Source organism: Schistocerca cancellata, chromosome 1, assembly GCF_023864275.1.
Source record: "Schistocerca cancellata isolate TAMUIC-IGC-003103 chromosome 1, iqSchCanc2.1, whole genome shotgun sequence".
NCBI classification, from domain to species: domain Eukaryota; kingdom Metazoa; phylum Arthropoda; class Insecta; order Orthoptera; family Acrididae; genus Schistocerca; species Schistocerca cancellata.
In genome coordinates, this window is record NC_064626.1 from 777969198 (window position 1) to 778257555 (window position 288358).

General features: G+C 43.8%; 1 protein-coding gene across 1 annotated transcript; it reads right to left on the minus strand.

The window, feature by feature from the left end:
* Nucleotides 1-4971: 4971 nt before the first annotated feature.
* Nucleotides 4972-224061, minus strand: LOC126187405 (nuclear hormone receptor FTZ-F1). The gene is made up of 8 exons (XM_049928474.1): nucleotides 222617-224061; nucleotides 61090-61349; nucleotides 58751-58904; nucleotides 58281-58711; nucleotides 20515-20773; nucleotides 15991-16091; nucleotides 13899-14105; nucleotides 4972-8290 (listed from the first exon to the last, which is right to left on the minus strand). Exons 1-7 carry the CDS (start codon nucleotides 223323-223325, stop codon nucleotides 13959-13961), a joined length of 2061 nt encoding a protein of 686 aa, XP_049784431.1. The 5' UTR covers nucleotides 223326-224061; the 3' UTR covers nucleotides 4972-8290; nucleotides 13899-13958.
* Nucleotides 224062-288358: the final 64297 nt, after the last annotated feature.

The following is a 288358-nucleotide window of genomic DNA, read 5'->3' on the forward strand; positions in this document are numbered from 1 at the left end:
CTGCCCCCAAGAACAAAGTAGACCATCCTGTTTGACAAAATGCACCAGAACATAAATTGCTTGATTTCAGTGGCTGCTTAACAACCAGGCCATCTGGATCCTCCCCTCCACTACCAGCTTTTCTAAACTGCAGAAATGGGAGTTATCCTTACAACACATTCTCCACTCTCGAAATTATCCTAGCCTCAACCTATGGTAACCTATTGTCCTCATATCCTCCAACCCAACAGTTTCTGCCCTCTCTGTCCTATTATCTCCTCCCTATTCATATCCCCTCACCTTCACTGCATGCCACTCTCTGCAAACGCAAATGCCTGTCTTTCTCCTTCCCTGCTCTTCTCCTTTTCTGTGTCCCGTTCCCCCTCCCCCTCCACCTTCCTGCCCCACAGCCTCCTGATGGTACACCTGGCAGTCTTGTCATACCTCCGTCTAGTCCCTGCACACCCTTCCAGAGAGCATTCTTCTCCCCCCCCCCCCCTAATCTGTACCCTACTATCCCTCTGCCTTTCCCACCTCACACCGGATTGTTGCCTTTATTTGATATGACAGTTGAATTCTGGTTCAATTTGCCAGAGATGGCAGTGTTGTGAGTGTAAGGTGTGCTTGCCTGTGTGAATTTGTGTTTTCTTTTCGGAAGAGTGCTTTTGCCAAAAGCTAAAATCTGTCTGCAACTCAATGAGTCATCTTTATAGTGAGTAGCAGTCTACCCTTTTCCTAATACTGTATATAAGAATAAATAATAGAAAAATACAGGTATCAGATAATTAAGAATTTAATATTTTTAATTTAAAAAATACCAATGAAATTGTTTTGTGCAGCTAAACCAATGACACTAAGTTGAAAACAAAACAAAATAAATTTTTTTCCCCATCATTTATGGTGCACCATTTGACTCATCATTACAGTTCCAAATATACAGTACTTTGGTCGAACCGTAGATGAAGGATGATCAGTGGAAGTGTAATCCCTGCCTGCACAGTACAGCCCAATTTCCCAACTGCTGTCATTATAGAAGCCAACAACATGGAGTGTGTTCATCAAGGACTGCACTGGATGATATGATTCCTGTGGAAAGCGGGTGTAAACACTGTAGATACTCACAGATGATTGGTGGCAGTTTGTGGAGAGAGTGCACCATGTTCTTGCAACATGACAATGCTTGACCCATTACGAACTGCTGTTGCTGAAACAGGATCCCTGGTACTGTCATACCCCTGTTCTCCTAGGCCCCTTTAACTTCTGTAGGCTATTCCTCAAACCATTTTTCTTGAGCCTCTTGCAACATCCACAGGGAAGCACCTCACAGTTCCTGGAAGTCTGCAAAATGATATCTGTCCAGAGTTTTCTTCATAGCCCTAAACTGATGGTAATCAGAAGGGGCCAAGCCAAGTCAGGAGAATATGGTGGGTGCAGTAGTACATAGAAAGCTTATTTCAGCAATAGCAGCTATGGTTTTCCAACTTGAATGAGGATGAGTGTTGTCGTGTTTCACGAGCATTTTCTGATGATGTGCACTCTCCACACACTGCCACCAATCACCTGTGAATATCTCCCATGTTACACCCTCCTTCCACAGGAACCATGTCATCCAGCACTGTCCTTTACGATCACACACCATGTTGTTTACCTCTGAATGTGTGTAACAACATACATGTGTTGTAATGAAAATACTCATGTTGCAAGTGTATGTCACTTGGTGTAACAGGACATACCAATTAGGCAATTGACTTAGCACCTTAAAAAGTAACCACAAAAAACATTTTATGTAGCTTGCTATACTGATGAGATAAACAGAGGAACTGGAACTTACGAGAAACAACTTTTCATACTAATAATATCACAATGGTATGACCCATGTAGGAGTCATCAGGTGCAAGGGGTTGTACAGATCCACACAACACAAAACTAGGCAAATAACTGATGGTGATTTGAGTGGAAAAGCAACAATGTTTCATATGACAGAAGTTATATTTGGGCACTGCAACCCTTTTTATCATCTTCCTTTCCTACTTACATTTATTTCTCTGTCCAAACTATGCCAAAAGATAGAACAACTACAGATTCTTCAATATCATTTTAATAAGTGAGACTATTTAACCAGTTTATGTTCTTGAATCAAGGGTCTCTCTTCACGATATATGAAATTAAATGACTTCTTGATTACTGTGCAGGGATGATGGGTGATGTGTAAATTTATAAATTTAAGGTATGGGACACTAGTCCAGAAATGACCGAGTCAAAAGTTATAAGCAAAAATCATTGTGATACCTCTGACAGTAGAATATGTGTACCATGATTGTTATTGGTAAGACTGTAGGGTAGGCAACTTTTAGAAGTGGTAGTATGGATCAAAACAAGAAAAAATATTCAGTAAATACGAGCTCTAAAATGCATACCTTAAGAGCTATGGGCCTTGCTCAGTAGAAGGGATGTGTTTCATAGGACTGAAGATGATCAAATGCACATAGCTCTTAAGGTATGCATTTTAGAGCCCATGTTTACTAGGCATTTTTTTTTAAGACTACCATCTCTGAAAGTTGCCTCCCCTACAATCTTAGCAACAACAACACCAGTACATGTATTCCACTGTCAGTGGTATCAGAATGATTTTCACTTATAACTTTTGACTCGATCATTTCCTTTATCTCAGACTGACACATTTACCCTTCTCCATTATACCTGAAAGTTTGTATCATAATCACAGAAACATCCTGTGTATCCTGTCATTTTCTTTAATCAGACTAGATAATGTCATATGCATTTTTCAGTTACAACCACAGAAAATAATTCTCCATTCTGTAGTAGTTAAATAATCCTAATGTCCAATCATCTTGTTTCTGACAGCATAAAACTAATATGTGACCAGAATCAAAGTAAAAGGGAGAAGAAAGCCAAGAACAGACAAGCACAACGTAAGGCAATCAATGGATGAACATACATTAATGGTCGGGAGACAGCAAACATGTCACACCTTGGCTCATATAAATATAATTTTTTACCTATGTTGCATTGTTATGTGTTTCCATATATCTCTTTTTACATGGTTATTATGATGATTCGATAACTTTTATGGCTGATAGGTAGTATCTTTGTGGTACATATCTTCTAATTATAAATTTTTAAAGATTAAACTAAATAGTTATAATTCATATCAGATGGCATTTAGGTTTCCTACAGTTTCTCCAAATCAGTTGAAGTGAACACTGGGATATTTCCATCAAGAAGCCCACAGCTGATTTCCGTGACAAATCTTTTCCTATACAACACTGTGTTCTGCCTTTAATGGTGTTGTTTATGGGATGTTAAAACCTGTTTTTTTCCTTCTTGAAACTAGGTGGGTTATCACCATATACTACTCAGACTACATTACTGTTGCAGTGTAAACACACCTCTTAATTAGTCCAGCCAATATGAAATAACATTTATGTGAAGATCTCAAATATGAAAGCATGCTTGTTTGGCGCAAATGTTGTGGCACATAGTAAGCAGTCAAATGCAGTATTTCAATGTGTGTCATTTAAGAAGGAAGAGAGAGAGAGAGAGAATATGGTCAACTACTTTTTCTCAGTTGCTTCACAATATTGTCAATGGTAACTGTTTAAACAACTATGGTATACTAACTTCAAGGGATCTGAATATGATTCATTTTGTCCCAGAGCTGTATTTCCCCCACTGGAGAAATTTCCATATTTCCTACATGGTATGATTCCGATCGCCAACTTGTAAGTTTTCTATGACTAAAAATAGGAGAAGTGGATTCCTATGTGATACCTTATAATTTAGTGTAAAACATGTATATCTGTTCTTCTGAAATGGCATTTCCCTCAGTTGCTAAGTTTGTGGTACATCTGCAAAATAATGCTCATCTGCATGCAGTGGAATCTGACTTTCTTTTTCCTCATCAAAAAGTCAAAATGTTATTTCAAACACAGTGAGAGCAGCTGATTTCTGAATGCAAGACATGGAATACCTTGTACATATTCACCACTAAATCAAAGTAGTTCACATAGATGACATTATTGGTTCATGAACTGTTTGACAGCTTCTACAACTTCACCAGAAAGTAAGTTGATGACGATGAATGAACCAGATGCCCATCAGTTACCATTCATGAACTGTTAAATTTGGTGTATCACACTGAAAGATTGAAAGAAGAAAATCACATAAATATGTCACCATTATTAAATAATTTATTACAAATCATCACATGAAGATATTTGCACAGTGGCTGCAATCCACGTTTGCAAATGGAGGAAACAATAAGTGCAGGGTGTGGTCAAGAATGTTTTTGGTGTTACATCAATAAAGGAACCAATCTTAACACTAACTAACTTTTCGTAGCATCAATCAGAAGAGGACTAACATATTAGTTTAAGACAGAAGAATTGCCTCAGTAACTGATGGTAATGATAGTATGGACAAAAATTATTTCTCTTTACTGACTTTATGCCGTGATGAGTCACTGTGAATGACAATGCATATTGTCAAACTCCAAAGAAACTTGGGGGGCAGGCACTTCAGGTTAGGTGTGGTGGTCTGTGGCTTGTTGACATTTTGCAGTTATTGATAAAATATGACAGCTGTTGTAACAGGTTCAGCATCAACAACTGAAAGTAACACTCAGTATTCTACTCAGTGGTTCTGTAGCAGAAGACTGTAAAATAACCATACAAAGATTTATCCCATGACATAACAAATGTCTGAATTTTCAAGAATATGTTGCAAAGTAAGTTCACTTATTTAGTTGAAAACCTGCAGTTTCTTTCGAAAGTTTCAGCATGTAGTGTTTTAATTTAATATATATTATGAAGACCTTCACACAAAGTTTTAAAAGCTTACCTAACAACCAAAATACTTGTTCCATTATCTTGACAATTGTTTTCATGGGAAAATCAAAAGAGCATGTTCTTCAATGGGATTATTAAGGCATAAGGAGTACATTATACTAACAGATACAAATAAAATGACACGTTTACTGAAAATGGTAGGGATTTTATTCTACATCCTGTTTGCCTACCTTTCACAGACACACTGTGGTAGGGGAACATTGGTCTAGCAGATGGCTCGATTCAACAGAAGTTCTGTCAAAAATATCACCTAAAATGAAGTCCATCATACATAACTTTCTGTACAAATTATAGTTTATCACTTAAGAAATTAAAATTTCATATGGTAACTAGTAACATGATCCAAGAGTCTACAAAAATAAAACTATATTAAGAGACAGAGATTAATCTTCTTTGAAGCAAACCATCTGTTCTTGAACAATACTCATTAAAATGTTAATAACATCCGTACAACGGACACAGCACATAATTTTTTTGTACAAACAATAGCATTACAGACAGGTCCATTTTTATATATATATATGTATATATGTACACACACACATCAGGCATGGTGACTTAACAATGTGGGCAAAAGTCTGAGGTAACAAAACTTTCTCCATCAGTTACAGAAACAGAAGTGATGAAAAAAATCTTATTTTAACATTATGCAGATAAAGAAAAGGAAGTCACGTGGAAATATCTTTCCCTTAAAGTGATACAAAATTAAATTAAAATAGGTTACTAGTTGTTCTCTAATACAGGACCTTCACGTAAATGATCAAAAATCAACTACTGCAATGCTCCGAGTTACCACTTTAAAACAAGCAACATCTCTTTGTATATTCCATGATAACAATATCAATAACAATGGCTTAAATTTTATAACACTTGCCACATTGCAAAGAGAAAATATAAAATTTTTATTATCATCATAAAACATAAGAGCAGTTAACAGTAAAATATCAACTGACAATTTTCTCAGATACACTTTTCCATCAATATAACAAATAAAATTCTGTATAAAATTGTTCTTGAAATAATTACACATTCAACAATTTTCTTGCCACACCCTGTGGCAGTACCTGAAGTCTGGACACTGCAAGGGATGCCTATAAAAAGACTAGATCCTTGCCTGTAGTTTAAAAATGGTACACTATGCAACATATTTTGATGTTCAACATATCCTGAATTTCTTTTCCTGTGCATGAAAGGAGACATGATTACATACAACAGTTTGCCATACTAAAGTAGTGATATCATAATCTCTACTGTAGTACATACGAATTAATGGATAACACAGTGCCACAAATGATTTACAGGCCTCTGCTCATGTACAGGAATAAAACAGGAAAATTATTAAATCGATAACCATTATGGTTCAACAACAACTGGTCAAAAAACAAATAAGTTGTCTCATCATAAAACATCACAAGAATATGTCATTCTTGAGAATAAGATATGTTTTTGGAATAGCAGAAATAGAAGAGTGACATAACGGAGAAATAATAACAAATATTGGTTGGCAAAACTGTATCTCAAGCATGGTATGAAGGGCTAGGTAACTACTGCATGTATCTGTGGAGATACCAGAGACAAGTGTTACCAACACGAAACTTGCACTTCACATAAGTTCACAGTAACAATGTTTAATATTTATAATATATATTTATATATTTATATATATATATATATATAATCTTTTCATAACAACTAGTATTTTACACATGTTAACGAGCTTACACATAACACACTGACCACGGCAGCCTTGCTCTTTGCTTTTAAATTAATAACAAATTACTGCTACACAAATAATAAACTAAAGTAGTGTCACAGTTAGTCCACCACCTGAACTCATCTTGAGCAGAGAAATGTTAAATAAATGAAAACAGAACAGAGTTTTGGGAATCATTAGTTAAATCTAGCACTCTGCCAGCGAATGTGTGCTGCATACTGTGACAAAGGTGCTGCACTTATACAGAAACCCAAAAATTTAAGAAGTCTGGTGAAGTGGAATGTTGAAATCATTGTTATATCCAGCTTATGGCCTAAACTTGCAAGAATGCAATGAAAGAAAAACTGAGCACTGCTAAAAGACCGAGGTTTACTACAAAATCAAATTACTCTGCAGTATGACAAGAACCAAAGCCCTTACCGTGCTAGCAGTTTGGCTACTGGTCACAAAAGCTAAAACTACAGTACGGTTGACGATGCCCTCATATCCCTTCCAGAACAAAGCAGTGCGCTTTTTATCTGGAATGTCAGAATGCACAAAAATTATAAAACATGCCACAAATAAAAAATGGTAATGAGCAAGGATACTGTGGTCACAATCAGGATGAAGAAGCATCAGTTTTTATTGATAAAAATAAAGACATATCTCTAAAAATGCAATAACTCAACACACAGTGAAGTGCCTCACTCACAGCAAACACTGAAGCCACCTGCAGTCAGTCTCTCTGGGGTCTTGTCTCCAGCAGAGGGTTAGCATCTCAACTACAGCACATTACAAATCCTGAGTCAACTTAGCTTCTTAACACAGTGTCTGACATTTTCTTTAGTTTCTGACTTTGTACTTTTTAAAGGCAAATGTACTTTATTAAAAAAGTCAACAAGACTATTAAAATATGACCTACTAGATTTCACTGTGCTTATGACAATTGTACAATAATTATTTGTCAAAAATTTGTGTTTCTTTTTTAAATATAAAATTAGAGAATAAAGCCTTGCCTTCAGCTGATGCATATCCCTCAATCTTCCACCAAGGACTCTCATTACAATTGTTATGTTATTGCACTTTGAACTATAAATTCACCACACACAAAATATATCCGCTACGATTTGCTTAGATCTGTTACCAACATAACAGTTTTATTCAATAACAAACATAATGCCCATCTCAAGCTAGGCACACCATTCAGCAACACTGTGGCCATTATCACGCAGCCCAGTAACACGTGTTAATTGCAAAAAATGACTGGTGGTCGCAAATCATGAATGGTGCACCAAAATCGACAGCAGGAACTTGTTGTCCATCCACTTGGCATAAAGCCCCAATACATTTGTCCATTCTTGTAAAGCAATAATCTACTGGCCTTGCGAACTCATTTACTGTCTTGAATATATTCACAGAACACACGGCTTAATACAACAACATTAAAATGCTACTGCTGCCTGATTCATTTCCACAAGCCTTTCAACATGCACATTTACTTCACACTGATCACCATACAGTTTGTTCTGCACTTTATAATTTAAGCTTTTCTTGCAGAAAATGCAAGTCACTGATACCTAAATTGGAAAAGATTTCATATGGAAATGAAAATATACATGTTTTAAAACATATAGTATAATAATTTCACAGGTAACCGGCAGTGGGAAATTGCAGGCAGTTCGGCAGGATTTCATCAGAGCTGGCGGCTTCAGTGGGTGAATAATGTGGACACTCTGACCATTTAGGACTCCTGAAACAGAAGACCAACAAACATAAGACTGCATGTCATCATCATTGTGACAGCTCCGAGTCCTTGAATAGCTTCTGACACACAACAGAAAGTAGTAGTTTAACAGAAGATGGGTTGCATATGGCACAAGGATATTAATTACTGGAATTACACTTCTCTAATTATAAATAAATTTAATGAAAACTTAATTATTGCTTTTTGAAACTTGTAATTTTACTAAAAAGATTTACACCAAAACATTGGAGTCTATTTAGACACTGAATGCTGATATTACTGGATGAGTGTAGAAAAAATTGAGCTTCCCATGATCAGTACATATGGAATGTAGTATGGTCTGTTTTTATTGTGTGTTTATGTGTGGTATTCACTGATACAAAAGGGTGTATATAATGGCCTGTAGGTGGCTATTGTTGGAACTTCTTTGAAGTAGTTTTGTAATAACTTACCACTTATCAGTTCAGTGCCATATTATGATAACTGACAAAGAATAAAAAATTTGTAGCAAAATGGAATATAAGGCAGACAACTAGCTACATCCAGAAAAATAAACAGAAACATAAACCACTGAACCTCCTGAAGATGGTAGTGTGAACCCTTAAACATCTCCTATAAGAAATTAAATGTAACAGACACAGTATAATTGTTTTAATTTGTCTTTTTGTAAAACTGAAGGTCTTATTATGTGTTTTCATGTCTGAAACAAGTAGGACCACAAAAATGATAGATGTCTGATGAGGGTTAAGCTGATATGAAGCTAGGTATTTACCAATAACATTAATACAACAGTTAATCTCTTGGGAAGTGTGAAACCAAGATGCCAATATGCCAAAACTGCAAATAGGTGATACAACAAAACCATAGTTTATTGTACCTACTGAAGAAATCTTACACTGATACAGCAATGAGAAATGCTAAAGGAGTTCAGTACTGAAAGATACCCAATAGAAGAAATAGTAAAAGTGCTCATCCAAGATGTTGATAATATCCATGCACTACACATTTAAATAAATGAAAATAAATTGTATTTTCAGTGTAAAATATTACTCAAGGCTAATAGAAAATAAAGAAAAAATTATCAAAACTGGACATATTTGTCACAGGGAGCAATCACAGTCCTTATTTACACAGAACTGGTTTTATTCTGCCTGTCTATCATTGTTCTTATTTCAAAATTGACAATTTTGGGCAACATCATCCATCTTCAGAGCCACTAAACAATAAAACTAAAATACACATGTTTCTCTTCATGGGACTTACACAACTGTTATTCATCATCAATGATAAAATCCTCTACAGTTGTAAAATTATTTATTACAAATAAATTACAACATTATAAATCTAAAAGAATGTACTACAATTATAACGCAAAAGTTGTAACAACATACCACATATCAAAATGACATAACAACCTGTCTTAACATAACTATAGCTCACTGTCATATAAGTGTGGTTTTAATACACATAACAGTGAACTGATAGTTTCATTAAGACAGGTTACCCTATAACTATGAGATATGGTACATTATACAGATTTATACAGATTTTGTATTTTATGATTAATTTTTTTGCTCTGTAATACTGTATTGTACACTGCCATTGGGAGGTACCATGGAAATCCCAGTCCCAATTCCAAGTCTGGATAAAGGAAGAGGAATGGGCATGGGGCTAACAACCCTATCCTGGAAAACGAGCTCATTATGGAACCAAAGGACAAGTGAAGCCAGATGAATGTAACAGATAAACAACCTTGGCAATGGAAATAGCATATGACTTGGTATTTAGCAACACGGAATGTGAGAACACTGAACAAGACTGGAGGACTACGGAATCTGAACAAGGAAATGAAGAAATATAATGTGATGATGGCTGCAATACAAGAGGTGAAATGGAAAGGAAGTGGAATATTACCATCTGGGACACACACACTGTTCTACAGCTGTGGAGGCAGAGGATATGGAGGCTCAGGTTTTCTAGTTGATAATGCTCATGAGACTGCCATATCGAAATTTAAGCCTGTCAGTGAAAAAATCTGCATATATGAAGGAAAGTCGACTTCAGTATACCCTTCATACATACGTATGCTCCAACAGAAGATGCACAGCTGGTGGAAAAAGATATATTCTACGAGCAACTGGGACAGTAGATAGCAAGGGTGGCAAAGCATGATATTAAGGTGGTTATGGGGGTCTTTAATGCTCTAGTAGGAAGAGAAATTGCATGTAGGAAAGCAGCTGATAAGGATCGTCTGTATGAAGCTTCTAATGACAATGGTATCAGACTAATTATTTTGCCATGGGCAATAACATGATTATTATAGCCACCTGGATGCAAAGGATGGATATAAGGAAAGTTACACGATGCTCCCCAGATGGGATCACAAAAATACCGAATCGGAAAATGAAGGAGTAGTAGATGTTGCTATGGTAGATGAGGTGTAGCAGGAAGTAAACAGATAGAGTACCAGGAAACTGTCGAGGAACCTACTCTGCAAGAAGTTAAAGCTAGTATCAAGACTCTTAAAAACAACAGAGCTCTGGGAGAAAACAATACTACAGCAAAAATGATAAAATACGATGGAGAAAAACTAATAAGGTTTTGCATGAGATTATAGTGGAAATATGGTGGGAAATATGGTGGAGAGAAAATATGACAGAACAATGGAATACAGCTATACTCTGCCCTGTATGTAAGAAACATGACAAAGCTGATTGTGCAAATTATAGAGGACTGGCACTGCTCAGGATAGTATATAAAGTGTCAGGAAAAATCGATTGTGCAAATTATAGAGGAATGGCACTGCTCAGGATAGTATATAAAGTGTCAGGAAAAATCAAGGCAAGTTGACTCAGTATATATGTAGAAGACGCTATTTTGTCGAAAGTTGACATGTTAAGAAACGTGGCTGTTGTACTTAAGGTTTATAATTTATATAAAAAACAGCTACCAGCCACATGTATGGTTTAAAAAGATTTATTATCTTCAGACCATGACCGGTTTCGGATTTATCTTTACAAATCCATCTTCAGTAGCAGATTACAAGCGTTCTTAGTTGGACCTAGTTTTGTTTATGTTATTCATTTGCTGCACTGGGAAATAAGTAAATCTTTCGTAAAAATACCATTACCGATATGACAACAAAAATATTTCTTTTCTTTCCCAGTGCAGCAAATGAATAACATAAACAAAACTAGGTCCAACTAAGAACACTTGTAATCTGCCATCTGAAGATGGATTTGTAAAGATAAATCCGAAACCGGTCATGGTCTGAAGATAATAAACCTTTTTAAACCATACATGTGGCTGGTAGCTGTTTTTTATATAAATTATAAACCATATGTAGAAGAGTATCTATGAGACTACCAGTGTGGTTTCAGAACTAACTGATCCTCTACAGATCAGATTTTTACGAACAGACAGATCCTTGAAAAAGGTTATGAGTATAGCATCAATTTCCACCAGCTGTTCATTGATTTCAAACAAGCTTATGATATTTCCAAAAGCGATCAACTCTGGAAGGCAATGCAAGATGTAGGAGCACCCAACAAACTAATAAGACTGGTCCAAATGACTGAGAAGAATACTATGTAAAGTTAAGGTTGAGGGCACTTTATCAAAGGCATCTGAAGTTAACCAAGGTTTGCAACAGGGTCATGTGCTCTCCACTAGTCTTCTTAATGTCACCTTGGAAAGGGTAATGCAAAAGATACAAAGCGGCAACCCTGGCAGGACACTGTTTAATAGAGTGACACAAGCTCTTGCATATGCAGATGATATTGATTTGTTATCCAGGAGGAAACAGGACTTTGAAGAAAAGCTTGAAAAATTAAATAGATATGGAGTGGAGATGGGGCTGACAATCAGTAGAAGTATATGTCAACATCTAGGAAAAAGTATAGTGAATGAGAAAGAAGCATCACTTTGAAAGGGGAAAAAATTTGAACGCTGTGAGAACTTTAAATATCTTGGGTCACTGGTAACAGAGAATAATGATATGAGAGGAGAAATACATGCAAGGATTACAGCTGGTAACAGGAGCTACTTCGCACTGATTAAAGTATTTAAAGCAAGAAGACTTAGTAGGAATCTCAAGCTGATCATACAGTAGAGAGACCTGTGGTGATGTACAGTTCGGAGGCTTGGACAATGACGGAAAATGATGAGGAGTTGTTGCAGAGATGGGAAAGGAAGATACTTAGGAAAATCTTCAGGCCAGTGAATGACAGGGGGTTTTGGCAAATCAGAAATAATAAGGAGATCAGAGAGTTGTACAACAAATGAGATACTGTGACAGAAATAAAGAGTAATAGACTATGTTGGTTGGGACATGTAGAAAGAATAGTGGAGAGCAGCACAGTCAAGAAAGTTTCGAAGGAAAACCAGGTGATGCCAAATAAGCAGTATACCAAGGACCAGATGGCTAGACAATGTGGAGGAGGACTTGAGAAGAATGGAAGTTAGAAGATGGAGAGCTAAGGTAGCCAGCAGAGTGGGAGGAGATTGTCCAGGAGGCCAAGGCCCTACATGGGCTATAGTGCCAAGGATTAATTAAGTAAGTAATACTGTATTGCAAGCACAGTATTAGAACCCAACTGTAATTCATTTTTATCTGTTAACAGATGGGAAACATTTCCAAAACTGGTAATTTTGAAATGGAAACAATGATCAACAGACAGAAAATAAGCCTATTTTGTGTAAAGAAAAATTATTAAAAACAACAAAGAATATAAATTATTAGTAGTAATTGTATCATCATGTAAAAATATGAATAAGTTGACATTCTAACAGTTTGAATGTAAAATGAAACACAACAGAGCAAAAAAATTGAAGTTATCAAAGTAAATTAGCAATAAAGAAATGTTTCCTTAAAGCAGGAACAGTCTGATGTAACGAGAAATTTCAGTTTCTTGTCTATAGCACAAGTCTGACCTGCCAATAAAAACTCTTGCAACAGGACAGACGAGAAAAAGACCCCGTAATGAATGGAAGCTTTTTTAGGAATAAAAAAACTCAAAATGAAAAACAAGCTTTAGAGAACACAGTGGCAAAATGTTCATGATTAACTAATGGAAACAACTTTTGGGTACAAAAATGGTACATATGGACAACATCTAGTGAAGTATTCAATCATCATTGTACATGGAGACAAATGATTTTTTAAAATATAATATTTTACACATGATCAATATTTTTAATGATGCTACCATTGTTGTTTGCAGAAAAAAGTGAACCAACATGCAAAATCAATCAATACTGAAAAAGATCAATGTATCAGTACAAAATAAAATTGGGAGAGTGGGAAGATTGTTACTCAAAATTCTGTACAAGATACATGGTTAAAATAAGTAAATGTGTACTGACTAATTATGGTATCATTTACACTAATTGACAGGTATATGCAGGCAAGAGAACCAAAACTTTCATGTCTAAGAATACCTTTCTCCTCTCTGTTGTCAAGAATTCAGATCTACTGCATACATTTGTTCTTTTGCAACATAGTGATAGTTATATCACCACTCCCCCAAAACTCATAAATATTTTTCCAAAACTACTACAAACAAGATGGCAGTGAAACCGTCATCATAAAGCAGTACATTTCCTGTTTACTCACTGGGAGAGCATGAGGCATTTGTCGCACAGCTGCTGTCCGCTGAAGCGGTGACTGATGATGCTATTTACGCTTGGCGTGCAACATTTCCATCAACAGAGTCTGCGTTGGAGCACCACCACTTCTGTGTTTTTGGTACAGGTGATCTTCACCACGACTTGCCATCTGATGGATCTCGGGCATCACTAGCAATAGCTTGGAAAACTTATCCTGTAACAACATGACACATGTGAAATTACTTATTACCACAACTTTATATTATATATAAAAAACACTTTCCTTATAAATACAGCATATGTTAACAGTTCTACTGTTCAGAAGTGTTATAGTTTTTATGTCTCCTACTAACTTATTACAAAAACCAGTGTTAGAACAATTTCAGATGTGAATTAACTACTAATATAAATGTCACATTCACATAATTATAGGTTCTCTTCTGGATACAGAAAAGAATAAACATGAGATTGTGGGAGGGCATAGTAAATGAAAAGACCTGTCTTCACATTCTAACCCACTGTGATAAATCAGAATATTCTCTTCTTTCTCATCAGTACATCTCCTTAGTTAGCATCGTTATATGAGAATATCAAGTTTCTACTGGCTTGTGTTCTGGAGTCAACAATTGTTGGGGCCTGGTAAGTACTTCTTCTATTTCCATTTTGGCTATTCATAAATGTTTATAGTTCATTAATCTGTTTTCAGGTGCCTTGATTTCTGCATCTATTTCACATTATATGTCACAGAAGGTTATAACAATGGATATGTTTCAATTTTCCAATGAGACATTGTCTGTTGTCAGGCAACAGTGATGGTCATCACATTTAATTTGAATTGTAGGAAAAATGTGTATTCTGAGTGAATTGCTGCCTCATGAAAAATTTATTACTTGGTGACCACTAAACTCTTAAACAGATCTCAATTTGTTAACTTAACTACTGTTTCTACACTCACTATTTCACTTGCAAATCGAACTGTCTTCCTTAAATGTGAATCCTAACAAAACATTCGAGAATGAATTTTAAGTTTCTATTATCAAATGGAAACATCTGACTGCACATATTGCTGTTTGCTGACATGTGCATTTACATTCTAATGAATGATTTTGATATTAGCTAGGAGTATTCAAGCTTTTATTTATTTATTTATTTATTTATTTATTTAAATTATGATTTTAAAATATCATTTCTGTTTCAGTCTGACAATAATACAGCACTGAGTAATGCCTTCTGAGAAAAAAATTAGTATTTAGCTATTAATAATATATACTCCCTGAAAGTTTCACTCTTCATTTCACTGAAATGTAGTATTAACACTGTGTAAGTTGTCATAAATCAATTTGTACTGAAGAGAAGGTTTCCAATATTTGACAGGTATGAGCTTGCAGCTAAGCAGACTGCTACACCAGCTAGTCCATGAGGGAATAAATGAGAATGGCCCTTATGCTGAAGGAGTGCAAACAAGCTAGATGGCTCTCCAGCTGCATCCTGCTAAGCTCAGCAAAATATGTCAGCCAGTCTGTAGCTCCACACTGTACTCCACACTGACATTGAATAATGCACTCTTCAAAGATTTAAATTTGAAATCTGCAATGGAAATAACTACACAGACAGTAACATCATCTTCAGTGTGTAAACGATCAATGTTCTATGGATGTAATTTGATGTGGAGATATTTAATGTTAGATGTTACACTTAAGCACCTTATTGGTTTGTGCTTAAAGCCAAAGCTCTTGCCTTTTAAAACAGAGCATACTAGTCTTATTATTGACTGTATTGTTTATCTCCATCTTGTGCCTCAAAATCCTTCTTAAAGGTTCTGCTTCAAATAACCCTATTATTTAATTTAATATGCTTCACAGTGAAATGTTCCTTTTAATAAAATAATCCTCTTGCATTTTTTTACGGCTTCCTGTCCAACTTTAGGAATGATCTTTGTGAGTGTTACAAAGTGATAATCAGAGTTTTCTTCATCCACACCATAATAGCAGCTGCAGTAACTTAACAAAAAATCCATCATTTCCAATCCCAGAGAATACTTGCTACATTTTTGTGAATATTTTTGCTTGCTTAGAGATTGCGCATTGCTTTATCCTCACCTGTATCTGAGGGTAGCACGTGAGCGTGTAGTCCAGTAGTGCCTGCTGAACCTGATCGTGGCCTTCTTGGACGTGTTTCCTGTTAGCCAATCCTCGTACATCTGAATAGAAATAGCACAAATATTACAAACAAGTTAGAAATTCCAGAACTATGTTTGCATTAAGAATCTAAGGTGCACAAAGCACAGAATATGTAAGAAATTGCCACAAACTTTTTTTTATGCTGCAGTGCCAAAGAAATTTCATAATTTTTTTTTAAGTACATTATCACATACGACCACTCACAGTCCAAGATAATAATTATTTTTTCTAAACTTGTTCCTAACAGAGACAGTGCACTGTATTTGTCAACAAAGAAGCTAGTATAATTTTCTTACATGATATTAGACAACACATACAGTAAGAAGAACATCTCATTACACTTAACTTCCTATCTGAGGTTTCATTCAGTAAAACAATAAGATAAGGTCTCTAATACCAAGAATGAAGGCTTTCATGTCAGTTAGTGCAATAGTGCCCCTAAATATTCAATAATGCATAAAAATCTGTGGCTATTTTGCATTTTTTAATGTAAAGTACTACCTAGAGTATGAAAATCACTAGTGTTTGTAAAGATTTTCCATAAACTTTATTCCATAAACTTCACCAATCATACTCAATTGTCCAACATCGCTCCAGTATCACCAAACAGTGAAATGGCTGTATACACAGTCGCTGTAGAATCTCACAGCTAATAATTAATATTTGCCCCTTTGAGAAAACAAATCACAAGGAGGCCTCATGGCAGATACTGTGTTGCACTAGTGAAACTTACATGTGTGCTATGCATATAAATGTGAAAAAGTAGCTACAAGTTACACAGTAAAAGGTGGCAGTGACATTTAAACTGCAGTCAGGAAGAATACGGTGCTGATGAAGGTATAAATACATTACATAAACTGAACATGACAGAAAACCCAAAATATTTCTTAGCATGTATGAGGTGTTTCAAAAATACTTCAAAGACAGGTTCCTTAACCAAGACAAGCAAAAAAGTTCACATAAACATTTATCTAAAAACCCTCCGTTTCCAAACTATCAATAAAAGTTTATGTTGTGCAGCTTTCCAAGTATAACCCAACAACTTCACTCATTTATGTGCCCATTTGACTCATTGTATCCTACATGGTGTTGTTCTGCCACTGAGACTTCTTTACATTCATCAGTCTTTACTGTGTCCATTGTGTTCATGTACTACAGGTAGTAGGTTAACTGAAAGTGCTTCGAGGCTGTAGAGCTGTGTCAGATGGGATTTCCAGACTGAAGACAGCTGAGTCATCCAACCTTTGATGACTGTGCTGCGTATTGTCACATTGCCGAGATAGCACCACAGATTGTTGACTGAGGAAGACCACACACTGCTTTTATACCCAATCAAAAACAGCACATTCTAAAAGCTGTCACAGAAGAGCCAGGTATCAGTGCACGACAAGTGGCCCTGTCACGTGGTGTATCTCCAAGTTCAACATAAATGACAATTCATGAACTGTTTGTATATCTGTATCTTCTTCAATGTGTGCAGGGCCTTATGCCTGCTTGTCACCCAGCAGGGGAGAACTTCTGAAAAAGATTTGTTGCACAAACTGCAAATCCGTTGTTTGCTTCTTCAGTTTTGTTTACAGATGAGGCAATGTATGGAAGCGATGGAATAAAAAATTTCTACCACCAGCTCATAAGGGCAAATTGCAATCCTTGTGTTACAGTACAGGCTAGATTTCAGTGTCTGTTTAAGATTAATGTGGGGGTTGGAACTGTAGGTGATTGTCCAGCAGGACCACACATTATTCCAGCATGTATTACAGTTGCTGTCTACAGAGACTTTATTCAGAACATTCTCCAAGGTCTACTAGAAGATGTGCCCCTGCAAATACAAAGGAACACATGGTTTATGTATAACGGACCTTCAGCACATTTCAGCCTCTGTGTTCAAGATGCACTGGCTAGTATCTTCCATGATAGATGAATAGGTAGAGGAGGAACAGTTCCATGCTTTCCATGCTCTTCATGTTTCCCTGACCTCAACCCTTTGGATTATTATCTCCGAAGGCACCTTAAGCAATTTCTCTGTCCAGCAGACCACCCAGATGCAGAAACTCTTCATCAGCATGTCTTGGAGGGCAGTGGAAACATATGAAACTGTCGGGATTATTTGAAAGGGTGTGACAGTCTATGATTTGATGAGTGCATGCATGCTTAGAAGCACGAGGAGGAGATTTTGAACATTTATTATGTGTTTATTTGTTGATGAGCTCCAATTTTATTTAATCGTATGGCTAGGGCCCCATTGGGCAGACCGTTCGCTGGGTGCCAGTGTTTCAATTTGATGCCACTTGGGCAACCTGCAGTCGGTGAGGATGAAAGGATGATGATGATGTGCAGAGAAAATTCCCTGACTCAGCTGGGAATCAAACCCAAACCCAGAGGATTGACAATCCATTACACAGACCATTCAGCTAACGGGGGAGGGGGAGGGGGGACGTTGAGCTCCAATCACGTAAAGTGTAACCTTTCATTAAAAACTATCAAATGAACCATTTTTGGACATATGTTTGTACACGCTTTCTTCTTGTAACTATCAAATGAACCATTTTTGGACATATGTTTATGCACACTTTCTTCTTGTTTTGAAATAAGGAACCTGTCTCCAAAATCTGTAAAAGTATCTCTGAAACACATCAATATAAATTGATTGGTGTTGTATTTTTGATTGTAATGAAAAAGATTTTGTTTTGCCTAAGTTCAGAAATTATAACCACCACGGAATCATGAAGAAGCCATTTAAATTTACAGCAAGTTTGCATGTCACTAGTTTCAGCTTTTGCATCATTCTCTTGAATGCTTTTCAGGTAAGCATAATAATTTCATTTATCCATTTAGATATTTATGTATATTCATGGCAAAACAAGATTTTTTGGCAATTCAGTACAATGCTGTACATTTTAACTGATGTTTCAATTAACTCTACCTCTTGTTACCTGAGATAATTTAACCTGACCGATTAAAAAACTTAAAATTTATTTCTGTTTCCCTACACTTGCCATAGAGTAACTTACAAAATTAGTAACAATGTATTTTAGAAACAGATTTTTGAAAAATCCATTTTCCATGCAAAGAAAATGCTATGTGGGACAGAATTATGTTGCACAGCACCTAAGAAAATAAGTATATTCTGTACCTCCCTATAGCACAAAATTAATACTGAAATGTCTACGTGAATGAAATAAAATCAGTTGCTCTGAGCAATTACTGAATCATTTTATAAATGCAACTACCAAAATATGCCTTACATTCAGAACAATTGAAACTATTAAAAGCGAACCTTGAACTATTTTTTACATAGCACTCTTTCCTTATCTGGCTGCAAGAACTGGTGTTATGAAATGAATCATAATTATTGAAACTTCCTGGCAGATTAAAACTGTGTGCCTGACTGAGACTCGAACTCGGGACCTTTGCCTTTCGTGGGCAAGTGCTCTACCATCTGAGCTACCGAAGCACGACTCACGCCCGGTACTCACAGCTTTACTTCTGCCAGTACCTCGTCTCCTACCTTCCAAACTTTACAGAAGCTCTCCTGCGAACCATGCAGAACTAGCACTCCTGAAAGAAAGGATATTGCGGAGACATGGCTTAGCCACAGCCTGAGGGATGTTTCCAGAATGAGAATCATTCTGGAATCATAATTATTGTTTATCTTTAATCTTCACAAATCTTTTTAAAATTGAAGCTATGTTCAGCCATAGGTCAGTTTGAACACCACAGTGCTTTAGTAGGCACTGTCTTCCTCTGACCTATCCAGTCAGTTATAGTGGGATCCATTATTTAACAAGGAATCTGAATTGCATTCAGTTTGAGTTTTTGACACACAAAACACTCTGACAATGATAGAATTAATTCTAGCTGCCCATAAAATTTCATTAGAAAGGAATTTTGAATCATTTTAGGAGTAAAGATAACAAAAAATTTTAATGGTTGATTGCATCGTTAATTTTGGAGCAATGTGGCAAAGGTAAAAGTCCAACAAAATTATTTACACAAAAAGTATGTTCATACTGTCTTAATAAACAGTTGATGGAAGTAATCACATTAGAAATCAGTTGTCCAGTTGGATCTCCTGAGTTCTGCAGCCGTTCTCTGGCAACTCACCTTTATTCTCTGGCAGCTTCACTTAATCTTCTCCAATTCATTATAAATGTTGTAACAAAGGCAAGGAACTACAGAGTTACTTTACAGAAAAAGGGAAACCTGGCTTTTACAGATGTAATAATATTTTCTCACATACTGCAGTGTATCAAAGATAATTTTTTAATGGGAGAGGAGGAGTGAGGCTCTTCACTCATACAATATTCTGGGACAACTGAAAGCATGTCTCATCGTGGTGATTTAAAGTAAATTCCATTAATGTTATGCTTTTGACAAATAGTAAAGTAAATGATAGGTATTCATCGAGAGAAAAGAGCAATGTAAAAACAGGAAGTTGTTTACCAGGATTGAGGAGCAGCAGGAACTTGACACAAATGTAATCGCTGAGGTCAAATTTGAGGTCCTGCAGCTTGGCAGTGAGGTCATTGAAGTGATCGGCTAGAGTAGGCACACCCAGCAGGCCGAGGCAGAGTAGATCGAACTTCTGCCCGTTGGGCAGCGTCGTCTCGTCCGGCAGGTTATTGTGCATGCGTTGATGCATGTGGTCCAGCACCAGCATGTCTGACCAGCTGTGCTGCAGCAGCTTCATCTGGTCATCCACCTACAACAACGACAACAATAATAATAATAATGAGCTCATGGCATGCCCAGTAATCAGCTTTAATTTGTATGTTCCTCTTTTGGTGCAAGGCATCCAGATACAAAAGTGAACTCCTTCACCTAGTCTTGATGGTTGAACAGGAATTTATAAGTGGCCAAATGGATTCTCAAATATTTATAGTTATTTGGCGTCCAGGGGTTAACTTTTAAGCTGCTTTTAATTTAGGCTGTTCAGTGTCTTCCCTTTCCACAAAGTAACGACAGAGCGGCTGTTTTTGTCGTCTGCAGTATCATCTGAGGAAGAGCCCAATCCAGCCTCAGTAAGTCTATATTATTTATTCGAGCAAATTCAACTCATCGTAATTACCATTAAAAACAAAGGAGAGAAAGAATTATTAACTTAAACCACTGTTGCTGCAAATCTTGCAACGTCAATTGCTCTCAGAATTGCAAACCAATCTGTGCAATATGCAGGGCACAGCTGACAGAGACAGTGTTCTCCGCCCTCACTGTTGGCGGTACAGAAAAGGTAGTGTAATTTCTGTAGGCTACTCCTGGATCCTCCGACTCCAGATCGAAAGTAGCTGAGTGAGCTCCAATTCTGTTACTGCTCTATAAAATCGGCTGTTATATTATAACAGAAATGACAACGATATCTGTTTTTCGTAATTTATGAAACGTCCACAGCCTTACCTCTTCAGTATACATACGGACTACTCTTACAAGCAACAGCTTCTCATTTTATTCGTTATCGCTACTACCGCCTCCACCCGTTGATATTTTATCTATTCTCCTTATTAGAGATGCACATTGTTACTTCTGGCTGAAAATAGACATAAAGGCCGAAATGAACTGATTGTGGAAGACTTATAAGCAGTCTTTTTTCTAATTATTACCGTCGAATAAATAAAATAAGAAACTTCAGTTAATAACACCTTCCATTATCAACTTTCGTTTCTCCTTCAATCTTAGATTTAAATTACTTTTAATTATGATCTTAATTTCTCGCTTTGACAGTATATAACGTAACTTGCCGCATTATATAATAACTTTTAAGTTATTGGGTCTCGTTCCTACTCCTTCCCATTCGAGAACTCTGGAGTGAGCGACCAGGCTATCGTGTCTAATGAGAACATTTGAGCAACAGAGCGAGATGACACCTACTAGAACGAACGAAACTGGCAACAGCGTATTTCCGAAATATTACGCTCTATATACAACGATCGTCCTTTTCACCCAAGATCTTTTACGCCAGAGCTGCATCTGAGGAATAAATATTTGTGACAAAACGGGTGACATCGTCGAACAAACAAAACCTATTACCTTACTTCTTCAATTCCTGCATAACTTAGCTGGCGGGAGCTACTTTAACGTGTACTGCAAGCTCGACAATATGTGGGGATAAACGGAGCCAAATGAATTCGCAAACAGTAACATTCTGTGTATAGAACAGCATGAAAATGGACAGTCGGGGCCTTCGGAGTGACCATTTTAACAAGCCTCTCATCCGACCAACGGCTGAGTAAAGTCGGGACAGTCGGCTAGGGATTGTAGAGGTGGCGAAAATGTAACGACGACACGACCGTGAAAGGGGGCGCCGCTAGACAGTGGAAAACAAGGCAGTTAAACGTTACGTAACAAATAAGAGGTGCACACAGCGGCCCGGCGCTTGCGCAGAGCGCACCGAACGACGCTCCATGTGTACGCAGCTGACCCACGACACCTGTAGCGCGCGCTTCCTCGCAAGAAGCGGCTCCACAAACTCGACCGTGGCTACACCGCAATCCTCTAAACTACCGGGCACTGGCGGAAAATACTCTAGGCAACGTTAACCGTTCTAAATCGTGCAGGAGCAAAATTTATGGCTTGCTCTAGGCATGATACACTCATAATACTAAACGTAGACGACTTGTGCGTAAAATATAAATGCGAACTATATTACACCAGATATAAGATACATGAGGAAACACGGTTCTTGGATCGGACAGTTTGCATTGCAAACCCTTTACTGCGGCTACATCTACTACATTCGTCGCTTTAGTAAAAAAAGACCTCGAGGAAACACATACGTCAATTAACGCTATTACCCTCTACTTATGTAGTACCTTCATCAGTTCAAAGCTGAACGTTTAAACTCTATTCACGAGTGCTTGTGGAGCAGTACATATGTAACTTAGTCTCACACTGCTTTCGCAGTGCAGCGTGCATCTTGGAGAGTGAGATAGCAGTGATGAGCGCTTGTGAAATCTAGTATTACGCTAAGTTGTCTTCCTCTTGTTTTATTCGGATCATTATGGATACGAATGGAAGCGACGGACTAAAAGTTGGTGCAAGCGAACTTCTCTCGGATAGCAGTAAGTTTGTCGCTAACCATCAAGGCTCCAGCCGATGGTCTGATCTCCAACGGTGACACACGACCTTACTTCATGAGACAATGCAAAGTAGTCTGGTGTATAATTCATGACATCAGCGTGCAGTACAGCTTACTCACCTGTCCTATCAAACAGAGACGACGAAAATTTGTGCCACCTTCCGGATTCAAAGGAGCTACCTGCAGATGGAACTTGGTGCAGCAGCGGGGAACAGCGCTGCTGTCGGAAATCGTGCAACCCAAAGCTCTCCTTGTCAGCGACAGTTGCTAAAGAGGTGCCTAGCATCCCATCTGTTTATTACGGTGAAAAAAAAAAATAGCGCCATTATCAAATGCGTACTCAGTTTAGTTCGTTAAGAGACAAGAGCTGCACATAAAAACATTCGAATAACCTGTGTATCAAGAACGAAATCTTCATGACGCTAAAGCTGATTTGGATTTCTGTGGTACGGCGGTTGTCGTGTGTACTTCTTACAGCTGACAGACAATAAACGTTCACACTTCTTGGTCGTCTTGGACACTACCGTCACAGGATTTGCTATATGCCCGAATACTGGTCTCACGGTGTACATCAAAAGGCCCTTTAACAAGTACTTACAAACTGCGGAGGACCAAGCATACGTGACTTAAACTCGACATTTGTAGGGTAAGTGATCTATTAGTTGAAACCACCACCCAATACGTCACACAACTTTTATACAGTTGATTTCGCTACCTTTTCTAATTACTACTGTACAGAGCATTCTGTTCTCTAACGTATGAAGAAACAGTATTTTTAGTTCCAATTAAATAGAGCAAAAAACAATAAACGAGAAAATTTAAAAAAAAAACATCTTCATGATATTCTAAACGTCCAGTATCGATATTGATGAAATTATTTCTAATCCTCGAAGCACAACAACAAAAAATACTATAGTCGGTGAACAGATCATAGCAACGAAACAACATGAAAGAGATTGAACAAAATGTTACAAGAAACTTATGAGATATTTCATGGGCGCCTATATTTCAGTATTGCTTCGTTACGCTATTGCTGATGGAACAGGGTGACGGCGTTTGCCAGTAAAAAAGTTTACTACATGCGCAGCGATTCATCATGGAACGACGAAATCAAATCTCGTTGTGCGAAAGGCCGATGTCAGACTCCGTGCCATTTGGAATACACCACGAAGGAAACCGCTTACGAACATCTCGTCGAATCATTTGATAAGTGCTGAAAAACGCTGTGTAGCTTACCTAGATGAAGCAATGGAGAAGTGAGAGAGGTTTCAGGAAAGAGCTGCCTGATTCGGCATTCTGAATGAGCACGAGAACGTCAGAGAAACTTTCAACACATTACAGTGAGGGTCGCTACTAGACTGACGTTGTCAACCACGGAGAATATTCCTTTTAATTGTGGCATGGGCGGAGGCCCTCTACTCGGAGGTAAGCCGGTTCGGGTCCTGGTGGTGGATGAAATTTTCGCTGAGCGTACTTGGCCGGCAAGGAGAGGCGAGGCGGTGGCGTAAGGTCCCTGATCAACAGTCTTTGCGCCAATGTCCTGGACTAGGTTCCAAACCTCTCCGCAGTGTCTCATGAAGTGACGACACGCGACACGGTTGATGGTGATCCGTCCGTTGGATGTTAAGTTCGGCGGCCTCGTCTGTGCTATTCGAGAGGAGTACGCTATGTGCCCCGGCGCCGGGTTTTGCCGCCTCCCTTCTTCATCACCATACAGAACATACACAACACTACACTATACAAACATCCATTACACTCACCTACACTCTACAAATACTCGTTCGATATAACTATCACACATCCGCACGCAGACGGGCCAACGTGGGTCTGGGCGGCTGAACCCACCACTTAGGGTTTCCGAACCATTAGTGTTATACGACGACAACTACTTTTAATTGGTCATAAAGACTGAAGGAAAATATCGCTTCCTCTCAGTACTGTATGGTCAAGCCGATAGTCTTTCTTCCTCACCCCCACATAGGAAAGATTAGGAGCGGCAAAGATACTGAAAAAGTACAGCACACGATGACATGAGGAATACTGTGTAGCTGTATACAGAAAAGTGAATCGCGATAACGGAAAACGGAAATAATTACCTATCGCGTTTGCTCACCATCCCTAAATCGAGGATGGTCAAAACAACATGTTAATAAACTCACCGGCCAACAAGATAGTCACCCAAGTGCGCATGCACAGATGAATCGTTAAGTCTTTCCACCGATCAAGTTACGTGATCAACTGTGGACGCACTGCCTCTACATAGACATAATGTAGCAACTAACAGTGAGACAGTTATGTTTCAGGCAGACGTTGTATGTGAACATGGGTAAACGCAAGGACGTGACAGAGTGGCAAAAAGAGGCAATCGGTTTGGTCGTGCACATGACCATATGGTGTGTGAAGTTGCTGGATTTATTGGTGTTTCGTGACGGACTATTTAACGTGTCTACTACCAGTAGTGTAAAACACGTGATCTTTAAACACGGCGTCAGAACTGCTGGCGGAAAAAGATCCTAAGAGGGACCAGAGACGCGTTTCACGACTCGCGGATCAAAATCGCTTCCAAGCCGACATTGCTGCAGGCAGAGAATGAAGGTCCACCCCAACCTGTTGGCGAGAGAACATTGCGATGGGAACTGCATACAATGAACATTTGGAATCGGTCACCTGACAAAATGCCATTGCTCATACAGGTACATAATAACGACAACGGCGAAGTTCATCGGGCTGGAAGAATATGTGACTGGTCCTCTGAACACTTCCACAACGTATTACATCTCGACTGGCCTGTCTCGACTGACTTGAACCTCACGAAAAATCTGTGGGACATGTAGGAACACTGACAAGGGAACCTCCCCATCGCACCCTCCTCAGATTTAGTTATAAGTTAGCACAGTGGATAGGCCTTGAAAAACTGAACACAGATCAATCAAGAAAACAGGAAGAAGTTTTGTGGAACTACGAAAGATAAGCAAAATTTACTAACTGAGTAGTCCATGCGCAAGATAGGCAACATCAAGGCTGATGTGAGCTCAGGAGCGCCGTGGTCCCGTGGTTAGCGTAAGTGGTGCGGAACGAGAGGTCCTTGGTTCAAGTCTTCCCTCCAGTGAAAAGTTTAATTTTTTATTTTCAGTTTGTGTGTCAAACTCTTATGTTTTCATCACTATTTTGGGAGTAATTATCACATCCACAAGAAAACCGAAATCGGGTAAGGTAGAAGAATCTTTTTACCCATTCGCCAAGTGTACAAGTTAAGTGGGTCGACAACATATTCCTGTCATGTGACGCACATTCCGTCACCAGTGTCGTATAGAATATATCAGACGCGTTTTCCTGTGGAGGAATCGGTTGACCTTTGACCTTGCGATCAAATGTTTCCGGCTCCCATTAGAGAGGCACGTCCTTTCGTCTACTAATCGCACGGTTTACCGGTGCGCTCGCAAAACACAGACACTAAACTTATTACAGTGTACAGAGACGTCAATGAACGAACGGACAGATCGTAACTTTGCGAAAATAAAGAAATTAAACTTTTCACCGGAGGGAAGACTTAAACCAAGGACCTCTCGCTCCGCAGCTGCTCACGCTAACCACGGGACCACGGCGCTCCTTAGCTCACGTTAGACTTGATGTCGCCTATCTTACGCATGGACTACTCAGTTTGTATATTTTGCTTATTTTTTCATAGTTCTACACAACTTCTTCCTGTTTTCTCGAATTGATCTGTGTTCAGTTTTTCAAGGCCTATCCAGTGTGCCAACTTATATCTAAATCTGAGGGGGGTGCGATAAGGAGGTTCCCTTGTGAGTAAGACGCATACATCAGCATCCCCACGATTTGGTGGAATTGCGCGATCAAATCCTCAGCGAGTACTTTAACCTGCATGCGACGTACCTGCACAACCTTGTGGACTCACTTCCTAACGGAATCCGGGAGAGGTCACACGGTATTAGGGGTAACGAATTTTGTGTCCGGTGAGCTCACTAAGCAGTAGAGCAGCCAAAATTTGACTGGTCTTTGGACCAGTGTGTGTGTGTGTGTGTGTGTGTGTGTGTGTGTGTGAGGGGGGGGGGGGGGGCTACATGAAGGCGGAACAGGTCTTACAGTTGAATCTTGAATCCTGTGATAACTGTCACGCTTAGATGAGACATCCGGACTTGACGACTACAGAAACAACTAATGGCAGCTATTAGAATTCAGAAAGGATTATAAGAAAATATGATGGTCATATTTCCTCGCTCGATACATGAATGGAACAGAACACAACATAGCCAATGATGGTAAGAAGATCTGTCCAGTGGTTTGCACAGTGTGTATGCAGATGCTTAGAACAGGAGGATACTTCCGCCTGTTGCTCAGGCGTGACATCGAGTCCGTGGCTGAATGGAACCGCGACTGCTGGCGGGCGGCATGGACGCGGCGATACGCGCTGCGGGCCAGCTCCGCCGCCGCCGCCGCCGCCGCCTCCGCCGCCGCCACGCCGACTGCCGCGAGCGCTGCCGCTGCGCCGTGTGAAAGTTGCGCTGGCCTTGGAATTGACGCATTACGCCACGCTCGCTCCCCTCCAGGCCGCGTCGGCACCGCGAGGGAAAAGAAAAACCGGCGCTCATTACCGCTCTAAATATAGCGTGCAGCACGCGGTCGCCGGAGCCCGGTGCGTCTCCTCTCGAAGCCACGCGCCCTCCGTGCATCGTGCCACTCTGGACACGACTTTCTCCACGGGCGGACCAGCACTAAGGGCCACTCTGGTTCCCTCCAACGCTGCTGACGGGTACTGCCAACTCCGCTCACCCCTCAGTTACGTTACTTGTTCTACTCCGCCGTTACTTAAAACTATTTCACGGCTTATGCATTTTTTGATTCCGTAACTACAAAGCATATAAAGACCGAACGTTGACGAGTGCTCTGGGAGTCAAAGACTAACTCGCCCTCGCGCAGAAATACGTCAACATCGCTGATGCTAGATATCTACATTTAGTATTTTGCGAAAGACCTCATTTTGTAACATTATTTGTCGCCGTCGCCTTACATACTACAGTGACTTGGCATCTACCTGTCCGCCTTCACAAAGTTTATAAACTAATAGGTGCAGAGTTCTCGTGGCAGATATTTCCCCCTATAATGCATTTATTATTTTGAAAATGGTACCATCATCGTCCCAATGGTGTAAAACCATTTAGTACAGCATCATTTCTAATGTTGTTCGGAACAATGTGTTGGATCCGAAATGTCAAACATAAAAGGCAAAATCTACCGTTTTTCCGAATCCTGCTAACACAGGGAGTCTTGAAACGTTGTCTATGACATTTATTTTGAAAACAGTGACGAGCCATAATGTGAAGATTCTTGTATCCTGAGTAGCGTTTAGTGTACTTTCCTCGAAACAAGTACTGAGAAGAATTGCAGAAGAGCGGTGGATGCTGTTGACAGAAAAGATTAGAAAGCTACAGTGGGCTACACTGGATAGGGCATAATTTGAAACGAGGTCGTCTTGTAGTAGAGGAATTGAAGATTTAATTGGAGAAGACGGGAAAGGGCAGAAGAAGAAACCAGTTTCTCGATGACGTCAGTAGATCACAAGGAGGGTACCAAAGAATGAAGAGGAAAGCAGAGGACCGAGAAGCATGGAGGTCTATGAGGTCTAAATCTGCCGCAAAGCAGACAACCAAATGATGAAGATAGACACTTGACGCTTGGAAGAAACATTATCTCCTTAAATTTATCCGATATGCGGTGACGCCGGACAAAACTATCAGTTGTGGTATATGCGTGTTGTGAAGTAGCTTTTTCTGGGAATGAAGTTTCTTGCGCCGAAATCCATGAATAAAATAATCTCACTCTACTTGTCTTGTAATACTTAAGCAAGATGACCGAAAAAATTTTATCTTTCATTTCTTTCTTGCACTGGTCATATACCTGTTTCTGATACATTACCTTATTGTAATCATTCGTGTTTTTCCTGAGGCTTACATTCTTTACGCGCCTATTCGGTCTTCAAGGAAATTGCTCCTGGAGCCCTTGGTATCTTTTAATAGAGGTTCAAGTCTATGAGTCGGAAACTTAATGCCTGCACGTATTTACAGTGATAATGTACGAGAGGTGTCATTATCCCAGCGCCTTCGTCACTACCGTCAGATGTGAAACACCTTATTTTGCAATAAATTCATTTTTTTACAGGTACGTCTGTTAATTCAAGAGCCGTTCCCCAGCAACAGAGGGACAGGTACTTCATATTACGTAACAGGTCGACTTTAATTAGACAAAATGTAGCAACTCATGTGGTATCGACTCAACAAGTGGGCAAGAGCCGTTGCGAGATTCAAATCTACATTTTCAACCAGTGCCCGCGTATGCTCGTTTTTGTTTATAGGTGGGGGACCCCAGACGCAACAAATTATCGATTGGATTCATATCGAGCGAATGTTGGCAATTATTATTTGAGAGTCTCCTAAATGCTCCTGATTTGCGCATTCGCTGACATATGGGCAGGTACTGTATCCTGCATGGATAGATCTTCGTTCACCGCAAACATACTGCATCAATAGATCAACAAGGCCTCTATGCAGCCTTTCACTGCAACTAATCAACCAATTTATGTGGGAAGGTAGGAGATCCAATCCCATGATACAATAAAACACTGTATGCACAAACTCCCTCGGCGCCTCCTTGACTGTTATGTCCTTACCGTGGTCAGTCATAAACCCAAGTCCAGCCATCTGCACACAAAAGCCGGCGTCGCCACTTATCCGAAGAATCAAAAATTTTCAGCTACTTTATGACGCAGTCAACAACTTCAAAAGCCTAAAACGAATCACAGGGGAATAGCGGCTTTCCTTCTACTTTCACCGCCACCACTCATTCGATATAAGCTGCCCAGTCAATTTCATTATTTGTATACGACCAACTCAAAAACACTTGCGCATTCACGAACTGATCGCAAATGTACATACGAAAGAAAAATGCATGACTTAACGTATGCAATTTTTTTTCCATACGGCAAGTACCCAATGTGGAATTCACACGACCGGCCCGAAGAAATAGTATTTTACTTATGAGGCATATACAGTAAAGCAGAAGAATTAGTTGGCGTTTTGGAAATATACAGGGTACAAAATTTAGTACACAGAGCTGCCACCACTGGCAGGTGGGCATCGAGTCGACTGAGCTTGGATGACATGTACGGGTAGATCATTCCATTCTGCCTCAGCTCTTAGGGAGGGCAGATCAAACGTGGCAGCTGGCGAGTGTTGGCGTGGCAATCTCTCGATGTCCTCAATGGATAGCAGAACTGAAGAACGTGCTATCCAGGGCAACAATCCTACACTCTCGTCTCGGAGTAGGTCCGGACGGCACAGGCAACATGAGGTCCGTTTCGTCTTATTGAAACATAACGTCACGGAGCCGTCGAAGATACGGCACAGTCACTGCCCTAAACACGTCAGAAATGCAACGCCTGCAGTCCAGAAGCGAACCGAAAATGAATGTGTTGTGTACACAGTGGCACTCCATACACGACTCCAGATGTTGAACCACTATGACGACAACGTATGCAGTTTGGCAACGTTCGTTCTCCTCGTAGCCGCTGCTGGCGGGTCTCTGTGCTGCCACTTCAATGTCGACGACAACGATGATCGCTATGCTGACAGTCTGTGGTGCTCCGGGCGCCGTAGCGCTATCCGTGTGTATGGGCGTCCTGTGGCAAAACAAGCTCATTTTATGACTCAGCGTACACGAGAAGTTGTAAGATCTCGCACGGCCTAGCGAAGAAATGTGTGTCCTCTCGGGCGCTAGTAACGTGGGGCGGTTGAAATCTCCGTGCAGTTTTACAGGGCCCTTCTGGACCCACCCATTACACATTTACGTGGTAGTCGTGGGATTCTGACCAACTAGAGTAGCAATATCGCGGAGAGTTAAACCAGTTTCGACAAGGCACGATCCTAGTGCTGTCGATTCCGATACGAGGGGGGGAAGAGATTCAGCACGATCGTCCCACAAACAAACAATATTAAAATACGATATCTGAATCAGGAAGGTGCTGCGTAATCTTCCCTCATACACGACACGTACATGTGCGATACTCTTACCCACTTTGTGCGGTTGCGCCGTAATGCTTAACAACTTTAAAATCAAAGCACGTAGTACAGTTCGTGCCAATCTGAAGTTTGTTGCATGCTGCGTTCATGCAGCTGCAATTTCAATGCAAACTGGAGGTCCAGTTCGAAAACTCTTGCGTATACTGCAGCATGCTCCAACAGACTAAATGAGGCGGGGGGCGAATAATCGTAACCAGAAGTGTGGATAGCCTGCTGCCAGCAATACGCGGCATGCTGCGGAGGGGCGCGGCACGAGAACAGCTGAGGCGCGGCGCGGCGCTGATTAAAGGCGAGCGCCAGGGCGGGCGGGCGGCGCGCCGGTCGATACGGCGAGCCTCCGCCGCGCCGCCCACCTTTGCGGCGCCTCCTGCGGGCCAGGCCCAAGGCCGCGCGCCGTGGCCGCGCGCTGGTCGCCCTGGCGACGCCGCCGCCGCCGCGGGTCGATATGGCGCGCGCCGCCCCCGCTTTCCCGTCGCCCGGCGGCCGGCGGCACGCTGCCAGTGACCTTGCCCAACACTCTCGTCCACAGCTGCTGCCGCCGCCGCACGTGCCGCCGCCTCTACGACTCGCGCTCACACGATCACCACGCGCGCTCCTACCGTTTAGCGCGTCTTCCCCTCGACACAGTAATGACGCCGAGGCTATTTGTGGAGGCCCGTCTACTCTCAAAACGCCCGATCTGGCAGCAGCCGTAATATAAACCGTATAGCGGCAATCGTGTTCTCTGCACACCACATTCAAGTCGCGCGTTAGAAATCATGTACGAGGGTTAGTTCAGCTTCCTTCTGCACGCATTAACGAATAGTAAAATAATCGACATACGGAACAAATATGAATCAATTTGTATAAATAACGCTACCGAACTTGTGGGGTTATCATTGGTGACTCCAGGAGGCAATTTGCGGACGATGCTGTTGTCTATAGAAGGTGGCAGCAATTACACTATTGGCGACAAACCCTTGTAAACAGTAACTACCGTAAAGTGGAAAGAGCACACAAAACTAACAATACGAAAAGCCCGCCTCAGACCGAGATGCGCAGGGAGAATCTTAGGGAAACACAATTCGTTCACGAAAGAACAGGCTTACAAACAACTTGCTCGACCAGTTCTTCGGCATTGCTCATCAGTGTAGGGCCCCTAGCACGTTGACTTAATCGAAGAGGTGGAAAAGATCCAACACTGCGCGTTTCGTCAAGGGTTAGCTCACGCGGCGCGAGCGCGTTACGAATATGCTGAACAAACTCCAATGGCAGATGCTACAAGAGAGGCGCTGTGCTTTGCGGAGAGGTTTGCTGTAGAAAATCCGGGAGCGTACGTTCTAGGAAGAGCTGGTCAACATATTACTCCATTCCACATACGTCTTGCGAAATTGCTAGACGAGAAAAATCAGAAAAATTAGAGTTCATACGGATCTTTATCGACAGTCATTTTTCCCACGCGTCATTTCGTAAATGCAACGAGGAGGAGGCGAGGGGACGATAGTGGTACCAGAAGTACTCTCCGCCATACACAGAAAGAGGGTTTGTGGAGTATAGATGTAGAATGTTTGAACATATTCAGAGTACACAGCACGACAACCGTGCCTGCAGTTCCGTATGCAGCCTACCAGTAACAACTGTAATATGCTAAATGATTCGATCCATCTTTATCGCCCAATCGACAACAGCACCAAAATTACCTGCTCCGCCTTCAGTGCTCGAGTCATACATAAAGTGTCCATCCAAATCAAATACAGTTATCTCGCCACGTTTCTCCTTTAGTTGGTCGTCGAATTCGTTTAAAATCCGCCCCTTTTAGCATAAGCTGTATCATGTGCTGCCATTTAGCAAACTGAACTGGCAACGCTCCTGTGTGCCTTTAATGCAAGCTTCACTAGGGTGATGTTCCGTCACCCATACAGCCCTGCATTACATACAATAACGTTAACTGCATTAAGGCAAGTACTGCAAGACACTTAACACACTTCATGAAATTCCTTTACCCAGAAGCGTGCACAAGGTAAACAGCTGACAAAGAAATTCTACAGGATTATATATAAGTTCCAGCCAGTCACCACGAGGAACACAGGCAGTGCAACTATGAACGATGCTGAGGCAAGATTCTTGCTGTCGCAATAGCCACGCAAGGCAACTTTCAGCCAGCTATTTCACTCCAAACGACAAGTTTCTCCTCCCCTTCTGAGGCAACACTGATGCTTCTCAAAATATGAGGTCATATTCTTCATAAGAAAAGGCCTGTATTATTGTAAGACATAAAAGTGTACCTGTGATGATATGTAAGATGTTCACAGTAATATTTCCAAGCACACAACTTAAGGTGTCATCCAAGATTATCTTTAAGGCGTATGTAGCAGAATCTGTAAAAACTTGAATTCATGCATCAGTGTGCTTGGATACGGAATTGATTCTCTGTGCCGACTTAGAATCCCGGGCACGAGAGAACATTACCCACTGTCCTCCTAGAATAAAGCTAGATCGAGGTCAGTAATGCCAACAGTGAATTGTTCACGGATGAGTGGATATTACAATATTGGTGAAGACATTCATTCGTAACGAACATATTACATGTGGCACCACTGAATACAAGTAGAAAATCAATAATATATTTTTTCAAGGCACAAGAAAACTATGTAACGAGTAAATCGTTATCGTCTGTATTTAGAGTTCCAGAGCCGCGCTATCAAGATGCGTATGGTAGCTCCGTTCTTTTAATTCTCTATGATGTACGCCAAGTAAATGCTCTAGGCCCGCTCAAGCAGAATACTGAACTATTCTCCGCGTGCGGCATCTTTTGTGTAGAACTGAAATTGCTGTGACATAAACGAGCATTCTAATGTTTTCTGATTTTAGGCCTGTAATAATTCGTGGCTGTTCATTCACGAGCCATATAAAAGCAGTTGTATTTAAACAATCTCGAACTTGCAAGACCCGACACCGATTTGAGTGTTTCGTCACAGCTGCCCCTCAGCAAATTGCAATCTAGGCTCTGGTTTCTTTCAAAAGAAATACATTCACCGGCTCTCCGTCGTTTAATTTCCTAGCCGCGGCCGTCTTTTGAAGAGTAGGGTCTACTCCGATAACGAGCACGTTGTGACTTAAGACTACCACCGTGACCTGTCAGTGATGTAAGATCAACGCGGCATGATTTGACTTCCAAATGTTAGTCACAGATGTCGCTCTTAGGCGGCCCGATTACATTACTGATTGCGTGACATTAGAGGAGCACGTCATCTCCTACGGGTGCTACGCACGCTATGATACTTCTGTATAATCCTGAAACCATTACGAATAACAGTGTTACAGTTCTAGAACAATTAGTATTCCTCAGACATCTGTGTCTTTATCCACAGTGTCAACTGTGTACTGTGTTTATGGACAATGGTAGCACCACTATCAGATCACAGTTCTCTCTATGCGAAATCGGATAAAACTTCTGATATGACCAACTAGTGTACCTGAATAGCGTCTTTAGTCAGGATTTCCATCATCTTCGCAAGTCATTGTATTTATACTTTCTACTTTCATAAACTTACAACCAGTTAGCCAGTAACAGGGTAAAAGCATCCTGCTGACATGTGATTTGGCTAATGTTCGCTATCCATACCGTTCTGGTGTCCTTGCATCTGCCAGACAGCAAGCCGGCATTTACTTCCAGAGCCATTTGATGCGCGAGTAGCGCTGTTAAAAAACAGAGTGAGGAATATTAGTGTCTAGCATCCCGTCGACGACGAGATCATCAGTGACTGAGAACAAGCTCGGACTGTCGGACTGGGGAACGAAACTGCCCGTGTCGTTCTTGGAGGAATCATTCGGCATCTCCCTTGAGACGTTTAGGAAACCCACGAAAATGTTAATCTAGACGGCCGGACGAGGAATTTGAGCAGCTGTCGTACCGAATACGAGCCTAGCGCGTTTACCGATATGTCACCTCCCTCGGTGTGTTATTAAAGGCGCGAGCTAATGTACACCTGTTCACGTTGACTGACAACTTTTACATTAAGATGTAGTCCACTTTTCTCGAAAACAGTTACTTGTTTGAGGTTCATAACAATTCCAATAGTAATTTATAGGTATCTGGCGTAAACAAATACTTGCCCTGTGATTTTAGAAGTCAGCACTACGCTTTACGAGTACGAAAAAGCTATAAATGACACAAAACTTATAAATCCTTGATTTTTGTTTCTTTTCTCCTTACGATATCAACAAGTGAATGGATGACTTTTCTAGACTATTTTACATCAGCTTTCTGGAAAATCTTATCATTTCGTGTGCACTATTCGCTTTATGAAATTTTCTCTCCATTTTTACTTCATTACAAACCGGAGGGTACATATTTTGCCAAACGAAAAGTACTACCGTAAGAAAGTAGAGCAAATGAGGCGACAGAAACAGAGTCGTGGCGGTGAGCTGATCGTTACTGTAAGGATGGCAGCACAGGCCCGGCGTTAATGCACACGGCCACTAGCAGATGGCAGGAGCTGCTTCCTGGCGGCCGCCAGCGCCCGAAGCACTTGCGCACTACCGTGTTACCATATCTGCCCAAAACAGAAGCGAGTCGCGGCGCCTAAACCAGGTGCCAACGTTTCCGCGTGCGCGCGAAAACGTCCAGTCAGCAGCCGCAGTAGTCACGGCGGCGGCTTGCTGTTTTGAAACAGCGCGGCCAGCCGTTTTGACACTGACGGTGACGAAACGATTCGCGTTTCGACAGGAGCCGCAGGCGCAGCCGCAAGCCCAGCGGACAGACAGACGAACAAACAAACAAGCGAGCACAAAGGCGTGTCGCGACAAGTCACCCCGTGCCGCGGCTTTCGGGCTCCGTACACACTTCCCCAATAGCTGCACTCGTAGAGGCCAGCACACTAAATGTCGCTCCATTTCGTTTCTGGGAATTACAGCTTTATTTTGAACAACATCAGTACAGTATTCAGATCAAAGTATTAATTAAAGCCTGGAAATGCACTCAGTGCGCAACATGTTCATTGCATCCGTCGTTTTGCCTCACATTTGCACTGAAGATGGCGGCGACGATGACCACGAAAAGAATTGTCAGAAGTTGTGTGGGATGGCCTATAGTGATCTAGGTTTGCGCTACATTTTTAGATTTCCTGTGGTACATGATTTCCTTGAAACAATAAAAACCAAAGCAATATTTCCTATGGCAGCCATTTTCAATCACTTTCATAATACTCTACAAACCTGTGCAAAAAAGAAAGTAGGAAGCTTAGGGCTTGTCCCGTCGACGACTACGCCAGTAGGAAATGAATACACGCCTGAATAGACGAAGGACGGAGAAAGCTGTGCCGTTTCAAAGAAACCATCCCGGCATTATCCATAAGCGATTTACGGAAACCACAGGACACCCAAATGTGGGTAGCTGGACAGGAATGTGTACCGCCGTCCTCCCGAATACCAGTCCAGTGCCTTTGCGACAGCGCCACCTCGCTCGGTGAACCTGTTCGACATCGCACGAAAGTCACTTCTATCACGTATGGAATCAAGCATAACGTTGGCAGCGTGTGCAAGAGCTCTAGACTGTACACTCCACTGGCTCTGCTGTGGTACACTTATTGCCATGAATATTGGTAAACATTGCTTCCGCAGAATTCAAAAAAAAAAAAAAAAAAAAAGAACCAGCGATTCCGTGACTCAGTTATCTCCCAAACGCCCATTTCGCGTGGATTATTCGCGAAAGTTGCTTCGCCCAGAACTTCTTTGCTGACAGCGCAGTTCACATGAAAATACGCGTGTTTTGTGTAACGCAATCTTTTTGAAATGCCCAATTTTCAAACTATAGTCTCCACTGTTCAACTGTCGCCACAGTCTTATGCGCTACTACATCATTGTACATAAAGGACTGAAATTAGGAATGGATGAATAATGTGTTGCACAGATCGGCATGCACTAATGAAAAGCTGTGTTTGGACGACGGACTAAACGGATGCAAAATATAAATAACGACAAAAAATAAAGAACATAGTGAGTCGAGGAAGTACATTCGTTATTGAAAATTGGACGTTGAAAGGATGGTGGAAGGAAATAATAGTGGGTACACGACCAGATAGAGTATATAGACCCTATATACTCTAAGACAGATCGTCGTCAATTTGGGATCTCTGAATGTACAGGTAGCAGGAAAGCGACAATAATGAAGATCTGCTTCAAACCAAACGTAGCGTTGATGACCATAATAAGAGATCGACATGGAATTTCCATCTCTTTCTGCTGATGTACTCAGACTTCGAGTTAGAGTCACTAGAGCTGCTTCAAGTTTTTCAGGTGTGAGAGCATTATTAGTATGCGGCCGCTTACTCTCCGAAACTGATGTACTACTTTCTGTTTCCGAGGACTTAACACAACCTCGCCGTTCCAACCAGGAATATTACTTCGTCTGCCATTATTACAAACTTGCACTTTTCACATTACTAGGAGTATTTTCTACGAACATATGACAAGGCACGAACAACTTCAGAAGTTATATCCCAATAGTAGAGTTTTTAATAAAATCACACTGGGCGAAACTGTGAGCGCTACACGGTTCTCGGTCCGGTAAGAACAATACTTCCGAGCAGAAAATAAGTATGCCCCGCCCTCAGAAAGCTAGAAAGCCTGAGAAGCCGCCTAAGAAGACAAATGCTACAACTTAACAGACGTTCCACTCCTTCCTACAAAACATTTATTAAAAGCATTAAGTAGTCCAACGTCACGGACAGAGCAATTCGCCTTACAATAATACTTCACTGAAAACAAAACGTGCCACTGAAGGAACCTGTGACGTGAGAGGAAGCAAGTCTGTTGAGTTGTGAGCGGTGCGCTGTGGCGGGCAGAGAGCCGCGTGTTTTAGTCCTGTCCAGCGCGCGGCGCGGCGTGTCTGGGCGCGGCGCGCCACGACGGGTGTTTCGCAACGCGCTTTCGCTATTCTTGACTTACTAACATTGACCCAGTGGCGCCAACTCATCGCGACGGGAGCCGCGCGTGGACGCCGACGCCACTACAAAACCTCACGCCGAACCATTCACTGCCAGCGGTTCGTGCTGCGCGCACTACACAGGAAACCCACATACCCGGTCATTACAATTTACTGTTCGCTGTGTTCATAAGCGCAGCACTCACAGTACCTAGATATTCATCTCACAACTGTATTAAGGGGCAGCACTGCACATAAAGCACACGCTAGTTTCACAGGCCATAAGCAATTAAACTGAAGTGAGAGATATGGTTTTGAAAATCAACGCAACAACATATTTGATTTAATCGATGTGCTCGCGAAGAGATAACCAGTTATGCAAGGGGTGGTCATAAAATTCTTCTTAATCAGAAGGGTGCAAAGTTAGCTCACGCCCACGCGGTGCACCCAGGGTAGCGCCAGGGAGCTGAAAATTTTGGCAGTCAGACAAAATGGTTCAAATGGCTCTGAGCACTATGGGACTTTTAACATCTGAGATCATCAGTCCCCTAGAGCTTAGAACTACTTAAACCTAAATAACCTTAGAGGCAGGATTCGAACCTGCGACCGTGGCGGTCGCGCGGTTCCAGACTGAAGAGCCTAGAACCGCTCGGCCACACCGGCCGGCAGTCAGACAATCATCAATCTTTGGTCGTTGGTCTTCTGGCTAGTTGTACATCGTCTGTTACTGCGACGGCTTGACTCTCAACACGCCTGTCCAGAGAACAGGTTATTTTCAGAACCAGCAGACAAGATCTCTAGGACCTATTACGAAGATTTGCCATATCAACATAAAAAGAATAAGACGAGTAAAATGCCAACGACCTAGTTGGTGCAACACACCATCGTTTCTGTGGAGTGGTCACATATGTTCAGTCAGCAACTAAATATGACCACTTATACTCAGCAACAGTGTACGACAACATACAAGAAGCTGTTGTCAAGACAGGACGACTCCTAGCGAGCAACGTGCGAAAGCCATTAGCCTCTACCAGCCCCAAGAAGTCCTGCTCCACTTGTCACATCCGGCTATCTACGTGGGTAATATTAATAGCGACTACACTCAATGGAAATACAAACAGTTGAGGAAAACGACGAGGACCTTCTTAATTGGGCAGACAATAACAACCTGTTCTTAGCATTTAACTCCAAGAACTGAGGAACATGTAGGTCGGTAGCTTTCAAAAACAAAACGATCCATGTCTTAGTTTCGTGACGAGTGATGAGAATCAGTTGCCACTGACTTCTTCAAGACTGGTACTGACAGATTTTCTACATGGCCAGTACTGCCCAATATTAATCTAAATCGGAACCAGTTTACCACTAGTAACTACCTTACAACTCTCAACTCCAAAGGCGAAGTGGAATATACACTAAGAGATCAAAAGTATCCGGACACCCCCAGAAACACACGTTTTTCATATTAGGTGCATTGTGTTGCCACCTGCTGCTAGGTACTCCATATCAGCGACCACAGTACTTATTAGGCATCGTGAGAGAGCAGAATGGGGTGCTCTGCGGAACTCATGGACTTCGAACGTGGTCACGTGATTGAGTGTAACTTGTGTCATACGTCTTTACGCAAGATTTCCTCACTCCTAAACATCCCTAGGTCCACTGTTTCCGATGGAAACGTGAAGGGAAACGTACAGCACAAAAGCGTACTGGCCGAACTCGTCTGTTGACTGACAATAGACCGCCGACAGTTGAAAATCACACAGAAATTCCAAACTGCATGAAGATACACTGCAAGTACTATAACAGTTAGGCGGGAGGTGAGAAAACTTGGATTTCATCGTCGAGTGGCTGCTAAGAAGCCACACATCACGCCGGTAAATGCCACTTACACTTGGTGTAAGGAGGGTAAACATTGGACGATTGAACAGTGGAAAAACGTTGTGTGGAGTGACGAATCACGGTACACAATGTGGCGATCCGATGGCAGGGTGTGGATACGGCGAATGCCCAGTCAACGTCAAGTGCCAGCGTGTGTCGTGCCAACAGTAAATTTCGGTGGTCGTGTTTTTCATGGAAGGGGATTGCTCCCCTTGTTGTTTTGCGTAGCACTATCACAGTACAGGCCTATATTGATGTTTTAAGCAACTTCTCGCTTCCCATTGTTTTAGAGCAATTCGGGGATGGCGATTGCATCTTTCAACCTGATCATAATGCACGGCCTGTGGTGGAATGGTTACAGGAAAGCAACATCCCTGTAATGGACTGGCCTGCACAGTGTCTTGACCTGAATCCTACAGAACACCTTTGGGATGTTTTGGAACGCCAGCTTCGTGCCAGGCCTCACCGACCGTCATCTCTACCTCTGCTCAGTGCAGCACTCCGTGAAGAATGCGCTGCCATTCCTCAAGAAACCTTCCAGTACCTGATTCAACGTACGCCTGCCAGAGTGGAGGCTGTCATCAAGTCTAAGGGTGGGTCAACACCATACTGAATTCCAGCATTACCTATGGAAGGTGCCAAGAACATGTCAGTCATTTTCAGCCAGGTGCCGGATACTTTTGATCACATAGTGTATATCTGGAGAAACTGCATAATTGCTTAGGACAGATGCCCCCGACAGCCAGTTGTTACGAGAGATTCACTAGTATCGTTTAAACGCAGCAAAGGCAACTATCTCAAGGGGATTCCGCAAACAATATGTATCGGGATTGGACGGAAAGTGCGAAATCCAGTATCACACATTTCTCGAGAGCGGAGACCCAGATATTGCAGACGCTTAATTTCAAGACATCTGGCAGAAAGGTCTGGGTAAACCTTCGAAAACTAGACAGAGGTAGTAAAATAAATCGTAACACCACAGATATCTCTGCAAATAATATCACAGCTCACATACAGGCGACATCCAGAACGCCGAGAGAGTGGACGTATGCAAGAACAATACGACATGATCTTTGTGTCCTCAAGAAAAACAGTAAGCCTTTATATCCGGAATTCCACAGAATTTTTCACTGTCAAAGGCAGACAAACCCGTAATAACGTTAAGGCAGGTGAGACACCCGGATCCGACTGAATACATCGGGAATTGCTTCTTCACTGCGGGAAGTACGCCAAAAAAATGGCTTGCGTAGTTTTACACAAATGTGATGGGAACGAGGGCATACCACAGAAAATGAAGGATTCAGAGATTAGCTTATTGTTTAAGCGGGAAACCCAACGGACAACCAAACAGCTACTGGCCAACTTCACTGCTCAGCACCAATACACATTGTTTGATAGGCTCCTATACAACAGACTGAGCCCAAAAATACTGGAAGTAGTCCCAGATGAGCGAGGAGGATTTCGACCTGCTATAAGCTGCACAGACAGGAACTCTCTTTGACAATTCGTATAGAGGCAGGTTAAAAAGAAAGAGAGAGAGAGAGAGAGAGAGAGAGAGAGAGAGAGAGATTCATCGATTGCGTGCACAGATTTAAGCGTAGCTTATGACATGCGGCCGTACCATCTGTTTCAGTGATAATAATTTTTAAAGTGGTTACCGGAGAAAGGAGAAGCTTCGCCAAAATACTCAACAGCGCGCCGCTACAGGATTCAGTCCTTGCATCGCTTTTCTTCAATCTTTATATTTACGACAGGACGAGCGTACAATCCAGTAAGTACAGCTACACGGATGACAGGGCTGTAGCCGCACAAAATGAATCATTAGAGGCCACCGAAGATATCTTGACCTCCGACTTGAAGCTACTGACTACTTTCAAGAAATAGAGACTGCAGACGATCCCAGTTAAGACAGAAGTATGAAGTTTCCACCTTTGTGACTGCTAAGTAAAAAGACAACTTAATGTCAGCTTTGAAGGGAAACGTCTCACCCTAAATATCTAAGAGTCACACTGGATAGGACACGCACTTATAAGGAGCAAACTGACAAAGATCGCAGGTAAAATGAGGACGAGGGCTAACATCACCTATATATAAACTGTACAGCACCTGTTGAGGCTACAAGTCAAATAGGCTTCGTACTTCATCAGTTTGGATAGTCTATTCGTTGGCGAAATACCGCACCCTGTACGAATTAACAGATTGCATACGAACAAGACCGATGTGGTGCTAAATGATACTACGCACTCAATTAGCGGCACAATAAAATCCACCCATACCGTATGGCTGCCCTCTGTGAACCATTTACCAGCACTAGAGATATGGCGTAAAAATGCGTTACCCAGAGAGTATCATAAGCTTAACAGTTACCCTCCAGCTATCCATAAAAGATGGCATATATGACCTGGACTTCAGAACACTGATGTCACGAAGATAAGCACTAGGCATTGTTATATAACTGCTAAACTCAGACTTCGATATTCAAAATGCCTAGAAACAACACTGACAAGAGCATTGCTACCATACTGTCAAAGTTTCAAGTCACAGATTCCTGGTTTTAGCCAATTACGCTAAGCGTGGACTACATGAAACCGAATACGCACTGGCCATGACAAAATTGTCGACGCCCTTTGTGAATGGGGGAACATCTTATCTCCGGCAAAATTACCGTCGCCCTACATGAATGGGGGAAGATACTATCTCCACAACGTGACTGCGCAGCCGAAAAGCAAACGACCCGAGACATAGTGGAAGGACGTCCGAATCGAATCTACAAGGGACCCTTCACCGATTGCCTTGCAGCGACAGATGAAGGCGAGGGCCATATCAGATGCTTTGATATTAATCTTTAACTAAGTTTGGAACACAATATGTACGTGCCTATATGAATATGTTAGCTCTATTATGTACCAAATACAATAAATTAAATAAATAAGTAATTTATCACAATGAAAAAGTAAAGGCAAGCAATTAATATTATGTCTGTTTGCAGGCATAGGTCTGCAGTCCAGTGCAGACAGAAATCCCCGCGCCATATTAACGTAGTTTGCCGTCAGAGGAACCAAAACAAAATGGCGCAGACCACATATAAAGCGGAGACACGTGCGGTATTTCACTGTCTGGATTTGAAAGGGGAAGAGCGCTGCTACATCCATGACTGGTTGGTGGAAGTGTACGGCAACAGTGACACACTGGTTAGGTGGCGCAGACACTCCCCGTGTGGTCGAATAAATCTAAATGGCGAAGAACAAAATGGCAGACAATCTCTCCATGAGAAATTGTGAATCGTTATAACGGCCTATCATAATCTAGACGCCGGCTGAAGTGGCCGTGCGGTTAAAGGCGCTGCAGTCTGGAACCGCAACACCGCTACGGTCGCAGGTTCGAATCCTGCCTCGGGCATGGATGTTTGTGATGCCCTTAGGTTAGTTAGGTTTAACTAGTTCTAAGTTCTAGGGGACTAATAACCTCAGCAGTTGAGTCCCATAGTGCTCAGAGCCATTTGAACCATTTTAATCTAGACAATAGTGGGAAAAGTGAAAATCGGTCATGGACCAGTTTTCAAAATCTTACAAGACAATAAATGACGAAGGTCTTTCGCCGCTGTGTTCCACAACTGTTCACAAATATTCAAAAATCCTGCCGCATCGAGAGAGCACCGATAATGTTACAGCTGTGTTAGGCCAATCCAGATAACTTTAGCCCTTTTATCACCATGGAAGAGAGCTGGGTGTATCGCTATGACCCCGAGACAAGGGAGCAAAGTAAGCAAGGGAAACATGTCGATTCCCGATCGCCGAAAAAGGCCAAGACCCAACTATAATTAGGCAAAGTGGTGCTAAGCGTTCTTTTGGGACTGCTATGATATGGAACTAAGAGATCATGCTCGTAAGGGGCAAACCGTCACAGAACGATACTATCAAATATTTCCAGACGAGTTTACGGGAGGGTGTTAAAGACTATGAGTCGCGGGAAGTTGTCCGTGGGGTGTTTTTGCTCCACGACAGCGCCTCACCTCCTGTAACTGACGTAACACCCAATGACTCCTTCGTGTTTCCTCGGCTGAATACACCACTGCGTGGCAGGCATTTACAGAATGAAGACGAGGTGGACTGAACAGATAAAATGCAGACTTCCACAGACAAGATCTCCGCTAAATCGTCCTTAGCTAGTAAGAATATGCCGCATTGAAGAAAGAATATGTACAGAAGGACTAACGAGATCACCAGATTCCATGGCCCGCCCTGATTTTTTCGAAATGGTAATTAAAACAATACGACTACCCTAATACAGTTAACAGCGACAGGAAAAACGAGAAAAATATTTCAGTAGTAATTTTATGAGTACAACTAATCTCCAGTTTTCACTAGGGAGAAAACGGTACCTTGCTCGACACAAGTTGCGCCTTGAAAGATCAGCTTCACAATACAATATCCAACAAACGAGAATCCGTGGTCGAGCGTTCGCAGCGACACTATTTCGCGTAACACCATTGCATCACATTCACTATCTACTAAGGAAACAACTCGGACTATCTACTTACTATCACTGTCGTGACTCGACTCGACTTCGTAGAGGCATATGGCCTCTTGTAATTAGTGAGCTAAAGGAAGAATGGTTTGAAATGTAGAGCGTGTTCCAACGATTTTTGTCAATTTGTATTAGTTTCAGGTTTTTATCTAAAAATGGCGAGTTGAACATGTTTCGAAAATTACCGTTCTTGTTAAAGTACGTCAAACAGAATGAAAACACGCTACACTGTTATATCATCACACTCAATCGTTGTTCTCCCAATATACCGAGACACGCTACCAACTTATGCGGAGGATTTTGTGTTACTACGACTCCTACATGTGACCGTAGAAGAAAAATATAAGTACTTTTAGGATTATAAGATTCAATATTTATTTCTGAATATTATCAGTAACTTGCACTCAGTACTTTGTGTATCGTTAACATTAACTGCGGAATGCGATGACAATTTTTATTGGGACTTAGTTATCTCCCGTTGACCTACACGTTAACAATTGTCTTCAAAATTCGAGAAAAGCACAAACTTCGGCTATCGGTCAACGAAAGCCACAAATACGAACGAAACGTTACACACTTGTGGGCAGAGTTTCCTGCACCCAAGCGCAATATTCTTTTTGACGAGCAAGGGAAAAGCATACAGAGGAGAAATTTGACGACGGCAATATGTAAAATAAACACAACCCTGAAATCATAATTTGTAAATAGGTGCTGAGTGTGTATATTAAATTCTCCTCAGTCAGGCAGCTAACCCAGAGCTATCGTAATTGTAAGACAGATCATTATTACGTTTACTTAGAGTCAGGTTCACTTTTTTCGCAATTGGTTGAGATTTAGCATCCAGTCTACAACAACGTCTGTAATCGCAGTATCAGCTCCGTCTTGAAACGACAGAGAAAGAATCGGGAGTAATCTTCTTGAAACAACCTGTTTACGCGACGCGTAGTAACGTTGTTGCAACTTCCCAATAGTTACGTCATTTGATTTGGAAAACATAAAATGGAAACTGTTAGATGTCAGGCTCGGGGAAGATAGGTTGGGCTCCGGAGAAATAGAGAAACACACGATGCAAAACTGACCCTACAAATTATCTCAGAAGATGGATTAAACAAAGGTAAAGCTACGTTTACAGCATTAGTAGATGTAGACACAGCTTTTGACAAAGTTAACTGGAAAACTTTCTTTGAAATTCTGAACGTATCAGGAATAAAATACAGATATCCGTAATTTTTACAGAAACCAGACTGCAGTTATAAGAATCGTAGGATACGGAGAGGAAGCAGAAGATGAGAAGGGATTAAAACAAGATGATAGTATATCCCCGATGTTATTCAACCTGTGCACTGAGAAAGCAGTAAAAGAAACCAAAAAAATTTGGAAGCAAATTACAGTTCAGGGAGAAGAAACAGAAACTTTGAGGTTTGCGGAACACATTGTAATTCTCTCAGACATTGCAAAGGATTCTGAACTGTAGTTGAACGGGATGGCCAGTGTCTTGAAAGAAGGGCAGAAGATGAACATCAACGAAAGTAAAACATGTAGAATGGGATGTAGATGAATTAAATCGGTCGAGGCTGAGCGAGTTAGATTAGGAAACGAGACACTAAAAGTAGCAGATGAGTTTTGCTATTTGGGCAATAAAATAACTGATGATGGCCAAAGTAGGGAGGGTATAAATTGTAGCCTGGCAATGGGAACAAAAGCGTTTCTGAAGTAGAGAAATTTGTCAACATCGAATGAAATTTTAGTGTTAGAAAGTCTTTTATGAAGACACTTGGCTGTAATGTGGCCTTGTACGGAAGTGAAACGTAGAAAATAAACAGCGCAGTCAAGAAGAGAACAGCAGCTTTTGAAATGTGATGCCACAGAGGATTGCGGTAGATGATATGGGTAGATTTGAATAACGAGAAAGGAGGCGCTGAATCGAATTGGGGAAAAAATAAATTTATGAAAAAGTCTGACTAAAAAGAAGGGATTGGTTGACAGGAGAAGCCCTGAGGCATCAAGGAATCATCAGTTTCGTAAAGCAGCGCAGGGCGAAGGTAAATATTGTAGAGGGAGACCCAGGTCTTAATATGGCAAGCAGATTCAAACAGATGCAGGTTGCAGTAGCTATGTGGAGATGAAGAGGTCTGTACAGGATAGATCAACATGGAGAGCTGCATCAACCAGTCTTCGGCGTGCATATCACAACACCAACAAGAACAACAAAATGGCAACTCAGTTGTTGCAAGGATGGTTATCAGGGGCAGTAAATGATAAATATCGAAGACGATGGACCCATGTAGGGACAGTATAAAATTCTGCTCTCTCTATCTCGTACATTTCAATCCTTTCATTACATCTTAGGTAATTTTCATGGATGGTATTTATGAACAGCAGTTGCTCTGGGGCCCATCGATGGTCATAATGTTCGTCGCTTGAGCCCACACTATATGATCTATGAACGAATGAGTACAGTATGAAGCAAAAGACGGGTATATTGTTCTGTTGTGTACACTTAGCACGCTGGCTCTCTTATGGGCTACTGGACATTTCACGTGGCACGGGACGGCCTTTTCACTGATATCGAAGTATCTGGTCGATTGTACCTTCACTTGTTCCCCTTACGTTCCCAGCAGTCACGCAACGGTATTAAATGTAAACTTCGCGTAATACTATTGACAGGAAATCGTCCGTGGACCCAGCCGCATAACTTCGTAAGATGATATTTACACGCAGTCACCTGGTAGATTGCAATGTGTGAGTACAGTGCAGTGTGTGCGTCAGTGGTGACAACGAGAGAAGTGGAAAGGTGTAATCCATTACCAGCATTTAGTCTAGTTCTCTCTAATGCCATCATTCGACGAAGACATTATTGTCGACAGTGTTACGTGTCATCAGTCCTCGAGTCACTGAGGAGAAGTTAGGATTTAACTAACAAAGCTGGGGCATGGTCTGGTGATAAGGAACTAAAAGTCATCTTCACTACTCGCCTTGACTAAGTATTGGTGATGAAACTCTATTCGACCACTGGCATTTGAAACTGGAATCTGTCCTGCAGTGCTACTAGTCAAGTGTGTGTGACCTCTCCGCTGGATAGGAGGAACGACATTTTAATGTGAAATTAGAAATGAATCAGCGCTAGATGTAAAGTGAATTTATTGTAGAATTTTTTGATATCAGAAGAAAACACAGTAAAAAAAAGGTACGATCGACTTGTCGGTTATTAGCGACGGAGCTCTAAGTCAGCCAGTGTAGCCTGAGGAAGCAAATGACTCTAAATTTACATCTGCACTCCGTAGATCATCGTATGGCGGAGAGTAGATACTGTACCAGAATCCGCTCTTCCAATCCGCTTTTTCTGTTCCATGCGTGGATGGTATAAATTACTCCCGAGTTTCTCTAGTTTTTCTCCCGTGGTCATTGCAAGATGTGAATTTTGGAGGAAAAAATGAGTTTCTCGGTTCCAAGTAAAAATGTGGACTCTCGGAATTTTACAAATAAGGTTCCCCGTGATGTACAGTGCCTTCCTCGCAGCGCTCCCCTTGTAGATTGTTGAGCGTTTTGCGACGTTGTAGAGAGAAATACGGAAATCGACTGATTGCAGCGGCTGACTACTGGTTGTGTAGCCAAACAAGATCGGGTCTTTTCGTTTATTTACGGTCATTGTGTTACATTTATTTATTTAGAGGATGAGGTGCGAGTGTTTTCATGTAGCGCTGCAGGTCTTGCACATCTACACACGTACACCGCAAGCCACTGTACAGATATGGCGAAAGGTGCTTCACATCAAAATTAGCACTTTTTCTCCAATTCTATTAGCGTAATGAGCGAGGGAAAATTACCGTCTATTATCTTAGTACATGCCATAATCTTTTACCTTTTTCTCACTCTATCGGAGCGTCTCTGTATTCATTCGATGTCTGCTGTCACGCTGGCTTATTAAGGATGTCAAAATCTGGACCACATTCTAGGATTGCTTGCTCTAGTGTCTTATTTAGCGTTTCTGTTCAGGTGCACTGTAAGACCCAAACAATTTTCTAGCAACGTAACATAGTTACAAACAGATACACAGAGGTGACTAAAGTAATGGGATACCTCCCAACATCGCATCGGACACCTTTTTCCCGGCGCAGTGTAGCAACTCGACGTGCCATGGGCTCAACAAGTCGTTGCAAGTACCCTGCAGAAGTACTGAGTCATGGTGCCTCTATAGACGTCCGTAATTGCGAAAGTGCTGCCGGTGCAGGATATTGTTAACAAACTGACCTCTAGATTACATCCCATAAATGTTCGATGGATGGTCAAATCATTTGCTCAAACTGTCCAGAATGTCCTTCAAACCAGTCGCGAACAATTGTGGCTCGATGACATGGTAAATTGTCATCCTTAAAAATTCTATCCTTTTTTGGGAACATGAAGTCCATGAATGGCTGCAAATGGTCTCCAAATATCAGAACGTGACCGTTCCCAATCAATGATAGTTCAGTTGGAACAGAGGACGCAGTTCATTCCATGCAAACACAGCCCGTGCCATTATGGTGCCACCACCAGATTTCACAATGCCTTATTGAAAACTTCGGTGCAGAGTTCCGTGGAGTCTGCGCCACACTCGAACCCTACCCCTACCGTCAGCGCTTACGGACTGAAATCGGACCAGACGACGGTTCTCCAGTCATCTAGGGCCCAACCGATACTGTCACGAGCCCACGAGAGGTGCTGCGGGCAATGTTGTGCTGTTAGCAAAGGCACTAGCGTCGGTCGTCTGCTACCAAAGCCTCGTTAACACGACATTTCGCCGCACTGTCCTAACGGATACGTTCGTTGTACATCCCACATTGATTCCTGCGATTATTTCATGCAGTGTTGCTTGTCTGTCAGCACGGATACCTCTACGCAAACGCTGCTGCTCTCGGTCGTCAAGTGAAAGCTGGTGGCAACTGCGTTGTCCATGATGAGAGGTAAAGCCCGAAATTTGGTATTCTCAGCACACCCTTGAGACTGTGGATCTCTGAATACTGAATTCTCTGACGATTTCCAAAATGTAATGTCCCATGCATCTAGCTCCAACTACCATTCCGCGTTCAACGTCTGTTAATTCCCGTCCTGCGGGCACAGCCTCACGAAGAGATGCAAATACTTTAATATGTTATTCTACATATACTAAAGAAAACAGTTCATATAAACATAGGTCTGCAAATGTTTAGTTACGGAGTTACGGCTAATAAAAGATTTTGCCTGAAATTTAGCAACTTCGCTAATATGAAGCGATCGCAAAACTGTAAGAGGTTAAGGTAAAGTACAATTTCCATTTATTTTGTTGCTATTGATCTGGCGAATCTAATAAAACATGTTCCAGACGTGTATCTGCACAGAAGCAAAGAAGTAATTTCATAAAATTTTTAATTTATTATCTACTTGGCACAATTTGTTTTTTAAATTTCAGACAATTGCACAAAGTTTTCAACAGAAGTTGTAGAAAATTTAATTTTGGAAAAATAATGGTAATGACGTTAACTGAAACTGTATGAATGTCAGACAACTGTTACTATGCGGTTTCACTTAAATAAACTGCTGTTGTAATGTTCTTTCACTGAACAATACAGAAAACTAACTCGTTTCAAGGTTAGGAAACGACTGAAACAACTCTTTAACGATTGCCAACAATGACATAAACGTTTCTACATTCTTAATGGAAAGTAAACAAATTTACTTGTATAATAATCTTTGCTTCTCTGAATGTTCGGGAAAACTACTGCAGATACACGTGTGGGACATGTTTTATTTCATTCACCAGACCAATAACAACAACATAAATGGGAATCGCGCTTTACTTTAACCTCGTCCAGTTTTGTGATGGCTTCATATTAGTGAAGTTGCTAAACTTTAGGCAAAACCTTTTACTAGCCGCAACTCCATAACTATACATTTGCGGACCTATGTTTATATGAACTTTTTTCTTTAGTTTTACTTATAGAATAACACATTGAAACATTTGCATATCTTCGTGCATCACCCGTGACTTTTGTCACCTCAGTGTAGGTCGAGTACTAGCAGTCTGGGAGAACAAAAAATGCCGTTGCACTTTAGAATTATTCAGCTCAGAGTTGCCCCAAACGGCAAACGTAAATCAAGCAAGATGAACGTGAGGAGAAGGGTGGAAATGGTGGTGCTGGGCGGGACTATTCTTTGCATCCTTCAATTCTCTCCCTTACAACACGACAGTTTGAACATTCATACTACATTGACCAATAGTATACTTAATTGTGGTACATCATTCCTTTCATAGGAAGACAATGATAAATTCACTCACTAGCATACGAATAAATGGTTATTGGGTTTAACGTATTTGTTCCACTGGATAAATTGCTCCTGATAATGTTCGTTTTGCACATAGCCAGAGGCATGTGCTCCTTTCCTGGAGGGCTAATGCTTCATCTGATGTTGCAGTTACTCACCACTGCATCATATCGACGAGCGTTTCACATTCGTCTTCCTGGAAGGATTGCATAAGAGCATTTCCCTGAGGTGTCTGATATCCTTTACTGTTTACAGTCAGTGTGCTGTTTGCAGTTTTTTCTATACTGATATAAAAACGAGATTAAATTTGTACAGAGCGTCTTAGTTTCTGACACAATCCACTATTGTCATCAACTTCTCTTTCACGGATAGGGTGCAACGCCTGTTCCGTTTCCGTGGATCAGCATTATTCATGTGATTTCTTCTTGGACCTTATATCAATTGTTTATCCAAGTGCACATATTTCACGATTTGTAGAGATTATCACCGCTCCGACATTCTTTCCGCGTGGTCCTCCCACGTAACTCTGTATTCGACTATCACATCTTTTACTGCTTTAGATTTTGACTCTTTTTTAGTATGTTTATACCTTTGATTACATCAATTTTGTGACGCCTTTCACAGCTGTTAGACGTCTCATTTCGGAGCCTGAATTTTATTTCTCTGTTGTTTGGTAAGTCTTCAGATTTCATTGCCATAGAGAAGGGTTGCTTCTCCAACGTTTGGGAACCCAGGGTCTCCCTGTCACAAGCAAGGGGCAAAAAGGATTTGGGGGAGGGGGCAACAGCTCTTTAAAAAACCCTGGTCCAGCTGACCTGGCTGGTGCACTTACTAGGTGTACGTTGTCAGAGTTACGGTGAAGATTTCGATGGCAGCTCGGAGGACAAAGAAACCTTCGGTTTAGTGAAGCTGACGAAAGAGGCACCCTTCCCTCCCCAGAGTTAAGCGACGAGGAAACCATTGTTTTTCTCTCCTTCTTTTCTTTTTCTGTTTCTTGTGCCTTTGACCCGCATCGGCGAGGGGTTGGTGGACTTGGATACCAGCTCGATATTTAGTGTGGGGAATCTGTGGAAATCACTACCTTGTATTGGAGATAACTCGTTTAAATGTTAGGAAAATGAACTCAAAAAAAAAAAAAAAAAAAAAAAATTGGCTAGTCATTAAGCCATAAGAGGGTAACCCCGCTAATGACTTACTCAGATACAAAGTGATTTCTTGTAATCATGACATATTAATAACTAAAAAGCTTCAAAAGGTACAGTCGGTCAGATTCCAAGGGCGACGACCTACGCACATTAGAGGCTTGCTACGGTTCACTTTGTGGTGTCCCTATTGGCAGAAATCTCATTCCTTATCACTGGTACCCGATTGATTTTATTTTGGGACAACTCAGTTCTCACATTCGTAGGTGCCGAGGTGGGACCTTGTCCTGGCACGCTAACATATATGGTGGGCGTGGGAGCCGGGCGGCGCGGCGGTCAGCGCAGGAGAAACGGAAACGGCGTCGGCTGGAGAGGGAAAGGGCGAAGCGTCTGTGATCGAACAGTCAAGGTCGCTTTCTCCGCGGTAACAACTGGGGCCGTAACTTGTGGGGAAACGACGCCGGCGGCGGGGGACGCGCGCGCCCGGGCGCCGCACCACGCCGCGGCAACATCGCCGCGCGGCCGGTCCGCCGGCCTTACGTAAGGCAGCACAGCGCCGCGCTGCGGCGGCAGCGGCGTCAGAGGAAAAACAGGCGGCGTTGCCGGCACACGCGCCGCGACGTCAGCTCTAGCAGCGTGCGTCAGCGCTCTCCTTCTACAATCGTCCCATCGACGACGACATCACTGCAGACGGAACACGAGCTCGCATTGAGGCAAGATGCGAAAGAAAAGCGGCCGTGTCCGTTTCGAAGGAACCATCCCGGCATTCGCCTTGAGCGATTTGAGAAAATTGCGGATAGCCTGGAAGCCCGCATGGGAATACGAACCGCCGTCCTCCAGTAAGCGAAGTCAGTGCCTATACTGCTGCGTCACCCCATGTGGTCGAATCATTCCTGACACATTGCAACCGCCGATAACTGTTGTCGTCTTCTCTCCCTTTTCTGCTGTAGCAGGGATCCACCAATCGTCTAGTGGCTAGCGTCCGGATACGGTGCTTAGCTCCCTGGTTCTGTTCCTCATAAACTTATTCAATTTCCCTGTGGTAGAAACGTATAGAACAGGGTTAATTCAGCCTCGTGATGTCAAAACAAAAGCAGATCGATTAAAAAAACAGCGTCAAATAGGCAGGTCTGCACCACACTAGGACACACACTACTTTTTCTTGTTTGTTACATTATTAACACATCTAAAACAATAACACTAATAGACACTTGAGTTATTAACGTCAATTTGGTTGTGACGTAAAGCATACGTTACTGAAAGTTTCCTGATTTTTCTGTATTTGAACTCGAGTGCAGATCTTTGCCACAAAAGGACATTATTGTGCATATGCAGACATGCGAATTCGCCTCACGACGGCACTCGCAGCTTTACTTCTGTCATCTCTCTTCTGTTTAAATATTTTTATGACTCAGACTTGAGATAATTATTAAAGAAACAATAATAATAATAATATAAATGAAAGCGTGTCAGTATTGACAGATGGCCGGTGGTCTCTGCATTTCTGAACAAAGACTCAAGTTTCTCTTGATGATTTTCTAGAAATCAAACGTCTTACCATTCATGTGAAATGTGAGTGCAAATTTCTAAAACTCTTATGCTTCGGTGTCAGCATAAACTATCTGTACTTCATGTCAAAAGAAAGGGAATTAGAAGCATGTTTAATAAACCGGGCTACCTGCTGTTCGTAAAATCGAGGCAATGATATGAATGGCAAACATCGTAATCAAGCCCGTCCCCTATCTTTCAATGTTGTATTTTTTGACGAAGAAACTGACTTATCAAAAATACAGTGGAGGGATTTTAAGTTTTTATTTTGTCCTCTACGATTTTAGATTCCAGGCATTGAAACATTTACGCCTCAGGGAAACAAATTAACTTAAATTACTATATGGCCAGCTGTATCAAAATATGACACTTACTCCCTAATACAGAAACACACAGGCAAGCAGGGCATTTCCGTCGCGCACGACATTAGCAACACAACTAAAACTGGAGAAAAAGTAATTTAGTGGGCTAGCCAGAGCCAGCGTAATGCGGTAGAGCAGGGCGCGATAGGTCGACGAATCGATGACCCTGTGAGAAGCAGGCCGCCAGGTCGTGTTACGACGCAGTCAGGGACGCTGGCACGTGGCGTCCTCTCGCTTCTTCGTTACGGTTAACGACGGAACTAGGTGCAGCAGGGGTCACTCTGCAGGAGCGGCTTTCAAATCACTATCCGGTCGTCTAGATTTACTTCGCCGTATTTTCATTACACCTTCCCATCCGAGCTTTTTCTGAAGCCCTGGTCATTGATGTGACGGTAATCCCCAAACTTCCTTCGTCCCATGAAAACGCAAAACTTTTAGTTCCTTCCCCGTTTTTGTAGTGAAACACTTAGGAATATCTGCTCCATTTTCGAGTACATCGTTTACATTACGGGTTATCGTTTTCCGTTATCCACTCGCTTCCATGTTATCTTATAGGTCTTCTAAGTGGAGTCAAATCTTTGTTCATTACTCTGGTAAAATTTTGTCCTTACAAGATTACGTACAAAACAGCAGGGTAAAAACATTTTTTACCCTAAAACGGAACAAAAATCTAACAATTTATTCTCAGAATGCACTGAGTTCAGTTAGTAAGTGATGTGGTTTGCAGTGAAAGTGGTTATTTTTTCTGATTATGACTACCTGCTTTCGCTTTCGCTGGCACTCGAAGGTAAAAGTGAGCTCTAGCCTATGGCCGTAGAGAGCCATCACTTCTAAATTATGAAATGCAGCAGACACCATCGTAAAGAAAAAAAGATCTAGAAGCTAAAACGGGAATTTGAAGTGTCGCTTGTTTGCAAACACAGCTGAAGAGTTAAGATGTCGAAGTTGTCTGTTTTAATTTTTTTCGGTGCGGTGCGGCTGTCTCTCTCGAAAGACGACGGGACCCCGTTGCGAGCCGATTTTGGACACCGTGTTGTGCGCCGCTTGCAGCGTGGCTGCCAGGCGCTGCTGGGGCTCGCTGGCCCCTAACAACGCCCCCACCGCTACCCGCAGCGCACAGCCGCCCCGCTAGGCAGTAGACCGAGTGGTAACAGGTGAGTCGCAATAGTCTCTCCAAACGCTGTCGAACGCCCCATTGCTGTCTCGATCATCAGAGACGTGTACTTGGATAAGAAATGGGGGCTAACACAACAAAGCGACACATTTATTTCTAGTGAAAGTCACACAAAATGTTTATTCTTTCGTTGCTCCTATGCAGTAAGGGTTTGGGGAGGTTGCTATCGATCACAGCTATACAAAATATGAAATGCAACAATTTTTCAGGCATTTTTAAGACTTAATATGAATAGTGTTAAGAATTTATAGATGTTTCTAAATTCCAGAGGCTCAAATTCTCCACCCTTCTTCTTCATTTGCTGATTCCAAACTAAACTTGTTATCTTCACCGAGATAATGCTCCGAGGTCAAATACAGTCATCGTTCAGATAGTTCCGGAGTTGTGGAGATCTTACAGTGGGTGTTTTACAGACATGCGACGACTATTTAAATCATGTATTTTGCCTATTGTCCCTGAACTCGAATTCTGTAAGGTATGCAAAACACTCATTTACAGCTGTCAATCTATTCACTGCACTCGAAACGTCTTCCACCCATTAATTTCTTTAGATCTAGTGATACAAATCATAGGGTGAATAAGGTAGATGATCCAACAAATTATACTACAAATTCCTCTGTTTTGGGAATAGCAGGTGAATTGTCTTTAGGAACAATGGAATTATTATTTTTCAAAGCGAACCTCTGTCACGAAATATTACAGACAGCTGGTATATATGAGACCAGTATAGTTTTCACCAGTTACCATTTGATCCTTTGCAAGGTAATCAATAACAGTAATCCGTTTTGCACCCCGTAACATTTCCGGCGGATTGTCCTCTTTCTGTGCAGTGCAACCGACATTCACTCAGCACTTTAGATACTTTGCTGGACACACGTATCATCTAAAGTACCAATTCGCTGTCACGAAGAACTTAATTATGTGTATTACTTGCAGCGATAAGAAGAGGCTACATGCAGCGCTAGTAAAAGTGGATACCAAGTGGGGATTGGGTTGTTGCTCCTAGTTCGGGTCGATAATGTTTCCTTTGGTAAAAATACCGTTACAGACAATAGTTGCGACAGCTAATGTTTCACAACCAGGAAATCGATAGTCTTGTTCTAGTTGGAGAAACTGCCAGCGAAAGCAACTACAGTCGTTCGACAAAATATAGAAACGTCATGAGAAATTCATACTTAAATATAAATGCAGATGCTAGCCAAACCTGCACTTTACGGTGTTGTATTTGACTACGAATGGCACCTGTTCAATATCCTCAACATGTAGCAAGTCTCAGTCGCGGTTAGACAGTGTTCTGTGTAGTTATGAGTACGTTACGCCGGAGATAAGAGTATTCCAACGTGGGCAAATTGCTGGTGCTCATATGATGGGTGCTTCCGTAATCAAGGGAGCCTCAGTGCTTGAAATTTCAAGAGGCACCATATCTAAGACTTATACCGCATACAGCGAAAGTGGAGACAGTTCATCCGCTAGGTCACGAGGTGGAGGAAAGTGTGTGTTGTGACAGATGGTCACTGAAGAGGATTGTGACGAAAAGTAGGACGACGATATCTGCAAAAGTCACTCAGGATCTGAATGTGGCACTCGCGAACCCTGTGAGCACCAAAAATAACGTGGAGGAAGCTCCATAACAAGGGAATTACGGGACGTGGTGGAATTCCAAAACCATTCATCAGTGATAGAAATGCCCGTGACAGAAAAAAACGTGATGCCAAACCTGTAAGTCATGGACTAGGGAACAATAGAAGAAAGTCATTTTGTCGGGTGAGTCTTTTCTCGCCGACATTACGTCCAATGGCGGGGGTTTAGTGACGATTTGGGCAGCCATATCTTGGTATGGCATGGGCCCTGTGGGTACTCTGCACGGTCGCATTAATATCAATGGTTATGTGTCCATTCTGGCTAATCAGGTCCATCCCATGGTACAATGTTCGTTTCCCAATGGTGATGCAATGTTCTAAGATGACAGAGCCCCCGTTATACAGTTCGCATCATCCAGGACTGCTTTTGTGAGCAATATGGTAATGTGTTGAGTTCTGGTGTTCCATACTTTTGTCCAACCCCTTTATACTGACATACTATATCATAGAGACCCATTATTAGCGATACTGAACAAATAGCGTAAGTGATGGACAAACTTCACGTTATGTGAAATGCTGACAAAAGAACTGGTAAAATGAAGCTGTGAAGTAACCAGATCAGTGTCTACCACAGCACTTAGGGAACGTCTGTTTTGTGTAAGAGGTTTAGAAGCAGATGTGAGAGGTTTAGAAGCAGACGGGTCGTGTCTGCATCTTCGTTAATTACACTGTGTCTACGGAAAAAATACTTTAATTTAACGGACGTTACTGACTCTACACTGCTGCGACATGGCTAAGCAGCGTCACCTACGATCAGTTACGTTTACTGCTTCATGGCACTGACAATGAAGAAAGTGTCGCGGTTGTCTACGGACTAATTTCGACGCATTCTCTGCGGTCATTAATGTCGAAGGCACTCAAGACGACATTGGTCAATCTTGAGCTATTCCCTTCCTCCGTTCACGAAAATTTTCTTCGGGTAGTATGAGGTCTTTCAGTAACATAGTGGGCATTTGAATACAACTGTAGAAGTACGAAGATCCTAGAAGAGCTGTATTCAGATTGCAAAGTAATTTCATATCCTCCAAATTTTGCGGATCTTAACCCAACTGATTATCTGCAGGGCCATCTCGACCGTCGTTTTAGCTGTGTGATGTGCTTATCAACAGCTGTGGAAAGCACAGCAGAAGGCAAGTCTCCAATACCACCGGCATCTGATCGAGTTACATTCAGTGAGTGCACTTAGCTGCTGTTAGCGCAGAGGGTTGTTACTCTGGATACTCACAAAAGTTAAAAAATAAATTGAATAAAAAATAAAAGTTCGAACTAAATACGATGATTTTCGACTATGTCAATTTGAATCTCTTTTAAATTTTAGCTTGACCTTTGGATACATCCGAAGCTATCCTCATACTCACATTTCATTACTTCTTGGCATTGTCTCATTGGACATTTTGGCTAAGTGTATTATCGAATTCTAGGTTTGTCGCACACGCAAATGTTTCAGCATATGCGAGTTTTAACCCATATTCTTGGACAGTCATCTTCAGTGAACACGAGAAATATCCTAAAATTGTCAGTTCAGCAACAACGAAAAGCTCAGCACGAACCAGCGCTGAGGGTTGTCTCGAGAAATGCACCGGTACGTACCTGGAGGTCCCTGAAGAAGACGGAGTTTCGCGCCCAGTCGACCTGCGAGAAGAGGTTCTGGTCCAGCACTTTGCACATAAGTTCAAAGAGGTCCACTTCACACTGGTTGTACGTCTGGTTCTGCAGGAGTCCGTACAGGGAGGTCTGCCACTCGCGGTCGTCGAGCGCCTGCATGAACTCGCGGATCATGGGCGGGATCTTGGGCTGGCCGCCGGGTCCCGCGGCCGCCGCGCCGCCCGCCCCCGCCGCTCCCGCGCCGCCCGCAGCGCTGCTGGCGCCGGAGCCGCCGTTGGCCAGGACGCCGTCGTAGTGGAAGGCCTTCGGCGACACCGAGTGTGGCGACGGTGTCGTCGAGTTGGCGGCGGCCGTCGCCCACAGCTTGTGGTCGGCGGCGGCACTCAGCACCAGCGCGCCCGCCGCTCCCGCCGCCCCTGTCGCCGCCGCCGCCCCCACGGCCGCGCCCACCGCGCCGCCGCCCGCCGCCCCCAGGCCGCCTCCGCCCCCGCCGCCGCCCGAGGCCGACCCTCCGCCGCCGGCCGTCGCGGCAGCCACTGTCGCCTGCTGGCCCAGCGCCACACCGATGGGCGAGGGAGACGAGTCGGGCGACGACGTCAGCGACGAAACCTGCGGACACACGGCCGCCTGACTTCACAGGGCTGCTTGTCTGTTCACTTTACAAACACCAGCTAAAAGTTAGAATGCACATCACCTAACACAGCAAGCAGCTGTTAAATGTGTTCCTTAATAAGTGACCGGCTTCGGTCAACGACCATACAATGCTGTCATAAAATGAGCACAATGCCATTAATTTTACCCCAAAACAATTGGGGGTACGGAAATATCGCTTACACACTGAATGTTTCATTCTACTTTTACTTTTGTATGTGTGTGATACACTATTTTAAGTACCTTTTCTTTCGGCATTTGGCTCTCAGTAACGCACAGATAATTACCAAATTAATAGAGCAATTTATAGAGATCTAATATCAGTTGATGTCACACACCTATTAAGCAAGATACACTGAATTTAAGTTTTTTAGTGTTTAGTCATTACAAAAATAGACGAAGAGCGACTACAGCATCTGTAACCCAAAATTCATTTGTTTTTGCTTAATAGGAATCATAAATCTCGATAAAAAGCGAATTTTCGTGCCTTTATTTTTGGTATAATAGAAACTTTAATATGGACTCCTAATAAGCACAGAAGGTAGTGTTAAACAGAAGAACACGAGCTCACGAGGCGCGACTGATGATATTGCAAGAGACGCCGCAACCTTGCGCCCGCGCGATCTGTAGTAGACCCTATAGCACCTTAGAGCGCGGCTGCTGATTAACACTGGCGAGCATTGAAAGTGGATTACCTAACGTTTGCTCGCGAAGCAAACACTGAGGCAGCCATTGAGTATCTGCAACTTGCCTCCAACACATCTTTTATTCAAGACTACGAACAGAAATCTGCAATACACATAACGCGATACAGACTACACTTTTGACGCATTGCAACTTATCCGAGACCGAGTCAGTGGCGGATGAGGTACGTGATTCTACAGGTAAACGCAATAGCTCTGTAACGACTCACGCCATCCAAACTCTTAGACTAGACGGGAACGTAAACAGCGGACGAACAACAGAAACTACCTTCATTTAACTGTACCTGAATTATTTTCTGTGTACGAAATTAATAACAGTTCACACGTGTGTCTATACTCATGTAATTGATACTTACTTCCTTGACCTGTGGACAACACAATGCTGAACAAGAAAAAACTTCTTATATCTCCCTCGTCTTGCGGGCTTGTCGCAATGTAGGGGACTAAAAGATAACATTTTTGGCCACAAGTAAAGGAAAGAACATATGCAGCCTGTTTCCAGACGAAAACGAAACACCAGTCTACACCCATACAGTTTTCCGTGAACATATTAAGAAACTTTTGTGGCTAAAACGTACAAAAACGAACTACGGATGCATTAAAATCAGTTAAAATCTCCCATTATTCACCTTGTTCTATCTTTTCCCCCAAATCACCACCCTACCCCATATTCTCTCTCTCTCTCTCTCTCTCTATCTCTCTCTCTCTCTCTCTCTCTCTCTCTAACATGTACGGCCAGAAAAGTGGCTTGATCAGCTCTCCACAGTGATCTATCCTGTAAAAGCCACTTCAACTTTACGTAACTGCTTCAGCCTACTCTATCTGAATCTTCTGACGATATTCAAAAGCAAGGATCTCATTCTGCACTCCACTCTGTCACCAAATTGACGATTCCTTGATGCCTTAGGGTAGTGTCGTATTAACCGATCCACTTCTTTTAGTCAAATTGTGCCATACATTTATTTTCTTTGTAATCCGATTCAGTATCTCCACACTAGGTATTTGACCTAACCAGCTAATCTTTCGAGTCTTCTGCAGCACCACATTTCAAAAGCTGCTTCTTCTCTGTACTGTTCATCATCCACGTTTCATTTTCCTTATCAGGCTACATTCCAAAGAAATATCTTTAAAAAACTTCAATTATTTAAATTTATAGTCGATGTCGATGTTAACGTATTCCTCTTTTTCAGAAATGTTTTCCTTGTTTCTAACTTTTACGCTCGTTCATCCTCTCTGCTCCGACCTTTGTCAGTTATTTCGCTGCCCCAGCTAGCGAAACTCACCTACTACTTTCAGTTTCTTTTTGCTAATCTATTTCCCTCAGAAGTGTCTGATTTAATGTGACTACATTCCATTACCCTTTTTACTTTTGTTGACGTTCTTGTTGTAACTTCGGTCTATTTCCTGCCTCGAAGTTTTGCTCACACTGTGCCACTCACCTGCGGGATCTGGATCTCCTGCTTGATGTGGACGTAGCCGGGCGATCCGGCGGCGGCGGCGCCCGACGCGGCTGCGGCGGCGCCGGCGGGCTGCGGGCTGTAGGAGAGCGTGACGCCGTCGCCCAGCGTGGCCGTCACGCCGCGGATCGCCTGGATCGCGATCTGCCGCTGGCGCATCATCTGCAGCTTGCGCGCGCGGTCGCGCTTGTACATCGGCCCGAACTTGTTGCGTCCGCCGCGCATCCGGTCGGCGCGCACCGCTGCAACACGACAAAGGCGGGGCGCCGCGTCAGCACCGCCGGAAGTGGCCGCCAGCGCTGCTCTCTGCTGCCCTCAAACCAGTCCCTGGTACCCATTCTGCCGATGCCAGCTGACTACATCAATCCACGTCATCATCAAAATGGCGTACATTAACAACTCATCTAAATAAAACGTGCGTAACATAGGCGCCACGGGAAGAATTACCGTTATTCTCGTGACACTGCATTTGTCGCCTTAGCTAGCCCTCAACCAGACTGTCACCTTTCATCGTAACCTATATCTCGGGCTACAATATTGATCAATCTGTAATCACAGCCTATACACTGAGGTAGCAAAGTCACAGGATAGCGATTCGCACATATAAAGATGACAGTAGTATCGCATACACAAGCTATAAAAGGGCAATGCGTTGGCGAAGATGTCATTTGTACTCAGGTGAATTCACGTGAAAAGATTTCCGGCATGATTATGGCCGTACGATGGAAATGAACAGACTTTGAACGGGGAATGGTAGTTGGAGCTAGACGCATGGGGCATTCCATTTCGGAAATCGTTAGGGAATTCAGAATTCCGAGATCCACAGTGTCAAGAGTGTCAAGAGTGTCCCGAGAATACCAAATTTCAGCCACTACCTTTCATCACGGACAATGCAGTAGCCGACTTAACGACCAAATGCAGTGGCGTTTGCATAGAGATGTCAGTGCTAACAGAAAAGCGACACTCCGTGAAAAAACCCGCAGAAATTAATGTGGGACGTATGACGAACGTATGTATTAGGATAGTGCAGTGCGGCGAAAATTATCGTAAATGGCGTTTGGTAGTAGTTTACCGACGCGAGCGCCTTTGCTAACAGCACCACATCGCCTGAAGCTCCTCTCCTAGACTCGTGACCATATCGTTTGGATCATAGAGCAATGGAAAACAGTGGCGTGGTCAAATGAGCTCCGATTTCGGTTAGTATGAGTTGACGGTAGGGTTAGAGTGTGACGCAGACCCACGGAGCCATGGACGCAAGTTGCCAACAAGGTGCTGTGCAACCTGAAGAGCGCTCCATAATGGCGTGGGCTGAGTTCACATAGAATGGACTGGGTCCTCTGGCCCAACGGAACTGGTTACTGACTGGAACTGGTTATGTTTGGCTACTTAGCATTTGCAGCCATTCATGGACTTAATGTTTCCATACAACGATGGATTTTTTATAGATGGCATGTGGCATGTCATCGGGTCAGAATTGTTTGCGATTGATTTGAAGAACATTTTGAACAGTTCAGGTGAATGATATGGCCATCCAGATCAACCGACACGAATCCCATCAAATATTTATGGGACTTTAAATGTTCAAATAAGTGTGAAATATTATGGGACTTAACTTCTAAGGTCATCAGTCCCTAAGCTTACACACTACTTAACCTAAATTATCCTAAGGACAAACACACACACGCATGCCCGAGGGAGGACTCGTAAACTCCGTCGGGACCTATAGAGTTTAATCGAGATGTCAGTTCGTGCACAAAATTCTGCACCGGTGACACTTTCGCAATTGACGGCTATAGAGGCACCATGGCTCCATATTTCTGCAGGGGACTTGCAATGACTTATTGAGTTCATGCCACATCGAGCTGCTGAAGTACGCCGGACGAGAGGAGGCTCGACACGATTTTAGGAGGTATCACATGACTTCTGTCACCACAGTGTACAAAAAAACGAAAAAATGTAGAAGTAACATAAATACTGTCAGGTACTCTGTTCTGCTTCGGTCTGCGTATCACACACCAAATACTCAGTTTGTCCGATGTTGGTAGGTTCATCTCAAACAATTTCTCGAGCTAAGAAAGAGATGATATCAGGTGACCTAAATACTATGACGGCGGAATACGAAGTTTTGAAGACTAATTTCGTTACTTGTTTGAGGGCTGTCTACTAACCAGAAGTTTAGGTTTTCGTGAAAAGTGAATGAAAGCGAGCGGCACGTGACAGAAGTACTTTGTACTATAAATTAGCCCCATCCAATAAAAAAGAGAGGCCCTTTTCGGTGGTTGAGAACCACGGCCACTTAATTTAAGTGTACAAACAAAATTTTAAATGATATTCCATCAAAATTTCACCTTGTCGTGCCCACTGGTATCTGATTCGAGACTCGCGAGCTCACTCAAACTGCAAACTTCTCGATACATAGGGTTTACAACATTTTACACGAAGTTCTAGGTATGGCAAAGCTTTCCCCTTGGTGGATACTACTTTTCTTAAAGATCAGCCGTAAACGCACTGGAATCAATAACCGTCTAGAGTCACTTATAATCAACCTCAGTGCGCGTGCATAACACTTAGCAACATAACAAACCAAAAATGTCATTGCTATGACCGCCATTTCTGAAGCATACTGACTGGTTCTCACCTTGTCCTTGCGATTAATGACAGTCTAGTAGGGAAGTGGGTAACTGGGCCGGCCGTGGTGGCGCTGCAGTCCTGAACTGCTGGACTGCTACGGTCGCAGGTTCGAATACTGCCTCGGGCATGGATGTGTGTGATGTCCTTAGGTTAGTTAGGTTTAAGTAGTTCTAAGTTCTAGGGGATTGACGACCTAAGATGTTAAGTCCCATAGTGCTCAGACCCATTTGAACCATTTTTTTGGGGAACTGGTGCCAGAGATGAGTTTGCAACGTTCCGCGAGACCGCAGGGCCATAATTACTTCCTCTGAAGACTGTGGAAGAGGGTGCAGCACCCGGCAGTCAGATCGCAGCAACAAGTCCCCGCGACCTGGTTGGGTAAGCCAGACGGCCACACGCGCACCTCGCTGCTGGCTGCCTGTCAACTGCCTGCCGTCTCTGCACGCCAACCGTGAGAAACACGGTCCAAGAGGAGACAGGACCACGAGGCGATCGTTTAGCGGATCGATGAGGCGCCGCTCCAACGGTCTGAATCGCCGTATGCGCTGTGGCCAGCTTTCATTCGTATGTTGACTCATGCTACAGCATCAAAGCACTGCTTTACCTGTCGAGGTCATCCTCTGAATTTATGCGAAATATTAAAAGGCAACAAGGCCGTGAAAAGATTTCGTTCCGTTCCGTTAATGCATTCAACAAAATTCAATAACAAAAACGTTTCCCGCAAGTCCAAAATTCGTTTACGTCGACAGGAAATGCCATTTCGTAAACTTTTCGTGTATCTTCTTCGAATCTGTTACCGCAAATAAAACTTAAAGGAAAACATATCATAGATCTTCCAGAAGACGCCGGCCGGCCGTAGTGGCCGTGCGGTTCTAGGCGCTACAGTCTGGAACCGAGCGACCGCTACGGTCGCAGGTTCGAATCCTGCCTCGGGCATGGATGTGTGTGATGTCCTTTGGTTAGGTTGGTTTAATTAGATCTAAGTTCTAGGCGACTGATGACCTCAGAAGTTAAGTCCCACAGTGCTCAGAGCCATTTGAACCATTTTGAACCAGAAGACGCCGATGCCACTTCCATCTTCATATGTTGAATATTTTGCAAGTTTGAGCGAGAAAAATGAACTGTAAGATAGCGTGTGTTCTGAGCGAAACGTAGCATATGGGCCACTTACCTCATGTTCCTTCAGAAGTGTCAATCGTAAACTAATTCTAAATAGGTCGCAATACGGCAGTTAGCATCCACTGCACGTTTTGTTTTTGTTCAAACTGATACCGTAGCGATACTTTTTCTGTGTTGCAATACATTTCTAGATGGGGATTTCTAGTGTGCACAATGGCTCCTCCGCCGACTACGCCCATGTACTAGACGAGGTTATTTGAATACAGTGGAGCAACAATGGTGTCTGATGGACAAGAGCTCTCAGAAACGGACGAGAGGTGTGAGCCGTCGCTTGAGACAGAGGGGTGGCCAGCGCGCGTGGGCAGGGGCGGAGGCAGCGTCGCCTGGCGGTGACGCAGCCGGCAGCACGTAGCGGCTATACGGCTGCGGCTGCGCGCGCCGTGAGCTGCAAGCAGAGGCCGCACACAATGACAGAATAGGGCCGCCGCGGTTTCGACACGCGGCCCCGCCACCATCGAAGCTGCAACACCGCTGCCAGCTTCAGTCCTCTCCAAAACTGTGCTTCTCCGCGCTGTTTCCTGGTCATCTTCAGCTGCTTAAGCACAATCGTGCACTTCAGTCGTTCTATTGCGCCTTCCCGATCTCCGACACGCCTGACGTAGAGCCCCCTCACTTTCTACCTCCACTTCGACTGGTATGCGACAGTGTGCGGTGTGGACTCATCCTGTACTGCTGAATAAAGTTAATGTCGAGGTCAGCGTGCTGCAGAACGATATACGAGCGTATCGATCGTGAATCTGTAAATGCAGCATCACTTTTTAAAAGCCTGTAAAGTTCGAATATCTTTCCGGATTAGGTGCCCTTTCTCACTTATTTCGGTTCCAGTTCTGTCTAATAATAATAAAATTTGGTTGTAAACTTGAAAATCTGTGCAAAAGAAGGAAGCCAAGTAGCAGCGGAAGTGGAGGCAGTGTACAGACGAGTACGGAACGTATCCCGCCATATTTTCCGGAAGCGCAGCGTCCTCACCCAAGTTATCAGTCGGCAAAAATTGGGAGTCTTCACGCAAATAGTTTTTTCTTTAGCAACAACCTTGTGAGATCGAGAATACCGTTGCAGTCTCGGCTTATTGTTCAACGTAAGCTCACAGTTTCGCGGCACCTACGGACATAAGCGATTTTGCTAATAAATTACGTCACTGGGAGGCTTTTGTTTGGTAATCGTTGTTTCTTAATGTCTCCAGCGGTGATTATATAAATTATGATCTGACTACAGCGCGCGTTTACTATCGCACGCCAAAGGACAGGTTCTCAATGGAAAGCTACAGAAACGAGAAATGAGTGGTGGGAGAGCTTCCCTCTCTCTCGGCCGTCACTTCGGTTTCTCGTCAGTGTAGTATGAGGTATTATTGCAACAAATTACATTTTCATGACTGGTTGCGCCATCTGTCATCCGAAAAATCAAATAAAGATTATATAGTAGACTCTGGCAGTTGTTATTTGACACTGTGGAACGTACCAACATGTACTTTTCAGTTATATTATTAGACACAAGTTAGTTACGCAAAACCGCTTCCAGTCTTAACGGTCGCTACTGAGGGATATACATACGCTACTAGCCATCAAAATTGCTACACCACGAAGATGACGTGCCACAGACGGGAAATTTAACCGACAGGAAGAAGACGCTGTGATATGCAAATGATTAGCTTTTCAGAGCATTCACACAAGGTTGGCGCCGGTGGCAACACCTACAACGTGCTGACATGAGGAAAGTTTCCAACCGATTTCTCATACACAAACAGCAGTTGACCGGCGCTGCCTGGTGAAACGTTGTTGTGATGCCTCGTGTAAGGAGGAGAAATGCGTACCATCACGTTTCCGACTTTGACAAAGGTCGGATTGTAGCCTATCGCGATTGCGGTTTATCGTATCGCGACATTGCTCGCATTGGTCGAGATCCAATGACTGTTAGCATAATATGGAATCGGTGGGTTCACGAGGGTAATACGGAACGCCGTGCTGGATCCCAACGGCCTCGTATCACTAGCAGTCGAGATGACAGGCATCTTATCCGCATGGCTAGTAACGGATCGTGCAGCCACGTCTCGATCCCTGAGTCAACAGATGGGGACGTCTGCAAGACAACAACCATCTGCACGAACAGTTCGACGACGTATGCAGCAGCATGGGCTATCAGCTCGGAGACCATGGCTGCGGTTACCCTTGACGCTGCATCACAGACAGGAGCGCCTGCGATGGTGTACTCAACGACGAACCTGGGTGCATGAATGGCAAAAAGTCATTTTTTCGGATGAAGCCATTTTCTGTTTACAGCATCATGATGGTCGCATCCGTGTTTGGCGACATCGCGGTGAACGCACATTGGAAGCGTGTACTCGTCATCGCCATACTGGCGTATCACCCGGCGTGATGGTATGGGGTGCCATTAGTTACACGTCTCGGTCACCTCTTGTTCGCATTGACGGCACTTAGAACAGTGGACGTTACATTTCAGACGTGTTACGACCCGTGGCTCTACCCTTCATTCGATTCCTGCGAAACCCTACATTTCAGCAGGATAACGCACGACCGCATGTTGCAGGTCCTGTACGGGCCTTTCTGGATACAGAAAATGTTCGACTGCTGCCCTGGCCAGCACATTTTCCAGATCTCTCACCAACTGAAAACGTTTGGCCAATGGTGGCCGAGCAACTGGCTCGTCACAATACGCCAGTCACTACTCTTGATGAACTGTGGTATCGTGTTGATGCTACATGGGCAGCTGTACCTGTACACGCCATCCAAGCTCTGTTTGACTCAATGCCCAGGCGTATCAAGGCCGTTATTACAGCCAGAGAGGTGGTTGTTCTGGGTACTGATTTCTCAGGATCTATGCACCCAAATTGCGTGAAAATATAATCATATGTCAGTTATAGTACAATATATTTGTCCAATGAATACCCGTTTATCATCTGGATTTCTTCTTGGTGTAGCAATTTTAATGGCCAGTAGTGTAAGTCAGTTCCTACACTCTTATGTTTGTACAGGCTTACAGGATTTCCACAGTTTCTTCTTACAGGGATATAGCTGAGGATAAACTGTCTACAAATATATTCTGTACGTTTTTGTTTATCATCATAAAAGGCATTTTGCATTTGTAACAATAATATCTTTCTGTTCGGTAGGCACAAAAAATCGTGAAGAAGTTCTCTATAGAAAATAAGTCCCAAAATTATATCAAAAACTTAAGCAACCTCATGGTCCTGCAAAATTAGAAGTCTGCAAGGTAAGACTCAGCGTACTTCAGTCTTGAAAATAACAATAGCATACCCAAGATCTCGATGTGGAGTGTGGGCGTGAAGCAACAACTCATCCCAGTTTCGCAGCGAATGACGAAATACCGGCTGGTTATAATTAACGTACAGCTACTCACAGAGAAAAGCGAAACTTCGTAAATATTCTAATGCGTTAATGCGCAACCGATTTACGCTGGAAAAAAATTAGTTCCAATTTCGGCCACCAGGTGCAAATCTGATGTTGTGCAGTGCATCGACGTCTTCGGTGGTCGTATTGAACTAACCGAATAAGCGGCGGTTAAAAATAACATCAACATTATGCCTTTCTCGTTGTTTGACCTTCTCTGCCCACGGTACATACGGAAACGTTTCTATACGTCTTTCTTGCATTCTAATTTTTTTCTGCGTATATCGGTTCGGCACTGATGCATTAGAATATCTACTAAGTTTCGTTGCCACACGATAATTACAGATCACACTAGACATCTGTGGTCGCTGCACTTCAGTTATAATCAACCGATAGTTTTTGAAATTTCACACAATGGGCTCTGAATACACACTTGCTAACAGTTAATATCTATTCCATAGTTTGGTTTGCGAAGATTTCTTTTTTCCGAGAGAAAAGAGCAGCAGCTTCCCTCCATGGCTCGCTTGGTACGGCCCTGCAGATACAGCCACTCAGTCAATACTTTTCAACATCTGTGAACGAGAAATAAAGACGTTTATTAAGTTATCGCATCACACAGACTGCCAGCAGTGAAACGGAGGGTGCAAAGTAACGGTCAGAGTGTTAGATAAGGGCTCGTGCCTCTGGCGTCTCTATAGGCGCAGCTGTCAGCGACAAGAGGCGGTCCGGGGCCATCGGCATGCATGTATACGCCGCGGGCTCACATCTGAGGCAAGCACTGCTAATGCACACGTTGGCCGGCCGTTGATGTAACATCGCCTGACCTGTCAAAAGCAAAGCTGCTATGTAACGCAACTTTGGGATCAAGTTCCTGAGAACTCGTTTCCAAACCGGTGACTTCAGTAAGAATCCTACACTGACTCCATGTAGGACAACAATTTTCGTCAAAAATATCAAGTCCAGAAGAGAAATAATGGCATCTAACAAAACTATTATCTAAGTTTTTTGAATTCAACAGATAATGATAGCGCCACCTGTCTGCTTCGGAGATTAATAAGCTCAGAGGTCATATGCCATATTGACGACGAGGCGCAGCGTTTGCGTGCAACACATTTGAGGAAAATATCAGATAAACATGAAGTTGTTTGCAAACGGAAATTAACTAACATGTTCTGTTGTCTCTGTAACAATAAAAAATGCTCGTTAAAATGAAGCAATTCTTTGCAGTCCTGTATTCGTTAACACTAACAACACACGATCTATGGCACAATTACAATGAAATTACACTGACGATGTATGGACGATTCAGTTGCCTGCAGTGCACTAATTTTTTAACATTTTTCTTGGCACCCATCAAAGACAAGCTACGCTGCTTACAGCAAGAATAACGAATTAAGGAATCTGATGGGACATGGGAGGAGTAGGCGCCTAGATGAAGCTCTCTGGGGTTGTCTTTATTCCGAGAAAACTACAATGCAGCTGTCTGTTCGTTTTACCATATACTGTGGTCAGGAAGCAATCGACAACGGCTCCTTAATGACCGCGATCAATACTCAGTAATGCCCGAAACACACTATAAACTCCATCCGACGGGCGGATCTCCAATTTTTCCAAACGCTCTCACCAAATTACTCTGTACAGATGTCTGAGATTAAACTCAAGACACTGTGTCACACACACACGCACATACACAAAACCGACCACCTGACGACCGTAAACTGTATATCGCGACCTGTCATCCACAAATGCTGATGATTAAAGCTTCTTTCACCGCCTCAGATTACATTTGCTACCTCCGGGTTAAATGACACCGTTTTAGCACGTATTAGCAACCGTACCGGGTGGTTTCAAAGACCGCTAGATCTACTTCCGCCTTCTTTTTGCAATAAGCAGTCGAAAAGATTTATGGTTCCTAGCAAGAAAAATATACCCACTCACAGAAAAAGGAATATCCAACTTGGTTTGAAAAGTATATGAAGTATATGAAACAGTATTATAGCCTCCAAATTCATCAGTAACGAATGCAGAAGAACAGAAGAGCATAAAGACATCTGTTTGTGCCCTATGTATGTAATGTCCAAATCATCTTCCTACTCGTCTCCTCTTCGACGATATACTCTGACGTCTGCATGTATTCTGTATCCTTTATTCTATCAATGGAGAGCAAGTCCTTCTACTCCCTCCAGAAAACGCTATACACGTACGCGGAGTTTATGGTTAACGGATGGAAGTGCCACTTCATTTACCGCCGAGCCTACAACGCACGCGAAGTGTGGTATGGTGTGAACTGAAATTTTGAGGGTTAGGCCAGTGGGAGAGGAAGCGCAGCACGGCCGACGTGGTCAGCTCGTGTCCCACAGTGAGGCCTCTTGTGTAATGAGGAGGAGACGTGCCGAGGTGGCGGTGAAATCGAACGGTGGAGGCCGCGGACGACCGGGCTGATAACGGGATCCCCGGTTTCTCCCCGCTATTACTATTATTTTTTGTACGCCGGCCGACAGCCGTACACGTGTAGATGAGCTGGCTTTCTCCGCTCCAGGTGGGTGGGGGCTGCTCCTCTTCCGCCGTGGCACACATACAGCACTGCACCCACACGTGTTCCCACCGTTGTCGCCACCACTCCGACTCCCGCCGGTCGGCATCTTCGTAGCGCAAAGAACTGGCGTCGACGCCAGTCCTTTTGGCGGATACTTCTGTTTAACCGTCCCTCTCAAGTCAAATAACTGATAGTTCTTTGAACACACCATCGACAAACCGGCAACGGAATTCCCCATCACTTTCCAATTTGGTGTTTTAGAACCCCACTTCCCAAGTTTGAATCCTGGTGGTGTGTCAAAAAAATGTTCATCTTTAATATCTCACCAGCATGAGGAGCGGGATTGATGTTGGTGTGCAGTTCCCGAATCATACGGTGCACCGATGCCCCAGGTTAAACAGATAAAACCGTACACAGTGTCTCGTGATGAGAGAGCATCGATTCCTCTCGACGCGCCCTTAGACCATCATCGTGCTTTTTAAAAACGATTTTCATTCTCTCAGTAGAGCGAGCTTTACGAGTAATGGCCCGTTGTAAACTCAGGTACTTTTCAGTCGAGTAAAACAGGAGCTGTAAATTGGGTAGAGGAAGTCGCAGTTACAAAGTTTTGTGAGGATATATCCAGTTCCGATATCTGCTTTACAAGAAAGGGATAGCTCCTAAAAAAATTGATCATACAGGGGGAGCAAACAAATTGATCATACAGGGGGAGCAGTAACTGTTTTTAATTTAATTTCGCAACTAGAACAAAGAATCCCAGAAAAAAATTGGATACCTAGTTAATATAAAGTCCATGACTTGTTCGTCATGGACAGTGTTCTTGCACCCTGCTAAGTAAGTGTCTTTAAAACAACAAAATAATCGGATAACAGCAACAAGAATACTGTTCGTCTCAGCAGAAAAATGGGACGAGTCTCATAATGAAATGGTTCCATGGTCAAAGAGCACATCTACAGTATTTCAGAAAGAAGTTACACACTGCATGAAAACATTTCCGCAAATGATGTTAAAGCAGATACCTCATAGTGAAAATCGGAGTCAAACGCCACAATCAGATAGCAGCAACTCTTATTCAACTTTCTGGTTATTAAGTGTTATTGTCCACAGACATGCCAATCTTACCAGGAGTACTTAGTTGCTTCTAAAAATACAAATATTGCACACCAATAAGCCTATTTAAATTAGACACCTCAGTCAAGATAACGTTCGGGAAGCAAAGAAAGTTATTTCAGGTATGAGAAGAGATACATTACTTCTCTGGAACTGAAATAGGCGACTACAGAGAAATCACACCATGAGCAATTTAAATATTATGTTATTAAAGCCGGGCAATATATCTGCAATAATCTATCAACTGCGACAAACGTAATCGGTACGAAGCAGGTTGCCTAAAACGGGAAGTTGTGTCAGGTGCGCACAGTAGTAGGAAAGAAAAATGAGGATAAACAACGCAGCTGAATTTTACAGAAACAGCGGATCTTACAATACGTGATTGACGACGAGACGGCGTGGCTCCTATTGCCTATACAACTTTCCGTCGATCGTATCGATTCACGGAACTCGTAATAAGTAGGAAGCATCGACGATGCTTCACCGCATTGCCACCACCGGCACACAGCCGTCAATTGCATCAATGGAATGAGTGCACAGTCGTCTATAGTAAGGAGTTTCCAACCTGCAGAAATTCTGACGCCCACGTAGTCCTGAGAGGAAGCTGAAATAGCGTTATTTGCTATTGTTTGTGATATGTCTTACATTGCTGTTACCGTTAAGAACTTCGTGCACAGCATATGCAGTGTCTCACACAGCTAAGTGCCGAAGATCATTGCTTCGTTTTCCGTAAGACAGTAAAACTCAACAATACAAAAGGAAAAACCAATGAATATACTTCAAAGACTGGTGACTTCGAACCTCTACCAACTTCTTACAGTCCTTGTTAGAAGCAGCTTATAAGCAATTACGAGACCTTTCCGTACAATAGTACAGAAAAAGTTTTGTTCTGTTTGTAATAAACAGGGAAAACGTCACCCACCAGACAGCTCGATGTGCGTATTTAACACACACGCAGATAAAATCATTCTGCGCTGTTAGGCCTTCAACGATAATTTCACTGCACATTACCGGAAAATTGAGGGCATGAAGAACATGCCTCGGCAGTGTAGCCTTTCGTTCTCTGTTTCTGGTATACGGCAGTATTGCTCACTGCGTTTCACGTAGTATCTGTTGTACGCAGATACCTAGGTTACGTCGTTGTACCTGTCTAACAAGCAGTGAATAAGAACACCTGGCCCATACGTTTTTCTCAAAAGTAAGGACTGCATACCGATTAAAACGACTGTAATACAAATACTTCATAACATATGTCGAATAAGTAAATGAAATATGTTTGTGAAAACTGCAATACACATCTTCATCCAGAAGGATATATGTGACGAATTACTTCGGACCCCAGTTCCGATACACGACACCAAAGAATAAAAAACGATACGGGTTACATAGCTGTGTATGATCTCTGACAACGAAAATTCAGTATGGTGCGAAAGCCCCCAATGCTGAAAGGAAAGCCTCTACATGTAACATAGATTCAGTAAAGTTCTGGCGTTATTCCCGGAGAAACTCCTAACACGTGGTTTGTATGTAAATCACCGAAACATTGACAATGGACAGAAAAATTAACAAGCTGCATACCCGAACGCACATGGCACCTAAGCAATCGTATCCGTAATTTATAACGAAGAAGGCTCACCTTGTGGAACGCGGTATTTTTGATTGCCTGAAGGACAGTTAGTACCTCGAGCCCTAAATGTCCTTGATGCAATGGTTGCTGTTTAGACTAACAGTTGCTGGGAGTCGAAATGGCATGTTGTATCTAAAGATGCCCCATGTTATCGTGCTTGGTATTTGAGCACTTAGGCACAATGCATGCTGTCACATTGGGGTAATTGTAATGGCTCTGATCACTATGGGACTTAACATCTATGGTCATCAGTCCCCTAGAACTTAGAACTACTTAAACCTAACTAACCTAAGGACATCACACAACACCCAGTCATCACGAGGCAGAGAAAATCCCTGACCCCGCCGGGAATCGAACCCGGGAGCGGTAATTGTAGGGCAGGACCGGAAGCACTACATTTTGTCCCTTGTACACCAGAAACGCTGTTCACATTGCCATTGCAGAACGCATAACAGCAGTGACTGAGAAAAACATTATGTCCAGAGCATAACTACTGTTACTTCCGTCAAAAATATGTAAAACAAATAAACAGACTATTTGGCTGCCGACGTGCTGTCAAGTCATAAAATGCCTACAATCAGGGAACAGTGTACAGCCCCCCTTAAAGTGAGCAATCCCAACAAAATAACTGAATATGCTACAGACTTTGTCCTAAAACAATAAAACAACAAAAGTTTGTGTAACAGTTGTACGGAAATAAAAGCGATACCCATAGGTAGAGACACATACATGTTCAAACAAGTATGAGTGTTATGCAGATACCACAACGTGGCAGTTTTGTGTGTGTGTGTGTGTGTGTGTGTGTGTGTGTGTGTGTGTGTGTGCGCGCGCGCGCGCGCTTGCGTGTGTTGCGGGGAGGGGGGGGGGGAGAGGCTGTTCTGAACTATTGTTGTCTAAGACAGCGCTATAGGCCTGGTATGCACGTTAACGACCATGCAGTACGCATGCAATTGCGCGGTAGCAGTTACCAAACACCGCTTTGCTTTGAGTTGTGCCTTGCTCTTTTTTTTCTCTTATTTTGAAATGAATGAAGAGACTAATCCGAAAGGGACCAGCGATCCATATGATCATGTGTCAGTTGTGCTTTCGCTGAAGCATAAATCACGGGTGTAGGTTGCCAGATTTCCAACGACAGGGAGGTGGGACTTGTTCGCTGCACCGCTCCTCTCACTTCGGGCTATCAAGTTGTCTGTTTACGCGCGCGGCCGAAGGTAAACGAAAAATGTTGTTTAACGGAACACGGAATCTTTTTTTAAAAAAAAAACATTTATTGCAAGTGCACTGTACTACATTTTTCCAGGATTGGAGTCATCTGGACCACTTTTCCTAGGAGATTCAATGAGCAGAAAAATCAATATAATTCTATATACGTTGTGTCTGTTCTTTCGGACATATCCTTTGTGTGTCAGCGTAATTGGCATTTCCATGACAAAGAAAGCATTTACTAGAGGTGACAGTCACGCAAATACCACAAAAATTCTAGGACCGACAGGAGATCTAACCACACTCGTAGATGTCCTAAGCGTCCTGACGTGAGTGCCACACACCCTGGTTGCTGTAGACAGCCCGCATTACGGGGAGACAAGGCCGGAGCGGCGCCCTTGGCCCATATCTGGCGACCGATAGTCGGGGTCGTCGGGTCGCGCCGCTCTGAGACGCGATAAGATAGCGCGCGGACAACGCCCGCGTTGGCGGCCGCGACAGCCGGACAGCTGAATGGGAGGGCGGCCGCGACCCCGCGCACCGTACAGGTCGTCGACTCGCTGATCCACTGGCCCCCCGCACTCGAGAGGCCGGTAGCGGCGCTGTTATCGGTCATCCTCGGAAGACATTGTCCGCCGTCTACAATTATCTACATTAATGCTCCCGCGTAACAGAATATTTCCACTGATATCAAGTCACGCTCCGCTTCGTGCGTAAATGAGTCACGGATGAGACGTGGAGATGAGTAGGTTCGCTCACCTTATGTGAACGCTACTATCTTCAAACCGTTGGCGTATATTTCTCCTATAATTTTCTCCCAAGGAAATATTTTGCGTGTTTATATTTTCGTACGCAATTTAAGAGCGTAACCAAGAACTGTCATGGGGGGAGGTTGGGGTGGGGTGTACGGCGGGGCGGAGGATGGGGGCGATAAATGAAACACTTTTGAGTTTTCATGATAAACAGCTCTAGGTACACTTGCTGCTAGTCAGTATCTGTTATATAATGTGGCTTTCCTCAAAGTGATACTGAAACAGTACGTCTGTCTAGTAAGCACGATGCCAGTTCGGTCTGGGAAATATTTTTTTCAGATGGGAGCGGGGTTCATGTTGTAGAGAGCAGCTGCCCCGTTGACTCTCACTGGGTATACCCTCGATATCATATCCTATGTCGCGCTACATCATTCTAACTGTATCTCAGCCCCATACTCAGACAATGAGCTTTGAGGACAGATGAGGGTATTTTCCATTGCTGTCCTACACACGATCCTAGTGGAGGTGGTATGCCGTTGCCTGCCTACAACTTGTTATGAAGCGTCAGATGGGTATCTGTGTTGTGTCGATGATTTTGATGGGTACTTGTACAGTGTAGTGTCGTGCAGTCTTGGTGTTATGAATGAAGGGGAGAGGGAAAAACAATGCCGGCACACAGCCCAATTCTCACGAACAGCACAAAAGGGACCGCCCACTGCCCTTGCGCAAGTCTGTGCAAGGAAAGAAGTTAGGTGTTCTCGACTGGTAATGGAAGGTACCGGTTAGATTTCTTGAATAAAACATCTTTTTAGTAGTCTACCATTGCAGATCCTCTAACATTTCTGGAGTTCTCTTGTGCTGATTAAACAAACCCGCGATGAATACCACAGGACGGAATCTTCTCTCTCTCTCTCTCTCTCTCTCTCTCTCTCTCTCTCTCTCTCTCTCCCTCCCACTAACCCAACTTTGTTATGGTATCGTACTGATGAACAAGATTTTGGCATCAGTCTGACTGATCTAAATAAATGGTTTCGTCTGTGGATAATATACTTTGTTAAACTTCTTCCACAGCATCCCTCTTGCCCTCCGGTAAGCTACATGTACTGAAGTTGTTCCACCTTGCCAACATCTCTTAACAGTTGCTTCACCACGCACTCTCACCACCTACAACTGCGCTATCTGCGACCAACGTCGAGTGGTTACCGACATCATACATCATTTTAATATTTCTCATTCACTACCAGCGAAGGCAACGGCCTTGCCGCAGTGGATACACCGATTCCCGTCAGATCACCGCAGTTAAGCGCTGTCGGGCGTGGCTGGCACTTGGATGAGTGACCATCCAGCCACCATGCGCTGTTGCCATTTTCCGGGGTGCACTCAGCCTCGTGATGCCAAGTGAGGAGCTACTCGACCGAATAGTAGCGGCTCCGGTCAAACAAAACCATCATAACGACCGGGAGAGCGGTGTGCTGACCACACGCCCCTCCTATCCGCATCCTCAACTGAGGATGACACGGCGGTCGGATGGTCCCGATGGGCTACTTGTGGCCTGAAGACGGAGTGCTTTTTTTACTACCAGAGAAGGTAGAGCGGGCTCTTCAGCTAATGACTAAGGGACTTGGCAGTCAAACACGAAGAGAGGTTGCTGTGGGGCTAAAGGAACCCCAGTTCTGAAAATCTGGGAGGGGATTACTAGTTCGAGCATTTGCCTTACAGCCAAGGGAAGCTTCCCTAAATCCTTGGTCAAACAGGGGGATGGGAATTATTTTTAATTTATTTCTGGGACTATTTCCCACACAAAAATATGCAAGCCTTGCATATGTACAAATGTAGCTGTTCATTTATAAGCAAATTAAAGTTGATACAGTAACTTGCTCGACGTGCGCAGTGTGCCCAGGCCTTGACTGACGTAATCTCTCGGATAATTTACAAATATATACAGTAACATTAACCAACGGTGGGATGTGAGTAATGAATTACACCAGCTTACTATAACACGAGATCTAACAGGTAATATTAGGACTCAAAGTACCGTCTCTAAAGAAATATCTTGTCAGTACCATAGGGGTTTCTGATTTATCCTTAATGTCGTAATGCGAAAGTTGCAACGATCGTTACAACGCGCAATCTTGTGTGTGTGTTTGTGTTGCTAAGTGGGGCAGTATGAGGGGGAGTGGCGGCTTTAAGTAGCAGGTACTTAGGGCGCGAGATGAACGCGCCGCTTCACGCTAAGTTAGCTGCGTACGGGCTGGCCGGCAGAGCCCGCGCCGTGGCCCTGAGAGTGGGCGGCGGCGCAACTGACAGCGCGACCACGCGGTCCGAACGTGCCGTGGAAGGCCTGCTAGCGGACAAAGTCTGCGACACCCCGCAGGCTATAGCGACTTTGTGCGCCAGGTGGCTGACTCTGTGCACCGCGTCGGGCTAACACGAAATTCACAAAATGCATTTACGAGTGTTTCATCGAGCACTTAAACAGTAACGTACTGAAGCCAACGTCGAACGATCCCGTGTCCTTACGCGAGGTACATCGTGTATTTGGATGATGGTTTTAGACGCTATGGGTTTGTTCCGCATTAGATATGAAAAATCCGCGTAGTAAAAAATGGTTTGACTCAGGAGTCATTACTAACACATGCAGAAGACAGTTTCGAAGACTGACCTCCTAATATGAAAGCAAATGAACATCAACAGGAACCAAACAAAGAGCAGCACGACAAGTACCGTTTTTATGAAGTTCTGAGGTTTAAACACTTAAGTTCAATGATAGCATGTACGGTGTTGCTGTGTGTATTTCTACAATAGATGGGCATGTAAATGAGATCAGATACCACAAAAATAACTGTTGCAAGCTACAGAATAATGAAAAGATTGTCTCACAGTACCTAATGTTCTAGAGACAAAGTACTGTGTAAAGGTTCCCACTGATGATGCCACAACGGTGCGAAAACTTAATGGGCATTAAAATTAATAACTGTGTTGCTTAACAAGAAGAAGTGGATGTCTTTATTTACGCATTCCGTGTTACTGGCGAAAAGCAGTAACAGCTTCAAACCGTAACAGTGATGGCCTGGAACGATGGCACCTACCGCCACTACAGTTACTTATCGGAGTGTTAAACCTTATTTTCCTCTGTGATTACACACAAAAGAGAGTTTGCTAATACCCTGAGTCGTTTCATAAATGCAAGGAAGAGTAATATTTATCACAGATATGCACTGTCGTATCTACACCTCTGTTCACGGTAAAAAGGCTTTCGCTCGTTGTTCCAGCAGTACTAATATTCACAGCTTGTTTAGAGTGTTCCAGTGACGTGGTATACCTGGTACTAATTCCTGCAAATCCATTTGTTCGTGTACGTACCATTCGCATGTGGATCTTGAAGATACTGTTTATACGAATACTGTACGTTCATCACTTGTTATTGACTTACGAGACTTATTTCTGTTTTTAGTCAGTGCTAAGTACGAGTACACGAAACCACGTCTTCATCTTGACCAAAATGCTCACATTTCTCACTGCAGTTTTTACCATTACCCATGCGTTTCTGTATTTTCTAATATGAGTAGTCTCTCTCAACAAGACGCAACCAAAATCAGAAAGAATCGGCATCTTTGTCGTAAACGTTCTATAGAGACTGATGAAAGCAACACTGTTTTCGAAACGTAAGGCTGATTTTACAATACGGTGTTTGTTTTCTCCATTTGCCAGCATATTTTTCACAGTCTTGCACATGCTTTCGAAGCATTGAGAAACTCCCACTGCTCAAAGACCAGAGCTCTCGTAACACGCTGTTTACCACTAACAGACACCACGCTTCACAATGTCTCAGGTAACGTCGTCCAACTCCCAAACAATACGTTGCATAAATTCGGAATCGGATAAGATTGTTGGCTGTCATCCACGTCACAGTCCACTTGAGACGACCAGTCTAGCTGCATTCTGAGAACTTAGATGTAAGGTCAAACTTAATTTCGCGAATCAACAACAGTCATACACTGAAGCGCCAAAGAGACCGGTATAGGCATGCGTACTCAAATACAGAGATATGTAAACAGGCAGAATACGGCGCTGCGCTCTACAAGACCTATGTAAGACGACAAGTGTTTGGCGTAGTTGTTAGATCGGTTACTTCTGCTAAAATGGTAGGTTGTCACCATTTAAGCAAGTTTCAACGTGGTGTTACAGTCGGTACACGAGCGATGGGACACAGCATATCCGAGGTAGCGATGAAACGGGGATTTTCCCGTACGTACCGTGAATATCAGGAATCCGGTAAAACATCAAATCTCCGACATCGCTGGGGCCGGAAAAAGATCCTGCAAGAACGGGACCAACGACGACTGAAGAGAATCGTTCAACGTGAAAGAATGGCAACCCTTCCGCAAATTACTGCAGATTTCAATGCTGGGTCATCAACGAGCGTCAGCGTGCGAACGCTATGGGCTTTCGGAGCCGAAGGCCCACTCGTGTACCCTTGATTGCACGACACAAAGCTTTACGCCTCGCCTGGGCTCGTCAACACCGACATTGGACTGTTGATGACTGGAAACATGTAGCCTGGTCGGACGAGTCTTGTTTCAAATTGTATCGAGCGGATGGACGTGTACAGGTATGCAGACAACCTCATGAATCCATGGACCCTGCATATCAGCAGGGGACTGTTCAAGCTGACGGAGGCTCTGTAATGGTGCCGGGTCTGTGCAGTTGGAGTGATATGGGGCCCCTGATACGTCTAGATACGACTCTGACAGATGACCCGTTCGTAAGCCCCCTGTCTGATCACCTGTATCCATTCATGTCCATTGTGCATTCCGACGGAGTTGGCCATTTCCGGTACGACAATGCGACACCTCACACGTCCAGAATTGCTACAGAGTGGCTCCAGAAACACGCTTCTGAGTTTAAACACTTCCGCTGGCCAACAAACTCCCCAGGCATGAACATTATTGAGTATATCTGGGATGCCTTGCAACGTGCTGTTCAGAAGAGATCTCCACCCCCTCGTACTCTTACGGATTTATGGACAGCCCTGCAGGTTTCATGTCGTCAGTTCCCTCCATCACTATTACAGACATTAGTCGAGTCCATGCCACGTCGTGTTGCGACACTTCTGCGTGCTCGCAGGGGCCCTACACTATATTATGCAGGTATACTAGTTTCTTTCACTCTTCAGTGTAGATACAAGTGTTACAGCAAAACTCGCAGTAAAAAAAGACAACGGGAACTTCTTCAAATGTATTAGGTCTCATAATGTCTGATGAATAGCTCCTTTCACATAATTCTGTTCAAATGTAATAATATATCACAGGAACTTATTAAAGTGCCTTATGTCAAAAGACTGAAATTTATTAAAATGTCATGAATCACTGCAAAACGAAATGCGAAATTGATGACTATCTACGCTGGTTGATGATGTTAATCTTGTACGAACGAAGAGATTGTGCACATACGATGTGTACTAGCAGAGGTGTACAACTTCCTCTTTTTTCATCTCGTCACTTGGAATAAAGGTGTTTGTAACGTAACATGATCTCCTAACATAGTTTCAACCGTTAAATGAAAAGAACACAGATTCTGATAATCTCTATACCAAGTGCGGGGACGGTTCCGTGTTTATGACCTGTTAACATAAGCTCCATGACGTCAAAGGAAAATCAAAACACTGCTACGAGTAAAGAAACACCAAAAGTGGTGTCGAAAGTCGGGGCTTTGCCCACACTGTCAAAAATTTTAGAGACAGGAGCAGTGGTTACGCACCCTTTCGAGCGGTCAGCAAACCTGGCCAACTCAGAAATGACTGTTAGTCCCTGCGCTCTCTCCCGTTTATTCCATGATACGCTACTGTGTTGCCCAAACTAATTCGTAAGGTTTCTACACCTCGAAATACACAAAACAAAAGGCGACAACCTACCTACGGCAACCCCCGTCTATAAGGAATATTTGCACGATGAAAAGAGGATGGATGAAAAGAAGATTCGCTGTATAAAGACTATCAGGTGTAACAGATATCAGGTGTAACATGTTTACAGCCTTTTAATAGAGAAATCTCAACGAGTTTCGTAATTTCATTGGGAAAAATGGTGTACATACCTGAACGTTAACGACCCATGTAGATGCAAGTAACTTAAGATTGACTTCTTTGTCGTTCAAATGGGTCTGAGCACTATGAGACTTAACACCTGAGGTCATCAGTCCCCAAGGCTTAGAACTACTTAAACCTAACCAACCTAAGGACATCACACACTTCCATGTCCGAGGCAGGATTCGAACCTGCGACCGTAGTAGCAGCGCGGTTCCGGACTGAAGCGCCTAGAACCGCACGGCCACAACGGCCGGCATCTTTGCTGTAGTTAATAAATGTCTTCACTGCGCTACTTATTTGGAAAATCAACGCTTATTATTTCGATTTGCGAAAAATATGTTAATAAATTTTGTGTATTTCACAAGCTTTTGCAGAGAATCGTGCACGCTATGGGGACCGATAAGTCCTATGGTGTGATGTTATTTTGAAGACAGAGATTGTTGCTATGAAGTTAGCTCATCTCGTGTTCCGCCTTCTTTCAATTTCTGAAACAGTATTTGACCAGAAAGAGGCAAGAATGTTTCGCTGTCAAATTATGGGGTTAACCTCGCCTTCCAACTCTTTCCTGCTCCAAGCTCTTGAACTCCGATCAGGAATGAGAGGTTTTTGGAAAGATGAAAGTCTTGTGTGGCTTCCACGCAAAATTCACCCCTAACTAACTTTTATAACCTCACTGGTTTTAGGAGCAAGTTAACTATCATTTCAAAAATGTTTCGTATTTCCAACAACTTTACATAATCGACATTTTTAAGTTCACTTAGTGAAAAATTGCACATGCTAGAAACATCTTCGAGGAAGTCGAGGATGATTAATTTGATCAACGTGTTTTGTAGTTATCTTCGTTGTTTAACATAATTTCGTCGTAAAATCTGCTTTCTATGTGATTTATATCATTCTGTGCTGAAGAGTGTGTGAACTTCGAAAACGAGACAAGCTTCCATTCGGTGACTCAGAAGAGAATTCAGAAGGTGGATAACTTACAACGGCTACGGATGCTCTAGATAATACGACAAATCCCTGAAATGCGGAAGCATCCACGCACGACACGAGAGCTAGACATCTGCCTCCGGCGGTCCCGGCCCTTCCCGCCCTTCCCACGGTTTGTATATGCAAAGCGGGGCCGGCAGAATCCAGACACGCAGCCCATGCGGTCGCCGCACTAAGTGGGACAAATTACCTCACCTCAGTGTATATTGCGCATTCTAAGTGGCCGCCAGACGCAAATGGGCAACAGAGGCACAGCAGATAGCTCGCAACCGTGCGTAACGAACGTCTGTTGCTGGAAGTTCACGCACTTGCTGCTTCAATGCAACCTTTGCATTTTCAGTGAAACAGCAACACATCAGCTCTGTTGTTGCTTGAAAGGCCAATGCCGCAAGCATCTTTTACCCTTTTTTGTATATAAACTGGATTTGAAAGCAAGATCTGACAGAATCTCAAGGCGGCGCCGATTCATTTCTTGGATCACGTTACGTTACATCGCCCTAAATGGGAGGACCTAGCAGAAACTTCAAATCGTCCGAACTTGAGGTACTGAGAAAAATTCCTCCGTATTTTACTCCTCGCTTATGGAAATAAGGCGGTGAAATACTTTGATCGTGAAAAGACATGCGCGTCGTGTTGGTATAACGAGACAGCAGTCTGTGGAATTTACGGGATTGGGAGTGGGATCCATGCCTCCCTCATTCACAAGCATTTTCTGTCGTTTCCTTCCTATAGCATTTCGCGGAAACTGCTTTCACTTTGGCGTCCATGCCTGAACTTAATTCGTGAATTCTCGTGACTTATTATGATATTTAGTTCCTCATTAAATATTATTGTTAAAAAATCAAGTTAGCCAAGATCGCTTGCAAATCTTTCTAGTGATTGCCTATTTTGACAAAGCTGCCATCATCGGATCTCGTAACATATTAACAAGTACACGATCTATACAAACTTGCAAACCACATGTGGTGTTAAGTGAACGAGTGGGCTAAGGTATCAGCACAACACGAGCTGTGTTTTATACTTGTGGTATTTTAAGTTTGAAATTTTGATGTTCCTTGCTACTCTTTATTGTTAAGTGACGCAACGTCATTATGTGGCTTACGAGTTTAAGATTATGAACTTCTCTTAATACGTCACAAGATTCGATGATGACAGCACCGATCTGTCGAAACTGATAATCAATAAAAAGATCTACAAGCGATCTTGACGAATCTGACTTTTTAATAATAATATAACACTTCAGGTCGTCCCGAACAGTTGACAAAATGTCAAACACTTATTCCCCACTAAGTCTTGATCTTATTCCGGGCTACAAAGTTAAATACATTTAAAAACAGACTTCAGTGTTGTCATACAGCAGTCTGCGGCATCTGAGGAAATTGTGCGACTATCCACCAAAATGTTGGACAGGTTTCTCCGTCACAAAGACCAGTCGGTATTGATATCGGGAGATTTCTTCCGCTCGACAGTCCCTGAATGGCCAGTTAGTTGAACAATAGATAGCGCTGAGTGCTGGAATATGGGATACAAGTCAGAACACAGGCAGAATCGAAACACTGCGATTCCTGCTGGTAGCAGCTGCTCTATTCTCGGCACAAACGAGTGCCCTCATTCGACAAGTGTTACTGGGGCGGACGAAGACGCGACTGCTGAAGGTGTGGACATCCGGCGACAGCTCGGCGGCCCGCGCCCGTGGCGCACTTTCGCTGTCCTTGGCGGGTTGCGCAACCGCCGATGTGCTCGCTTGTAGCTGCCGCCTGCAGGTGTCGCAGGGCTGCACAGTCGTGGCTGCGGGCTCAACTCTTCCTCTGCACGCCTCGCGGCCATTCATTTCTTCACACGTAAAACGTGAGATCTCCTAACCAGTTCTGCACAGCCAAACTCAGTAACTTGCCGCACATCTTTTTCGACACTATCAGTGCAAGACTTCCGTCACAATCATCTTTCGCTGATAATGAGAGGCTTAGGAGCTAGGTGACAAACCCTATTTTCTGACATCCGGGGATCGATACCTAGCTGCTCCTAAGATTATCCCTTTAATCGCTTGTTTCACTCATGGAAAGCTCTGTCGACGCGAAAAACGTCGTGTTGCAACACGGTTTGGTATCTACGTTAAACTGGGATTCCCCTGTAACTTACCAGCGTCCTACTATTTACCCACGTCGCTCGAAACTTCGGATGATCGCAGCTACCTCAACGTCTAACGAAGGAAGGAGGCTGACGGCAACGTCTTTAGAGGCTGATCACGTACTTGTATAGGCCAAGAGAAATACATACTCTTTATACGAACTATTCTGCCGTTCTCCTTCATCGATTTAGAGAGATTCAAGTTGGGTAGCAAAAGAAAGTATATACCACATTTATTTAAAGTAAATTATGAGACGAGTAATTACGTATTAACAAAAGGATCATAATATTTACTTTGAAATAGTTTTCGGTTATGCGCACACAACACAATAACATCAGTAGTCCCATAATGGTCGAAGTGCAATTATTTGAAAGAGCTCTACCGAAAATGAATCTTGGGCAGTTATTTCAATATTGTACCCTCTGAATTCCGCTCCCTTACAACAGCTGTAGAGCGTCAATAACTGACAAATGCAGAATTTCTGTATCGATCGTAAATATGTGTGACGTCACAAATCTTCTCCGACATGTGTAGCTCGAACTGCTTGTAATCCCACGAGAATGAACGGTTTTAGAAATAAATCTTACATCTCTGATGAGACAATGAGGTGTTTCCTTGAGGAAAATAGCGCATCTTGCCATTTACGTCAGTATAGGCTATACTGTGTCCCGAATTTGAACAGCTTTCAGCAAGACCGATCTATCGTGGAAATAACAGTAAATGAACATGAACATGTATGGCATTTACTGAAATAAAATGTCAACTTTTTTGTAACACTCGACACTTTTGAAATGTGGTACTGCAGAAGAATGCTGAAGATTAGATGGCTGGAGTGTATAACTAACGATGGGCTACTGAATCGAATTGCTGAGAAAGAGTCTTACGGCACAACTTGACTATAAGAAGTGATCGTTTGATAAGGCAGATTCTTAGGCAAAAGGGAATAGTCACTTTGTTATGGAGGCACGTGGGGACAGAGAGAGAGAGAGAGAGAGAGAGAGAGAGAGAGAGAGAGAGAGAGAGAGAGAGGGGGGGGGGGAGGGAGGGGGTAGTACAAATGGTGTAGCAACATCAAGGTCAGTAAGGAGGTTCAAATGGCTTTGGGTTGCAGTATTTATGCAGAAGAGGTTTGCTCAGGATAGAATTCGGAGAAAAAAAAAATGGTTCAAATGGCTCTGAGGACTATAGGACTTAACATCTGTGGTCATCAGTCCCCTAGAACTTAGAACTACTTAAACCTAACTAACCTAAGGACATCACACACATCCATGCCCGAGGCAGGATTCGAACCTGCGACCGTAGCGGTCATGCGGTTCTAGACTGAAGCGCCTAGAACCGCACGGCCACACTGCCCGGCGAAGACCAAAACGATAATGATAACAACATATCTCTGCCTCTGCGTTGTCCATATTTATCCAATAGTATCTGTCCCCCAAGCTCTGCGTCCACCGTTTACGTGGTTCATGACGCTATAATGAAACTTAGTTGCAAGAGGTGGCATTGTCTTTTTGATGACTAATGCAATCCACAGTAGACGCAGGGACATTAATTTATGTGTTCTTTAGCTCGAGTGATTAATTTCAATTCCACAAAATTAGTATCCGATTGTGTATAATGATTCTGTCTTGTGAAATTATGTATCCTTCTCTCCGCTCTCCCCTCCCTTTCCCGCCTTCTTGCCAGTGGTTTAACGCTATGTCATCTTTCCTTTCCTTACATTTTTGCTTCGTCGCCTAATACGCTTTCCTAAGTTACTCGGCGTCCAAGAAATAATAATGTAACTATGGTGTACAATGCAACTGCAAGAGACAGGGCAAAAATGTTCCCTCGATGCATGCGTGTTCCGCTGGTGGTTGCTCAGGACAATGGGCTACTCGAGATTCCCAGTGTTTGCAATAAGGAGTCGTAAAGGACGGAGCGAGGTAGCGGCGCCAAAGTTCGACATTCGTGCGCTGCATTTCGACGATGTTATGATGTAGCGGCAGGTGAGTCTGGGCACGGTGTGATGCAAGCCGCGGCTCTGTACACACAGCTTGTAATTAGCGCTGGCCGTAGAAAGCGCACGCTCTGTGCACGGAGCTCCCTACTCGCTACAAGAGGCCCTTATGTCACTGAAGATTTCGGACAGAGACACGAAAGGGCACGCTATCTTTATTTCTTTCGCTCCCAAACAAAATGAGGATTCAGTGCTGAATCAGGTTACGGTGGTTGCCAATTACACTAACACCTAGTCTTTTTGCGGGGGTATGGATCTATATTTAGCTGTCAAACTGGCTAAATTCTACTGGGAATCGACACATGCAATTCTGAAAGATAGTCGACGCTATGGCATACGCATTGCAACATTTCCTTGAGAGATGCTGGTTAGGTAATATTCAAACCAGACGAGCGAAGGCGCATATCATGTTCGTCAAACCAATTCTGTGCACTTCCAGTAGTATGATCAATGGCACCATCGTTTCACAAAACTAAATACCACACACCTGCATCATTGAATAACAATGCTGGTGCCTTTCTGTCTCCAGTCAACGACGATCAGTTTAATGCGTGAGAGCAGTGTTAAGTTCGGGACTATAGTTTTACAACAATATGACCCTTTAAAAGTTACTTCACTATCTCTTATACTACGTTTCGAACACAGAAGGAGTATTTTTATTCTAGCAGCTACACCTTAAAAGCGTCTTAATCGATTAATCGACTATTGGCCCAATCACCTTCCACGATTTCATTTCATGGCTCTTTTTCTCAAGCGTAGTATACATCTGCATGTACAAACATACCTTTCAAGCCACCGTTTGGTACAAGGGTATCACGTACCCCTACTAGCCATTATCTTTCCTGTTCCACTAGCAAAAAAGAGCACCCCGTATACAGAATCTGTACATGTTCATCAGAAATAGTTTCCTAGATAGATTCAATTTGTTGTCTGCGACCAGATGTATTAGCTACTAGTGACAGGTAGGCCACAGTAGAGTCGTCGTCATACAAATACGCTCAGGCCATCACCCTACTTGTGTGTTCCATCTGTACGAGCCCTAATTTCTCAAAATTTATCTTCGCGGTACTTACGCGAAATGGATTACAGCAGCAATAGAATCGTTCTGCAGTCAGCTTCAACTGCCGGTGCTGTAAATTTTCTCAACCGCAAAAAAAAGTCTTCCCTCCAGTAATTCCAAAAAAAGTCTTCCCTCTAGTAATTCCAATTTGTATTCGGGTAGCATCCCCGTAATACTCGCGCGTTGATCGAACATTTAGCAGCACGCTTCTGAATTTCTTCGATGTCTTCCTTTAATCCGACTTTGTGAGAAACCCGAACACTCGAGCAGCACTCAAGAATGGGTCACACTAGTGTTTTGCACGCGGTCTCCTTCAGGAATGAGCTATAATTTCCTGAAATTTTTCCAATAAACCGAAGTCGACCACTTGTCTTCCCTACTGCTATCCTTACTTGCCAGTTCCATTCGATACCGTTTTCCAAAGTTTCGCCTAGATATTTAATCAACGTGAATGTGTCGAGCAGCACACTACTAATGCTCTAGCCGAATGTTAGGGATTGGTTTTCCTGCTCAGATTTTTCTACATTTAGAGCTAGCTCCAGTTCATCACATCAATTTTGTCTAAGTCATCTTGCATCCTCCTACAGTCACTCAACGACATCTTTCCGTATAACACAGCGTCATCAGCAAACAGCGGCAGATTGCTGCTCAACCCTTTCTGCCAGGTAATTTATTTATTTATTTAAAATGATTTTGTAATACCTTGAGCTGACGTTTTCTTTATTTGATGTACGATTACACAATTTCGTCCTTTGGCCATTTTTGGGTATCTGAAACGGAGGCAGTATACATTGAATGCATTCGTATCACTTACGAATTTAACGTACCAAAAAGTCATACTCCAAGCTAAACAAGAAGATTTATAACTTCATTTACGTCTGGTGAGGGCATCAAAAAATCATTTAAGAGATGCATCTCAACTGCGGACCCGGTCACAATGATGATTATATTTGTATCTAGAGAATAATAGAGGTCTTATCACACTTCCGTGGGGCAATCCTGAGGATATTATTGTCTCTGATGAACACTCTCCATCGAGAACAACGTACTGAGTTCTTTTATCTACTTAAGAGGTCTTCGAGCCATTCACATCTTTGGGAACTTAATCCTTAAGCTCGGACCTTCGTTAACAGCTTGCATGGGGCACCGTTTTAAACGCTTCCCGGTCCTTCATCCATGGTTTGCAAAGCATCAGATGAGAAAAGGGCAAGCTGAGCTTTTGCATGAACGATGACTTCTAAATGCGCGCTGATTTGTGGACAGAAACTTTTTCGTTAAGGAACTATATTATATTCGAACTCGGGATATTCTGCAGCAAACCAGTGTTAGGGGTACTAGTCTGTAATTCTGCGTGTCGGTGTGCAGACAGGGTATATATAATTTTTTTTTTCAAATAATCAATAAAGTTCTCAGTAGACGTCACTTCAGTACTAATTCTTTTCTCAGACGTGGTCAGTCAGTCATTGTGGAATCAGAACCTGCTGAAACTGGTGTCTTGTATGTCACCGGACGCTCTCCATTATCGAGAGATTAAGAGTACTGGGGCTGAGCAGCCATGTGCTTTCCATATGTGTGCGGCCCAAACAGTTGCGTCACGTCCGCGGCTCGTTCCGAAGGTCGCCAGCCATACGCTCGCTCACACTGTAGTCACGCCATCACCTGGCTTTCGGCTGCCTAGTCGGCGAGTCTGCAGACGGACCTAACCTAACGCGGCCTGAGTTGGCGAGCAGCCAAACTGCAACACGCATGCGCCACCACCAGCTCCTCCCGCCACCTTCCCCAACCATTCTCTCCCTCCCCCCCTCACACACTCCCCCTCCCCCCCCCCCTCTCTCTCTCTCTCTCTCTCTCTCTCTCTCTCTCTCTCTCTCCCCCTCCAAGGCCAGTGCCGGCGGTGCCACAGCCGCTGTTCGCTACACGTATCGCTCGCGATCAATCATCCGCCGACAACTTCCTCCCGCAAGACTCTAAACGCATTTTTATGCACCCCACTAACCACCCAGACTTGTTTTAGGAGCAATTTTACCGTTACGTAAGGATTGTACATCATTATTTAACGGACAGTTGGCAGTATAGCTCAAATTTTCCTTAAAAGTCAGCGACTGAAGAACGAATGTATCTTATTCTATATTTTCACTACTACCAAAATCTCGAAACGAAACTTCACATGTGATAAATAGTGCAGATACATAGACAAATTTTAAAAAAATAACAATCCAAAACGACAACTAACCGTTTAACGTTATTTACTATGCATTTATTTCCCAATCTTCATTTCCTACGAAGCACATTCCTCCCCTTTTCTTTGACTGAGACATGTCAAATTTCGTAAACAGAAAAAGTGTCGTTTTCTATCAAATGGACGACTGCCTTACCTGTTCTGAGAGGCGCATATCTGACAGTTTACGAAATAGGTAACATAATATACGTCAACTGCACAACGAAAATTTGAAAACAGGTACCCCATTTTAATGTCGCAAGTAAACGGGGAACCACATACTGTTGAGTGCCCTATTACAGAGGTCAACCAGGACAGATCTTCATTAAACTGAACGCGTGACAATAACAGATATAAATTAGAGAGTGTGCAACAGTTTTCACAGTGATTCCAAGTATGTATTCGCACCACTGAGAAATTCAAAATCTCGGTAACGTACCTGTGATGAGTGTAACATGTTTTGACTTACAGCCAATTATTTTAAGTGGTTTTGGATGAAACTCAGGAGTACAAGAGAAACTCAATAAAAAACGATAAACGATATTTTAACGAACAGAAATTCTGGATTGAACTATACCTCTTTGTTTATCTCTATTGAGCGTCCACTGAAGCTAACAGGCGTGATCTGTAAATAAACAGAATTACAAACAAGCAGGGCATTCGGTAGATGATTTTGAGGGCGAATATTTTCTACGTAATTGACTATAGACTACGTGAACATTGAACGCCGTGTACCGTTGTCTACAAGCAGTAAATGTACAGTGGTTACTGCTCGTCGCTAATTCCGAATGCCTCCATCTCTGTGGCTAAATTTACCCAATTTGACGGAAGGGGCAGATCGGCTGTCGTGAATTTCATTTGACTAAATGAGACATGCTACTACTACAACAATGCGGATGCGTATTGCGTGGCCAGTTGATTACAAAGTTTGACGCCATCATAAATAACGAACAACTGATCCACACGGCAATGATTGAGCATGGATCATCATCTCCAATACAGCCAACGTCGCAGACAGCTCCGCCGTGGATCAATTACAAAATGTATTCGTGCAGAATGTGTCTCATGTGAAAGCAATAATGATTTGAGATGCCATGGAGGCCGTTAATATGTGCAGTAGCCTGCCTTTTCGCAAAAATAAAAATGTCGCTATTATCCGTACACCACGACTGCCACAAGTTGTGGCGTGTGATAGTTCGAGCGCGTTTGTACGACAACGACGCCACTGTGGCCTACCTGTTACCAATAGCTAATACATCTGATCTCAGGCTGAATCCATCTAGAAAACTATTTCTGTAGAACGCATTCAGATTCTCTATACAGTGTGATTCCATGATGTAACAAACTTTCAGGGAGAACGGAGAAGGGTAAACGGACGCTGTGGCCGAGCGGGTCTACGCGCTTCAGTCCGGAACCACGCGACTGCTACGGTCGCAGGTTCGAATCCTGCCTCGGGCATGGATGTGTGTGATGCCCTTAGGTTAGCTAGGTTTAAATAGTTCTAAGTTCTGGGGGACTGATGAGCTCAAATGTTAAGTCCCATAGTGCACAGAGCCATTGGAGCCATTTGAAGTAAGGGACCCCGTTCGTTTCCGACAGGGGTCCCTTACCTGAAACTGATACGTTTACCCTTCTCCGTCCTCCCTGAAAGTTTGTTAAATAATCATGGAATCACACTGTGTGTTGGATATCTTATCTCCGCATCACTGTAGGCGATTTGTGGATTAATTTCATTTGATTCTGATATTTCCATCACGGAGTAACAAGTATCACCAGCAGTGACGTATACAGTATGCGTAAGTTGTACTGTACGCGGAACAGCTCAACTTCATTGTTAAGTAAACTCTAATACGACCTTCGTGTTAATACGCTGAACTGTTCTCTTTCCCATTACGTAGTAACCAAACTGAAATCAAAATCAAATCAGTAACTATCATCTTAATTACTTGCAAAACACTGGTCCAGCGAGCGTTTTTTAAATTATTAAAATCTTGCTGTTGTATATCACAAACGTTCTGATTAAATCAGTGTTCCTAAATTTGACGACTGTGGTATGAGCGATATGGAAAATTTTATCAAGAAAAAAGAGCTGTAGGTACTTTCCTCTCTAAATACCAAATGAGGCACAACTGCAAGTGCGTCCATACGATATAGTTTGTAGGGGGAATGAGAAGGGGGGGAGGGCTAGACCTATTTCCGACTCTGTTAAAAACCGACTTCAAAATCATTTTCTTGAAAGAAATACACCACCATACAGTATCCCCCCCCCCCTCCCTCCGCAATGCCGCGGGTATGGGCGTTCTTGGGCACAAAGACAAGAGTGGAAAATCTGTCACCTCTCTCCTGCGGTCCATGTATCGAATTAGTTCCGTATGGCAAACCTTGATAGCGCCCTGAAGGTAACGAGAGTAGAGGATTACGATGAACCAGCCAACAGATAACTTCGGACCATCGCGCAACCTGTGTCTGCTACAGCGGAAGCCTGCCCCAGCGAGAAATGGGTCAGGCCGAATCGAATTACCGGCCACACTGTGTCCGGCCGTTGCGAAATGTCGCGATTCCGCAACAAGCTCCAACAACAGGCACCGAGCGAGAAAAACGAAACGGGGGGAAAAGCAGGACGCAGGCGCCCAGCGTCCATCAGGCGACAGCCGTCCAATTTCTCCCGGCCCAGTGTGCTCACTGATTAGCGCCTCGTTAAAACAGTCCGGCCAGCAAGCGAGCGCACTTTCTCCCGCAAGTGGTAACGACACTGACAGTCACCAAAAAGAGAAAAAAATAATACCCCAGAGTGTATACGCATACCCAAACCCCTTAACAGAACATAAGTACGAGCTGCTGCAAGATTTATTTCGAGGGTTGAAGGTATGTATCCTTTCCGAATGACGACGAAAATACATCACCAGTGCTGCACTTATCAAAGTCATCACAATCACAATTAAATCTAAAACTCGGCAGCGATGTAATTCCACAATTATATCCTCGCAGCTACACTGCATTAATAACTTTCTTTCTTATTTTCCCTTGCGTTTATCCCGTTCAGTAGGGGTCTGCTGTTTCAGCATTTGGCAAGTTATATTTTAGTATTTAACTTTGTGCAGATAGTCCGTCCTCACGCCACTGTCGTCAAGGTAATGTAAGGAAGGGAAATGGAGCGCGACATTTATGAATCGAGTAAACTTGGTTGTGTCTTACGATATTTTGAGTGTTTGAGTACTGAATTTTCTGTGGCTGTCTAGAAACGATACACAGGCTAGGCGGTGTACCAGCCGACGGTCGTCAATCCGCCGCGCCGATTCGATCGGCGCTTAGCTAACCCCCTTGTCTCACAAGTTAGTGGGCTGAGCGTTGTGATATGCGAACATGTATTGCATCAATAACAGTAAGAATAAGAACAATACGAGCCCATGTCAATCTATCGCCTAGGGAACAGCAATGATCCGCACGCCTCACTAGAGCAATCGAGTTCAAAAAATGGTTCAAATGGCTCTGAGCACTATGGGACTTAACGTCTGAGGTCATCAGTCCCCTAGAACTTAGAACTACTTAAACCTAACTAACCTAAGGACATCACACACATCCATGCCCGAGGCAGGATTCGAACCTGCGACCGTAGCGGTCGCGCGGTTCCAGACCGTAGCTCCTAGAACCGCTCGGCCACCACGGCCGGCGCAACCGAGTTGGTAGAATATTTTCAGGAAACAAAAATATGTCACTCAGCCAACAGAAATGTGGAACTGATCATAAATAACGGCAAAATAAAATGTAAGGAACTTAATATGTATAGTGGTAACGCAACTGAACCCACTAGTACGATAACAAGTAATTAGTACTCTAAGGAAGAGGACTGATACCAGTATACTGTTAACATTTGGTGTAAAAGTTATCATTATGATACTTTCTGAAAGAATATAAGATCTTGCTAGACCAGGACTTGAAGCCCTTCGTGAGGCCGGTTCGAAATATTACTGTCCCTACCTTACCATCTCTGCACTCCACTCCAGAGTTATGTACAATATCGTTATTATGTCCATCGCTGCGAACGAATAAATAAATATATAACACTGTTTACGTCTCAGATGTGGTATGCACCGCACGTAAAATCATAGTTTTACATTGTGTCATAATTAATATACCTCTCGCGAAACACAGGTTACATGCGGTACACATGTGGAAAGACGATGGTGCTGAGTGACGGGTCACAATATTACTTTCCTTACCGCTGGGTACCAAGAGCAATTGACTTGCCCTGTACGCTGAGTGTTGTTCCCATAAACATGCCGGAAGTGAGAGGCGAAGCGTTAAATTTTACAGAAGAGTACAACAGATACTATAAAATTATTTTACACGCTATAAAGACCCAAGACGTCGACGGAATGGAAAACCCCATCTTCCTTCCTTCTTCCACGGTCCAGTCCCCACGATATCGACGCTCAATGTCTCCGAAACAGAATATAGATATATATATTTTATCGATGTCTTTCATGAAGCCATTAAGGCGTTGTGAAATATGGTAATTGTTTACTGCGAATTAATGTAATATACGCGCGGCAGGCGAAGTCGCCGCAGCCTGTAGGCATGTTAGCTGGCGCCAATGCCTGAGCTATCAACATTGGCCACTTAACACACTAACAATGAGAAGGCACGTATTTGCCGTTAAACTTCTCTCGTCGCGTTGTGAACGCGCACAGGGCACTTTCCTCTTACCGTATCAGCAGCCCCTCACGGCGGATATCTCGTGGCGCGACCATAGTATTTTTATAGTTTTTGAAGTGGCAGCAATTGTGCTACCGACTGGAGCAGCAGTAGTAGTGGCGAATCAAATAATAATATTTCTTGAAAACAGCTGACTATAGCAACTACTAAAACTAAACACAGATTTTGTTTTCTTGCTGCTCTATGTGCATTAAATGTATACATCCTCACAAACTGGCAACTGACTCTAGGTTGACACGTTTTTATAGTGATATTCAGTTAAGAAATCACATAAGATTGGCTGCCAAAGGAGAGGAGTACGCACGAATCTGCGATGACTTCTTCACTGTTTATCCTTCATCCGTGCAGGCCTCATCGCTGTTCACGGCGCGTCGCCGCAGGCCGCAGAGTTGCGCTGAACAATCGGTCCAAGGTCCCGGGGCCGGGCCATAGCAAAGCGAGTTAGGTGCGCCACCACTCCACGATTTTCGGCTGCCAACCTTGCCGGCGGCGCTTGCACAACAGAACGGCGAGGCAGCGCTTGCGGTCCTGCGGTATCCCCCCCCCCCCCACCTGTCTCGCGGCGCAGCCCTCTGTTTAATTGCAACCGGAGTGGAACTCGGCGACACTCGCTATTGTCGACCCACTTGCCCAGTAGAGTGCGGACGCCAGCGCAGCCAGCACTGGTGCGGCCGTTTCGAAAGTTCTGATCCGACACACAACAGCGGCCGGCAGTGACAACAGCAGCGTACCTCGTTGTTGGCACAACGTCCGAGAACATGTCGACAAATCGGCAAGACAATTGCTGACTATATGCAGAGAAAGGAAAATCTATCGAGCTCATCGGATTTTATATTTTTAGCATTAATACAACATTCTCAGCACACCTGAGAAAGCTGATTAGACAATACTTTAACGAATTTTTGCAGTGGAAATGTCACAGAAGGGGTAATCAGTTTGATTTCTGATGCTGCCGTTCAGAAAAAGCGTTTCCATAGTTTCGCGGAATAAGGCCACAAAAATTTTAACCTATGGATTGCTTTTTCGAACTGTGTCATATTCCCGTAAAAAACCTGTCCCTAAAAAGTACGCTCTCGAAAAGACAAAATATTGAACTGTACGCTGAACAGCCTTGACGAGTACGCTTGTCTAACGTTCGCTTGCAATTCCCCTGCTAATAGGTCATACGATGTTGACGTTGTAAATAATCAAATCATATAAAAATGATACCAACAACAACAAGACTGTAGAATCAGACCACATTCGTCTTAATGAGACCTTCTATTACATTTCAACGAAGGAAAGAACGATCTTTTACTACTCATAAGTACTTCTTCTCGTCCGCCTGAAACAACTCTTTTCAGAAGAGCTCAGCATCGTTTCGCTAGGCGTGAGTCTTGTACGCCCTCACTGTAGTCTGGCCATTTACGAGATTTTCATAGCCACTTCAGATATGTGTTGCTATTCACGCAAAACGCTAACCATGACGCCACTTCGAATGAGGTGAAACAATCACATTCATCGTCGATAATAACCATATTGCCCGTATGAACTACATAGAAAGAAGGACTTACTGACCAGTTAACGAAGCCGATCTGTCTTACCTGTCTGATCCTTGAGGCCACATGTCACGTAAAGCGACAATTTCAGCGTCTTATAGAAATAAAGTTATGGCTAGTTCATTTATATGAATGACACAGGATACGCTGCAAATTTTACAACGGTAAACTGATCAGATGAATTTGGTCACAACTCCCATCTCCGATCCCGAATCTGATTTCCCTAAACCACGCTGAGCGGAAGACAATGTAATTCCGCCCACTTTTCTTGCGTTTCTAACAAGCTGGTTGTCAAAACGACGCCAAAAATTAACAAAACACACGTCTTGCCACCATATACAATAAATGTCGATTAAATACTGAGAGAGCACGAAAGAACTGAACCAACATATTCAATGAGAGTTTCGTTCTTAATATTGTTAAAATTGATTAGTTAAAGCAGCTGCATAAGTGTTACGTCAAAAGCGAATCTGTGTAAGACAAAGATCGTATAAAAACACTAACAGAACTTACAGCCTGTATCTAGCATCACATTCCCACACATAGGTGAAAGATGTAGAACGAATGCACTTTAACGAGTTTGTTTGAAACATAGGTCGACTAGACAATAAACTATCGTGCATTCGAAATAAGTCATTCACTAAAGTTGTATTCTCTAGCGGCGTATTGTGTTCCAACATAACACCGGATGCTCAACTTGTCCAAATGCTTTACTTATTCATTTGGAACGTGCATTTTAAGCTTTGATTTAGTTAACAGCTCGCGGGCTGCCATCGTGAGCAAAGAAGACCAAAGCGTGGACTGTGCCGAAGCAAAATGCCATAAAACTACCAAAGCAATCAAAGGTGCTAAATGAGGATGTGTGAAAAACGATAAAATTATGAGATGCTTACATCAGGCGGTAATGTAGCGAATAAGCCTAAGCTTTTTGTTTATTATTATTAAGAAGGTAAAGCTCTATAAAATTCCTACTGTGTTAATTCAAATTTAAAATATGCAAAAACCTGGATCAATCTTTATTGTTTACGTTGATGATAGCTGGAGTTACATACCTGACTTATCACATATTAGAGATATTTTATCATAAATGAAAATGGTTTACCCGGGATCAAACTATCCGCCTTCGGGCAAATTACACTGGTGTCCAAAACTTTAGGTCGAAAAGAACTTTCATATGATGCGTCACTGCCAAGTAACATAGCTCTGTGAAATTTGGATCATACATAGAAAGAACTGCTACAGTGTGGTACAGAAATAACACAGAAGTACGCAATGAGACAAACAGAAATCACATTTTTATTCATGGATAATAATTACACTGACGTCCCCGCGATTCATAGTCGTGACTTCGATATTACAAAAGTGGGACAGGGTTCTTAACGGCGTGCCTGTTCACCACGGACGGCAGTGCATCCTCTGCAACGCGCTTCCATGCTGGCCACCAGGTTGGTAAGGTGTTGTGGTAGAGCGTTCCATTCCTCCACCCTCATATGGCGAGAGGTGAGAACACGTAATGCACACGAGCATTGTCGAACATGACCGTTTGGGTGATACAGGTATTACTGCGTGGGAAAGCATAATGTTGCATGGACGTAATGGTCTCCGAATCTTTGAACACGGTACACTCAATGATCAACGTTATTTTGACACAGTATTCCTTCTCTGTACGCGTCTTTTTAGTGGTGTATTCGACCCTGCTTTCATTTATGTGGATGGCACTGCGCGACAGCACCGAACTGCGCAGATGGAGTTCTTCGAACGGGAGAATATTCGACGAATGTACGGGCCTGTCCATTCCTCCGATTTAAATCCCACCTATCACGTGTGGAATGCGTTGGGGAGGCGTATTTCAGCGCGGCCACATGCGCCAACGACCGTCCTTGCAGTTGTCACCGTGCTGGTGTAGGACTGGAAGGCCCTCAAGAAATCCGCACCAACCTTGTTAACACTGGCAAACTGACTGCGAATGATCATTATGTTCGTTTCCTTTTGTTCCTGTGTCAGCCAGGCTTCACTAATACCATAGTGATTAACAGCTGAATTGCATATATGTATATACGTCCATTCTTGCCTGACTCTCATATTCGATCCCGACCTAGCTCAGCTATCTTTTTCGCAAGCTAGCGCTCTACTCGTTACGCTACAACTACAGGTCACCTTTTTTCGTGTGTATATATATATATATATATATGACTCTGAGCACTATGGGACTTAACAGCTGAGATCACCAGACCCCTAGAACTTAGAACTACTTAAACCTAGGACATCACACACATCCATGCCCGAGGCAGTCTTCGAACCTGCGACCGTAGCGGTCGCGCGGTTCCAGAATGAAGCGCCTATAGCCGCTCGGTCTCAGCGGCCGACTGTATTAGCTAATGGAAAAAAACACCGTGTCGCTACACAGGAAGCGGATGGAAAAAAATTACAGGGAACGGTCCCTAAACCCTCCGATGGTCTGACGCTAAATGAAAATATGCCGCAGTTCAACGAAATATAATCATGGCGATTCGTCCACTGCATGGAGATATTTAGGTCCAAAAAAGCCGTGTTGCATTTGAAAGGATCAATACTCACGCTTACGTACCACCCACGGATGCTATTACATATAAGCGCTCGTTACTAATTGGCACTACACAGTCTCACTTTGTATACACGCATATGATATGACGGTTGGGAAACATCTCCAAAATTTATGGAGGCTATTACGAACCTAAAACAATACATGTAGCATGTATAAAACGTAGCACAATCAAACACAACGCACAACGTCAAGTCAGTACAGACCGCGAGCAGTATGCTGTAACGTCAGAAACTAAAATAAACAAGCAGCGTATCGCGAGAGGAAGTGTCGTTACTGCTTATCTTCGCACCACAAAGACTGAAGCTTTTCGTTTACTCGAGGAACTTCTCCATTGGCTGTCGCAGCTGGAAGGCGGACGCGAGTAGTTTGATTGGGTGCATTATTACTGCGTTGGACTTCCAGGCCTAAACTCTGCCACTGTCATGTTACGAAACACCCATAGCCACAGGCGTTCAGCAAGATCTTAATGTCTGCAATATTCAACGTAAATGTTATGCGGAGCCCTAGTCTTCTGTAATGAAGTTAGTCTGGCGTTTTTCATAGACGCAGTAACATACTTTTTACTATCTTATTTTTTGACGCCACAATATGAACTGTGCCATACAGGCTGATGCAAATAATTTTTTGCTACCTGATCATGTTTGGTTCATCAAAAGTGGGACTGAGTAAAGATTTATTTCATCAGCAGCCCTCGGTGGTTCCAAATACGACTTTCTTCAAATATTTACGAGCTGTGGTGCACCACCTATACAAAACAGTTCATCTGTCCATTATCCTTATTTTTGGAATTAGAAGACTGAAACGTTTTACGAGTTGGTAGAGCACTAGATGGCTTTCTCTGCATCAGGGAAGCTACATCAATCCCTTCGGATCCAAATTGCTCCACAAAAATATGAAGCACCTACAAGAGACGGTCGGATGTCAATGTAAATGTGCATAAGTACACATCACAGAGTACGTAAATGATTAAAGCTGCAAATCCTTGTGACGTGTAGAACAGCAACTAGAACGCATTAGTGTTGTTCGCGTCTAGCGTTTTTACAAGGCCTTGTAGGGAGTGAACAGCGTCAGATACTGAGTGATCACTGTGAAGGGCGCGGGAATGCTGCGTACTGGTGTAAGACAGCGCTATCAGCTCCTGACACCGTTTGAAAGCGTCCCCATTGTGGGTCTTCGTTTGGCTGGCTGGCTGGTCGAATCGTGCAGCATTCACATTTGTGACAGTGGCCCAGTGCTGCAATGCACAGAAACGTCAGGAAAGCCATACTCGTCGACCACATCCGACAACCACAAGGGATCGCCGAATTGTGTGCCAAGCACATCGTAACCCCTTCACATCTGCGCCTGCCACCCAAAAGCAAGTAATGGACGTCCTTCACCATTCTGTGTCGTACAACGACACTGGTCTATCGGTAGGAGACTAGTAGCAACCCGACTAGGAAACCAGTCATACGCGTACGATGCCGTTAACACTATAACGGAAAAAGGTGAGTCTGCAGTGGTACCGTGACTGCGAAGCATGGACTAACGATGAATAGTACCGCACTGTGTTCAGCGCCGAATCTCCGTTATTAACTAACCATGGTGACCATCGTCGGCGAGTACGGCGGCGACCTGGGGAGACGTCACATTCTTACAATGTTTCAAAGAGGCACATCAATGTTACTACTGGCGTTATGGAGTGCGGAGCATACGAATATGACTTCACGTCACGGCTAGTAGAGGTTGCAGAAACTCTGACGGCACAATAATACGTCACGGACATTCTGCATCATCATATGTTACCTCTCAGAGTATCGCGGTGCCATTTTTCAACAGGATAATGTTCTTCCATAAACGCAATAGTCTCTATGAACTATCTGCATAATGTTGAGATACTACCGTGGCCAGCAAGATTTCCAGGTCTGTCCCCGATAGGACATGTGTAGTACCAGCTCGGGCTTCAACTTCAGTTACCAATTACAATAGTTGTGAGCTCACTTGCCTCAGGAGAGGAGCCGTAAAAGTGCATGGCATCCAGATCAGAAGGGGTGCAACGTGATACTAGTAAGTGGCCTGCTACTGTCCGAGTCCTTCGTAACTTTGACTCGTTTTTGTAAGCAGTGAAATGCATCACATAGCCTCTCAACCCAAAGGTCTCACTTCACTTCCTGATGCCCTCTGGGTGCTCCACTTTTTTGTCCGGCATATTTGATAACTACGTGATAGGCAATCTAACTGCGCTCTTTTTACGGTTTCCACGCGCTTCTCTGCGAATAGTGGGTACTTCTTACAATGGATGAACATAGATACACACCATCTAGAAGGTAGACTTATGTCCCGCAAATGTAAGTAATATGAAAAATAAATCGCGGTTTACAACTGCAGCTAGCACTTACCATGTGTCAATGACTGACCGACATTCAGGCTTTTTACATTCTTCTGAGAACAACATAGAGAGATCGCGCTCCGCCAGCTGAACGGAACTCCCTGCTTAGCTGCTGTAAATAAATCGATGGAATATTGTTACACTCACAGACCAGATACCATACACTTGCAACAGCACTTGCTATGCAACGGTAACGAATCTGTCACAGTTTGATAGCGCGATTTAAAATTTTTTCTCGCACGTAACACTACTTCCACTCAAGCAACGCATAACTTACGTGAAAATACTAAGTCGCATTGTAGTTTGGAATCAATTTAAAATAGTAATGCCTCCCATAAATTGCTCAAAGAAACCGTTCCCGGATAGGCCGAAGGATACGAAGATGCCTACTAAATAAACGTCTTATTGAAATTATTCCATGGGTTGATAACAGCTTCGCACTTGAAGCGAAACTATTGGTTTGAACAACGGACACATCCAACTGAAGTGTTGGGTGCATAATCCTACCAAGTAAGTAATTAAGCAACCCATGTTTCACAAGTGTTCCGCTTTACGGCCATTACTGGCGTAACTGTCATGGGAAGTAAATACCTTACGTAACTGTAAGAGGATTTAGAATAAAAATTCTGAACAGGTTTTGTCACACTCACGAAAAAAACAATTACGTTGTAGTGCCGATAGAATATATTATTGTTCAACAAAATAATAGATAACTTTGTCCAGTGTTCGTTTTCACGTTGCTACTCTAACTCTTTGGCAACCATCAGGACATATGTGCCCCACAAAGGGTTATTTGTGAGTGTCCCATGGTAAAGGAAAGCCTGTTAATGGTTTACAGAATTCGTAGAATTTCAGATTGCGCCTGTAGGTCTTCAAGTTTCGTTGTTGACGCTATGTTATGTATCTTTCCTGCAGGTACGCAACCCACTGAACAGAATTGTAAAACGGGCTGCTGTCGCGCCTTCCCGAACAATACGTGTCTGTGAAATGCAAGCATGTATTGTCGTTTCCCGCGTCACAAAGGGTGGCCATACTGGGGACCTGTAGTGTGAGTTGAAAACTTGGAAAGTGGAAAGATGTTCTGTGTGTGTGTGTGTGTGTGTGTGTGTGTGTGTGTGTGTGCGCGCGCGCGCGCCTTGGAGCTCTGCGCAGTCGTCTTCCCAAACTCTGAAGGTATTTATGAATAACCCTGTACGTTCTAACTACTCCTACGTTATGATGTGAAATGGCGGGAAACAGTTTTTTTTATATTGTTACTTCTTATAACAGCAGTAATTAAAATGACTACACATTCACTCCGAAAGAAAGGGGTTATTATGGGGTTAATACCTGTCTCGTAAGTAATGTGATATATGCTCCCTCCAACAGCAGGGAAACCCAATCCAAGCGACAATACATTTAAAACTTAATGTCCATTAGTCTATACTACATCATACAGAAAGTGAGTAATGGGTGACATATAACTTATAAAATTAGGAAGGAAACCTGACTGAGACGGTCGAGGTAACGACTAAAACAAATGAACATAGGTAATTCGCACTTCTTTGTAACTAACTGGTGTCGTACTTCTTAACTTCACTTATTAAATACTAAATCTGAATCACTCTTCATTAATTTCACTATTCAACCGAAGAGAGATGAGAATCTCTTCCTCCTGACCTAATGCCTAAAGATGGTACTGCCTCAGGGTACTGAACATAATGTGTTAGTACCAGTCAATGGATATTCTGAAGTGATTACCATATTGTTAAAATTATGACGTAGTGACTGTGATGGACTACTGTCTTGAAGAACTGCAACCTTTTTATGGACTAATACCTTGCAAAATAGTCTGATCTACACCACATTTACACGAGCAATTGCGGAATGGACAACAGAAGTTTTACTTGAAAGCCACTCTACTGGGACAAACATGAGACACTACTCCAGTATGGGATATATATTCTCCTAGGTCTCTTCATACGCAAATCCATGTTGACACTGGGAACTAAATAGCTCATTACGAAAAATTACCGTATTTCAGCGTCTACCTCAACTACCTTTCTTGGTCATGTATAACAGTTTCCAAGGCCCTTTACTGAGAAAGTGTGCAGACTTCAGAAGCCTGCATCGGACGCTGAATGTACAATTCCTTCTGAGAACGATCTTTTGATACCAGTTTCTTCTCACGGTGACTGTGTCCTGCAGTCCTTTGCACTACGATAACGCATCGTTACTTTGAAACGTAAGTTTTCAATATTGGACAATTCGTTCGTTTACGACAGTTGCTTCTCCTGGCTGACGCAATTGTGCTTCGCTTTGCGAGAGACGTCGTAATCTCAGACAATAATTGCCACGATAACGCTAAGTAAAGTTGCAGGCGTTGGACGAGATGCACCAGCAATACGGATGCCAGTAGTGTGGCTCTTTGAACTGTCCCACGAATAAGACCTGTTGGCTGCGAAGTTTCGGACCGTATCGCGCACGCCACGGTGCCGTCGTCACTTCGCGGCGTTGCGTCAGCGCAGGCCATCCGCGACCACCAGCAGCCTCCTGGCCTATGCTGAGCTGCGCCGCTGCCTTTCCGGGTCAAGTTCGCCGGAGCTACGGCCGTTTCCGAGCCGCCACAAAATGTGGGCACAAAATGTGGGCACCTGGCTGGCTTTCTCTCTGCGGCGCCGGCCGGTTTCCCAATTCGAGTATTGTTCTAGCGGAAGTGGTGGGGGAGTCGCCCATTGTGCCGGCCATCTTCCTCCCTGCCGCCCCCCCCGACCCCATTCTGGCCGCCCAACATCAACACACTATTTGAGGTCAGCGGTTCCCATTCCGTTCCATATTACGGCAAGTGCCGCGTCGCGGAGCCGTCGAGCGTGCTTCCTTTGGTAATGCGAGGCAGTTGCGCAACGACCTGCCTCCAGTCACAATAATGGATGATTTTAGGAGCGCTAGTAAACATAACTATTTATATGCTCTGCCGATGGAATCATGAGGGGATCGTACAACACTAAGTTCAGAGGGAGCAGCCGCACTCCAACGATTCCCTACACAGGCACCAACTTAACGGGTGGAACGACGGTAACTGCCAATCATGACGTCTGGAGCATTACCCAGGATGGCTTCTACTTCCCGTCCTACACTTACAGTTGGATACGGAGTCACAGCGAAGATAATTATAATATACTATTTATTGTCATTTTACAATAATAATAATAATGATTATTATTATTATATTATTATTACTGTTGCTATTATTATTATTATTTGCATGACAGGAATTTTTAAATATTTAACTAGGTAAGATAAAATATTCTACGCATTACATTAGCACTCCACTGTCTTAAGACAATAGAAGCAACAGACAAGCCAACTGACAAAAATAAAAACTGGTAATGCTGGCCGGCCGGTGTGGCCGAGCGGTTCTAGGCGCGTCAGTCTGGAACCGCGTGACCGCTACGGTCGCAGGTTCGAATCCTGCCTCGGGCACGGATGTGTGTGATGTCCTTAGGTTAGTTAGGTTTAAGTAGTTCTAAGTTCTAGGGGACTGATGACCTCAGATGTTAAGTCCTATAATGCTCAGAGCCATCTGAACCACGGAGGAACTAAATGAGGATAGCCAGACAGAATTAGAATCCCGGCACAACCGCAGCGTCGCCTGCGTCTTACAGGTTGCAAATCGGGTGGTATTTCTAGGCAGCATGCGTGAGGTTATGACGAGAATGGGAAAGTAATTTAGACAAAATTCACACTTGCTCCTCTCATAAACCGCACTGCTCCACTGTAACTGATAGTTTTCATCTTCTGAATGCACCACACAATTTTCTTCCCGTATTTCTCTGGCATAACCTTCTTAACTCATATTCACGTGTCATTTACGAAGCCACGCTTGGTACGTGCCCGGAAATTAATTTTTACCTCTGTTTGTCAGTGCTACAGATCGAAAACCGCCGCTTTCATTATGTTACATTCATACAGACACTCCTGAAATTCTGACTTATTTGTAAGCTAAGTTTAATATTCTGTAGATAAGAAATCAACAATGTAGGAATAGATAGATTGTTACTTACCGTAAAGAATACTCGTTAAGTTACGGTCATGGACAATTACAACACACTTACATACAGCTTTTGGCCACAGCCTTCATCAGCAAAAGAGAAACACACACATCACGCACACATACGTCTTAGAAGTGTGGCTGTCTGCAACTTAACGCGTCTTCTGTACGGTAGGTAGCAATCTACCTTTTGCTACATTGTTGATATTCCTACCTAGAGTTTCCATTGTCTATAGAGAAGAAATCGTTAAACATGGAGCAGTGCCGATGTTTTGACCGGTACCACAGGAGAACTGAGGACTTCGTTTCTATAAGGAACTGTCGTGACATATGGAGGAAAGCATGGACGTGTCCAGTTCCTTCAGTAGAGACGCCAACCTTTCTATCCGGATTTCGGTGATCGTCCTAAATGTTAACCGCCAGCTAAGAGACTCGCTGTGTCATTTCGCTTGTAGGACAGAAAAGAAAAAGAAAAAAAACGAAATCGGCATGACGAAAGATGGCTAAACTGCGATCGGAATTCGTACTCAGGAAGAAAGACCTTCGACGCCGACCTTTTATTAGCCAGAAATTCTGCGTCGTAGTCATTACGCTACTATCATTCATTACGTGACAGCGAAACCTTATCACTAGTCCTACGCAGACGTACTTGTCTGTGCACTAGCTCTTCGAAGAGCATCGTCAGCGCGTTGCTGTTTCAAACTGGTATGTCAATGTGAAAGCGACGATGCTGCATCCTCTGGACTTCATCTCTCGATGAGGCTAGTTGGGAAAACGATAGCGAGAATGAGCTGCGAAGTTTATAATAGAATAAGCGCAGTGCCTCGACTAATTGCAAGAGAAGCGCCAGCGGAGGAATGCGGACGGCGGCTGGTCCCGGGTTCGGCTGCCGCCCACGACCGATTTGCCTGCCTTGCAAACCGCAGCCGACACAACGTCGCCTAGGTGCTCTGCCAACGCAGCGTTACGAAATTTGTTATGTCTGCCACAGACGTCACGGCCCGTACAGCGAGTAAACAGGGAAGTACAGGAGCTACATAGAGACGCACGCAGGAGCACGTGCCAGCGAGTAAACACACAATCACAGCAAAACTACTTGTATGTACATCTAGTCTAAATTTAGCTTTCCCCTACTTCTCTCAGTTTCGTTTCGGCTCTCGCTTTAGTAAATTGTAGCAACCCAAACCAGACGAAAATATCACTGCACTGTAAATTTGCCACATCATAAAAATATTTACCAAAACTGAGGACAAGCCAGGAGGAAATATACAACGGATGCCAATAGTTTCGGATTGCAGTATCATTTACTGTGTTTTATCTCAATAATACTCAGTGTCAGTGCCCACTTCGTTCCACACATATATTTCTTCTGGCAGCAGGGAGGCCTTCACCTGTGCAGGAAGGGGAAAATTACAGATCGTAATACTAGGATACAAAGAAGATCTCAAGATCAACTCTATCTTTTAGTTGCCTTGTTTTCTTCCTTTCTCAAAATTTTCCCTTTTTATTATCTTCACGGAATCTACTATTTTTATTTACTACACTAGCTGAGAAGCCGGCCAGTGTGGACGAGCGGTTCTAGGCGCTTCACGCTAGAACTGCACGACTGCTGCTGTCGCAGGTTCGAAACCTGCCTCGGGCGTGGATGTGTGTGACGTCCTTAGGTTAGTTAGGTTTAAGTAGTTCTAAGTTCTAGGGGACTGATGACCTCAGATGTTAAGTCCCATAGTGCTCAGAGCCATTTGAACTAGCTGAGAAACCAGTGTTTCTTGGGTATTTATTTATCCCAATCTTCTGTTAGCCCAACTCCTATTCCCTCCCTCCTCTCTGTCCATTTCCTCTTTCCCCTCTCTCTATCCACCTCCTCCTCTCCCCCTCTCTCTACCCCCCTCTCTTTTTATCCACCTCTCCTCCCTCCTCTCTCTATCCATCCCCCCCACCTGCTCCCCTGTGCTCACCTCCTCCTACCCCTCTGTCTGTCCATCTTTCCCTTCCTCCCCTCCTCTTAGTCAATGTCCTCCTCCCCCTCTCTCTGTCCATATCTTCCTGCTCCTCTCTCTGCCCATCTCCTCCTCTACCTCTCACCGTTCATTCCTCCTCCCCCTCTCCCCTTTCATCTCCCCCCTTCCCTTTCTGTGTCCATCTGCTCTTCTCACCTCTCTCTGTCCATCTCCTCCTCTTTTCTCTGCCTTTTCCTCCCCAACCTCTGTCTGTTCATCTCTTCCACTCCCTGTCTCCATCCATCTCCACCCCTTTCCTTTCTCTGTCCATGTCCTCCTCTCACCCCTCTCTGTCCATTTCCCCCCTCCCTTATCTTCGTCCATCTCCTCCTCCTCCTCCTACCACTGATTCTTCCTTCACCCTCGCTGTCTGTCCATCACCTTGTCCTCCCTTCTCTCTCAACATTATCGCACTCATACCAACAGGTTGTTTGTGTTCTTACCCCTACAGTACTTATTTCGAGATTGTAACTAATGTGTGTACAAATGTGATTAAAATCATTCCAGAGGTTCAGGATGAGCTTTTTACCCGTGGCTTTGCTTGCAGACGCACATATCAAATATATTTTATAGACAATTAACGTATTTCATCTTGATGTTTAAAGACTTTCACACTGCAGTTTCAGTTTAACACATCTTAGTGTTTATGACGTCGTATCTCCTGAACTATGTGCTGTACAATGAGATAATTTTGCAGGTGCATCCAGTGGTATATGAGTCTACTGTCTCCGAAATGTGTTGTGAATAGATTTAGTAGTAAAGAAGTAATAAATTAAAACGTCATACACGATGTGGCAGTTTCTCACCCATCTCAGGGTTTTTGAGTGGTATCTGATGAACTGTGTGTACTGTCGTTTTTCTAGTACAGCCAGTGGTATATGTGAAAACGGACTGTAAAATGTGTCACGAATATTAAGTGTGCCACTAAGACAGTTATTAGTAAAGAAATGATAATTTAAAAAGTCAAGCTTAATGTGATCGTTTTACTGCACGAACAGCGAAAATGTAGTTAACAACATAGATTTTTTCCTTTCATCGTTTTGTGGAGGTCGTCAGCGAGAAAAAGTTTCGTAAGGTTTGAAATTATGTGTAAAGTTTATTGCAAGTGTCTCAGTGCTCTCATGCTGCTGCTACTACTACTGTTGCTATTACTTTGGCAGCAGGAAAGTAGCTCCATCTAGTAGCAGGACACAAGAAAACAGACTCTTATGGAGCTGTATCTCAACACTGGCCAATCTGAATCTCCTCATTATTCCCTTTCGTACACCTCCACTTCCTTGCCATTTTAGTGCCATCCAGTGCTTTCCCTTTCACTACTTCTCTGTCATTTACTACTACTACTACTACTACTACTACTACTAACAGTAGTAGTAGTAGTAGTAGTAGTAGAAGAAGATGGAAAGGACTGGATGGCACTAAAATGGGAAGGAGGTGGAGGTGTACGAAAGGGAATAATGAGGAGATTCAGATTGGCCAGTATTGAGATACAGCTCCATAAGAGGCTGGTTTCTTATTTGCGGCTACTAGATAGAGCCATTTTCGTGCTGCCAAAGCAGCCAAAACAGCCAGTTTAACGTAGGCTCTTAATCACAGTGCGATTTGACATTTGTCATATATGTAAATCATTACCAAAGGCGGAAGAAGACACAAGCGACAGTAGAATATCTGAAGACAGAGTGAAGTAAGAATCACAAAACTACGGACTTCCAGTTCAACACTCAGCATACGTCATCGAAGCACTCAGCGTGAAAATTCTCCTTCGCACACAAGATTACTCACTCCCAGTCAGCAGTGGGCACTACGAAACCACTTCCTAACGGGGCCGCGCTTGAAGCGTAGCGTTTGCACCTGAGTGAAACAATTGTGATGAAAGCCAATAAGTGCAGCAGTGTACGGCCCAGTGGGTACTGCGACAGCGGCGGCGCGGCGGCTCGGCGCGGCCGTCACGCCGGGTGCAGCCGTTGCGACAGCCGGCCCGGCCAGCCCGGAGGCTTTTTTTCTCTCTCCTATCTCCTTCCTCAGGACAAGAAGTGTGCCAGGTGTATGGTAATTCGCCCACACTGCCGACGCGTTGCTCAATTCGTGTGAAATTCTCAGTGTGAGAGATTTCTTCTCGGCTGCGGCTGCTGCTGCAGTTGCGGCCGCCCACGACTGCAGCACCAAAGAAGGAATCTAACCTACCATATAACAATTGCCTTTCAGTCCCTCCATCGTCCTAGTGCTTCGGGCATACTACTCCACACGGAAACCTAACAGTACGACGCAAATGAAGATTAATCATTCCGCTTAAATTTATGGAAAGGAAGATAACAGGCGTAAGAACCTCTGTCCCGAAAGGAAATAAAATTTTGAAATGACTACGACAAAAGGAACGGGGATCATTTTTTTTTATAGAGTGCAGATTACAACAAAACTTTGGAATAAAGAAATGAAGCACGGAAAAAATACATCACCACTGCCGCCAGCAATCCTTCGAATGTGATAACAGCACACTACAGTAGTCAAAATTACCTATCATTACGGAATTTCCGCAATAATGAGATTCATCTGGCAGTGGAATTATGATCCTTTGACGTTTACTCTGTTGTCTGCGCATATTGACACAAACTTTAAGTGCCTGTAATTGTTTCCAGAATGATCGCGACCTTGTACAACTAATGTACTCTACGTACAGAGACATAACGGAACACTGGTAGCAGCAAAACGAGACAGTTTCAACGTTCGAAAGTTGTTCAATTTTTTTTATTTTTATTTTTTTTTATTTTATTTTTTTATTTTTTTTTTTTTTTTTTTGTGACCGTGTTGCCATCACGCCAGGTTGATTGTGGAAGCGCATCTACTTCATTCCGGGCGCAGAATAATCTAAATGATCTAATAAGGAGTCTAATAAGGAGATCTCAAAACACCTCAACGACTTTACAGTACCTTTTCTCAGTATACGCTACAGTAGCATATCGATCTTACTAGCTGATCAGCTGATCACCCAGCGTTGCATGGGTATGTATTTGTTCCAGTCTTCCATTGCTTCAACTCCTCTCTCTCTCTCTCTCTCTCTCTCTCTCTCTCTCTTTCTCTCTCTCTCTCTCTCTCTCTCTCCGCCTTCCCCCTCCCTCTCTCCATCACCTTTTCCCTCCCCTCTCTGTCCACCTCCCACTGCCCCTCCCTCTGTCCATTTCTTCCTCCCCTACCTCTGTCCATCTCTTCCAACCTACAGCCTCTGTCCATCTCTTCATCCCCCTGATCCCCCTGCCTCTCTCCATCTCTTCCGTTCCTTCTGCCTCTAACCCATTTCTACGTCTTTCCCTTCTCTGTCCGTCTCCTCCTATTTCTCTCTTCATCTCCTCCTTCCTCTCTCTCTCTCTCTGTCCATCTCTTTCTTTCCAGATAGTAAGTAATATGTGCACCAAATTTGGTTCAAACCGAACCAGAGACTTAAGAGGAGCTATTTACCTACGATATTGTTCGTGTATCACTGTCACATATATATTTTACATATTTCACACATCTTTTTATACTTATTTCACCTGAATTACCAGCGAATTACGCCTTGCAGTTTCGTTTTCACGCTGCTCAATGTTTATGACGTCATATCTTCTGAACAATATTTGCAACAATATTCAATTATCTATGTGAATACTGTCAGTAAAATGCATTGCAAATGGAGTTTCTTGTAAACTGTAATAAATTAAAAACTCAAGCTTGATGCTTAAGTTTTATTACATGAAGAGTGAAAATGAAGTAAGCGATGAAGTTTTTTCCTTTATTCAGTTTTGTGGGATGTTAGTGAGGAGAAATTTTCTTAAAGGTTTCTAATTACGTGTAAAATTGGATGCAAGCCATTAAGTGCTCTCATTCTCAAATCCTGGATGAATACAGTCTGGCCATTTGCGCGTCGTGAAATACGCTCCTTTTTCACCCCCATCCCATCCCCCTGAGACATAAGTGCTTCCTTCCCCCACAGTGGTTCTTTCCGCACGGTAGGTGATGTGTGTACCAAGTTTGGTTGAAATCTCCTACCGATGGGATTCCGCAACCAATGAGCGATTCATGTGCCAGTGTCAATACCATGACATCGGCAAATACGACTGAAATGGGCACCTGACCATTGGCAGCGGACGTTGGCGGAGTGACACACCGCTGCGTGGCCTGATGAATCCTGATATTTTCTTCACAATGCCGATGGGAGGACACGAATCCGTCGTCTTCCAGGGGAACAGGCCGGTGAAACCTGTACTGCGCGACGGAGACAACCTGGCGGCGGCTCCATTATGCTCTGGGGAAGATTCACATACGCATCCATGGGACGAGTGGAGCTCATGCAAGGTACCATGACGGCTAAGGAGTACCGTACACTGGTTGTAGACCACGCACACCCCTTCACGACAATCATGCTTCCCGACGGCAGTGGTATTTTTCAACACGATAATGCGCAATCTCACAAGGCCAGAACTGTGTCTGAGGAACACAGTGGCGTGTTTCAATTGACGTGCTGGCCCTTCAACTTTCCAGATTTGAACCCGATGGAACACATCTGGTGACAGAAATCGTCTCCTCCCCCCCCCCCCGGAATTTACGAAAATTAGGTGACTTGTGTGTGCAGATGTGGTGCCAACTCCCTCCAGCGACCCACCAAGGCCTCATTGCTTCCATGTCACGACGCGTCGCCGCTGTTATCCGTGCCAAAAGCGGACATATCGGCTATCAGGTAGGTTCTTATAATGTTGTGGCTGATCAGTATACATATATATATGGATATTGATAAGGGGGAAGAACCATTCTCCACGAATGAAACAGGAGAGGACGGAAAAAGCCAAAGTGCCAAAGCGCCTCATACAGCGCTGTTTACATTTCGCTTGCCCTTTGGATATACCTGTGAGGAAATTGAGTCTTACAACGAGGTCACTGCAGACTAGTTCAAGCTCGGTGAGAGCAAGAAAGAGGAATTAAATGTGACGGGGATATGAGCCTCGTTCCTCCCGACTACGAGTCCAATAAACCAAACAATACATTACCTTGCTAGGTCTTGTGAGCAGATTTTGCTCTAGTTTCATTTTCTGCATCTCACATCAAAAAATGTTTTCTCAGCATTAGGTGTGTCCCATGCACATTGTGACTAAGTACCCGGACACGTAATGTTTTGTTGGTGCCGTCACGTAACAAACCACGTGGGTCCCAAGGATAGGTTCGCAATTGCAGCAAGACAGCACGAAAATATGAGTGGATTGGTCTTTCAGCATGATTAAAACAATTCAGCACGAGTCGTTTAATCATTCTGAACATACTTAAGTCCGTGATTATCGATTTCACAGTGAATGCTCACAATTAATTGATAACAAGTCGATGGCACGTTTTGAATTCATAAAGACTGCAGAATTGTGAAAAAGTCATTCTGACGCACCAGTCTTATCGCTGCCTACAGAAAATAACTTTATCGCATGATAAACGTAAACTTTTTTTCCATTGGTGATCATCTGTCCATGAGGTACATATACCCGAAATGTTTCATGCTTCCTCAAGGTGAGTATGAAGTCGACATTAAAATGATATGAAACAATAGAAAACCGTCTTTGGAAGTGACTAATGGGACATTCTGATTGATAGGTGAGTTTGTAGAAAACATCTGATGTACAGGCCTATGTGATGGCTACAGCGAAATCTACGGGATTTGGAGGCTGTTTACTCGTGAAATATGTCAGTATTCTTATTTTATGAGGCAAGGTCACAGAAGAGAGGCAAGGTCACAGAAGCGGCGTACAAACTGAAACTGGCAAATTTATCACTCTCATAACTACTTGACTGTTCATCTGACCAGTACATGCCAACAGAAAAATAAAGTGGGGTTCGTGGGGTCCGCTTTGATACATTTCTAATTGTAAGTGAAAGCTAAAACAGCATGCCGGACCCGGATTCCAACCCGGATCCTTGCCTTTCGCGAGCAGAACGCTAATCGTACAGCAATAAGCGTTTCGTTCAGATTGCGAAATTGTATTTCTATTACGACAGCAATGGCATGTTTCGGCGGCCCTTAAAGCCTGTAAAAACTTTTTTTTAAGTGCTCGGTATCGATCTATAAAGTAAAATCTTCACAATCACTCATAGAAACAGTAATATAAACCCAAAATTACAACTGGAGTGGTTAGCTACACTTTCATCACGGTGATTAACATTTCAATGAGTTACAAGAGTTAAGTATCACCAATGGCGTGATTAACATTCAGCTGTCGTAAAATTCGTAGTATAAAACTAACTTAACGCCAACAGTAAATTGCAGTCACAACTAGCGCTCATGTTGGAACACACAGCTTGCAGTATGAGGAAACACCCTTTAACAGTTTGTTGCGGACTAAGGGAGAGAAAAAGGAAAGGGTATTTGAATACTGTACATCCGCATGCGTCTTGAAACAATAACCTTGATATAGAAGCTAATTTCATCCTGTATCTCTCCGTACTTCGCGAACAATACGAATGATGGTGAAATTCTTGCCGAAACTGGTATGAGTACAACAAAGTGTTTTGCATAAAGGCGCATCCACTAACCCATGTTGCTAGTTGTTGTCGACGGTTTAGCAACAGCACTGTAGCATATTAATAAATGAGAACTTTACTGTATCGTTAGCACAGGACTATTTTCGGTACAAAGTATTGGGTAGCGAATAGGTTTGCCGAGACTCTTGATTTCCTCGCAGTGCACTGATGACTGGCTTTTCAGAGACGGCAACTTTTTGGCAGACCAGAAACACGCTCACACATAACTGCACTACTATAAAAGCAATCAAAAACTGGTTATCATAATTTGTGTTACACTGGCTTAGTTCCTTTAGCTGGTGCCATAATTGTAAAAGAGAGAGCTGCTGACTGAGATGGGCTTGCGAGCAGAGCTGCAGCGCAATTTGAGGGACTGGTGTTTGGCGAGTCTCACAGATGTTAACGGGAGCCGTGTCTGGCATTCCAGACAGCCGACGTCAAGGCGCCGCCAAGGCAAACCGCGCGCCACCACGCGGCGCTTCCTGGAGGCGTCGACGCGCTCTGCTAACAAGCGCCCTCCTGCCGTTCCTCAGGGGCACGCTCCTTCTGGAGGTACTATACCTACATCTACATCTACATACATGCTCCGCAAGCTGTCGTATGGTGCGTGGCTGCGGGTACCCTGTACCACTATTAGTCATTTCCTTTACTTTTCCACTCGCGTACTGAGCGAGAGAAAAACGACTGCCTATGTGCCTCCGTACGAACCCTGTTGCGTCTAACCTTATTTCTTCATGGTCCTTACGCGAAATGTACCTTCGCGGCAGTAGAATCGTTCTGAAGTCAGCTTCAAATGCCGCTCCTCTAAATTTCTTCAGTAGTGCTCCTCGAAAAGAACGTCGCCTTCCCTCCAGTGATTTCCATTTGAGTTCTCGAAGCATCTCCGTAATATGTACGTGTTGTTAGTACATCCAGGTAACGCAACTAGCAGCCCGCCTCTGAATTGCTTCGATATCTAATCTAAATTCACAACACTAATCTCAGCTTCCTCTCTTTTATGTGATTCTTGTAACAATAGTGGCCCCAAATTATTGATATTTGCTGTGAAAGGATAATTTCTAAGCATAAATGACGGATGAAACAGCACTCTATGTCCATCCGTGTGATCATACTTACAAAGTTGGTTAGGTACGCCTGATTTCACCCTCCAGAATACGCTTTCAGGCAAACCATAAAAACAATTCCAATATTTCATTAAAAAAAAATGAAACTTAACTTTAACGAGGGCATCGCACACTGTAACCCATGCTGGTAAACGGCTACCAGGTACGCGGCCATCCCGTCCCACTTGCAGGTTGCCATTCTAACGGCTTTCAGGGGCAACAGTAATTTGATTTTCAATATTTGATATAATTATTGAAGAATTTCAAAACTGAAAATGTCAACTCATTAAGAGATATACTCTTACGTTACAGATTTAACACGGAAAGACAAATATTATATTTACAAACTTTGTATATGCTATGAGGCAGCCTAGCTCAAGACGCGCAGATTATCCAGACAGTATTCTTACAGTATTTGAGAATGAGACTACTCAGCGGTTTCGAATAAACTAGACACTTTACGAAACTTTTTCTCATTGACACCCCCAAAAGTAAAGAAAGGAAAGAAGTTTACAGCCTTACAACATCTTCGCTGTTCGTGCAGTACAATTTCAGCATCAGACACGACGTTCTAATTTACTACTTCTCTACTAAAAAAATGGTTCTGAGCACTATGGGACTTAACATCTGTGGTCATCAGTCCCCTAGAACTTAGAACTACTTAAACCTAACTAACCTAAGGACATCACACACATCCATGCCCGAGGCAGGATTCGAACCTGCGACCGGAGCGGTCTCGCGGTTCCAGACTGAAGCGCCTAGACCGCACGGCCACACCGGCCGGCTTCTCTACTACTAACGCTATTCTTAATACAATTTGCAGACGGTATCCATACCTACTACTGAATGTAACTGCAGAATTGTATCACTGTACGGCACAATGTTCAGAAGATATAACGTCATAAACCCTGAGCTCCGTAAGCAATTAGCTTTTTCTTAAAACACAGCACTAAATTCCCAGACAACACTGATCCAGCATTTGATAATGTGAGCGTTTAACGAGTTCCACCAAACTTTAAACGCAATTTCAAGTTTTTTCTAAAATTTCTATCGCTGCCATACTTAACGTCAAATATTTAACACACTAACTCATTTGTTTGAAATTGTTTAATACACAGGGGTTCGATTCAAAGAAACGAGGTTTTATTGATCCTTCATAAAAGGCAATCGCATTTGTAATTCTTACGGTTCAAAATAAACGTTCCAATGGAGTGATACTAAAATGATTAAAGCACCTTCACCAATCTACCGTATCCATATTTATGACAGAATATTCCAGAACAATGTAGTTATAAACAGAAACACATTTGAGTAGTTCCCAGCGCGCGTCATAAAGCAGTTACTACAGATTGTGACAAGCGTCGTCGTACTTGCATTCCATTCGCATCTACATCTGAATACACTGAATGTCCGCAGCTCGTGGTCGTGCGGTAGCGTTCTCGCTTCCCGCGCCCGGGTTCGATTCCCAGCGGGGTCAGGGATTTTCTCTGCCTCGTGATGACTGGGTGTTGTGTGATGTCCTTAGGTTAGTTAGGTTTAAGTAGTTCTAAGTTCTAGGGGACTGATGACCATAGATGTTAAGTCCCATAGTGCTCAGAGCCATTTGAACCATTTTACACTGAATGGCCAATACGTTATGACCACTGCCCACCGCCACGTTGGATGTCACCTGGTAGCGCTGCGCTGAGTGGCCGCGCGGTTTGAGGCACCATATCACAGATTGCGCGGCCCCCCCTCCGGAGGTTCGAGCCTTCCGTCGGGCATTTTAAGTTAGTTTAAGTAGTTTACGTAGTGTGTAAGTCCAGAGACCGATGTCCTCAGCAGTTTGGTCCCTTAGGAATTCACACACATTCGAACATCACCTGGTTGCGTTGCGGGCATATGACGCGGTAACTAAAGTATGTGAGCGGTGCAGACGGGCGGGGGATCACCCTACCGAAGATATGGGCTGCGAATGGGAAAATCCATCAGATAAGCGACTTTGAGAAAGGGCAGATAATTATTACGCAGAACCTGTGAACGGGTATCTTGAAAAGGGCGAAGCCGCTCGGCCACTGCAGCACTCCAAAAGAGGACCGACAAGCGTAGTGTGGGCAGTCTCTTCAGTAGATCTCTTGTCTCCTTTAGGCGTTCTGACAATAAAACGTTGTCTTTGGTTCGCCTTCCCCAGAACATTTTCTATGTGTTCTTTCCAATTTAAGTTGTTCGCAACTGTAATTTCGCAATTGTAATTTCTAGGTATTAGGTTGAATTTACGGCTTTTAAATTTGACTGATTTACTCGTATCGTGTAACCGAAGTTTAACGGATTCCTTTTAGCACCCATGTGGATCACCTCACACACTTCATTATTTAGGGTCAATTGTCATTTTTCACGACATGCAGATATTTTATCTAAATCTATGGCATTCTTCCCAACGGAAACAGTACCTGCAACGAGGACAGAAGGAGAGTGTCATCTTAGTGACAAGTTCTCATATTGCCAAGTTCTTTGTAAATTTGTGCCGATTTTGTAAACACCGATTAATACCAAATACCATCTTAACCCACGAAGTTTCTTTTCATTTCCTCCTCCTCCTCTTCTGAGTGCTTAACTTATTTTTTTTTTTTTTTTTTGTCTGGCAATTCACATTGACACGTGGCACTGTTAACGACTTGGAATCGTTATGTATCCGTTTTAAGTTACCAGACAGTTTTCCAGAAGATCATCACCGTTCAGGGTTTCATCGGGTTCACATCCGTAGTGAACACAAAGAGCAGCTGCGGCTGGGAAGCATACCTGGGGACACGCAGACGCGTTACCGAGAGCCACCGGCCAGACAGCGCGTTGAGTCAGCGCGTAGATCCGGCACGGGCGCACGCTGACATTTGGTCCAGACGGCCGCCCGGCCAGCCTCAATGGGCAGCCCGCAGGCCCGGCAAGGACGCCACGCCCACGCCTGCGCGCCGTGTCCGCCTGTTGCCGCTGCCCCGCCACCTCCAATATTTACAATTCGCTTCAGCGCAGGGGGGAGAACGCTGTCTACCAAACCCTACCGCTCCTTGGCGCCTACAATATACCGAACCACTGCAAAATGCTCTACAAGCGACGGGTGGTTAAGGTGAAACTGGAATTATTCGAAGAGCACATACGTTATAATCCTTCACACTGTGCTTCTGCGTAGATCGTTTACTTCCACAGAGGGCTAACAGCAACATCTGTACGAGCTTCTGCCACAATGTGGAAAGACGAGAATTTGTAGCAAAAATTTCACTTTCATCCTTAAATGCAGGAGGCACATCCGGGTGAAAGCTGTAAGAACACCGTAAGAGCATCCAGATCTGTGCTAAGGAGTTCGTGTCCACGATACTGAGAATCAAGCACGGCGGCTGGGCAATAACTGGAGTTGGGCAGGCTATGCGAAGCGATGCAGACTGACCCCACGAGGCGGCAGGCGGCGCTGACCCGTGACAGCGGCCAGGGCGCACTGCGCTCCCTGTTGACATTAAGCACGGGAGAAAGTCCCGGCAACAGCAACAGCGGCGCTCGCTACAACACAACGCCCCTGCTGCGGCGAACCTGCTCGTCTCCTCACACACACTTTATGTTATTAGTAGCATTTAACGACCACAACAGGTACTTGACAAAGCCACCTTTGAGACCCGGTCACAGCGAGGAATATAGTACCTTTAACTAAAGTCCGTACGACTAAAGAATAGCCCAAACAGTTGCAGTGGGCTCGGAGCGGCTGCTTCGCGGGCCTACCAAAAACAAACACCTAACACGATATTGTATACGTCTCTACGGCAACTCTACGGTGTTGTCACAACTCTGTAGGCAACTATTATTTTCAGTCGCGTAGCGTTGTTAAAATCAATAGCTTTCTGGGTTTCGAAGTTGAAAGACGACAACAGCGCTAGCATTGTCAGGGCTGTTCTTTAGCGATATGTAGTACAATGTGTTAACTTTAACTTGACTGATCAGCAGCCTCCTAGTAATCAGCTGTTGCAGCCAACGTCACCCAACTGACAGTACTGTGAGAGGTAACCATTGGTATCCGCTGTGTCACTGTGTTTTACGATTTCATTCTATTTCGTAGTGTTTTATTTCCTTGTGATTGGTGTACGTAACAGTTGATTTAGAATCTTTAATATGTTAACACAAGTGCGGCTGGTCCCGGCGGAGGTTCGAGTCCTCCCTCGCGCATGGGTGTGTGTGTTTGTCCTTAGGATAATTTAGGTTAAGTAGTGTGTAAGCTTAGGGACTGGTGACCTTAGCAGTTAAGTCCCATAAGATTTCACACACATTTGAACATTTTTTTGTTAACATATGACAAATTCAGTTTCGATTATGAACAACATTTAAACGCTTCTTACCTCAATGTGTGATTCTTCTTTCAGGGAAGCATAAAGGCCGGCCGGGTTGGCCGAGCGGTTCTAGGCGCTACAGTCTGGAACCGCGCGACCGCTACAGTCGCAGGTTCGAATCCTGCCTCGGGCATGGGTGTGTGTGATGTCCTGAAGTTAGTTAGGTTTAAGTAGTTCTAAGTTCCAGGGGACTGATGACTTCAGAAGTTATGTCCCATAGTGCTCAGAGCCATTTGAACAATTTTGAAGCATAAAGCACACGTTAAGGTTATTGGACTGCTGGAGATAGGCGTGGCTAGTTCCCTCCACTCGGCTCCTCAACCAGGGGCAGTCATGTGGGGGTCCGGTTTGCTTCCTTCGTTCTCCGTAGCCCACCCTCACAGTCAACCAACTTACTGTTAACACGCTGTAGAGGATCGCCTCATAGCAGTCTTTTTATGTGGCTTTTTTCAACGTTGCTATTCAGCAAGATCAACACGTAGTTCTTAAGACCACTAGTTCCAATATTTAGACGAGTTGTTTATCTGCACATAATCCACCCATATCCATCCATGCTCTCTCTCTCTCTCTCTCTCTCTCTCTCTCTATCTATCTATCTATCTATCTATCTGTCTAGTTATCTATCTATCGATCCATCTATTTATCTGGCGTTAACACGCCAAACCTGATTGTACCTTAGTAAATTGCTAATTTTATAAAATTGAACTGCAGCACTTCACTTTTGATACCTACAGCCCAAAAGGTGAACAACGATAAGTAGTTTTTGTAAATTCGAAAGATCGAGCCTTTGCAGATGCAGCTACCACTATTTTAAACAAAATTCGTGGATATAACAGCGGCAAGCTCTCTGCTTCATACAGAAACCTCCATTATCTAGCGGATGATAGGGTTTTGTTGGCAGTACTTTCCACTAAGGCGCTAGATCACGCCAACTCTCCAATTCGACAAGTTTAACAAGAAGTTCGTTTGTTTTTTTCTTAAATACTGTTGTTATATGAGCGACGGAACGGGCGAAAGCAGCTGTTACACTCTAACAGGGTTCAAGTCATCTTGCAAGGAACATACAGGGTGTAACGGGTGTACGAGCAGATATTTCTATTGTTGACTGAGGACGGTTTACTGAACAACATTACATCAGTATTTACATCATTTGCAGACTAATAATTATAGCCATTACAAGCCCTATGTTTTTAGGTTGGTTAGTACTTCCAAGTGCATGTGACAAGAGTAAGCCATTAATGTTCCCTCAACAAAGGTCGGGTGTTGAAGTATGGATGTGTGGCTGCAAAACGGTTACTCTATTCTGACAGGCGTAGTCCACTTAGTGGCGCAATGCCATCGGCAAGAAAACATCAGGTCGCAAAGTTTGCGATGTTATTGTGCTGTTCAGTACAAGGAAAACAACAAACACACTAATGTGTGTACATGTTAAAGTACCACACATAAAAATATATTCACTTGTACCTATTATACCCTGTATAACACACTTTAGTCTATTTGCTGTATTTGTTCTTCAGTCACTGCAGCTACGTAGGACATGGTCACTAGACGAGGTCTCCGCTTTTAATAGAACAGTGTCTCTCAACCATATCGCGCTATCTGACAACATACTCTCTGTCCGAACAAGAAACTAAGGAACTAATTTCCAATGTGTACTAAAGGCACTTAAAATAACTACGGTATTTTAGTGGTTGTGGCCATGAAGTCATCCAAACAAGACTGTCGATTAATAATAACGAAAAACTTGTTTGCCATAGCGAAACCGATATGGCATTAGTAAGCATTTGACATGTGTACACAAACACTGAAATACTACTGAAACATTTTTCTCTATCAACTATCATTTCGTCGAAAAAGGCAAAAATTGCTAATATGAAAGTACATATGAACTGATAGTAACCCCAGTCTCGCTGTTTGGTGGCAATTTAAACCGTATACCACATCAGAACTTCGTCGCATCTCTTTTCTATGATAACCGTAGGAATCACCTCGACTGATTACCCGAGTCGTTCTTCTAAACTTCACAGAAAATTTCTACATAAAATTTTCTCCTGCACTATCACCTCCTCCTCCTCCTCTTCCATTTTTCCTCGCCGCGAATAGACCAAACAAATAAAGATATTACCCTTATTTTTACAAGAGTAACAACTGCAGAATGGCAGATACGAGTATCGCGCGTCGCTGTTTCTTTGTAAACCGTGACAGTGCTGTCTGTGTGTGTTCATATTTTAGTTTTCGGTAATACATCAAAACGGGTATGCAAATTAATGACAAAAATATAGTTGTTCATCCAGAACACCAGGTCTGGCCATCAGTCGTTAAGCAGATACATCCAAATAGTCTGTAATCTGTCTTTTTGTTGAGGGGAGGAGAGAATGGGGTGGGAAGAGTAGGCGCAGCGCATTACGCTATTCGAGCTCACAGTAGTCAAAATAAATGTGACGTATGGCTTTGTTGTCAATGCTGGACATAATAGCAAACAAAATTGATTTTGTTCTGTCAGGTACAGTCATAGTAAAACAACAATTAAGATGAAAAATAAATTTTCACTTGACAAACACAAAAAAAACAGAAACAAAACCTTATAAAAGATTCCACTGCAAACACTACAGCTTCTTCTCTCTGGCATCTTGCGTAACATATTGCTTATAAGTCAATTTGCCCTCCTCGAAAATGAAGACAGTTCGAATACAGTTGAGCATATTCTTACCTAATTGTCCGGATAAGCCTGTGGGATATTGTTCCATTTCTTAATACCGGGCGCTACGATGCACTGTAACGGTTTTTGGTCGGACAGGGCGACTGCGAATCGCTCGTTTTAGCGTGGTCCGTGCATTCGCAATGCAGTTGAGACCTGGAAAATATGGAGGCCGTTCCGTCTCACTGGTTCTATGCTCCACTAGGAAGGCGTTTACAAAATTGTGACGACGTTCAACAAGTGGCGTCACAATGCGTGCAAGTACGTCGTCCCGGTGCTTTACACCAGTCATCCTCCCATGTACTGGCACAAGGGATGTCCTGCGACCATACGTTATTACACCCCAAAACGTGACTCAACCGCCTCGGTAAGGGTGGCGGCTGCAGTACAGTTAGGTCGTCAACTTTGTCCTCGTTGCCTACACACGCGAATGTCAGTATTGTCACGGCGGCGACTGATACGGGTCTCATTAGAAAACAGCGGTGAGTCCCACTGCTGCTTACTCCACAACGAGTTGTTTTGTGCCCAAGCGACACGAACCCCTCTCTGAACCCGATTTAGAGGAGGAGCTTTGAGAGGTCTTCTGGCACGTAATACCTGCTCACGGAGCCATTTCATATCACTTGCGTTGACACCTACACTCCTGTGGCTTTCTGGTACTGCCGCCGTAAACGCGTAACACTGTGTTGAGGATTTCTGCTTGCTGTTATACGCAGATATCGGACTTGCACACTTGATTTCCTTCCGCTGCCACTTCCGTGACAGGCCTGTCGCTAGAAACTTGTTCTAGATTCTAGAAACTTCACTGTTACACAGCGACGTTCTCTTCGATGTCCACCTTAGAGTGACTATTGGGAGCTTCTGATCGTACGTTATGGTTGTCCGAATGATCCTGAAGCAACACAACTCTTGTAACAACACAGCACAAGTACTGCAATGTTTACAGGTGACATGGTTGCCATAGACTGCACATGCTGCCCTCTCATGGTGGAAATATGGATTCTTTCTACTACAATTACATTACAAACAATCGAAGGTATTGACATCGAAACGTTTTTCTGGCTCAGAATGTTCAATATGCAACATGCAACAGTTATTTTGACCTTTGTATATACCGCAAAGAATGACTTAATGCAGATCACTACTGGTTCAGGAGTCAAGTCTACGAGTTTCAGAGATAAGGGAGAGAGATGAAGTTGATAAATTTGGATCCCATCTCGAGATCGTTAAAGATGGTCCGTAAGTCGCATCTGGCACACCGTATTAATCCGGCAGGGACGTTCAAGATTTGCTGCGGCTAGTGTAGATTACTTCAGTACCGCAGTCTCTGTAAGAAATGCGACAGCTTGTCGTTTTCTCAGCTGCAGGCAAGGAGTTTTAAAATATGCACTCTTCATCTAACTTGTGAGATGTCAATGAAAAATTTAACTGTCCATCGACACAACATGAAAGTCTTCGTCAGCCCTTATAACACAGAATTCTGTATTAATTCCCGGCATTTTCGAATAGGAGGTTTGCACATTGTGCACAGTAGTCCTTGTTTTTTATTGAAATATCATTAAATTATTGCTTAAATTACTGAAATTGTCAGTTTACATATATATCCGGAGAAACATTAACATCCAATTGCTATTAAAGAATGGCAAATGGTTTTACGTCAGATTGGAGTGACAGGTTGATATGCTAAACCAGATATACAGGGAGTAAATTTTAAGTTGAAACACCAAAATAACTCGACAAATAAGCTTCACACGAAAAAATATGTAGAATCCAAAGTTGATTATTCTCGAGCGGACAATCTACTGGTGCTAAAATTAGCGCTCCACCCCAGCCCTCTGGGGGTGGGGCGGGAGGCAACTTGGAAATTTCAAATGGGAACCCCCATTTTTTACTGCAGAATCAGACTCTACATAAAAAACTATGTAAATTTTGTCTTAAACATTTGTTATGATTCTTGGTAGTTGGCGCTGTGATTCAAGAAAATTCATGTTCTTATTTCTGCGTGGAAAATGGTTACGTTTAAATAAAAAATGTGTTCACTCGTTAGTTTGTAGGATGTCTGGTTAGTTAGTTAGCTAGTCAGATGATTTGTTTGTGAATTAAAAGTTGTGTGATCTTATGGCCACGAAAAAAACAAAACTTATCCGAATATGAGGAAACAATTAATACAGTATTTGGGTCAACATTTGTAAAACTCTAATTCCTCTCACTCAAACCCCACCCTATGGGGGGATACGGAGAGTTTTAGTTTTAGCGAATCAAAATTTACGAAGTAAATAAGTATTTTTTTATATATCCGTAACCATTTTCCCCGCAAAAATGATAACATGCATTTTCTTGAATTACAGCGCCAACTACAAATAATCAAAACAAATGTTTAAGACAAAATGTACGTAATTTTTTATGTAGTATCTGATTCTGCAGTAAAAAATGGGGGTTCCGATTTCAAATTTTAAAGTTGCCTCCCACCCCACCCCCAGGAGGCTGGGTGGCGGGCTAATTTTAGCACCAGTAGATGTCCCCATCGAAAATAATCAACTTTGGATTCTACACATTTTTTCGTGTGATGCTTATGTTTCGAGTTATTCCGGTTTGTCAACTTAAAATTTACACCCTGTATATTAATAAGACAGGTCACTATCTTAAGGCCACAGCTTATGGGAACAGGACACTGGCTCGCCAAACAACGGGAAAGGTCAAATTCCGGAATCGACTGTGAGCTTTAGGAAGTTGTGATACCCGAGGCTGAAGACGGCAGCGGCGTGTGACGTCCCAGTGACTCACTTTCGCCGGCCGGAGCCAGCCGAGAAATACCGAAGGCTGCCGAGTCAGGCGCGCATTGCGTCACCGGGGGCACCGTTTTTCTGGCGGCGCGGTTTGCTAACGTTTCGTTCTCCAGTCTGCTAGAAGGTTAGCGCCAATTGAGCGGAAACCGGCTCAAATCGTTGCGCCCGGGGAGAAGAGCGGGGCTAGCTCCCAAATAACGTGCCTACGGGTCCAACGGACGTGAAAGGGCAGCACTAGTGTGTGACATTCTTCCTGTGCAGTGCAGACAGCGAGCTGCAATCTCCCCAACGATTCCGTACGTCACGCGCACGCTTGCGGGTGTACCTCGGAAACTGAATTAAAGCGGCCATCAGGCGGATACGGCTGGGAATACGGAAGATTAAACGGCATGAGCAAGTAATTTGTCCACAAAAGCGGCGGCATTCGAGCGAATCATATCGGTATTCTGTCTGTGATTTGTTCGAAAGTGTGTAGACAGGGCTGGTTTCAGACCCAAAAATCAAAAGCCCGCGCCAAGCTCAGAGCGCGTCGGAGGCGCCACAACTTTAAGATTTTTACGCAGGACGTATCACAACTAGTAGCGGCCGCTTATGGCACCAAGATGAGACGGGCGCCACTGGCGTCTAGATTCAAGGTTTGTGTACAGTGTGTTACAGTTATTAGCGAAAACTGCCACGGAGAAAGTACACGAGGGAAAAGGGTAAGGGAGGAGGCGCCAATTATACGTCGCTTGTGAGACAACGGGCCCTGGATGGAAAAAAAGGACAAGAGCCTTTAAAATCATCAAATGTCAAGGCAGCTCCCAATCACGGAACCTTTACCAACGTACAGCAGCCTCAGTTAACAGTAGCTAGGAACTATTCCCTGCAAAGTCCCACTTTATCTGACAACGAACACTCGTCTGGTGTTGACACACGTCCTTATTTATGACTGCACTGCACGCTACAATAACTACGGCTGAAGTGTTCTTAATTGAAAAGATAAATTTTTATCCTCTATTCTGGCGTTCAGAGCACGTGTCACTCAAGTCTTGGTACCCGACAATCGTGAATAAAGCGCAATCACTCATTCACGTGAATACTGGACTGTTGTCACGCCAGACGTCTTCCTGTAACTCGTATGTCTTTTAAAAGCAATCTCTCTCTCTCTCTCTCTCTCTCTCTCTCTCCTCTCTCTCTCTCTCTCTCTCTCTCTCACACACACACACACACACACACACACACACACACACACACACACACACGTGTCATGATATCATTACCGTCAATAACGAAGAATAAAATAACATCCTTTGGCAGGTTATTAAATGAATAGCGATGAACCACGCACTCCGGAACATAGTAAGAACAAAAAACACAGACACATATTTAGCTGCAGAACTTTCTGTTCCCATCTCCCGGTGTAATATGGTGTAACAGAAGGTGTGTTCTATCTTCAGTCCAGAATTCACTGTCCTCAGGAAGCAATACTTGCTCTGTGAAACAGTTATTGGAACAGCTATGTACATTACGAACTCCCAGAATCTACCGAGTTCACACACCGCAATAAAAAGCCATTCTGATAAAGGCTATGCCTCGTACGATGTGGTTCCAATAACTCTCACACATCAAACTAACAAAAAAGGGTCTGTGACAGTGTTTTAGAATCCTGCTTAGTACACTTCAGAAGGAAGATTACAGATGGTGTACAAGCTTGAATTGGAGATAGGGTGAGGAATTCAGTAACCCGTGCACTTTTCGAAGGAACCATCCCGACAATTGCCTTTAGCAGTTTTGCGAAGCTGGGTGGCAGACTTAAAGTGTTTTTGTCTGCCTAAGGCTATATATCTGCAACCTTCAGCAATATTCGTACAGTTGGTTGTTCTGTCATCATTCTATTATATATTCTACACGTCTTTTCTGATTCACTACGTCTACGCAATACCATTTGGAATCCATTCTTCCACTGCCAATGTGCTCGAATTTGTATAGAAGGAACAATGTACTGCAGCAGCGCACGTAATATTCATGAACAAGGAACTAAAAATAAGGAAATTAAAGAAAAAATCGTAGCTAATAGGCGGTCTTGGGAACTACCCACGCAAAACTCAAGTATAAGGGGAGTTCATTCGGATACGCAACATTTATGGTTCATAACAGCGCTGTTACCTCAGCTAACATTTGTATCTATTCGTGCATCACGGGAAGGACCCCGAGACCAGTATAGGGAACACCCGCTCAGCTATAAAGACACACAGAGTGAAGCTCGTCCTCATTATGAGTGCAGGGCGGTAATCTTGGCGCCACCCGCGCCAGGTCCTCTCGTCGAACAGTCAGTCAAACAAGCCGTGTTTCTTCAAATGGTTCGAATGGCTCTGAGCACTATGGGACTCAACTTCTGAGGTCATTAGTCCCCTATAACTTAGAACTAGTGAAACCTAACTAACCTAAGGACATCACACACATCCATGCCCGAGGCAGGATTCGAACCTGCGACCGTAGCGGTCTCGCGGTTCCAGACATCAGCGCCTAGAACCGCACGGCCACTTCGGCCGGCCCGTGTTTGTTCACAACTTCTACAGTACACCTTTCGTATGCCCTACATTCTGATAATAATTTTAATGGAAGGGATATTTTTACGTCCCGCCTTCGCAACAAAAAAGTATAATGTGAATGCTGTTTAAACAAATGAAAAAAATAAACTACGTTTCCTGGATATGACGGGGTACGAAGAGAAGCTTCACCCAAGCAATACGTGGAAATAACATCCACAACCTGATCTGCACTACCATACTGAAACGGAAGTATTGGTGATCTCGATTCGAGACATCTATTGCAATAAGGATGACGCAACTGATGCGCGTCGTCCCAGTGGTGTGGGCAGCAGACAGTGGCAGCCCTCAGACGTAACTGGCAAGGCCGGTGCGGCTGAAGAAAAGAGCGAAACCACTTTCGCTGGCGCCGGTGGCGGTGGCGGTGGCGGAGCGACTGAGACTTCGCACGCTTTCCCTCGGAGGCCGGGGCAGCGCCGTATCAGGGTCAAGGCCGCCGTCACTCCCCTCCGCCAGCCACCACGTGCAACTCAGTACACGTGTCTCTCCACTTTGTCCGCCCTTCCCCTTTGCTCGAGCTAGCGGTGAGAGCGTGTCCTAGCGGGCTCACTGGTGCTTTGCGCTGGTGAACACCAGAGCTGTTACATACCACGTGTAAGTTATTGGTTAGGGAGTAACGAATATGTCACGAGACTCCAAGTACCGTTACGTTACAGCCCGAAGCTTTTCGTCACTCGTATATTTTCTTCCCCGCGTGCAGTTGTTCTGTTCAACTCAGGCCGAGTCGGTGCTTCCTCCAGTTGTTACCCTCAGCGGACTCTGAGTGACGGAAGCATTTCGTTAGTCGCCTGTCTGCTTTCCTGCACGTTTGTACCGTCCCGACAGTTTTCATAGTTCTCAACTTTTTTTACGCCCAGAGGAGCAAGTTCTTAGTAACACGGAGTACCGAACACATTTAGTCACTCGCCTAGTTTTCGTCTCCGCTTTCAATTCGTGTCAGACTCGGGTAGAGTCGGTGGTATTCACAATCCTCCAATTCCTTCTTTTCACACTCTATGGTTTCCGCCGTACGGCAATCGCCGTCTCTTCGTTGGGTCACAGCGTTAAACGGTGTTTTCAACAGGGATGTGTAGCTACTGGCATCCGGCAACCGCATGTCGCCGCCGAAGTCGGCCGCCGTTAAGGTATAAATGCCGCTCGTGCCAGCAGGGGGCTACGTAATGCAACGGCGAGGCGATTCAACTTGAAATTATTTCGATACTAGTTGTTACCCGCGGCTGCGCTCTCATATCAGTAAACTGAAATGTGTGTATGGCTTTATTGACAGGGACATCCCCCGTTCGGGAAGTTTGGGTGATTCGTGCAGGTCTTTATCTGACGCCATTTCAGTGACTTACGTTGATGATGGGAAAATTATGCCGAGAAAACAAGAAAAAAAAAACACACAGGCGCGAGCGAAAAAAAATTCGACACGGCCGGGAATCGAACACGCGAACACGCGACCCCACGGACTAAAACAAAAAACGCACGAACAGCTTCCGCATGTTAATGCGTGTCTTAGAAGCTATACGGGACGCGTGACGCCCATGAGGGTAAAATACAACGGGTTTGTGACTGATATAACTATGGAAGTACGGATTAAACACGTAGGATTGTATAAGCGTTGTGAACTGTATTATACAGAACATATCAAACAATAAAAGCATTTTCAAAAATATAATAAAGTTCAAAAGTCACAGATTACATAGCTCTTTCTAAGAGTAATTATTCCTCCACATTTTGCGTTTATTCTTCAAATCAATAAATATTCTACGAAGTTTCTAGAGTAGCCTACGCCTATGCTGTTCCTCAGCGTTCAAACTAGGTCCATACCAAATTTCGTCATAATCGGTTCAACGTTTTAGTCGTGAAAGTATAACAGACAGTTACTTTCGCATTTATAGTATTAGTATGGATAACAACAAACTTAAATCTTGCGACTTCAGCTGTTATCAACAACGCTAGTACAGCCATGGTGACTGTTCGTCACTACGGAAGAAAAAAATCTGTTCAGAAAAAGAGAACCCACCCAAATGGCGTACACACGAGCACATCAGTAATGACATCCAGTAAGGAGTCACGAATGCTTTGTAACGGTTATGTTTCTCCACAATAGCGAACGCATATGGCACAAAATTAACTCGTTACTTTTACAGCACTAGTGGCGACGCTTCAGGATATGACGTGTGTCTGAACTTATCAAATCGTTTCATTGTATGCACGACTAGGGGCCGCAGTCTTCCCTTCCACGGACGCTCTTGTGAACTGGGCCGTATACATTCTCCACACCACACACAGATTAACAACTATGAAAAGCTGTTACATTTAGAGAAATCTTGTTACCCACTATAGAAAATCTAAAGTTTAAATACTGGGGTGTAAAAATAAGAACGTTGGCTTTCGAGACTGGTGTCAATTATGTTAGCAAGCGAGAAAGTGGAAGAACATACGCCACTACACTCACTTGAGTTTCTGCCATAGGGACGTACAAACAGCGTTGGTGGTCGCATAGCAAAGATACTCCGATGTAAAAGCTTCAAGCCAAAAGCGAAATTCAAAGAAGAGATATTTAAAGGTCAACCAAATCGCTACAAACCAATAGTGAAATTGAAAGAAGAGATATTTAAAGGTCAACCAAAATCGCTACACACCAATGGAGTGTACGAAATGTCTCCAAACAACATCAAGTCAGCCATAGCTGAAAATAGTGAGAAATATTGTCAGGATGCACGCTTTGCTACTAATGTTTTCATTTCAGCAAAAGTCAGACATGCATTCGAAATTACTAAACGGCCGAACAGTTTTAAGCGTGACGACACAAGACATGAACTACCTGCCCTCAGTACCAAGTGGACGTTGTCGGTGTACACAAATATAAACCCAAACAAATCGCCCCTTACCCTCCGCCCTCCAGCCAGTAGTCCACCGGTGAATGTTTCCACTAGTCAGTCACGCACTGATACTCAGTAGCCACTCACCAATACCGAGGGTGACAAATGCAGGATATTCTGTCCCTTAATTAGTCCAAGATTGACATTTCCCCAGAGGATTAAATACCATTATCGCTATCAATATACAAAAACCCTCATGCGCACCATCCCTACAAGTCCCAGTTAGCTTGGACTTCTGCTACTCCCAATGTCCATCGTTCCCTCTAAATTCTGAAACGACATGCACTTCGCCTCGTCTTCCGTATGTTACTACCTTGTCTCAATCGTAACCTGTATCAGCTCACGAGTCCCTCATCTCTTCAAACCCCCTACAACACTCGCGCTCTCCAATATCCCTCGAAAACTTCTGTCCCAAAGCCTTATAGTCTCATCTTACCTGTTGCTGCACGTAGGCATTATACACATACAACAGGTCCCACCTTACATTCTTCCCCAAACTCTGTGCCCTTTCCCACTGTAATTTCAATCCACTTCCTTCCCGTTCCATGCACTCAATCTTGAAATCTTCCCTTTTAACCATAACCTACTCAGTCCCCCATAAGGTTCCAAACTACAGCCGGTCGAAATGGCCGAGCGGGTCTAGGCGCTTCAGTCCGGAGCCGCGCTGCTGCTACGGTCGCAGCCTCGAATCCTGCCTCGGGCATGGATGTGTGTGATGTCCTTAGGTTAGTTAGGTTTAAGTAGTTCTAAGTTCTAGGGGACTGATGACCTCAGAAGTTAAGTCCCATAGTGCTCAGAGCCATTTTTTTTTTTTTTTGAGGGGAAAAAAACCGTGCCCCACATTCATCCGATCAGAAGACTAAATGAATGATGCGACTGCTTCATCCAAGATCTACTTATTGTTAGAGATATAAATTATTTTATACTGGGAGATCCTAGCTATATCGGGAAACGTTACAAGGGTATGCGAAATCCAAGCTGTTCGAGGGAAACTTTTCCGGCAGTGAAATCACACAGCCTCGACACGATCGGTCTCATATCAAATGGTAAGTTTCTGTTGTGTCAATCCTATATCCCACAGCCATGAAAGTAAACAAATAGCGTTGTTGTCAGATCCTCCGTAGTTGTCAATTCCTCCGCTACATACAGACAGTCGGTCGGTCAGGCATAGGGCACCCCATAAATGTTACATAAGTCCACAACACGAGCGACAGACGTAGAAATCAAATCATCAGGTATATTCGAGTTGCAAGCCTTACAGTTTGACGACACCTACGTCTTAATTTCGCTGTTTACTTCATAAAGCAACTCATTCGGCCTCACGAGGACGAGTGAGCCCCGTTCCAGGCCTTTCCACCACAGAAATATCTGACGTGGTCACCGAGAATTTTACCCGGGACATCCGCGTCAGTAACCACCGACGCCAACCACGCGGCCGAAGTGTACGGGTGGATCATGTTGTCTGGGCCGGCTCGCCGCGGGAGAGAGCGTGTCTGCGTCGACGCTACTTTCGCTCTCGCTTTCAGGGCCGCGGCCGACCGGTCGCGAGTTCCCTGGGGCTCGAACGCCGGCCCCCTTGCCGCCGCATCGCAAGGTCAAGGGTGGCTGCCCTGCTCTCTAACCCTTCTGCAGTACCCCTGAAAAATTTCACGACACCTAACGTCGGTCGCCTTACGGGATGTCTGGCATCTACGCTCGTGTCACAATTCGCTGCAGCGAGACTTTTCGCACACATTTCAACTATTTGTGATTCAACAACCGCTTTACCAAAAGCACATATGTAAAAGTATAAATTCGCAGCAGTTTTTGCTTACGAATACCTTACATGTACTAATTCCGATGCCATTTAGTGATAAAAATAGAAATATTAAATCTCTCCTAGTAACTCGACACAATAAGATTCTTTTAGACTACCTAATAATTGAAACCACTAGTTGCGGCGCGGTCCGCATCCGAAAAATGGAGGGAAATACGGCCGACCAAGCGTTCGCGGCGCAAGGCGACGCGGTCCGCCATCTTGTCGACGCTGTCCGAGGCTCCGCCCATCGCGCTAGCCCATTGGCCGGGAGGCGTGCCCTTGCACGTGCGAGCGCTGCTCAGGGGTCGAAGCAGCGACCTTGAGAGCGCCGATTCGTCCAGAACTCGTCCATTCGCTGCCTCTCCTAGCGATGCACTGGCTGCGGATTTGCCGAGCAATGCGCCGTAGTAGTTCCTCGCGCTTTCATAGCATGCTCCCTCATTACTGGCAACTACATCTCACCTTTATGAATACAGAATTCCGCAATCTTCGAGCGGTTCTGCACCAACAGAACACGGGTGCCCACACCTCAGACAAATTCACATGACGGCAGTAATTGTCAGGTTTCTCTCACGATTCCTGCGGAAAAAATAGAATAATGCTCGCTGACACACGCGTAACAATCGCCTTCGGAAATTCTGCAGGCATTAGCTACAGCTACAAGACTTCTGTGCAACAAATGTACAGGTATCAAACCGAAAATGGATCACACTAATTCAGTTCTTTTGAGCAAGTACATAACTTGCCTTCTTCTGGATCCACTATTTTCGCTAAGCCACAAATTTTTTATTCGTAAGCCAACGTTATCTTCTTGCTTCGAAGAGAGAACACCGGTGAAGTATCAGACGATACACATAAGAAGTACTTTATACTTTTATTTTATAAATGTTTAAACAATGACGAAACATGCGCGTTGAAGAAAGCAGAAGGCAGTACAAGTAAGTACCCATTGAAAAGTACGAAAACCATTTTAAGGAGCAAAGCAGTGCAGACAGTAGCACATTCGACTCGTCTCAGCGGGAGATGGTTTCAAATCCCCGTCTACATTCCCCGTTTATATCTCGTAAGGTTTCCTGAAACCACTTAACATGACGTCGACTTGCCGAATTCCTTCAGCACTGAGTTAATGCTTACAGGTCGTTTACATCGATTTCCACGGACAATTAAATTCTAACCTTACTTCCTCTTTTCTGTCATAATCTTCGTGAATACAACAACGTAGCATGCAAAATGATTATAAAAGGAATGTCTCCGACTCTGGGAGATGCTAGTTGTAATCTTTATATCCTAGCCTCTTATACAAAATACAGGCCACGTAAAAAAGTATCTGTCTAAGCCTTTCACTACCACTGGGACGTATGTGTCTCACGATAGGTTATCAGGCAACCAGTGGGAATTTGCTTCATGTTACTGCTAAGTGTCAGCGTCCCCTGGTCTTTGAAAAAAGGCTCCTCTTAGTCACTTATACCATTGTCTACATTGCAGACGAGTCCACACTATGCCTACGTTCATACTAAACCTCGTATTACGGTTTCTTCCCGTTCCATTTGCTTTTGAGGCTCTTGAAGAATGGCTGCCATCGCTAGCGTTAATGGTAGAGTTTACGTTCGAGTGCATTTAAACTTACGCTGTAAACACCGTTAAGCACCGTGATATGTTAGTTCTTGTATATGTCCTATTCGCCATGTCTAAACAAAGACTGATGTTTAAAATTGGCTCCTCTGTTTGAGGTGGTAAAACGCCGAGTTAATTTTTCCTCGCCTATTCCGTGTAACATTCTTACATCAGTACACTAACTTTCAGGTCCAGAAACGGAATAATAAATGAAGCATAAAGCCAGGCGGCGTATACGTCACAATGGGACAATTGCTTCACTTCTAAAGGGAGTTCTTGTGGCAGTCTGCGTCAGCAGGTTGTTCTTCCGTTCCAGCAACAGTAAGACTGTGGAAAGCGAACTCATTCGTTCGTATGCTATTACTATGATCGTTTTATTGACTTCATAACAAAGTAGGCTACACACGGCTTTGCATCTGGATATTCAGCGGCGTAACTAGGGTGATGGGTCCTCAGGAAGTAGTATAATTTGATTTTGCGTACCCTCTCCCTGCCCCCAGCGATAGCTCTCTCTCTCTCTCTCTCTCTCTCTCTCTCTCTCTCTCTCTCTCTCTCAGTCCTCATCGCTTCTTCGCTCGTTCATTCGTTTATTGATATCAGCATTGTATCACCAAGTCCAATGCAACATTGCTTGCAACAATAACGCGATTGCTTTTCCGCCGTTTCAGTGACAACCAATGCAAAGCCCTTAGAAACAAAACAACAAGCGCAAAACATAATCTTTACATGCTCGTTGCCTTGGCTCAGTAGGCATAATGAATGGTTCCTTCTACAACAAGAAACAAGGGTCTCTGTACCACGAAAGGTAGGTCTTGCGGAACTGTTGCTCAATACACTGCAGTCCTAATCTCTTCATCATTCCCTTTCAATACATTTCCTATGGCATCCTGTTTCATAACCCTCCAATCCATGCCCATCTCCTCCTCCTCCCCTACTTCCCAATATCGTGCACGTTACTCTCTCTCTCCCTCTCTTTTCTGTATCTCTTTCGTCCTTCCTCAGTTTTTTCACTTGTCAAAAAAAAAAAAAAAAAAAAAAAAAAAACTGCGACTCTAAGGAAAGGGCACACCAAAGTTACATCTCTCATCACATGCCCTAGAAATGCCTATTTCTACTACCTGACCATGTAGTAAGTTGGCTGGAGGTAATCGTTAAGATAACTTCGACTACAAACTCCTTAATCCCACAAACGTGCAAGAAAATCTGCCATCCGCCTCCCTTTCGCGCGAAACAAAATAACGGTGATAGGTACTGTAGTTGTTATGCAGGGAGTTAGAATAATGCGGCGCGAGTGTGCAGAAGAGTGCGGATGGCGGGCAGCGGGAATAAAGCGACGCACGCTGTGATTGCGCAAATCGCAGTGTAGCCAAACGTCGCTGTGGCTCACGCTGCCGCCGCCGCTCCACGACACCCACTCGTCACCGCCGCCTTTCTGCTTCGCCGTATTCTCAGCTACAGGGCGGATGGGTGAGAATCTAGAGCACGTCACATCGAGGAAGTATGTAGCGATAATATCAATATAGGATACTAATTGGGGCGAACACGTTAATTAACTTCAGTGTTAGGGAGGCCGCATGGAAGATTTGAGTTGTTGGAAGGCGTCTGGGAAAATGGAAGACGCTAGTGCGAACTGTCATAGAGACCTGTCCCTGCGTTAACAGCCCCATCAAATACGCATGAAGAATGACACTGAAAGAACTCAGAGATGTGATACTAGGCTCGTAAGAGGCTGCCATAGCCAACACGAAAGTGTAACAAAAACACTCTGGTGGTACGTAAATGGGATTCCATGGAAGGAAGGCGGCGTGGCCCAATATCGCGAATTCCTTGCCGATAAATTTCGAGAACCTGCTTTCGAAGAAGACTTTAAGACCTTCATGCATCGTATACATCGTGTAGGGACCAACGCACTGGGCAGGAGCAGAAGCATACTGTCATTTGCCCTCACCCAATAAGCGAATGAAACATGCACAGCGCTCCCAAGGTTTAGGTTTTAGTTTTATAATGTTCTACCAGTGTTGGCGACGGGAAGGGCATCCGGCCACCCTCCGACACTAACATCGCCAAATCTATAGTAACAAGGCTGTCTCTTTCGGTTACTTGTGAATGATCACTAGGGTTAGTAATAATGCAAATAATAGGCGTCCTAGCAATTAGACCGTCCGTCTCTCCGTGGCTTAGGACAGATACTAGCAGTATTAAAAGAGAGGTAAGTGGCGGAATGTACTCCACTGTACGACACAAACTAACATAAACAACAAGTACCACTCTAAATTAGATTTAGAGCGACCCTTCTCAGGTTACAGAGACAGCGTCTCACTTTATAATTAAACACAAGTCTGTAAGTCTGTAAATGCCTTTACCGGAATTTAAAAGCTTTAATCTGAATCCTAAATGTTGCTAAATTTTGATCCTATTATCGATCTGAGAGCCATCCATTGTAGTTACAAGCAAGCAAGGGCAGTCCTGTGGTGCAATGACATCGAGTACGAGACGATAGACATGCAGACTTAATCTGTCCCACGCGTGGCGGCATTTCTTACCATCTTTCGAATTCTTTTTAGTGTAGTTACTGCACAGGGTAGTGCGGAATAACGCTAGTCAGGGAGGAGTAAAATATGAGGGCGTGCTGAAAAGTAATGCCTCCGAATTTTTTATGTGAAATCTCTTAATAGTTTTTAATAAAACAAACGTTATTAACTTTCTCCATCTTTATTCTTCAGGTCTACATATTTATTTCTCAACGTAGTCACCCTGGCGACGAACACATTTCTTCCAATGAGAGCCCGGTTTGTCGATATCGTCACCGTCGAATGGTTTGACTATGTTGACGGAGCAACAACTTCACCTCTGCTTGCACCGCTTCATTACTATCAAAGTGAAGTCCTCGAAGGTGTTCTTCAAGTTTTCGAGACAGTTGAAAATCGGGTGGGGCCGAGGTGGTACGGAGAACGATCGATGACAGTGAACCCAAGGCGTCGGGTTGTTGCAGATGTTGCAGCGCTCGTGTGTGGTCTGGCTCTGTCATGCCGGGAGAGAGGGTGCTCCATGTATGGACGAACCCTTCGAAGTCGGAACACGCTATTTCTCCCTCGCCGGCATAGTTACGTTACACGCCACCATGTTACACGCTACAGTTCGGAGCCCTCTAGCGGCAATGGGCTGCAAATATGTAGACAAGAAAAATAGAGTTGCAGAATGTTAATGAAGTTTGTTTTATTTGAAGAGCCTTACGAATTCACACATAAAAATTCGGAGGCATTACTTTTCAGCATGCCCATTCGAGACTGCGTAGCCTGGGTGAGTTTGAGCCACGTGTGAGCACACGGGGAGACGTGTCAGTCAAGCAAAGGGTAGCGACCGCGTGCCAGCGTCCCTCGGGGTGAGGGTGGCCCAGCTGAAACGAGAGTGCTGGTGCTGGTGGCGGCTATTAAAGCACGCAACAGCAACAGGTAAGGCTGGGTGCGCGCCGGCGTTGCCAGATGTGGCGACCTCGTCCCACTTTGCGCCCGCCGCGCTCGCCGCCCGACTGACTGACTGACTGACACTGCCGCCTGCCCCCACCCCTCGCGGGCCCGCTGCCGCAAACACACACAGCTTTACCCCGAAACATAGACAGGTAAATGCGCATCCATCCAACAGACAAACTCCTGACAAGATCACTGCAGCAATAATTGTCACATGCGCTTTCTCGTCATACGAGTACTCAGTAATTGGAGTCATCACATTCTTCCTGACGAGAACGTCCCCCTACCACTTGTATTTGTACTTTGCGCGCCGTATTACACTTACCAATATTACGTAACCCGCTTCCAACGGCAGTCGCGGGAGGCATGGCGTAGGGACGACTTTCGGTTTCCCGTCGCATTAGCCCTAATTTCTCTGACTTCGCTGTCGCCACTTTACGAAGGATGTTTCTCTCAGGAAGTTATGTGCTTCTTTGAACATCTCAGATGCGAAATCTTCGAAGTTTAATAGTACGCCTTTCCACGGTGTACATCGTAATGTCTCCTATCGGTGTTTGTGGAGCATTCATCAACTGACTAAATAGACCGGTATCACACACTGAAACTGCTTTCTCCTCTTTTCTATCTTTGCCATCAACCAGACTCCGCAGAAATCCCAGCCCGATGAGCAGTTTTCAAGTGTCAGTCAGGTGAGACATCTGTTTTTCTTAGAATTCTTCCAATGAATCCCAAAGTGCCACCTGACATCTCCTTCAGCTAGATTTATGTGCTCGTTCCATCTTCAGTCGCTCCGGATGGATATTTGTACACCACTGACTGTTGTGACTGATTCCCAGTGGGCGAACGGCGTGCTGTAACCATATGATACCGACTGCTTTTACATGCTCTGATTTCCTAGTAGGCGGTTCGTTCACGTAAACAGGGAAGGACCTACAGCTGTACTTAAACGTCTCTGGGTTGATGTTGCTGTTCCTGATTGTGATAGTACCAGAATCACTGGAAAGTCTTCTATGTATTTATTTCCAATTTTCAGATCATCTTCGAACTGTTCTTTTCTGACAACTATAAACTTTGTATCTTGAATTTTCACGAATTACTTTTTACCGTTTTACCTACAGAACAGACCCTACATAACGGGTATCCTCGTCATCATGCCGAAGGTTGCTGTTAACCCCGCATGATTTACTAGGCACGGAGGTGGTTTGCGCTTGCCTTCCTCCAACTTCTCAACTGACTTGCCCACCCAGTTACAGGGGAACCCACAGTTGAACGTGCAGACCTACTCCGAAACAAGTCACACACAATAATCAATTCACAGTATTTTCTTGCATTTATCCATCGATTCTCTAGCATCGATCTTCGTGGCTCTGCAAACATAGTTCCATTCAACACAGATCTTTTCTTGGATTGCTTTTTGGACGTAGTTTTCAGCAGTGAGTGCTCACATTTTACACCGTATGCACACACAATAAAGCGCATGCAGCACAAGTAACTAATCTAAATTCTTCTTGCGTTTACTTACTACAGCCCAGTTAGTCTCAAAAGAGATAGCAAAAGATGAATGGGGCAGAGATTCTTGCCAGATCTGAGCAAAGCTACAGGGCGACATAGTGAACTTCAAAAATCGAGACGAGTTGATCAATCGAATTTTGGTTTCAAATAATTTTCGTATATCATTTCCGGCGAGTTTTAGGAGGGTTCCTTGACGACGACGACGACAAGTGATTCCGTGTTTAAGTGATTCAGTGCGAAGATGTCCTTAGTCCCTGACGATATCGATATCTCTGTGAAGTTAAACTCGCCTTTCGTATTTTAGATTGAAGCCAGCCCGTAATTTTCGAACTGGGAACACGTGAAACCGCAGTCGCCTAATTGTGAAACATTTACAAGAGAACAACGACCATTTTGTGGTTCCAAAGTCCGAAGAAAACCTGTGATTATTCGCTGCCCCTAAAAGGAACACTTCGCAGTCATCATCATCCTAAGGAAGTCGTCGACATCAGACTAGTTTATGAAGGCTAGCTGTTAGTTTACAACTTCCACTTTCGTTATTTTTAACACGTGCTTGTGACCACATTAAGATCGTCTATATTAAGACGAATCCAGGGAGTATGTCAGTAAACACTTAGCTTCGGAATCTCAAACTAACACGCCGTAGCACCCGCAACAGAAAATCCCTCCTTGTTGTAGCCTTATTCATAACAATATCATTCTTTTTCTGTAAAAACAAACATAAAACGCACCACTTAGTCCGCAGCTCAGCACCTTCTCCTCCGGTATAATCTAAAACTTGGTTTTCGATGGCTTCATAATCCCACGCAGAGGTTTTTAATATGAACCTAGCGCACTTTTCTCTACATCACGGCATGTAGCGTATAGCTCCGCTAAAAGAAACTGAAGAGCATACTGTTAGATGTAAATAACTGGCTCCTGTGGCACGAGAGCATGCGACGGCTAGCTTTTCTGGTTTCTGAGACCAAAACTGAAATCGCGGCATCGGCAAGACACTTTTCTGTTCGCTAAAAGGGAAAGTGGCAAAAACGCCGCCCCACATACTCACACGAGGGACTTGCGAAATGACTGTCGGTGGAGCGGACTAGCGTCGCGAGGCGCAGGGAGAGCGCTCAGCGAGAAGCGAGCGACGAGGCAACACGATCCTGGAAACGTCACCTCAAGCTCCACTATTTTTGACCGAATGAAAAGAAAGACATACGTGAGAATTCACAGCTACCTGAGTTTCATTGTGAAGGTTTAATGATTGGCGTGAAAGCTCTCTAAATCGGCAAGAATGGATTTCCTTACTTAGCAAGTGGGTAACTTTTCAAAGGCACAAACTGAGAACGTGTATGAGTTCGCTCGGCGACTCAAAACTACGAACAAAGTAATTGAAAACAGACTGCCTAATAGAACTCATGCGAGGGCACAACAGAGAAGACACGTTTAACAGTTAATTTGTAGGAACAGATACTGGGCGTTTTCTGAGAGACAAAGATACTGACTGTCTCCTTGGGCAGAAATGAAATGATAGTGTGATACGAGCCACTCGAAGAAAAATGCTTAACGTTTGCAAACAGTGCAATATAAAACAGATCAGCAACATTATAGAAGTACAAACGTAACTGAGTAGCAACCGTTGATACTATTCGTAAAATTCATCGAATTGCCTAACACCACACGCACAACAGAATGAATGGGAATTCATATCAAGTCTCTCTGGAGAAACTGACATTATCACTACTTCCTCACTCGCCCTCACCGCAGTACCTCAGTAAGCACTCCCGACCGCCTGCAGTCTGGATACGAGATTCGCGTAGTGTACACAGGTGAGCTCTGGGGCGGGGGGAAGGCAAACCTTTCATCGGCCATTAACAATGCGTTGTCATTCGGCATAGTGGAAAATAAAGTAAGTACTTAAATTTACACTTTTCTAAATAACTTCTCTCGTACAATCTACCACTGGAACACCGGTGGTCCTCTATGTTTTCGTTTTCTGTGACTGAGCGAGGTAGTGAAGTGGACATTGCATCGCATTAGGCGCGGATTCAGACGGGTTCCACAGTTTTTCACTGTCACTCCTCCCCTCGTCCCCGTCAAAATGTACTTTGCCGTCAGACCCACATTTAATGTACCTCAGGAGTGCCTCTTTCCTTTACATTGTTGGCCACACCAACCGAAGTCGGTTCATTGCCTCAGTCTTCCACTGGGCCCTGTCGCTGGCCACCTTCTCGAGGGCTCCCAGGGTCTCTAAGTCTTTCTTGACTCCGGATATCCATCTCAGTTTTGGTCTGCCAAGGGGTCTCGTGCCTTGCTGCTCTTTATTGTAGCTATCGCATCTAATTCATTGAACAGCGTGTATATTTCTGTGTTTTTCCTTCTTCTAAAAATTCAATTTTGTGGCACAGATCGAATGATTTTTCTTAACACCTTGTGTTCTAAGGTCATAATTTTTCTCTCCATTTTCTTGATGGTACGTAGTTCAATAAAGTTCGTTATTCTCCTGGCAGCAGTTTTATATTGCCTGAAGAAGCACACGTCCTGAGATTGTATTTTGTCGTTTTAGGTGGAATGATTTTTAAAACTACATATTTGCATTCACGATGATGATGTGACTGGTGGAGATGGTTAAGCCATGAATGTATGGTAGACTACAGCACGTGAAGTGACAGCTACCGGGTAATTCCTGAGGCTCGAGAGCGAAGGTGCGGTCTCCACGGAAAGGAAGAGTTGCGAACAAGAGTGAGTTGTGGAAGGCGAAAGTGAAGCGCAGGCCGGCGCTGGCGGTGAATCAGCGGACCCGGCTACCCCACGGCCGCGCTACGCCAAGCCGCGCGCAGCCCAGCCGCCTGCCTGGCTGACCTGCATTTCGCAAGCGCTGTACTACTTACATTTCGAGCTACGTGTGCAAATGGCTGTCATGATTCACTCACCTGAAACAAATATCAGAAACGGATATCAGTATGCGCAAAACACATAGCTACACTATTATGACACAAACAGTAATGTGTGGGCGGTGCTCTGCTCACTCAGCTATCTGAACAGCTCTTGTCTACTGCTGCCACTATAACTCTCCGACGCTGGAAATTAACATACACACCGTACTTCCTCAACACAAAATCGGCCATGAGCATTTCGATAATCACGGTGGGCTGAGGAATACAAAATTTTCTGTGACAGATCTCATCACGGAATCTCCGGTACGATAAACACAAATGTATATATAAAAAGATGACTAACAATATATTATTTCTGAGAAGCTACAGTCCTCCATTTCACAATTCGTGACAGTGTCAGAAGAAACAACTGATCCCTCTTAGAGCCATCAATGACTTGTAGCCTTTTGTATGTAACTTAGTTTCGACATTCAAGTTCATCTTAAGCAGAAACAGCTGAACGCTAGATCAAGGCGAGTTTTACGCTACAACAAGCTTTCGACATCCAGACTTTAACTGACGCCACACAGACGCAGACAATTTATTACTCTATTTGCGGTTGTGGTAATTTTGTCTCCAGTTTAGTCTGCCCAAAACAGTTACAAACTTTGTGCTGGAGCTAATTCTGGAAGAAAACGGGATTGTTTAGTATGGACGAGAACGGCGTGCAGTACGAGCGGAGCGGTTGGTACGCCTGGCACTTTCCGCTCCCGTTGGCACGGCCCAGGTTAGGCAACGCGCCGCCGAGACAGTAATATCCACGGTCTGACAGCGTGCTTCTATCCCCGACATCGACTCCACTCACTTCCTTCCGACGGCTCAGTGGACTTCATCGCACGTCCACATCATGCGCATCTCGTCTGTCTTGACAACGAGCATTTCGCTTTTTATGTGATTATAGACTTTCCCGACGTATAGTACTGACGAAAAGTTGGTTGATCTCGACACATCGTCTCTGACGGGAGTAATACTCGACGGGAGTAATACTCAGTGTCTTCCGACGAGGTTAAGATGATGATGTCTATCCCAACATTGCGGCGAAGACCCGGCAGCTTGTCATCATTTGACTACGTAAATCCCAAATCCTCTTATTACGACACAATGCAGTATGCCCAGTCGTCTGTCAAACTTCTCACCCCTACCTGTATTTCTGCGATTTCTAAGCCTTATGACGTACTACTGTGCAGTAAAACCTGGTGTACTATGAAGATACAACAGGATGGCACAAAATAGCTGAATTCCGCAACATAATCTATCAACATTCTATAGCGCTACAAGCAGTAAGTCTCCTTTGCCCCACAAAAACTGTTAACAATACTCATACAACCATGTCAGTCGTTTCCTGGCTTTAAGCAATGATACTAAAGTTAGTTTTCTATGTAATGTTATGTAGATGTTGTCCGCAGCTCGAAGACAGTTTACACGCATCTTTCCACGTTAGTGCATCCTGTGCAGTCATCTTTATCTCTGACTTACCATAACCTACATCCGCGTGAACTTGCTTATAGTCAAACCTTGGTTTCCGTCAACAACCCCCCTCCCCTCCCCGCACACACACTTTCCTCCAGTGCCAAATTAATTATCCTTTCATGCGTCAGAATGTACCCAGTCAAATGCTCATTTCTCTTAATCAATTTGTGTGATAAATTTATTCTCCCCACAGTTCAATTCAGTACCTCTTCACTACGCGGGCATGCTGAAAAGTAATGCCTTCGACTTTTTATGTTAAAGCTCTTAAAGACTTAAAAAAACCAAACTTTTCTCACATCCGACATTTTTAGTATTTATGTCTACATAACTGCAGCCCACTGCCGCTAGACGGTTCCGAATTGTAGCGTCTAACATGGCGGTGTGTAACGTAACTATGTGCTGAAAAACGGCGTGCTGTAATCGAGTTTCAAATTCGGACAGTTCGTCCACACAATGGTGCACCCTCTCTATCAGCTATGTCAGGCGCTAACTTGTAGAAGTAGGGATGTCTGCACTGGGTATCTTGCGATAATAAAGATTACTGGCACTCGATTCATGTGAAGCGAGGATACAAATAGGTAGCTGAATAGCACAAGGACTGTACCGATCTTGGCAATACACTCTGTTACATTTCTCATACGAAGCAAAATACACTGTTAGGGTGAGTCATTGTAGAGAATTGGAAGATTGAACGTGCATCACTACAGGGATCCATGTTACTGGCATTCTATTAGACAGATTTCACATGAGCTGCACGTGCCCAATGATGCTGTTAGTGATACTACTGTGAAATCAAATATCCGGGAAAGTACTAAATCGAATGATCGCTCTGCTAGGCCAAAGAAATCAACGGAATAAGATCATAAGACCAGAAGACGCTACTGTAAGTCATTCGTGTACATTATACGAAAGGAATTCCGTTGGAGCTCTTGTACAGAGCTCACTGCCGTAATAGCCCGTCGTGGAAAGATTCTCCTTCACAGAGGTCACTAATCACAAATAAGAATACGTGATGTCTCTTAGAACTATGCTAACAACGCCGTCTTTGCCCTATTGAGGTACACTCGGGCGTTTAAGAACCTGACGGATATCTAGGGAACAGTACTGACCTGTTTGTACTGTGGTGATAATAAAATTTAGTGGAAGTGGAGGCAACTTTTCCTGGTTTGTGTCCGAATCATTTCATTTGGTCAGTGGCAAAATGAACTTAACCGTTTATGAAAACATTTTAGATATTAGCACGTTTTCGACTTGAGTCAACACTTGGAGTCTTATCTTTCCCGTATCAATAAGATATTAGTCCCATGCATAAAGAAAAACAGTTATATCGTGTTTCAACGAAAACTCGATAACTTTGCTGAACTGGTTAGTGTGTCTTATTCACAAAACGCGAACTTCCAAGATCCAAGCCACAAAGCCAACGAAAAACAAGTCTTGACAGTGACGAACACTACACTTGTAGCCTACATTACATGGCTGATTAAGTTCTTTTGGAACCGTGTCAAACTTCTCTGACATTTGTTGCCCAAACAACTACACAGCTACCACTCTAGCAAGCAGATACTCATACCTCCCCCCCCCCCCCCAATCAGCACATACGTGCACGCACACACACACACACACACACACACACACACACACACACACACACACACTCACACACACACAAACTGGAAAACATAGTGTCCAATCTAATGGACAGGAAACATGCTGAAATCTTCGATACTGTATGACGCTTAGTCACAACACAATCATATCCTTTCACAATTAGCAACAGAAACAGTTTTGTAAAATTCGGGCAGCACGCCGGCAAGGACCATAAGATACTGTTACTTATTCTGGCGGGACACAGCAGCTAAGGACTGCATCCTGGCCGCGGTGCGCCTGGCCTTCAATTTTTTGCTACCACCAAGTACTCTGCCTCGTTTGTTTAAGAGCACTATGCACACTATTCTCCACAATCTGTACTTAATATGAGCCACGTATAATATCCCTTTTAATTTAGCTTTTGTTGTATCGCATCTTCAGGCACTGTGTGGATAGATAATTTAGTTTTGTTATAAATCAGTCTATTTCTCGACAGCAAGTGGATCATTATGCACGTACAAAAATCGTCACGTAGCTTTCACCAGATAATAAAACGATGTTTCTCTTAGTTATATGACATATTATGAAGAAATAATTCTCCCTACAACATTAATTCTCCATGAGACGATTGCTTCCGTCAGAAATAAACGAGTACATTATAAATAAAACAGACAGTCACTTCCGTATAAAGGTGGCAAATTTCTGGAATGTCATTCACCGCTATCTTTGATATATGGAGACTGACATTCGCCACAGAATAGTCATTGTTCCGCTCCAGTTCTCACTTCAAAGCAACTTATTAAGTGACAAAAAGGATAATGCAGAATCAATGTGTTCGATGTCAGCAGCACAAACTGAGATTTTGGGAGAGATCCGGAAGTCGTAACGAGGCAGCAGATGCCTTCGCAAGCAAGCCAACGAAATCAGGTGATATTTCCGTAGGGTGCCTCTTAGTAACGGAGTCGTAACTCCACTAAAATGGTAAAAACGAGGAGAGAGAGTATGTAACGCCTATACGGTGGGATGGGGAGTGGATTGGAGGCAGCGGATATAACGGAAGTGACTTCATACAATGTCAACAAAGGGGTAATGGTGGCCTTATGTCAATTATGGTGTTTCAGAAAGAACTGCGACATACAGCAGATCGCCTTTTATCTAGCAGTATTTTGCTGCGTGCAAGATATTGAACTCCTATTATCCATCGAATTTCAGGTAAATTCTTATGGTTGCCATATTACTACACACATCTCAGAAGACAAAGCACATTTTCAGTTCCGTTACCGCTCTATATATAGCTATGTTGAAAGAAACAAACTGCACTCGTTAATTCTAAAAGAAAATTGGCTTCATTAACCCAGGTTAGGAAAACGAAACAAAAATGGTTCAAATGGCTCTAAGCACTATGGGACTTAACTTCTGAGGTCATCAGTCCCCCTAGAAGTTGCAACTACTTAAACCTAACTAACCTATGGACATCACACACATCCATGCCCGAGGCAGGATTCGAACCTGCGACCGCAGCGGTCGCGCGGTTCCATACTGTAGCGCCTAGAACCGCTCGGCCATCCAGGCCGGCAAAACGAAACATGTAGTTGCATTAAGAACTGTGCGATGAAAATCGAACTTTAATCATCTATTATAAGAGTCCAGCGGATTGCTACTGCGCCACATTTAATTCACATAATTGTGAATTAAATGGAGATTTCTATGCATTGCTTCAGATTTTATGCTTTACCATCGCTCTAATGACCCACAAATATTCCCTCACCTTCCATGTTTATCCACTAGGGCTTCCCAGCTTTACCGCATAAAAAGTTATTTGTGGTGGATGATCAGCTGACTGCACGGTTTCTGCGCTTGGCTACAACACGTTGTTTTACATCTACATCTATGTACATAAACCTACCGTACGATGCCACTACTGGTCATATCTTTTCCTATTCCGCTCGCAAATAGAACGGAGGAAAAAGGCTGTCTGAACGCCTGTTAGAACCCTAATTTCTTGCGCATTACCTTCGCGGTGCTCACGCTAAACGTATGTTGGCCGCAGTAGACTCGTTCTGGAGTCGGCCTCAAATGCGAGTTCTCTAAATTTCCGCAATAATGACTGGCGAAATGAACGTCGACTTCCCTCCGGCTCCTTAGCTGCTGTATATCTTCCATTATCCACAATGACACTATAATCCTTCATTAAATCACCGCAAATCGCAAAACAGCGTTTCCTTAAGAATAAATCAGATAACTAATTTCCAAAAATTTCCTGTTTATACAAGAACGGCCAAACTTGGAATAAACAGGTACTTTTCCAAACACGAGAAACAATTAAATTCAACTGCATCTCCCGTCATGTATTCAGAGATAGCCTGACTGTTCGGCAGTGAGCTGACGTTTGTACGTGCTGCTCTTCCTACCGCGCGTTGATATCTCCAGCGGCGGTGCAGTACGGCACACACAATGCGTCTGTACCAGAACAGCTTTCAAAGCGAATGTTGGTAAATATACAGCATAACACTCATTATCTCTTCTGTCAGATATGTTTATTTACTTTTGAACGTACTAGTGTCATTCAAGGATAGCACATATGCGTTAGGTAGGTAGCCAGCAACTTCATGGTTCCAAAATAAGCACTTGAACAGATCGTTAAATAAATGGTCTCGAGGAGTCACGCTATAAATAGCAAGACAAGACTTCCTTGCTTTGCATTATTAGTTAAACTCTTTTTCCTAATACGATGGAGTTTCCGTACAATGGTCGAAGCAGAAGGCCGGAGAAGATCAGTGCCAGCATTATATGGAGAAACAGGCAACTGCTATGCTGTGAGTGAAGATAGTGAAAATTAGTGCGGTTGGCCCGTTACGTGCTAGGACGGTCTCATCCCACACAGGCGGGCGCAAAGCGGGGGGCGGCCACGTGGCAACAGCGCACTACCTGTGTTGCCCGCTAGCGGCCGGCCGTGACGAAATAAAAGCGAGCCGAGCTGAACGAGCGCCTCCGGCCGCCCCGGCTCGCTGCCTCGCTGGCCTACAGCCGCTGCTGACGCGCTCCACGCAGGTGCGTTAGGAGAACTCTCACGCACGACGGTGCTGCACCCCGCGTCCCTACAACCCATCTACAAGCTCTCCTCCAGCAACAAGTATCGATAGCCCCCTGCGTTTATTTGCTGCTACAAAGGTAGTTCGCAACATGCATTTCGTAAAGCATTAGCGTTTTTAAAGAGTATTAGTGTCCTTCCTAACAGCTGCCCGTTTAATTCCAGGGATCACGCTAATACCACAGTAGAAACAGTTTGCTTCACTTATTTGTATTACTAGAAGTTTAAAACAGCAATATTTCTTACACTCTCGTGCCGACATTATAATTATTATGAAGAAGCAAAACGCAGAAAGGTCATAGTTCGGTCATAGTTCGGCAAAGTTCAAATAAGAAAGGAAAACACGCAGGGAGGTTCTAAAAACGGCTATCCTGTTACGATCGGATTATTCCTCCCACTGATTACTGCGTCCATCAACAATGTCTAAATCAACTACTAAATATACACTGATGTTTCAGCTTTGACTGTTCCACAAAAAAGGTCTGGACTGTCTCGAATAAGTCGAAAAATACCGGAAGCTTATATAATTTTATAAAATGACTTTTCAGACACGTGAGTAGTTTTAAATGTATATGGTCTAACATATCGCAATTCAATCGGTATCAGTTTTCCAAAACTATGTTTCCAGGGTGTACTTTTGGTCATAATTAGCACTCTCATGAAATGGAAAAATACATCTGCAATGGTTTACAGTTCTGAGTAAATTTTGCAAGCGTAACATGGGCAACTTCGCTAAGAAGGAATTTCCTGTTTTATATACAGTCTCATTCCTTCCAAAAAATGGGAACAGTAACAAGTCAGTTTAAAAGACGGTTCGTTCCGTCTACTCTTAACCATCTGCAATTTTTTTTTTTGGGGGGGGGGGGGGGGTACAATATTACCAAACAGTCTTGAAATAAACAAACACATGCACCACTCACGAGTTGAATAGTAAAGAGAGGAAGTGACAGTGGTGCCCTCCGCCACACACCTTAAGGTGGCTTGCGTAATATAGATGCAGATGGATGACAAATACGCCATGAAGCACAATACGCTGGTACACGAAAACGATCAAAGCACGTATTTCTTTCGCGTCAAGTGAAAAATATTGACTATTCATTCCGCAGCTATTTCATGTATTGTGGTAACTGCAACTCTTTAATTTGACTGAAAACATTAGCTTATACTGTATGCGACAGCAACAAAGTCATCAACAGAGAATTATAATTTTGAGGTTGTTGTTATTTGCATTTTTTCGGTTATTTCAGCAATATACCAAAAGTGGCAGCGATGAAAGGTATCAGTTCTGTTCAGTATTCGATGCACAATTTAAAAGGACATTAGACAGACCGACAACCTCGCTGGCCCTCATCGGTCTCACGTCCAGAAAATATTACGCTCTTATGTACGACCCACCAAAATCTGAAGTCGGTGACTTCCTTTTCACGGGCGACACTAACTGTGCTACTTCGCCAAGAGTCATGACTCTTTTCCGCCTATTCCCTGACAGTTCCAATCTTTCGGTAAGTCTTCCGCTTTGTAAAAGTATGAGCACTGCTTGCAAACGGTGAGGGTTCTGATTCACGTTTCAGCCGAGCACTCAATTTTAAGCTCTCATGAACTTTACTCCCGATGTGTGCGACAATCGAACAGAGCTGTTGAGCTGCTTTTTTTCTGTGAATCACTTTTCGGGGTACAGTACTGAAGCCTATGTTTTACTACCTGAAATAAACAGGTCTTCAGATTGACGAAACATCGTTCTGAGCAATGAAAACATGAACGACTGCGTAAGCTTGCAACCAGTGTAGCTACTGACACAGAAGTCCTTATGACTGTGCTACGGAAAGGGGACCTCTGATCGGCCACAGACGCATCAGATAGTCATTTCGGCGACTAGTGAAACCACAGCACTTTATTAGGCCGCAGCGTAGTTGTAAATTAAAACGAGTCTCCCACGTTCGTGCAACAAGATAACAGGTTTATTCTATGGTAATGCCTTTTTATGACTACGTAATCAACAGATACAATCTCTATTGTTCGGCATCGAGCGTGGTACCGATTTAGTCAACATACTAACCTGCAAATTATACTGACGACGAGTGAACAATCAGAGCCAATCATTTCTCACTCGTCAAGTACATTCTTGACACAAAAGAAGCGTTTTCTGTTATCAATCGGTGGCACTAAGAACGAAATTCAGACAACGAAGGCCTGCGGTGGAATCGGGTCACTTTCTCATCAACATTGTTTTAATTCGTGCAGTTTACGTAAGCGCAGCTGTTTACAGATATTTGAGATGCGTCAAGTGGACAACCTTAGATTCATTATCGGGGATAATCAATACCAATTCGTTCTGTTGCGGGCCCTCCGTAGTCTCGCGTACAGCGTATTTGCCAATGTTGTCTGAAGAGGATGGCCTCATGTGTGTGCGTCTTATCAAAGTACATAACTCTAAAGTATGCTCTCCTCAATCCTAAGAGACAGCAAAAAGCGCCGTTTCATATAGTTTTAAGAGAAGTGGTTATTGTTTTACACGGTTCGTAGTTAAGACTTCGCCTAAAAAAATTAAATAGCCAATATTGGTGTATAAATATTATTGTACCACCGGAAAGCTGCACATATAGGTTTATTCGTTTTAAGATTGAATATCCCACATAACTAACAAATGATACTCCCTCTACATTTCCACTCATCATCTTCTGACACTGAAGTAAATAATGTGCAGAAATATACAACTGCTCAGTGCACAAAGAAGAGACATTAGAAAGAGAGATAGTAATCTATGGTATGTTTTACTTCGCACTTACAATACAGTATAATAAGAGCCATCGTCGACCAAACATCGCTGGGCACTGCGAGTCTTTCATGCAAATAGTAGGTACATTGAGTCACCATAGTACATCAGCTGGAACAAACGATAGTCACCAGCGTCAATATTAGGCACGTTCGAAGCACAATACGTGCTTGAATCAATTTCACTGGGAGATGGAGACAGCATTTACGGTCTGGATTTCCCGCGTCGAATACTGTCCGACAAAAATGAAGACAGCAATGAGCTGGACAAAAGGGCGCTGTGGATTTTCTTCACTACAACCGTAAATATGGTTAGAATTAGTCTTCAAGAAAGTAGCACTGCAATGACAGACTCAGACTGAGGGCTATACTTTTCTCAGCTTCTCCAAAGAACCGAAGAGAAGCTCCGAAGATTGATTTGGTGACTGTCGTCCCATGCTACATCGCGTCCGAAGTACAAGCACTGTGTGTGAGCCCTCGAACTCATTCCCCATCTTTCTGAGTCATCAGTCTTCTGAGTGGTTTGATGCGGCCCGCCAGCAATTCCTCGCCTGCGCCAACCTCTTTCATTTCAGAGTAACATTTGCACCCTTCGTCCTCAACTATCTGCTGGATGTATTCCAATCTGTCTTCCCCTACAGCTTCTACCATCTACAGCTCCCTCTAGTACCGGGAAGGTTGTTTCCTGACGCCTTAACACGTGCTCCATCACTCTGTCCCTTCTTCTTGTGTTTTCCACATGTTATTTTCTTCACCGATTCTGTGCAGAACCTCATTCCTTATCTTAACAATCTTGCTGATTTTCAACATTCTTCTGCACCACCTAGTTCTTGTCCTATGTGAATTCTTTGACTTCAAAAAAACGAAAAGAACACTCCACGATTAATGTTTTATTGCACAGCCCTTCGGAAGCGTCCATGGTGGTTAGGAAGCGTTCGTTAGGGATTTCTGCTACCAGGCATGTCCTGGAGGATTCGTTGGGTGAGTTGGATGGGAGAATGTAGCAGTAAAAAAATGGTTCAAATGGTTCTGAGTACTATGGGACTTAACGCCTGAGGTCATCAGTCCCCTAGACTTAGAACTACTTAAACCTAACTAACCTAAGGTCATCACACACATCGATGCCCGAGGCAGGATTCGAACCTGCGACCGTAGCAGCAGCGCGGTTCCGGACTGAAGCGCCTAGAACCGCTCGGCCACAGAGGCCGGCAATGTAGCAACACACTCAACTTTTAGGTAATTACGTATATGAATGCCCGTTTCCCCAAATTCAGGAATTTTTTTATCTTCACCTGACTTTCTGTGGAAACTAATAATCGTCACACCTGTTAATTAGTTTGAGTATATTTACTAGGAAACACCAAAAATATGTTTGATGGAGCCTATCTGCAACGACAGTTACGTGGAAAATGAGGAATAGTATTTTTTGGGCTCCTCTTACCGTTTATTCTGTGATAGCCGGCGCTGCCTTCAGTGTTGTGAAGGGGGCAGCAGTGCTTCACCAACACTTCTATATGTTAAATACGACAGTAATAAAACCTACTATGCCTACGTTCGCAGGCAGAGATGAGCTAATTGACAGCCCGCGCAATGATTCTCGAGTACTTACTTTTGAACAGACGAATAACAAAATTCTGGCAACCTCACTGAGGAAACAATATTTCAGAGCCGCAGCACGCGTAGCGCCATTTTTAACGCCTTTTCCTTCGTTCTGTTGCTTGAAGAACAGTAGTGCAGATCGGTTATAAAACAATTCCTAGATAAACAGTGACGCTACAGAGCACTCTATCGAGGTGACATTTAGGCGTCCATCACACGAACCATCAAAACGCTTGTTATCTGGGCAAGTCGCTTTCCGTTCGCCAGATGGTTGATAGAAAGCACGTATCATTTCTCTCGCGGACAGCATCAGAGGTCGAGTTCACTCCTTCCACCCCATGCGAATCAATTAAGCGGCAGGTACTTTATTCCTCCACACATCGCTACGTTCCTCTACAAGCGAAGAATAAAAAGTATAATACTAGTACATACGCTACGATAGCGCGTCGCTTAGCGAATATCTTTCAAGATAGTATCTTTGTGATAAACTATAATGAGATCTGTAACAAGAAGTCGTTTCCGACTATAACATTTTATTGTACCAGTGAGCCCTTCCTAAGCATACGAAAGCATTCCATGCATTTTCCTTAATGTCCCTTACAACTTTGAAAGACATTTTCAGAACTGGTATACATGAGACTAGAACAGACATAAAGCTATGTGAAAATACTCGGACACACGTGAGTGGACGAGGTGTGTGCAGACAAAGGCGGGAGGGACCGTTAGGCGCGCTGGCGCAGGTTGGGATCCGCAGCCTACACGGCGCAGCGCGGGGGGCGGTGACGCAAGAAGCGCCGACTGACCTATACAGCGCTAGCCACCTGCCGGCGACGCAGGCGCGGTGCGGACGCTCCGCCGGCCAACCTGCGCCGCCTGCCGTGAGAACTTCTGCGACCTTTCACCACTCTACAATATCGCCACCTACACATGCCCACGTTCCACGTCACAAGAAATTTGAGGGAGCTATCAAACATGTTTATTTGTGCTTACATTCACGGAAATGGAAAGTGTTACACCGTGACTTGGTGACACCAGCGCGATATTTACCAAACTTTATGAAGATGTTAATCACATACAGGGTATTAAACTTTCATTCTATTCAAAACTGGTGTCTATCATCAACATCACTATGAGATGTGATGCCCATACTCTTGTATTCATCGTGACACGGGAGCGAATAGCCTCCGTATGTCGCCATGAAAAATTTTTTGTTATGCCTCAGACATACACTGTGTGATCAAAAATATCCCGACACCTCCAAAAACATTCGTTTTTTATATTAGGCCGATTGTGCTGCCACCTACTACCAGGATCTCCATATCAGTAGTCATTAGGCATCGTGAGAGAGCAGAATGGGGCGCTCCGCGGAACTCACGAACTTCGAACGTGGTCAAGTGATTGGGTGTCACTTGTGTCATACGTCTGTTGAAGAGGGTCGTAATGTGCAATAGACAGACATCTATCCAGACCATCACTCAGAAATTCCGAACTGCATCAAGATCCACTGCAAGTACTATGACAGTTAGGCGGGTGATGAGAAAACTTGGACTTCATGGTCGAGCGGCTGCTCATAAGCCACACATCACGCCGGTAAATGCCAAACGACGCCTCACTTGGTGTAAGGAGCGTAAACATTGGACGATTGAACTGTGAAAAAACGTTGTGAGGAGTGACGAATCACGGTACACAATGTGGCGATCCGATGGCAGGGTACAGCGAATACCCGGTGAACGTCATCTGCCAGCGCGTGAAGCGCCAATAGTAAAATTCTGAGGCGGCGGTGTTATGGTGTGGTCGTGTTTTTCATGGAGGAGGCTTGCACCACTTGTTGTTTTACGTGGCACTATCACAGCGCAGGCCTACACTGATGTTTAACCACCTTCTTGCATCCCACTGTTGAAGAGCAATTCGGGGACAGCGATTGCATCTTTCAACACGATCGACACCTGTTCATAATGCACGGCTTGTGGCGGAGTGGTTACACGAAAATAACATCCCTTAATGGACTGGCCTGCACAGTGTCCTGACCTGAACCCTACAGAACACCTTTGGGATATTTTGGAACGCCAACTTCGTGCCAGGCCCCACCGACCGACATCGATACCTCTCCTCAGTGCAGCACTCCATGAAGAATGGGCTGCCATTCCCCAAGAAATCTTCCAGCACCTGATTGAACGTATGCCTGCGAGAGTGGAAGCTGTCATCAAGTCTAAGGATGGGCCAGCACCATATTGAATTCCAGCATTACCGATGGAAGGCGCCACGAGCTTGCAAGTAATTTTCAGCCAGGTGTCCGGATATTTTTGATCACATAGTGTACGGTGTGTCAATTCATGAATTATGCTGGCTGGAGGCTGGTATGAAAGTATGCGTCTCTAAAAGGTATCCCATAGATGAGGTCGTATGAATAAAACAAGAACATCCTCCGGAGAAGATTCTCAGAGCAAAAAAGAACATTATCTGAGAAAGTTCTCAATTTCGTATGAATAAAAAATTCGAAGCATATTCTCTGACAAGGGAGTTCCTTCTGACTACCCACTTGCCTCCTTGAGAAGGTTCTTGGTGTGTGTCGTCTGCCGTGTCAGGCACAGAACGCACGTGTAATGTTACATTTCATTCAGCTTGCTTAAACAGGCAAATTATTCATTGAACAAATATGGAACTGGTACCAGTGTGATGGGAAGACCTGCACTACGTTTCGATTTTACTTTTATTTTCAGCAACAAATTATTAAGATGATTACGGACAGTTTACGAAAGTGCATTTTCTTGCGATGTTACCGAATTTTCGCAGTGTGGGAAACTTTTTTGCCATTGAAGTTAAGTGAACATATTATACGAACGAAATCTTAAGATTTCGTGACATTTTCATGTACTCCAAACGGGACCACTGTCAGAGTTTTCTAACACGAGATTATTTTGGTTAAATACGACGCATAATATTCTGCTCGCGCGTCAAGCACGTAAGAGATCGCCCGCGCGATTGGCTAGGAGAAGCAGATCGCTAGGTCTGTAATAAACCAGTTATTCATTTCTCTGATACACCTACTTACTTCTAACATAACAACATATCAGATTTATACCGCGAGAAGACATGATGATAAGCATCTGTAAATGTCAGTGAGACAGTTCTTTGGTGTATACCTAAGTCTTCTCGTACATCAATTTGAGAGCTTCGTCTGCTAGATAGCAACATTTTTTTTTTAATTTTCACTTTGTTTGAAAGGTAGCCCCCGTCTTCTTTCATGATTTTCTGGAAGGAAGCTCGCCAGGAAAGTAATGTTTTTATTGTTAAACCCGTATAAAATTCTACAGTTTGTCTCTCCAGTATTTCTTCGGGCTATGATGTCGTCTTTTGGCTTCCAAGTAACTTAAATTCTATCATTACAACCAAAAAGTCGGTAAAATTTAACCTCAGCAGAAGTTACTCAGCTCAAAGTACGCTACAGAGCTCACTTCGAAAAACAAAGAAAGTCATCTGTTTGTGAGAAGTTCCTCTAAGTTCATTCATGCTAAATCGGAGAATGTCCTTTGTTTTGAGGAACTTCCTCCACTCTTTTACTCACGCTGAGAACGATTTCGGTGGAAGTATATTCTTCGACTCGTTTTATTCATGCGAACCTGAGAACGTTCTCCGAAATTTCGAGTATGAAGTATATTCTCCGCTTTATTCATACGACCCATGATCTATGGGTGACAAACAAATCAGGGGACGTGGTTGGTCAGCCAGTCAAGGATTTGTTCATTGCTCAAGGCGTTTGTGGTGTCAACTGCACGGTGAAGTCTTGCATTAACCTATTGGAATATGTTGTTTGGTAGCCTGAATAATAGGGCTTACCATTCTTACTACACACTCAAGAGAATTCACCCCCCCCCCCCCTCCTTAACAATTACCAAAGCGGCCCTGTCGTCATATCCAATAAGAGCTCTCCACATCACGATTCCAGGAGTTGGACAGACATCTTCCTTCCTGGGACCTTGCACCAGGTCGTCTACGGGAATGTTGTCGTCGATATGTAAGCCACAGACAGAAGCGTGACTCATCGCTGAACACCACACAGTGCTACTCAATGTCCCTACAATGGCTCTACACTTTGCAAATCTCCGTTGTCTGTGGTACGGTGCCAATGGTAAACATTGAATACCAATCGAGATATCAACCCAATTTTCAGCAATTTGCTCCCGATGGTTCGTTGTGACATACTGTCTGAGCCTCTACCCAGATTTCAGCTGTTGTCATATGTCTATTCGTCACAGCCAGTCGAACAATCCTACGATCGTCTCGTAGTGCAGACCTTCTGGGAGGATCTGTGCCTACTCTTCATGCTTCACTGTTGCACTGAGTCCAGCTCGTCACCTCTCATTCAGCTCTTACGTCCCTCATGCCGACGATTCGACCTTTCTCAATGTCTGATAAATGGCCATCAGCTACTCGTGCACGTCCACTCTGCATGCTTGTTGCGATCTCCATCTGAAAAGTTCTGCTAACGTTAGACGTACTCAATAGTCGTCACGTACTCACAATTTTTTATCTACGATTTTTTTTTTTTGTCCTGAAAATAAGATCGCGTAAGGATGAAATTGCGATCAGCATATTCCCTAGGCGTGGAAATACTGAAGTATCTGCCTGGTAGCGTTCAATCAAGGTTTTCATGACTAAACACTTTCCATTTGCATCAGTGTAAAATCAGTAAAGTGGCGAACTGTTTTAATTTTATTAGGAGCGTGAGTGTAGAAAATCACGTGCTAGAAATAAAGTTTACTACTTGTAACAACGCAAGCAAATTTTATGGTCCAGCTTATCGATGTTTCCCTTACACCGATATAAGCACCCTAAATACTAAATTTCCGTTGTTATGCCTGAAGAGACTTATGACAAACGATTCAGGACCATGAACTCTCACCTCCATTCGATAGCATTCAGGACAATCACTGTCATATGAAAGACTAAATCCTTCAGTAACACCCATAATTTGCAATGTTACAACCTGTACAGTTACTATTGGGAACAATGAAAGACAGTATACAAGTTATTGACAGCCGATGACTTGTACGATTGCATACGCGCCGCGCCGTTCTGTGTCGAAACGTCAGTACCTTTCAGATATCACAACACTGTCCTGTTATTCCAACGTGGTGGTTCATTATACATACTGGTACGAAAATTCCACTAATATTTCATTCCATAAAGTAAAGAAATAGCAGCTGTGACTTTATCACATTATTGAATTTAAAATTATAAACTGAATTAAACGCGTCACGCAGTAGCGTGTAGCAGCATTTTTAACCCTGGTGACTGTAGTAGCAACAGCCTGTAGTGACACAGACTCCCCATGACGCCAGAAATGCTGGAGATCCCTGTCTTTCAATGGCAGCCACAGCTCACGAAGTCTACTGAACAATAACACAGCACGAATATTACTCTCGACAGCATCCCTCACGTGTTGAACAGGAATACGTTCAGTGATAACTAGCACTTGCAGAGTCTGTAGTTGGACTACCTACTCTGACACAAAGCTGTTGTCACTGGCTGATGCGTTGTCGTATCGAATGTCGAATACCTCAACCTGGCGCAGATGGAGAAAAAATTATGCAAGCGATCTACCAGCGGTATTATATCGTTTACACAGGAGTATTTGTTTTCGCAGATCTCGTTACATTCTTAGTAAATATTTTACGGGTGAAGATACCGCCATAAAGAATGGGTGAACTGTGCAGCGCCAGCAGGAATGGTCCGTTGTCCGTGCTTTCAAGGGAAATGCCATCTGTAGAGGAAGCCTCATCAGTCGACGCAAACTTCTTGTTCTCAGAGACTCCAACGAGGTACCGCACACATTTCGTAATGTTTAAGCTAGGAATGTGTTCTTGGATTCTATTACATATAGATGTGAGTTATAAATCGCGGTAGTCGTCCAGGTCTAACGTCGTGGTCACGTGATTCCTGTCACGTTCGTTCCGATGAGTATATCACGATGTTATCCTTTTCTTTGTAAAATTAGTACATCTTTCTTGGTGCTCTGTTTCAAAATACTACCCGAACTGGTTATTTTCGAACAAAAACTCTCCTAGTGTCAGACCCGCATATTGCTATTGGGTAGGCACCGAAGGGAGAGAGAAAAAGCTGTGTACTATTTACTAATCATTTTGTCAATTGGCCAGCATTACACAATAAAAGAACTTTGTCAAAATCGTTTCATAAAACTGCTGACAAAGTATTCTGATGATATTTTTTATAGTAACTGGAGCGTGGTCCTAGCTGTTAAACACATTTTTGTAATACCTGACTATACCTGGAGTTATTCAGAAAATAACAGAGTAGACAAGACTCGTCATCCGTCCAAGTCTCACTCCTTGGAAAGACGAGTTGGCTTCTCAGCCATAGTGTCACACCGACCATTCATACGAAATAAAAGTAATTCAGTTGTCTCGTGTAAGCGTTATTTTCGTCTAACAACAGGTTTCATCGCTGAGAATTTTGATATGGTTCAAATGGCTCTGAGCACTATGCGACTTAACTTCAGTCGCCTAGAACTTACAACTAATTAAACCTAACTAACCTAAGAACGTCACACACACCCATGCCCGAGGCAGGATTCGAACCTGCGACCGTAGCGGAATTCTGATATACTACTAAGCTCCAAGTACTTAATGGAAGTTGTGTAAGGAACCGGCGTTTCAGTTTCTACTAGCTCCTCGTAATTTATCGTTTTCTTAGGGAGAACAGCAGACATTTTATCAAGCTCGCGTGCTTTGCTAGCCTTACGACACAGCGTTTAAGTGCTAAATAATAATTTTAAACAAATAATAGTAGTATAAACAGTAGTGAGATAAAGATAATGTAGTTCTTTATGATTATGTTTATTTTTTCTGGTGCACTGCTTCTACTTTACAGTCATTCAGTGACAGAACTGTTTCATAGTTGATTGAATGGTGACGTGTTTCATGTGCTGGCTTGTGGAACAATCTAAAAACACGTTTTGGATCATATTTATGCCTCACTTAAAAAGCACCACTTTAGCATAGTTGCTTAAAAGTGTAGTGGCTGCACACTTTTGTTCTTATTATTGCGTCTACCAGAACGTAGTAACATCTACTCCGGTTGGCGACTTCAAATGCTGAACTAAGAAACGCGGACCAGCTAATTAGACAGTCGCAACACACCGCTAACCACACGCGGTTTCCACACACGACACAGGCTTCAGCAGCACAAGCACTGCCAAGTCTCGTGCAACAGCTCGAAACTTGCATTATAGATACACTCACATAGCTATAAAGATGAATGTTTGTCCGCTGTTTCCTACCTCTAATCGGTATTAACCAATGATAAGTCCGTTTATTGTGACTGATATTGACAAGAACTCACAATAAAAACGGAGAGCAAGTCATGGAGTCCGTTTATACCGTTTCCCGAATCTTGTTTGGGTCAGGCAGATCGACCTACCGGTCATTAGCGCCCACACACGTATGAAGAAGGAATTCTAACTGAAAATAAATTAGAATAGACATAAACATAATTATTCGACATAAATAAGTGAAGGACATTTCTTAAAAACCACAACTACGAATTCCTGATGCCCGCTTGCAATGACCTGTGTATTGAGTTTTCTCTTCTTGCAAGATGACTAGGAACCTAATGCTCAACCGTGTAGCCGTTTATTGGGAATCGTGTACTTCACAAAATGTTACAATAACTTTGAGGACTCATACATGTGCTAAACATGTGTGTAAGAGCTGGCTGGGCGCCCTGTGAGAACATGCTGGTCTCCCCATGTAGCCGGGACTGGAGCGTCCGCTGGAAACACGCGAGCGTTGCGCAACCGTGGAATGAGCTAGCTGCTAGCCAGACGTGCACTTCCGGCCGGAGTTCCGGCGGAGCCAACGCCGCCTAGACCGTGCCTCGTATTTGAATCCTACCCACTACAAACGGAGGCACGTAGCTGGTTGGTCATTATATCAGTCTGTGTAAAGGAGGCCTACAGTTCCATCAAAATATTCTTATCAGTATATGCTTAGCATTGTGCGGTTGTGTGTGGTAACTAACGGATGTACATAAACAACTGAACAAAATGCTAATCCAGCACCTCAAATCCGTCAGTGGCCTACCTACAGGAAAAAAAAATACTCCGAACAACATCCACAAATTCAGGAATCTATCAGACTACAAACCGATTTTACACCAGAAAAAGGGAGGGGGGGTGGTAAGTCACTATGGGACCAAACTGCTGAGGTCATTGGTCCCTAGACTTACACACTACTTAATTTAACTTAAGCTAACTTACGCTAAGGACAACAACCACACCCATGTCCGAGGGAGGACTCGAACCTCCGACGGGGGGAGCCGCGCGCACCGCGGCAAGACGCCGCAGACCGCCCGGCACCAGAATAGGGTATTGCTCGTTTATTAGCAGACCTGTTTGTGATACACAAAATATGCGTATTCTTCAACGACTTGAAATAACAAAAGCCATAGAAAATTAACGCTATGTACATTGCCGTTAGCAGATGTGGCTGTAACTCAGAGAAGAACAGTGAAAAAGAAATTCAAATCTGTCGTGTACGAGTACAATGGTAGGCCGGCCGTTGTGGCCGAGCGGTTCTAGACGCTTCAGTCCGGAACCGCGCGACCGCTACGGTCGCAGGTTCGAATCCTGCCTCGGGCATGGGTGCGTGTGATGTCCTTAGGATAGTTAGGTTTAAGTAGTTCTAAGTTCTAGGGGACTCATGACCTCAGATGTTAAGTCCCATACTGCTCAGAGCCATTTGAAGTACAATGGTAAAGCTCATGTCGACGAACGATAGCTGTAATGTCGTACAGCCACATAAGATGTGTGCAGGGTACCTGAAAGACAAAACGTGTGTCACAGAGGAATAAAACCTATTAATATATATATATATATATATATATATATATATATATTAGTCCGTCTGGACCGGCTGGTAGCAGTTGCCAGGATTACAGGTAAGGGTCGAAACCGTCTCTGCAGCGGAAGAGGAAGAAATTAGAAACGGTGGAGAGAGCGGAGGAGCCTACGAGAGTAAATCTGAAGGAAACGCCTACTGATTTGGAAGTAAGGAGGTGGCAGCCGTTCCACAAAACTTACTTAGCGCAGTGGTAAACGAACGAAAACGGCTTCCGCAGAGTGAGCAGACCAAACAGACGAACGAATGATCAAGTTTGAAGTTCGCAAAAGGTGGAAGTGCTTACTGCGTTATGATGATGGTGCAATGAGGCCGAAAGAAAAACTAAGTCTCTTTTCATTACTGTGTATTATGCAACCGTGCACATTATGTGAGGACTGTTAATTAGAATGCATACTGCAACGTACATTTACGTGTGACGTAAAAATGTCGATAGTCGCAAAAAGTCTCCACTTTCCTACAAACCTGCGAGTTAGTTATCTGTTTGCTGATTACTACGGTCACAAATTCGACGACAATGGCGTATTTTTCACAGAAATTGTGGTTATTAACCTGCCTGTGTATTGCGTAAACCAGCTACTAGACCGTCAGAACAATGTCATTTTCAACCCATTATCTGCGACAAAAATTTAAAAATAATTTTGTGAACAAACGATCTACTTCGTGAGTTACTGCACAGCTGAATTCTCAATGGAACTGACTTTCGGAACAGACTCGCCTCCCATACGCTTTAAAAAAATACGTTGCACTTCCCAAAATGCTGCGACAAGTGTATTTACGGGCTCGTACAGCAACAATGAGGCCCCCGCATGCGGCCCCGACTTTCACGCCGTGCCATAGCGCGAACGGCTGACTGACCCGTGCGGGGAAATAGGCGTTGGCCGGGACGCGTGTTCAGCAGGCGTAACCGATCACCGATACTGTTCCCTCCCTGCTGGAACTTTCCACCACCAGAGCGTCCGTTCAGCGTGACCCACCAATCACGCCTCTCACTCTTCTGTACGCCGCCGCGGGCCAACGAAAGTTGTAAATTAACTTTACAAAACTCTCGCGGTTTTTACACGAACAATGGACCACCAGCTGACGGAAACACTGCAATTTACAACGAACAATTCAAATCCAGGATTGAATGATGACAATATTATGAAAAGGAAAGATTGCTATTCACCATACAGCGGCGATGTTGAGTCGCAGACAGGCGCAAGAAAAGGCTACTAAACACGTAAGCTTTCGGCCAGAAGGCATTCTTTAGAAATAGGCAACATATCCCCACACATTCACGTTCTAGCAAACGCAGCTTACAAACATGTGACCACTGCCTCTGGCTGCCGAGGCCCTCGCCGAAAGGTTACGTGTTTAGTGTTTGTTGTGCCTGTCTGCGACTCAACATCTCCACTATATGGCGAATGGCAATCTTTTCTTTCCATAGTATTGTCAGCTTACAACAAAGGTATTTCTGCCACTGAGTGGTAAATGTACTTTTCCCGTAATCCAGGAATGATACCTTCTTCCTTGAATACGATAGGTAAAAAAAAAGATTCATTTTTGAATGTCTTTGTCTTCTTGACCCGTGTATGCTGATTAAAAGATGGAGCAATACCTATAGCGAAAAGTGATCACGGGGCATGGGGGATATTTCAGCGCGACTGATAAGAATTCTTACGTGAAACGCATTGTAATTTTCAGGAGCTGTGCGTGTGTTACAGTTGTAATAGCTGTTGGGTTACCTGCCATTGCGTCAGCCACTAGGATTATGCGGGTGCTAAGCGCCACTATGTTATCATTGACGTCGCGAGGCGGCAGGTCCCGTTTGTCATATATCTGCAGACCTGTTCAGAAGCCTATCTAGGACAATGAATGCAACTTCGTTGAGTTTTCAGTTAACCTATCGTGACGCAACAAGTTGGTAGTTTCCGAATAAAACAGGTATATAACAGAGAAAAACTATGGCGATAACGCTAAAAGAATACAAAATCATCCAGGCTCTGAGCACACCAAAGGAAGGCTACGTAACAGAGTCCTGAAAAAATGAAATTACAATGCACCCATTAAGTTTGTAAAAGTACATCTTACCCCTAGATTCTGAGAGGATAATAGCAGTAATGTATTTGCTCTGTCAGAGTCATGCAGTTCATTCTTATCATCACTCGTGAAGTTTGTGTCCACCAGCAGTGGAGGATGAAGCTTTGGCAATGCCAGTCACTAGTTCTGGTGAAACGTCAGAAAAATCATCAAACAGTCGTCGACCGAAGAACCCAAGACAGAAGTCAATAGGCTATTTGGAAAACACACAATGTTTATATAGTCTGCTCTCGTTGTTTCTGGTTGAGAATAAATAGTTGAAGTTTTATCACAGAATTTTGAACCTGCGAGATCTTCAGCAGCAAAGATTCCTATCAGCGTTCTATTAGTACTCATTTTTACGCATAGAACGTTCATACAACCATGAGAAACCTCCAGATATGTCCTTCTTTGGGGTGTTTTTCAATTCGTGCGTCTCATTCAAACGTCTTCGGTCTTGACGAATCATCAGCGACCCAGTCTGTGATAGATTTTTATGGATAACATCAAGTCTCCCCAACAATGATCATTTCTTTCAGAAAAGAACTGGCCACGTTTTTCACTTCTATCAAGTCGCATGTTTGTACGTGAAATGTAATCGACACAGAGGTCTTTTCTACCAAAAAAGTCAGAAAACGCTTCAAACTGAGTTCTCCTCGCACACATATAGGGGCGCAGGTGCAAGAATGGAAAGATAGAGACAATGACGCAGTAGTTCAGCAAGTGTGCTGGACAGCGCCACATAATTAACGCCTCCGAGTCAGCGCTTAAGCGACGTGGCGCTGGGGGCGTGAGTCACGGCGACCGTCATAAGGGCTGGCGGGGTGGCGTGCGGCGGGACAAGTGGATCCATTGTAGCGTAGATGGAGACTTTAACTGGCCAGCGGCGCGCTACCCGCATCTGCGCCCGCACACACACTTCTCAGCTCTCGACGCACCGCGTACCCGCCTCTGGACCTGGATACCAATTGTAATATCTCGTATTTCTCCGTGATACAGTACTACTTTCTCTGATCTTCTGCTTCTCGCTCTCTCTACAAAACTCTCCTAATTTTCATCTCAGTTTACCTCATATCTTCATCCAACGGAGCGCACAAAATTTTCGAAAATGGGTACTAACAGCCCGAAATAAATCTCAGATCTAACTAGTGGGAAACGAACTCCTAAGTGCAGTAAACAGCAGTTCTAAAACCAGACCATGTAAGGAATGATGAGATTTGTAAAGAATTAGGTATATTCTCTTAGCGAAAAAAAACCGGAATTAAAAGACGAAACACATAACAAAAATGGATGAAAACTGCACCCCATAATAGGCTTTGCAATATGTACCCTCAAGAAGACAGTGAGGGTCCTCTCAGAAACGGCGGCCTATAAAAGAGAAACAGGCCAGAGATGCTATGCCGTGAAACTGATGGCAATTATGATGCTATTGAAAAGCATAACTGATTACGCGAAGTAACGTCACTGGACTATTACATGTGAAGTAACTTTCGGTGAAGTACTAAATATCAGTAGCAACCGGCAGTATAAAATCAAATGGTTCAAATGGCTCTGAGCACTATGGGACTCAACATCTTAGGTCATAAGTCCCCTAGAACTTAGAACTACTTAAACCTAACTAACCTAAGGACATCACACACACCTATGCCCGAGGCAGGATTCGAACCTGCGACCGTAGCAGCCTCGAGGTTCCGGACTGCAGCGCCAGAACCGCACGGCCACCGCGGCCGGCCAGTATAAAATCAAAAGATCTTGTCAAAGATATCTGAATATGGAGATATGCTGATTAAATACGGCATACGCACATTCCCTTTTGACGTAAACGCTATGTGCAGTAATTCAAATGAGGATCTATTACAATTGCCGAAAGGTGGATTTTGTTTCCAAGGAATTATTTCGGCTTCATTGCTTCAAAAACTTCGACATTTTCTTGGGATTGCCTGGTTGGTGCTTCCTGGTCGCATTCTGACAGGGAATTTCGTTCTGTTATTGTCCGGCATTCAGTGTAGTTTGAAATTTTCCGCGGTTCGGAATTTAATACTGTATCTCGAAATTCTGTGATAAATCTCAGAGAGGAAGCTTTGACGATGCAGTTATATCCATATTAGACAAAAGTTTACACATTGCTCCGACACCAAGGCGTCTACTGGTCTCAAAAGGAAGAGGTTCCTTTTAAACTAGCACATTGGTGCTCCACAATATCGTGCAGCAAAATACCATGCTACTTTGTTGAGCCCACTAATAGATCGGTGGGTTCATCACATTACGAACTCAGTGGATTCCTTGCGTCGATTACAGGGAATGCGTTTGAATGACCGATATTTTAATAAATTTTGATGTGGTTCTCTCTCCTGGTTGCCGGCCAGAGTGGCCGAGCGGTTAAAGGCGCTACAGTCTGGAACCACACGACCGCTACGGTCGCAGGTTCGAATCCTGCCTCGGGCATGGATGTGTGTGATGTCCTTAGGTTTAGGTTTAAGTAGTTCTAAGTTCTAGGGGACTTATGACCACAGCAGTTGAGTCCCATAGTGCTCAGAGCCATTTGAACCATCTCTCCTGGTTAATAGCGGTTAGGTTTGGTGTTAAATTAGCGACACTATTTCGACATATGGTGAACATATGGTGACTTCCATCCACCAAAAATGACAATGACCATCACTATGAACAGACATATGGAGCTGCAATGAGGATCGAGTTGTCACCTGTTATTGCCAGTTTGTATATACATTTCGAGGAGCGTACCTTGGAGTCAGCGGCAATGAAACCTGTGTGTCCTTTTTTCAGTTACGTAGACGCTATTTTTGCTGTTTAACCTCACGAATGTGAGAATTTAAACAGATTTTTACAACATCTGAAATGCTACATCTTTTCCTTGATCGGTTGGTTAGGAGGAAGGTTGGCGGTAGGCTGAGACATGCCGTTTCTAGGAAACCAACTCACACTGACTTTTATCTACAGGCTGATAGTTGCCACTGTCCGGCTCAGTGTGATGGGTACTTCGTACCTTGGTTCACAAGGTCCAAGACATCTTAGACCCTGAACGTTTATCAGCTGAGTTGGCCCAATCGAAGTTACCTTTCCTCGTAACGGTTATAGTGAATGAGAGATCAGAACGCGCTTTGCGGTACTGACCGACCGAGAATTCTGTGAGTGACGACGACGACGAATACGACGACAACAAGGTGGCACCAATCTCTATGGCCTTTCCGTCTTACACTGGAGGCATTTCCAACAGGATTGGTTGTAACAGAGGTTGAAAATACCGCATCAGTTGTAAGGTTCTTTTTATTTTTCAATAGTTAGAACACGAGCCGTCTCGGGCTCTTACATGCCCATCATCAGGCCTTATAACTTTATGCTGCTATCCCGAACGCCGCGGTAGACGAGTACAGTGGTGATGCACCGCATCTTGCAAATCGTCCACCGCGGCGTTCGGGTTCACAGCACAAAGTTATAAGACCTGATGGTGGGCATGTAAGAGCCCGAAACCGGTCGCTTTTTAACTACTGAAAATAAAAAGAATTTTATGATACGACATATTCAACCTCTGCTATAATGCTGAGTGACAAATGTTCCTCGGGCAGGATTGATTGCATTCTGAGGAAATATTATGTGAAATGTGTTTTTCGGCCACCATCTAGGATTAGGGCCCTTTAAGGATTAGCAAAGGATCATCTTTGTGCAAGGGGGTGTCTGTCGTACACCTTTCAGTTGTCGTAGGTCATATATTGATCAGACCATCAGGACTGCGGAGGACCGGTGTACTGGGCGCAAGCGTCATACGCGCTTGTAACAGCAGAGCAAATCTGCCATTGCAGAACACTGTCCTGGTACCGGTCTTCCGACGTAAATAAACACACGGAGATCCTGGCACGCACTTCCAGCTGTTGGGATAGTGGTAATAGGACGCAGTTGAAATTAAATTAACTAATGACCTTCTAAACAGTAATGGAGACAAATGGGGGTTTCTGTCTAAATTCTGCGAGGAATCCTGCTCTCTCCCTGGTCAAACAACAGAGGGAGAGACTCAGCGCTACCTCACCCGTTGATTATTAATATTCACTATCGATAACGTGTGACGTTGGACGTCTTTGGTTGAGTGGTGGCGATGAGGATCTAAATTTCCTGGTACAGGCTTTCTCGTTGCATTTGTGCCTTGAAATGGGAGTGCACCTGTCGAAATATGGGCGGATGTCTAATATGTAACCCGGCTGAACTGCCGTAAGTTATCTGAACAATATAAGAAAGCATGATGCTAATTTAACAGACACACGTTGGCCATCTAAATTTAAATCTGTCCGTCGCTGAGGCGCATCTTTGTGACGGAAATTAAGTGTGTCATTCCATTTTCTAATATTCACCCTCATTATCAAAAAACAACCACACTGCCCGCAAGGAGAACATTTACTCTTTACCGACAGAATCAGTTCCTAATGTATGTTGTGTTCACGACTGCAATATGCGCACAGCATGTCAAGATACGTTGACGTTAATCGTGTTTTAATTCCTAATATCACTCTATGGCTCTAACTGGCACATTCCAGATTCATCATTCGTGAAATATTGCTTTACTCTAAAAGCCTTGAGACTTTCTGATCCGGTTAAATAAATAAATAAAGGATAATTTTTTAAAGGACATCATATTCGCTGTTGACTGTAAAGATCATTTATTCAACAACTGTAGTTTCGACACTGAGACCATTAAGAAGTGGTACTGCATAAAAATTTCGCTTCAATACATGTCGAAATTTAAAATCTTCTGACACGTATACATGTCATCGTCAGAACCGAGACGTTTTAAAGAAATAAGCACCACTGAACAAACGCCAAGCTCCGCACGTAGTGAAATGATGTAAATTACGTGAGCTACTGCCAATGTAAACATGTGAGCTGTGCGTAAGAACATCGGTTTATTGCGATTTGTGTTAAGGATTTTGACAATGGCAATAGTTCATGTAGTTTACATCATTTCACAATGTACAGAATTTCGTGCTCGTCCAATGCTGCCGTATTCTTGTAGTGAAAAGGTTCAATTCTGACTAAGATATTGTATACATGAATGAGGATTTAAAAGTATGACACGTGTTGAAGAAAAATCTTTTGCCGTACCACTTGATAATAACTTTACGGTCGAAATATCAACTGTGAAATAAATAAATCTCTATAGTCAACGGCGAATATGATGTCTCTTAAAAAATTTCAAGTGACTGTGAACCACAACCAGGAGAAGTTAGTCATAAGGATACAGCTCGACTCATTACCGATCGCGCTCTGATGCATGCATACACACTATTTATTTCATCTAATTAAACAGAAAAAAAAATCCACAATTTCATGGAAATTAGGAAAAGGTAAAGTGGTCATCAACCAGAACGGAGTTTTTAACTCTATAGAGCATTTCTGAACATAGCTCTATTAAACAGAGCATGCTCTTACCTTATTCCGACCTATGATCTGACTTATGCAATCAGTTACGTGTTGATGAAATTAAATCACGGAAACGTCACAGTTTCCAGCTACCAAAGAATTAGTTTTATCGTCGAACACGTAGCCACCCAGCCAAAAAGCCACACACTACAACATAAGAACTCTGTGAAGCTACAATGAACATTTTCCTTTAACGGTGTATGCTGCTGCTGATAACATACCAAGCGATCATGGGATACAAAGGAATCTAATCAACAACAAGTAAGACAGGAGACGATATGTCAGACATTTTACACGAATCTTAAAAAAGATATATACTGGAATAGTTTCTAACCACAGATCTTTGGTTATTGATAAGATTCGTACATGATGGTGGACCAAGAGAAGTGTGTGCCTGACTACGAGAGTAGGACTGCGCCGTGCTGAGCTTCTAAGGGAAAAATCTTAATTTTTCTACAGACTCAGGAGTTCCAGTTTTCATTTGTCTGAGTATAATGCTTTACATTCGTTATTACAAGGTGCAATAAGAATGACTAAGAGTATATGCAATATAGCGTGACTCAGATGTGGGTACATAAGCACCGACAGTAGGCAAGGAATTAGTGTGACATTCGTGTCTTCCCGACGTCGTGCGGTGAATGCGGAACCGTGAACCACGGCGACGTTATTTACCAACTGCGTCCAAACAGAACCAATGGTCTGTTATTCTTTTCTTGGCTGTCGAAGGACAGTCGCTGGTAGATATTAATCGGAGAATGAAGAATGTGTATGTCTGTCAAAAATCCCGTTGTAGAATGGTGCGCGAAGTTCTGTGCTGCTTCACGATAACGCACGTCCCCGTATCACAAACGTAGAAGTTACACTAACTTAAATTGGAGACACTGGAGCACCCGCCCTATAGTCGGGTTCTCACCCCATGCGATTACCACGCATTCGGTCACTTGAAAACGGCCTTGAAGGGTCGACGATTCCTACCGAAAAAGAATGTGCAGAAGACAGTTATGGACTTCCAATGGCTCTGAGCACTATGGGACTCAACTGCTGAGGTCATTAGTCCCCTAGAACTTAGAACTGGTTAAACCTAACTAACCTAAGGACATCACAAACATCCATGCCCGAGGCAGGATTCGAACCTGCGACCGTAGCGGTCTTGCGGTTCCAGACTGCAGCGCCTTTAACCGCACGGCCACTTCGGCCGGCACAGTTATGGACTTCTTCACGCAGCACCACGCCGTGCTTCAGCAAACAGGTATCTTTTCAGACTGAGATTTTCACTCTGCAGCGGAGTGTGTGCTGATATTAAACTTCCTGGCAGATTAAAACTGTGTGCCCGACCGAGACTCGGGACCCTTGCCTTTCGCGGGCAAGTGCTCTACCAACTGAGCTACCGAAGCACGACTCACGCCCGGTACTCACAGCTTTACTTCTGCCAGTTGGTAGAGCACTTGCCCGCGAAAGGCAAAGGTCCCGAGTTCGAGTCTCGGTCGGGCACACAGTTTTAATCTGCCAGGAAGTTTCAGATATCTTTTAACCAGGTGTGTCCGTGGGATGACTGCCTCAATGTTTGCGGCGATTTTGCCAGACTGGCATGGAGATTCTCGGCTCTACGGCCTTCGAATATGAACCGCCTCTTATACGCACCATTCCGGACAAGCAAAAGAAAAGAAAAAGGAGTAATGCCCAGAAGCTGACAACTGTACCGTTTCTCTTCCATCGCTTGGTCAGGGCATAAACGCTTGTACCCTGAAGACTTGCCTTGTTTAATTACCACATTACCTGATAAACAATTATGACTGACATAAGAAGGCATCGCTACACACAAAAAATAAGGCAAGAAAATCAATCGTTACCTGTTTCTCGAACGATCATGGTACTGATAGGCAGTAACTAGCAGGAGAAACTCCCCGTCGCAACACCATCAGATTTAGCAGTAAGAGGGCGCAGTGGACAACCCGTCAAAAACTGAATACAGATCAAGCATAAAAACAGGAAGAAGCTGTACTGGATCGTGGGAAGAAAAAGTAAAATAGAAACAGTGAACGGTCCAGGGTAAGAACTGCAATATACAGCAAGAGCAATGACGTTGAGTGGTTACAGTGTTGGCCTACCAAGCGGGCGAGCCATGTTCAAATCTCTCTCAGGTCAATTTTTTTATTTTTTCGCTGTTTGCTTCATTCAAATTTGTGTCTATGTAGTGATGTAACGCCCGTTTGCAATAGCGAGGTGTGAGGTAGGGGCCTCTAATGACAGCTGATTTTGCACAACTATTCAATTAGCAGTCGAAAGGAATTGGCTTTAGAATGGGAACTGCAAACATTTGATCATAAGAGTATACTTCAACCGAATCTTCCACCGGAAAACACGTCTGGTGTGTTATACATGTTATCAGTGACAGTACGTGAGTCGTATGATGGAAATCTCTTATCGACGTACCTAATTTGTACGAATGGTAAGTGAGTGATATATGCTTCCTTGCCCGATATAGGTGTTCGTATGAATGATAATGTGATCAATCCCAACGAAATGAAGAAAACATAATAGTTTGTCACATTAGCTACAACAAATGAACGCAAAAGTTTCACAATCACACAGTTTCTCTGCGCTCTGTCATAACATATGTTTCTAACGTTTCTGAAGTCGCGTTCCGTATTGGAAGTCTTCACTCTTGAATTCCTTTGTTGTAACACAGTTCACACCCGTTTATTTGTTATTTTCATTTCTGTGAGACGTCTATGTGGTGTCTTGCCTGCTCGCATTCGCTTGCAACGGTAACGTTTTCTTACCACATGACTCATATTCGATGACCAATGTATATATACTATGACAACTGCCAAAACTACAGAAAGAGAACAAACATTTCAATGACCGGACGGACAGTTCATAATATTGTAGAAAAAAAGTAAGTAAATAAACGGCATGAGGGAGTTTTGAATACTGCTCGCCCGCTTGGTTGTCTCACACCACGACCACTTATCCACGACGCCATTGCCGTTTGAGGCTGGTGTTTATTGCATTTCTTGTTCGTGGACCTTTCACTGTTTCTATTTTGCTTTTTTTCATAGTTCAGTACACTTCTGCCTGTTTTCATATTTGATCTGTGTTCAGTTTTGGTAAGCTATCCACTGGGCCATCTTATTACTAAATCTGAGTGGGCGGGGGGGGGGGGGGGGGGGGGGGTGCGATGGGGAGTTTCCCTTGTAAGGAAAATCTTAAGGCAAGACAACTTTATGTTTTGAACAAAATCTTTGTAAAAACTTATATCGGTGTTGGACAAAACACAGTTGTCTACGATCACTTCATTTTCTCGTACATAAAAGGTAATGTTATTAAGAAAGGTCGGTTATACGCAGCATGATGCTGTTTCACGTAACAGGTTGCCATTAATGTTATCAGTCGAACCTGTTGGCAAGACATTCTGCAATATTGCAAAACCAACGAAAAGAAAAACCATCATCTCACGCAGTCGTCGGGAATTTTTCCCGGCGGAGGCCGCCAATCTGTCTGGCTACCGCGCAGCACGCCGCGGCGCTGCTCAGACAGGAGCGGTTGCGCCCGCGTGCGCTCCGCACCCGTTATCTTATCGCAGCAAGACGGCTGCACAACACAACCACTCAGCTGTGCAAATTTCGGGAAGAGAGCATCTCTTTTTCCCCCCTGGCAATTTCTGCTGTCGCTGTTTATTCTTGCTATACAGAGGCGTGGCCCCAGCCGTAGCTAAGAGCCTGCGGTCACGCCACTGGTAAGTTTAGCAACCGAAGTGCGCAGGCTGAAAAGCGCAAGAAACACAGTTAAACGACAAACAGAGCACTTCTGCACTTACAGAAAAATGCAAACTACTTAAATAAAGTATTATTACGATGGTCTAACCGAAAATGTGGAGAGATTTGCAATGCGATATGTCTTCAGTGAGTCGCTTACGTTGAGTAATATCAGCAGTGAAGCAGCTTGGAATTCATGGGATCATATAGTTGTTTTCCTTTCCCTAACATTACCTGTAAAACGTGCTACAGAAATTGCAGAAAGCCGAAATAAGTAAGTTCATCAAACAAAACCTACCAAAACGACGCTGAACTATAAGGCCTCGAAACCAACTTTCGTGGCCGTTGAAATACTAGATAAGCAGCCTAATCCGTTGCTTCCATATCTTGAGCCGTCTAGTGAATGACGTAACAGAGCTGCGCCGACCAACACTAATTACACACTAGAAAGCAAATCGGTGTTTCGGGGACACGATACCCGTTAAAAATATACAGTATCCGATATGGAATTAGTCAACAGTTTAGGCTGCTGTGGGTTCCTTAAGTCCCTTTAGTCGAATGCCGTGATGTTCCTTCAATGAAACCACGAGCATTTCTTCGCCTCGTGTTTTTCCAACTGAACTTGCACTCTGCTTTTCAAATGTAGCGTTGACTTCGAAGTTATCGATGGAACTTCCCTTTGTTCACATCATCCGACCCGCTGTTTCCGTATCATTTAGTCGCTCGGCGTAACTGTAGTAAGCCCCCTAAATGTGATGAGAGACATACAGAAAAAGTGGAGAAACTTCGGTCATATTTTTTTTTTTTTAGTAATGATTGCACCATTCTCCTTAGATAGCGAAAGAAAAGCGCAGAAAATCTAAATTTCGGATTGTGAACCGTCTTTTCAAATCACATACGTCATAATACGCGACCAGTATTTTACAACATGGACATTTGTAGTCTTTCACAGTTGTAAAGTACTGTATTCATACAAAAAAGAAGATAATAATCAAAATTCAATAATAATAATAATATTAAACTCCATACTTTGAGGAAGATTTACGTGTGTTTACAAAAATTCATGCAATTTTATAGCTAAATCTGCTTCGAATGAAAAGCGAACCTCAGCGGCTTGCGTGGCTACATCTGGAACTCCTTATTCATACTAGGTGCTTTGACTACTGCTACAAGGTGATTTCATTATGAGGTTCGAAAATTTTGCAGTAATGATCTCAAGAATGATGTCCGAATGTCGTCCAGATATTTCCTTTAAATTCCCACACTTCTGAGGAAAGAAGTCATACAATATGCGCCCAAAATATCGTTAGCTTTCTCCTCTTAGTTACGTTATTACAGTGGAATAGAAATTGGTCTGGAATGTATATGCCAAACAGAAAAAATGGCAGAGTGTAAACCGTACTTTGAGAAAGTTACTATATGCAAAATTCACCTAGTGGTTCAGCACTACTGTCTGACATTGCTCGAAGTTTCACACTTACGTTGGGTTTGTAATTTTACTTGGATAAGGAACAAGTCGGTATAACAGCCTACTAGAGTTCATGAAGAACCTTATAAATGATTTTCATAATCATCTTATGACCTATCTCAAGTATGTGGGATTATGAAGAGTCCTGGCAGATTAAAACTGTGTGTCGGACCGAGACCGAACTCGAGACCTTTGCCTTGCGCGGGAAAGAGTTCTACTGACAGTGCTACCCAAGCACGACTCACGATCCATTCTCACAGCTTTACTTCCTTCCACCAATACCTTGTCTCCTACCTTCCAAATTTCACAGAGCTCTCCTGCGAAACTTGAAGGCTGGCACTCCTGGAGGAAAGCCTAAGCCGAGTCTCTCCAATATGCTCTTCTTCCAAGAGTGCTGTAGGTGGAGTCACGAACGATGGCGGTCGAGTTTAAGCTTGCTCTGCACACCTCGATCACGCGTTCTCCGACAGCCAATGAACGTTTAGTAATGTTCAGCGCGCACTGCTGTGGATGTTACATGCAATGCGAGCATTATTAGTGATCGTATCGAGTTATTTAATAAGTTTTTATTCCATTTTTTGCGAGTTACCAAGGCTGGTGGTGGCGGTGGTGAGCAAGAAATTCTACACAAGCAAGCGAGACACACAATTTTCGGGATACACGCTTTCACAAAGTGCACAGCACGCTATGCGCGTACCGTAACTGTCGCCTGGAACCGGCAACAATGCAGTTCTGTGAAGTTCTGGAAGTAGGAGACAACGTACTGAAGGATGTAAAACTGTGAGGACGGGGCGTAAATCGTGCTTCGGTAGCTCAGTCAGTAGAGAGCACTTGCCTGCGAAAAGCAAAGGTCCCGAGTTCGAGTCTCGGTCCAGCACTTACTTTTCATCTGCGAGGAAGTTTCATATATGCACACACTCCGTTGTAGAGTAACTGCACCCGCCTCATAACAGAGCGAGCGAACTTCCCATATCTCCCATATCCGCGCATCACCAAACCTAAGCGTCAAAAATTTCATTTTATGGAACCGTCGGAAAACACGTTCGTCTTCATTTCAAAGGGACTGTCATTAAGATAGTTTCCTGGTCCGAAAACATTTCATGTCTTCGGATGTGTCCCGGGGCCACAAGTCACTGTTTATCTGTCAAATAAGCAGTACGGGTGTAACAGCATGTGCAACCATTGTATTAACCACAAAGTCGACAGTTCCTTCTACGATGTAAACTGTTGAGTAGTGTAATTAAAAGAAAGGATTTTGCTTTAACTTCTGACATGACAAGGTCAAAGATGAAAAGACTAGAAGTAAGAAGTATAAAACCAACAGACTGCCGTATCATTACGGGAGCTTAGTGATATATTCGTAATAATGTCTGAAACTTCCTGGCAGATTACAAAAACTGCCTTTTCACAACCCTTAAATCTTACGTTAGCTAAGAGTATTCTCCGTGGAATTTTGCTACAATGAACTGACATCAATCTCACTCTATGGCTTTCGGTTGTTGTAAACGAATTCAGTACTAACTACACTGGCATGGATGTGTGTGATGTCCTTAGGTTAGTTAGGTTTAAGTAGTTCTAAGTTGTAGGGGACTGATGACCTCAGATGTTAAGTCGTAGTACTCAGAGCCATTTGAACCATTTTTGAACTAACGACACTGAACGGGCACAGTGCTTACTGAGACATAAATGTTTGTGTAAATTTGTTGATGCAACCCAGTCGATATACTTTCGATCTCTAAAACTGTTAAAACGTTTCGTCTGCAGTAATTACTCTCCTAGCACCAGTTGCTTTCTTGCGTCACTGGTGATGTTATTTTCGCGGATCCTCTATGGGAGGCACCATGAGCGTCTACCCATTCAGTAACTTTACTGAAATATGTTCAAATACAGCAAATTTCCAACACACGAAACATCACTAGCCTGGAGCCCTTTCACAGGACTCTGGGATAAGGTGCCCCTGCGAGGCACCGCTAGCAGATGGAAGACGGGCGAGCATGGCGAAAAGTGTTCCGGCGCGGCTAGGTCCGTGTGAGTGCAGGCCGATGTAGCTGTCACTTAGCGGCGCCGCATTTCGTCACGCCCATTGTGCAAGGCCCGAGCCGCTTACGTAACGCGCCTTCTGTGACGTAGCCGCACGACGCCGCTTCCCAGCCCTGACCGGATCATCTGCTGCTTCCAGCGGGCTACTCAAAGACAACCGTGGTGGTGTCCAGAGCACCGCGTCCACAGACTGCAACTACCAACCAACAGGAATATCGTTTCACGAGCGCTGTCGTCCTTGAGTAAGGAAATGCTAAACATCAACAGTACACTGTCGCACTTCTTAGTGGATGCACGATCGTATCCAAAACTCTCTCATTAAATTATGATCACGCGAGGAATTTCCCAGGAAAGTTCTTGGTATGTGATTTGAAGTGCTGGAACAGACAACGTAGTTTTGACACATTACCGAGATTATGTTTGTACGCTCTGACCTCGCATTCGATGTCAAACCAGTTACGTTACACACGACTAAAATTCGGCAAATTTAGGAGCTGTAACAACAACTGAAATTCACCGTCATACTGCACACGTTATTCTAGCATTAATGGAAAACACTACTGGTGGGAAACGCCGTGTCTCATGGGAGAGACTCCTACGGCGCAAGTGATCAGCAACGATACAAGCATGCTTTATCTAATGAGACGTCGACAGGACGCCCAGATGAACTTTCCCCACAGCCCAATATTGCCACATAGATAACATGAATCGTCAGACCAAGCATCTCGTTAACATTGTACCATGATCCGATGACGACGTCCTCGTGTCCGCTAAAATCGCATCTGACCCTCGTTGTCTGGCCTACAAGGGGACAAACGAGTGACTTCTTATGTAGAGCTAATTTTAAATAAAATGCGATGAGTATCGTTCTTAGGAAGCAGTCCCCCCCCCCCGACGTACTACGAATTAAGTTGATTGAAACACTAAGTAGGGAGAAAGAATTTTTGACGACAAGTGGGACGTATATGGAAAAGATAGATGCAACTTCCCAGGAGGAGGTGGAGGTGTGTTTGAAGTAGCAGGTAGAAGCGTTGGCTCCAAAATGAGTTCGACTGCGAACTAATACAAACAAGAATATTCGCGGTGGTGGGCTTGGATAAATGTTTCTAACGGCCTGCAGATGAACACACCGGTGGTGGTCATTCAAAGATAGTCTGAACACAACAGCAAGGGAAGATGAATTACCAGACTAATATAACATAGTACGTTGAATCAGACAGGGCAACCAGATACTACCAGCAACACCACCACACTGTATGCTGGCGATGCTGTTGTCTACAAGAAAGTAAGGAATTCCAGTAAAAGTTATAAAGAATTTTCGCTTGACGTAATATGCGGCAGCTACTAGCTCTCTTTAAGTGTGCCTCAATGTAAGTTAACGTCTGTAACAAAGAGAAAGAACATGACTATCCGATTATAAGATGCTGACGAATGTCTGGAAGATATTACATAGTTGAAATATTTAGGGGTAATACTCGTAAAATCTGCAACAGGTAAAGTGATGGAAGACTTACAGTTTTTGGAAGCGCTTTGGGAAAAAGCAGTGCGCCTGTAAGGAAAATCGTAAATAAGAATCTAGAGCGACCAATTCTAGAGTATTCTTGGTTATAAAGTAGGCATGACTGCAGACATCGAAAGAGGATAAGATGGTAACAGATCGGTATAGCCAATAAGAAAGCGTAACAGGGGTTTCGGGCAACTTAAATAGGAACCTTTAAAAGAAAGGTAATGTTCCCGCGAAACGCTGTTGGGTAAATTTAGAGGTTTAGTACTCAAAAAACACTGTGACGATTCTGTTGCCTCCATTACATATCACATGAGCAGGATGAGAAAGATTAGGGTACGTACAAAGCCATATAGATAGCCATTTTTCGCTTGCTCAGTCTGTGAATGGAGTAGGGCAGAAGTACGAAGTACGCACTGTACAGTGCCTTATGGAGTATATGCATACACATGCTTCCCATTCGTCGGGCCTGCCTTTTCTCCATGTCACTTACATCATCGCCTTTGTTCACGTCTGACCACCACAAGGGGGGATAGCCGTATTGTGCACCAAACACATCGTAACCCCAGCACATCTGCGCTTGCCATACGAGAACAGTTAATGAACTCCCTTCAACATTATGTTGTATCTTGCACCACTGGCCGGAGACTAGCAGTGGCCGTCCCGTGCGTAGGCTGCCGTTAACAGCACAACGCAAACGGCTGTGTTTGGAGTGGTGGTGTGACTGGGAAGCATGGACTGCTAATGAATTGCGCCGCGTTGCGTTCAGTTATGAATCACAGTTCTGCAGTACCTCGGATGACCATCGTCAGCACATATGCCGGCGACCTGGAGAGAGGTCCAGTACTCTAAAGTTTCGGAGATGCACTGGGGCTGTTACTCGTGACGTCATGGCATGGGGAGCCGTCGGGTATGACGTCAGCTCACTGCTGGTGTTGACTGAGGGAACACTGACGGCATAACGGTGTCACGAACATCCTATGCCCTCACGTATTACCTTCCACGCAACAGTATCCTGGTACAGTCTTTCGACAAGAAAGTGCTTGTCCACGCATGGAACGAGTCAATGTCTACATGATGTTGAGGTACTTCCGTAGCCAGCATGTTCCCCAGACCTGTCCCCGATACAGCATGTGTGGAGACAGCTCGGCAATCCCCGTGCCATTATCCAGGATACGAAATACCGGTTACAACACTTGTGAGCCAGCTTGCCTCAGGAGAGGCAACAAATGACTTCGACACTTCTCCCAACTGAAGGTCTTTGTAAATTTGACTCTAATTTACAATCACTAAATTAACATCCACGACCTGTAATATTTCGTTTCGTTTGCACCTCACCTTCTGGGTGCTTCAATTTCTTGTCAGGCAGTTTCGGAGATACAGAAAAGCAAATACTAGTTATCGTCTAAATAAAGTATGCAATTTATGGACGAAACGTTATACAACCTTTCTGGGGGCGGTGAGCAAAAGTCATAAGACAATTCTACTCGAATACGAGACCGAATGCCATTTAAAACGCGAAGATTATTGATGTGCGAGGAGTATTGACATCATAGAACACCTCGTAGTCCGCTGCAACTGCTGTTTAGGGTATGTTTACTCTTAAACTAACTGAACAGACATACAATTATATTAATGACGACCTTTGCACAACATTCATTGTATCACCGGCCAGTGTAGTGATTACGGCGGTAATGATGCTGCCGCTGGCAACACTAACGGTATCCACAATAGTGAGCATAGGCGATCCCATGGCAATAGCGTATTCTCTGACGCTCCTGTTTTTGCTTCGGAAACGGTGCTTCTGACGTCACTTGACGGATTCATCCGAAAACTGCCATGTTACGCTTTGGTCGCATTTACTGTTTATTTACTTTGCTACTTCGCTGATGGGCGTAATTTGCGCTTTACAAGGTTAGCTTTAGGAACTGACAGCTTTGGATGTGTTCCCTATTGATTCGAAGGCCTCAAAGCAGAAAATGAATTCCACTGGATGATAGCGAGCTTTCCATTTCATCTTTTTATAGGGAAATCTTCAACGAATTGTAAAAATAAAGTTGAGGAAACAACATGACCTTCATTTAACGAACAGCTAGTCTACAGAAGTTAGTGTTCGAATTCAGGTTGTAAAGCGGAGACAGGTGGTAGTGCGAAGCGAAAAGCCGCTGCCTGCTGGCTTCCTCAGGGCAGAGGTTTGCCAGTAGGGGCCCGGTACGCCTGGAAGACGCGGCGGCACGCTGAGTCAGCGCACTTTTGCGCCTCATCTGAGATAGCAACGCCCCTGCGAGTATGCATTCCTCGTCGTGCGGTGGTGTCCCGAGCACGCGGGCCGATGAATTATTTATTGCGGAGCACGGGCAAGCGCAGAGTCCGCGGCGCGAGGCGCGTGGCGCCGGGATTCGCGAGCACAGTCCGCGCTGTCAATCACAACCAGTATGGCCTGGGCCAGCCGTTGTGGCCGAGCGGTTCTAGGCGCTTCAGTTCGGAACAGCGCTGCTGCTACGGTCGCAGGGTCGAATCCTGCCTCGGGCTTGGATGTGTGTGACGTCCTTAGGTTTAAGTAGTTCTACGTCAAGGGGACTTATGACGTTAGATGTCCCATAGCGCTTAGAGCCATTTTTGAGTATGGCCTGTGTCTTACAGACAACAATGCGAGCCCTTCATGCATAAAGACACCTGCGCCACCACGCAACATACTACTGTATTAACATTGCAAATTTAAGACAACAACATTTGTGTCAGGTGAAGAAACACTGCAATCACATCACTAACACATTTTTTTTGGTTTTGTTTACAAAAGCGTTTAGGGAGATCACAGTAATTCTCATTGTTTAATTTGTTTAATTAAACATGAGGACTTTTAAACATGAGAACTGTTAATGGGCTCCCTAATCCGTTTTGTGAACAAAAGTATTTTAAAAAAGTTATACTGATCACTGAAGGTGCTTTAAATAAATCGTAAAGTATCTGGTACAAATAAGACCTTTTAATAGTCGCAAAAGACAGAATAACTCCCACATTACTTGTAAAACTGTGATTGCGAAAGTGAGGCATGTATATGGCTCAGGCCGGCCGGAGTGGCCGAGCGGTTCTAGGCGCTACAGTCCGGAACCGCGCGACCGCTACGGTCGCAGGTTCGAATCCTGCCTCGGGCATGGATGTGTGTGATGTCCTTAGGTTAGTTAGGTTTAAGTAGTTCTAAGTTCTAGGGGACTGATGACCACAGCAGTTAAGTCCCATAGTGCTCAGAGCCATTTGAATCATATATGGTTCAATTACACCGCAGTGCTTCAATTCGTGAGTGAAGCGGTGAATGTCTTTTCCATAACTTTGGTAAACAGTTTCAGCCAGGTTCAGTTTCTCAGCAAAGTCGTGAATTCTGTCAATCGTTGGCATTATTTTCACTTGAGAGCACATTCGTGCCATGTAGAGAAACAAAGGAATATACACTCCTGGAAATTGAAATAAGAACACCGTGAATTCATTGTCCCAGGAAGGGGAAACTTTATTGACACATTCCTGGGGTCAGATACATCACGTGATCACACTGACAGAACCACAGGCACATAGACACAGGCAACAGAGCATGCACAATGTCGGCACTAGTACAGTGTATATCCACCTTTCGCAGCAATGCAGGCTGCTATTCTCCCATGGAGACGATCGTAGAGATGCTGGATGTAGTCCTGTGGAACGGTTTGCCATGCCATTTCCCCCTGGCGCCTCAGTCGGACCAGCGTTCGTGCTGGACGTGCAGACCGCGTGAGACGACGCTTCATCCAGTCCCAAACATGCTCAATGGGGGACAGATCCGGAGATCTTGCTGGCCAGGGTAGTTGACTTACACCTTCTAGAGCACGTTGGGTGGCACGGGATACATGCGGACGTGCATTGTCCTGTTGGAACAGCAAGTTCCCTTGCCGGTCTAGGAATGGTAGAACGATGGGTTCGATGACGGTTTGGATGTACCGTGCACTATTCAGTGTCCCCTCGACGATCACCAGTGGTGTACGGCCAGTGTAGGAGATCGCTCCCCACACCATGATGCCGGGTGTTGGCCCTGTGTGCCTCGGTCGTATGCAGTCCTGATTGTGGCGCTCACCTGCACGGCGCGCGTGTGTGTGTGTGTGTGTGTGTGTGTGTGTGTGTGTTGGGGTTTATGGGCGCTCAACATCGAGGTCATCAGCGCCCTGACACACATTAAAAGGAACGAATGTGGAGAGACCTAATAAAACTGAAAAACACATTCAAAGAAAGCAGGAAAAGAGAGAAATTACTACATAAGAAAGTAAAAGCTAAGGGAAGGGAAAAACTAGCAACAAGAATGACACAGGAAAGTGTCATTGGCTGGCCAGTGACATAAAAGATGGGCGAGCTTGTCACACAGTGAGCAAATTAATATCCTCTCCCTAAAATCTTTGTAAAAACATTTGACAAGGCACAGAACTTTAAAACTTTAACCACATTCGTCCGAGTGTTGCCTAAAAGAGTTGGCAGGTCCGCTGGCAAATCAGCCGAGGCCCGCTGGTCAGAAAATAAAACACAATCCAGTAAAATGTGGCTCACAGTGACCTGGACACCGCAAGCACCACACAATGGAGGGTCTTCTCGCCGGAGCAGGAAGCCATGCGTCAAAGGGCTGTGGCCTATTCGAAGCCGAGTGAGGAGAACCTCGTCCCGTCGACGGGGCTGCAAGGAAGTACACCACACACGCGTTGTGGGCTTGACTAGACGGAGCTTATTGTCAGTCACTTCCAGCCACTCATCCTCCCACCGACACATGACTCGGGAGCTCAACAGCGAGGTGAGTGCGTGCAACGGGATAGCACACTGAGATACGTGTGGATCAAGACACGCCTCCTTGGCTGCGAGATCTGCCCTTTCATTCCCAGCAATGCCGACATGCCCCGGAACCCAGCAGAAAGCTACAACCTTCCCCAGTCGCTGTAGCCGGAGGAGGGCATCCTGGATGGTCTGGACTACTTTATCCGCCGGATACAAATGGTGCAATGATTGAAGGGCACTGAGTGAATCGGAACAGACAAGAAATTTAAGAGAGGAAGAAAGTCTCATCGGCTCCAGTGCCCGCAAGATCGCAGACAATTCTGCATCAAAGACAGTAAAAGTCTGAGGCAGGCGGACCTTGAGGACACGATCCGGAAAAACAACTGAGCAACCCACGGAATCCCCTTGTTTCGACCCATCCGTAAAAACAGCTACATAGTCGTGGTGCTCAGATAAAATAGCAGAAAATGCTGCAGTAAAAACGGTGGCAGGAGTGCAATCTCTCTTGTACTGCAATAAATCTAAAATCACACGTGGCCTCATTAGTAACCAGGGTGGCAGGCGGTTAAAACCCAGGATTTGGGGTTGGACAGACTCCACACCGAGGGACTCAAGCACACGGTGCACCCTGATCCCAAACGGCAACGTAGCCCGGGGACGGCGGGAAAAAAGGCGATCCAGAGGTGGAAGGGCAACAAGATGGTGAGCAGGCGAGCTGGGAGCTGCAAGAAACTTACAAGCTTGGCGCACCAGCAGGAGCTGCCGCCGGATGGTAAGTGGCGGTTCGCCAGCCTCAGCACAGAGGCTGGGTACGGGACTGGTCCGATAAGCACCCGTAGCCAGTCGAATCCCAGCATGGTGAACAGCGTCAAGGATCCGCAAATAAGACGGCCTCGCTCACCCATATACTGTGCAGCCATAGTCCAGCCGTGAGCGCACGAAAGCTCGATAAAACAGAAGGAGACGCGCCCTGTCCGCTCCCCAAGACCTGTGGCTGAGGCACTTGAGGATGTTCAGTGCCTTCAGCGTTCTGACTTTCAAGTCACGTAGGTATGGCAACCATGACAACCGGGAGTCAAAAATGAGGCCCAGAAACCGCACTGTGTCTCCAAACTGTAGGACAGTATCCCCCATATGCAAGGCAGGCAACGTAAAAAGACGACGAGAACGATTAAAATGAACACAAACACACTTATCGGCAGAAAACCTAAAACCCGTCTTTGCAGCCCACTCCTCTAACCGCCGCACCGTTAGTTGCAATTGACGGCTCGCGGATGCAACACTAGAGGAGGAACAGAAACAGCAAAGTCGTCCACAAATAGGAGCACTGTACTGGACTCCTCACTGTAGACGTTATACTGTTGATTGCTATGGCTTAAAACACTGCCCTGGGGGACACCGTTCTCTTGCTCAAAGCGATCAGTGTGTTACCAACGCGGGTCCGAAAAAACCGCTGAGACAGGAAAGACCGAATGAAAATAGGGAGGCGGCCACGAAAGCCCCATTGATGCAGTTGTGCAAGAATACAGTGTCTCCAAGTAGTATCATATGCCTTACTGATATCAAAGAAGATACCGATACAGTGATGCTGACGGAGGAAAGCCTGCTGACTAGCCGCCTCGAGGAGGGTCAGGTTGTCGACTGTGGATCGAAATTTTCGGAATCCACACTGAAAGCAGCTAAGGAGCTGTCTGGTCTCTAGCAGCCAGACCAGACCACGGTTAACCATCCGTTCCAGAGTCTTTCCGACACAGCTTGTCAAGGCGATACTACGATTACTACTGGGACATGTGCGGTCCTTTCCTGGTTTGAGGAGAGGGATGAGGATTGCCTCCCTCCACGAGGTTGGGAACACTCCTGTGTGCCATATGAGATTAAAACGTTCAAGGAGGATTTCCTGTGACGCCGCTGGCAGATGTCTAAGCATGGAGTACCGGATGCGGTCGCAACCTGGTGCAGTGTCAGAAGTCTCAGTAAGAGCCGACTCAAGTTCCCACATGGAGAAAGGGGAGTTGTAGGCCTCAGAACCGTTCGACCGAAAGTTCAAATTCGCTCTTTCGACAGTCGCACGGTAGCGACGAAACGCTGGATCCTGGGTTGCAGTGGCAGTACTTTGTGCAAAATGCTCTGCCAGCGACTGAGCTATGGCGCTGGGTGTCGTTTGGAGGCATCCCTGGTTCAGGACTGCAGCTATTGGTAAACGGCTGCGTTTACCGGAAATCCTCCGGATGGCTTCCCATACCTTTGTGGAACAAGTGGAACGGTTGATGGAGTCCAGAAACTCCTGCCATGACCTTTTCTTGCTATCTTTAATGACACGGCGTGCCCTGGCTCTCGCGATACGAAAGGCGGTAAGATTGACCGCTGTTGGGCGGCATTTAAATCGGCGAAGAGCCGCACGCCTGTCACGGATGGCTGAACGGCACTCTTCTGTCCACCAAGGCACAAGGCGCCGCTTACGAGTGCCAGAAGACTGTGGTATGGACAGGTCAGCAGCATGGTGGATCACAAGCGTGATGTGATCCACCCATTCCTGTACGCTGTTGTGGCGGTCAAAGACAGCCAACCGAGTGAACAGTGGCCAGTTAGCCCTGCCAATCATCCACGATGGTGGCCGCTGCTCCAGCAACACACCATCCAGGAGATGAATGCGGATAGGGAAGTGATCGCTGGAATGTAGATCGTCAATGACCTCCCAGTGAACGGAGTCAGTGAGGGTTGGAGAGCAGAAAGATAGGTCAATGGCTGAGAATGACCCTGTAGCACTAGAGAAATGAGTCGGAGTACCTGTGTTGAGGATGCACAACACTTGAGATGTTAGGAGGCTCTCCAAAATTCGACCTCGAGCGCAAATAGAAGCGGAGCCCCACAGGACATGATGGGCATTGAAGTCTCCCAGGAGGAGAAACGGGCGGGGGAGTTGGTCGATAAGGTTTGTGAGAGCCTCTAAGTTCACTGCATCCAGAGGGCGTAAATAAAGGGAGCAAACGGTAAGCCTCCGACCGGAATAAATTGCAACTGGAACTGCTTGCAGGTCAGTATCCAGGGGGAGAGCAGAGGAGTGGTGGTCATTATCGACAAACACGGCGACTCCGCCTTTGGCCCTGTCTCCAGTCAGGTCATCTTTGCGATACAACCTATAGCCCCTGAGTACAGGAGCATCAGATTGTTTTAGATGTGTTTCCTGTAAACACAAGCACAGGGGGCGTTGCCGTGCTAGGAGGTGCAGTTCCTCCACATGTGCCCGGAATCCATTCATGTTCCACTGAATAATGGAAGCCATCTATCGGGGCGGGAGTACCTTCAGTCGCACTTTCTGTCGGGGAGGAGAACCCACAACAGGTGGAGGCTCAGTTTGGGGGCGAGACGATTGCCCCAGTCTGGCATCTACCTCCATCGCCTCAGAAGAGGAGTCGAGAGAGACGTCAGAGAGAATGACATCCACATCAGCAGACTGTACAACTTCAGTCTCCTTTAGCGGGCAAGTCTTCACCTTTGGCTTGTGCTTCGATTTTCTGGCCTGAGGTGGCATTGGAGCCAAAACCTCAGAAGCAGTAGGGGGTGTAGAAGCGCTAGGCATGGCACAAGACTGGACCTGGGAAGGGGCAGGAAGTTCCATGACGTCAGCTACCACGGCCTGGTCAGAAAGCCGGGGAGGAGCAGCAGGCTTCACAGGAACAGCAGCAGCACATGTACATTGACAAACACAGGTGCTAGTGCTGACAGTAGCAACCTCTGTTTGTGTAGCGGCATCAGTTTTCAAGACTGGCTGTTTCAGAACGGAAGAAAAGGAAGCAGCGAACGTGGGCGGCTGCAGGGACTGGTAAATTTTCTTTGCCTCACCGTACGGGATGCGTTTGGTGGTTTTAAGTTCCTGGATCTTCCGTTCCTCAAGGAAAACTCTACATTCCCTACTCCACACAGGGTGATCCCCAGAGCAGTTGACACACTTGGGAGGAGAGGAGCAATCAACTCCCTCATGAGCGGCTTTACCACATTTCCCGCAAGTGGCTTCCCCTTTACAGCCGAGAGTAGTGTGGCCAAAGTGTTGGCATTTAAAACACCGCATGGGATTGGGGTAATAAGGCCGTACACTGAGACGTAGGAAACCTGCCTTCACATGCTCTGGCAATTTGGTGCTGTTAAACGTAAGAATAAATGAGTCAGTTTTTATGAGAGCACCATCCACCCGTTTCATAACGTGTTGCACGTCGACAATTCCTTCCCGGGACCATTCAGACTTCAGTTCGTCTTGGGGGATGTCGACAAGATCTCTGCAAGTCACAACACCCTTGCTGTAGTTCAAGGTGTTGTGAAATTCAGTCTCTATCGTAAACTCCCCAACAAACTGTGCCTTCTGAAGGTTCTGGACTTGCTGGAAGCTAGATGCTTCAACCAGCAAGGTGCCATTGCGCAAGCGCTTTACAGACTTTAACGTGCCAGCAATACCCTCTAAGCCCTTCTGTATATAAAATGGCGAAACTTTTTCAAAACTCCCATCTTTTCTTTTAATTATGAGAAACACATTCTGAGAAGCAGAATGCGTTCTGTTACTAGTACCTGAATTAGAAGGACTGGCTACACGAGCCCTCTTGTTAGATTGGGTGTTAGAACCTACCAGCGGCCCACCCATTCCGCTGGGTGGAAAAGAAGAAAAGTTCGAGGGTTCCATCTCGATCCCACGAGCAGCTAGGGAACTAAAGGTCCGCTCAGACAGAGCCCCGCATGCCTGAGTAAGCCCTATACAACTGGGGTGTGGCAGGTGCCCCAGAGGTTGCCCGCTTAAGACTGTTCCACCTCAACAGCCATGCATCTCATAGGCGCGGAGCACACCGGAAGATTGAGGTTTTTTTTATAGAGGTTTGTTCCATCCTCGCAATCCGGGCGGTCAAGCCAAGATCCCCATTCCCTGAGACACACAACGTTCCACCGCCGCGCGGTACGGTGGTCGCTGAAGTGTACTCAGAGCTTACGGTGACGGGGGACAGGTGGTGCTTACCAGTCCCCAGCTCAGGAACCCCGGGGTCGCCAAGCCCGTACCCAGCAAATGAATGCTGAGCCCCTGGGGGCTGCACGGCGCCAAACACGCATACGACCATCATTGGCACCAAGGCAGAAGCGACTCTCATCGCTGAAGACGACACGTCTCCATTCGTCCCTCCATTCACGCCTGTCGCGACACCACTGGAGGCGGGCTGCACGATGTTGGGGCGTGAGCGGAAGACGGCCTAACGGTGTGCGGGACCGTAGCCCAGCTTCATGGAGACGGTTGCGAATGGTCCTCGCCGATACCCCAGGAGCAACAGTCTCCCTAATTTGCTGGGAAGTGGCGGTGCGGTCCCCTACGGCACTGCGTAGGATCCTACGGTCTTGGCGTGCATCCGTGCGTCGCTGCGGTCCGGTCCCAGGTCGACGGGCACGTGCACCTTCCGCCGACCACTGGCGACAACATCGATGTACTGTGGAGACCTCACGCCCCACGTGTTGAGCAATTCGGCGGTACGTCCACCCGGCCTCCCGCATGCCCACTATACGCCCTCGCTCAAAGTCCGTCAACTGCACATACGGTTCACGTCCACGCTGTCGCGGCATGCTACCAGTGTTAAAGACTGCGATGGAGCTCCGTATGCCACGGCAAACTGGCTGACACTGACGGCGGCGGTGCACAAATGCTGCGCAGCTAGCGCCATTCGACGGCCAACACCGCGGTTCCTGGTGTGTCCGCTGTGCCGTGCGTGTGATCATTGCTTGTACAGCCCTCTCGCAGTGTCCGGAGCAAATATGGTGGGTCTTACACACCGGTGTCAATGTGTTCTTTTTTCCATTTCCAGGAGTGTATAAAAGCTGATAGTCTGAGAAAATTATCCGAAGTTGGGAAATATAGAATATGCATTGAATATGGTGCCAAACTCTAGAGCGTACTGCGATAATCGAGAATCATAATGGTATCAGCAAATGTTACCACGATTGCGCCTAGATCGTTCGCTTTATTTAATCCGTTGCTTAGTACTTTGACATCAAATTCGGTTGGCGTACTTCTATGCGATAACCGCGGCGACACATACCGTTGTTAGATCATACCAGCTAAATGAATTAACAGCACACTAATTTTATTAAATGAAATAACATTATGTGGCAAACACACCTATATGAAGCAACAAAATTACCTACCTTCAAACTGCACAATCAAATATGAACGCCCTGTTCCGAGGAAGGTCCGCAACATTTTCAGACACAATAAGCGGTTTGTGATCTAAGCATTCTAAAACGCACTGTCTGCATCAAAGTTTTTGGAAAGCAATTTTCTGCTGTAATCAGCTCTTAGAGTGAGGAAACTTCTCTTCTTGGATGGTTATCTCCTGATGCCCCAAGCCCTGTATGTGACTTCTACACAGGCAGGAGTAGTCTATGGCCACGTGGAAACTTTCTTATGCAGTGCCTAGACACCTAGCATATTGTATTCGACAGAGATGATTTTCGGAATGTAATATTGTTTTACTTTTCTGTCAATTTCCTCGTGCGTCTGTGTCACTGTAGCTCATAAGTTAATCGATTTCTGGTGGTCATCCGTTAATGAAGCTAAAATTGTTACGAAGACAAACAAATCTTCGTATAATGTTACAAGCCTCTGTTTTACAAACTACGTGTGAATATACAACTCAATCACATTAGTATTAACACAGCCTACATTCTACGTCAACGTACAGTAACCACTCACAGACGGCAGGTGGCAGCAATAACAGTGGAGGGTATATAAAGCATGTCAGGAGAATACGGGAAATGGTGCAGTCGTCGTAATAATGCGGAAACGGAGCAATTTATCTGACGTCCGAATGGGCATGACAATTGGCTTTCGTGCCAAGGATAGATGCATTTCCAAAACGCCTAAGTTTGTAGACTATTCACGTGCCGCCGTGGTTAAGATATACCATCAAGGCAAAATGACATCATCCACAACCGGTGTCGAGACAACTGTACAGCACCACGGGCTATAGATGAAAAGAATGAACGACGGCTGTGGAGATGTGTATAAGCGAATAAACGTGCAATTGTTAGGAACTGTTCGCTCACATAAATCAAGGGACTACAAACAGCGTCTTCTCAACGACTGTTTAGTGAACGTCGCTGAGTATGAGCCTCCGCAGCAGGCACCTGGTTCATACACCCACGTTGACTGCTGGACTGCTGCTTATCGGCGACGGAGGCTGGAATCTGCACTCCAATACCGCAACTGGACATCCAGTGATGGCGAAAGCAAATACCCTGCAACCGGGAGGGAGCGTTATGGTCTGGGAGATGTTTTCGTGGCATTGCCTGGGTGATCTCGTCATTCTGGATGAAACAACGGATCAACACAAGTATGCATGTATCTTTGGGGACCATGTCCAATCCTACACGCAGTTGGTTTTTCCTCGACAAGATGGCCTCTACCAGCAGGACGCTTCAACGCGTCATGTAGCTCGCAATGTACATGCGTGGTTCGAAGGGCGCAGGATGAGTTTACAGTACTCACCCGCCTATCAAACTTCCAGGATTTCACAATCGAGGATCTATGAGAGCACCTCAATCGGGCTGCTCGCGATATGGATCCTCAACCGAGAAACTTAGCGCAGCTGGCCACGGCACTGGAATCGGCATGGGTCCACATCCCTGTCGGTGCCTTTCAGAACCTCACTGACTCTCTCTTGACGTCTCCAGCTGTAGAAGGTGTGTTTTTAACAGGTGGACAGTGTGCCATTATGGTGAGCAGAAGTTGTATATTGCTCTTTATTCCGAAACCCACCACTTCAAAGGCCACCTCAGCTCAACGAAACTGCATTACTTTCACAGAAATGACCACCTTACACAACGGTCTCTCTGTAAACCAGTCTTTCTCATGAATTCAGAGGGTGTCTTCTAGACTCGCCGCAAATTATGATAAGACGAAAGTAATTACGGTTTTTTAATGTGTTCCGAAAGTAATTGCTATTATTGTTTCTGAGTTCGGAAAGTGATTAAACCGGCCGCGAGGTCAAAGCAATTATAGAGAAAATGTGTATTAAAAAACAGAAACAGTCAGAGAGTTTGAACTAAACTGAAAACTCTCAGATGGCGAGCAGCAATTCTGTCGCAAAGCAAGCAGCGAGCTGCGCACCGCGCCGGTACTGACTCACACGACCGCCCATTCCCAGCCAAGTGCGTAATGCTGGGAAACATTCCCACCGCATGGCTTAGGTCCCATACACAAAGTTTCATTTACTTGCAACAAAGTTTCTGTAGATCGACAACGAAGCCGGCAAATTTTGTGCCAGGATTGGTACCTGGGCACAGTCAGAAGGGAAAGGATAGCTACAGGTTAACTTTCCCTAAATATTCATGTCATTGCAAAATAGTCGCTAGATCTGTAGTAGAGGGTTTGCGAATGGAATCGGCAACTGTATTACAAGTAAGCAAGGCGGAATTCGTCTGACGAAAGTACTGACTGTGGTACCCATTCGACCAGGAGATTGGTGCGATTGTGTAAAACGGAAGAAAGATTTGGGTTCAGATCATCAGAGGTTGAGCATGAGCCCAGAGTCGTCAAGGATGGGGAAGAAAAGCGTCCGTGTATCAACTAAGGAACTATGGCGGCATTTGCCTTTATCAATTTAATGAAAAAATTTAAATCTGGATGCCAAGATGTGGTTACAAGTGATCCCTCCCGCCCCAGTGGCTTAAGCACTGTGTTTCTGTTTCTTGTGCCATGGACGGCTTACAAATTCGTTGGCACAAGCGATGAAATGAAATGAAATGTCGTGTGACGAGGGCCTCCCGTCGGATAGACCGTTCGCCTGGTGCAAGTCTTTCGATTTGACGCCACTTCGGCGACTTGCGCGTCGATGGGGATGAAATGATGATGATTAGGACAACACAACACCCAGTCCCTGAGCGGAGAAAATCTCCGACCCAGCCGGCCCTTTGGATTGACAGTCTGTCGTGCTGACCACTCAGCTACCGGGGGCGGACGGCACAAGCGATAGAAAATAGTTACATTAACAAAAATTACATAAAACAAAAAAGCATGATTATAAGAAAAGTAATTACCAAGTATGACAATTACAGGCATTGTAGAACATGTACATGAATTTGAAATAGCTAGAAAAGTTGTAGCAGAAAGCAGGAAAACTTGAACTCATCCTTGTAACGAGAACAAACTGCAGCAATTTCCACGAAGCAGTCAGGTTGCTACTTTCTCAAGCAGATAGCAGTTATACAATATGCTCGAAATTTTGTACCCTGCTACTTCAGTGCTATTCCTGATTGACAAAGAGGGATCACTCGATACAACAACAGCAAATGCAAAGGTAAAAACTGGTTACGCCGACTTGAAGCAGCCAGACTACCTAATTCCAATACAGCATGCCATGTTAATTTAACGGGACAACAGATGATCAGTAAGTGTTTTAGAGGCTAATATGACACATTGTCTATGAGAGGAGGTAAGAGCTGGAAGACGTGGAGGTGGGGCTACCAGAACAGGATTTAGGACTGGAATTGTAGGAGGTAGGAACAGTGGAAGGAGGAGGTGGGAGGGGTGGGGTGGGGGGGAGACGGCGCGCGCGTTCACACACACACACACACACACACACACACACACACACACAGAGTGAGAGAGAAAGAGAGAGAGGGGGGAGGGAGGGGGAGGGAGGGGGAGGGATGGAGGGAGAGGGGGAGGGAGGGATTTTACTGCTCATGCCATGTCAAATTACGGAATGAAGAGAAGGTAGTTATTTGAAGTAGTGGCTACTTGATTCTGTGTGAAGTTCGTCAATTTATTCTTCACTTGGCCTTAAAAATGCATGGAAACTCATAATTTAACGTCTGCAAGGCCGCAGGAAATAAGCAACGGTCTTCTTGGACAGAAGCATCCCATCACTTCCCTCAAGTTATTTAGCATCACTGGGGGAAAGCTTTGTCACACTGCCATAAAAACTGCACCACTTGGTTCTGTATGAACGGTCGAGCGCCAACAGCAAACAGGATTGTGCACAAGGCAGTCTGCATTAGAGTTTTAGAACACATTAATGAACTGAAGTTCATTTGGCTCATGCTTCATCTAGACGAACGAATCGTGTATTTTCAATGCAAAAAGATGCTGGTAAAGGAACAGTTTCTAAGCGTTAATGTCTAACGAATATGCTGATCATATTCTAGCTGTTGCAATAGGCGACAGCGCTCCACTTCCCTACGACTGGGAAATTCGCTGTTTCTCTCTTCGCTTTCTCGGGCGTAAGTACGTTCAACTACGAAGGTGTTGTCATTCTAGGCGGGACTTCAGTTAGCCTCATTGGGTGATACTTGATTCATCGTCCAGAGCTAATGAAAGTAATCGTTTTTAGCACGGCAGGCAAACATACACTGTACAGAGAAACTGTGTGCCGCGGTGGGCCCAGCGGCGAGGCAGATTTTGGTGCGGCGTCGACAGGGAGCGCGCGTTGGCGCGGCACGGCGCGGCTCTGCTCTTTCCGTGTCCTCAATTCGCGGCAGGCAGGCGGGCGGCTGGCAGTTTCGACACTGTGTGTGTGCTGAAGCGAAAACGCGCCGTTCCCTCGGCCGCTGGCTGCAGGCGGCGGCGGCGGCAGTCAGGTATGCGCCCGGTCGGTGGCGTCCCGCAGGTTCTTTTTGTCGGCCGCGTGTCGCACCCTGGGGTGCGCGCCCACTGCCCCACAGAATACCACACTTTCGCTATGCAACACGCCCACACTTTCCCACACCCTGTCTCGTTTTGCAGCCGTACTTTCTTCCCACGCACTTTCGGGGACAAAAGACAATTTACACAGCACACGCAACTCCTCCAATAACAGACATCTCTCTTTTGAAACACGGATGACAGCATATTTCCCCGCCCTGCTACATCCAATTGACACGTTTTCAAAGAAATCGTCTGTGTTGAATATACATACACTAACGGAAAAAACAGCAATAACTAATAGTAAGTACAGTAAAGTGCTGAAATTCCGGTAATACATTCGTTTAGGTAACATATTTCAGTGATTCAAATTGCAAGATCACAAGTTAATGAAAGCCCGAGATAAGCTATTGCAATTTTAAAATGCTGCTAAATTAATAACCAGTGTACAGCACGCCGAATGCAAGCATGCAAACGAGCGTGCATTGTGCTGTACAGGTGCCGGGATGGTGTTCCATGCCATTTGCACATGGACAGTCAATACAGGGGCGATTAATGCTGTTGGAGGATGAAGCTGGAGTTGTCGTCCAATAATGTCCCACATGTGCTCAACTGGAGACAGATCTGGCGATCGAGAAGACCAAGGCAACATGTCGACACCCTCTAGAGCACGTTGGTTCAACAGCGGTAGGTGGCCGAGCGTTATCCTGTATGAAAATACTCCCTGGAATGCCGTTCATGAATAGTAGTACAACAGGTCGAATCACCAGACTAACCTGCTGTCATATAGAATGCGCCCCATACCATAACTCCAGGTGTAGGTGTAGTGTGCCCAGCACGCAGACAGATTGGTTGCATGCCCTCAACTAACCTCCTCCTAACCAACACACGGCCATCACTGTCACCGAGACAAACCAGCTTTCATCAGAAAACACAACAGACCTTCACCTTGTCCTCCAATGAGCTCTCGCTTGACACCACTGAAATCGCAAATCGCGGTGATCTGAGGTCAGTGGCATGCCCGCTACAGGGCTTCTGGGTCGGAGCTGTCCTGTAACCAATTTGTAAAAGTTCTGGTGTCACTGTAGTGCCAACTGCTGCTCAAATTGCTCCTGCACATGTAGTGCGATGTGATCTGCAGTGCAATGCACCAGAGCCATACGCCGAACCCGATGGTATTCTGTCCCGGTAGTGCTACGTGGGAGTCCGAGCCCGGTCTTCTTCTGACCGCATATTCTCGTGACCACCGCTGCCAGTAGTCACATACAGTGGCTACATTCCTGTTAAGTCCTTCTGCAATATTGCAGGAGAAACATCCAGCTTCTCGTAGTCCTATTACACGATGTCGTTCAAACTTAACGACGCTTTGAAAGCATTCTTGACCAACACAACTCACCACGTCCAATCTCAAAGGTAAAAAACGCTCACAACCATTATAACATGTATTTAAAGCAGACCTGATTTGCATCCTCATAGTGGCGCTACTAGCGTCCGTCATGGTGCTGCGATTTTTTTCCGTCTGTGCATATTCTTATATGCTCAAGTCAGTTGCCCCATTTACTAGGATCAGCCCTCAAATAAAAATTTCTGCAACACACGTATCAATAAGATATCGTAATTAATGAAGGAAGGACTAAAGGTAAACTCATCGTATAGTTGAAAAGTTTGCTCCGCTTTCGGTCAAGTGTGTGTGTATGTTGTTACCTCTGAACAACGCCTCAACGATAAGTCAAGTTGTTACCTTTATTCCTTCCACTAATTATATTTCACCAAGACACTGCAGTCAAGTTAATTGTCGTGGCACGACCACGCAGGTGAACGGTAAATAAGAACCGAAATTATTATGAGTGAAGGAACGAAAATTAGAGACTTTAGCGTAGCGTCAACACCAAGCTTAAAGATTGAATCCAAGCCTGGATTCGGAAACGGTGGAGAAGGTGATCGGCTGTGACTTTCTCAAAGGAACCGTCTCGGCATTCCCACTGAATGGTTCAGGGAGATACCGGTGAAAATAAATTGCGAGGGCCGTTAGGGATTAGCGTAAGTATCCAGTGCCTTAACCGCAATTCCACATCGTTAGATTTATTCGGTAGACACCAATACACGATTGCACAAAGCGTCAGCGCGGTATCTCAGTATCATTTTGTAATCGGTTGTTGAAATGTGTAAAGTGACCTAATCGCCTAACCATGCAGATCATGTCGGCCCTCAAATAGCTCTTGAGCGACATCCACGAAGCTACCTACACGCATCATAGACTAATGGATCGGCGCATCGTAAATATGCAAACAGCATACACAAGTGTCTCGGCCAGTGAGATGCTACGTTTTATTGGATCTTTATTTCGTATGCTGCTATCAGTGAAATCCGTTTGTCACTGCCTGAATTAATCTAAAGCGTGAACACAACGACATTATCTGTTCTTGTGTGCCGATTCTCTGTTCCACATAGTTTGTCGGTTGCAGGATACGCGCATTTGTGTGCAGTAACAACATAGCACCTGATTTCTCCGAGAGACTCGCATCATCATTACTGCAAGAGACATTCCCATCTGTCTCAAACCGCAGCATCATGTGCAACACTCGAGCACTGATTTGGAGCATCACGCGTCTAATCACCATGAGTAACCATAGACGACTTCCAGTGTCTAAAAGACGAACAAAAGCATTGCAGTTATAACTCAGTAAGACAATGTTTGAGCTATTACAACCTGTACCACAACAGTAGAGGCTCTATGGGGCCCTTACACATTCTCAACCTCTTTATTAATTTGAATTTACGTTTTAAGAGTAATTCATTTCTGTTGTTAATATAGACATAAGTAGTCTTGACAGGAAAAGTGAGATCAGTGATAACACATCAATACAATAAAGAACTAATGTGACTCACAAACATCCTTCGTTTAGCCATATTTCAGGTTAGACCTACAAAGTTTCTCTGTCTTATCTTTCCAAGATATAATACTTCTGACATACCTATCGAGGTGGCGCAGTGGTTAGCACACTGGACTCTAATGAGGACGATGATTCAAATCCGCAATGGGTCATCCAGATATCCTTTTTCTGTGTTTTTCCTAAATCGCTCCAGGTAAATGCCGGGATAGCTCATTTAAAAGGGCACAGGAAATTTCCTTTTCCATTCTTGAAACAGTCCGGACTGATGCTCAGTCTCTAATAACTTCGATGTCGATGAGACGTTAAACTCTAATCTTCGTTTCGTCCTGATGTAGTATATTTTACAAAATAGAAGAAATTGATGTACAGCGCGTAACTGTACTTTTATTGCGTACCAACTGGGGCGTTTGGAGTATAAGAGCGAACAAGACTTATCAGTGTTTCGCTCCAGGTGGCTAACTGTTTTGTGCAAGCCGAACGTCGAGATCACTACCCACTACAGGCTTCCAAGATTAGCACGGCTGCCCTCCAACAATACGACGACTACAGTTACATAATATTTCTGAATTTCTAAGCTTATCGTTTTGCAATCTTAGCCATAGTAACTCCAAAACATTGTATTGGGATGGTGAAAAAGTCAGATACTACAAGAAAGCATTTATTTTATGCTACAAGTAGTGAAAAAACCGTACTAACTATATATCTTATACACCGATTAAGCAAGTCAAGCTAGCACTGAGGCGACGTCTACCTCCTTACTAGGCTCTGTCAAACAGTTAACCTCCTTCTCGGTTTGAACACACGGTTCACCGAAGTGTATGACTTTTATGAATTCAGAAGAGGAGAAATTATGAATCGAGTTGATTCAACTAAGCAATACTTCCCTGCAGGGAAACGGAGACTCCGACATCTGTGTTGTTCTAACATTTAAACAGTGCATAAAGATGTTCCCCATCGTAGAAATCAGAGTAAACATCGCAGAAAGGACTGGTATATCGAAACAAATGCTCTAATCCACCGACAGATCTGATTGATGTCTGCCAAATTATATGTTTTTACACTTAATTAAACAGTTACAGGCATTGAGGGCGACGCCCACGTGCTCAAACAATAAATCGATCCGTCGCCATTGTTAGTGAACTAGATGTGTAGTCTCGAGACACCGTGTCCGCATTAATTCATTTGATTGTTGTAGCTTCCCTACTGATACATGGCTTCCGGTAGTTGACCGCCGGAAGTGACGACACTGGAATATCACTACCAGTAGAACAATGCAGACTGGAAGACAATGATTACCATGTTTCTAAATCGATCTGGATGCTGCAATTCCGCAGCTGCGGACAGCAGCCTCGCGTGCCCCGCGCGGCCAAAGTGAAAGGACCCGTCGGACTGAGTATTTGATTTCCATGTCTGCGCACTCGTGGCGCTGCCAAAATTAAACAGGCCCTCTTGCTTGATAGGCACAATTTCAAGCACGCGACGCAATGTCCCGCTCACAGCTACAAATAAGCACTCATTTTCATTCTAGGAATCATCAATACTTACATTGTTCAAAAGATTAAACAAGACCTTCCTAAGGCGAATCATGCTGTCAAAGTGTCGCAACCGACTCATTTCACAAGTTTTCTGAAGTCTGGGGATCACCAGGGACGTCTTGCTTTGTTGGTTATTTCCACATTCACAACGTGCGCATATGAAATTAGTTTCACTACAGTATAAAGGTCGGTAAATAGCTGAGAAGGTGATGTTGTTGTCGTAACTGGCTTCTAATTGTGTTCACGCCCATCTCCTGGATTGTGGTGGGGCCAAGAAGGAAATAACATAACAGTGTACTAATTACGCTGTTTCACTGATTTAATTCGAATCATAAAGCAACTGGCTTCACTCTAGAGATAGGAACGCTTTGATGCTGATTAAGAAAAGTATCTCTTCTTAAATATCATGTCAGCGAATTTCTCAGCTGAAAACACTCTTTAGCACGAGAACAGATTAACAACGGCAGTCATGTGCCTGTCATTACTTCTTCCAGAGCTCCACAGAAGAACGACAGGAAGTTATTGCTGCTTCAAAGACAGAGTACATGTGTGGGTGTAATCGTTTGCTCCATCCCAATGGCAAATCTAGAAAAAATCGAGTACTGTAACGTTCTGTTATGGTTCTATTGCTGGAATTCAATTTTGTGCAGCTGCCCATCCAGCCACTAATTAGGGGTCATAATTTTTCTATGTAGTATATTTGAGAACCTAACAGATTTTTTTATCATCAGTTTACTGTGGTTCTACAGGAATGAAGATTCTATATAAGCATTCTTGGCATTTTCTCTTGACAATGAAAGCGCTCGCAGAGAACCGATGCCCTTAAATTCCTTAGTAAGATCTTGGGCGGGTTGCATGAATCTGTGGGCACCTCAGTAGCATACATTATGTAATCAAAAGTGTCCGGACACCTGACTGAAAATGACTTACATGTCCGTGGCACCCTCCATCGGTAATGCTGGAATTCAATATGGTGTTGGCCCCCCTTGGTCTTAACCACAGCTTCCACTTTCGCAGGCATACGTTCAGTCAGTGCTGGAAGGTTTCTTGGGGAATGGCAGCCCATTCTTCACGGAGTGCTGCATTGAGGAGAAGTATCGACGTCGGTCAGTGTGTCCTGGCACGAAGTCGGCGTTCCAAAACATTCCAAAGGTGTTCTATTGGATTCAGGTCAGGACTCTGTGCAGGCCAGTCCATTACAGGGATGTTATTGTCATGTAACCACTCCGCCACAGGCCGTGCATTACGAACAGATGCTCGATCGTGTTGAATGATGCAATCGCTATCCCCGAATTGCTCTTCAACAGTGGGAAGGAAGAAGGTGCTGTGATAGTGCCACGTAAAACAACAAGAGGTGCAAGCTTCTCCACGAAAAACATGACCACACCATAACACCACCGCCCCCGAATTTTACTGTTGGCACTACACACGCTGGCAGATGACTTCCACCGAGCATTCGCCATACCCACACCCTGCCGTCTGATCGCCGCACTGTGTACCGTAGTTAGTCACTCCATACTGATTCAGTCGAGAATTACTGTGTGATGGTCTGGATAGATGTCTGCCTATCACACATTACGAATCTCTTCAACTGTCGTCGGTGGTCTCTGTCAGTCAACAGACGAGGTCGGCCTGTACGCTTTTGTGCTGTACGTCTCCCTTCACTATCACATCGGAAACAGTGGACCTAGGGATGTTTAGAAGTGAGGAAATCTCGCGTACAGACGTCTCACACAAGTGTCACCAAATTACCTAACCACGTTCGAAGTCCTTGAGATCCGTGGAGCGCCCCATTCTGCTCTCTCACGATGTGTAATGACTACTGAGGTCGCTGATATGGAGTACCTGGCAGTAGGTTGCAGCACAATGCACCTAAAGTGAAAAACTTAAGTTTTTGGCGGTGTCCGGATACCTTTGTCACATAGTGTATGTTTATATAGCCACTCCAGAGATTGCAGGAAGTTATCAATCCAGAATACAATTTCGAAGGATACGAAGTAAACCACTACTCTTCCTATAGAAAGCTATGTTGATAAATAAGCGAAGGGGTGCAATTTCCAAATATCGAGGAAAGTTGTAATATATATTCGAAAAATTAAACATGTTTAATGTTCATAACATTACAGGTTTTTGTCAGTTTTTGATTTAGGAATCGCAGCACACCGAGTCTGAAGAAAGGGGCATTTACTACATACTGTACTTGCTGTGAAAGATAAGCAGGATGAGGTGAGATTTCGCAAAGGGAAAAATGTATGCTGTAGCGAGGGTGCGAGTTTAAAAGAGAAAGAGAAGGGGAAAGGATCAGTGGTCGTTGGACACCAGGAAGTAAAAACACAGAATGTAATAAATGTACGCATAACATAGAAAGTTTATACATTTTGCAACAGGAAGCTCGACGTATAAGTGCCAAATCTTTGAGACAAAGCTTCGATTTCCTCGAAGAACGTGAACAGATAGCGGCTTAGATTTAAGTAAACGTCGGCCAGCGAAAGTCTAGCAAGGACGAGGGAGTCTGACATTTCAAAGATAAGCCGTGAAAATAACACGGTTATCTGTATCTGGTACTCTACTGATGTTATCCAATGAAATCACCCTGATAATGGCGAATCAAACGAGCTCTCTATTAGGTAATTAGAACACCTATTACGAACACAATAATTAAACCAACCCTATAACAGACAGAGGATTACTTATTGTTCCCCTGGAGTCAAAATTCTATGCACGAAAATAGTCACAAAATCGATGCTGGAAATACTTTTACGTATTACTACTCCACATTCTTTCTGCGAAGTATGAAACCTGGAAGGCATTTGTCACTGTTGGTATGCGGAGGCGATGTTTTCATCTACAGTATTAGAGTCATCCAAGTGCAGCACTGTAACGTCTGTACCAAGAACTGATGCTTGTCGCATGACACTAGCTGATCGTCAACAATCGGTCCACAGAACCTCGCTCGCATTATTTTCATCGAATATTTGTATTTCCAGATAACGGCAAACCTTTAAAAAAATCGTCGTACTGTTGCGCTGTCTGACCAAACCACACTTATCATTGTCAGCATGTCACAGATACAGCGAAAGAGTTAAAATTCAACCGCACGACTCGTAAGCATCGGGACAGGTCATCAGAAGACAAAGGCAAATGTCAACAGATATTGCTCCAGTTCTACTAGCAAATCCTTTATTTGGATAAAATCATACACACAAACCGGGTTTCAGGTTGTAGGAAGGAATACTATATCAAATTAAGTAACATTAAAAGGGTCGATACAATCGTGAACATCAGGTCATACATTGATTGCGTACGAGAAAATCTTAGCATTCATGTAAAAAATTAAGCAAATTTGTCAAGTAGCATGCGATGTCCAGTGCAGGTGATGCATGAAAAGATTCTTTGAGTCAGCCATGTCGTGGACACCCAGCAAGACCGGGGAAGATGGGATTTACATCCTGAAACCCAGGTTGTGTGTAGGATTTTGTCCAAATGAAGTCTTTGTCAAATACGGTTGGAGCGCATTTACTCATCACGAAAAATTTTTGCGACAGTTGTGGATGTCCCACAAAGAGTATGTTTCAGTTTTAATGGATGTAAACATGACTAGCTCTCCATGCACCGCCAGGTAGGGAAGCTATGCAATTGATAATAAATAAATAAATCCCTAGCTGCCCTGCACGGCAGTGCTATAGATCCTTCGCCTGTTCCGAAATAAAATTTTCGGTTCGTCCTGAGACGAGCAGCGCTCGCTGAGCTTCACTACAGTGAATATGCGATTGCGCAGCGTTTCTTTCCAGACCACAACAATGCAAACTGCAGACAGTACGCCAGATTAGACGTAGTTTAGCGGTAGCACCACTTCGTATTAACATACCCCGTCGTTTGCGACGAAACTAGTGTTTAACTTACTTTACAAAATGTGAGGGGCGATCAATAGGTAATGGAACACATTTTTTCTGGAAACAGGTTGGTTTTATTCAGGATTCCAGTACACCATATTATTCTCCTCTCGTTTGGCTATAAAGCCCTATTTTTCTACATGATTTCCACTCAAGGCGGCGGCCTTACCGCACCTTACTGGGAGAGCCTGTATGCCTGCATGGTACCACTCTAGTGGTCGACGTTGGAGCCGAAGTCTTGCTGCATCAATACCCTCCCTCGCAACGCACAAGCAATTTCGCACAGATGGTCCTTCGTTGTTCTTTATGGTCTTCCGTTAGGCGTCGAGGAACCCCGCAGGCACACACTAGTGGATGAGTGTGTCAGCACTACCAACAGAGACGTCCAGATGGGTGTTTGATTGCGATCCGTCGTTTGCCTCGAATGAGTATCTCCGCAAGTCCCAACACTGCAGTAGTCACAGCTTTGTGCGGCCGGCCGACATGCGGGAGATCGGACAGGCTTGCACGACCTTATTATGTTGAAGACACGCCTCGCCCAAAGACTCGCCGTGCTTTTGTTCACTGCCACGTCTCCATATAAAGGGCTATTACAAATGATTGAAGCGATTTCATAAATTCACTGTAGCTCCATTCATTGACATATGGTCACGACACACTATAGATACGTGAAAAAACTCATAAAGTTTTGTTCGGCTGAAGCCGCACTTCAGGTTTCTGCCGCCAGAGCGCTCGAGAGCGCAGTGAGACAAAATGGCGACAGGAGCCGAGAAAGCGTATGTCGTGCTTGAAATGCACTCACATCAGTCAGTCATAACAGCGCAACGACACTTCAGGACGACGTTCAACAAAGATCCACCAACTGCTAACTCCATTCGGCGATGGTATGCGCAGTTTAAAGCTTCTGGATGCCTCTGTAAGGGGAAATCAACGGGTCGGCCTGCAGTGAGCGAAGAAACGGTTGAACGCGTGCGGGCAAGTTTCACGCGTAGCCCGCGGAAGTCGACGAATAAAGCAAGCAGGGAGCTAAACGTACCACAGCCGACGGTTTGGAAAATCCTACGGAAAAGGCTAAAGCAGAAGCCTTACCGTTTACAATTGCTACAAGCCCTGACACCCGATGACAAAGTCAAACGCTTTGAATTTTCGGCGCGGTTGCAACAGCTCATGGAAGAGGATGCGTTCAGTGCGAAACTTGTTTTCAGTGATGAAGCAACATTTTTCTTAATGGTGAAGTGAACAGACACAAAGTGCGAATCTGGGCGGTAGAGAATCCTCACGCATTCGTGCAGCAAATTCGCAATTCACCAAAAGTTAACGTGTTTTGTGCAATCTCACGGTTTAAAGTTTACGGCCCCTTTTTCTTCTGCGAAAAAAACGTTACAGGACACGTGTATCTGGACATGCTGGAAAATTGGCTCATGCCACAACTGGAGACCGACAGCGCCGACTTCATCTTTCAACAGGATGGTGCTCCACCGCACTTCCATCATGATGTTCGGCATTTCTTAAACAGGAGATTGGAAAACCGATGGATCGGTCGTGGTGGAGATCATGATCAGCAATTCATGTCATGGCCTCCACGCTCTCCCGACTTAACCCCATGCGATTTCTTTCAGTGGGGTTATGTGAAAGATTCAGTGTTTAAACCTCCTCTACCAAGAAACGTGCCAGAACTGCGAGCTCGCATCAACGATGCTTTCGAACTCATTGATGGGGACATGCTGCGCTGAGTGTGGGAGGAACTTGATTATCGGCTTGATGTCTGCCGAATCACTAAAGGGGCACATATCGAACATTTGTGAATGCCTAAAAAAACTTTTTGAGTTTTTGTATGTGTGTGCAAAGCATTGTGAAAATATCTCAAATAATAAAGTTATTGTAGAGTTGTGAAATCGCTTCAATCATTTGTAATAACCCTGTACATTCTAAAAGCGTCTATAAATATCTGTGATGCTCTGGTCTTCCACCAAAAGAATCTTAATGACAGCTCTCTGCTTGGAACGCACCTCCGTTACAGACACCATTTTGAAGGCCACGTATAGCGCCACAACCAATCGCAACTTCATGAAAGTATAGGGGCTGATGTGGGAATATTCCATTTTTTCGAAGGACGTTGGCCGACACAAAAAATGTATTGAATTACTCAGCGAATGCCCATGCCCTCGTAGTTCAACGCGTAGTAGCCATCGGTTTTACTGTCTTGGGAAGGCCTTCCAAATCGGAAACTCTAAAACAAAAAACTAACGGCGTTGATTTCTAAAAAGACAACTGCTGTGTAAAATTTCATGCGAACAGAAAACGATAGATATAATGCACATACTATGTCTCGTATCTTATGAACAATCGTATTGTTACCTATCATCTCTTCAATGCCAATGAATCCTCTGCAATGTTGAAGAATCCAATTCGCAACATCTACGCAATGATCTAAAACATCCACTATATACACGGTTGTTTTCAAGTGTCCCATACTTTTACACTTGGTAGGACTGGACAGCTGAAAAACAGACCTACACACGCATGATCGGAAAGCATACTTCTGGAGGCAAGGGCTATTCTTTCGTACGGTAGCCATAAAAGAAGGAAGAGTTCGTGCGAAGACACCCGGCTGCCCACGGGTTTAGTAACACGCGGTGGACACACAGGCTTTGGAACCGTGTGCACAATACAGCTATGTTTTTCACTGTCGCCACAGCCAGAAATGTAGGTTCAAATTGCTCTGAGCACTATGGGACTTAACATCTGAGGTCATCGGCCCCCTATAACTTAGAACTACTTAAACCTAACCAACCTAAGGACATCACACACATCCATGCCCGAGGCAGGATTCGAACCTGCTACCGCAGCGGTCGCGTGTTTCCAGACTGAAGCGCCTAGAACCGCTCGGCCACACCGGCCGGCAAGGATGAGGGACACAGTCAATTAGAAACGAGTAATGAAATTCAGCTGGAAGACAGTATGCACCACTTCACAACAGAACCGCGTTACTCATCATAGATTTCGACCAGATTCATGATGTACCCTAGACGTGACCAGAAACGAAAGTGACAGAAGCAACAACACCAAGAGTTCAGAAATATATATTGGCGCTGGTCGGAAGCGGTATCAGCCGTTTATATTACTGTAATCATCAGGCAGTGCTTGGAGCAGCGGTGAGAGTACAAAACCGTAATTCGAGGATAGTTCGGTCGAGTCACCTTGCGGAATTTTTGTTATTTTCAACTTTTACGCTACCTGCACTGCAAATAGACCGAAATAATGCTCAGTGTATAGTGTTGATTAATACTTTCATAAAAGGCATTAAAAAGACGGCAAAGGAGAATTCTGAATTGCAAACAAATCTGTAGAAGAGTATTGTAAGGCGTACACGGGAACTTCGTATGTAAAATTAGTTACTGTTATTATTTTATAGCTGATAATTTACAAGTGCTGGGGTGATGTTCATCGTAGAAACGGGGGAAACAGTAATTGTCTATCCATCTTGCACACGTTAAAAATTTTGCATTTTTAAAACTACACTGTTACTTTAATGTTTCGATAGAAAAACAAACGTGGTTTACTTTCATCAAAAGGTTCTTTCTTATCGCACAGTTTGGCAGAAAACCAAGAGTAACGCATCATTTCGCCAAATATTGGGGAGGACAGATGGTAACGTCCAGTCCAATATATTGAGATGCAGTGTTTTCGGGATGTGACATCTTTTTCTCTCTTGATGGGTCAGTTGTACCTGCACAAAGAACTTATTGCTCGTGTGCAGCTGTCGAGGACTGCTCGAAGATCAAAATGAAACTAACGCAATACGACATCCTGTGTGCTTTAATTACAGCCCCTTCTCGCAGCGTTATTCGCTGATGACGAGTAGGCGAGGACCCCTTGTGAGGACCGATCGTTGTCGGTACAAATGAAATGGCCCCTATCTCAAGCATTTTTCTTCATCAGTACTATGTCTTGTAATATTATGTGACCCTTTTTTTTAAAAAGTATCTTGAATATTTACGTGCAAGCTGTGGAACAACCTGTAGTGCACGCAGCTAGTGGCCCTATAGACACAAATCTAACGCTCATATAAGTAAACAGAAGTGCCGATGAGTGTTTAACATTCCGTTGACAACGAGATCATTGGTGACTGAGCACCCTCTAGGACTGGACTAGGATGCGGAAAGAAATCGCACCAGTTCGCTCGGCGCTCCTCAGCTTTAAAGTTGTTCACCAGTCTCCCCAAAACAAGACAGTAGCCTTTGGAGCTGTATTGCCAAGTACATTAAGGTGCTATACGATTTTCTTCCAACTCACTGTATTTATTCCAACTCACTGTTAAGTTTTTCCGTATTTACTTCCTCCTTGACTGAATTATTATACCCCACAATGCGTCATTCCATTATTGGTGCACCGTGCCGCAAAACTCAGTCAATAATGCAGTCGCTGAGTGGATCGCCTATACATCGCCCTTACGCTTGTACTGTATAATGGAATCCTATGTGCACTAAACCGTGTAACGTACTGGGGATAAGCAGGTAAACAGATCGATTGCTGTTCGACACGAACAGCAACAATAAAATACCTAGGAGTAAAGGTCTGGAGCAACCTGAAATGGAATGACTATTTAAAATTTGTTATAGGAAAAGTAGATGACAGACTGGACGAACTTTAAGGGAATGGAATTCCTCCACGGAAGAAAGGGGCTTAAAAGAACACTTTACTGACCGATTCTTGAGTTAATTAGTCTGGGGCCCTTATAAGATCGAACTGATTGAGAAGATCCAGCAAAGAGTAGCACGCTTCGTGACGGGATAATTTAGCAAGCGCGGGACCTTAACGAAGCAATTTACCATCAAAATCCCGAGAGAGTATGTTCCAAGAAGAATCTTAACAACATTATATTTCTTCCCAAAAACTTTTCGCGAAATGACCACGACGATGAAATCAAACTAGTTAAGAGCTGACACAGAAGCTAACCAACAGTCGTTTTACGAACCGTTCGCGAATGGTACGGGAAAATGGCGTGGAACTGAGCCGAGGGAGGGAGCGGGGCGGAGGCATGTGGACGATTTTATCGTCCCCCAGAAGCCGAACATAACCATTTCCAATCAATGATCGGTTCAGTTGGACCAGAGGACACAGTCCATTCCATGTAAACATGGCCCTTACCATTTTGGAACCACCATCAGCTTGCACAGTGCCTTGTTGACAACTTGAGTCCATGGCTTCATGGGGTCTGCGCCACGCACTATGCCTACCATCAGCTCTTACCAAATGAAATCGCACTCATCCGAACATGCAACGGTTTTTCAGTCGTCTGTATAAGATCCAACTGTTATGGTCAGAAGCCCAAGAGAGGAGGAGATGTAGGTGATGTCGTGCTGTTATGCTGTTAGCAAAGGCACTCTCGTCGGTCGTCTGCTGCCATAGCCAAATAACGCCAAATTTCGCGCATTGTCACAACGGATATGTTTGTCGTACGTCCCACATCCATTTCTGCGGTTATTTCATGCACTTTTGTTTGTCTCTTAGCAGTGACAACTCTACGTAAACGCCGCTGCTCTCGGTCGTTAAGTGAAGACCGTCGGCCATTGCGTTATCCGTGGTGAGAGGTAATACCTGAAATTTGGTATTCTCGGCACACCCTTGACACTGTGGATCTCGGAATACTGAATTTCCTGATCGTTCCCGAAATGGAATGTCCCATGCGTCTAGCTCCGACTACCACTCCTAGTTCAAAGTCGGTTAATTCCCATCGTGCGGCCATAGTAACCTCGAAAACCTCTCTACATGAATCACCTGAGTACAAATGACAGCTCCGCCAATACGCTACCCTTTTATACCTTGCCTTGTGTACGCGAAACTATCACCATCTGTTTACGTGCACGTTGTTATCTCATGACTTTCGTCACCTCGGTGTGGAATAGAACATCAAAATGATTTTTCAAAAAGATTTCATAAGCCACTAGTCTTTACTGACGGCTCCGTAAGTCATTTCAGTATGCTATATGAGGTCGCCTAATCGTCGGTCGCTGAAGCCCTCACTGCACACACTCAGATCCAGCGACAGCAACTGCCGTCCGCGATGCGGCGGGCCCGCACGTGCTAAACGCGGGCCACGCTCCACAGCGCGGCTCGCACGCAACCGGTTCCTAGTTATCAGCCAGTGCCTTACCCAACCTGTTGCCAATGCTCTCGCCTGGTCCGCTCCCATACTCGCCTGTTTCCGCCACCGTTTTAGCTTAAGGCGATGGCATTGAAAGATAACGGAGTGGTGCCGCCTTCTCAACAATGTAGATACTCGAAAACTACGTCATCATAGCAAATATTCGTAACCGAGTAGGTTTGTCTTCCGAATCATCGGAGGTGAATGTATAATCCGATGCGAGAGGTACACAGTTCGCCGCAGTGTTAACAGGTGGAGCAGATTCTGTCCATCCACTTCCTCCTAGCAACGCAGTTTGCTGACTGTTTTTCCCAAAACGTAGTGCCCCACAATGGACTAGTGATCACTAGAACGAACGGTACACGGTAGAGGCCTTCATTTGTTAACATTAATGTGACGTATCTTCGTGTTAGCTTTAATCACATCCTTAAATCGTTACCTCTGGCCTTTCATACATCGTTTTGCCCACTGTTAACTCACAGTAAAACATTTGTTGGGAACTCGATTATCGGGCATGTGGACTACATGCCGTCCCAATTGTACCTGGCGTCTTAAAGGCATCGCTTCTGTACTGGTTGCATATGCCTCTTCAATGATGCTATCATATGTGCGTCTGCCTCGCCACGTTGTATTCAGAATCCTCCTCAGGCATCGCAGACCATGTTGTTTCAGCTTTTTAAGGTGCCGTCTGTAACACGTCCACGATTCAGATCCATAAAGCAGGATGGGAATTACTACTGAATTGTATATGAGGATCTTTGTTGCAGCATTGAGATCGTTGTTGTCACATACCAGAGATCTTCGTCGGGCGAAGGGTACTCCATAATGGTTAATTCTGTTTGGAATTTGCGAATCTGTATTTGGACTGTATCGGAGGATGCTGCCAAGGTAAGTGAAGTTATGAACTACTTTGAAGGCTCACTTCGTCTATGGTGATACTGGTATTTCTTTGTTCTTCTCGCAGTGCTTGTTGGTGAAGGATTTGTGTTTTACTAGTACTCATTTTGCGACCTCTTATTTATCCTGTGGACAAATCATTCACGATTAACACCTGTTTTTCAACCTGAGCTGCAACTGCATCATCATCATCATCATCATCATCATCATCATCATCATCATACTATAACTCACCTAATGCTGCAGAAAATGTTAGGAATTTTTGCCTTTAGACGACTCAGATTAAATAGTTTCTCACCCATCCTGTTAGTTAACTGTATTCTTGCAAGATCATCTTTGACTAACTGAATGACAGCGGAACATTCCAGGAAAATGACTGACAATCACACACCCTTGCTTAACAACGGTATAGAAATGGAATGGCTCACCAACCGAGACGTTATCGACGACAGCTGCTGACGAATCTGTGTAATGCAATTTCAAGATGAACATTAATTTCTTTGGAAAACTACGCAGAAGTAAAATCTTTCCTAAAAATTCACAGTTTACTGAGTCAAATGCCTTAGTGAAATCAATAACGGCAATGTAAAAGTGTCCTTTTTTTTTAAGGCTGACGAGCTTTGAACATCACATGTGTTCCCTCTAGAGAGACTGAAGCCACATTGGCTCTCAGGTAGTAATTCCTCCACTAATGGCACAGAACGACTTGCAAAGACAGGAACGATAATGCGCCGCAGTTATTGCGATCTCAGTGATCTCCTTTCTTTTAAATACGGGAACCGTCAGACCTCTTCTGAAATCGGGAGGTATATCTTCAGTGTCACATATTTTTAACAGCCAGTTTGTGTATGTGTCTTATCAGTTTCTCACCACCTTCTTTAAGAGCTTCCGCTGGTATACTACCAGGATCAGTGGCTTTGTAATGCTTTGCTTCATTGACAACACACTTAACTTCATCTAATGCTGATGGTGAGCTAAATTCTTCCTTGTTGGGTGTTTGTTCTATTATTTCGAACACTTGTTAATCAATAACTGATTCTGATTCAGAAGGTCTTCAAACTATTCCATTCCTCTCACCTAGTCATGATGGAGCACTGATCTTTTAGAAGTGTCTTGTTGTCACTGGATCAAAGAGGATTTCTACGAAATGTGGTTGGACCATAGATTGTTTTTGTGGCATGGAAGAACTGTCTCTTATCTTTGTCTGCGAGATATTGTAATTCTTTAGTTCTTGTTATCCACCACGCATTTTTCAGCGCAAGGGTAGTTCTTTGTTTTTGCTTTGATAGGACGAAAGACTTCTACCTTCTTTTATGAGATCAATGCTTCAATTTTATTATTTTCATCAAAACATTTCTTATGTTTCCTGGTCTTATATAATGTTTCTAAGTACGCATCCAGAATAGTGCTCTTCAAGTTCGACCATTGTTGTGTTACAGTATGATGACATTCCTTAGACAGGGACTGATGAAGCTGTTTCCTGTACTGTGAGGTATATTCTGACATAACCAAACTTCTCAGTATCAGATGTGTGTCTACAGTTCTTTTGTTTACTCCTATGGGCAGGAAGTGACATACGCATGACGTATCTAGTAAGTCACTGATTTGTCCCATCTGCTTCTGTCATCGCTTTCGTGATGAAAACATCATTTTCTTGTGGGCAATTACACAGTCAACGAGATGCTACTGCTTCGATCTAGGGTGTTGCAATGATGATTTGAAGCGATCCTTTTGACGTCTTTATCGTCTCTAGCACTAGACTCACATAGTAAGATTATTTGTCGTAGCAACTAATGTTTGAAAGGATGTCATCCACATCTGAATACAACGTTTCTTTGATATACTCATCAGAATCTGGAGTGGGAACATATGCACTGTGTGATGCTGGTTATCATTCAGTCGAAGCCTTAATGTAATGAGGCGTTCATTATGCCCAGATGGAGGCTCTGACATATTCCTAAGAATGTCTTTGTTGATAGGAAAAGCCGACTCCGTATATTCGATGCTCAGTGGCAGGTTTCCCCTTCCAAATGAAGTTGTATCCTGCACCTAATGCATTCAATTGACCTTCATCGACGAAGTGGGTTTCCTGGAGTGCTGTTACTTGAATGTTATATCTTCTTAACACTCTGCTCTCAATACCTGTTCTCCTTTCGGGTCTCTCATTTACCGGTCATCAGTGACTTTTCTTACATTCCAAGACGCAAAATATAATTTATAATTTGTTCGGCTGCACTGATGTGATACCACTGGAGGCGAATATCCAATCGGCGGGGCACCTTTTCTAGCCGCTTTCATATATGGGATAAACAGAGTGGACCCTAAATAAGACTGCTCAGTCGTAGATGCAGCAGCCGAATTGCTCTACAGCCACAATCTCAAGCAAAAAATGGTTCAAATGGCTCTGAGCACTATGGGACTTAACATCTGAGGTCATCAGTCCCCTAGACCTTAGGACTACTTAAGCCTAACTAACCTAAGGACATCACATACATCCCTGCCCGAGGCGGTTCCAGACTGAAGCGCCTAGAACCGCTCGGCCACACAGTCCGGCAATCTCAACCAATACGACAGATCACACACCTAATATCTAAGAGTCAAGAGGCTTCCAGACATAATAATCCTGGCCCCGTCGTTATTTCTTGATTGTCGCAGGATTTTGGAAGATAGTCGGAATGTTCTTGGAAACTGCTGAGCATCACTTCTTTTGGGATGAGAGTGCTGCTGCATCTCAACAAACACACATTCTTGATCATCTAGGAACTACGTTCAACAACAAGCAGATGGAAGACAATTGAAAGTTTTCTAGTCACTGCAACCTTATCCGCCAATTCAGGCTAGATAAGACTCACCGTCCTAGAGCCTGATCCGCCTCTGGAGACTTTCTATGCCATTAACCACAGGTGGTTAATCCGCCTTTAGGAGAAATTTCTCGCACCAAGGGCAGGCTGTGTGTGTGTGTGTGTGTGTGTGTGTGTGTGTGTGTGTGTGTGAGAGAGAGAGAGAGAGAGAGAGAGAGAGAGAGAGAGAGAGAGAATATTATACTGAGCTTACTGTTTTAAGTATTAAGATTACAATGACATAAGACCACTCCAGGAAACCTGCCTTGCTGATGAAGGTTAATTGAATGCACTAGGTGCAGGATACAACTTCTTTTGGAAGGGGAAAGCTGCCACTGAGCACCGACCCCGAAGACTATTAAGGAGGCTGCAATGCCTAGCTACCATTTCCTACGCACCAGTCACATTCAGAAGCGATACACTCTCGCCATAACACGGAGCTAAAAAAGTAAATCAATAAACAGTACTGGAGAAAAGCTTACTGAAAAGACCTGCTCTCCGGTTCCTCCCTCCTGCACGAGTTAGAAGCGTGTTACAATGTCACTCTTAAGTTGCTGCTCCTCGTTATAAAGTAAAGAATCAGGACACGAGTGAACCGAGAAGTTTGTCTTGACACAGGCATATAGATTGCCAGTTTCATTTACTTGTCTTCCCCCATTCGACACGGAGATCGCGCCGTAGAAGGGGGGGGGGGCGGGGGGGAAAGAGAACACAAGGCGTCGACATGTCGCTGTACCGAAGAGTTAGTCCGAGACAAGAGAATATTAGACTTAGTCCGAGACAAGAGAATATTAGACTTCTCAGGTTTGGACCTTTCCCTTCAAACAGCACCCTGAAGACTTCCCTTTTCAGTGATGTGTTAAATGTGTGTCCTACACGTGATCATCCGTCGCATTTGGCACTGATATCAAACGCCGCCGCGCTGATCAGCCGAGCGTGGAATGGGCGCTAAACATCCGTATGCATTCTTCGATATGAATCGTTGGGATAGCGGGGAATAATGAAAGACATGTCGCCTTTTATGCTGATCGTGGCTCACTGTAAGAGATAGCACACTAACGGTTTTCACATGTGAAGCACCTTACACTAGTAAGACAGACAGTCTTTACTGCAGGCGGAATACAGATCGCTAGAACGGAAGTGTCACGAGGGGAATTTCTACTCCTGTACAGGAAAAAATTATCAAGAAAAATACGCATTACATAGCGTTGAACATCACAAGATACTAACGTATGAGACAAGGGGTTTATCTGGCGATGCAGTTGGGGAACAGGACAAGAGCAGAGTGAGTGGTCTTTCAAGAGGACCTAAAAGATAAGTTGGAAACCAATAATTTTAAACAGTGAAAGGCACTAACGTTGACACTGCATAGGGGAACTAACCAAATGGTTTGTAAACACAAGTTTTTTCCGTATTGCATAAACGAAATAGTATATGTTCTGGATTCGAATGGGATAATTTTGATGTGAAATAAGTGGAAATTACGACTGGATGATCCCAAACGGTAAGCTATTTGCTTTAAAATGCTATACTTTTGTGTAATGTGACTGGCACTTTAAAAAACATCGCTTTCCCGTAGTATACGAAATTCTTCGAAGCTACATTAAAAATTTCAAATTTTTTATTTTACTGGTTTATTTACCGACACCGCAAGAAAGAATCGAGTCAAATCAGCTCACTACGTATTATAGAAATAGCTTTCTTACGCAAGTAATTCAATGTGCTCGCGAAGGAGATGGAGGGGGGAGGGAGAGAGAGAGACAGGAGAGGAGAGGAGAGGAGAGGAGAGGAGAGAGAGAGAGAGAGAGAGAGAGAAGGAAGGAGGAAGAAGAAAAGACAACTGCAGCTCCTGCGTTTATTGGCACGTAGTGCTCAGCTATATGCTTGCACAGGGTGGTTATAATTAAACTTTCGCTGCTTGAGAGGGGCCCCATGAAAAATGATTGCCGCGCGGGATTAGCCGAGCGGTCTAGGGCGCTGCAGTCATGGACTGTGCGGCTGGTCCCGGCGGAGGTTCGAGTCCTCTCTCGTGCATGTGTGTGTGTGTGTGTGTGTGTGTGTGTGTGTGTGTGTGTGTTTGTCCTTAGGATAATTTAGGTTAAGTAGTGTGTAGGCTTAGAGACTGATGACCTTAGCATTTAAGTCCCATAAGATTTCACACACATTTGAACATTTTTTGAAAAACGATTGTTCGCACGACAACGAATCTTTGTGGAAACATTTGTAACGACACGAGGAAGAGAAATAACGAATAAAACACTGAACGAAATGCATTTTAGTTTCCACATGAGAGGGTAACATTTTTTAATTGCGTACCATGCTAGTTCGAGGTTACAAATGTCGTTCACTGTGACGACCATCTGGACCCATGACACCTTGGATTCGCACTGGGAATTGCTCTACTGCGTCCGGAACATCTCTAGTGAGATGTTGGCTACTCCCTCGCTGTGATCAATCTCAACCTCCACAATTAGTCTAGCATTCTCAGCCATGGCAATAGTAATTCAACAATCTGCGGCGCAAGTGGCCGTCGGCCTCTTCAAAGAGCAATTCCCAAATCGCCTGTTAATTCTAACTTCCCCCAAATCACGAACTGCAACCGCAGTGCGGAAAGAGGACCTCTCCATATTGTTTTAATGCGTCCATATTCGCGAAGAGCAGCAGGGCTACTGCTATTGTTGTGACGAAACAGCTTTACTGCTCAACTTGTCCAGACCAATGTTGACAGCCTGTAAGTGTTAAGCATACTGATACATGTGTTTCAACCCTCTGTCGTCGTACCAATAGCGGCGCCTAACGGCAAGTCATGACACCAGCACTCCTAACGACGCAAATCTTGCAGCACACAGTCTGAACATCATTCCTACTGTGTTGGATACCCATCAACGCTGGCGCATGTAGCGAAAGTTTAATTATAATCACCGTGTTTTATGAACTAAATACTGCTGTGTTTTCAAAACAGCAGCTTAAGACGCAACTAAGAGGGCTCTATGATTCTCAGATACATAAGGACTCTTAAATTATTAATTGTATAGCATATAAAAAATCACAACAGACTAAATAATAAATGTCCAAAGCTTCTGGGAAATATTTGTAATACGTCTTTTCCCACAAAAGGTGTTTTTTCGAGCTTTACCCCCCAGTGCACGCACATTAACTGAAGCAGCGACGAGGCAGATGCCGATGGCCTGCCCGCTGAGGCGACGACAGCCAGCGCCGGTCGGCAGGCGCAGCGATTCAGACCGGCTAGACCTTGACACAATTTCGAGAATTATCGAGAGTGAAACTGGTTCAAGGTGGAAGGGTGGCGCGCGATCTTCAGTATTCCACAACTCAGCTGCACTCAGCTGCTGGGATGCTGCATAACAACATGCAGCGTGACTACACTTGCAGCCATCATAGTTACGTTGTTGTTGTTATCGATGCGTATCTTCCATGCACATCCAGCTGTAAAGAGAGTAAACTGGTACATAAAATAACAATACTGCAATACCTGCCTGTTTTCTTCGCGTATCTATACTCAACAATTTAGTTCGATGTAATTTGTTACACAGTATGGCTACCATTGTCCCAGCCTCGTTGCCACGTAAGGCGAACATAGCGATACAAGGCTTATGATACGGTGCAGTTTGTAAGTGCACAAAATTTTCCTTTGTTGTTATTGGCTATATGTTTTTATCTACTGACATATTTGCGCATTAAAAAATAAAAAGGACTACGTACTGTACTATTTTCAATGACTTAATTTTTAACTGCAATCATTTCACTAACATACGTACAATATTTGCTAACAGTGAATCTTCCAAGTCTACAAATGGTGTTTTTCAGGGGTGACGCGGCTTACAGAGGCATCTATTTGGTCATACCGAAGAATGGGACTGAAGACAGCTGTCATGAAACGTGATGTAACATCCACTTCGCTGCAGCAATACGAATGACGAATATCATCTTATGCATGGAGGTCCACTACAGACTCAAGATAGACAGACGAACCGGTCCGGATACTAAAACTGTGTTTTTAATGTATATACTGAACGATTTTTCCGAACAAAATCAATACACTGATCAGAAACTGGAACATAGTCTCAAAATAATCTAAATAGTGTTTTCAGGATTGCGTCACTTTTTCTCAGTCGACAGACTGTTTCTGAGAGAAATGCCTGACCCGAGAACCTTTCCTAAAGCAATGTGCATAATGCGTATCTTTGTAGACGGTAGTGTGTCTTTAGGTCCAAACGCAAACCAAGAAGGCAGCTATCGAAGTAAATTTTGATTCGACAACATTACGTCATACGACATGGTGCTTACTAACTGATGCCTACAGGAGAAAATGTGAAGTTTGAAGACGAACCTGAACCGTGGAGTGAAATGTCAACATAAGGAAAAGTGTTGCCAGAAGAGACAGTCGTGTTAAGTTCAGGAAAAATTCTATGATCCATAGGATATCGAGGTGCAAAGCAATGAAAAACTGACCTATAAAAAAACCAGCCAGCCAGCAATACATAATGGCTACCCATCACCAGAATGAAGAGGAGAAGGAACGATAATTGCTTCATATTTATCTCACCCTGACGTAGACTGGGATGGTAATCGACATTAACTTTCGGTACAAGGCTTTTTTCTGTTCTGTGAACCTGTAAACGTGTCAGTGTTATAAGACTTCTTTTAGTGAGTAACGGCGAGTAGATCGCTGCTGAGCATCAGATCCTTGTTAAGCATGGATTAGGGAGAAAAGCAACCTCTCCGACAGAAAATCTAAGTCATTTCGGCACACTAACTCCAGCTCTTCTACCCTGCGTCACAGAATTGTTTGCAGGCATCTATTCAGTAAGGAAATTCTTCATTACGTGATATTTGCAGTGCCACAAGCAAGATGTAGAATAGTAGCTACTGATGTCGTTACATTTGAAAATGTCATAATTCCAATGAATTATTCAAGTCTTGCTATGTTCAACGTAGCCGCCGCCAAGTGATGGTATTAGACCTGTCCATAACTGCAGCGCCTCGACCGCTCGGCCAAACCCCCCGCGGCCAGGTGGCAGAGTACTGGACGCATCATCGGGCACATACACCACTGATCAAAAGTATCCAGACGTCTGTAAGTAGACATTAATATGGTATGTGTCTACCCTTCGCCTTTATGGTGGCTTGAGCTCTACTGGGGACGAGGTGCCTGAATGTCGGAGGAGGAATGGAAGGCCATTCTTCCTCAAGAGCCGAAACCAGAGAACGTAATGATGTTGGACGCTGGGGTCTACGACGAATTCGAAGTTCTACCTCATCCCAAAGTGTTCCATTGGCTTCATGTCAGAACACTGGGCAGGCCAGTACATTTCAGGAATGTTATGATCCACAAACCATTACCTGAAGATGCTGCCTCGACAGGGTGCATTGCCATTCTAACATAAACAATCATAATCTCCGAACTGTTCTTCTACTGTATGCAGTACCCAAGTCCGTAAAACGCATCCGTATCATACCGCAACCACATACTTACCACCAAAAACATCACCGTATCGTAACACCACCTCCACCGTACTTCACTGTTGGCACTTCCATCGAATTGCCACATGGCATAGCGTGGTTCATCACTCCATAGCACTCGGCTTCCAGTAATCCACTGTCCAGTGACGTAACTCCTTACACCACCTCGTGCTGCTTAACACTGGCTACGGAAATGTGCGGCTCACGAGGAGCTACTCGACCATTGTACCCCTTTCTTTTTAACTCGTTGCGCAAACTTATTGTGCTAGCACAATGCATATCACGTGTGATTCATCCCCTTTATTTCATGTGATTTCTTACAGCCACCCTCCGCAACGCTCGATGGTCCCTGTTCATCAGTACACGAGGTAGCCCTGGAACTGATTTAGTTGTAGTTGTTCCTCCGCCTTTCCACTTCACAATCACATCAACAGTCCACTTGGGCAGTTATAGAAGGATTGAAAGGTCCCTGGTGGATTTGTTACTCCAATGACTACTCCACTTTCGAAGTCAATGAGGTCTCCTGATCGACCCATACTGCCTTCACTGCTTGCCTACTAACAACACAATACTTTTTAATGGCGAGTCCGCCTCTCGTGACGTCTAATGGTTAATTCAGCGTTAGGCAGGGTTGTCCTGATACTTCTGATCAGTTAGTGTACTTTACTTGCTCGTGCTCGGATTTAAAAAAAAAAAGTTTTACAACCGAAGCTATGGTTCATTTTTGTAGTAGCGACGGCTCTCGATGCCATCGTATTACCATTTCTTCTTCAAAATTATGCTGGTCATGAGGAGAACAGGATCTACATTGTTCTTTAAAAAACGAAGTGTTCTTCGACATATAGGTTAATGGAACCATTTATAATGGATCAAATCAGGAAATAAAAACATAAACATGAAGAATGGTCTGGAAAAAACAATGTTTTACTAGGTATGGTCCAGCTGGAGCTGATATACACGTTGTACCCGTTGCCTCCCTCCAACCTTTTGAACTGACTTATCGAGCCAGTAATAGGGCCTATAGTTTAACCACAGCGCAACTTGGCGGACGTACATAAACATTATTTGTAATACACCTAAATTTCCGAATCCTTCATGGGAAAGAAAAGCTCTTTATTTTAAATGGGAGGAACAGACGAACTACACGCGACATATGCGTGAAAAGCAACGCAATTCCCCGTAACGGCCGAAAAGCTAGTGACACCAATTTCAGTCTTGGCATTTAATGCCAGTTCTCTTCACGTAGATTTTGCAACGTATTTATGCCCACGTAATTGTAGCGTGCTTTCGTATCTCGAGGTGTCGCACAGATAAAGCAAGATATAACGAAATTAGCTTCGTCGCTCTCTGCCGAGCAGATAACAATTATAAATACAGATAAAATGGAACGCGTGCGGAGCGATATGGACGCGACTGTACGCGCTGGCTCGCGAACTGTTCCACTTTCACTGTGGCGCGCTTGTACCCTGACCAGCAAGATACGGCCAGTAGAAATACTGCTACACGCGTCGTAAACACGTCGCCGTTCTCGCTCCAAAGACGGACGACCCCTTGGCGACGATCATTCTATCACAGACAACCAGGCGCGTCGCGGCCTAGGCTATTGCGCCGTATCGATTCGCAGACACAAACCAGAATGGAGGTCAAGTAATGCTAGCTCGTTATGAAACAGGTATGGGATTCAGGACGTGACGACCAATCCATTCAAATCTCAGTCTGTTGAGCTGTGGTTTTCAAGTCGCCATCAAAGAAAAAAGCCCCTGTTCCATTGTCTACTTCCTTGCGACACTGTTGTCAACGCATTCGAGCTCCACTTCTATATTATAAAGGCCTCTCAAAATTAATATCAGAGGGAAGCATGTTTTCACCTAGATAAGACTGTATATGTTTACTATTTGAAATTTTCGTCATGTCTTTTGTAAGCACTAAGGAGTGTCTCTTATGCAACATTGTGGTCCCGGCATACCTCACCTTTTCCCTGGTCTCGCCTACGCACTTGCTAATAAAAATTATGTTAGCGTAGGTATGGAAAAACTTATCACATCTTATTTGTGTTAATTCAGGTAGAAAATTGGTGATGATGATGATCATAGAAAATTGGTATCTTCTACAAAGAAGTCAACCAATGTATGACCATTGCATATTATTCGACGAAGAAGAAGAAGAAGAAGAAAAATAAGAAGAAGACAAGCTGAATACAACAGGTACAGCGATATTTCTGAATTGGTCTCTAGTGTTGTGCAGAATATTTTGTCATCAGTTCACTTGTCAATCAAAATGTAGAATGGGGAACAGTTAGTATATATATATATATATATATATATATATATATATATATATATATATATATATAACGTCTAGCATGTAGTTAATTTCGACGCTGAGTGAGTGGACTGTCTGTTAAGCAGCAAGACAACCCGAGCAATTATTGATTTGACAATCGTTACTCATAGTTCTTTTAAAAATAAAAAATTTTGAGTCCTGAAAGCATGTCCTGAGCAGACACGTGACTCAGATCAGGAGGGACCGGCTTCAACGTGAACTATCGAAACTGTGTAAAAGGTGAATTTGATAGCCCGGAAGGGGAACTGCTCCCCAGTAGGTGCCCGTACATAGAACACAACACCACCGAGTTCGGTATAAACGAGGTATACGCAACAAATATCCCCAAATTGCACAGAGATATAGTGTCAACTATCAGCACAAAACTTTACTATTCGCTAGCGTTAATTACTTCACACTTGAGGTCTAAGGAGCACCCGAAGCTTCAGAGATCATAATAATCGTATTCCTATAAACCTCAATATGGTTCAAATGGCTCTGAGTACTATGGGGCTTAACTTCTGAGGTCATCAGTCCCCTAGAACTTAGAACTACTTAAACCAAACTAACTTAAGGACATCACACACACCCATGCCCAAGGCAGGATTCGAACCTGCGACCGTAGCGGTCGCAAGGGGTCCAGACTGCAGCGCCTAGAACCGCTCGGCCACCTCGGCCGGCTAAACTTCAATATATTTACAAGTGTACTGTTAAACCATCTAATCTTTCGCGCGAAGTTACAATTCAACATATGCACTCCTGATCGCATCAGCTGCGTTTATTGATTTGTGTGTGTGTGTGTGTGGTTTTTTAATTTTTTTTTATTATTATTGTGTCACAGCGAAATACTGCAAGTGACTGGCCACTCGGTTTGATGCGCATAGCGCAAGGCGTGTAAACAGCCGCAGTGATTAGCACACTGGACTCGCATTTGAGAGGACGGCAGTTCAAACCCGCGTCCAGCCGTTCGGACTTAGGTTTTTCGTTATTTACCTGAATCGCTTCAGGCAAATGCCGGGATGGTTTCTTTGACAGGACACGGCCGATTTCCTTCCCCATCCTTTGCTAATTCAAGTTTGCGCTCCGTCTCTAATGACCTCGTCATCGACAGGACGTTGAACACTAATCTGCTCCTCCTTCTCTAATTTGATGTGATCCCATTTCATCTCGTAGACTCACCGTGTTTATAGATCGTAAAGGCATTGATGTATCTTTCAAGCAATATGATGGCTGGATCTTCTGGAGTTAAAGTGCCATGTGCAAGTGGCAGAAATGCTTTGTTCAAGACTTATTGCATTTAATGCAGTATAATCCTAACTTCATTCACGAGTTCTGTCTGCATAAAAAGAGCTAGTCATTTCGTTTGTAACAACTGAAGGACATGCTCTCGCTCTTAGGTTACTCATAAGACCATTTTCTTAACGGTTTGTATACGTTCTCCAAGCATGAATCAAGCTGTATAGTGTAACATCAAGCACCTTAAAGACACTGCTGCTCATACTTTGCTTTAAACAACGGTCACTCAAGGACAACAGAAAGTTAAGACAAAACAAGTTGTGCAGTATTTAATGGGGAGCTCGCTAACAGTAAACACTGCCACGTCCGCATCCACCACATCGGGAAACACACACATGTGGTGGCACGTGGCAAAAGCAGCAACAAGACGAACGCAGTACCTATTTGCGCCGTCTCAGTTTGCACGCCGTCCTCACGTGGCTTGCTGTCTGCTGGACTATCAAAACAACTATTCCCAAACACCTAGCACAGCAGCTGCCGCGTGGAATGAAGCAAGTTCCACTTCTGGCAACAGTCAAGGAATGTCTATGTGTCAACTCAAAACATATGCGATGTCTCCGCATACCTATCACTTTTCGGACCTTCACGACGTTTCAAGGACGCTTCGTATTGCCGTCCTCACGAACGATCGTTGTGCACTACTGATGCCCACAACGCAGCATTGTTACGCAAATTCAACGGATTCTTTACTTGTTACGCCAGCACTGTCTGCCCGTACAGGTAGGTGGTAAAAGATGCAGCACACTGGACAAGAACGTATCCCAGACGCTTGTAGTCCTGGCTCTGGGCCAATCTTCACATCGTAGCACGCAACTCACCAACGACTGCCCGTTTCCTATAGCTCACTTGTGTTTCTAGTGCTCGGCTACTGTTAAAAAAGTAACGACGAACCATCTTTCGTAAAGTGTAAGATGAACGACCAAGCATATGGCAAAATCATAAATGAGACACAAGTCACCCATGCAATATGAAGATTTGATATCTATGGAACGCCTTTTGAGTTTTTCTCGGCCTCTGGTACGTACAATAATGGTACGTAATCACGATAGCTTAATGGTTGTACATCAATTCATTTCAGAGTCAATCTTGCACTGTGCAACCGAAAGTGCTCTGCTTCGAAATTTCAGTGTATATTAAAACTTCGTTGCGGACCGTGTGTTGAACTATGTCTTTATGCGACATAATATTTTAGCAGGATGATCTTTAAAACAAATTAAGAGGAAACGCGGTGCCGAAAGATATCTTCGCGAAAACTGCTGCGCGGACGCATTCTATACGTGTCACAATGAAAAAAATACTGCAATCAGGCGAGTTATTGACTGGAGAGTCGTTTGAATTTCGTGCGATCTTTAAACTTGTGGCTTCAGGTGTTTGTCTATGCAACAGGAAAATCAGAACTTCATCGGTTAACTGAAGGAATTTGTTTCTGGCAGTTAACGTGACTTCCATCTTTGGCAATGCTTCCTTCGGATATGTGAAAGTACAGAGTTGTGCAGTTGTTCGGATTCTACGTTAAACGTAATTTATTCCCCTACAAATGGCTGAGACGCGATCCTCAGGTGGGGGAATTGACAAACCATCCCATCTCCAATACGACCGTATCTAGTAAAAACCCGTGTTTTAGAAAATAGCTTTACTTCTTGGTTAAGAACCAGCTGTCACGGTCAAACTATCTAAACACGGGGGTCCGCAGCTCGTGGTCGTGCGGTAGCGTTCTCGCTTCCCACGCCCGGGTTCCCGGGTTCGATTCCCGGCGGGGACGGGGATTTTCTCTGCCTCGTGACGACTGGGTGTTGTGTGCTGTCCTTAGGTTAGTTAGGTTTAAGTAGTTCTAAGTTCTAGGGGACTGATGATCATTGATGTTAAGTCCCATAGTGCTCAGAGCCATTTAAACACGGGGCTCGTTAGAAGTAATTTAATACCCACAATGAATCTTTCGCTCTGCAGCGGAGCGTGCGTTGCTTTGAAACTTCCTGGCAGACTGCTCGCGGAAGCATGCTACCCGTATTCGAGGCTCGATCCGGCACATAATTTTAAGCTAATTTAATATGCAATGCATTCCACGCGTCCAGGCAGAAATACCACTGTATATAACCCCCCCCCCCCAACTCCCTTAGCCGGCCGGTGTAGCCAAGCGGTTAAAGGCGCTACAGTCTGGAACCGCGTGACCGCTACGGTCGCAGGTTCGAATCCTGCCTCGGGCATGGATGTGTGTGATGTCCTTAGGTTAGTTAGGTTTAAGTAATTCTAAGTTCTAGGGGACTGATGACCTTAGACGTTAAGTCCCATAGTGCTCAGAGCCATTTGAACCTAACTTCCTTAACTTTGTTTCCTCTACGTGTTACCACATTTGAAATTTTTTAAAGATAACTGCGAATAAACAGATAGCTCTCCCAAAATTTTCGGCTGTCATATACTAGCAGTATCACTAATAAGTTATATGATCAGCACAGACTACACAGCGGCCGGATGCCTTGATTTGAATTTCTGGTTGACTAATATTCTACACACCCACATTTCGAAGGCTTCTACACACTGCTCTTCGTGTCTTTGTAGCGTCTATGTTCTGACACCATACATGGCTGCATTCCACACCTAACATTTCCGCGACATTTGTCTTAGCTTATTATTCGGGTGCCTACAGTAGATTTCACTTTTTCCTACAAATGTTTACACTGAGAACGTAAGCACGTTATTTATGAAATGCATGAGAAAAGGAGAGGACACTCACCTTCTAGCTTCATGCCGACTTCGAGGCACTTCTGGAAGCGGCAGTAGGGGCAGCGTTTCCGCTGAGTCTTGTCGATGTGACAGCTGCGGTCCGCGACGCACGTGTACACTTTCTTGTTCTGGACGGTGCGCTTGAAAAAGCCCTTGCAGCTCTCGCAGGTGAGCAGGCCGTAGTGGTAACCGGACACCTTGTCGCCGCAGACGGGGCACAGCTCCTCGATGACGTCCTTGGTGTCGGGCAGCTCGGCGACCACGGAGCCGGCCGCGCCGGCCACCGCCGCCGCCCCCGCAGCCGCGCCGCCGCCCACCGTCGCGCCGGACGCGCCGCCGTAGCCGCCGCCCACGTCCATGCCGGCTACGGCGACGCCGCCGCCTGCCAGCGAGAACAGATAGGACGCGTCCATGTTACTGAAGCAATGGCCCTGCTGTTGCTGGTGCTGCTGCGCCAGCGGCTGCTGCTGCTGTTGTTGTTGGTAGCCGCCGCCGTAGCTGGCAGAGCCGCCCCCGGCCGTGCTCCCCATGGGCGGCGGCGAACAGTACAGCGGAGGCGGCATGCTACTGCTGCCGGGCGCCGTCGACGCCACGCTCGTCGTCACTATCGCGCCCGAGTGGTGCGGGCTACCACTGGCGCTGCCCGTCGGACTTAAATTAAACGGCGACATGTTCATGTAGACCATAGCGGCAGAATGGTGCTCCATGTCCAATAGCATATTACACAAAGTTTTATATTCGCTTGCCTCTTTCTACACGGTGCGTATTGGTTACGTTACTAGGCTCCTGGCCGGGATGTCTTTATAGTACAACAATACTACACAGTGCACTGTGTATATCTTAATACGCGTTGCAAAACGTCTGGCAGTGTCAATGAGATCTGAGGGACAGTTAAGTTAAATTCGAGTTCTGGTTGTGTTCGAACCTATCACAGTCACCACACTAGTTGTAGAGGAAACCCCACCCCTCTAATTAGGGGAGGGACGCAAGGCGCCAATATAACAATGGCCAGCACAATCGTATTTTGAGCGCACTTCACGGTGCTCTTTCTCATAAGAGATATTTTTAAGTCCGGGGTCCGATAGTGAATCATTCATGCAGTTACACAAAACTGTGGCACAACCTCGAGGTTTCACTGTATTCAACTCCTCAGTCAAAATTGGAGATCAGTATCACAGTCACATACAACACGAAGTATGTAGTATTCACACATTTCCACTACGTGTCGAATTTCCAATTCCATTAATGAAATAAATGAAAAAAAAAATAGTAGGTCAATTCGCTCAGTCACACGAGTTCACAGTATCACACACGCGCAAAGTGACGGTAACCACGGCGAAGTAATAATCCAACAGGCGGTGGACAGCGTCACGATGGCGAGGCTGAACGATGCAACACAGTAGTGGTGCCACCAACACTTGTCCACGCTCGAGACTAACTGACAGCACGGCGCCGCCGGCCGAGCCAAACCCCCTAGCCCGCCCCTCCAAGCGCGCCTTTCCCCTCCGCGAGCTCCCCTCCCGCCGGTGATACAATGGATAATGATTAGGAACCTATGTAATAAGTGAAAGTGAGTGGCTGACCCACTTTCTACAGAACCAGGTCTATGTTACACACATGCAGCAGCAGGCGGCAAGCGAGAGTGGTCCAGGGGAAGGGGCGGCGGCAGCCGGAGTCGTGGAGGGGGGAAAGTGGAAGGGGCGCCTGGTAGGGGGGGTAGCCGCCGTGGTGGGGGCCCTGTCCCACTGACCTACTTGCTTCGCGTCGGCTACCAGCAAACTTCGACCCGCGAATGCCGCAAAAATTGCAGTTTCCAGCTGGGCCCGTTTTCACTTTCGATAGCTCCGAATGAAACCGAAAGTTAAGCTGCAGGATGAAGCGCAATGATTATGAGGAGCGCTTAGCGCCGACATTCCATTACAGTTTCTTTGTGCTGTTGCATCGGTAATTAGAGAGCTTTTCGGCGCCCCAGCGTGTACCCTTGACATCTTGACGCACTTCTGTACCTCAGATGCTAAATTTGCACATACATTTAAAGAAGTGTAATTTCTGAATGCAAGATTATCTCAAAAGTGACGAACCAAACAATGGCATGAAGAAACAATACATACTTGACTTTAACGAAAACTTGACTTCACCCAAGAGAAAAAAAAAACAACTTCTGTGTACCTGCACCATATAAGATGAATCCACCTGCTGAAATCTACTGAAGTGACACCAATCACTTCAATCAAAATAGTTTGCAAATGTGAATAAATGGAAATAGGGCAAACTAAATAGCATTTATAGATGTTACTGTGATGGTTAATACCACGCTAACAGTAGAAACAGTGGACACTACAGTGGAAGTTGCTCGTATAAAGTCAGCAGAAAATAAATACAACAGTAACGTTAACTGATTTGTTTGAACCTGTTTATCTTCAAGCTCTCAAGTGACTTATGGAACATCAGTAACTACACAGAAGTAAGTGGGAGAAACTTGCAATTCTACGAGTTCTCGAAATCTTGAACATCAGCGTTGAAACACTATAGCTTAAATGATACTAGTATTATGGAGCATGGGCCATCGCCGAATCAAGTTTATATTATTAATCAGTTACGGCTCGAGAATGAAGTAAGTTCAACAAAGAATTCTGTTTTCTGAGTTGACAGTTTACCGCAGCATATTTTGCGAGCCGCCCAGTGTGCCACCAATCTCGCATTAACAGCGGCAAGTAGGCTAGCTCAAAAACTGTGTAACCAAGGTGTGCTTGCGGTACATGTGTAACGGAAATGCTGAGCCGCAACGCGGCTAAAGGCCTCTTTCTTCAGTGGCTAAATATTGCTTCTATAAGTCATTAGCGTATTTTAATTGTAACGGCTTGCGCTCTGCAGGAGTGTGAATGGCTGAAGCTAATGACAAATACAGCTACAGCACTCCTATAAATCATAAGCTGTTTAAAACATCCACAAGACAACGTAACTTCGTCCGTCACTGATCATATAACAGACCTTTTAATTACAATACTACACTAATCAATTTGCAAAATGTTATGGAAACAAAATGACCTAAATTTTTTGAAGTTTGTGTCACTGAATACGAAACTAAAGCTAAAACTCGCATATTAACTCATGTTTTCAAACTGTTACTATTACCAGAACCTGTAGTTACTTTCATCTTATATTTCGACTTATAACAATCGGCAGCATTCCTGAGCATGTTTCAATTCTCACAGCACTGTCATTCCATAAGGGGTACATGCTCTACACGTGGTCATCGCGCCAACAATAACATTGTGGTCAGGTATGGGACTTCGGAGCACTTGAACTGTTGTAATAAAAGTGGACATGGCTCTCACAAGAATTTTATTGTGATGTACTTTCACAGCTGGTTATCTACTACAAAAAGGCAACAATGTCTCGAATTTATTAATTAATCATATAACTTCTGCTTTATTTGCGGTGAAGTGACATTATCTTCGATGAAGTTTTCAATTGCGCCTTCTGATGAAATGAATATTTAAAAAAAAAAAATATTTGTAACACAGAAGACCATGAAAAATAACTAAGGACCATCTGTGCGTCACAAGGCTGCTCGTGACAATTTGTAGACGCTAATGGTCAAAGGCGATGAAAAATGGGTTTATCACTTAGAACCGGAAACAAAACTGCAATTCACGGAGCGGCGCCACGCCACCTCTCCTCCTTACTCGGTAAAGTTATGGTGACGGTCTTCTTGGACGCTGAAGGGATTGTTCTGTTCGATGCATTCCCTCATTGTGCAACGATCAACACGGAAGGGTACTGAGCTGCCCTCAGGAAATTGAAGAAACGACTTCAGCTTGTTCCTTGCCAAAAAACTAACTTCTCCTTCTCCACGACAACACACGGCCTCATACAAGTCTGCGCACCCGTGAAGAGTTCGTAAACTCAAAAGTACACTGGACTGTTTTTCCCCATCCACCCTACAGCCCCTATGTCGCACCTCCCGACTTCCATCTGCTTGGCTCAATGAAGGATGCACTCCGCGGGAAGCAGTACGTCGACGATGGGTAGGTTATTAATGCACCAAGACGGGCTTCGAAGTCGACTAATAGAGTGGTACCATGCGGGCATACAGGCCATCCCAGTAACGATGCATAAGGGCATCGAACTTAACGGAGATTATGTTGAAAATGGGGTTTTATAGCCAAAAGACTGGGGAATAATATGGTCTAGTGGAATCCTGAGTAAAATCAATCTGCTATCAGAAAAAAATGTGTTGTATTAATTATTGAACGGCCCTTGTAGAAGTGTACGTTTCGCAGTATCATCTGGATTTCTTCCCACCAAACTGTGGTGACGTGAGAGATGAACATAGTGTGCGTTTTCACCTAAGTATTTCACTGAAGGAACAAAGATATAAAGGGAAATGCGAGTACTGTCATCTGATTATTGTTGTATTGCAAATAGGGACGCTTCTGCAACACGTTACCATAGCCACCCCGAAAAGAAACGTTCTAAAGGTATTTGACATTTTTCCATCTTTCTCATCTGTGATAAACTTTAGCTTTGGCCGATTCCGTGCTACGTATGCTGGTTCGGTCTGATATTTCAATGCATACCTATGCAGGTAGGCCTCCCGACATGCATTTTGGCTGCCGCAGCTTTAGTAAAGACAACGTTTTCATGCTTGTGTGTGACATTTATCTGGAAAAAAGATGTCTACATTTAGATAAAAAACATCCGCTTTAGAATGTCTTCTTACCCTGTATATACACGTTTCGTCACACGTATAATACCAGGCTGTTGGTCAGAGTTACTAAACACAGCCTTCCGAAACTCCTTCACCAAAGAAAACGAAGTAAATATTCCAGAATTCGAATCAAGAACAGATGTCAACATGAGTAACATAGAAGTAGATATCCTCGGAGTAGTGAAGCAACTTAAATCATGTGGTGTCACCGCCAGACACCACACTTGCTAGGTGGTAGCCTTCAAATCGGCCGCGGTCCGTTAGTATACGTCGGGCCCGCCTGTCGCCACTATCAGTGATTGCAGACCGAGCGCCGCCACACGGCAGGTCTAGTCTAGAGAGACTCCCTAGCACTCGCCCCAGTTGTACAGCCGACTTTGCTAGCGATGGTTCACTGACTACATACGCTCTCATTTGCAGAGACGACAGTTTAGCATAGCCTTCAGCTACGTCATTTGTTACGGCCTAGCAAGGCGCCATATTCAGTTACTGTCTTCTGAACAGATAATATTGTGAGTCATTATTGGATTAAAGTTAAGTATCAAAGTAATTACGTCCGCTTTCTGAATTCTAATTCCTTGTCATGTTCCAGACCTCACGTCAGTATAGTCCTTTCCCTCCTCACGCCAGCCTGCGTGAGCTAAAACGCGTGCATTTCGGCCTCCTCTAGTAACACGGTGTTGGCTCTTCTGCCAACACTACAAATCACTTAATAAAAGCAAGTCTTCTGGTCCAGACTGTATACCACTCAGGTTCCATTCTCAGCATGCTGATGCAATAGCTCCATACTTAACTATCATATACAATAGTTCGCTCGACGAAAGATCCGTACCCAATCACTGGAAAGCTGCACAGGTCACAGCAATATTCAAGAAAGGTAGTAGGAGTAATCCACTAAATTACAGGCCCATATCATTAACGTCGATATGCTGCAGGATATTGTATTCGACCATTATGAATTACCTCGAAGAATACGGTCTATTGATACACAGTTAACACGGATTTAGAAAATATCGTTCTTGTGAAACACAGCTAGCTCTTTACTCGCACAAAGTGTTGAGTGCTACTGACAAGGGATTTAAAATGGATTCCGTATTTCTGGATTTACGGAAGGCTTTTGGCACTGTACCACCAAGCGGCTTGTAGTGAAATTGCGTGATTATGGAATAGTGTCTCAGTTATGTGATTAGATTCGTGATTTCCTGTCAGAGAGGCCACAGTTCGTAGTAACTGACGGAAAGTCATTGAGTACAACAGAAGTGATTTCTGGAGTTCCCCAAAGTAGTCTTATAGGCCCTTTGTTGTTCCGTATCTATATAAACGATTTGGGAGACAATCTGAGCAGCCGTCTTACATTGTTTGCAGAAGACGCTGTCGTTTATCGACTAGTAAAGTCATCAGAAGATAAAAAAAAATTGCAAAACGATTTAGAAAAGACATCTGTATGGTGCGAAAATTGACAAATGACCCTAAATAACCAAAAGTGTGAGGTCATCCACGTGAGTGCTAAAAGGAATTCGTTAAACTTCCGTTACACGATAAATCAGTCAAATCTAAAGACCGTAAATTCAACTAAAGACCTAGCATTACAAGTATGAGCAACTTAAATTGCAAGGAACGTATAGAAAATGTTGTGGGGAAGGCTAACCAAAGACTGCGTTTTATTGGCAGGATACTTAGAAAATGTAACAGATCTACTAAAGAGACTGCCTACCCTACGCTTGTCCGTCCTATTTTAGAATACTGCTGCGCGGTATGGGATCCTTACCAAATAGCACTGACGGAGTACATCGAAAAAGTTGAAAGAATGGCAGCACGTTTTGTATTATTGCGAAATATGGGTGAGAGCGTCACTGAAATGATATAGGATCTGGGATGGACACCATTAAAACAAAGGCGCTTTTCGTTGCGGGGGAATCTTCTCGCGAAATTGCAATCACCAACTTCCTCCTCCGAATGCGAAAATATTTTGTTGACGCCGACCTACATAGGAAGAAACGATCACCATGATAAAATAAGGAAAATCAGAGATCGCACGGGAAGATACAGGTGTTCGTTCTTTCCTCGCGCTATACGAGATTGGAATAATGGCGAATTGTGAAGTTGGTTCGATGATCCTCCTGCCAGGCACTTAAATGTGATTTGCAGAATATCGATGTAGATGTAGGTCCTATGAGAGCAGTCATCGTAAATCGGGCTATATAGGGAGGAGAGAAACTTCTACCTTAGTAGAACTGTTCGATTTCCGCCTTTTTATGACGACTTTACAAAGCGTCTAAGAATAACCTCACTCAAAGTGCACAGAAAACCGAAGTAACATCTTTCATCCCAATTACCAGACTTCGTTTACATCAGTAGGTATACAATGAGATTAGATGTCACGTGACAAAGAAGCGATTTACTCGGATGCATAACTATACATCGTAGCGTTGAATCGATGGTAAATTGGATTAAGGCGATTCCTTACAAGACTACGTGTCAAACGTAGAAAAGGCTAAACAGGTAAAGTGTACATAATACAACAGTGTACATAACACAAACTGCAATTCCGATTATCCAGACTTTTTCTTAGTGACTTCTGGTTTCCGGCACTTTAGCCGTGGCCTAACGTACATTCTCGGGACTGGCGTTTCGTTTCCTGTGGCGGCAGACATCGCCAAAGGCTGATGAGACAATCTGACTGCAGATAATGTAGGAATTCCTAACAAGTGAGTAACTGGTGCAGGAATTGCAATTTGTAATGAATGAAACCGAATACAAACTACAGAAGATCAGAATCTGACAGTGATACGTGTGACTGTGACAGAAGAAGAAAAAACGTCTTATTTTTTGAGGGTCAGACACGAGCGATAAGTCAAGGGACTTGTATTCTGAAGGACGACGATTTAAATTCTCGTCCAGTCACTCATTTTTAGGTTTTTCGTGATTTTCCTACATCGCTTACGGCGAGGTGGTTTCTTTGAATAGGAACGGTCGACTACGTTTCCCATTCTTCTGCATAGCGATATTTTCCAGCGCCTCTAACGACCTCGTCCCCGACTCTAATGTTTCTTCCTTTCTTCCTTCCTCTGCAGTACATACAGAGCGGAAATGACGAGTTGGTATTTAAATACCTAATAAATGGGTTTAGTGAGACAGGAAAATTGCAGCATGTGGATAACTAGACCATGTATGGAAATTGCTGAGGGTGTATGTGTGTGTAATTTGCACACAATCTCATTGGAAATATTAAGAAACATATTAGTGGACAATAATATGGAGTTTGTCAACCCTTCGTCTTTATGACGCCTTGAAATATGCGGGGAAACTTTCACTGAGGTGTCTCAATATCTGTGGAGGAATGGCAGCCCATTTCCCCTCACGAGCCGAAAACAGAGAAGGTAGTGGTGTTGGACGCTGGATTCTAGAGTCAAGTCGGTCTTCTAATTCATCCAAAAGGTGTTCTGTTGGGTTCACGACGGGACTCTGGGTACGCCACCCGATTTCAGGAATGTTACTATACACGAACTATTGCCTAACGGATGTTGCTTCATGACAGGATGGATGTTGCTAAGCTGATACAACCAGTGTCTCCGAACTGTTCCCCTACTGTACACAGTGCACAATTCAATAAGAAGTGTTCATGTTCTTCCGCATTTAACGTTCTCTTAAGCACAATACGAGGATCACACTAACTACGAAAAAAATCCCCTTATCGTAACATCACATGAAGAATTTAAGATCACTGCAGTACTATAATATGACATTAAACAGAGGAAAAAACAATAGTTTCATTTCAGGCCTAACATTTTAGTGATATCTAGAATAGACAACAGAGATATTCAGATCAGCTGCAGATGAGAAACCGGAGAAAAATATCAGCTTTACTGCAAATGACATCAACAGAAACTTGACGATGTGATATTAATGTATATAGATTGCGCAGCACAATTAAAGGTTCATTTTTGTCCAACGCTACCGTGAATGTGTCACACATGGGAAGGACGTCATACTACTCCTTACCCACATTTCTTACAGACGTCTCGGCGATGACGGGCAGAAACTCTTGTTCATCGCACTGTGAACTGCAGTTTTCGACCGCAAAATATGTGGGAATCGACGCTGCAAGGGAACCGGTGCTTTCACTGACGTCCTTTAATGCCATCCCTTGAGACCTTTTCGTATCGATATTGGGCGGCGATGTGTCTGAAATGTTTTCCTCGGCCACCCGTGGCCCATGATATCAACGCTAGGCATGACTGCGGCGTCAAACAGGAGGGGTGAAGGGCGTGTGAGAGGTGGGGAAGGGGGGTGACGACCTTCGCAACGTGCGGCATGTCCACGGTGGCATTGGGCAGAATTATGGTGACATTTGGTGCCAATCTGACATCATTAACATACCGTAAACCTCACATGAACTTCTTCCCTAAATGTGCATGTCTTAAGCGTCGCCGGGCCCAAGGTGCGACGTCACAGGGCGCCAGGCTTCGCACCACTACAGAAGAAGACTGTTCGCACCTTTAAGCCTAATTTCAAACTTGTGCGTCGCAATGGGAGACGCCTATATGTTTTCGAAGAAAATGGTCCTTTAATTGTGTTGCACAGTGTGTATACGTTATCACGCAATATTTGTTTTGTTATTTTACAGAAAATATGATGAACCCACTGGTTATCGTGAAACTGCACCACAACACACACACACACACACACACACACACACTCAAGAACAAAAAAATCTCCAAAAATCTATGGGTACGGCGTGAACACTTGCTAAATGTTGGAACGCTAACAAAAGGGCAATTCAGTCAAAATACTGTATTTTTAATGCCTGTAATCTCCTCCTCAGTTTGTGGACTGTATAGAGTGACAGAATGTACGTTTACTTTCCCCAGTTGTTTCGAGTGTTTTCTGTTACGCTGGTTTTCTTGCATTTTTCTCACTTCAGTGTGAGACAGGTTCATACAGCACTACTATGGTGTGATATTGTTTGCTGACATTGTCTGATGTATAGTGAAGACAGCTATTTCACAAATACGTGACGTGAAAAAGGTGCATGGAAAACATTATTTTTAAAAATGTACTCGATACGCACGGGAAGATGATATTACCAAAACTACGTAAGACATGAGTCAATCTTTAGAGTCCGATTAAAGAAAATAAGACTCTCTTTGAATTAAGATACAAACAACATCTACTAAGAAAAAAAATACCCTAGTAAAATAATAAACAACTCAGCAACTCTTGTTTTTTCCTTTTTCATTCCCTACTCATGAATGGTGTTGTAAAACTTTGTTCTTTTGAGCAGGGCGGAGGGATTCCCAATCCGGAACCAGTGGATTAACGTAGTTCTGGGTCAATGTTGACCACCGTTCCAGTCCATACTGTGTGTGTGTGGGGGGGGGGGGGTATTTGGATCAGTGTACGGGTGTGGTTGTTGTCAACAATACCCCATCAGTACGCACTTCATGAAGCAAAGCAAAGCAAAGAAAACGTATTTCGCACAAGGCAAATTTTTCAGCTGCGGTAAAAAGATGTTGGCACACGTGAGGAGACAGCAGAAAACCGCTGCAGTAGGGCAGGAGAGGCGAAGATGGGCCGGCTGTCAGCGCGGCAGACTGCCGGGGTCCGCCCTCGCCGAAGTAGGCCAACACGAGGCACAAAGACGTTCGGGCACGGACACGCGCGCGCGGAGAAAGGGACGCGGGGCGAAAAGGGGAGGGGGGCCTCTGGAAGGAAGGCTTTGGGGCTCAAAAGGACGGGAAGCAGGGGAACAAAGGCGCCAAACCCTGCGGAGGACCCAACTGTGGGAAATCCGGGTAAGCACACGTCGAAGGCGTACCGATACTCAAACAACTGCAGATGTCCAGTTCTAATAGGTAAAGTACTGCTCACCGGTACTGTAGCCCGCTCACACTTACGGAGACAGAACGGTTTAAAAAGAGTAGGGGCTACGTCAATGCTGCCGTATTTAAGCTGGCTGCCTTGGTGTCAAGTACGAGGCGACTTTCGCTGGTAATATTTATCGACAGATAGAACCTCTTGGCAGTAAAAAGTTGCGGTTATTTCGTTAGCCACCCAAATACAATGAGAAAAAAGAATATATCTGAGAGCATTTTGTAACTTTCAAAATAGCAATTTCTTGGTACCCTCCATCGATACTCAATAAATTTGAAGAATACATTTACAATCTCATTCAAAGTGAATCCGAGACACTGTTATGCAGTAGCAAACTGAAAGCAGATTATATATTACTGGTATCAGGACCGAGTTGTACAGCTGTAAAATAGTTTTTTCACTGAGTAAAGAGCTGAAAGCCATCACGACTGTCACAAACTTAACTTGTCGACGACAAGGCGATTTCAGTGCAAACTTTATAGCCAATGCAAATGGTTATCAGCCATGGATGTGCCACAATGTGAATAATACCCAAATCAACAAAACCTTACGACGCGTGTATTATGTGTTAATTGAACCATAAGAATAATGTGGGGAAAAAAAATCGAGTAAATTTCAGGAAACCAGATAGGCGTATGACCTGCGTTATTACGAGGGCGTGCTGAAAAGTCATGACTCCGAATTTTTTATGCGAAAACTATTAAGGCTTTTTAAATAAAACAACGGTTACTGACGTTCTGCATCTTTATTCTTCATGTCTCCATATTTATTTCACAACATAGTAACCCTGACGACGAATACTTTTCTCCCAACGACAGACCAGTTTGTTGATATCGTCACTGTAGAATGTCTCACTTTGCTGACGAAGCCACAACCACACCTCTGGTGAAGGAATGGGTGCTACATGTGTGAATTCGAAACTCGATTACCGCAATCTGCTTCTCATGCACCGACATAGTTACGTTACATACCGCCATGTTACACGCTACAGTTCGGAGCCCTCTAGTGGCAGAGAGCTGCAAATATGCAGACACGGAGAATAAAGATGCAGAATGTTAATAACGTTTGTTTTATTTAAAAAGCTTTAGGAATTTCCACATAAAAAATTAGGAAGCACTCAAGACCGTAAGAAGAAAAACAAATAGGATTCTGAGAAGTGAAAAAAAAGTTCATGAACAATATGAGTGATGAAATCGAAAAGGGAAATACAATATCAGACAGCAGGAAAATGTTTCAGATGTTGAAACATGCGAGGAACGATCACAGAAACGAAGCTTTAGTTATTAATGATAAGGATGGAAATATGCTAACAGACAAGAAAAAAATTCTGAATAAGTGGAGAGAACATTTTGAAGAGTTATTAAATGCTGAAGATCCAGAGAGTGTCTTTCCAAATGAGAATAATAAAAGGATGAAGGAGAAACCGCAAACATTCAAGTGACTCAACAAGATGTAGAAAGATCAATGAGGAAATTAAAGAATAATAAGGCACCAGGATAGGATAGGATAACGGAAGAGATGTTGAAGGCAGGAGGAGAAACACTTCAGGAAGAGCTATACAATCTCATAAAAGAAATAGGGGAAAAAGAGAAAATCCCAAAGAGTGCAAATCAGCCGTCATTCTCTGCCTGCATAAAAAAAACAGTGATAGGAATTAGGACAACTACAGACGCATTTCTCTCCTAAGGGTACCTTATAAAGTTCTGTTTTTAATAATACTTGAAAAATTTAAGCCATTTGCAAAAGATATTGTAGGAGAGTACCAGGCAGGCTTCCAGGAAGGACGGTCGACAATCGATCAAATTTTCACCGTGGGGCAAATCTGGAAAAAGTGCTGGGAATTCAACTATCGGTTTCCGGTGACGTTCGTGGACTTCTCAAACGCTTATGACAGTATCCACAGATTAAGTGTGTACAACATCCTGAGAGAGCTTGGTACACCAATGGCCGGCCGGTGTGGCCGAGAGGTTTTAGGCGCTTCAGTCTGGAACCGTGAGACAGCAAAGGTCGCAGGTTCGAATCCTGTCTCGGGCAGGGATGTGTGTAATGTACTTAGGTTAGTTAGGTTTAAGTAGTTCTAAGTTCTAGGGGACTGATGACCGCAGATGTTAAGTCCCATAGTGCTCAGAGCCATTTGAACCATTTGGTACACCAATGAAGTTAATAAATATGATCAAGGTGTGCACAGCGGAGACAATAGCCAAATACCAAGAGAGCTGCCCGAGGAGTTCCATATCAGAATGGGTGTGAGACAAGGTGATGTTATTTCACCACTGTTATTTAATCTGGTCCTAGAGAAAGCAATCCGAGAAATGAAAAGAGAAAACAAAGGGGTGACGCTAAACGGCAGGACAGATTTATTGGGCTATGCAGAGGACATCGCAGTTCTAGCAGAATCGGAGGAAGAGATGGCAGAAACTGTAGAGGACCTAACGCAAAATGCAAGTAAGATCGGGTTACGGATTAATACCGAAAAGACCGAGGTAATGGACGTATCAAGAGAAGCCCCTAGTGACATCCCATTACAGGTAGGGATATGGAAATTTGATAAAGTGAGAATTCTAAATACCTTGGTACATGGTTCAACAGGAAAAATAATTTAAAATAGGAAATAAACCAACGTATTTTGAACGGATCTAAAACTCATTTCAGTTTAAAGACGGTAACGTTATCCAAGAATCTGTCAATTAAGACCAAACTTAAAGCATACATTGCCGTGATAGTGCCAATATTGCTGTATGGGACAGAAACCCTAAGCACAACAAAGAAGGATGAAGAAAACTTGTTGGTCTTCGAAAGAAAAATTATGAGAAGGATCTTTGGACCTGTCCACGAAGGGAGCTCGTGGAGACGTAGAAAAAACCAAGAACTGTATGAGCTGATGAGGCAACCGAACATCGTTCAAAAACTGAAAGCGCGGAGAATAAGCTTGTCAGGCCACATAGCTACGAGACCAGACACTTCTCGGGCAAAAGCCGTACTTATAGGAAAACCTGATGGTACCCGTCCAATCGGAAGACTCAGGAAGCGATGGGAGGATGAGCTACAGAAAGACCTCTGCCAACTAGTAGTCCGTGACAGCTGGATCCAAAGTGCATAAGATCGCTGGCTGTGGAGGAGGATTGTGAGGTCGGCGCATGACCTACAGAGTCTTCGATTCGCGATTTGAGTGACTGATCGAAAATGTAGAGTTTCCAGTTCCCTACGGCCGGCAGACAGTAAAAGTATGATTGCTCTCTCACATAGACATGTACGTCGATACAGCTGAAGCACTTAGGGATGAAGGGGGCAAAAGAAGCTGCGGCGAACTAATAGTAGTATCCTTCCACCATTCGCTTTAAATAATTTTAGGAAACCATTAAAATCTGGACTGGGATACGAACACCTTTCCTCCAGAATATGAGTCCAGTATCGAAACCTCTCGTCCGGGAGCAGCTGCAATGAAGGCAATACCTTGAAACCAGTATCATGGTGTAATATCGTAATGTTTTCCTACATATAAAGGGTGTTTCAAAAAGAATAAACTGATTTCAGAACTCCATATTTATTGATAAAAACATACTACCAACATGGGATGGATTGCAAAATACTCACAGAATAGCTATGCTATTACAAATGCACTGTGTGTCCACCAGCAGCAGCAGCAGCACGAACAACATCTACACGATACCTAAATTTGTAATAAACTTTAAATAATGTATCTGCTCCTTACAGAAGTTATGGCGACTTTTATTCTATTCTTCTTCTATGACACGAGGTAAAAGGGAGATGAACACACTATCCTTCACATGTCCCCACAAGAAAATACGCATGGGGTCATGTCAGGTGATATTGGAGGCCAAGAATGCAGGGCAGTGTCTCGGGGTCCCGTCCGCCCTATCCAGCGTTGAGCATCTGCAGAATTGGCTTTTTACAAAACTTCAGGAGGACTCCGATGGCTTCATCTTCCAACAGGATGGATTTGCACCGCACTGACACAACAACGTACGTCAGTTTCTCGATGAGACTCTTCCTCAACGGTGGGCACGGCGCACAGTTCCCCGAGACACTGCCCTGCACTCATGCCAAGTCTTTCTGCAGTATCGCAAAAGAACATCCAGCATCTCGCAATCCTTTAACAGGATCTCGTTCAAACCCAATGAGCTGCTGAAAACGGCGTCTTTCTCGCCTTCAAGGCGGGCCAATGGTCAACACCATTCCAGAACTAAGTTAGAAGATTTTCAGTTTACAGGTTCAAGCGCATTGGGATATTTGGCTCAAAACAAAGGTTTACAACAATATTCACGAGTAGGGAATGAAACTCTAAAAAAAGTCCTTACTTGTTTGCTATCTTACTAGGGTATAATTTTTTCTTAATGGATGTTGTTTATGTTGTTTGTATGTTACTCAAAGGTGCATTAATTTTTGTAGTCGGACTGTAAAGATTGACAGCATGTCTTACGTAGCAATAATGCCTCCCCTTACATGTCGAGTACATTTTTTTTAAATAATGTTCTTCTTGCGCCTTTTTCACTTCAGTTATTTGTGACATAGCTCTCTTCAGTATACAGCAGGAGATGTTAGTAAACAGTAGCACACTTAGCAGTGCTGTATAAACCTGTCTCACAATAAAGTGAGAAAAATGCAAGAAAAGCAAGAAAACTAGCGTAACAGAAAACGTGCGAAACAACTGGGAAAAATAAACATTACAGGCTGTCACTCCATACAGTCCAAGAACTGAGAAGGAGATTACAGGCATTAGCAAATACATAAAAATACCTACGCACAGAATACTGAGTATGGCAATCTTCATCCCTTTGTAAGGTACTTAAAAATACACAAAGGGTAAACTTAGACCAGACGTGTATTTGCTCCAACTATATATATTCCGTCTTTACCGGAGAGAAATGTAAGAGCATGAAGGATATTCACAGATCCCAAATTTAACATCAGTTCTTGGCATTTCTTGAGTAAGGTTCTACGGCAAATATTGCGTCTTTGTTCGACTGACTGGCGGTCTAAATTTTTTTGGCATTACTGACACTCTCTTCGGCGAGACATTTTGTGTGACCATTCTTCACATATACTCCATGTCCCCAATTAGAGCGACATAATATGAATTCCACACAACTACACAGTACAGCCCCACTCCCCCCACCCCAAGAATATTGGACCAAATAAAAATAATTTGCAAAAATCATTGTCAGAGGAAGTTTCACCCCAAACAAAATGTGACAATAAACTTTAGAGCACCAGTATAGTCTTCCTGTAAACTGAAGGAGAGTACGGTTAAAGTGTGGGAAGCGTCCATTCGCAGAAGAATGCTGCAGCTGCCATACTGGATGACTAATTGTAAGAATCAGTTCCCCTTTGTCAGTATAGTGCAGCGTGCCGTGATGTCCGTAGAGTCTGTTGACGTGTGTTTCTTGCATTTCATACATTAGATACTAATTTCTGTATATTGTTAACACGTTCAGTAGAAAAGTAAACATTCCCAGGAGCCTCTGAGCATTGGTTGCCACACATTTAAACGGAGCGCTGTAGAGGAACTGGTGTGACGTCTGGAAAAAGCCTGTAGTTGCTCCTTGTGGCGTAGTTGGATAGAGATTTTTGACTCAGAAACGGGCCCTCCGAGCAATGCCTCTTGTCGATTCCTTACTGTCATTTCTTGTTAAAAACATCAGCTTATTCACAAGAATAAGCAGCTTTCACTCAGTTAATAGTCGGTAGAAATCAAACCTGCATTTGAATCGGACTTCATTAACTATTGTGCAGAAAGGTGCGCAGTATACTGCTGCATCCATTTTCAATAAGCTACCACAAGAATTCAAAAATCTTAGCAGAAATATACGCGCATTAAAATTGAAACTGAAGGGTTTCCTCATGGGTCACTCATTTTATTCTGTCGAGGAGTTCCTTGAAAAATTAAGCCGATTCTTGTTGTATTGTTGTGTTTACTTAAACTTATGGTTTGACTTTTTTGGATTCATAAACATTTCATTTATCTCTGTTATTACTTTTACGTTGCAATTTCATGTACTGACACGTTCCATGACCTTGGAGATTTGCTCCTCAATTTGGTACTACGGAACTTAACGTGCAAATAAATAAATGAAAAAAAAAGAAAAGAGTGGCGTCTCGCGTGCTCCCTCTTCAGTTTTCCGACAGTCTATCGAATTTTACATGTGCTCTGCAACGACAGATTTCTCGTCGTTCAAACCCGGGGAGTCATTAAATAGTAGCGTAGCGTTATTTCAGATATGTTTTTCATCTTGGAACACGCTTTGGACAAGATATAGGACGAACGGAACATCTGCTGGTATTAATGGATGGAAAACAAAAGTTCAACAAAATGACACACACCATCATATGAAAAAAACTGAAATACTGACGGTGGCCGAGGGGTTCTAGGCGCGTCAGTCCGGAGCCACGCGGCTGCTACGGTCGCAGGTTCGAATCCTGCCTCGGGCATGAATGTGTGTGATGTCCTTAGGTTAGTTAGGTTTAAGTAGTTCTAAGTTCTAGGGGACTGGTGACCTCAGATGTTAAGTCCCATAGCGCTCAGAGCCATTTGAACCATTTTTTTTTTAAATACTGAGTAGTAAACTCTGAGAACAAGGATTCCATGTGCCATAAATGCCAACTAACAAACTTCAAACAGATACTAACCAGGGCACAAAATTACACAATGACATTAACAAAACGTATCTACTGACTCACTTGTGATAACTATGAAGCTCCTAACACATACCTCATCTCAAAATTTGTTCGTTATGCTTAAGTTTTCTAGGGAAAATTAAAGAGATTTTTGGAGAAAACAGAAGCAGCTGTATGAATATTAAGAGATCAGATGGAAAATCAGTACTAAACAAATTCGAGGAAAGATGAAACGTGGAAGGAGTATGTAGAGGAACTATACAGGGACCATGAATTTTAAGGCAGTATTATACAAATAGAAAATGACTTATTTGAAGTTGAGATGGAATATATGATACTGTGACTAGAATTTGACGGAGCACTGAATGTCCAAACAAAGCCCCTGGAGTAGACGTCAGAATTAATGATAGCCTTGGGAGAGACAGCCGTGACGAAACTCTTCCATCTAGTGTGCCAGCTGTACGAGACAACCGAAATACCCTCGGGCTTAAAGAAGAATATAATAATTCTAATCCCAAAGAAAGCAGTTGCTGACAGGTGTGACAATTACCGCAATACCAGTTTAATAAGTCATTGTTGCAAAATACTAACACAAATTCTTTACAGAAGAATGGAAAAACTGGTAGAAGCCGACCTAGGGGAAGATCAATTTGAATTTAGAAGAAATATAAGGAACACGCGAGGCAATACTGACCCTACGACTTATCTCGTAAGATAGGTTAAGGAAAGGCAAACCTACATTTATAGCATTTGTAGACTTAGAAAAAGCTTTTGACAATGCTGACTGCAGTTTTCTCTTTGAAATTCTGAAAGTAACCTGGGTAAAATACAGAGAACGAAAGGCTGTTAACAACTTGTACAGAAACCAAACGCCAGTTATAAGCGTCTGGGAGAGGGAGAAGATGCATGAAAGGGAAGTGGCAGTTGATAGTTGAGAAGGGAGTTACTGTGCAGTGACATCATGATCTGTTGTATTTAGTTTAGTGATTATCTGACTTATACACTCTGTACATTCAGCAAGCAGTAAAGGAAACAAAAGACAAATTTGGAATAGCAGTTAAAATTCAGAGAGAAAAATAAAAACATTGTAATTCTGTCAAAGTCAGCAAAGGACTTGGAAGAGCAGTTGACTGGAATGAACAGTGTCTTGAAAGGAGGATATCAGACGAACATCAACGAAAGCAAAACAAGGAAAATAGAATTTACTCGAATTAACTCAGATGATGCTGAGGCAGTTACACCAGGGAACGAGAAACCTAAAGCATTAGATAGGTTTTGCTATTTGGGCAGCAAAATAACTGATGATGGTAGAAGTAGAGAGGACATAAAATACTGACTGGCAATGGCAAGAAAAGCGTTTCTGAAGAAGAGAAATTTGTTAACATCGAATGCAGACTTAAGTGTTAGGAAATCTTTCTGAAGGTATTTATCTGAAGTGTAGCCATGTATGGAAGTGAAACAAGGACGATAAACAGTTTAGACAAAGAGAGGATAGGAGCTTTCGAAATGTGATGCTACACAAGAATGCTTAAGATTATATGAATAGATCACGCAACTAATGAGGAGGTATTGAATAGAACTGGGGAGCCAAGAAATCTGTTGTACACTTGACTAATAGAAGGGATTAGTTGATAGGACACATTCTGAGACATCAAGCGATCACCAATTCAGCAATGGAAGGAAATGTGATGGCTAAAAACTGTACAGCGAAACCAAGAAATGAATACAGTAAGCAGCTCCAGAAGGATGTAGGTTGCAGTAGTTAACCAGAAATGAAGAAGCTTGCACAGGATAAATCAGCACGGAGATCCGAACCAAACCAGTCTTTGGACTGAAGACCACAAAGAACACAGCGCTTAAAATCACTAATTACTCCATGTTTGCTCACTGCACTGGCAGTTACATCCCCAAACCAACAAACTTAAAAATGAGATGACTATCTCCAGAGTAACGTCAATAAAATATTGGTGAAATCTTGGAATATTTATGCATACGCAAAATTGCAATATAGGCATTTACTTAATGCTAAGAAATATTGTAAACCTTGTTGCTGTAGTCTTCAGTCCGAAGACTGGTTTGATGCAGTTCTTCATGCTTTTCTAACCTCTCTAAGCCTCTTAATCTCCTAGTAACTAATGCAACCTACATCCCTCTGAATCTGCTTACTGTATTCATCCCTTGGCCTCCCTCTATGATTTTTACCCCCCCCCCCCCCCCCCCACGCTTCCAAAAAAATGGTTCAAATGGCTCTGAGCACTATGGAACTCAACATCTTAGGTCATAAGTCCCCTAGAACTTAGAACTACTTAAACCTAACTAACCTAAGGATATCACACACACCCATGCCCGAGGCAGGATTCGAACCTGCGACCGTAGCAGTCCCGCGGTTCCGGACTGCAGCGCCAGAACCGCTAGACCACCGCGGCCGGCCCCACGCTTCCCTCCACTACTAAATTGGTGATCCCTTGATGCCTCAGAATGTGCCCTACCAACCGATTCCTTCTTTTATTCAGGTAGTACCACAAATATTTATTCTCCCTAATTCTGTTCAGTACCTCCTCATTAGTTGCGTGGTCGACCCATCTAATCTTCAGCATTCTTCTGTAGCAGCAAATTTCAAAAGCTTCTATTCTTTTCTTGACTAAACTGTTTATCCCCAATGTTTTACCTCCCTAAATGGCTACACCCCATACAAATACTTTCAAAAAGACTTCCTGACAGCTAAATCTACACTCGATCTTAACAAACTTCGCTTCCATAAATGCTTTTCTTCCCACTGCCAGTCTACGTTTTATACTCTCTCTACTTCAACCATCATTAGTTTTTTGTTACCCAAATATCAAAACTCATCTACTGCTTTAAATGTCTCATTTCCTAATCTAATCCCCATCTGATTATTTCGACTATGTTCCATTATCCGCGTTTTGCTTTTGTTGATGTTCATCTTCCATGTCCTTTGCTGCCTGTGACAGAATTACAATGTCATCGGCAAACCTCAAAGTTTGTATTTATTCTCTCTGGACTTTAATTACTACTCCAAATTTTTCTTTTGCTTCTTTCACTGCTTGCTTAATATAGAGATTGAATAACATCGGGGATAGGCTACAACCCTGTCTCACTCTCTTCACAACCGTTGCTTCCCTTTCGTGCCCCTCGACTCTTTACAACTGCCGTCTGGTTTCTGTACGAACTGAAAACATCCTTTCGCTCGCTGTATTACATCTATCCCTGCCACCTGTAGAATTTGAAAGAGAGTATTCCAGTCAATATTGTTAAAAGCTATCTCTAAGTCTACAAACGCTGTAAACATAGATTTGCCTTTCTTTAACCTATCTTCTACGACAAGTCGTAGTGTCACTACTGCCTCGTGTGTTCCTTCCATTTCTCAGAAATTTAAACTGATCCTCTCTGAGGGCGGCTTATACCAGTTTTTCCCTTCTTCTGTAAAGAAATCGTGTCAGTAATTTTCAACCGTGATACTTCGGTAATTTTCACACCTGTCAGCAACTGCTTTCTTTGGAATCGGGATTATTATATTCTTCTTGAAGTCTGAGGGTATTTCGCCTGTCTCAAACACCACATGGAAGAGCTTTCTCATTGCTGGCTCTCCCGTGGCTATCAGTAGTTCTGACGTAATGTTGCCTATTCACAGGGCCTTGTTTCGACTAAGGTCTCTCAGTTCTCTGTAAAATTCTTCACGCAGTATCACATCTCCTATCTCATCTTCATCTACGTCTTCTTCCATTTCCATAATACCGCCCTAAAGTACAACTCCCTTCCCCCATTCTATTTTCCCTTCTTTGCTTAGAACTGGTTTTCCATTTGAGCTCTTGATATTCATACAAGTGGTTCTCTTTTCCTCCAAAGGTCTCTTTAATTTTTCTGTAGGCGGCACCTATCTTTCCCCCATTGATATATGCTTCTAAATCCTCCCACTTATCATCTAGCCATTACTGATTAGCCATTTTGCACTTTCTGTCAGTCTTGTTTTTTAGACGTTTGTATTCCCTTTCACCTGCTTCATTTAGTGCATTTTTATATTTTCTCCTTCATCAGTTAAATTCATTATCTCTTGGGTTATGCAAGGATTTCTACTACCTCTCGTCTTTTCACCTACTTTATTCTTCTTAAATAACAAAATAGCCAACAGATGAATCATTCACAAGGAAATTACTCGGCACCCTACCACTAACAAAACAATAATACTTGTACCTATCACCAGAATAAAGAAAAATACGAATAACTCTTTGCATGATCCTCTGATTTCACATAAAAATCCGTAAATAGACAAAAATTTTGAGAAAAATATAATCGTATAGTGAAGATGTACACAAATTTATAAAAACATGTGTGATTTGAAACTGGATGCTTCCATGCATAACGGCGTGCAGCATATTTTAAATGACGTGGGAACGAACACAGGCGAACAAGACAGCCCACAAACCTGGAACTTCACTGTCCTTGTAAGAGACGGCCTCAGGTTTGCAGGACGAACGCCAATAAAACTACACGACCGCTGTCGATTCTTTGGTGCGGCAATGTGGAAAGTACCTTTTATATGCCCTTAGGATCATCTTATGGAAGGATTTATCATTCAATGTTTTCAAGCCGTAGAGTAATTTAATTTGCTTAAGATTTGGGGAAAAAACTGCGTAAGTTATTGAGGCGAGAACAAGCACCCGCTGGGGGCACTTTCTGGAAAGCACTGGAGATGGCATGCGACCCAAGTCGGCAGCCTCAGGCGGATCGGGAAAGAGTTTCCCCAAACCGGATATAGCGACTGTGGCATCAGAGAACATTTTCACTGTACCAATAATCAGAGAGTTTTTCTTGGCTGGCGTATTAGGCGGTATTTTGCTTTAGTTACTGGTGACAGGCAGTTGCAACGTTCAACGTAGCGTGTGTAATGACTTCTCCCAAACTAGTGTTGTTATTCGGCGACCGTATATGCTAACACGTGGAGCAACTATAGTTAGCTACAGGTGGTGTTCGTCATATACATGGACATTGGGAGATATATTAATGTTGCAACAAGCATAGTGTTTACGACGAATTAGAAGTGTTCGTTATAGTGTGGTGTTTTGTCTTTCTTGTCTTTGGAACCTCAATCCAAGACTTTTCTGTTTATCAAAATTGCCGAGGACGTTGAAGGAGCTAGCTAGAAGTTAGACAAAACTCTTAGCACTATATGTTTTCACTCCACTGGTCGGTTATTAATATTTACCTGAGTGTAATCGGGCTGCTGCAGGGCGGTGACAAGTAATGTCAGAATTGTAACATTTTAAAGTTTGCTCGTGGGTCGAAGTGAGGCTAGTGCACCAGTATCATCACGCATAGAGTTCATCCAGATTCACCGACTCAGTTTCTTAGCCGATAGAAGACCCAGCGCGCCACAAACGCCTGGAGTTCATGAACTGCAGCACGAATATTTTACCGTGATTTTTTGTGCCTACCGAACAGATAGGTATTATTGTTACAAATGCAAAACGCCTTTTATGGTGATAAACAAAAACGTACAGAATATATTTGTAGACAGTCTATCCTCAGCTATATCGCTGTAAGAAGAAACTGTGGAAATCCTGTAAGTCTATACAAACATAAGAGTATAGGAACTGACTTACAGTACTGGCCATTAAAATTGCTACACCAAGAAGAAATGCAGATCATAAACGGGTATTCATTGGACAAATATATTATACTAGAACTGACAAGTGATTACATTTTCATGCAATTTGGGTGCATAGATCCTGAGAAATCAGTACCCAGAACAACCACCTCTGGCCGTAATAACAGCCTCGATACGCCTGGGCATTGAGTCATACAGAGCTTGGATGGCGTGTACAGGTACACCTGCCCATGCAGCTTCAACACGATACCACAGTTCACCAACAGTAATGACTGGCGTATTGTGACGAGCCAGTTGCTCGGCCACCATTGACCAGACGTTTTCAACTGGTGAGAGAGCTGGAGAACGTGCTGGCCAGGGCAGCAGTCGAACATTTTCTGTATCCAGAAAGGCCCGTACAGGACCTGCAACATGCGGTCGTGCGTTATCCTGCTGAAATGTAGGGTTTCGCAGGAATCGAATGAAGGGTAGAGCCACGGGTCGTAACACATATGAAATGTAACGTCCACTGTTCAAAGTGCCGTCTACGCGAACAAGTGACGGAGACGTGTAACAAATGGCACCCCATACCATCACGCGGGGTGATATGCCAGTATGGCGATGACGGATACACGCTTCCAATGTGCGTTCACCGCGATGTCGCCAAACACGGATGCGACCATCATGATGCTGTAAACAGAACCTGGATTCATCCGAAAAAAAAAAATGACGTTTTGCCATTCGTGCACACAGGTTCGTCGATGAGTACACCATCGCAGGCGCTCCTGTCTGTGATGCAGCGTCAAGGGTGACCGCAGCCATGGTCTCCGAGCTGATAGTCCATGCTGCTGCAAACGTCGTCGAACTGTTTGTGCAGATGGTTGTTGCCTTGCAAACGTCCCCATCTGTTGACTCAGGGATCGAGACGTGGCTGCACGATCCGTTACAGCCGTGCGGATAAGATGCCTGTCATCTCGACTGCTAGTGAAACGAGGCAGCACGGCGTTCCGTATTACCTTCCTGAACCCACCGATTCCATACTCTGCTAAGTCATTGGTTCTCGACCAACGTGAGCAGCAATGTCGCGATACGATAAACTGCAAAAGCGATAGGCTACAATCCGACCTTTGTCAACGTCGGAAACGTAATGGTACACATTTCTCCTCCTTACACGAGGCATCACAACAACGTTTCATCAGGCAACGCCGGTCAACTGCTGTTTGTGTATGAGAAATCGGTTGGAAACTTTTCTCATGTCAGCACGTTGTAGGTGTCGCCACCGGCAGCAACTTTGTGTGAATGCTCTGAAAAACTAATCGTTTGCATATCACAGCATCTTCTTCCTGTCGGTTAAATTTCGCGTCTGTAGCACGTTATCTTCGTGGTGTAGCATTTTTAATGGCCAGTAGTGTACATACGGGGCGACTTAGAAAAGTAAATTACACATTATTATGGCAGTCTAATTAATTATTATTTAATGCTACACTGCACTTTATGGTGACGCCGCAAGCTAACCTTATAGTTGAACATAGTCGTGAACTCTACGTAAACAGTGATCTGAACGTTCTACTGGCACTACCTGAACTCACAGCCGAACTTGATTCTTACATCGGACCTGGTCTTAACGGTTGTCTCCAGCAGAATATGCAGCACCATTCTGACGAAACTCCACACTTGCCTGACAACTCATAAAGCACTGAATGAAACTGAACACAGTGTGGCTCGCTGCCTACGACTAACTCCTGTCACCAAAATTTAGCAAATTATCTGTATACCACCACCTGACATCCGCAGAAGCACATCCGCAGAACTAGAGAAAAAGAAGCAGGAAATCGATCCCGGACAACCCGTGTTCGGACGTGAAGCACAAAACCTACGCTGAGATCAAACAGGAGCTTCATGCGCACTACTTCAGCAATTCTATCAGTACCTGGATCTCGCGGAAGAGACCTATAGCGAAATTCATTAACCGGAAGGGTTGGTGAGAACGTCAAAGAGGCAACTGCCGCAAGATTTTATCTGGCATATGTGACACGGAAGGCACAAAACCGACTGAGTTCAGGAATGTCACGATGCAAGACGAACTGTAGGAAGCAACATTGAGAAGAAGTCACTACGACATGTTTGTAGCCTATTGCAACAGAAAATAAATGGAGAACGTCTTGCAGGTTGCGCCTCTCTACGCTGCAAAAATTTGTGTGACCTGTAACGGCGCACCTAATGTAAGACAGCGAGGGTGCCGAGAAACAGCACGGCTGACGACGTGTCACACATCGACGCCAACACGGTTGCCATTCGAGGGCAAAGCAGGAGAGATGTTCTGGTGGATTAAAATTTTATGCTGATCTCTGAGGCCACCTCAGCCGCTCATTTAGCGGAGCGTCGTTGACGAGATAGGAGGAGATTTAACATCTTTGTGGTATAGTAACGCATTACTGGGGCTGCACTGTTGCTTTAGGTATGTGAAGCTGCACACCGTTAATCACTCACGTGTCACAAATGTCTGATATACTCTCCTACACAATTGTCTTAAAATCTTTCTTTAGGTTAATGGTAACTAACGATTATGTAAAGATTGCGAGATCGTCATCGCTGTCACAGAACTTGCAGTCTAGTACAGCAGAATGTAGTGACTTGGAAGTGGTTGAAGAGTAATACTCTATGAGTAAAGAATACATGCAGCCTCAGTAATAGGTTCCAACCCAGGGAACGTATGTATTGCACCGGAAGCGATGTCAGGCAATTGGAGAAGCTGTGGATCCTCCGCGTGTACACCGTTTGCACCTTTCGTGACACGGACAGTGACAAATCGTTTGTGTTCTCAGGTGTTGGTGCCACTTGCTCTGCTGATGATTGTCAGTATTTCTGGAACACAACTTTGTAATGCCAAGAGCGTTTCATTTCTCGAACATCACAGCCATATCCACCAATGTGACATCTGTGTTAACCGAATATCGCCCGCATCTCGTGGTCGTGCGGTAGCGTTCTCGCTTCCCACGCCCGGGTGCCCGGGTTCCCGGGTTCGATTCCCGGCGGGGTAAGGGATTTTCTCTGCCTCGTGATGGCTGGGTGTTGTGTGCTGTCCTTAGGTTAGTTATGTTTAAGTAGTTCTAAGTTCTAGGGGACTGATGACCATAAATGTTAAGTCCCATAGTGCTCAGAGCCATTTGAACCGAATATCTTCCCAGTAATACGTGCTTTAATGACAACCAATATTTTAAATCAGTCCATCGCTTCCATAGGCAGGAACCTATTATTGAGGCTGCACGTATTCTTTACTCATAGAGGACTACTCAGCACTTCAACCACTTCCAAGACACTACATTCTGATGTACTAGACTGCAACGTTCCGAGACAGCGATGACAATCTCGCAACCTTTACATAATCGTTAGTTGCCATTAACATAAAGAAAGGTTTTAAGACAATTGTGTAGGAGAGTGTATCAGAAACTTGTGACAAGTGAGTGATTAACGGTGTGCAGCTTCACATACCTAAAGCAACAGCCCCAGCAGTGAGTTACTACCCCACAAAGACGTTAAATCTCCCCGAATCTCGGAAACGACGCTCCGCGAACTGAGCGGTTGAGGTGCGCCACAGAGATCAGCATAAAATTTTAATCCACCAGAACATCTCTCCTGCTTCGCCCTCGAATGGCAACCGTGTTGGCGTCGATGTGTGATAGCTTAAAGCTTGATACGTCGTCGGCCTTGCTGTTTGTCGGCACCCTCGCTGTTTCACGTAAGGTGGGCCGTTACAGGTCATACAAATTTTTGCAGCGTAGAGAGGTGGATCCTGCAAGATGTTTTCCATTTATTCTCTGTTGCAATGGGTTAAAAACATGTCACAGTGACGTCTCCTTAATGCTGCTTGTACTATTCGAAGACAAATCTTCTATATGTGAAAATCATTTTACTTGATTTATATTATAACCTGATCAAAGATGCTCATCGAAGAATACACGAGCAAACGAACTTATTACAACCCCTACCCATCATTCCTATGCCCAACTGCCACGCCCCGCAAACAGATACATATGAGAGGATTTCCGTCATATGCCAAATTACAACGGCAGTTTTCCTAGCCGAGCATCGCAAGCAAAGATTTGGGCAATAAATTAACGCCCAAACTTCACTGCAATACGCCGCCATTAGAAATCTACGCGAATGCGTAACAGATCAGAGAAGCGATTTTGTTTTCTCGCTGTACAGGATCTGTCTACTGACTACTGTAACAGCACCGAAGGCTGATGGAGGGTCACTTGGTGCAGAGTCGCAAGATTTTCATCCATTCATCCATTACACAAACTGGCGTTATACATTTTGTGATGCAAACTCAGTAGCTTTTACAAAACCTGATTCACAACTCGACTGTACACCCAAGGAATTATGATTAACCATACGTAATTATCGCTTAAGCAAGCTGACAGCCGAGCGACAATAACTCAACTCGTGGTATCGGTGTGCGTCCACAAGGTTTCCTGAGTAGGTATTTGGCGAAACCCCGTTTTTTTTATTTGTTTTCGTGAATAAGGCTTTTCGCGCGGACAATAGGCGAGTAGCGCAGAGGGGGACTCGACCCTTCTGGGGAAGGGGATAGGGCGGTAAGGGCCATCAGGTGGATGGGCGCGGAGAGCAGGGGGCTCGCAATTGCCGCACCTGTGATGGAGAGATCCACAAAAAACGACACAGGGCCCGACTTTCTCCGCTACCTGTGGGCAGGCCGACTGTAACTGGAGGAGCGCGTCCAGGTAGCCGTACATCTCTCCCGCGCGTTTTATGCCCTTTTTCCCGGTTCATTCAGCCCCCTGGAATCTGAGATCGACAGGCTTTCTACTTCCGCAGTACCGTCGCTGAAATTTTGCTATACTGGAAGGCTGTTCGTGCTGAGCATACACGATGTTGTTCCCACGCTGCTTGTTGGTCGCACATCAATGCAAAAGCGAACAGCGGTGGCGGCGCATACCGTGTTTCTGTAGTTACAAGAGAAGGGTCGACTTCTACAGGTATTTTCTAAGTTATACTCACTTGTTATAAGTAGTTTATTTTCGACACTGTCACACGAATTGTTATAAGCTGATTTCCAATGAGTAGCACTCTCCCCTAACCACTATTTTCGGCTATGATGAAGAGATTCGGATTGGTTGGTTTTGGTTTCGCAGTTACTTTTGTGGGTGGTGCAAAAGAAAATTCTTGGGACATGTGGAGAGATAAGATACGAGTAGATCTTCACATGAATCGATTGGCATTAACACTGAAGATACTTTAAATCCTCCTGTTTACAACGGTGGTAGATGTGACACCTATAGCCACGAAATGGACATTTTATCCTGTAAGAACTAATGTAAATAAAAATATATAACCAAGAGGAAATTTCCCTCTTGAAAGTCCTCAAGTTTGATTCAAACAGGGAATACGGCGTTCGGAAATTAAAGTCTTCACCCACTTTTTCAACATCCAATCAACTGAGATACTGCGAAAGTCAATGCTCAATTTGGACATGATAACATTTTGAGGCTATGGCCATCTTGTTGCTTGACTTGTGCTGCTCGTCACAAGCGTACAGTGTGATTAGTATCAATGGCCTTGCGCAGCGTTTGGGGGGTCCGTAACGCACAGCAAGATTACGAAGCTGTGTCTGCTCAAAGATTGTCATCGCTACAGGATCCGCGCAACATGTGATGAATATACGAAGAGGCTGAGCGTGAAATCCGGAGCAAATGCCGAGGCCGTTTAAAAATTCCAAATGGCAGAATCACGGCTGAACAGCAACATTCTTGCCCATCTAACAAAACAGATTTGCACATTAAAAAACGAATGTATAACTACAAGAAAAAAAGTCCGCGAAGAAAAGATATTCCTTTATCCAAACTCTTAAAGACGAATTTCAAGATTGGAAAGGAAAAGATATAGATTTCATCGAAAATATGCTAAATAATGACACCGAGACTGCATTGTGTATTGCAAGAAGAGAAGCTGTCGGGACGAGCCAAAACACTGTTTTTAGGTCGGAAATTCAACTGAGAGAATCCTTCGTGAAAATGGAACTGTTCTTATGCACGCAACATCTGACAGTTGTTCGAAGCAATCCCAACAACTGTGCAGAACACACGTCGACGTCGGAAGCAAGGGAGAGGAGACGAAGGTATTTGCTGTTTTGTTGGCTTTGCTCCCAGACAAAATTCAAAACACATATTAAAGACTTTTTCCGGACTGAAAAATAAGATGTATGGTAGGTCATCGAGAACTGCAGTTCTAGTCTGTGAAATGGTTACAATTAAAGCTACGAAAACAACGGTCCCCGAAGCATCCGTTTTCCGGTTGCAATTTTCATTTCAAACACTGTCTGTGGAACAAAATAAAAGAACTGGGATTAACGGAGAAATAAAGGGTAGAGAAAAAGTCCCATTGATTTGCACGCATGTATGCTGCAGTGTCATCTCTTCCACCAAAGTGTTGATTGAAGCGTGGATGGAGGAAATGTCTAGTGCAGAAAACAACACGAAATTGCCAGACTATGGATGGAAAGCCCTGGCGTCTCAATTGAAATATGGAATGTTTTTAAACAGCGGCGCAGGACCGCGAGTGCTGTCGAAGGTAGGCATAGGAAACTTAACTTTTAAATACATGAAAGGCAACGGCCTTGCTCCAGTGGATACACCGGTTCCCTTCAGATCACCGAAGTCAAGCGCTGTCGGGTGTGGCCGGCACTTGTATGGGTGACCATCCGGGCCACCATGCGTTTGTGCCATTTTTCGGGGTGCACTCAGCCTCGTGATGCCTACTGACGAGCTACTCGACCGAATAGTGGCGGCTCCGGTCAAAGAAAACCGTCATAACGACCGGGAGAGTGGTGTACTGACCACACGCTCGTCCTATCTGCATCCTCAACTGACGATGACACGTCGGTCGGATGGTCCCGATGGGCCACTTGTGTTCTGAAGACGGAGTGCTAAATACATAAAAAAACATCCAAACATATACTTCCTGATAAATAAGCTGAAGAAAAGATACGAAGATCTTGACAAAAGGTTAAAAACACTGTCAGAATATGTGACGACGCGAGGGATTTAACATGTTTAAAATAACTCGTTTTTTTTTTACAAAAAACCGAGAGAGAAATAAATATTCACAAAATAAGACAAAATGTTTAATTATGTGCTGAAATAATTTTATGGAAAGAAAAAACGTAAAAAGAAATAAAAATAAAAAAAACATTTATACATATCTTTGTACTACGTACATAGCCAGTCCTAATCCTAGATAACATACGAAGGGACATTCTTGTTACTGAAACGGTCGGAAAATCCATGGTTAAAATAACTATGGTCGGCAACACTTCGTTGACGTCACAGGTCACGAAGTCCACGATCGGAAAGTACACGAGGCCGGTGAATTGGAGCCAGTGTACCATCATTTTGGCGAACAGTCGATCAGAGGAGAAATGAATTTAGATCTTTTACCATTTTATGTGTGTAAACAGGAGTGTGTGTGGGAGTCGGGAGTCGCCTTTGTAGGTTTCAGATCTAGACCTCTCAGCCCTATGTCTTCGCGTCAGTAGGTGAGAAGTTCCAAAGTAAGTTCTATCATTGTTTGCATTACGCTAATTTGCTGGCACAGTTGGCAGTGTCCTTCGTTTTGAAAACAGAATGTTCGTTTTTGCAACGTGGTTAAATTGTAGTAGGATCAATACTATCAAGAAACTCACTGAATTGTATAAAGCCGAACCTTATTTATAGAAAATAAAATGGTAGGGACAAGAACAACGCCCGAGGAAGCGAAAAGCTACTTACACAAAACTGGTGAAAAAAGTTTCCATGTTCACAACTAACGTTCAAAACCTTTCAGATGAAACGCTGCGTGTGCGCGCACGGGCGCCACATCTATGCAAGTGCGGCAATTGGTGAGGCGGTATATACGGTTGGTGAGAAACTGTGTGCAACAAATGTTTTGGGGTGATACGTCGTATGCCAATAAAACCGTATGAATTGGAGAATGTTTGCTGAACGGCGTCTACCAGTTTTCACCTTGTCCATAGTAAAATTTGCAACTGTGGGTTTGCACTACTACCAGAAAATGGATAAATGCTGTCGTTGCTTTAAAGGACAACGTGGTAGTTGCTATTTATAAATGACCGTTCAATAAAAAAAAGTAAAAACCGGCCAGGTTGTTAGCCGCCAGCTTAAAGCTTCTGATTATTACATCCAATGGCATATTTATGGCATGCTTAGGAACGTCCTTGTTGCTTCACGCCATGAAGACTGGAGTCGATTGAAAAGTGCCCACATCAATGTGCCCTATGAAGAATCCGCTTTTCCCACGAGTACTTCCGAAACCATCTCGCTAGAATGTCTGTGAGAACTGAAGAGTGTAGTAAAGGCAACGACAGGACCAAGATTCTGTTATATGCAACTATATACAAGAATGAAAACAAGGTATGTATTTACCCCACACCATTGAGTTCATGTGAGATAGCGCATCGCAGCTGAACACGGGCGGGGCTAATGAATCGACCACAGTCTGTTTGATACATTGTCCTGACATACGCCTGAAGTTGTACAGGGAACCACACGGTAAATCTAAATCAGAATCGTCAAGTGGGGATTTGAGGAGCGCTTTTCCTTAATAACGTCAAATTCCTTGTCTACTTCACTTTGTCACAGTGCTTTAAACTGATCCATAAACAATTTCAGAGTTAATTCAAGCATTCTAGGGGAGAGAGTATAATTTTAGTCAAACATTTCCTATCCACGACTGCCGTCGATGTGTTAGATCTGAGCAACAACATTTTCGTTGTGCCGTTTTCATTGTCTGTATGAACCAAGAGTCGCAGGAGGTTTGTATTCCAATTTTTAACTAGCAAGAGAATTTGAATGACGACCACCAGCACGCTACGCATCAAGTGGCTCGGTCTCCAAAATACACATTCAAACTTCCCATTCTGCAATTCTGAATGCCGCATAACGGCCAAGAAAGATGAACTAATAGCATGAGTCATCATTGCTGCAGCCGTTACACGTTGATATGAATGTCTGCAGTGCTAGGTTTTGAGGCTTGTAGTGCTCGTGCGTTGGCGGCGTGCATTTACACCGACTCCGGGAGCAACACGGGGAGGCCGACAAAGGCACAGCGCCGAAAACACAGGCACTTGGGCGCCGGCGGGCACAGCCCGTGACGAAACCAGCGGCCGGGAGGAGCCGTGTAAGCAACCCAGGGACTTTCTACGGCCGATTGCTGCAGTTACGACAAACACAGCGGGCGCTTTCTCCACCACGACGTGACGCCTCTGCCCCTCGAAAACCCAAGTACACAAAGGTAAACGGCAGTACAGCTTGCGTCAGGTGGACAAGACGATGTCACGCTTTTTCACATATACTTTTTCAATGTATGGCAGCAAACCGCGAAATTCAGGGTGTACAAGAGTTAATTTAGTAGTACAAGATCTGATGTTACTTCGCAAACGAGATCGATCTATGAACACAGTCATTTGATTCCATTTGAGTGTTATATTGTTATCTCTTGCCTTACAATAATTAGCTTAGGGAGTTACACAGATCACAGACCAAACAACAGCGACATAATGTACAACATCCCGTGTGAATTAACACTAGTAGTATACCGGTCAGCAACCTTTCCAAACTAAAATAATTTCTCTATATAACAAATCATGAGGAAACGACAACATAACAAATAATCGTTACTGCAGAAAGACAATTGAGACAAATGCAGGTCGGGGTAGGATCATCAGAAGACGACAGAGACTGAGTCAAATATGTAGGCTGACACCTCGGAGCTCATGTACATATAAGGGACGTTGGGCGTCAAGGAACTATAGGCACCATACAGTAGCTACACACTTATATGCCAGAATACTCTGTACACTCACCTAACAGCATATTCCTTTGCATTGAGCACTCAAAATAGTTACTGTTCATCTTCGCACAGATTCTGTAAGACATTGTTTTTTGTTCGGAGATAGATGGCGGCAATTAACCACACACGGGTAACACATTTCTTGATAATTATGAAGTGGCGTTCTGTGAGTTCTCAGCTGGCTCTAGATTAATTACCCCATGTGATTCCTGGGAATAACATCCAACAAGTTTTGGGACTAGAACATTAACTCGAATTTATTAGAACTCTCCTCGAACTACATAGAACGATTATGGCCTTGTGATTATGATCGCAGTCCTATCCGAAATGTCTGCGCCGTTGGAAAAGACATAATCCAGAAATGATGCACGTGGTTTGTATAATATTAACTTTTTCGTAGTCTTCATTTATAATTGTGCCTTGAGTCGCAAGGATACATCCAGTGCCGGCCAGGGTGGCCGAGCGGTTCTAGGCGCGTCAGTCTGGAACCGCGCGACCACTACGGTCGCAGGTTCGAATCCTGCCTCGGGTATGGATGTGTGTGATGTCCTTAGGTTAGTTAGGTTTAAGTAGTTCCAAGTTCTAGGGGACTCATGACCTCAGATGTTAGGTCCCATAGTGCTCAGAGCCATTTGAACCATTTTATACATCCAGTGGGGATCCAGATGAGTATGCGTGGCTTGAGGATTGAGTGTCGAATTCATGTTTATAGCTGCATCTATTGTCTGGAGCATCTGACAGACGTACATCGCGTACAGTAATCATCCATCCCTTTCCTATGCTATTCTGTTATTGGAAGAATATTGGGAAAAATTACTGTCGACACTTGTCTGTATAAAACAGTGTTTCACAAACACAGGCGCTTCCGTCCGGAACCGAGCTGCTGCTACTTTCTTGACTTTTATTCGAATTTGACTCACTGCAATCCGTAGCACCTTCCCAGTAGTGCCTATCAATGGAATTTTGTTGAGCTTTGTCATAACATGCAAGGCGTACTCCTAATATACGTGTTTTTTCAACACTGCGCTCTGTTTCAAGTTGAGTTAGAGACTAAATCCTGCTTTGCTACGGGCAAGTCTTAGAATTTACGTACTTGGCTGAGGCGTTTACGTACCAGACCTTGTCGCATAGCACCACTGTTGTAGTCATGAATTGTATTAACACCAGTGCTACGGTCACAGGTTCTAATCCTGCCTCGGCCATGGATGTGTGTGATGTCCTTAGGTTAGTTAGGTTTAAGTAGTACTAAGTCTAATGGACTGATGACCTCAGATGTTAAAGTCCCATAGTGTTTAGAGCCATTTGAACCATAAACACCAGCAGCTCAAAAACAACCGACGATCCTCGTCAACGCGTGCTACCCGTAACAGCTATCGTGCCATTATTATCTAAATGCCACCAAATTCGCATTTGCCAGCAGATTTGGCCATTCTATTCACACTGTGTCGACCGAATGATTTCTCTCTCCTAGCACGTCACGAAAACGACGTGCACACGCTAAACACGTAATGACGTGCTTCTGACGTTCTTGTATACGAATGAAAGTAAACCATAGCGTTCGAACAAAGTTACAACTTGTTTGTATTTGCTATATGGCAAAAATCTATGACTACGTAGCCTGAGAGAAAGTAGCTTACATAGGGGAAAGAGCTAGACAGAAGTCGGACGCTGGGTGACAAAACGTACTGGTTTTCATGAGATGGATGATAGTTTACTCATCTAACATCTTCTCTTCGAGTACTGTAATAGAAATAGACGCATTTGCACCCATGATTTCATGTCGTTAGTACGCAAGCATCTAATGAGGGGAAACTCCCCTGTGCTGAAAAGCTGACGGCTCAGGCGACTATGAACTCTTGGCAAAGCATTTCTAGAAGTGTTCTGCTTTAACGTACATTGCACCGATGGTCTGAGTTTGTTTGCTTTTACGATTATCGTAAAGCAATCGTAAAGAAAGAAAAAGAAAGTAGCTGGCATGATGTAGAAAAGTAGGACTATCGTCCTTCGACGATAAGAACTATTACAAACTGACAATACAACCACTGGGAAGACGATTTGTAAAGATCTCCAACACTAACCTGGAGAGAGATTCCAACAAAGCAGCTATCAGACATATACAAACGCCGCTAAAAATTTCTAATCTTTTTCTTCGATGCCAAACGCGTTAACGACCGACTATTTGCAGGGAACGAGTTTCGACAAATGAGCCACAGCAGTTCTTCAGCAACTAATATCAGTGGACTATAAAAGAAGTAGCTTCTCGAATAGTATCTGAGTAACATTCCAACGTAATTTAATGTACTGCAAGAAGGCATGTTATTATTACAGCTGACATTACTCTTACAGAGTTTTGCATTCGTAGTGTTGGCACATTTAGCCACAGATGTTGTAAATTTTGTGTTTTCTGACCGTTCCTGCACGGTTTTGCAATTTTCATAAATATGCTAATGTTATCTGTTGCTGTCAGTGTTTCACAAATATGGCCGTAACTTGCATCATGTATGTACACAGGGGGTAGACAGTGGACAACAACTGTGAAAGATTGCACATGAAATACACTGAAGATTTCTTGGTTAGATTGCCGCACGCATCTGATTGCAGTAAAGGAACACGCACTTCACTTCCTGTCCCACCATTGTGACAGCCGAGGTTGATATCCTTCTTACGAAAAAAAGCAATGTAGGCTCTTTAATTTCATTACAAGCGAGGCACTTAGACGCTCGTGCTGGTTATGTGACTGCAAACAGAGAATCATCCTATTTCTGAAGGTCTGTATCTCGTTGCGGTATGAAAGAATCACCAGTAATAGCTGCAGCCTATCTTTTCTTATCGCGTACCTGCTAATATTGAAAAATCATATCTAATTACCCGACTAAGTTCTCCTAGCTTCTAACGAATACCGGTTGTATATCCTGAAAAATGATTTTCCACAAAAAGTTTCTCTAGCAATGCATCGTGCCTGCCGGAAATTTGCAGTTTTTAGAGTAATCTAAAACAGATTACTTCTGTTTGGAAGTACCACAATACTGTACAATTTTTCTCGTTATTTAAACATAATTTTACAAAACAGACTTTTCCCCTCGTCCAATAAGCTTCCATTCAAAGGCTCAACTTTTTGGGCGTTATAGTAAGTAGAAAATAAATTTTAGAAAGTACTGGCTCTGAGCACTATGGGACTCAACTGCTGAGGTCATTAGTCCCCTAGAACTTAGAACTAGTTAAACCTAACCAACCTAAGGACAACAGAAACATCCATGCCCGAGGCAGGATTCGAACCTGCGACCGTAGCGGTCCTGCGGTTCCAGACTGCAGCGCCTTTAACCGCACGGCCACTTCGGCCGGCTTAGAAAGTACTACGGTGCATAATAACGTGTGCTCAGCGCCACTAGTACTGAAGAAATTTTACTTGTCAAGATACTTTTTTATAGTGCGAATGATTTCTTTTTAATGGTAGTAGAAAATAATAGTAAAAACAAAGAACTATAAAAGGATTTCTGAAGTTCGATATGAAACTTTTTGTAAGGCTAATTTCACAGAACACCATTGTAGGAGGGAATGAATAGTAAACTGCTGCGTTAAATCTTCGCTGTTTTGCCGACCTACCATATTTAAATTTATGTAAATACTAATTTTACTTCCAGTTCTTTAATCAATTTTTGTAAACAAATATTTTTTAAGATAAAAGCACAACGTACGAAGAGAAGGCCGCAACGGGCATAATGAAAGAACAGTTTTTAAAACGCAAATAAGTAAGGTTAATCTGCAGACAAACGGCACGCCAACACGAATAAGATGAAAATAGTATAAAAAATCTGAGGACATTACTAATTTCGAGCGGTTTTTCTTTATTATTTACTTGACTCTTCTTACATCATTGCAATAAGGGAACATTGTAAATACACCATCCGATCAAAGTGTCCGAACACCTACTAGTGGACATTAATGTGGGTGTGTCCACAATTCACCTTTATAACTGCTAAACTCTGTTGTGAACACTTTCAGTGACATGTATGAGTGCGTGTGAGGGAATGGCAGCCCAATTTTCCTCCAGAGCTGAAACCAGAAGAGATAGAGATGTTTGACGCTGGGGTCTGGAGTGAAGTCGCCTTTCTAACTAATCCCAAAGGTACACGAAATGTATTCGTAGTTGCGAATATGAACAACTATCAGCTGTATAATGGAATGGCGACAATGAAGATTTGTGCTGGACAGGGTCTCGAACCCGGACTTCCCGATTGTTGCGAGCGGTGGCTTTACCATAAGTCATCCGAGCATAACTCGCGGCCAGACCCAAACTTCCATCTACCATCAAACATGTTTCTACAGCCTGTACTCGTACATTTATCATTTACACTCCTGGAAATTGAAATAAGAACACCGTGAATTCATTTCACCAGGAAGGGGAAACTTTATTGACACATTCCTGGGGTCAGATACATTACATGATCACACTGACAGAACCACAGGCACATAGACACAGGCAACAGAGCATGCACAATGTCGGCACTAGTACAGTGTATATCCACCTTTCGCAGCAATGCAGGCTGCTATTCTCCCATGGAGACGATCGTAGAGATGCTGGATGTAGTCCTGTGGAACGGCTTGCCATGCCATTTCCACCTGGCGCCTCAGTTGGACCAGCGTTCGTGCTGGACGTGCAGACCGCGTGAGACGACGCTTCATCCAGTCCCAAACATGCTCAATGGGGGACAGATCCGGAGATCTCGCTGGCCAGGGTAGTTGACTTACACCTTCTAGAGCACGTTGGGTGGCACGGGATACATGCGGACGTGCATTGTCCTGTTGGAACAGCAAGTTCCCTTGCCGGTCTAGGAATGGTAGAACGATGGGTTCGATGACGGTTTGGATGTACCGTGCACTATTCAGTGTCCACTCGACGATCACCAGTGGTGTACGGCCAGTGTAGGAGATCGCTCCCCACACGATGATGCCGGGTGTTGGCCCTGTGTGCCTCGGTCGTATGCAGTCCTGATTGTGGCGCTCACCTGCACGGCGCCAAACACGCATACGACCATCATTGGCACCAAGGCAGAAGCGACTCTCATCGCTGAAGACGACACGTCTCCATTCGTCCCTCCATTCACGCCTGTCGCGACACCACTGGAGGCGGGCTGCACGATGTTGGGGCGTGAGCGGAAGACGGCCTAACGGTGTGCGGGACCGTAGCCCAGCTTCATGGAGACGGTTGCGAATGGTCCTCGCCGATACCCCAGGAGCAACAGTGTCCCTAATTTGCTGGGAAGTGGCGGTGCGGTCCCCTACGGCACTGCGTAGGATCCTACGGTCTTGGCGTGCATCCGTGCGTCGCTGCGGTCCGGTCCCAGGTCGACGGGCACGTGCACCTTCCGCCGACCACTGGCGACAACATCGATGTACTGTGGAGACCTCACGCCCCACGTGTTGAGCAATTCGGCGGTACGTCCACCCGGCCTCCCGCATGCCCACTATACGCCCTCGCTCAAAGTCCGTCAACTGCACATACGGTTCACGTCCACGCTGTCGCGGCATGCTACCAGTGTTAAAGACTGCGATGGAGCTCCGTATGCCACGGCAAACTGGCTGACACTGACGGCGGCGGTGCACAAATGCTGCGCAGCTAGCGCCATTCGACGGCCAACACCGCGGTTCCTGGTGTGTCCGCTGTGCCGTGCGTGTGATCATTGCTTGTACAGCCCTCTCGCAGTGTCCGGAGCAAGTATGGTGGGTCTGACACACCGGTGTCAATGTGTTCTTTTTTCCATTTCCAGGAGTGTATATTCCTGTACAAGGGAGACGTTTGAACTGAAAGTTACATGCCCGGTTTCGGCGGATAAATACGATATTGTAGCGCCTATGTTATTGCGGCTTACGATACAATGTTCCTTCGGACATGCCCGAAAGAACAGGCACTGCGGTGACTACAGCCGGTATATCCGACGGAACATTGCATCATATTTCTGAACAACACAGGCACTGCAGTATCGTATTTATCCGCCGAAACCGTGCATGCAACTTTCAGTTCAAACGTCTCCCTTGTACAGGAAAATACGAATGATAAATGTACAAGTGCAGATTGTAGGCACATGGTTGACGACATGTAGAAGTCTGAACCTGGCTGTAAGTCGTGGGCAGGCCAGAATATCTCAGAAATGTTACTGTCTAAAACCACTGTCTCACAGAGGATGCTTTATGACAGGATGCACTATCATGCTACTACCATCACCGTCTCCGAACGGTTTCTCTGATGTAAGCAGAACACAATACTGTAAAATGTGTTCATATCCTTCCGCATGATCACTGGCTTTCGGGCTAACGGTGGAAGCATTTCCGAAACGGCTACGTTTGTAAACTGTTCGTGTGCCGCCGTGGTTAAAGCATACTGTGCGTAGTAAACTGGCACTGTCCAAAAACGGTCCCACGCAACTCTACAGCACTACGGTCTTTAGATGACAAGGGTGAACGACAGCTCCGGAAACGTATATGGGCGAATAAACATGCAACTGTTAAGCAACTGTCCGCTCGTATAAAGCAAGGGACTACCAACAGTGTCTTCTCAACGACCGTTCAGCGACAGTTGCTGAGTATAAGCCTCCGCAGCAGGTGCCTGGTTCTTACACCCAAGCTGACTGCTGCACATCGGCGACGAAGCTTGGAATTTGCACTCAAATACCGCAACTGGACGTCCACATAGTGGCGACAAGTGGCCATTCCGGATGCATCACTTTTTATGCTATAAGGGGCGTTCAGAAATAAACGAGCCTGGGTCTGGAATGCGCAAATCGGTGACAGGAGGGTAATATCGTGGCGTGTGGTTCCGACCAGAGCTTGGAAGTTCACAGCCCGTCGCTAGACGGCACTGCGTGCACGTTAGGTGACTACACAGAGCAATCAGCAACATGCATCAATCGTCCAACGCTGCCAGTCGCATTGCGAACAGTGACATGGAGGCGCCAAACGAAGAGGAAAGAGGTGCTGTTCGTTTTCTGACAGCGGAGGGAGTAGGAGGAACGGACATTCATCGACGAATGTCACAAGTGTAAGGCGAACACTGCATGTCCCTTGCCAGGGTTAAGACGTGGCTGAATGTGTCGTTAGCCGTAGTCGGATTGAGCGTCGGAACGATTGCACATCCGCAAAGTGTGTGCCCAATGGGTGCCTCACGATCTTCAACCACACCAGGAAGCATGTCGAATGGCCCACTGTCCTGCTCATCTGCAGCGCTATGCTCGGGAAGGGGATGCGTTCCTGGCACGAGTGGTGGCTGGAGATGAACCATGGTGTCATCACTTCGAACCAAAATCAAAACGACAAAGTCTCCAGTGGAAGCATCCAGGGTCACCACCACCAAAAATAGCCAAGGCCATCCACACGAGTGCATGAAAGGTTGTGCTGACCTTCTTTGACCAAGATGGCCCCCTTCTGATTTACTTCCTGCAGCACGGGACAACAGTGAATGCCCATCGTTACTCGCAAATACTGACCGCCCTTCACGAAGCGATCTAATCAAAACGACCAGGCAATCTCACCCGTGGGGACACTCTGCTCCATGATAATGCAAAGCCTCATACAGTCAACACAGTCGCGGCACTCCTGCAGAAATTCAAACGGAAGGTTCTCGGCCACCCTCCAAACAGTCCGGACCTCTCTCCCTGTGATTACGCCATTTTTGGTCCCCTTAAAAATGCTCTGAGGGGCAAACGATTCACCTCGGACGACGACGTCCAGCTGGACGCGCGGAACTGGTTAACATCGCAGCCCCGAGAATTTTATGAGACAGCCATTCACCGCCTTGTGTGTCGTGTCACAGTGGGACAAGAGTCTCAACAGCCAGAGTCAATACTTCTAACATACAGGTACTGGTTTCTGTAATTATGCCTCCGGCTCGTTTCTTTTTGAATGCCCCTTATACATCGGACAGATGGCCGTACCGCGTGAAACGTCTGAAACCAGGACATTTCAGCAATCGTCGGGAGAGTCCACAACGGAGGAGGGATCTTTGGTCTGGGGAATGTTTTTGTGGCATTTCCTCTGTTATCTCGTCATTCGGGATGTCACAATGACTCGACGCAAGTCTGCGTCTATCCTTGGGGACTATGTCCTCCCCTACATGCAGTTAGTTTTTCGTCGGTACGATGGCATCTACCGGGAGGGCACTGCAACGTGACACACAGCTCGCAATGTACGTAAGTGATTCGAAGAACACCAGGATGAGTTTACCGTACTCCCCTGGCCACCAAACTCCCCGGATTTACACCCCGTCAAGATCTATGTAACTATCTCGATGGGGCTGTACGCGCCAAGGATCCTCAATGGAGAAACCTAACGCAGCTCGCCACGGCACTGGAGTCGGCATGACTACCTCCACATCCCTGTCGACACCTTCCAGAAACTCAGACGTTGTCGCAGCGGTTCGAGCTGCAAAAGGTAGTTATTTGGGCTTTTAACAGCTGTTCACGTTAATGTAAATGGATATGGTAAATGTAACGAGTATAATGAACTACTGTGCTAGAAGGAAAGAGCTACGATAAAAGGTAGTCGAATAGTTGAACACAGTGCTCGTTCGTGTGAACGCAGAATAGTAGTGGGTCAGTGTCGTGTCGGAATGCCGAATAGTGTATGGTCTTAATATAGTAACGAGTCGTGCAACACTGTTTAAGAGACTATAAAACAGTTTTCCGTATAAACATAAATGTTCACCGCTGATATTCCACGTGTGGCAAAAATGGATGTATTTCATTTTCACGTTCTGCCTGTTGAAGTGATTCAGCACACTTTATTAAGCGTGTACCCAGTGGTAGCGATTGTTATCATGAGACGCAAATGTCATAGTAGTCTAAATGTGAGCATTAATGAATGACAAAAATAATTGGCTCTGACCATCCCATATCCAGCTGGAGTCGAAGGAGGAGTGTTGTCACGAATCCGCCAGACGGATTAGTGTCGAGGTCCGGTGTGCCGGCCAGCCTGTGGATGGTTTTTAAGGCGGTTTTCCATCTACCTCGGCGAATGCGTGCTGGTTCCCCTTACTCCGCCTCAGTTACACTATGCCGGCGATTGATGCGCAAACACTGTCTTCACGTACGTGTACACAATAATTACTCTACCACGCTACTCGGGGTTACACTCGTCTGGCATCAGACGTTCCCAGAGGAGTCCACCGGGGGCCGAACCGCACAATAACCCCTGGTTCGGTATGGGGCGGCGGTGGGGTGGGTGGACTGCTGTGTCCTGTTGTGGGGTTGTGAACCACTGACGGCTACGGCGGGACCAAGCCTCTCGTCGTTTCTAGGTCCCCGGTTTAATACACAATACAATTTGTCAGGTAATTTTATTTTCATTAACTTCATCAAAAGCGGTTTTTTAAAAATAAATATATTTTCTTAGAAACTAAAGTATCTCTGTTGCCCTTGTCAACCACGTCAGTTCCTTAACAGTCTATGTGTCTATTGTTTTGTGAAACGTGTGCGAGCTGTGAAGTCTGACATTATGATTCTGGCTCTAGCCAATCGAAATAAAGTACATTATTTCTCACTTGTGTAACGTCTAAATGAAGATAGGGAATTTTAAATGTGAGACCTATACTACGACAGGAAATTATGTTTACGTTCTGTTACGTTGCGTCATGTCGCAACATTATCAGAGTCGTGAGTGGATTCTTAGTTTTCATCTTTGGGCAGTATTATTATTTGCTTGATTTATTTAGAAAATTTTCGCAATTTACTTTTTTTAGGGTTTTGGTAACTATGAGTCAATATGACTGTTACAGAAACATAGGTGTTATCGTAACGGTTTTTCCAGCTCTCAGGTGACTAAATGTTATTACATAACAGATCTGCGTTAAAAATTTAGGCGCAGTCCCGGTGAAAACTTAAAACTAAATTCTTCATTTGTGTGGCCATAGTGTCCGTAGTTGCTTTATAATTCTTGCGGGTATTTTTTGTCTGTCGTTGCAACTACAAAAATGCGTGATTTTTTCACCAGACGCGTTTCGCTCTATTGAGGTAAAGCTTTACCTCAATAGAGCGAAACGCGTCTGGCGAAAAAAAAACACCCATTTTTGTAGTCGCAACAACACACAGGAAATAACCTCAAGGAAATTGAATAGTTTACCTATCATACAATTTTCTAGTCACGGAATCCTTCTCGGAGCATAGTCAAGGAATCGAAAAAGTAACAATTTCTTACATAAGGCTCTCAGATAACGCGGCTTGAAGTTTAATCTCATCATCATGGCCACTTTTGTAACATAAGCAGAGAACACGTTCACAAATTAGCATATAGATACAAGTGAACTGAAACTATACTATTACCATGTTCATATAGTATACTTCTCTTGGCAGTATGCGTGTGTGCGTGGACGCAACCAATACTATGCTGCACGCAGTTGTTTTCCGCTTGAGGAGCGGAATGCTAGAAATGATCGCCAGGGATAGTCAGAATAGTTATAGTTATAGCCACCGCGGCTATAACTGCTCGCTTGCACACGCTTCGCAAAGGGCTGGCGACACCACTGCCACGCACGCTGCCGTCACCTGGGCGCTTATGTCGTGTTCATTCTTCAGACTAGACACAAGTGCATAGAGAAAACGTACAATCTGATTTCCTCGAAATAAATGTTACGTCCCTGTAAATAAGAATGTAGTCTTACGATACCGTCTCTGGCATGAAAAATGTCAAAAATATCTCGTTTCTAATCTTTTCCCGGCTACACAAAACAATGACCTCAGATCATGTGCAGCTAACGCACACTTCATCCACGTTCAGAAGTTATACGATAGTAATTCCCAAACGAGCACAAGATAAAATGTGCATCACATAAATCCACTGAATGAAGAGCAGTGTCAGAGGAGAGGAAATTCGATAGTTAAAGAAAAAAAATTACGCTATTAAGATGTAGTTGTTTTTGTAACTATCTCGTAATGCGTCACGAGAAAACTGCGTAACTGTTCAGTTACACTTTTCGCAGCAAAACGAACACGGTTTACGCAGACTGTTTAACGCCTAGCAGTCATAACCGGTTCTGCGCTTACAGTAAAGAGCGATAAACAAGACAACTTTGAAAACGCTGTCTAGCAATGTTTACTCAAAATATAGAATGCAGCAATTAGTTTGTTTCTTCTCCTTTACAGAGCGACATAAGGTTTTTGTGCGGAAATTTAAAATCAGTCAAGTTACGTCGTTACGAGCAGACTCGGAAAAAAAAGGTACAACGCGGCGTGCCTGACGTAAATCGGAAAAAGAACTGCACGACAGACGTTGTCATCCGTTGATTACTCTTGCATAACAACTTGGCTTCGTAAATGTGACTCTATCGTGCCAAACATAAACGTCCCCTTACTCCGGCGTAAGAGACAAAGCTCTAAAGAAAATTCTCCTGAAGTAGTCTAAATGTTACATGACGAATGCTACCAGCTAGTCCTCGTCCGAAGTTCTTTCATTATAGTTCTTAATGCTATTTACGGGAGTATACTATTATTTCTCTGAGAAGAGTATTTGGTTTCAGCAGTGTGGTGACTGTGACGGTCACTTACGAATTTAATTGCAACTAAACGAGGACGAGAGAATACAATCATGGGCAACTCACTTTCAAAGCAACTGTTCAAACATGCGCTCAAGGGATCCTGTTCAACCAGGATGTATTGGCAGGGTTTTGAAAAACTGCAGATAGAAGGCTATTGAACTTATTTTCACAAATTGTTCAGCGATCGTATCGACATACACTCAAGTGACAAAAGTTAAGTGGCAGTGATATGCACACATACAGATGGAGAGGGTATCGCGTATACAAGGTATAAAAGGGGAGTGCAGTGGCGGAATTGTTATTTGTACTCAAGCGATTCGTGTGAAAAGATTTCCAACGTGATTATGGCCGCACGATGAGAATTAACAGATTTCGAACACGGAATGGTCGTTGGAATTAGACGTATGGAACATTCCATTTCAGATATAATTAGGAAATTCAATTTTCCTAGATCGACAGTGTCACGAGTGTGCCGAGAACACCAAATTTCAGGCATATCTAACACCAAGGACGACGCAGTGCCCGACGGCGTTCATTTCACGACCGAGAGCAGCGGCGTTTGCGTACAGTTGTCAGAGCTAACAGACAAGCAACACTGCGTCAAATAAAAGCAGAAATGAATGTGAGAAGTACGACGAGCGTATTCGTTAGAACAAGACGGTGAATTCTGGCGATCATATGCTATGACAGAAGACGAGCGACGCGAGTACCTTTGCTAATAGCACAACATCGCCTTCAGCGCCTCTCCTGGGCTCGTGGTCATATCAATTGGACCCTCGACGACTGGAAAACTGTCATCTCTTCAAATGAGTCCCGATTTCAGTCAGTGAGTGCTGATGGTAGGGTTCGAGTGTGCCGCAGGCCCCACGAAGCCATGGGCCCAAGCTCTCAACACGGCACTGTGCATACTGCTGATGGCTCCATAATGGTGTGGTCTGTGTTTCCATGGAATGGACTGAGTCCTCTAGTCCCACGAACCATCTGAGACCACTTGCAGCCATTCACGCTCCCAAATAACGATGGAATATTTATGGATGACAATGCGCTACGTCACCGGGCCACAGTCGTTCGTAATTGGTTTTAAAAACATTCTGGACAGTTCGAGCGAATGATTTGGCCACCTAGATACAACTTGAATCCTATCGAACATTTATGGGACATATCCGAGAGATAAGTTCGTGCACAAACCACGGCAGCGACAGCATTTTCGCAATTGTGGACGGCTATAGAGGCAGCGTGGTTCAATATTCCTGTATGGGACTTCCAACGACTTGCTGAGTTCATGCCATGGCGTGTTGCTGCACTATGCTGGGCCAAAGGAGATCCGACACGATAATGGGAGGTACCCCATAATTTTTGTCACCTCAATGTATGACTCCTCGCTTTACATAATAAAGACAAGGCTTTCTCGTCCACTCCATGCTCTAAGAGAACAGGATACAGAATGGATACAACTTGTAAAAAGTTCCTCCGCCAAAAACTGTACTGTGACTTGCGGAGTAGGTTACAGGTGCCTATGTACGCACAGACGTACCGAAAGTGTAAACAGAAACACAAATGGCTCTGAGCACTATGGGACTTAACATCTGAGGTCATCGGCCCCCTAGAACTTAGAACTACTTAAACCTAACTAACCTAAGGACATCACACACATCCATGCCCGAGGCAGGATTCGAACCTCCGACCGCAGCGGTCGCGCGGTTCCAACTTAAGCGCCTAGAACTGCTCCGCCACAGCGGCCGGCAGAAACACAAATATCTTTTTTATTTGGATATTACGACTGGTCGAGAACCAAGCTCTTTTCAATAGAGAACAAAGTTTACGTAGAGGACACATAAGTAACATGAAAGAATTCTTGCTCGGATAATTGACGTACTTGTGGTAAGCATTCGGCGCAGCAGTTATTCTTCCGCCGAGCCATAAAAACATGTGACATGATCACCGAGTTTTAATGAAAAGAAACGATTCACTCGCCTTCCAAGACAATTCACCTTCTAAAACTAGAGCTAAATACTGACCAGTACGCTGCCGAAAGACATATCTGTATCTGTCATTGTGTTTTCACGGTGAAACACAATGAAACAGTAGCCTTTAATGTGGCTTGAATGCAGACATCGTGCAATTACATTTAATATCTGAGGTATGTTCGTACCTGTATCCCACAAATCACTCATTTTTATTCGTCCTATGTGCCGATAGATGATGTGAAGTGGTCTGACGACAGATCGCTTTAGAATGAAGAACATCACTTTTCGCAAAGGTTAATTAGACTGTGCAACTTTCTATTTCAAGGCGATCTGGTTGTTCATTCATAAAACAGAGTTCTGGCGGTCGGTTACAAGTATACGCCTACTAGACCAATATTTCACTTTAATTTATTATGAAAGCAACCATACAAAGTGACTGTTTGCTATGGTACAGTAGAGTGTCTTTCTACAATGCCAAATATCAAGCGCTTAGACTCTCTTCCTGGACAGCTTTCGTAGGCGCTTACGGTTTCTACACAGTACCAAATTTCGAATTCCCTCACGAATAGAAGCCTTGTAGTGTCGATTAACGCTATATTGGGTGCTATTAAATTTGTCCCCAACACTGTTCAGCGAAATTATTGACATAATGCTCTATTGCACAACAACGCCCATTTCGAAAATCCAATGTCTAACGGTCTGTACGTTTTCCTTCTGTTTTTCAATTCTGTACACGCTTACGCTTTATGCTACTAACTACTTTCTATTAAGTACTGCTCAGAGAACACAGCGTTGTGAGGGCAAAATTCACCTTCGAAACGGGGCCAACGAGATGATATACAGGCCCTGCAACAAACTTGTGACGTCACAGTAGTCGGCTTGTCCGCCATACTTCGTGATTGCTCGGTTCCGTGCAGGGCCCACGGAAAATCAAAATCAATATTTAATTGAAAAGGTACCCATTGAACGTCTTAATTTTTAGTGTGCTATCGAGAACTTGCATGCATTTCAACAAGCAGTCAAGAAAGGTTAAATTCGTCTGAAATAGTTACTAGCTTCCCGGCGGAGACGGCTGGTGGCACTCGTAAGACCCGCAGTGTCACGTGCTGTGACGTACACGCCACGGCCTGTCTTTTATGAGGGGCTCTCTTCGGAAGACCAGACGTAGCCACGCACGTTGGGTCACGCATCACAGTCTGTCGCGAATTCGACATGGTGGTAGTCGCAAACGGGGGACGATACCTGTATGGTCTCTTCGATACAGCTAGGTCGACTTGGCAAACAATAAGACGGATAATAACTTTGTATTTAATTATGGAGGTTTACAGACACGATGCTATAAATCTAAGTTTAGTTTATTTGTACGTAATTTCTGAACAAATAAAACCAGCACAAGGAGAGAACAAATGCAACTACACACGAATTGCATCTTATTTAATACTCGCTATAGAATAGGAGGGCAATGCACTTCATTGGGGATACGATACAAACTGAAGTACGAGTAGTTACAGACCCACACATTTTAAAACATTTTGAGACATCTGCACAAAATCTAGGGACTTGACGACCAATGTACACAAAACATTTCTGTAAGCTGTCATATTGCCATAGGTCATTATCGATTGATGGTAAAGGAAAACGAATGCAGTCTGTATGATGAAATCTTTCAAGACGTAAAACGAGCGAGCGGCGTGTACGCTGAAGATCATATTAAAGAAAAATAGATCGTTGTGTTAGTCTTGCGACGTATACATCTGTCACCAGATCAAAAATTTTCTGGAACGATTGCAAAAACCTTCTGCATTGTAACAGAACAAGAGAGATATTATGGTGTGTATATAACAATCTTCCTCACTCTCTCTTTCTTTGACTCAAATCCAAAATAATGTTTGAACGACCATTCTTTTTAAATGTTAATAAGTTTCGTTTTCCATTATCAGTATTAAAAATTAAATGTGAATGTCAGAAACTGGTAATCATAAAATGTGCTTAGTGTTTGTCTGTACTACGTTTTTCATTCACATATGGTAAGCAGGCTCAGATGGAAACCCAGTTCTAAGCAAAGAGGGAAAGCAGAAAGGTGGAAGGAGTATATAGAGGGTCTATACAAGGGCGATGTACTTGAGGCCAATACTATGGAAATGGAAGAGGATATAGATGAAGATGAAATGGGAGATATGATACTGAGTAAAGCGTTTGACAGAGCACTGAAAGACCTGAGTCGATCAAGGCCCCCGGAGTAGACGACATTCCATTAGAACTACTGAGAGCCAGTCCTGACAAAACTCTACCATCTGGTGAGCAAGGCGAAATACCCTCAGACTTCAAGAAGAATATAATAATTCCAATCCCAAAGAAAGTAGGTGATGACAGATGTGAAAATTACCGAACTATCAGTTTAATAAGTCACAGCTGCAAAATACTAACGCGAATTCTTTACAGACGAATGGAAAACCTGATAGAAGCCGACCTCGGGGAAGATCAGGATTCCGTAGAAATGTCGGAACATGTGAGGCAATACTGACCCTACGACTTATCTTAGAAGAAAGATTAAGGAAGGGCAAACCTACGTTTCTAGCATTTGTAGACTTAGAGAAAGCTTTCGACAATGTTGACTGGAATACCCTCTTCCAAATTCTGAAGGTGGCAGGGGTAAAATACAGGGAGCGAAAGGCTGTTTACAATTTGTATAGAAAGCAGATTGCAGTTATAAGAGTCGAGGGGTATGACAGGGAAGCAGTGGTTGGGAATGGAGTGAGACAGGGTTGTAGCCTATCTCCGATGTTATTCAATCTGTATATGGAGCAAGCAATAAAGGAAACAAAAGAAAAGTCCGGAGTAGGTATTAAAATCCATGGAGAAGAAATAAAAACTTTGAGGTTCGCCGATGACATTGTAATTCTGTCAGAGACGGCAAGGGACTTGGAAGAGCAGTTGAACGGAATGGACAGTGTCTTGAAAGGAGAGTATAAGATGAACATCAACAAAAGCAAAAAGAGGATAATGGAATGTAGTCGAATTAAGTCGGGTGATGCTGAGGGAATTAGATTAGGAAATGAGACACTTAAAGTAGTAAAGGAGTTTTGCTATTTGGGGAGCAAAATAACTGATGATGGTCGAAGTAGAGAGAGAATAAAATGTAGACTGGCGATGGCAAGGAAAGCGTTTCTGAAGAAGAGAAATTTTTTAACATCGAGTATTGATTTAAGTGTCAGGAAGTCGTTTCTGAAAGTATTTGTATGGAGTGTAGCCATGTATGGAAGTGAAACGTGGACGATATATAGCTTAGACAAGAAGAGAATAGAAGCTTTCGAAATATGGTGCTACAGAAGAATGCTGAAGATTAGATGGGTAGATCACATAACTAATGAGGAGGTATTGAATAGAATTGGGGAGAAGAGGAGCTTGTGGCACAACTTGACTAGAAGAAGGGATCGGTTGGTAGGACATGTTCTGAGACATCGAGGGATCACCAGTTTAGCATTGGAGGGCAGCGTGGAGGGTAAAAATCATAGAGGGAGACCAAGAGACGAATACACTAAGCAGATTCAGACTGATGTAGGGTGCAGTAGGTACTGGGAGATGAAGAAGGTTGCACAGGATAGAGTAGCATGGAGAGCTGCATCAAACCAGTCTCAGGACTGAAGACCACAACAACAACATGGTAAGCAGCATCCGAAATACTGTCGGCCTACCAATAATGGCGAAGAATTATGTATAATGCCTTCACTGTGATAACTTTTTAGTATTTGTCTGAATATATCGAAAACGAATGTTCATTTCACCAAGATTACTTATTGAACCTCGACAATAGCTCGAGAGAATTTACCTCTACGATTATCATTATATTAATACTATTCGTTTCCGAATAAACATATATCGTTGTAGACATACAAGTATTTTATGAAATATTATAGAAAAAATATTGGGAAGCGAACTTAGTAGGGGCTGACGTCTCTTCTGTCGTCTTAGCCGGTTGTGAGCTCGCTCGTTTGGTACTCAAAACGTTCGTAAAAGTTTGAATTTAGATTACCTGAAAACATTTTCAGAAGCAGATCGTATTAGAGCACCTTTTGTTACATCTCAGTAAGTGCTACAATCTTGAGGAAGATGAGAATAATCATAGACCCGTTGGATATATGCTTCTCTTGTGAGATTTCTCGGAATAATCTTAAGGAAGAGTAATTCAAACAATCAGGAGTGAGGGTGCTTGGAAAGCTCTCGTTCAATCTATTCTCAAGTAACTTTTGCAGGTCTGGGAAGCATACAAAAATGGATTAACGAAAGGGAGAGAAAATTTCAAAGAAAGACTGCACGACTCGATCGGAGTCAGTACTCGATGCCAGAACGCCACAGATATGTTCAAAACCCTGCTAGAAAAAAAGGTACTGTACACAGCAAAAAACCTTGCTCCCAAAATGGCGAGAGGCACTATTTAGAAAAGTACGACTGTATGGCTGCGATCTTCCTTCCCGGGCTGCTTCTACAAACGCCACCGCCACACATAGCACGGTCGCTTATGTATTACATGACGTGTAAAAGAGCATTTTGACATTGTTACATAAAGAACGTCCGTAATCGAAGCAAATATCGCCAAGGCCTGCACAGTGGTTCAAATAATACTTGCTAGGATTTTCGAAACCCTACAGGAGTATCGCATCATTAAGGTGACAAAAATAAGATTTCGAAAAGGTAAGTAGGGTAGTTATGTCAGATCACCGATGATCACTAGTCGGCAGGAATCTACACATGGCCACCTCGCACCAAATTGCACATTAAAACACAAATAAGACTCAGAAACAGCGAAATTTATCACTAAGACTTTCAAATAACAGAAACAATGCCTGAATGTTTTCTGTTTTGTTACCGAATTTTCTCTTTTAAAGCGAGGCATACTAAAAAAAAAAATTAAAAGTCAGTCAGCTACAAACAACTAACCAAATACACGAAGAGCAGAAATTAGTCAACACTCCACAGTCAACAATATATTTCTTGAAGAGTAGAAAGTATTTACGAAGTACTTACGAGCATGCAATGAACAATTAACAGTTGCTTCTGATGTCCTACAACGTACCAAATGAAAGAGCAGGGTTTGTTGGTTTTGTCTGAGAGTGAGTCATATCCAAAGCGGGTGAAATTGTTATACAGAGTGATTCCGTGACGATGTTACAAACTTTCAGACGTCATGGAGAAGGGAAACGACCGAGCCAAAAGTTATAAGCGAAACTCGTTCTGATATCTCTGACAGTGGACATCTTCTACTGTAAGTTCTTTGCTTTTTCATTCCATATTTTGAGAGTTGGTAGTATGGACCAAAACCAGAAAAAAAAGTCCAGTAAAGACGGGTTCTAAAGCGCATTCCTTAACAGCTAAGAGCACTTTTTCATCTTCGCTACTGCAAAAAACATCTCTTCTACTGAACAAGCTGCTCATTGTTCTTAAGTCATGCATTTTAAAATTCACGTTTACTGCACTTTTTTCTTGTTTTGATCCATACTACATCCTTTCAAAATATGAGAACCAAAGACCCTGGAGTAGAAGTGGTCCACACTCAGAGGTATCAGAACGATTTTCGCTTACAACAATCGACTTGGTCGTTTCTGAATCAGGGTTCCTTACCTCAAACTGATACATTCAGCCTTCTCCATGACCCCTGAAAATTTGTCCCGTCATCATGGAATCATTCTGCATATATAGAATTCATCCGACGAGCGTAAGATTTCTTGACGCAATCTCTGACAGAGAAGAAACTACCACTACATACTGAAACATACTCGTCACGTATTCCAAGGACGCTGCACGAACTGTGTGTTCTGGTTCTGCGCTGCTAATGAATCCTCTGAGTTCTCTATTCAGAACACATGGAAGAGGTTTCTCCTCGCAGCCCATACAACAACAGAAGCGGCTGCCCCCGTCGGAGATTCGAGTCCTCCCTCGGGCATGGGTGTGTGTGTTGTCCTTAGGGACCGATGACCTCAGCAGTTTGGTTCCAAAGTCCATACCACAAACTTACAAATTTTTTCCCACACAACAAAAACGTACACGTAAAGTCGTTTTCTCTACATGGACAACTAGAAATAATATGGACCCTGAAGGTAACTCTCCACTGATCTCCTATATCAAGTCGTATAATTTCCAATAACATCTGCATGGAATTTAGACACGAACTCTTCATATAATACGAGGGGAAAGCGAAAATCGAGAACCACACACGAGACATACTGGGTCTAGCAGTAGCGAAAAATCTTATTTTAATGTTTTTAGAAAATGTGCAACTGTGCCAATAAGAATTTAAATGGTATGCTTACCAGCATACTCCAAATCTCCAAGAAATCTAACGAAGCGAGAAAAAGTTTCGGAAAGGTTTGAAATTATGTTTAAAGTTTGTTGTACGTCGCCAATTAACAAACACTAGATGAGTATAATCAGAGTAATTTGCACTCTATTTATTCAAAAGCTCGTGTTCCACGCATCTCAGTGTTTATGACTATGTGTCGTACAAGCTTACCATTTTGCAGGTAAATTCAGATGTATATGCGGAAACTATCTGCAGCATGTGTTGCGAATAAAATTAGTAGTAAAGAATCACTAAATGAAAGAGTCATGGCCGATGCTTCAGTTTTATTACATGGCTAGCGAAAATGCTAAGCCATAATTTTTTCTCCTTTCATAATTCTGTGTGTGTGTGGGAGGGGTGTGGAGGTTCAGCGAGGAAAAATTGATAGAGATTTGAAATTATGGGTTTGTTGAAAGTCACTAAGTGTTCCCATTCTCAAATACTGATATCTGCGCGCCGTCAGTTACGTTGCATCAGGACGTAGGCTATACACAGTTTCTGACTATAGTACTTGTCTTATGGTTAAATCTTTAACGTAAGATTATACCTATTAATGAGTACGTTATGCCAGCATTTTAAAATTTTAAATTCGGCCAATACTTATACGAAATACTGAAAACCAAATTTTTATATTACCCCTCGAAGCCGTTAGATAGGCAACATACAACAAGGGACTCAGAACCATGAACTGGAGTAGCCGTTACTAATGCGTTTTCACGAAATACATTTTCTCGTGTGCAGCACAACAAGTTCAAGAAAATATTCTAATTTAATGCTGTGAAAATTTACACCATTTTATATTATGATTTCTGTGTGTGTGTGTGTGTGTGTGTGTGTGTGTGTGTGTGTGTGTGTGGGTGGGTGGGTGGTTCTGCCTCCAACACGTCGCAGAAATTCACACACATGTAATTTGTCGTCCACAGTGTTTGTTTGAATACGTTAATACAAAACTGACGCAAACTTCCGCTGCACGAGATTAAATTCTTGCTACGTGGTGTACTGCGCGCGAAGAAACATAACTGGAGCAGTGCCTTTATTTCTCACATAATGGGTGAAACACTTGCTGTAAGATGTGTCTTATTCGAATCCGACAAGATATTCGTAATCAAACACAAGGCAGCATCCTTAAGTATGCCGTGTTTACGATTGAGAGGGTGGCGCAATGTTTGGTAACGGGGGGGGGGGGGGGGGGAGCACAAACAACAGCCCGCAGACGTCCACAGAGCTTGCGCCAGCATTTCCCCCGGCGTATTAGGCCACACTCCGCAACTCCGGCAGTTCCGCCGCGCCGAGCAGACAGCGAGAGCGATTTCGCCCACAGCGGCTGGAGAAAACCGAACGTCACATTACGCGAGGGCTGGCGGGCAGTGAGAGTTTGGCGAGTCGGCCGTCGCGGCGCTGCTCGCTGATAGCTGACGTCACGTTACGTAAGGTTGCGCGCGACTGCCATGTTGGCGGCGGCGGCGCGCGGCGCCGAAAGAGTTCAAGTGTAGTGGGTTTGTGGGTCAGCCGACGCCGACGCCGACGCCGTATAACGCGGCCGCCGTTGCGATTGGTCGCGGAACCCCGCCGACGCGATAGCGGACTCGGCTGACACACAAAGAGACCCAGTTTCACTTTCGATACACGTAATAACTAGCCAGAACCACTCTCCTGCTGACAAGCACGGATCGCGGCGCCGTGTGCTCGTTCCACTTGTCACGTAATGTCGCAAATATGGAAATGCAAGCTGGAGTCTAAAAAATACAGTATTCTCATTAAGTTTCACTAATTACATCCGATCATCAGCATCAGAACTAATCCACAATATGCGAAAAAATCAGTGCAAGGAGTCCTTTAACTTTTGATGTAAACTGACCAGATTAGTCTGAGGCACATATCTGTATGGTGCGATACGATTATTTTATTACAAAATCATTTGAACTATATAATTAGTGCAACCGGTAACTACAAGTACATATATCAGTACACTACATATAGCGGCTAAACTTTGACTTGCGTTGTTTGACTAACATTGATAGCCTTAATAATGTGACAAACAACTACTGTGTCAAATCACAATTTTTTAAATATTTATGGAGAACGCACCAACATTTGACCGAATTTTCTCTCCCGTCAGTGCGGCGAAGACAGTCGTAATGAAGAAGTAGTAAATGGTATACCTCTTTGCCAATGAAAGTATTACGAATCCTAGTACACAGAACACTTTTACAGCTACTTTATAAATGCTTAGCACCTACTGAGCATTATTCGGATGTTCGCTGTCACGATGTCATAAAAAATTTGATCTAGTTACAGAAGACCCACTTTCACACCATGTCGATCTGCTGCATACTCATTCTGTACTCTCACTAAGACGTAAATTTCTCCTCAGAAAACTAGTCAAGTCACGTATCAGAAAGGCGTTATTATCAGCTACATACGCGACCGTCAACGGAAAAGTTTCCCGCACGCCGTTGAAACGCTTTTGGGTAATATCTTATTACTCTGGAAGCAAATGAGTGACAGGAGAAAGGTCTTGGCCAAAATGTCGTCACCGCCATTACTCTATCTAGGCCAAGCGTTCTCTCGCAGCACTGTCGCTAGTAAAAATAATGCCAGCCTTATTTGCTGCGTGAATCACCGTCTGAATGGACACTCTCTCTCAATACTGCGAGCCGATTTCAAAATACCAGCATCACCACAGCATATTTACAAGAAAAGAAAAGCAGCAAGCTGACAGCTTAACATCACACCTGACCCACACGGCGGATGTTCGAAACGAATCTGTAGGTCAGCTGAACAGGTAATGAAAAAGGGGCGGTCCCTCACAAAAGATCGAAATTTTGTGAATTTTCGATATGTTGTTCCGTATATAGGTGGTGTGTAGTTAAGGACACAAATTTTCAGCCTCAGGAACCTTGTGCTAACTTGATAGGTGCCGAAATACAGCGAAATTTTGGCAATTTTTCCAGTTTTTTCACTACAAGCTCTTCCCCCTTCGTCCTACGACAAACAGCTCTCTAGCCTTTCTTGTAGAGCATTAAACGTGCTGCAATTTGCACTGGCACTGGTTAAAAGTTTTTTGTTTTTTTTACACCAGATGCTTATCAACATATAGAACTTAAAATGAACGAAAAATTACCCAAATTATCAAAAAACTGCAAAACAACAGTACCTTCTAGCATTATAACTTTGATTGTACTAATTTTTTTAAGAAAAAACCACAGTGGTACGTGCCATTACCGAATTGTTCCGCAAGTAATACAAGATGCCGTCGTGACTGATGATAATGAACACCGCTGATATTGGTGACTATCTTAATGTTATCATCACGGATAAAGACGCATGTATCCTGGTGCTTCTGACAGCATTAGCCTCCTGTCAAAATAACGTTTATGTATAGAAGAGTTGGAGGGTAATTTCCCTATAGTTCTGCACTCATTAACACCACTCCGATTCAAAAAATGGTTCAAATGGCTCTGAGCACTATGGGACTTAACTACTGTGGTCATCAGTCCCCTAGAACCTAGAACTACTTAAACCTAACTAACCTAAGGACATCACACACATCCATGCCCGAGGCAGGATTCGAACCTGCGACCGCAGCAGTCGCGCGGTTCCGGACTGCGCGCCTAGAACCGCTAGACCACCGCGGCCGGCACTCCGATTCAATCCATAGTATAACATTTCTCTTCATACAGCAGATGGGTGAAACACTACTTCAATCCCCTTTGCCGGCCGGAGTGGCCGAGCGTTTACAGGCGCTACAGTCTGGAACCGCACGACCGCTACGGTCGCAGGTTCAAATCCTGCCTCGGGCATGGATGTGTGTGATGTCCTTAGGTTAGTTAGGTTTAAGTAGTTCTAAGTTCTAGGGGACTTATGACCACAGCAGTTGAGTCCCATAGCGCTCAGAGCCACTTCAACCATTTTTGAATCCCCTTTGGATAAGATAAAAATAATGTCAGCACCATTTGCGAGAAAATCACTTCCCTGACTGGAGCAGTAATTTCAAACAGCCAGGCACAACAGCATGTCAAATTTCTAAAGCAGGGGAAACGTTTCTCCTCACACTGTACATATGAACAGAGCACACAAAACCATCTTTGACGGTGACAGCTGTATACATCTGCGGCAAAACCCAAATCCCAACTTGCGATTCTGCCGCCAACTCGAGACGCCGTCCAGTACCAATCTTTTCGTACCTACCTACAAGTACAGGGATGGCTTGGTGACGAACCCCGCATCAGTTCGGAGGTGGACGCTAATAAGAGGAGGGTTGATTCGCATAAAAACATCGAAAATGCAGCTGTAGGCTCCTTACTGAAAGTCATTTCTAGGAAATGTACGAAAGGAGGTCTGCAGCTCCAAAAAGCATTACTCCTGTACTATGCCATTGGCGAAAATTGTTGGTGCCATACATGCGAGAATTCCCCCGAGGCGGATTTCAACGAGGAGGATGTTACGGGTGAATTACGACGAAGGGTAAATTCAACGACGACATCATCGCCCAGGCGGAAGAAGCTGATACCCAAACTGAATCGCCATACGGAACTAAGAGAACAAAGCGTTGTCTGTTTTGTACGATTCTGTACTCCGTTACGCGTTCTTTTTATTCGTAGTAATTTTCATTTTTTTTTAAATACACATTACCTCCTAAGAAATGGCATTGTATTAGGAGAGGAGTGGGGTGGTGTTTTTGCGGTAATTGAACTCTAACAATTACAACACCCATCACGAAAAACCTGTGTTTTTGTTATTTTTACGCAACTTCGAAATGAGCATCCCATTATGGACAGTGGTAGTGGGTTCTTCGTGTTAAGCGTCGACCATTAGAGGTACCTGCCCTTTTTTTAAAATGCGAAGTTGTTCAATTAAAATTACTATGCTGAAACCTACCATTTTACAGTGTTTTTGATAATTTGAGAATATTGCCATTCCTTTGAAGCTTTCTATCTTGGTACGTTTGTGGTGTAGAAGTGCGTTTGACCAATGAAAACTGTAAAAAATTTAACGCTCTACAAGAAAGGTCCGAGAGCTTTTTGTCATAAGACGCTAGGGAAAAAATTGCTAGAGAAAAATCGAAAAAATGTCAAAATATTGCGACTTTTCGGCTCTCCTTGCGTTAGCACAGGATTCTAAGACGAAAACTTTTATTTGCACTATACACCACATGCATACAACATACTAAAAGTTTATGAAATTTACAACTTTTTTAGGGTGCAATGGCCGGCCGCGGTGGTCTCGCGGTTCTAGGCGCTCAGTCGGGAGCCGCGCGACTGCTACGGTCGCAGGTTCGAATCCTGCCTCGGGCATGGATGTGTGTGATGTCCTTAGGTTAGTTAGGTTTAAGTAGTTCTAAGTTCTAGGGGACTGATGACCACAGATGTTAAGTCCCATAGTGCTCAGAGCCATTTGAACCATTTTTAGGGTGCAATGTACCAGCGACTGGAGTAATAGGAAGACGAAACTGGTCACAGGAGGCGACATAAAATGATTTATCGAATCAAGGGAAGCCTGTCTAGGGAAGCCTGTCTCGTGTGGACAAATATCCAGTGATACGCAATATTTGTAACATCAGCTGAAGGAGATTCGTTTCGCTACGTGTAATTTTCATACGTGTAGCCGATGACGAGACACTGCGGAGACTACGGTTAACATTTCTATCGATACTATATGTTGTTCTTAAATGTAAAATCACCTTATGATCATAAAGCTTACGTTGAAACAGAGTAACCTGCTCCTTCACTATGGAAGAAATCTTTTTTTTTTCTTCTTCACCGTAGTCTTTGTGATATTGTCAAGATGAAATGTGCAATCCCATGCTCTGTAGTCTCTGCTCTTTCATGAGTTGGCATGCATCTGCGACGATTGCAGCTCCTCAGATAACGATTTCAGAATTTCTCTTGGCGTTTCACAGTTGGATAGCGCAATGTAAGTTATTTAAAGTGACCATAAACGTCACAGTACATCAGATTTTCTCACGTAAATTTCCTGTTTGTGCTATAGAAATAGGGGAGGGAGAGGAATTTAATTTGCCAGTAAGTGCCAAGCATTTAAACTGTTGCCAGGGGTATGGATTCGTTTGAGATTGTTCCGAACATTTCTTCCGTAAATTACGTCGAGCAACTAGTTAGACAAACGGTTCGCGAGGACAACGGTTTAGATCTCCTACTTACTAACAAGATCAAGCTTGTAGAACCTACATCTACATATAGGTGGGCGTACGGAGAAATTTATCCAAAAGGGAGCAAGATTCCAAAATTTCTATTTTTGATATAACTGAATCGGCGAATTTGATAACGTATATCCGAGAACTAAATATTAAGGAAAATACACCAAACTCTTGTATGTCAAAGGTTGATAGTTTCAACTCAATTTTTGAAGGCAGAGTTCCTTGTTTCTTAAAAGATAAGGATACTGCATTAATATACGCAAAGTAAATCTTTTTGTATTATCAGTATGAATGCAATATTCCAATTTTCCGATTTAACAATCTGAAATTATGCCACCCATAAGATTAAACCCAGCGCATTCAACGACTGACAAATTAAAGCTAAATATATGCACAAAACATATTTTTGTTCATATATCATATATCAATAACGTTGGTCTGACACGGAAAATTAAAAATCTGGATTACAAACAAAAGTCTGAAGGGTTGAAAAATTCTGTTAGTTATTAACAAAAAGATCCAGCAGAAATGTTACTAATTAGTACTCTCCAAAGTGGAGGAAAGTGATGTAAAATTTAAAAATAACTGTTGAATTTTGATACCATCAATATCACTTAAAAACTTCATATCACTTCACGTTAATGGATTATTGGGCTGTTTTGATGCTTTCTATTTTAGAAATTTGACTGACATAATTACAGTTTAATAAAATCTGTTTTGAAACTGTATTTTTTTGCCGTCTGGGTGAAGCGTAGCTCGGGTAAGCAACCGAAGAGATGAATGTGAGAAACCTCCCAAAACCAAAGTGACCGGTGCCACCGATTCTTAACAGCCTAGGACAGTTCTAAGATGATCATTAGTATCTCGGTTTCGCACATTATTGTGCAACCATGAAAACTGTATTGCTGAATTCGTGATTCTATAACTGTTATTGAATTATGCTGCATTTAATGGAGCATGAGAAAGTCCAACTTCCTGGCATGGAGAACTTTTCGGTCTTGAAACGCCTCATTTTTTCATTCTCTTCGAGCACAGAAAATGAGATTTTCTTTCTTCGACTGATATATCTGGATACATAGATGAAGTACATATGAACAGACCTAGGGTACTGCAAAACTTTGTTTTCGGCCTCTTCTACAATCGGTCAGTAGCTGTAAAACTCAATGTAGTATCATCAAACCGGTCTTCTATGACGACAGACAAATGGTAAACCATTGTTGTCAATAAATCGTGCAGTGGAATTAGGGGGTGCCCTTGTGGGAATGGGAACGGATGTTGGTCAGGTATAGTGCAGCCACGTTTATAAGCGTCTGAATCCGCGCTCCAGCATGTCGGATTTATTTCCTTCCTGCAGCTCGATAAGGGCTCTAACGAGGAAGTGACAGAGAAATCTTGACATTCGCCATGGCTGCAAGACTATGCCTAAACAATTGCCGGGCAAAGGAAAAGGAATAACTATTTCTCTTGACCAGCCTAATCAAACAAACCGCAGTAACACAGTCATTGGTAAATCTACAATATTTCCCGTCGCACTCAGCTAGGAGCTTCAGAATAGTACCAACACAGGTAATCACATCTAGAAAAGCATAAGAATTCTGTAGTAAATAAAAGGGCTGTACCACAGCTTCCAGCAGAGGCCATCTGCCACCTCTCGGGTCGCCGCTGGCGAACCCCCCCCCCCATCCCACCCCCCACCTCCATCCAAATCTTTGCGGATGCCTATACACATATAGGCCTATTGTCAGCAGCTCAACGTACACCGAGGAGGGTTCACCGTACCAGTACTAGCTATTCCTTGTTCTCTTCCACAGTGCACTGAGCGAGCGATAAACGACTATTTGTGTGGCTCTGTACGCATCCCAATCTCTCTCATCTTTTTTTTCACAATCCCTATGCGAGATACACGACGGTGGCAGCAGAATGCTCGCACAGTTTTCCTTGAATACAGGTTCTCCCAGCGGGAGTTCGCTAGTATTACGTTGTGCTTCTTCCAACGATTCCAAATTTTTCTGATATATTTTTATAATTATAAGGGCCATAACCCCTGTATCGATTCCAGCACAACGTCTCTGAATTCGTTCTACGTCTACTATCATCCCTATATGACAAAGACTACAAAAGCTAGAACAGTACTCTAACTGTTCAAGACACTTTCGACATATACACCGCCCGTCCATGAAGTTCCGAGACTGATTTGATTTCTGGCGTATATGCGACGTCAGCGCAGTAACTACGGTGGCTCCTTCAAGTAGCGACCGTAAACAACAGATTTGCATTCTAAAAGTCACTTGTGAGCAAGCAGTGTTAATTAGTGGGCGTGCGACCGTACAGTGTCAACAAGCAACATCTGTCAAACAAGTGTTCAAGACATTCTCTATACCATTTTGAAAAACAGAAAATTATGTGCAAAGACTGTCCTTGCACACCCTGAGTCCTGACAAAAACAACGACGCGTGGACGCCTGCCGCGGTTTGAATGAAATGCAATACGCCGAAAAGTCTTTTCTGGAAAAAGTCATTGTGGGTGACAAGATTTCTTGTTATCAAAACGAACCTGTCACAAAACGACAAAGTGCAGATATGCACATGAAGGGTCAACGATTTGATGTTCAAGCCAATTTGATCCTTCAGTCGGACAACATCCAAAAGAAGGACTTTTTTGAAGTTTCACATCGCTGAATGATCATTTTATGCGTTGTAATCAAGTTGGGGGAGGGCGGAGGGGAGACTATGCAGATCACCTAAATCATTAAAACAGCCATCTTAACTTTTCTCTATTTTTTTTTATTAATCCAGTCTCGAAACTTTTTGGACTGAAGAGGTATGTGCAAAGCAGCATTGTAAGGAACAGTAAAGAATAGCCGAAGTTTGGTAATCATGATACAAAGTTGATACGAAAGCAAAGAGAGTTTTACGTGAGATTCATTCAGAGTCAACATGGACGTAGCCAAAGCGAGTGCTATTGCTCCGCAGCTGTATACTGAATTAATTAACAGATGCTTCAGGTGTTAATATGTTCTTTATTCCACGACCAGTTTTGGCTTTCGTATTTAAAGCATTTGCAGAGGATCTGAAGCTGCCATGTAGGTGATTGATGTACTGAATATATAAATACTTTACATAACAGGACACGAAAAATTAAGTTTACACCACTATAGTATAAGTACAGAAAAAATATATAACTTACATTGTGCTGTAGCACGGAAACGTCAAGTTATTATGAAAGTAAAAGGCGGGTAGATTTAAAAGTGGGATATCCCATGATATCGTAGGGAAAATGAGCATGTCATGAATAAAAAAAGAATATAAATAAAAAAACATTTTGATACGCTAAAGGTGTGGCATGCTTTAACTTTAAAAACAGTTATACTTCTCACATGTTCCAAATTTTAAATTGCATGCTTTACCAGTGAAAAACTAAAAGCAGTTTTTTTTAGATCCAACAAAAATCCTAAAGCAGTTTCAGTAGACGGTGCGTTCAGGTCGAGTGTAAAATAATGTCCTTCAGCGTGAGCGGGCGGGCAATAGTTAAAAACTATGAACGCTAGCGCGTCGTGGACGCAACATGGACTGCTTACAAGAACATGTTTACCAACACGTGGACGCAGCTACGAGATGGTGTAGTATTAGTCGGCCACAATGTTACTGCACCTGTGAGTGAGAACGCTTCTGTCGACTCGTGTGTTTACCTGTGCGCTTGAAGTGCTTCAGAGTGTGCTTTGCTGTTCTAACGACCAGACAACTTGCTCGTGAAGCTGTTCGCACTTCCGCAGTGTGAACGACACTTCACAAAACTGATGCGGCTTTTGTTTACTAAATCGTCACCGCGTGTTTCCCAGAACGGCCACGGGAGGCCAAGTGCTATAATATCTTGGCCGGTTAGTACCTTCAAAGGTCTCCGATTTCCTTGATGATGGGAATGCGTGCAAGTCAGAGGGTCTCAACTGTAACAAGTCATACTTCAAATCGGCCAGTTTTCTGCTCACCAAAGCACCGCTATGTGAAAGCTGCATTTTCCTCGAAACAGAGGTTATTTTTCTAAGTAATGTGTTCCTTCCCTAACATTTTTTTTCACCCACCTGGTTATGGTTTTATCCACTCCAAGGTATTGTATAAGAAGGATCCATTTTGCACTTCGAAAAACACTCGCAACAACTTTTCTGGCTCGGATCTCGGAAGATAATGTTTTTATAGCATTCCAACGGTAGAATAGGCGGAAGGCATCTCTACGGGGCAGGCAGAGCTCAGAGCCTGGGAGAGGCAATCTGCCTAGGAAATGGTAATCCAAAATAACTCAGCGAGCTTGGAAGCTGTGAGGTGGCAGCCCCATCACCAAGCTTAACCTGCGCAGCGCTCTTAACGCGGCCAGAGGATTCTATACCTACTGGCTCAAATCAACGATTTGCCTCGGATAATGGATTCAAAGGAAACGGACATAGGCTATGGAAAAGGAATTCGCGAGGTAGAAACAAGAAACACTGCTTCACATTTGGGATATGGAACGTTCGTAGTCTTAATAAACCAGCTGCGGCAGCGACTTTGATATCTGAACTAAAAACATACAAGACAGACATTGTAGCTCTACAGGAAGTTAGGTGGCTTGGAGAAGGGATACACACGGAGGATAATTTGTCATTTTTTATGGGGGAGATGAAAAACATCATGAATTTGGTACCGGTTTTGTTGTTAAGAACAGGATTGTTAACCGGGTTACGGAATTCCATCCCATTAACAGAAGAATGTCTTACATAACAATCAAACACCATCGGTACGATATAACATTCATAAATATCCATGCACCAACTGAAGATTCAACTGAGGATGAAAAAGGTGAGTACTATGCAGAATTAGAGAGAGTAGTCGAAAGTATTCCAACAAGAAATATGAGAATTATCTTAGGGGACTTAAATGGAAAAATTGGTAAAGAGGATATGTTCATCCCCTCAATAGGAAAACATAGCAAGCACTCGACCACAAACGAAAATGGATCAAAAATGATCAACTTTGCTCTTTCAAAGAATATGAGAATTTGCTCAACGATGTTCCCTCACAAAGATATACACAAAGGTACATGTTGCTCTCCTGATGGCAAAACAGTAAATCAGATTGACCATGTTATGACAAATCAGCGTTTCACTTGATTTATAAGAGATATCAGAACGTACAGAGGAGCTGAAATTGGCACAGATCATTTCCTAGTGTTAGGAAAGATGAAAATCAAGATGATTTGGGATCAACAACCAAAAGCCACACTAAAACCTAATTTAGACATCGAACGACTGAAGGAACTGTCTGTTAAAGAAGCCTATGCAATTGAAATAAATAACCGATATACAGCATTGCAAGAAGCTGAGGAGGAAAATAGTGTCGAAAAGTCTTGGGAAAGAATAAAGACTGTAGTAACAGATGCAGCAGAAAAACACTGGGCAAGAAAAAGAAAACGAAGAACCAGAAATGGTTCAAAGAAAAGTGTCAGAAAGCAGTAGAAAGGAGGAAAGAGACCAGGATGCTGTGGCTGCATAATAAGGAGAGAAAGGGCAGGAGAGAGACCTTCAAGGGGGTTAGAAGAGAAATAGCAAAAGTTCTACGAACAGAGAAAAGTAAATATCTAACTGGAGTACTAGAATCTATAGAAGTGGAAAGCAGGAATGAAAGCGCAAAGAAGTTGTTTCAATATACAAAGAAAAGTAAGAGAGGTTATCAAAGTGAAAGCCTATTCATAGAAGATAAAAATCAAAATATGCCTACGCAGCTGGAAGGTATCTTAGAAAGATGGAAAGAGTATTACTCAGAAATGATAAATTGCACTGATCCGCACATAACCTACAATTACGCAATGTCTGAGAGTGGCAGCATTAATAATGACGAATGTAGAATCACAGAACAGGAAGTGATCCACACCATTATAAAGCTCAAAAACAACAAGCCAGCAGGCGAGGACCAGATATCAGCAGAGATGTTAAAAGAGGGCGGAAGAAAACTACACAAAGACATTTATAACCTTATCACAATGATCTGGAAAACTGAAACACTGCCGAAAGATTGGAAAACTGCAATAATTTGTCCAATACACAAGAAAAGAAACAGAATGGAATGTGAAAATTACAGAGGAATCAGTTTGCTGAACATAACATACAAAATCCTCTCAACGATCATTCTGGAAAAAACTTAAACCTTACGCAGAAAACATTATTCAAGATTACCAGGCTGGATTTCGAAAAAACCGTTCCACAACTGATAATTTGTTTACTATACTACAAATCTTTGAGAAATACTGGGAATTTAACAAAAACATCCACTGTCTCTTCATTGACTTCCAGCGAGCCTACGACAGTATCCACAGACGTAGCCTCTACAACACATTACGAGAATTTAGTATACCCAGTAAAATCATTAGGATGATGCAATTGTGCGTGGATGGCTCCCAGGCAGCAGCGAAGTTCAGAGGATCCATATCCCCCACCTTTCCAATTAAAACAGGCTTACGACAGGGAGACGCTCTTTCATGTGTCCTGTTCAACCTTGCGTTAGAGAAAGTGGTTCGGGAGAGTAATTCACATCTATAGAATGGTATCCGATTCGAACATAGTGAAGTAAAACTCCTGGCTTATGCAGATGATATAGTGTAGCTGAGTGAAACTGAAGAAGAACTGAAAGACATGTACAGATCTCTCAGGCACAGTGCCAGCAAAATGGGGCTTTTGATTAACCAAGAGAGAACCGAATATATGGAAGTAGTCATAAACCCAAATCCTTACTTTGAAATTGACCAGCATTCTAAATTCAGAAAATTTCTCCAGTTTAAATACCTTGGATCACGTTTCAACAGTAAAAATATCTTAACAGTGGATATAAATTAAAGAATAGAGGTCTGTACTCACCAAGCAATCCACTAAAAAGTAAGCTTTGTCAATCACCACAAAGATGAAGATATACAACACTGTCATCTGCCCTGTAGCACTGTACGGTTAATAAAGCTGGCCACTTACAAAGAATGAAAGAGAAGAACTGAATGTTTTCGAAAGAAAAGTAATGAGAAAAATTTGGGGACCTGTATTGGAGAAAGGTGTAT

Coding starts and splice junctions, on each gene's coding strand:
- LOC126187405 (XM_049928474.1), bottom strand. CDS start 223,325: ATGCTATTGGACATGGAGCACCATTCTGCCGCTATGGTCTACATGAAC. Junction 58,712..58,750: donor CCTGGGGGCGGCGGGCGGCG/GCGCGGTGGGCG, acceptor CGGCGGCGACAG/GGGCGGCGGGAGCGGCGGGC. Junction 14,106..15,990: donor CGTGCTACCCTCAGATACAG/GTGAGGATAAAG, acceptor ATGTTGTTACAG/GATAAGTTTTCCAAGCTATT.